The following is a 286,166-nucleotide window of genomic DNA, read 5'->3' as shown; positions in this document are numbered from 1 at the left end:
GCCTGAGCCAGAGCATGTGTAAAGAAAGCTCTTGTGGGGGCTTTGTGTGGTTTTCGGTGCTTCCCTCACAGTACTCTTAGATAGCTCTCACCTGCTTTTTTTATCTAGGATTCTCATGCTGCTGTGGTTCCTTTTGTTCCCTGAGTTCTTGTTCTCCTCCTGCTCTGGACTTACATGCTAAATGGATTTTGATTGCCTTCAGCCAGAGATCAAGTGCTGTTCTCTCTCATTAGAAGTAATATTTGTTGTACCAGGACTTGAATGACCCCAGTGCAGAGAACTACAGAACAATCCTTTTTACTGTTATGCAGAAGACAAATATTTACTGGTACAAAACACTCTGGATGGTGTTATAGGGAAGATTTCTACACTCTTCAAACATGCAACAAAGCTGACACGCCTTTCCACAAAGTCACATGTACCCTGACACCTGCTCTATCAGTAAAGTTGTAAAACAATGGTTTATTTTGCAAGGAAAAAAATTATTAAAAGTCTGCCTTTTATTTTCTTTGCATATTTTTTAATCTTTTTTTTTCCATCTCTTGAACTGGAATGAAACCAAGTTTCTTAATTTTATTTTAAATGTATTTATAAGTTGTGGGAAAAGAAATGAAAAGAGCAGTGCTCAAAACTGGCCAACTGCCAACGACCACTTCTCCGTGCATAAGGGATGAAATGGGTCTCAGCTAGGCTGATTCCCCCTTGCCTACTCTGAGTGCTCCAATTTCTGTGCTGTTGGCTACTTTGCATCACTGATTTTCATTAAAACTCTAATCAAGGACCTGTTGAATTTTTCCATCAAGAATTTAATCAAAATCTATTAATTACCATTACATATTTTGTTTTAAATTTCTTTACCTTTTTTTTTCCCCTGAAGTGAAGGACAATGTCATTTGCAAGTATAAAGAAAATTAATGACCACTTCAAGTTGAGAAACTGAAGTGAAAGAGGTTTTTAAGCGTGTTTTCCCTTCTGAATCTTCATAGGAAACAGCAAGTGGTGAAATCAAGTTAAAATATTTTTCCAACTGCAGAGAGCACGCTGGACTCTTAACTTGGAGTGAAGGATCAAGGTCCTTTCCTGAAGTGTCACATCCTGCAAACCAGCACTTCTGTGTGTCGCCATACAGAAAAGGGAGAACCTGAGTGTGAATACTTTTATAGGCTCCAGTTAGCAACCTAACAGGAAAACAGATATTTCAAAGGGAGGGCAGCAAGTTTTGTGTCTGTCCAGAACTGAGCCTTTTTTTTTTTGCTCCAGGAAACCTTCCTCTGCCTGTGGATTTTGAAGCAGGAGAGGCGAAACTGGGAGTAAGTGGGGTGGGGAAGTCCTTGCTTGTAGTTGGCTTCTTCCAGGAGTGGTTACCTTTCTGTGTTGCTCAGTTTTAAAGTCTAATGAGATGTGCTGATTCCACAGCTGGGAATTTCTTCTGCAATAACAATTATCATCCTTTACCCTTCCCTAGCTGCTTCTAGTCCAGGGCCCCTACGCCTCCACCCAGTAACAGATCTTGTCTTGCCAACCCTTCTGGGTTGATGATCTCCATTTGACAGTCAGAGGGAAACAAAACAAACCTTGTGAAGACAATAGGTGTTTCTTCCCTTCCCATGACAGGTTGGGGTTCCTAAGGGATAGGTGCTGTTCCCTCCCTCTGACTCACGGTGAGGTGACAGGTGACACATGCAGGCTGATTTCCCCCTGCAATGCTGCTTTCAGGGTTTCATAACACAATTTCAACCATCAGGCTGAGCCTTTCCACAGGGAAATAGACCTCTTCCCCTCGGGGCTGGCTACGCTCCATGCAATGACCAGGGGCGCCCTTGCTGCTGCTTGTCAGGGTAGCAAAATGATGCTCTGGCACACAGACCCATTTGCATCCAGTGTTAATGCCAGGCTGGAAGGTAAAAGCAAGCACAGTCTGGCATAAGAAAGGGCAGAAATGCCCCACTCCAGACCTAGGAAAAAACACAGAAACTAATAAACAGTCAAAACATGGTGTCTGAGTGCACTGGGCACCAGAAGAGGTTTAGTGCAGCATATTGGGGCACATCACAGGCAAAGCGAACTGGGACAGCTTGAAATTCATCAGACCTGTGTTTGCAAGTGAGCTGTACCAGGAGAATTAGAGAGAGCCAAGCCCTCCTTGTCCAGGACAGGGCAGAACAGCTGCCCCTTGGTCTCCCTCCTCTCCATCCAGCCAGGCAGGCAGGGAGGGTTTTGCAACATTTTTTTCCCAGCACAGTCCCTCTCCTCCCATGTCTCATGTAGACATGCAGGTGTGGACATCATTCCGAGGCTCACAGGGGACCAGGCTGTGACACTTGGTCACCCAGGCACTCTCTTTGCAGCACCAAGGATGTGGAGACCACAATACTGGGCAGGTGTTTGCCCTTTCAGCCTACAAACCACCTCCCAAAACCAGTATTTGTGGCCTCATTCCTGGTATCTTCCCATTCCCGGTGCTTGCTGGGAAAAGTGTTTAAACAGGGTTCAAAACTTTCTGGTTGGCATTCCTGGGTTGCTGGGTTTGCTCTAGTAATGTACTTCAGACAAAAAAAAAAAAAGAATTCTGTAATATGGTAGAGCTCTAAATAAAAAATAAGATGACCCTCAAATGCACATAGATACTTCAGTTTCCATCTTCAACTCAGCTGTAGTAGAAGGAGTAGAACTGAGTAGAAAGAGGGTCTGGAAGGTCTTTGAAGGACCCTGCAGTTACCAGCATTACCAGATTAGGACTCCCAGGGCTCCAAACATTGCTTCATACATTACATGGTGCCTAACCCAAGAACACTGAGAGCCAGGGAGAAGGAAATTCGGCCTGGTTTCTCATATATCAACTCTCTGACACTTCTCTTAAAACTACAGTCTGCCCTTTCCCACTAAACAGACAAAACTGTGGCCATAATGGGTAATTCCTTTCCCTATCCAGCTGCTTGTGAGCTCATACTGACACTGCAGAGCATCTCTCATTCTGCAAATTCTCCTTTTAAGACACTTTAGGGTCATTCTTTTTTTATGGGAAGAAACAGAGAGGGGAGGAAGGAATGATCCTGAGGGAAAGAGATAAATAATCTTCAAAGAGAACAACTAGCAATCAATTGCAGGACTGCTGTAGAGCAGAGATAGACAGCATATTTCTGGCTTTTAATTCTGATTAATAACAGAAAGGCCTGGCATCCCCTTTCTCCATCCTTGAGAAACTGGTCTCCTGTTTATGTCACAATTGATCTGCAGTTATTCTCTCTGAAGATTGGTTATCTCTTTTCTTCATGGTTGCTTTCTCTGGGACCTTAGTAAATTGGATACAGCCAGTAGCAGTGCTTGCTAATTTCCCCCTGAAGAGGACTTGAGTTTTTGTCAAGCTCATAGGGCACCTGTTTGCTTGGTCTCTGCTGCTTCTTAAAAGATTGTGTTTGAAACATTGCTTTCCAGTACTGCAGCATCAAGATTACTGGTAATTATGTGTTTGCACTGGATGAAATCAGCAGCAGAGCTTAGCATTGATCTCTAAATGCTCCACAGAGATGACCTTGGCCAACAGGATTTTTTTAGGATCACAGTTTTATAAGCTATGGGGAACACCTTGTTCTTCTCCCTGCTTTTCAGAAAGGAGTAAGACGCAACAGGATTGCCAGAATCTTGGAAAAGCCTCAGGCTGAGCCAGTAGGAGGCTAAACAAAGCTCACAGGATTCATGTAAATCAGTGGGTATCTAGGTGGTAAAGAAGGGAAAATCTCAATGGATGCAGAAAAGGTGCTCAGAGCCAAGCCCATGGTACAGCCTGAACGCTCCTTTGAAGCAGGCTGCAGGTCCTGCTTCAGGGCTGGCTGAGCAGGGGCACAGTGGCTCTGGTGTCCCGGGGCTTGTGGTGCCTCTGGCATCTTTGTGGGCTCTGCCAGGCCCACGTCAGACAAACTGAGGACCAGCTCTGCACTAGCTTTCTCTTGCTGCTCCAGAGCATGGTACTTTTCCTGCTTTTAAGCTATGGAAATGCATGTATGGAATTTCAAGTATGGAAATGCAGTGAGGCAGCCCCTCCCTGCCAGAGCCATTCTCTTACAGGTAGAGCAGTGGGAAAATGGATGGTGTCTGCTTTTGTGGGCAGCACAGAGGTGATGATGCACTTGCTTATTTCTCTGAAAGTGAAGATTAAAGATTTCTTTCCTTCCTCCCTTCCCATTCTCAAACCAATCCTCTGTGTGTGTATATGTGTCTGCACGAGTGTCTGTGTTACTGCCTGCATGAACACAAGGGTCTATCTTGCATTAATGCAGTCAGATAAGGAGGTCTCCTTGAAGAATCATTCCCCACTGTTTTTATTTCTATATGACAAACATTGCGTGCTTGACTGGTAAATGAGATGGTGTTATTTCTCTGACTTCCTTTATGTTCTTGTCCTAATATTCCCCCCTATTTCAAGCTGTTGCTACAAACCCTCTCCCTCTGCTCCCTCTTCTCTGTGACTTTCATCCCTCAGATGTTTAGGCTAAATCTCTCCATGGGGTCTGATGGGATCAGCTTCATAAACCTTCCTGCTCTTAGGTTACCTAGGAGAAAGGCCATGGGAAGAAGTGTTACCAAAGGCCTTGCTATCCCCAGGGCTGTATACTGTAACCTGCTTTGTGATATGACCATTTCCTCCTGGTTGGAGTGATGAAAGCTACACCCCTAAAAACCTGCATAAATGTTTCAGCTGAAAAAAAAAAAAAAAAAGGTCATGATGAGAATGGAGAAGCATCTGCATTGCCAGCTCTGCTGGAAAGTGCAAACTGGATGTGGGTTCTGTAAAGGTCACCCTGAGCCAGAGAAAGCCTCAACTGAATTCAAAATACTTCCTCTTCTTACTGGCAGCAGCACATGTGTTTTCAGACAGTCTTTAGGTTTCACTCTTATTAATGTTGCTTCCCCTTTGCATGCTCCAAGGTCAGTCCCCAGTCTGCATGGGGATGGGAGCTCTCCCTGGTTTTGGGCTGCCTCAGCCTGGCGTGGCTGGATGGAAATAAAATTGTGTTTCCTCAGGATCCCAGCTGGCCTCACCTTCTGCAGCATTGACTGTGCCGTCAGCCAGGTTGGAAGCTCTTGTGGTATCTCTTGTTGGGAATTCAGCACTCAGGACATAATGTCTGCCATTGCCCTGCTTAGGTGAGGAGGAATCTTCCCATCATCTCATGATAAAATCTTGTATAGGTGGCAAAGCCACACAGCCCTCTGGACACCTATGTGTTCCCAGGTCTGTGAGGAATAGTGTCTGCTTCCCACCTACCAGCATCAGAAGGATATTCTTGGGCACAGAGTATCCCAGGGAAAAGCCTCCAACTCTGCCTTGAAATGTGTCAGGGTTATTAGCAAGCAGCAGCCTGTGAATGACAAACTCCTTGATTTAGACATTTTATTTCAATCTATATCATGTTGTTTATGAGGAAAAGAGCTGCTCATGCAGCTCTGACCAGTGCCTGGAAAACTTGGAATGGCAGAAGGCAGTTCTCACTGGTCCCGAGCTGTGAAGTGAGTATGAGAAGCCAGACTGTTACCTGCAAGAGCCAACTGAGCTCCTGAATGCACAGACACAACTGCATCCTGCCTCGAAACACATGAGAAGCCAGGCAGTGGTGTCACCATTGATAACCATAGCCTGAAATCACAGGTCTGGTTTGGACATTCTCATCCATTTTTCCCGATGCTCTTGCCCACTTTTGTCCTGCTCTAGCACCTCCCTGACAAACCCAGCTGGCTGATGACCACTTCAGGGTGGGAAGCTTCCCCAGGGACCTATGTCAGTGGTGCAGAGAATAAGTCATTGTATTTGGGGTTGAGACTAAAAAATTGAATCCCAGGGTACGGTGCCAGACCTGCCAATTGCAGCTTTCTCCTCCTGGCTGTAAAAGATCTCATGACAACCTGTCCCAGACATGGGCCTACCAGGCTGGAGACACATCCTGGTTTTGGCAATGATGCCCCCTGCTCTAGCCACTAACACTGCAATTCCACCATGTAAGTGTTGAAACTTGGTCTGTCATCAGTAAGTTCACCTTTTCATCTGTGAAGAGAAATAAAGTGCTTGTGTGCTGTGATCAACCTCACCCTACAGTGGAGAGCTCAAGGAAGGCTTCCATGCCTAGGAAAGGGAAGTGGAGGAGATTGGCTCTGGCTGAAGTGCCCCAGATTTTATGCCCAGCTCTGGGGAGGTGGGACCTGCCCCCAGCATTGTTGACCCTTGGCACCTCTGGGCTGCTCAGCCAGGATGTGAGTGTGCTCTTGTAATGATGCACTGAGACCTCTCATTACCTTCCCACCAAATGACAGTGGAAAGCAAGGGAGCATCAGACCCCTGGGAAGAAGAGTTCTGCCAAATCTGCCCCACAATTTCCATGAACTGCTGGTCTAGCCCAGTGTGGTTGCCTGGGGCAGGAGCTCTAAGGACAAGCCTTGCTTAGGGGGTAGATGATGTCTTGCACTGACTTCCTCCTGCTGCACATCCCTGTTGGACAGGCTGATCTCACCATGGAAAGCAGAGGGATGGAGAACACTTCACTTCTCTGCGAGTGCCACTCATTACACAGAGTAAGTGCCTAAAAGCAGCAGGGCTGTGCAGCCTTTCTCACTAATGGGGAGGTCTAGCCTGAAGACAGCAAAAAGTGTTATTTTTGCAACTTCCATCCCTGCAACTACGTGGAGTGTAACAGGGAAGATTATCTTGACAGCTCTCTCACCTTACTCTCTCATTACAGCTCACCCAGCAAAGATGGGGGGTGGGGGGAAGTAGTGATGCAATGTTAGGAGGCTGTGCATTTTTTATGGTTTTGTCTTATGATGTGTTAATTTGCCAAATCAAATATATGCCTCAGCACTTCCACCTTTACCTTCTGCATGCCTGCAAAATAAATAGTCATATTAATCATACTTTACCGTTCTCCCCAGGGATTGGAAAGCAGTTTGCAAAGATGGGTTGGGCCAGCCTTGCTGCCTTGTGGGGAGGGTACTCTGAAGGAAGCTGAGGCACCAGGAAAATGGAGCAGCTTGCTGAGTGACAGGTGAGGAGTGGATGGGTTAGTTCAATTCCCACAGCTCCCTGTCCCCGACTGGGAAGTAAAGTGGCCAAAGGGAGAGTGGAGAGGACCCACCAAGGTTCCAGAACTGGGTCTTGTGAGCTCTCATTGAATGGCAAAGCCCAGCATTGGGTGGTGAAGGGTGGGCAGATAAGAGGTACCAGAGACATGAAAAGGAGCAATGAGAGAAAACCACCCCCCCAGTACATCCAAATGGGAGCAAAACATGATGTAATTGTTCAGCTGTGGGCTGCTGAAGCTGAAGTCAAGCTGCAGCTGGGTATTGAGGGAAGAGGCTCCAATACTTCAGCATGGAGTTTGTCCTCCTTCCCTCTTCCCTCCCCTCCCACCTGCCTATTATTTTAAAAAATTTCCTTCTCTTGCAGTCTGCTTTTCCTCTTTCTTAATCTTGGATGACTTCATTTACATTGGTTTTCTGTCTGCTGACACCTGCCATCAGCTCTGAGCCTCTCCCTGCAGGAGGAGTCTGTGACCCGTAGGCTCCAGCATGGTAGAATAAGTTAAGAAGCATTGCAAGCCAGGGAAAAAAAAATTGCTGTAGAAGAGATCTCCCTGGGGATCTGCAATGAGAAGTGTCACTATGTCCATGATGATATGAGGTCCTGGCCAGACACTTTCTAGGAAGAAATCAGTGTGGTACATTGAAACTCACATTTTTGGGAGCTTGTGGGCTGTGGGACTCACTGAGATGTGTGCACTGCAACACTGAAGGCAATCTTCAGGTGTTTAAAACTCAGAAAACATGAGATGGAATAAGGAGTTCTCTGAGCTGTCTGCTTCACCTCCAGGATATTGCATATGCAAGATGGAGCTCAGAAAACCTGAATGTACAAAAAATCCCTATGGTCCTGAAAGTAAGGAGGTGTTCTACATGCTAGGGGGTGGATCAGAAAAGTTTAGGTTATGTCACGTGCCTCATCACCTCTCCTGTGAAGGGCTACGTCCATTCACGATCTTGAGCTCTCTGCAAACATCACAATGCATCCCTCCCTGAAGGCATCTCACTGGATGCCTGGTGGAGGAAAGACTGTGCCAGGGTGCAGCTGGGAGAGACATTTTTTCAGGACCTTACTCCTACTCCAGGACCCTTTCAGGTAGAGCTGACTGTAAATCAGAAATCTGTCCTCTTGGTGGCTTGAAGTGAAGTGACAAAGCTCTGCAGCCAGGGGAGGACCCAGGAGATATTTGTCTGAGCAGGAGGTTATGAAGAAAAGAGAAAGGCCTTGTGCTCTGCATGGAAGAGCTAACTCCTTTGGCTTGAGGTAAGAGATACAAACAATGCCAAGCATGGCCCTGCGCCCCCTGGTTACAGTCAAAACCACACTGACTTCTCATTCAGTCATCTGAGGTGCTCTCCAGACTCCCATCTCTGGCCACACCACAGTACCATTGCAGCCTTTGGTGCTGGCAGATTTAGGCTGGGGAATGTTGACCTGTGGCTCCCCTGAGATGGTGCTCTAGCTTTCCATAACAGAGACAGGGTGAAGGAGCCCCACCATCAAAATTTTCCAACCCCTTCGCCCCATTTTATACTGCGGAGGAGACCTAACACTGTGAGTGTGATTCTTCCCCTGGTTGCTGATGACTGAGCCAAGGACTCAGAGCCACACATCATGGAGGGGTTATCAGTCACGTGGGACACAATCCCTTCCAAGGATGTCAGCTCCAGGGGAGATAGATCACATTTGTCCTGGGCTTCCCATCATGTCCTCCATAGTGAATGACTCCTCCTCTTGCCCTCTGGACAGAGCATTGGCTGGGAACCTGTTGTGGTTTGATATGGAAGTGAATTTTTTTTAGGAAGTTGGGTTAAACTAATTAGTAGTCAAGTTTAGATATTGTCTAGGTAGGTATTCCCAGCACCTCTCTGGAGTCCTTCCTATGCACATGCTGGCAGCCCTCTCTCAGTATCCTGAGACTGTTCCCTGTGTAAAGAACAAGATAGAACTGCAGTAACCTGACAAGTCACTTATCCTTATGGCATGGCTCAGTTCCAAGCTTATTTCCTATTACATCCTTAGTCTCAAACAATTTGCAGTAAGGTCATGGGATGAGACCGGATGGGATAGGAGGCTCTCACATCATCCAGAAGTTTGGGAAAAAAATGGGTCACAAAGGCAGGCAAAGACTCTGTTGGGTGCTTCACACTCAGGGAAGGGGTGAACCAGCCTCCTGCACCAAGAGGGGTAGGAAATGCTGGAGATGCCTGCTTCCCTGCCTGCGCTTGAAACTGCAATCATCTGCCAGCCCTGTTATGAAGCAGTTTTAGGAGGGAGAGTGGCACCCTGCAGCGCTTTGTCCCCTGGCTGCCCGGGGAGGAAAAGCAGGTTCTGTGCAAATGTGCTCCCGTGGAGGCTGCGATGGGCTGGGACTAGCTAAAGGCTGATGTGCTCATGCAGAGACATCCAGATGACTTGTGGCGAGAAGCATGGCTGAGGATGGAAGGTGCCACAGGAATTAAAATTACTGTCTCCAGATTTTTTGTGAGCCCGGGATGGAGGCATTCATCAACAAGTCTCTCTGTAGAGTACAGCTCCCCAACTGCTCTGCAATTTCTGTTGTTAGGTGTATACATGTCTTATTGCAGCAGAAGGCACAGCCTCTGGTGCCCTTGGGGACACCCCAAAGGAACCTAAACATCTGCACAGGGCTGGTGGATACAATGGATGACAGGCTCTTGCACCCTTGAAAGGCCAGGTGGGATCTCCTGGATGTCTCCTCAGGGGCTGGAAACCTCCACATTAACTGCTCCCTCAAGGTCACAGAGTAGAAAAGCAGCTGGAGTTGGTTCACATTTTCTTTTTTTAGACAAAATGAGCCTTTTCTTAGATACTGTTTTTAGGAATTTCACCAGGAAGGAAAAGATGTCTTTTATTTCAGGAACATTTTCTTCATGCTCCAAACTGACAGGCACACTGACAGCAAAAACATCCTGAACCCCCCATGACTTTTATTTTTTGCACACAAGAAAATTTGCATATGTTAGCATATATATTTGATATATAATGTGTATATCCTCTGAAAAGTAATTAGTATTTTTTCAACCAGCTGCAATGATCACATGTTCCAGGCTCCATGCTGGCATAATTGGATGAAACTCTGTTGTATGTGTTATACTGCTGGTTTGAAGAATACATCCAAAAGTTCCCATCTGGCCCCAGGATTTCTGAATTTCTGTTAGTGTTTTAAAGCATCTCTACCATGGCCAAAAGGTCAGTACTGGATGAAGGCTGTGGAAGCTGAGCCTGGGTGTTAAAGGTCATGTCCAAGAAACCCATCAGAATTTGTGCAGACTCCTGAAATCAAGAGCCTGGGAGATAAAGTAGTTCAGAAAGCCCCAGTCCCTGACAGCACACTTGAAGAGTGCCGGCTATGGCTTCAATAATCTTGTTTCTGCTTGTTTTCAGTTATCACATCATGCAGCTAAACCTGGAAAGCCACTCCTGACAGTGATGTGTCATGGAAGAAATGTTTTTTTCTGAGGATATCGTGAAAGTTTTCTGAGGATAAAGAATAAAACTTGTGCAACTTGTTAAAGGAGCTGCAATATAGCAGGAAAACTGTTGAAAGGAGAAAACTCTGTGTATCACTGAGAATATAAACTACCTGCCCAAAATTGATTGTCAACATGCTCATGCTGTGGTCGGGTGAAAATGCTCCTGATCCTCCACTCTGGCCAGATTTTGTCATGGGGAAAGTAGGCAAGAGGCAAAATGCAAGGGTGACTTACGTGTTTTCTGATGGAGCAGCAGATGGAATATTTTTTTTTATCAGCAGATTTAAAGGACTCTAAATCTTGTGAAGAGTTCAGGTGAAGAAGAGTTTAAGAAGTAAGAAAGGATAAGGCTTGCTTTCAAGTCTCCTCCACCAGGAGTTTTGTTGATGCCTGTGAGTAAAGCAGTTTTGGGTTCGAGGGGGGCTGAATTCCCCATCATTAAAAGGAGCTCAGCTGCACTTGTCCACCTTTCAAGGGCATTGTGGGCATAAATACTGCCAAATGCTGAGATGCTACAGCAATCACACATACACTTGAATAAGAAGGTTTCTGTGTTGCCCAGAGGTAGCCATTTGCCAGCTGGAAACTCACTGCATTGAGAGGTTTTATTTCAAAGGAAGCTCAGCTACAACAGCAAATGACATCCTGGTGTGTCTGGTGGTGAAGGATGATGTGGTCTGAGGAGCTCTCTAACAGCATGCTCTGAAGCAATTTTGAAGGAGCAAGTCTTGATAGCCTTGCCTGAGGATGGAGAGCAGCATGGAAGGCCATGGTGGGGTTGTTTGCTGCTTGTGATGTGCTGGCTGGAAATCAGGCTCCAGGCTTGAGACAGCTCAGGCACCTCAGATCTTCAGCCTAGATAGCAGCAGGGAATCAGTTTGCTGGTTCCTCTCAGCACATGCTTGAGCTAAGTGCAACATGTGAAGGATGATGAATGGCAGCAGAAAGCATACCTGACACAAGGCTCAGGAAAAGGCAATGCAAGCTCACGAGAGCTTGGACACTCACAAACAAATATTGTTTTTCTTCCAGTCAGGTGTCACTACCAAAGTGCAGTTACTAGTGGTGCAGAACCCAAAATGTGAAACAGTGAAAAACTTCATTTAGGAAAGCTGAGTGAAGGAAATAAATTCAGGAATATTTTTATTTCATTGGCCCTCTTTGTAGACAAAATACCAGCACAGCCCTGGATTTCATGCTGTTGCAAACTTTGAAGCTATTGCTCTGTGCCTTTCAGTCAGAGGAGCTTGGACTTCGTGGGCATTCCCTGGTTAACAATTCCCCTTAGCAAAAGGGTCACCAGTTTGCTGAGAGGGCAGATGGCCCCCTGGCATGGGGACAGAACACACAGCAGCACTGTCATGCAAAATGTCAGTCCAAGAATGCCAGCACTTGGACCTTGCTAGGAGCCACCAGGGCCAGGAGAGGTACCATGGCCAGGAGACAACACCATGCGCACCATTTAAAGCTGCCCAATGATAAATCCTCCAGGTTCCCTGATTGTTTTCTCACTCTGCAACCTTCTTCCTCACCAGCCATAAGACTCCTCTTTCAGGCTCTGAGTGTTACCATGGTGTTCAGGCCACCAGGGTCACCTCACCAGCTCTATCAAAGCCCCTTGAACAATAAAATGCTGAAAACACTGGATATCTCTGTGATTCCAGCAAAAGGACTGTTACAGTTCTCCTTTGTCCCCAGAGCAAATGCTCTGAGATGTCTAAGGGTTTCATGAGTCCAGACTCAGACCACTTTTCCCATGACCTGTGCAAGCTGAGGCAGAATTGTGCTCACCCCGATACCTCTTGTTGAACTCTCATGCCTGTGGTGACACAAGGGACCCAATACCCACATTCTTCCCACACTTGTTTGCCGCACAACTTTGCAAGGGATACAAAATGGCAGGAATATTTTTTTACGACTGCATTTTTTTACACCTCCAGATGTTTCACTTCCTCTTTTCCCTCTCACCTCCAGTGGCACAATGATGACTGACTCATTCCTGGAACTGGGTTAAGATCTTTGCCTACCAGTTTGGGAATTACATTTTGGGGGATTGCTTTTAACTTGTCTTTTGTCAGCTCTAGCAGGTGCTGGTTACTTCCTTTTGCCTGATGCCATGTCAGTAGGCTTGTTCTCCCCTTAAAGGACTGCTAAACTCCAGCCCACCCCTGCAGAGCCCTTGTGAAGCACAGACAGGCTTCCATGACTGCCTAGTTTTGCATTTATCTCACAATCCTCCAGCTTATTCATCTCCCAGTTTGATAAAATCTTTCTAGGGCTTCTCACAATCCCTCATAGTTCTGTCCTTTCATCAATTTCTTTCCTTCTTCTATTAACAAATAAAACCCTACACAGTATGATGCCACCTGGATAGATCTCACCTCTTGCTCTGTCCTCTGGCTTCTCCAAACCATTAATAAATATTTTCAGTGATGCCCCTCCCAAAACTAGTCCTTTGAGACTTTCCCATTTAACCTCCCTCTGCTCCAAGGATCAATTATTCACTCCTACCCTTTGTATCCTGTTGCTTGAGCAGTTTTTGACCCATAACAGGATGCTGCCCCTTACTCTACAGATATTTATTTTCCTTAAGAATCTCCTGTGAGGAACTCAACCAAAAAGCCTTTTGAAAAATCCAAGTAAATTATGTCCAGAAGTTCCCTTTATCCTATTTGCTGTATTAACTCTTTCTCAGGTTTTGGCATGCTCAAAAGTCATAGATTTCTGTGTTTGCTGCATTCACGCTCATCCCCACATGCTGTCTGACCAGATTTTTGTAGGTCTGGGATGCTCTGACTTACTCACCTGGTATTGGATTTCTCAGGATTCTACCAAACTGAAGATCCACAGGACTCCAGAGTATGGTGCCATCTTAAAACAGAAAGGGATTTTAAAATAAGGCCAAAACTGTGGAGCCCAGATGAATATTCCCACTTTAATTAGCTCAATAATCCCCCTGGAAAGTGTATTGGGGAGAAAAAATACTTCTTCTTATATTTTCAGATTTTGATTAGATTTCTGTATCTTTCATTCACTGGTTTTGTTTACTTTTAAAGTTTCTGGGTTTTTAAAAAACATGTTAGTTATTGTTCATTCTTTCATGGGATCTTTTAGGCAATCATAAGCCTTTTTCAGATAGGGAAAAAAACTCTATGTTTTTTCAAATAGAAAAAAACCCCTTTGTTTAACATGAGTTCCTGGTTTTATTCCCTGGCATCTCCACAAGGGTGCTGCTTTTTACCCTGAGTGCTGTGAACCCTTCAGAAGGACCTCGACAGGTGGGAGGGAAGGATAGAGGAGAACTGCTTGAACATCAGCAAAGTTGAACTGTCTGAAGTTCAGTGTAGGTCCTGCACGTGGGGAGCAATGAGCCCATTCACAGTCTGGGGGATGCCCTGCTGAGAAACAGAGCTCAGGAGAAGGAGCTGGGGGTCCTGGTGAACAAGAACCCTTCCCTGAGCCAGCAGTGTTCCCTGCTGGAAGGCCAATGGTTCTTTGGGGTGCCTTACTTAGAAAGAACATTGCCAGCAGCTCAGGGAGGTGATCCTGATCCGCTGCTGAGCCCTGTGTCACGTGGAGCACTGTGTCCAGTTCTTGGCTTCTCAGGATAGGGGAGAGGTGGAACTCCTGGAGCAGGTCCACAATTTCTTGGTATATAAGACAGGGACAAGATCTTTGAACATTATCTATAGGTTTGGTGTTCAGCTTTTGGAAAGATATTGAAAATGGAATGATTGAAAAAAGGAGCTGTAAAAATGATGGGAGGCCTAGGAAAAAAAGAAAACTTGGAAATGGATGTGAAGAAATTTATCCTACTTAGCCTACCAGAGAGAAGGGTAAGAAGTAATTTGACCTATAGGTATCTATACAGGAAGATGGTATTTGATATTACAGTCCTCTTTAATTGAGCAGGCAAAGCAAAATGAGATCCAACATCTGGAAGCTGAAGATGGAAAAATTAAAGGTGGATATAAGGTGCAGCTTTTTTTTTTTTTTAATAAGCTGAGCAATTAACCACTGGAGCAATTTCCAAGAATGGAAAATTATCCATCACTCGAGATTCTGAAGTCAAGACAGGATGGTTTTCTGAAATGCACATCCCATGTCAGTGCCCAGTCATGAGTGCCACACGGGACTACTGTAATTCCATGGATCAGGTCCTTCAGGAGGTCAAAACCAATTATCATAATTGCACTGTCTGCTTTAAATTCCCTGAATATCCACGGCCCTTTCTCCACCATGTTTTCTAAGGCATGACTACTTAAGAGCATCACATCTGAAACCTCTGTTTAGGTTGAAAATATATCTAAAAAAAAAATTGCCAAGATGTCTTTTCCTTTCCCCTTCCTAGATGGCCTTTGGGAACACAGAGGCAACACTGAACACCTTTCCCCACCACTTCTGTCTTGAAGATGCATCTATGGAAAAGCTGCCTGAGGCTGGTCCCTCCCTGCCAATCCCAGAGCTGGGCAGTGGATTCCCACCTGCCAATGCCTCTCAGTCCTGGCATCCCTCAACCAAGCTACTCCCAAATTAGCCACTTTGTGTGGCCCCCACTAGGGCTCGTGTTTGTGAATTCCCTTCACCATGTTTATTTTGCTGTGATGTTTGCCCCACTAGTGGCAAACCACATGTGGCTGTTCCCTAAACTACTGCCTAAAACTGGTCTCATTGTTTTCGCGCATTTACCCTAAATTTCCACTGCTTCCTGTTGTTTCACACCTTCCATTAGGAAAATGAGGTTATCATGTGAACCCAAAACTAGGCACCCTGAAGGTTCTCTTACTCTTGCTGCCCGTTTCTGGCAGCATGAAGAGCTGATACAGAATGACAACAGGAACCATGCATGCTTTTGTGCTCCAGCTTCCAGGAAATTCTCCTTGTTGTGTGTTTATAGAGCACCTCGCAGAGCTGGCCAGCAATGCAAGCTCCCCAGGGGCATGCAAAGAGGAACTGTTACTATCAATTACTGCAATTATTCCAATAATAATAATTATTATTATTCTGTCACTTAAATTTCAACAATTAATTTTTCCAGAGTCTAGTTCAAGCCATTTTCTCTCTGCCAGATGATGATCACAGCAAGAGTGAGGTGCAGCATCTGCTGCTAATCAGAATCTGGTTTAACTCATGAAATACTGCAGAGGCAGGTGCCTGGTAAAGTGCAGGCCTGGGTCTCTTTGATAGGCTCAGGGAGAGCCCATCAAAGCAGTTGAGTGTGCAGTGTGATCTTAATGCTGCAGACCAGGCATGATGTTAGTCTGGGTATTGCAGGCTGGAATAGGACTCTGCTAAACTGGGCAACAAGGGTTCAGAGCCAAGATGTTGTCAGACTAAGGTGAAGGGTGGGGGGTGGATTATTCAAGTTTAGGCAACTGAAGGTTGTGTCTCTGAGCTGGGGCAGCTGTCTAGCAACCCAGCAAGAGAGCCTGGACATGCCAAGGAGCAGCTCATCCCACCCTTGTAGGAGCACATCCTAGCAGTGTATCACCTCACCCTCTGGAGACACCTTGTTTTCCTCACTGGTTTTAGTGAAGCTGAAAGTGTCTGTTTAGACCAGGCACCTGCCTAAAGTGGGAGGAAAATCACACCCTTCACATTCTTAATTGTAGGTTTGATAAGAAACCTTGACACATGAGAGGAATCCATCAATCGAGAGGTTTGGGAACCATCAATTCCAAATAAATGTAGGAAGGACAAAACAAGTGGCAGTCCCCTCTCATCAACCAGCATCAAGTGACACTAATAACACACTGTTTTGGCAAAAACCAATACACAATATAGAGGTCACCTTCCTGAGTGACAGATCTGAGACCTAAAATTGGCATCAGTTGGACAAGTACATTGAGAAGTATTTACCCTTTTTTTTTTTGTATCAGCTCAGAGCTGGCTTACACTATATTCAGGGTGTAATATTAATTTCACACAAGGTGCTCCTTTCTTGGGCGTCACTGCTGCTCCTTGTAATAAGCATTCTTATACCGCAAACCCTGAGAAATTCCATACCCAGGTCAGCAAACTTGAAATGAAGGCAGGAAACTGTACCTCAGGAGGCAGTCATTCTAGAAATGCTCATAATAGATATTCAGTTCACTGCTGTAAGAAAGGGATTGAATGATATCTTTGAATCTTTCAGTAACAAGACAGTAGGCAGGAACTAGGAGATTGCTGCTGTCTTCTTATTGATATTGCATCTAACTCTGTGTTTCCACCTTCTGAAAAGACCTTTAGTTAATTAGAAGAGGGTAAGAAAAGTGCTGCCACGATGACTTGATCTTGGAGAAGGTTGTCTTCTAGTCAGGAATTCATGCACATTATTTATCCAAGGGAAAATTAAGAGGCAATTGGATCACGGCCTATGGGTCTGGGCATTAAAAAACAGTCCAGGGAGATAAATAGGACTGTGATTTGCTGGGAAAAGATGGCTGAAAATCCAGGGGTAGGCAGAGGAAATGCAGTCACACTGGTTAAAAAAGTGCAAAAAGTGAGTGGATAACAAGGCTTGGCAGGGTGTCCCTTAGTCATCTTAAAGTCAAGGCTGGGGATGTGCCATGGTGCTCACAAGTATTATGTGAACAAAGCAGAAACTGGTGGGGTGGAACATGGCTCTCCTCACTGCTGCTTGGTGTTTTGGATTCTCTGATTCCCAGGGCTACAAACAGCTGCATTTTCTCACTGATAACAGATAAAAAGTCTTTCTCACACACAGCAGTATGAGTTAGGAGTGTAGCAAATAGTCTGCCATTTTAGGCATCAGGGACAATGTCTGTTCTTTAAAAGACACTATCTAACTTCACTTGTGTGGTTGCTTGAATGTTTCTTGGTGATCCATGGGAAGATATCCAGAGAAAAAACAAAATAAATGGACCAGAAACCAGACATGAAACACCTTGCTTTCAATTTGTCTTCTTCAAATTAAGAAAATTATAAAATAAAAAGCCAGTTTTTTTCAGGATCCATCAACAAAGGCCACGTTTAATTCTGTGTAAAGTAGGCAAAGGTTTCTACTATTTTAGTAGTCTTTTCAGTGAGCTCTGCTTTAGTGGTGGTGTTTACTGGTTCTCTAGCTGAAAAAAAAAAATAAAAGTAAGGATAATTTTTCCTTTTTTGATGGCAGAGCTGCAGAAGCCTGCAGGCTGAAAACCCAGGACTGTGAGTGGGATTCCTGAGGTAGGTCCAAGACAAAGCTGGATTCTGACTCTGCTTCCACATTTTTGAAAGGCTTTGGGCCTGCGAGACTGGAGATTTGTTACATGAAGGCAATTTGCCCAAGGTAACTGATCAAAAAAGAGATAGAGAGGTGGGAGAAATAAACTATGTAAGCAACTTAATGAGTACCTGTGTTTGATAGGGATAGAATTAATATTTTCCACAGCAGCTACTATGGGGCTGTGATCTGGATTAGTGCTGAAAACCGAGTTGATAATACAGGAATGTTTTATTTATTGCTGAGCAGATCTTGCACAGTGTCAAGGCCTTTTCTGCTTCTCATGCCACCCCACCAGTGAAGGGGCTGGAGGCTGGGAGGGGACACAGATGGGACAGCTGGCCTCAACTAACCATGAGGACATTCTGTACCATATGGCAACGTGTTCAGTATAGAAATCTGGGGGAAGAATCTAGAGGAAGTGGGACCATTTGGAATGGTGTAAGTTGTCTTCCCAAGTAACCATGAGGCGTGATGGAGCCCTGCTTTCCTGGGGAAGACTGACCATCTGCCTTTCCATGGAAATGGCGCTTGAATTCCTTGTTTGGTTTACCTATGAAGCTATTTTCATCTCAGTCTGTGAGTTTTCTCACTTTAACTCTACCCCATCCCTACACAGGGGGAGTGAGCGAGTGGCTGTGTGGGGTCCAGCTGCTGTCTGGGGTTAAACCATGACAGTGAAGAATAAGTACCATTTCTTTAATCCAGCAAAGGATTGTGCGAGTCACAACCAGCAGCTAGAATTCAATTGAAGCAGACAAAATTCAATTCAGAGGGAAAGCACAGGTTTTTCACTGTGAGACCAATTAACCACTGAAACAATGAAGGAAGCAGTGGTTTCCAGTCCTGCTCATATATTGGGCTGACATGCCATATGGAGCCATAGGTGGATCAAAAATGGGATAAAATTGGGCTGCATGAGGTGAGAGAACATCTCCTGATGGTGGTAGTCAGGTGAAGCTCTGCCTTCCAAGTTACCACTGGCCAGAGGGGATGACCATGTGGCCCATTTGCAGCTTAAGACAGAGTGGACTTCTTAACCAGGAACATGCAGAGACATTTCAGCAGGCTCTGCTCAGCTACAATTGCATAACAAAGTCTTTTAAGGAGGAAATGTTTATGTTTAGTTCACTAAAAGGGCTTCATTAAGACCCTTTATAGACCAAAAGACAAAGAGTAACCCAATCAAAGGTTCCTGATGAAAACAGCAAAATAGAAAAACCAGAATTTACTACATACCAGGAATGTGTAAGCCCATTCCCTGCAATGAACAGAGATATAGTTTATTCACTGACTTACAAGGACATTCAGTGCTTATTTGCATATGAAAACATGTGCACAGAGAAGCACAAGCCCACGGAGGTGTCAGAATTCCCAGGGATCAGTCATGGCTGGGGTGGAATACATCCAGCCTGTTTTGCAGAGTACAGGGCTATAGGTGTGAGAGCCTGGATCAGTGATGAATGCATCTGTAGGATGGAGTCCTAGAGGATGGAAGAGACTGCAGAGTGGTGCCACAACAAGACAAAATCCAGCCCTGGCCATGCTCTGAGGACCCAATTTCTTATATTTTGCACTGTCTGAAGGACCTTCTTGAGGTGGATGGCTCCCCAGTTGCAGGTGATCCAGGAGGAAATGCACACACTACTAAACCACCCCTCCCTCTACACACCTAATCCAAGGGGTGGAGGGATCACATGAATGATCCCAAATCCCCCAGTGCTTCTCTTGCTAGAAGGCAAACAGTCATGGCCAGAGTCACAGGTAAATACAGCCCTACAACCTGAATCTCCAACACTCCAGGAGAGGAACCCTTCCACTGTGCTTGTTCTTGTCCTTCTTTCTTTGTCCTGTCTGCTGTAAGGAAGGGTGTCTGGCAGAGCCTGCAAAAGGCACCTTGCAGACACTGATGTCTCTGAGCTTATCCTGGCAAACAGAGTTGTGCAGTCCCGGCTCTCCCCAAGACACACCATAGTCCCTATGTCTTATCAGCCAACATCAGGACCTGGCCGTCCTGAGAAAACAGACCTTTCTCTCACAGACAAAAACAGAGTAAAAATAAAATACTACCCATGTGGAATGTCTTCCTTGCAGTGAGTTGTGGGACAAAATTTGCCAGTGGAAAGGACCTCCTAGGCTGCTGCAGTCACTCATCCACAAGAACCAAAGCCTCTAATCCCATTAAGAAACTTATATTTCCTGATGGACAAAAAAGCTTTCTCCCATCAAACATCTATTCTGATGGAAATCTTTATACCAGAACTCCTTCTGTCTCACAAAGGGCCAGGGTGCAATCTAAGCCTTTGATGTTGTGTTTGGAGTATAATGAAAGGCATTAATTTGAATAGAATTATTGAAATGGCATGCCTGTTTCTGCTATTAATAGAAAAATCTTAAAACAATGAGCAGCAGAGATGGGGTCTATTGCAATGAGCAGGAACAAAGGCAGAGCATTTTGCTCTGGTTATATTATAGGAATGGCTTTAGGTCTGTAATGTGCTGGGCTCTGCACAGAGCAGAAACAACAAACCTTGCACAAGGCCAAAAGAATAAAATCTTCAGACTTGGGCTCTGTCTGCACATCTCCTACAGCTCAAAAGCTGCAGTGCATCAAAGGAAACTGCACAGAATGGATTCAAACCAAATCAGTGGTGATTACCTGGGCAGCTCGTTGACAGAGGGTGCTATGGCTGCTAAAAGTTTATCTGGGCCCAAGGTGAGACTGAATGAATTCACAAAAGGAAATCCAATCAGGATCAAGCCTATAATTCCCTAATATTTTTAGCATGGGAAGGATACAGGAGGGGAGGATCATATCTGTGTGACATGATATTATGCCTTCCTTACACCTGCACTTTTATGAGGATGCTGAGATACATGAGCTTTAATATGACTTAATAAAATTGTTCTGATAGTTTTGAGTTCTTCTGATCCCTGTATGTAAAGAAGCATTTGTATTTTTATATCTGTGCATCATTGCATAATAAGCTGAAAATCATAAATCTAGATGGATTCTGTGGTGAAAAAATAAAAACTCCAAACAACACTTCCCAGGGGCCTGAGTTTCTACTAATTGTCTCTTTGTCTTTCCTGTTTGCTTTCCAGGAACAGGCTGGCAAAGTGACTCAGGGATCACTGCTCCTGTGCTGTATTCTGGGAACAGAGCTGGCAAAGTGGGATGAGGCACCTTGTGGGCACTGGCTCCACAAGGAGCTCACAGTGGGAAATAGCCTAAGGACAGCTCTCTGTGTGGGGTGAAATTAGATAGTTTCCGTGTCTCAGGAGACTGAGAATCTCTGGGGAAAGATGGCAGAAACGTGCTTTTGCCACAGAGTGTGACTCAGAGCCCAAGAGTTCAGGAACCCTCAAGAGGAAACTATTTAGTGGTAGATGCCACAAATCCCACCAGTATCCTCAGCAGCTGTTTCCATGAGGGAAGGCCCACAGCAAGTGATGTGAGTTTATTCTTTGCCTTAACAGGTGCTTTCTGGCTCAGACAACCTCTTCACCTGTATCCACTAACTTTACCTCCAGAGCTCATTTGATGGGCACAGGATGATGCAAGTCCCAGCTTTGGAAGGGGCCAGGAGCACACATGGGCAGCATGGAGATCAGCTGCAGGAGGAGTCTGGAAAAAACCTGTGCGGTCTGGGATGTCATTCCCAGCATTTCCTTCTGCCCTCCACCATGCATGGAGCAAGAAGCCTTGCCTTGCACATCTGCTCTGAGTCCCTGGCACGGCTTTGCTTTCTCCCCAAGACAACACCACCGAGGCTAGCAACATCCTCCCTCTTTCAGGTTCTCTGTGGTTCTCCACTGCACTGTTGGGGTTTGAAAACATGCACCACAGAGGACCTGCAGGGCTTTGAGAAAGTGACCAAGGCTGGAAATTACTCAGGGTACAGACAGAAAGAAGAGAAACCAGCAGTGGGTTTGCAGAGCAGAGGAGCAAGGGACAGGAATGGGAGGCTAGTTAAAATTTAAGCTGTGGGATGGGGGAGACCAGAAGAAGCTGAGAACAGGAGGCAGCATCACAACTTCTGGTCTTTGCTGCTTTGGTTTTCATTACCTGGCAAATCCTCCTGTAACATTCCCATCCCTTTCATTCAGGACACTGCACTTTCTTTCCCGTTAGTCACCACAGACAAAGCCTGCACCACATTTTACCTTCCTCAGATTGGGAGAACAAGGCTGAAGATTTGCATCTTCAAATGGGAGAAGGCAGCTTGGCAGACAGTGCCCTTGTGTGCTGCTCCCACTGCATGTGTGCTGCAGTGAGGAGCCTGCTCTGTGTCAGTGCCACTGAGCTTCCCGCCACCGGGCTCTGTGAGCAGACACAGCCCTCTGGAAGGATGCTGTATCTGCCTGTAGGCCAGAAATCAGCGGGCTGGTGGCCACTGTATAACACTTATGGCTTGTGGAGGTGCTGCATTTCTTCTCTGCAACAATAACACAGCCCAGGCCCCTGGTTTGAAAACTCTGAGCTGCTATCACAGCTGCATCACTATTACTTTTGATGCTGCTGTAGAGTGATGCTGGATAGAATATTCAGCAATGTGAGCAATTAAGGGCAAGTCTGTATGCATTTAAGGGCAGAAAACAAAGTTTCAGCACAGCAGGACGGTCCACTGGGAAGCTGGAAGCGGAGACCCGTGTTGCATCTTCTTTAAAGATGCAATCTCAACCTCTGGAATGATCCTTGGGACCTGCTTTGTGCAGGGCATACTTCATCCCCTGCTGCAAAACTGCCCTGGAATGCATTTTGTTTAGTGTTTTATTAAATTCATGCCCCAGCTACTGCACCAGACATCTGTCTTAAAGGCTGCCTCTGAAGCAAGCGGTGCAGCGCTTTTCTGGGGGCTGTGTGTGGGCTGACATAGAACAGACACAGAAGCTTACCCTAACTGAAGAACTTGCATTTAGAAAGTTAACTCTCATGATAAAAGGGAGTTGCAACAAGGAGATTTCTCCAATCTTCCTTCTTTCCTCTTCTTACTCCTCCCTAAAACTTGTCATTGTTGAGAAAATGGCAAGACCTGCAGCACACGGGAGGAACAGCAAACACCAAATAAACCCTGGGACAGGATCAGCAGCAGACAAAGGTCCATACTGTAATCCACGCACACATTTATTAGAGTCTGGCAATTATGCTGGGTGTTAATTGCTGCTGCACAAGTCGGGATTCAACAGCACTGGCACCTCTGGCTTGGCACCACAGCAGCCCACCTCTGCTCAACCTCTCCTTGGCATTGCTCACCACCTTGCTCCTCTCTGTCCTTTGGCAAACCTGGCCTGCACATTTGGAAATGATGAGATAAAGCTCACAAAATGAAGAGGTTTTGAGCAGGTGCTGGATCTATTGATTAGTCTGCTGGCCAGTCAGTTGCTGGGGGTCACATCTCCAAGTTCAGCCATGAAATAACAAGGACTATAAATAAAACAAACAGGCTGAGATTTTTCACATGGCTCCAGTCACTAGCAACTTCTACCAGCCAAAGTACCAGGAGATACAGAAGTCCTCTGGATGTACAACCAAAGCTGTCACTCTGTAATCCACGAACAGTTCTCTTACCAGTCATATGGGTGAACACCTCTCTCACCACTTCCTCTGCCACCAGCAGCTCTTTCTCCCCTCTCTGCACCACTTCTGTAAGCAGATGATGAACTCTAGGTGATCTGGCTTAAACATAGGTGTGCGTACATATTTCCATGTTTAATACATCTATCTCTACAGACAGCTTACTTTCTGTCAGTTCCCTGACTGAGGTTGTTTTGTGGCTTCAGAAAAGGGGGATGCTTTCCCATAATTTCCACCATTTGCCATGAACAACCACTGTGAGCTGTTTAGCCTGCCCTTAAATAATTTTAGCAGCTATTCTTCTGACATCTTTCTCTAGACAGAGTTCGACAGCCAAAATCAGCTCTTCCTGAGAGCACTCCTCTCTATTTTTCAGCATAAATTTTCTTTCTCTTCTGCTTTGTGCAAGAGAGCCGTGGTACAACAAATGGTTTTTTTTCCTCAGGGTCATCAACTCATAGGATCATTGACTCATAGGATCGATTCATAGGATCATTTAGATTGGAAAAGACCCTTGAGATAATCAAAGTTCAGCTGTTAACCCAGCACTTCTGTGTTCACCACTAAACCATGTATGCAAGCACAGCAGATCTTCTAGACAAGCCCTCCTGGAGTGACATACAGGAGTTGCTGTGCAAAATCTGTTCATTGCAGGAGCAGAGGCTGAAGAGGGGGAGCCCAGGCTGGGCTTCCCAAGGGGTCTACTGAGCTAAGGGAGATGGCTCTGCATGGTGTGGGATGTGGCATCCCAAGGATTTGTGTGAATAGAGTCAAAACAAATGGATGCATGGAGACAAAGCTGTGGCAGGGCTGGGCAGTGATGATAATGGCAAGGAACAGTTTCATGCCTGGAAGTTGTGGACTACCAAGAGGTGTTGAAGGTAATTTAAACTTCCATCTCTTAAGTATTACTCCAAAATGTTACCAAGAGATGAGTGTGAGTGAACATTTTTTCTGAGGATCCTGGGGGTGCCATGCTCTAGTTCCTGTTGATCCTTTGTGTGCATTTATTCCATCAGGCTCCCAGCAGACTGCTGTGGCTCACCAAGGAACTGTGTGCCAGCTGAGACAGGTAACTCCAGGTGCTGCAGGCAGAGTTAATGGCTCTGATTCAGAAGAGGCTCTTCAGCTGCAAGTGACGGGGTTAAAAACCTCAGCCAACAGCAACACAACTGTTTGCTCCTACCTGCTGGCACTGACAGACCACCCAGTCAAAGCCACCCCATGAAAGGGGTGCCACAGCTCTAGGGGGAAGAGAAAAGCTGGGTCAGTACACTGTGAGCTGTGCACATCCCTGCTTGGCATTTTGCTTTTACCCGAGACTCCATCTTCTCCCTTCTGCAAAATGGGAGTTTGCAGTTTGAACTTCCTCCTCCCCAGCCTTTGCAAGCTCAGTGCTCTGTATGGGGTACGTGGATAGCCAGGGGTCCTGCTTTTTGCATGGGTGAGTCTCCTGCTACTCCCACTGGACTGGAGGCAGCCGGGTGGGTTCTTCTTTGCCTAGTAAGGTGTGAGCATCACCGCCACACCACAGGACCTTTCTGCCAGCAAGGATATCAGAAGGATTTCCTCTCCTCCACCCGGTGCCTGCTGCAATATCCCAGAAGCTTCTTGCTCTTCACATGCCCTCTCTCCAGCTGAGTGGGTTGAAACCAGTCTGTGTACTCCAAAATTGAGAGGGGAGGTACAGCAGCCCCCTGTGCACATCTGCACAGAGGCAGTGCTGGAGCAGATGACTGTCCCTGAGGACACTGGGCAAGACGAGCATGTCATGCCTCATCCCCCAGGAGCCAGAGCCCTCTGCAGGGGTGAAACTTGGCAGACAAGATACAAGGACAATTCAGAAAGGCAGGTGGTAAAACATATTTTCAGGTCCCATGCAGACAAGAAAAGAGAAAAAAGAGACACTGAGAAGACTGAATTATTTGCTAGTTTGGAATGCTTAATTTTTCATCTTTTCTAGATCATTTGCGTAATCTTTTCTTCTTTTCTTTTGGTGCATGTAGGATTTTTTGTTTTAATTTTTTTGCTTGCGATTTCTTTTCTTTTTTTTTTTTTTTTTTTTTTATGAAACACTTTTTTCTCTGTGCTACCTTGGCAGCCTCTGTTTGAGCATGAGCAAATTATTCTGTGCTTACTGCCATCAGAAGATGCCAGCTCTTGGGAGCTTCACAATACAATTCCAACCAAAGCTGTGGAAAAGGGGAGAAGCTGGTGTCAGGGAGGTCACCAACCCAAGTGGTGCCACCACTGCCACAGAGCAGGATTCCTGCACCCAGTGCAGCAGACTGTGTGTATCCACAGCCTATCTCATCTCTGCAGGGTCATGGGGTGTCCCTTTAGCTTTTCAGCCCATGGCTGTGGGTCCAGGCAGGGGATGGTGCCCAGTGTGGCGTGGGTGGAGATGTTGCTGAGCAGAGGCAAATCTTGCTGCTCCTTGGCTTATTCAGCATTTCTCTTGATTAGAAAGTACTAAAGCTCAGAAACTCAGCGGAGGCTCTGCCAGGGTTTTTCAGCTGGTTATTGAGATCCCTTGCTAAGCCCCTTCAGCACATCATCAGGCAGACAAACACAAGCATTGCTGAAAAAATGGAGACATTTCATTTAAAAATTGTGCTGAAACCCAGCGTTCAGCCTTCTCTGCAAGAAAATGTTATTAAACATCTCCTCTTTAGCTTGAAAACACTTGCCAAGTTTTATCTGAAAATTCATTACACCCTCTCTTCACATACGTTTTGCAATGAATGCACTATTTATCTCCATCCTATTAAAAAAAATATATAAATATCCGCCTTTTGCTGTAACACCTGACTGCGACGCTCATGTGTGGGTTCAGAGCCAGACTTGCTTTGAGCTCCTTCATTCTCCAATGCATTTATTACTGTGCTGGAAATCTCTGGATTATGGACTTCCAATCATGTCTTGGGGAAGGGAGAGGCCACTTCCAAAGGGAAAACTGAGTTAAATAATTTTTTAAAACCCAGAAAAGCAAAAAAAAAACCCAAACCAACACAAACAAATGAGAAAAACAAACCAACCCAAAACCTCTTGGAAATAAAAATGAGCAATCTTCAGGCTTACTGGTTGCTTTCAAGCAGCAGGGAAGTGATCTTTGATGGTTAGCTAGAGCTGTCCAAGTGCTTCAAGTCCTGATCTCCCCAACCAACCCTCCTCCTAATGGGGAATATTTATTCTGTGTTGACAGGAGTCTGCTGCAGGGTGGGAGCTAATATTAATTATATGACAAACACATCCTTGGGCAGTGATTTGCATGCGGCCTTACATCAAACAACTCAAGGTCCTATAAAAGAGGAGCAGAGTCTGCTCCTTCTCCCTGCTGCATACTGAATGAATCCAGGCATGATATTTGATTGCTGTGACCTTCAGGAAGGTCTGAACCTGTTCCCAGCCTTGCACGCCCACACAGGTGACTGGCACAAACTTGGCAGCCCACCCTGGTGGGGCTTTTCAAATACTTTGGAGAACCTCTTGTGAAATGCTGGGTGTGCAAAGGCACAGGGTGCCTCGAGCTGGGGTCTGCCTCCTTAAACCAGCATCATATTTACAGCTTTATCATCTGCAGAGAACAGCTGGTGCTTCATCCCACTGCACACTCCGCAGTGTGACTCTCTAACTTGCAGTCTGATTTATGGAGCATGCCTTGCTTTACTCAGTAAAATTAATAAATGGCACCAAAAAAAAAAAAAAAAAAAACCAAAAAAAACCACCCCCCCCCCAAAAAAAACACCAAAAAAACCAAACCAAAACAAAAAAACCCAAAAACCAGACAAAAAAAACAAAAAAAAAAAAAAAAAACAAACAAACAAAAAAAACCAACCAAACAAACAAAAAAAACAAAAAAAAAAGGAAAAGAAAAAGAAAAAAAAAAAAAGGAAAAGAAAAAAAAAAATAAAAAAGGAAAAGAAAAGAAAAGAAAAGAAAAGAAAAGAAAAGAAAAGAAAAGAAAAGAAAAGAAAAGAAAAGAAAAGAAAAGAAAAGAAAAGAAAAGAAAAGAAAAAGAAAAGAAAAGAAAAGAAAAGAAAAGAAAAGAAAAGAAAAGAAAAGAAAAGAAAAGAAAAGAAAAGAAAAAAAAAAAGTGGCTGAGCCTCTTTACTTCATGTTCTACCATCAGAACTGACAGGTAAAAGGGCAGATGGGAAAATACCTGCTGAGAATGAAGGAAGAGCTATTAAACAGAGATCTATCTCCACTCCCCATGAAGTTATCAATGCTGTGGTGATCTGAGTATGAAAATAACATATTGTCAGAGCCAGGTGCCAGCAGAGGAATAGCCCAGCTATACAGAGCTGAATAAAGAAACAAATCTGGGGTATTTGGAGCAGCCCAGACAAGGGATATCTGATCCTGGAACTGTCTCTTATTTTGCTTATCCATTTCATTAGCCATGGTTGCCTTTCACTGTCAGAAGACATGGGAACAGCACTGTGAAATCCTCTGACTCAAGGGAATCAGTTTGGAGATGTCTGGGAAATCTTATGATTTTTCCCTCCATAAAAAAAAAAAAATAAAACAAAAAAATCTGATTTCCCAATACCAAAACTTGCCTTATGGAATGGTTGGAATTTGTGGATTTCCCAACTCTAAAAGTAATTGTTCCCAATACCATTTGGAATTGTAAAACTAAGGGTCTTTGACTTCTTTCAGTTCTTACTTAGAAATGCAATCCCAAGGTAACAGAAATGTTTGAGGAAAGAGCAGAGCAGTTGACAATGACAGTAGTGAAATACTTTGACTGTGCCAAACCAGTTTTGAAGGATTATTATTCCAGGTCTAGTCCAATCTAGAATAGACATTTTGTTTGTTTTCCTTTTTTTTTTTTAATTTCCTTTTTTTTTTCTTTTAATCTTAAAAATGTTCACAGCATGGAAAAATAGCTCTGGGAGAGGCTCCTGTTCTGCCAGAATCCTATCATTTCTGTGGGGACTCCATGGATATGGTACCAGTAGGAAACTATTGGGAAAAAAGGACAGAGGTACAGAGAGTGTTCTTGTCATAGTGAAGCTCCCCATGCCCTAACTGCATGAAACTTGGGAAACTCCTTACTGAAGCAGGAAAGATGGAAAATTAATCTATGCATTAAATTGGGTGTTTCCTCTGAGCCCAGCACTAAGGTGCATGGGGCTGCACCTTAATGACTTGAAGGTAGGTATAAACCAGTTGTATGGAGTTTCTGAGGGGAATCTCTTTCAAATACCCATCATCCAGAAAGGAGCTGCATCTCATGGGAGCCTCCCAAGAAAAGAAGCTTTTCCAGGCATAAGGATCACATACCTCACCCAGTAAGAGCAAAGTACCTCAGAAACAGCCCTCAAGGTGTGGGGTCTTTATCTTGTCCTTGAGGATGTAAAAAAAAGCCCCAGATATGTTGGAATCCCATTTCCTGGTGATTCAGAGAGAGGGTGCTCCAAGGATGGAAACAACTTTAGGCTGCAAATTAAAAAATAAGGAAAAGAGGGGAAGATGTTGCCTGATGGTATGAGGACTCTGGAAACCCAAGTATCAGGTGATAGAGAAGAAAAAGGAGGTTGAAATGTGGAGAACAGAAAGAGAAAAGTCTGAGAATGAAAGAGAACAGCAGCTGCTGGCAGTGTGTCTTTGATGGAGAGGGGATACACACAGCTGCCAAGGGTTTTTTCACCTTCATGTGTGAAAATTCATGTGAATTATTTAATGAGAAAATTTCCGTATTTTCAAATAAATCAGAGTTTTTCCTGCCATTGCTTTTCATTCTGTTCCTGTTGACAGAAGCTGTTGCTAATCAAGGAGCTCTTTTTCTGTAAGGTTTTGTAAGAGGTGCTCACTGAGACACTGTTGCTCCTTCCAGGAACACACCAAGAGGGGAAAAAGCCCAGGGACAGGATGAGATTTCTCTTAGGACACACACCAAAATCCCATTTCCCAGTGGGAAAATCCTTTTCAGATTCCACGCTATGCTTCACTTAGGGTGGGAGGAAGCTGAAGGAGGACTTGCCATGATGTGAAGACCAGAGGGGTTAAAAATGTAGAGATGGGTCAGGAACCTTTATGCTCTACAGAACAGCAGGCAAAACAAAGAATTGTGCTGTATTAATAAAGCCTGGGTATGGTTTTCCATAAATATGCCTAGGGAGTAAGACACAGGGGTAGGAGAGCTATTTCAGCCAAAGGAGAGTGCTGGCATGAAAACAAATGTATATAAACTGGCCATGAATAAACCAGGCTGGAAATTAGTCGAGGGCTTACAACCATTAGAGCAACCACCCACTGGGGCAACCACCCAGTAGGAGCCATGGAGGCAGAAATCAAAATAGCTTTTAGGAGAGAGCACACTCCAGCTCTGAAAGGTCCTTGTGATGTGTTGCTGCAACAGCAGGGATTGAATTTAGCAGGTTTGGAATTCCCTGCCAGCCCCATATTCTTGTGTTTCAAGTGTTTGGGAGGTTTGACTTCTAATTTTTTTTTTTTTTGTAGATAAATATAGCTTTGTGAGCAAAAGCAAATAAACTGCTGGTAGAAAAACTTATTTGAACATTTTTTCAAGGTATTTTAAGGCAAAAAGAGTTGAAAACAAAAGCTGAAAAGACAGTTCTCAGCTCCCTATCAGAGTTATAACAGCCTGGGGTGTTCTTTCCAGACAGGAAAGCTGAAAAATGAAGGTGTATGGAAATGTAACTGACCTGTGGGCTCAAAGAGGACATTGAGATGGGGTATGCTGGAGACAGTGACCACCGAATTCCAGAGCAGTTTCCCAGTCTTAGGCAGGAAAAGTGTCCCACCAGGCATTACTCAGTGATGGAAAGGATGGTGCTGAGATTCTGAAACAAGTTCCTCCTCATCAGTCCCTTGACAGCCTCCTGCTTCACGTCCCAAGCCAGCAGTGTATGTCCTGTCCTGCCCATGCCCAGGTTTTTATTTGCTATCTCCCACTAGGATGTATCAACATAGTGCAGTTCGTGGACGAAGAGCCTCGTGCACCAATATAAGTCAGGAACCACCTGCTGGAAAGCAGCTCAGCAGAAAAGGCCCTGGGGAGCCTGGTGAGCACAAACTGACCATGATCCAGCAATGTGCCCTTCCAGCAAAAAGGAACAGTGAGATCCTGAGCTGCACCAGGCTCAGCATTACCAGCAGGTGAGGGCAACTGATCCCTGCCCTCTGCTCAGCTCTGGGGAGGCCACAGCTGCAGCATCGTGTCTGGTGCTTGGCTCTCCACTGTGGGAGAGACATGGATGTGTTGGAGAGTGTCCAGTGAAGGACTGATGAAGGGGCTGGATCCTGTTTCCTGTGAGGAAAGGCTGGGGGAGCTGGGACTGTTCTGCCTGGAGAGCACTGAGAGGGGATCTCATCAATGTAGAGAAATACCTTAAGGGAGGGTGACAGAGAACAGAGCCAGGCTCTTCCCAGTGGTACCCAGTGACAGGAACAGAGGCAAGGAGCACAGACTGGGACACAGAAGGTTCCTTCTGAACATCAGGAGACACTTTGTTACTGTGAGGGTGACCAAGTACTGCAACAGGTTGAGTCCCCACCCTATGAGATCCTCAAAAGATACCTGGACACAGGCAGTCTGCTCTGCATGGTCCTGCTTGGACAGAAGGCTTGGATAAAATGACAGAGTTCCCTGTCAGTCTTAGCTAGCCTGTGATTCTGTGTGATCCACAGGCAAATGATGTTCTGTTTCAAAGGCTCTATTATATTTGCAATCTGCCATCTACAGTTTTCATTTGAAGCCTCCTAACTCCATTGTAAGGAACAGAAAATAACTGGCTTCACTCCATCCCTTCCTTCCTTCACAATCTTGCAGACCTTTCGCAGGCTTTGGTTATCAGTTTGTCAAATCTTAGCTTCAGCTTATTGGGTTCCTCCTCACGCGGCTGCAGTTCTATTGCTTCGCTTGCTATTTCTGCCTTTTTCCAAACCTTTCCCAAAACAGCTCACTCTGGGGAGCATCATGACACTGGAAAGTCCCAGGTCACAAACAGCAGGAGACACAAACAGTGAATTTATAGGCCTTGATCATTTACAGAAGATGAAATTGAGGTCTCAGAGAATAGACAGCTGCAGTATTGACTGCAAAGCTGATAAATCAACACACAGCTTTGGGATGCTGTGCCTGTTTGTTTGCACCAGGAGGATCACTCTGATGAAGGAGCTCCAGATGGACCTCCTAAACTAGTCCTAAAGCTACATCTGCTCACCTTTCCAGTGTGGCCAAACCCCATTAAACTGCCTGTCCCTTTGGGGCCAGAGTGGAACCTGTCCAAATTCATCCCTAAAGGACTCAGAGTATGATATAGCTGGGGTTCAAAAGTCACCCCTATCCTTGAATTGAGAGGGGTGGAATCTGGTATCAAGGTTTTCCATGGCTTGCCTACACATCTCCCACTCTCCTTCAATCAGTGAAGCTCTCTTTGTTTGGACCCATCATTTTCTGGCATATGAATTGAGAAACAGCAATTGCCAGAGGTGCTAAAGTACTGCAATTTAGCTTTGGGTTGCTGGGCAGCAATTTAAACTACCATAATTTCAGGAGATCCATAGAGGAACCCTTCCCTAATTGAGCCTTTTTGCTTCAGTCAGTCAGAGATGCTTATACAGAAGACAATGAGTCACTATAGGAAACATCAATATAAGAAGTCACTGGGAAGGAACAAGACTGAGTTGAAACTGCCCACAAACTTCCTGCAAATTTCAGTTCAGCAACAGCATTTTACAAAATCAACCTCCTCTAAAATATTTTTTGAGAGCTGCTTTTTGGTTTTTATTTTTTTAACGGGAAAAAAAAATGGTAAGGACACACACAAGAAAAAGCAATAGCAATCCTGTTCTCTAACTTGCAAAGTATTTTCTGGTTGAGAATTGAGACATGGGAAAGGAAGTCAAGGATGAGTAGGAGCTCCTTGCCTACAGCGAAGCACAGGGTGAAGTCCTCACCTGGACTTGTGGTCAGAGCAGCCCCTGTGGGATGACTGCAGCCCCTCTGCAGCCCAGAGGGGTAACTCCGAAGCAGGGCTTTATCTCTCCACCCATGTCCTCCACCCTAAGAATGATTTTGCTTTGAGTCTGTGCGAGCGGAGGGAAGTAGGATGTGTGCCTGGGAGTAGGATGTGAGCTCACTGCTCAGCCAGTACCACTTGCCCTTTCTCATTAAGTCAGCCCTGTTTCCTTGCACTCACCTCACAGCTCTAAACCCAGTTATTCCTTCTTGTCCCAGCTTCTGAACACAGTAATTAAAAGCATCTGGGGCCAGTCCATCCTAGTGTGTAGGTGAATGTCTTTTCAGTATTCATCAAGCTTCATTCTCTGGTGCTTGGTGACAATTTTATCTTCCTCTGGGGAAACAAAAGAGAGAGAGATGATGTTGCTGTAAAGAGATGCTAATCGCACTATGGGGGTCTCCTGAAGAATTCGCAGAGCTCTTTGTTGTGGAATGCCGGGTCTCCTTGTCCTCAGCTCTTTCTTTCCCCTGTGATTTCTGTAGCACGTTGTGTGGGCAGGAAGAGAGGGCTGAAATTATAAAGATATTGAAGGGCAAGGGAAGGGCATTACTTAATACTGCATCTGAAAGAATGCCACAAGCTGTTTTGAATTGGGTCTGCTTTTTTATTGTACATGTGCAGTGCCTAGTTGACAGGAACAGGGATCTGCTTTCACCATGCATCAGTGGGGGAGCTACTTTTTCTCCTGCTATGATTTTTGGTTCCTTTCTGGCTTATTAAGAGCTGAAAATGGATCACTGTCCATACATATGCATTTCTTCTTCTAGAGTTTAAGCAGAGCTTGGGGAGTCTCTGGAGGAACACGTGAAGCCAGGTGTGGAAGGAAGATGGTTCTGGATGGGACTGACAGTGACTGGTACCTTCAGGTGACTGTGGTTATTTGCAACACTGCCAACAGCAAAACCCACCTCCTAATGACAAAACCCAGGGGCCATTTTCTCCTCCTCCAGCACAGCCCAAGGGCAGCCATTTGCAGTCTGTAGATACATCCAAGATCTGCCTCTGTGCTGCCAAACACAGCCGAAGAACCAGTCATCTTCTGCTTGGGTCCTAGCTGCAGGGGACAACAACCAGCTGGGCTGTAGGTTGATGGTTGAAATCAGCAGTGTCTTTGAGGGCTGCTTTGCTATGTCCATAAACAATGACTTTCTTTGGACCCTTCATCATCCCTGCAAGTGAAGCTACACATACCCAGACTTGCCTTGCAAGTTGACCTCAGTGTCTGAGAACCAGCCTAGCATATCCTGACAGTGCCAGCTGCCTTCAAAGCCTTTTGGATCTGCATGCCACATCCCAATGCATGCCACATCCCAGTGCATGCCCTGGGCTCTGTGGACTGGCAGCTTCGATGTCTTCAAAGAGTTAACTTCCCTTCAGATACTCTTCCCCAAGTGAAGTGACTTGAAAGAGTCACTTCAAAGAGTTAACTTCCCTTCAGATACTCTTCCCCAAGTGAAGTGACTTGAAACAGGGGCCAGCACACAGCACCACAGAACAGACTGGAGCAAACCATATGCTTTTGCACAAGAATAACAGCATAATTAAAATCCTGAACCAAGAACTCAAAGGAGCATTTGAAGAGAACATAGCAGCGGGTCCTGAATTCTAACTATCAGCTTCTCTTCTCCTCAAATCCTTTGTATGGGCTGAATGTGAAAGCAAAATGTATACTCAATCACAGCAACCCACTTCCTTCTCAAGTGACTTTCCAGGTATGTGCTCAACTCAGGAGTGAGATGTAGCCTAAAACAGTAGGGAAACAAACAGGTGAAACAATAGAGAGAAAAGGAGTATGGGGGAGAGAGAGCAAGACAGACCCCAGTCTCTGCTTAAAATTTGTTTATTTACAGCTGCAGCATACATATAAAGATCTATAGCACTTACACCCAAATAAATCCTCCCCTGGAGACAAGTGGCAGATATTCCCCTCCATTATTTACAGCCACTTCTCAGTGAAAACTGCAAGATGCAAAATGCCTGTACAGTGTTGGAGAGATTTATAGTCCTCCTGTATTTCACACGCTGCCTCGCCCCGCTGTGTTGTCTTTGTGAAGACACGGCAAATGGACTCCAAGGTGTTTGACAAAGATGAAGACTCATTTATTACTTGATGCTTTGGAGAGAAATATTTGTACGCAGCAGCCTACACAGGTGGCAAATGTTAATCCTCTCATCTCCCATCAATTCAGCTTTTCATAGGCAAGGGAAAAGCAATGTGTTGGCAAGGAAAGTAGTGAGGAAGGGGAGCAGCAGCAGTGACCCGTGTCACCCTGCATCCTCTAGTAGGGCCAGAGGAGACAGGGGACTTCACTCTGTCACTGACCCTTCACCCAACCAAGTTTGATCCCAACAATTTCTTTCACAGGTCTTAGTCCTACAGGAAGGAGACTGATACCCTCACTTTTAGGCAGCAGATAAGATTTCCTGAATCCTGCTGTTAGAAGATACTTTTGGCTTGCAGGTCAAAAGCATCCATGACACCCGGCAAGCTGAAATCCAGTTGTGACCTGCCTGACTCTCCCTGGCACAGTGGAGCATAGGATCATATGGGCTTTTGGGAAACTGGGCTTCAAAGGGGGTTTCAGAGTGTCTTCTCTGAGATTAGGACCCCAAAATTGCATCCCTTTGTCCCTCTCTGCTTGCACACCAACAGTATTGCTCTCTCATCTCTGAAGGTGAACCCTGAGAGCGGGGTTGAGGCAAAGAGCCAGCATGGTGCCAGCAGGCTGCTAGCATGCTGCCTGCTCTGGATATAGACAAAGAGCTTCAATCTCCAGGACTGTCGATAGAATACTTTTCAGCAGCACTAAATTCCTGAAAAAAGTCAAACATGAAAACATAAAAATAAAAACATGGTGTAAAAAGCAAACAATAAAAATATAATACCTAATACATCACTTAACTAAAACCGCTTAACCAGTGCCTTTGATGTCAAATCCATTGTCTGTAACAACGTGGCATTCCAGCTGAATACTAACCGGCTGGAAAGCCCAAGCCCACCCTTACTCCAGAGGTTTCTGGTTTTACTAGCCTGATTTCTGCAGTCAGTCTTCCTCTCCTAGGGGTTTATTAGGTCTCGTCCCCTGCCATGATCAACTAAGAGTTGTTTTCACTTTCCCTCCCCTGTTAATTAAAGCTGGGGTGGAGTAACCCGCAGAAGACTCGTCGGTGGAGGGAGGGGAAAACTGAGCCCAGCAAGATGACAGGGTTTGATCAGTGGAGAGCTGTGTTAACAAGAGCCTGTGGATGTGAGTGGGATGAACAGTCAGTGGGGAAGGCAGGAACATATAGTACCCAACTATGTGCAGCATGGTTCCCGGGGTCTGCAGGATATGCAAAAGCTCCTGCTCACTGCACAGGCTGCCTTGTGCCTAATGACAGCACCAGCCACAGCCTCGGCAGAGCCATCCTGACCTGTTCCTGTACACACAGCATGGAGACAGCCCAGACAGAATCGCTCCTGCTCCAGCCCTTGCATGTTGCTAGCATGGGCTCAGCCAGAAATTACTGACCCCTCTTTGATGTCAGATTCTGGGGGAGTTCCTGTGCAGACCAGATGCAAGTGTGGCAGCTCTGTGCAGATATTCAACACCCAGGTGCAGGCAAAAGGCTGAGTGAAAGCCTGGCAGGAAGCAAGACAGAAGGGGAGTCTTGTCCTTGTCCCCAGAATGTCTGGGGACTGTTCTGAGCTGTGGCACCTGGAGGCACAACTTCTGTTCCATACTAGAAGGGGTACCAGTTGCTCCAAAAGACTCTGGTCACTTTGTTGATGGAGCACCTGGATTTCAGTCTCACCTGCTATGGTCTCTTGCTGACTGCTGCCAGCCAAACAGTGAGGAAAGGGGGTGAGGATGTCCCCTGCATGGGTTAGTCAAGTCCCTGCACTGTAGGTGCAGTCATGGGGCAGGAACTGACACAGGAGACAAAACAGGGGCTTAACCCTGGAGGCTTTCACTGAAGACAATTTGTAGATGCTGTTTCAACTACAGTTAATCAAGCCAGTATCACAGGGTGATGGCCCTGCCTCAGGTCACATTGCTTGCTGAGACAGCAATTGCCAAACAGACAGCTGGGGAAACTTCCATCCAGAGCCTGTAAATCCACACTCTGAACTGCTCCAGCCACATTCTGTCCTTGGATTTCAACAGGTGGAGTCATGTGGAGCAAAGTGATCCAAGTTTTTCATTCCTGCAAGGTCATGGTGACCATTCTCTCTTCAAAGGAAAGCATCCCATCTGTTCATGGCTGCTTCATGCTGCAGAAGGCAGGTGGTCTCTCTTCTGCCCCTGGCTTAGCTAACATTTACTTCCACACCCAGTCTTCTTCCAAAACACATTTTTGTTCTCTAAGATAATCCTGAGACAAGCATCAAGCACATCTGTTGCTATGCTCTGTGTCTGGCCCTGAAGCTTCTCCCTGGTCCATTTCCCTGCTGCTGGATGGAGCACATGTCCTTTGCTTCTCCAGCCTCCTACCCTTCTCCTGCCTTGGTACAGACAGTGGTGCTGGGCTAGGGCCCAGGGTGAAAAGTCAGAGGTGTGTGTGCTGCCTTTAATCACACGGCAGAGGTTAAGAGCAAGGCTGTGGCTGTGACATATGTTGACAGCAGTGTGGCCTCTTTCTGGCTCTTTTGAGTTTGGATGTGCAACATGGATGGACAGTGGGAAGAAGGTGGCATCGGTTAGCTGAGGCAAAAAAATTCCATTCTGAGTCAGTGGAGAAAGTGTCCAACTTGACCTAAAGTGAGAAGGGAAGATAAGAAGAAGTTGAGGAAGCTGAATATTACCTACAGACGTGAGAGCCTGCCCATCTTTAATTTTTTTTGGCAAATTATTCATCATTGCAAGGTGTTATTTTGCCTTGCTTTCACCTAGATCTTGGCCTTAAGTGACCCAACCTGCAGCAAGGTTCTCTCCCACATTACTACACCGCATGCTTGAAAAGCTGTGCAAAATCCTTTTGTTCTTCCAGGCATCCTGAGCTGTTTGGTGATGTTGCTGCTTGACAGCAAGGGATATGATGGTGAATCAGAAGGAGGAGAAATGTCTCCCAGTGACGAGTGATGAGCAGGAAGATTCCTCCTGTCAATGAGTCTACTCACATACTAGCTGGCATCAGGGACTAGAAGAGAGACATCAGAAGAGCCTCCCATCCAGGGTGTGATGTTGCCTGTCTGCCCCTCTCACCCAGCCGTGGATCCAGCTCTGCTTCCTGCAGCAGTTCCTGGGCTTGCAGTGGTGCTCCATAGCCCCAGTGCCTCCCACACCTGTGGAAGATGGAGGTGTACATCTCCCCTCTGCTTTCTCATGCTCCCTGCTCCCATCAGAAGTCTCAGAGAAGCATGATGCTCTGTGGGGGGCTCAATCTTGTCACGCAGTCTGCTGTATCGTGCATTGGAAACACTCCCTAGTTTTAATTAAGGTTTGAGGACCCAAGTCAGGCAGAAAAAAGAGAATGCTAACAGCTGATTTCTTAAGCTGCCCTCTGGCACCTTTTGAAACTTACCTCATGTAGCAAATTAAAAATGCTATTGGATGGCAAATATAAAAAAACCCAAACCCTTTCTTCTCTGTAATTTCAGAGAGATGAGTGGTTCTGTGCATCAATTAGTAGTGGGAAATGAGATTTTCTCACTGGAGAAGGGCCGGGCAAACACACAAACTCATAGGCTGGCTTCTGAAAAGATTCAGTCCCCTGAATGTCTTCAGCAAAGGTACATGGGGCCACACTGAGCTGCCCCTCTCACTTTTATAGTTTTTACAGATTTACTACTCCTCGTTACCTTTTGTCTCAAGGCAGACTGTAAGTCTGGAGACTCAAATGGAGCAAGCACCACCCCTTGTTTTTCAGAGGGCTCCATCTGATCTGGGTACTGCTTTTACAGCAGTGATGAATACAAAATTACAACAGGCACTACCCTTGTACTGCCTGAAGTTGTCTTTGCAGAGATGCTATTACAACCTCAACTGCTTGCCAGCATCACTCGTGGCTGCAGCAATCTCAGCTTGTGTTCAGCTGAGATCACATCAGCTCTAAGATTTTTGAAAGCAAATGGTCCCTGAAGGCCTTGTAGGTCCTAGGCACAAGACATGGGAAAACCTGCCGTCTCCTCCTTCCACCCTCTGTCACTACAGGGTTGCAAATTGAAAATATATATACTCTTCTTTTCTTCTGGTCAGAGGTTTGAGTACCAGGCTCCTGATAGCCAAACAAGCACTGTACTAGCCAAGACCAGAGAGTTTTGGAGGAAGGATTGATATTGATGAATACGGAATAGTTTATCCAAAGCAGGACAGCCACCAGAATTGAAATGGTAGTGGACACCAGCTGAAAACCTTGTCTCATGTGTATCTGCACAGGACACAAGTGAATCAGAGGAGAGATAGAACTAGAGTTTGACACTCTCAGTAGAGTGCCCAAACGTCAGGATGACTGGAAAACATAGGAAAAAGCCTGCAGTGCTTTGGATCTTCCGTGCTAAGCATAGATACTCTGTTATTGCTCCTGGGGCAAAACCAGGGACTTTCGTCCTGGAGCAGACAAGGCTCCAAGGAGCACCTTCCAGTAGCTAAACAGGCTACAGGAGAGCTGGAGAGGGACTTTTTACAAGGGCATGTAATGATAGGACAAGGGGCAATGGCTTTAAACTGACCAAGGACAGGTTTAAATTGTACATTAGGAAGAAATTGCTTACAGTGAGATGTTGGCACTAGTTGCCCTGAGAAGTCATGGATACACCATCCCTGGAAATATTAAAAGCCAGGCTGGATGGGGCTTTGAGCAACCCGACTTAGTGGAAAATGTCCCTGCCAATGGCAGGGGGTTGGAACAAGACGATCTTTAAGGTCCTTGCCAATCCAAACCATTCCATGCTATTTCTACTGAACAGCATGAGCTGATTCCCTTCTTGCACTGATCTTTACACCCTTTCATTGTCATGTCCCATTCGTCTTTTTCCAGAAATACCTACCTGTGATCTACATTTTTGAGGCCTTGGCCCAAGACAAGCACTCAGTTAAATATACAGTCCCAGCATATTGATTTTACAGATCAGCTGAAACACCTGGGAGGTAAAAAGTCCAGGGAACCTGAAGGAGGTCATGGACAGCACCACAGTCACACAATTTGGCCTATATCCAGTGGCTCTGCACTTAAAAGCTTTCAGCCAACTAAAAGCAGTCTTGGAGCACCAGAAAGGTCTGCATAATAACTCTTGAGGATGGTCAATGAAACTTCTGAGTTTGACATGTTTCAGCCACATCATGTCTCCCTTCTGCTTCTACCCTCCCATCACTGCAGTGGAGCAGATGGGAAGAAATGAGAAAATTGCAAGCAGAAGCTTCCACTTTACTTTTGGAATTGTCTTGACTTTTGATTCCCTCAAGGGCCACATGAGTTTGTTGCACAACAGGCCCAGCCAAATGAACATTGACACATTTGTAATTGCACTGGGCAAGGGAAGGTTGCTGAGAGGGGAGAACAGGATGGTCAGTTCCCAGGGCTCCATGACCTCATCCTTCCACTGTCACAGCAGAAGCAGGGAGCAGGAAAATAAGGCCGCACTGGAGAAGGAGAGGAGCAGTTTCCAAGCAGGGTTTTGAGCTCACTTTTCACACACCAGGTGCTTCACGGCATTCCGAGGCTGTTGTGATCAGGGAGTTTCTCTTGTTCCTTCTGTGGGGCAAAGTTAACAGAAGGATCCCAGTTGGGTGCAGGCAGATTCTCGGTCACCAGATCCCAGGATACAGTGAAGGAAAGGATGAAGATGTACAGATTTGGGGTGTTGAGTATTTCCTCTCCTTATGGCCAAAACATGGGACCAACTTCTCTATACTTGGAAAACCCACTTGTTCAGTGCAGCACAGCAAACACAACCCAAGGGAAGGTTTCACTTCTGGGGTGATGCTACAGAGCATTTTCTCACTATTTTTTCCAGCTATTTGGCAAACATGCTTCAGGATCACCTCTAGCTCCTTTACACTCACAGGATCACAGCAAAGAAAGAAAGGGAGGTCTATAGCTCCAGCTTGTCTCAGTAGAACAGACAGATAAAAAAACAGCATGAGTTTGCAGGACCTTGGTAATGTATATATGTCAGCAAATCAGGATTGGATGGTGATGGCACTTGCCAGCACTGAGGAGAAGTTTCATTTGCTGTTTTTCAGTGGTTGGTTGGAAATTTTCTGAAAGCAGTCATCATGGTTTTTTTCAAAGATTTGCCTTCATTTCTGGTGGGACAGTGGGCAGGCTTTTTGTCCAGGCTTTGGGTGTTTAGATACTATATATTTCAGGCCACTTACAGATAGAGACTGTCTCAGGAGAGGTTGATTTTGATTTCTAGAAGTTCAGCTTTTCTTCTGTCAGTTCTCTAAAATTCTACACAACGACCCAGGTGTTGCAGCCACAAGGACCATTTTGCCTAAGTAAGACGCATTCCTGTGGTGCTAATCATGCTTTCCCCTTCCCCTGCTGCAGGTCACTGTCTGAAACCTCTTGAGAAGTCTAAGTCTCTCCATGATTCCCCAGTGGGAATTGGTTGCACTGTAAGCTAGCTGGGCTATCAGTAGATGCAGCTGAGATTCCTTGGACCAGGGGCCATGAAGGAGAAGACCCTGCTGTCCTAAGCAGTGTCCATAGGGAGTTAGAACAAAGATATCCAGGGCTATAAGCTCTTTATCTTACACAAACATTAAATTCAATTTAATACAAAGGGGGGAAAAAGAGATTTATATCTTCCAGATTCTGCTGGTCTGGGACACAAACTTAATTAGAAAGACTGAAAAGTCATCATCTCCTGGAGGAGGGTGAGCATATTTGTTGGATGCACTCACTGGCCAAATAAATGTGATTTGCTATTTCTTAAATGCCAGTGTCTCATTGCAAAGAGTGGGGAAATGACCCTCTGGAAAAAGAACAAACCTCTGCTCGTCCTCTAGTCCATTTAAGGAAAATTATTAACCTGGCCTATCCTTACCTAGATTGTGCATGCTGTAAAGGGGATCCTGGACCTGGCTGTGGTTTTGAAGCCATGAGGAGAGTTTTAGGCACAGCTTCTCCTGTCTGGGCAGCCCCCAGCTGTGCAGCAGCTGCAGGAAGGGCAGAGAGCATATGGAGGAATACAGGTCTGTGCCTCTTGATGCCTGTCTCAGCTGTGCAAAGCATGAGCTGAGCAGAGCTGCAGTGACAAGCAATGAGCATGTAGTACTAGAGGCTGACATATCCAAAGGGCCTGTGAATTTTGCAGGTGACCATTTAATCTGGCAGGCGATGAGAACTCTGACCTTAACAACTTCCTAGTGCAGCAAGTGTTACCCACACCTGCAGGACTTTAGGGCTGTGGTTCCCAAACTGGGACCTGGCATCTATGGCACGAGAAGAAAGCCATGGAAGATGACCTGTGGTTGTCCTTGGGAACTGTACTAGTCAGCTTTTCTTCCTCAGTGGTACAAAGAGCCTCAAAACATCTTCCCTCTGCCACGGGATTAAAGCCAAGGTCAGACTGTTCCCATGGAATAGCCAGGTCATGGAGAAATGTTTGTGCAGTGTTTTGTGTTTTCCATTCCAGCTCTGCTCTGCTCACTGCAGCATCTTTCACAGCTCAGGGAGGATGTGTGCAGGACAGAAAATCAGGAGGATGGGAAGTGTGAGATGAAAAGCAGAGATAGGGTGGGAAACAGTGTCCAGGATAGGTGGAGCATGCATTGAGGAGACTGGGGGATGGAAACAGCCCTGAGACTGAAAGCTTGATTTAAGAATGAGAGTTTTGAAGGAGAGATGGAGATGGAGATGATGGAATGGGAGAAGGAGAGGGAGAGAGGGGCTGGACAGGTCTATAGAATAGCCTCCAGATCTTTGTGGCAGTTTACTTTGCCTAAGGCCTACTTCTGTGAGTCAAAATATTTGGAGACACGTGTATGGGAAACAACCAGGCAATAGTGGTAGGAAATAAACAGGATGGCAGTTCAGGACTTTTCTGGTGATGTTTGATCCTGCCTCAGAGGGAGGGAGAGACTGGATTGCTTGACCCTCGTGTGGAAAGGCAGAGCCTGTAAGGTGCTGGCTTCCACCCATCGTCCAGCTGTGCCAGAGCTTTGCAGGGCTGACCCTTGTGTGCTCTTGGGAGAGACAGTTGAACCTGCAAGGGCAACCCTTGAGTGTGTTTGGAGCCCCAAGTTATTCCCACTCTGCCCCCAGGACTGCTAAACAGCTACCCAGTGAATCCCAGGGCAGTGGCAGGCAGCTGGACAAGAGATGGTAGTACTGTACCTTCCACATGATATTTTCTGAAGGAATTGTGGGATAAAAGGAGGCAAACTCAGACTGAACAGCCTTGGGCTGACTCCTCTCCAGGCCGGTCTTGGACACATCCTTAGAAATGATGGATCCCAATCTGCCTTGATGACACTCCAAAGCCCAAGTCCTGGTCTCCAGTCAGTTTGTAAAGAAGGTGTTCACAGGTCTGTCCCAAAGCAAGAACACAGTCTAGGCATGCAAATGAGACAAGAAGTTCTCTCCAGGTAGATATCAAGCTGAACAACACAGACAAGTTTCTTCCAAGGAAGGCTGAGGAGTACCTTGAGTGTTGTGACCTAACTAGGATGGATCCTCGGCTTAACAGCAATGGTCTGTCTGCCCCAGTATGGCCCACAAAGCACACATTCTGTTCGGCTGAACCCCATTAAACCATCAATTTCTCAGTTTCCCCTCAATTATGGAGATCAATGACCCCTTAACTCTGCTTTCCTCCATACATTTCCTGCTTCTTCCAAATGTGGAGCAGTTAATTACAGTTCACTGCTCATCCTAATGTTTCCTCTCTTGCTCACTTTCTCTCTCTGCTGTAATTTACTGACATTTTCCAAGTACGTTTAGACTATGTTGGCAGCTGGATTCTGCGATAAGATTTTTTGACATTTAGCGATTGTTGGTCAATAACATTTCTATCCCATAATGAACAGAGGAGGGGAACATGGAAGGGTAGTGCAGACAAGGTGTGATCTTCAACAGTTACGAGATGAGTTCATTAATCTCTTGGAAATATGGGTAAGGCAGAAGTGAGAGCAGAGAGGTGATGCAGTCATCACAACTGAGAACAACGTCATAATCACCTTTCACAAGACAGGCATTGCTTGGTACAAACACAGGTGTCCCAGGGTGCTCTCTCCTTCCCCAGCTCCAACCTTGGGATGTCTCAGAGAGGGAGTCCGATCACAGATCTCCTTGCAGGGGATGTGGCCAGAGAGGGGGAAGTACAGGTCTTGCTTTCCCTCCAGCTGGAATTATTGCTGCTGGCTCTGGCCACTTCCTGGGTGCTAGTGGGCAGCCAGCATGCTGCTGGGGTCTCCAGAGCTGTGGGATCACATCTCCCTCTGTTTCTCTTTTCTTTCAGCTGGTCTAAGACCTTGTCTGCACTTTCTACCTGTGCCTGCAAAGTCCAGCCTGACTGGTGAGCCCAGTGGAGGCTGAGGAAACAGGGTGCCAAGCTCCTGGTTTCTAGGAAACATCCAAATAAATCAAGGCTGCTAAAAGTCAGGATTTGTGCCTTGGGTTATGAAGACCCAGCTGTGTTTGATCTGAGAAGATAAGGCTTCAGAGTCCTCCACTATCAACAAACCAGAGAATCAGAGAATTGTAGAATAGTTTTGGTCAGAAAGAACCTTCTGAAGACCATCTAGTCCAACTACTCAGTAGTGAGCAGGTTGCTCAGGGACCTGTCCAGCCTGACCTTGAATGTTTCCAGGGATGGGGCATCCACCACCTCCCTGGGAAATCTGGGACCCTGTTCTACCACCATGACTGTAAAAATCCTTCTTTTCTATACCTAATCTAAATCAACCCTTCTTCAGTTTGAAAACAGTGAAATCATTATCCCTTGTCGTTTCACACTGTGTGAGGTGAACTTGTTTCTTGGGGTCTGGCTTGGCTTGGGCCTCTGTTTAAACTCAGGTTGAATGCACCTAGATACAAAATGCTGTCTCTGGTGAAGAGTCCCAGGAATTTCACACAAATACTGTTGTGTGGGCTGGAACCATGGATGAGGGGTTGTGTTCTGGCTGTGACACATGCACTGTGTGTGGATTTGGCATAAGGACTGTCTTAGTCTTTGTTTTGTCTCCAAGAGTGCAAAGGGATGATGCTTCCTAGTCAGGAAGTTCCTTTGGGCAAGAGCTGCCAATTCTCTGGCTGCCTGGCATGATGGAGTTTTCTCCTGAGCTCCTAGGCTTCCACTTTTCAGCAGACATCAAAGATAGAAGTGATTTCATGACCTTGAGCTTATGGCATTGGTCTTGTGCTGCTCCATGAGCCTCACTGGGCACTGATCCTTGCCCTCAGCACCATGGGATGGAACTCCAGCAGTAACCTGGACTGGTTCACCTGGACCTCAACACGCTCACATGCAGCAATGGGAAATGAGATAACACATTGCTTCTAACTCCATGCCCAGTCAGATCTTCAGCTGAGACCCACAGCATACAGGGATTCACCAGGCAGCCAGGCATCTGCCTGTCTCTGACTAAAGGCATTGCAGCCTTTTCCAGTCATAAAATTGGTGATGGAGTTAGTCAACAGAGAGCTGCTCACTGCTTGGGAAGTCCCAGAGCAGCAGATTGCTGCCAGGTGAGATGATTTGCTGGGGAAGCACAACTACAGGCTTGTCCTGCTGTGTTTGTTTGAGGTGGACGCTCCTGGATGCTGTCAGGTGAGCCTCACTGCAGTCATCTTTATCACCCACCCTGTGACAGTGTCTCTGTCTCTCCTAACTGCAGAGATGGCTTAAAGCAATGACACATCTTGTTAAGGAGCCACACTGAAATGCAGATGGGTAAGGCTGGACCTGAGTTTGTTTTACTGTCATTCTTCTCATCCCTGGAGTCTAAAGGGTGCTTAGCTCTGCTTTCTGCCTGGCCCCAGCCCACCCCAAATTTATACCAGAGGTCACAAGGACAGGCAGCGAGGGGCAGAACCACCCTTCTCCTCCCAAATCCGCCCTCTGCCACTTCCCACTAGCGAAAATTTTAGAGAGGAACACAAGAGACAAGGCGCATATGGCCATAGCCTCCCCACTCCCACACCTCTCAAGATGGTATCTTTGCCCTTAATAGCTCTTGATGGGATTTTTTTTCTTTTACTCATGTTGTTCACTCCCTTTGGGAAACAGGTGAAACTCATCATCTACAAAATATGCTGGCAACAAGCGCCACGATTTGAACACAAATTGGGGGGGTGGGGGAGAGTGATGTGAAGATGGGTGGCAGGAAAGCATCCTTTTGTGTTCCTTTTAAGCCCATTGCCTGGTGATTCCCTGTATTCTTGTTCACCCTTGTACTGCAAGCTACAGCAAAAAATGAATACTTCATCTGCCACCTTCTTTTAACCTGTCAGGTTACTCCCAGCATCTCCATTCAGCTTTTTCTCTAAGCTGCAGAATCCTAAGTGATTTAGTCACTTTGTGTCTAGAGCTGTTGTGTGCCTCTGATAACACCTGTCACCTTTCCTTTCCTCTGCTGTTTCCAGCTCTGTTTCTTGTCTGAGACAGAGGTCAAGGCCACATCCAAGATGCAGCTTCACCATGATCTGGGTGGTTGCACAGGTGCCTTCTCCATTCTTCCCCCCAAAAGGCACAACTTTCTGTTTTGCTTCTTTGGCTGCTATGAACAGGAGACTGAGACTTCTGTAAAGCTGTCCACGCCAAACCCCCTTTCAGGATAATAGCTTGTTGTCAGTTGGATACAGCTGTGTGAGATTCTTTGGGTTTTTTTCCCCCCAGGTGCATCATTTTGCATTTTCAAGAGCCATACAGAGCCAGCAAAGCTACAGGCTACTCACTGTAACCACCATAACTGATTCCAGTCACAGTGTAAGCAATAAACTAATTCAGCACAGGGTTCCTGCACCCCAGATCAGGCAGGGCAAGGTGGGGCAGGGCTTGCTTTAGGCTGTTAAAATATTAATGTGTCTGCTGGTTCCTGACCTGGTTTTTAAGGATGTCTGAAGACATTCTCCTCAGCCATGCTGCTGTCTCTCCTGGAAGACACAAAGCCTCTGCTTCCTCAGCACACCCTTTCTTCTTCTTCTTCCACTGACTGCTCTTAATTCGATCCCTCATTTATTGGACCAAGAAAAGAGGAACATCCCCTATGTTCTTGCCAATCCATCCAGATAAAACTAATGGGATTTCAGGCTGACAGGACTCAGAAAAGACTATTTTATCTGAGAAACATAACCACATGCCTCAGACTAATGGAGAAATACCTGTTGAGAGCCAGAAATAAAGGAGAGTAGCTGCCGGATGCTCTGTTCGGTTGTTAATATCATCCAACTTTTAAAACTCCTTAGTTATCAGATTTTGCAGATCAGCTTAAAAAAGAATTGCAAGATCTAAAAAATGGGAAGCATTTGCTCTTTGCTATATTAGGAGCACATCACCCAGCTTTTCTCCGCAACTATGACAGCAAGGACTATGCTCCAAAAACTGAAAAAACCCAAGCTGAAATCCCCTGGAAATAGCTTGTTTCCACCAGAGGGAAGGGCATTAAAAAAAAATAACACCACCAAATAAAATCATTAAATGTGAACTGTGGATTGTCTTTTCATCTCTACCGCTACCAGGTTAACAAGGAGAGAGGGAAGCAACACCCGAGGAAGGATTTTCTTGGAGATGCTTGGTGGTGAGGGTGTCCCAAGTATGGGGCATCTGATTTTTGTGTCCTCCTCCGATGGGAAAAGGAGCTCAAAGACACTTCTTCACAGTCCTCCCAGCAGAGGGAACTATCGTTCCTTGCAGGAGGCAGGTCACTTGGAAGCTGGGAGTTTTTGTGGAGCTTCAGAACAGGCATGCAGGGGTAGCTGCAGTTTAGGCTGGGGGCCACAGGCTGCTGCTGCTACATCTGCTGAGGTGGCAGGGGATGTTTGCAAGCCCACAAGGGGATGTTTGCAAGCTGTTCCGTCCTCTGAATCATAGTCCATGCAGCAAAGGCTAAGCCTAGGCTGGTCTTGGGTAGGATTATGGTAGCTCCTGCTGCCTCTCTTAGTCACCTCCTGCACCAAGATGTTTCTGTTCTTCTCTCTCCACACACACATTCCCATTGAAAAGTAAGGAAAAATGGATGCTCTGTCTCTCCCCTACCACAGCCCCTGTCTGTACAAACCCTGCCTGGATTTGCCATCCAGTGCCAAATCCCAAATCCCTAAACGCTGTTTAGCTCACAATACCAAAGGGGCTTCATAAGCTGCTGGCCTGGTGCACCTGTTACATAACCTAATTTTTATTTAAGAGGCATCATAAAAGTGCTGAAAGCAAAAATCAACCAATTAAACCCCAAAATCTATAATGGAAAAGCTGTGTCTAAGGCAGTAAAGTAAAAAAGCATGATTTTTACTGTTGCTGGAGTACCTTATTTTGCTTCTTCCCACCTGTGCTGTATGTACTGACACTCAAACTTACCATTTTTCATAGGTCCTCATGCCTCATTTAATTTTTGGTGCACAAAGAGGATAAATTAAAGTTAACCTAGATAACCACAAATTTCCTTTTACCCAGCTTTTGCCAGCTTGACCTGAGGAATGTAACTTCCTGAGCAGCGTTTATGTGATGCTGCTGTGGCCATATATGCAGCTGGGCACACACACACACACACACAGAGGCTGTGGCCACACTTCTGATGCAGGGAAGTGAGGGACTCCCAGGGAGCAGATTACACCTCCCTTCACAGGCATGTGAGAATGCTCAGTGCACTTCAAGCACAAGCAAATGGCTAATGAGTGGAGGAAACTGGTGTTTTATTGTGCAGTATAATAGGATAGCACAGCAAAACACAATAAAAGGCAGACAGCTATATCCCCACAACATAAACCTGGCTGGGCTTTGGAGCACTTGGAGTCTATTACACGAAACTCTGTGGCCTGGGGAAGGCAGAGGATTTCTGCTCCATTTACTGACATTAGGCAAGGCTGCTGCTAGTGTAGGTTCACCCCATTACAGCCACCTGGCAGGCTCTCCTGCAAGTTGTCTCTCCCTGAGATATCCCTGGAGTTATCTCAGGATATTCACACTGGAGAGCTGGATGCTCCTGTAGACACCACAACAGTTAAACCCAGTCCTTCCCAGTCTGGCTGCCTGTTCAGGTTTCTTTGAGCATGGCTTTCCTCTTGCCCATTTTTCTTGTTCTGTAAATCGCCAATTTACAGAGTCCAGCCCCGGCAGCTCCAGGCTCCCTGGATGGCTGATACAGTCCCAGCCCTTGTGGTTCTGTGGGGCCATGGCTGATGGCTGTGCTTGCTTTGACTTCTCACCAGCCTCTTTAGAAGATGAATGAGCCTTGTTAATCAGCAACTGGCTCTAGGAGAGGACTAGGGGATAACATACCTGCACAGAACCAAGAAACTGGGTTGTCTCCTGTCCTCTGCTTTGATGTCTTGTAATGCATGTCACACCTTAGAGAGGAAGATTCAGAACTCTGCAATTAGGGCTGATTTGTTAGTATTCATTAGACATATATTGTTCCTGAGCTGCAGAAGCCCTGAGCTCTTTCAGACTGTGCTATTCAGCATCCCCATGAGCAAAACTTTTTCCTTGGTTCTATTCCCAGCCTCATGTGAGCCTTTCCTTGCTTCTGACCATTCCCTCTCTGATGCTGCTTTCCGGGCTGTGCTCGATTGCTGATGGTCCTTGACATCTCCATCAGAGATGTGGAAGAAGATGAGTCCCCAGGTGCATGTGAGCTGCCAGAGCAGAGATGAGCTGTGCTGGGGAATTTGGGTTTGTTTCATGACAGAGACCTGCCCATGGCTCCACAAGCAGTGCAGATGGGGTGCTCTGCTGAGCTAAACTTCACATCCATCCCATGGTGCTTCATCCCTCCAGTCACCCTTTCTGCTGCACAAGAGCCCCAGCCTGGGTAACTGCTCCCTACCTGGAAACCATCCTCCTGTTCATCTTTGATCCTCTAGACCTTTTCCAGCTTCATCTGGAAGAAAGATAAGGAACAGAGGCACACCCTGTGCCCCAGTCGAAGGTGTAGTGGCTCTGTTCCACACCATAACATGCGTGTCTTCCTAATAATTCCTGCCTTTTGCTTTATAATTTCCATCACCTCATTTCACCAAGCTGACATGTCACACACAGGTGTCTGCCCCTCTATGATTCTTTACTGTATAGCAATGCTTTGTTCAGAGCAAAGGAGAACCTAAGGAAACCTTTTAACACAGACTTTCTTCCACAGGCTGGTGGAGCTGCTTGAATGACTCCTGAAAACACCTGCTGTATCATGTACATAAGTACATGCTGCAGAGCCTGCCTTCACAGAATTCACAGAATCACAAGGTTGGAAGAGACCTTAAAGATCATTGAGTCCAACCTGTTCCCTGACACCTCAACTAAACCATGGCACTGAGTGCCACATCTAGTCCTTTTTTAAACACATCCAGAGATGGTGACTCCACCACTACCTCTTCTGGCAGACCATTCCAGAACTTTATCATCCTTTCTGTAAAAAACCTTTTCCTAATATCCAACCTATATTTCCTGTGACACAGCTTGAGACTGTGTCCTCTGGTTCTGTCAGTTGCTGCCTGGAGAAAGAGACCAAACCCCACCTGACTACAGCCACCTTTCAGGAAGTTGTGGAGAGTGATAAGGTCACCTCTAAGTCTCCTTTTCTCCAAGCTAAACACCCCCAGCTCCCTCAGCCATTCCTCACAGGGCTTGTGTTCCAAGCCCCTCACCAGCCTCGTTGCCCTCCTCTGGATGTGCTCAAGTGTCTCAACGTCCTTCCCAAACTGAGGGGCCCAGAACTGGACACAGCACTCTCTTCCTGCCATGCCTGCATTCCCCAGAGCTGCACTTCACCCATCACTGCTTCAGCCTGCCTGCACATCTCACCCACTGTTACCCAGAGCCCATCTCTGCACCCTTGCTGTGCATTGAAATGTTGTCTTAGAGAAGCACAACTGCACATGTGACACCTGAAGGTAAATGGACTGGTTTAAAATTATGAATCCTAAAAAAAAAAAAAAAAAAAAAAAAAAAAAAAGCCCTGATAGCATGGATGGGTGGGTGGAGGTAGAGCTGTGGGAAGATCCATATGGTGGGGTGAGCTCAGGCATTTGATTGCTGAAGTGTTGGGGGAGATGTCTGTCCCAAAAACCTGCAGTGAGAGGAAACAGGATGCCTCCAGGATGAGAGTGAGGGCAGCCCAGTTCTGCCCAGAGAGGCAATGGCAAGTAATAGGTTAATAAGGCAGAGAAAAATCCTGCCTAAATATAACCACCGTGCTACAGGGTGGTTAGGCCATGTCCCCAGCAGGTCATTCTGGTCCTGACCTGATCCAGTTGCAGCGACATGAATAGCCATCTGTGAGTTTTGGTGTGGAAAATATTACTAATTAAAATTTAAAAAAGGAAAGCAAAACATCTGTACTCGGCAGCATTCTTGCTTCTTCAGGGCATCGTGCTTGGAAACTTTAAAACAAGAGGGTATTTTTAATTTGAAAAAAAAAATTAAAAGCACAATTTTAAAATTACATTAAAAAAAAAAAAACAGCCCAACTTCCTCTTTTTTTTTTTTTTCCCATTGCTGCCTGTGCTGCCTGGAGAAGCTCTGTGAGCTCCTGCCAAGGAGCTGAGTATGGGGAGGGAGTGGGTGTGCAGAAGGATAGGGGCGGCAGTTCTACCCCTCCATATCAAGACTTGGCTTCTTTCTTCAGAAAGGAGAAAGCAGAGCAGGAATAAGGTCTGACTCCAGTACTGCCTCTGCCCCTCAAGCTGCTGACGGTGTGGTAGGCATTAAAAACTATTAATTAGAGCGGGGCTGGCTGGAGACCAGACCAGGGTAAGAAAATTGGGAAATTTTAGGAAGTCTTCCCTGCTGGCATATTGGAACAAAATAAATAAAAAGTTGCCCATGGCAAGCCAGTGGGAGACAATGTTAATTAAACTTGGTGAAAAAGAACCAGGGAAGGCAGAGAAGAAAGCAGCTAGCACCAAAGAAGGGGCATACGTGCAGTGAGTGCATTCCCTACCTGGGTGGCCAGAGCCCCCATGACCCAGTTCAGCCCCATGGTGCTCCCCTCTGGTCTCTCCCTCCATCTCCCCACCCCGTGGATGTCCCAAAGCCTGGTCCTTGGCCACCATCCAGCAACACCCCTTCTCAGAGGTACCATATAGGGTCTCCAGAGCTCTGGAAAACAGGAATCAGAAGCCAAACACTTGCCTAAGCACCATTCATCTCCCCCACATATGGATGTGCCCTTGCCTCCTCTGCCCTGCCCTATAGCCCTTGCTGCCTGCTGGCAGAAGCCCCACACTTTGGAGGAGGAGGGTGACGTGCTCCAGAGACAGCACCAGAGCTGTTCTGTGGATCAGTTTGATTCCTGCAGCATCTGGGATGAGCTAGCTGAGAAATGGCAAGGCTTTTCTAAAGGGCAACAGAATGGTTTGCAGTTTTTCTCATTAATATTTTCTAGATTTTTAGGTGGTTTTTTTTTTTTTTTTTTTTTTTTTTGGGGGGTTTTTTTGTGTTTTTTTGGTTTGTTTTTTTTTTTTTTTTTAGCTGGTGGCAAAATTACCCAAGGGCTTGTGTGGTTGCCTGCCTTAATTCTGAGAATTTTGCAGTTATTAACTGGAAACTTGAAAGACTGTGAATGAAGTTGAAATCCTTGTCTGGCGGGCTGTATCTGCAGTAAATATGGTAAGCCCAAGAGGACAGAGCCAACAGGGAGGTTTGGGATGCTGTGTAACAGTGCTGAGTGCTGCAGGGTGCTGGCCAAGCTCTCTGCATTGTCCAGGCTGTCCTTTACCCCATGGATCACTCACTTCCAGTTTTGCCCGTGTTGGTGAAACCAGCCTTTGAGAGCAGGCTCATAACTTCCTGACTGCTGCCAAGATTAACGGCAGTCTCCACCCAAGGCAAACTTAAATATAGGGAGATCCAGGTGGGAAGTGCCAGGATTTATTCAATGGCCAGGCGCAGCACTGGCTTCCTTTCTTTACTACTTAGGCTCAAACCAAGTAATTTTTAGGAGTAAGCTGCGAGGTACAACTGGTTTTTGCATATATTTAGGTGTCTGTATGTGCACTGTAATCTGAGTGGCACTTTGGAAACCTCAGGGAGATGTTCTCTTCCTGGGAGCAGACATCATCATCTGCTAAGCACGGTGGAGAGCACAGGGGCCATTCAGGTATCTCCTGTCCTCTTGTCCTCCCAGGAACAACACCTCTCTGCCCTGTGTCTTGACCACCACCTGTGCCACAGTTATCTTGGCAACTAACAGGTGGGGAGGGCAGCATGGAAGTCTGGAAGAGAAATGTGCTGTCTTGGGAGGGGGTATCCCAACAATTGTCCCCCACAAAAGACAAAAGAGAGACCTGCACCATCCTCATGCAAAATGGAGCTTGCCTCTCTAAAATCAGTGGGGAAATTAGGGTAATAATTCCAGGCACGAGTTGTGGAGGGGCAGGGAGAAACTCAGGGCAATCTGTGAGTCCGAGAGCCTTTGCAATTCCCAGACAGATAGCACTTGGCAGAGGCTGCTGTCATGCTGCTTGTGTTTGAAGTCTGGCTTGCTTTTCTGGGGGAAGACAAGCCACAGAGGGGAAGTGGTAAATAATCCAAGCCCCAAAATGTTCCTGTTATCAACCCACAGCTCTGCCTAGAGCTTGGGGATGCAGGAAACATGCAGGATTTTGGGCAGCAAGTGCTGGTTTATTATTGCAGGGGCGCTCGGGAGCACATGGAGCAAGGCAGTGCACACAGGAACACATGGCAAGTGCTGAATGGGAAAGAGCACAAGTTGTTTAGTGCCAGTTTGTCAACAGCTCACGTGGAGGGCAGGTGCTTGGAGGATTGGGTGTTTTCCATAGGGTTTCCAGGTCTGCCTGTCCAAGGATCTGGGACGTGCCAGGCGTGCAGGGCACGTGCAGGCACAGGGGCAGAGTCACTGCGCACACAGAGCTATCGCAGGGATGGGACAGGAGCATAACCCCACACTGCCTCAGCTGCAGCCCATTAGCTGACCATGCTCTCTGCTCCTAAATAATTTCCTGAAGGGCTTTTTGAAACCAGAAAGAAGAAAATTCCCCTTCAAGATGGTGGTGGAGGGGAGGGGAGGAGGGGGGTAGAAAATGGTGAAAAGTTCAAACACAGCCTGATGTCTTGGAGCTGCTTTCATGCCTGGCTCGATGAACCAGGAGCTTCGTGTGGGTGTGTAAAAGGTAAAGCTGAGTACAGGCAAACCCTCCCCTCCACGGGGGTGGGAGCCCAGGGACCCAGACTGAAGCTTTTTTTTTTTTTTTTTTTTTTTTCCTGCTTGTGACTTTTTAGCAGTCCTTAGGGGACATTCCAAGTATGTGGCCAGGCATGGAGATAGTTTAAAACACATTAAGTTCACGGACAAGGTGTCATTAGGGCTTCTTTGGAGGAGGAGAGAGGGAGGAATTATTTGAAGTTCGTTTGCCCAGAGGGAGTTCTCTCTGAAGAGGAATGGTTTCGGGGCACGGCGGGTCTGGTTCAGGGTTTTTGCTCTTCCTGCGACTTTGAGGAGCTGTTTCGTTTGAAGATGTTGGTTGTTACAGTGCAGGACGGGACAGAGAACAGAAAAGCATCAAAAGTATTTCGCCTGCCCTGCCTTTAAAGTTGCTCTCCCCAGACTGTCTAGCAGAGCAGGTCAGAGCTGCAGAGTCCTGTTTCATGGGAAATATTGACCTCTTTGTTGTTGTTGTTCCAAACAGGAATGAAAAATGTAAATTTCTGGTCAAGCAAACATTCCTCAGGGCTGTTCTGGAAAATTGAAGCGACACTTTGTCAGCATTTTTGTTATATTAAAATTCAGCATGCAAATTGGCTGAGTGATATATATAACATAACATACTGTGAGCAAATTGCAATAGAATATAAGGTATAAATCCAAAACATTAAGTGGAATGGTTTCCCCTAAATATGTTACCAAAATGATACCTTTCTGGCAAAAGGTTTGGATTCTATTGAAACAGCTTCTTCTTTTGTTTTGGAAAATTTGCCTGTTGCAAACAAATCTGAGCCATCCGCAAGCCTGCCCTTCCTCGGGGCCATCTTTCCATCAGGACCATCTTCTCTGTGAGGAATGGGCTCCTTCCACTGCTCCCTGCTCAGATTTTGGAAGAGCTTCCTTGTGACAGGGGCTGGAATTTTACCAGTTGCCGGGCTCCTGGATACCAGTCACCTACTTTCTGGAATAGGCAGGAGAAAATTGGCCAGACCTAGAAAAGAGTATTTTTATTTTTTTCCCTGTATTAAGTCTGCAATTACAATTGGGTTTTGTTTGTTGGGTTGTTTGTTTTGTTTTGTTTTGTTTTTTTCTTTTCTTTTTGTGCTGTTGTTAATTTAAGCAATTATGAAATAAGACTTTTCCAGGCCCTCACAAGCAGAAATTCTGCTTCAATACATGCATTAAATTGTATTCTGGATGCTGAGGAAGATGAGGAAGGCAGGTAAGCCTGGGCTGGAACTCATTGCCCAGTCTTACCTCAGCAAGGGGCTGCCCCATAGTGATGTCCAGGGGTCTGGAAATATCCCTGGTGAAACCTCAATAGGAGACAGGGAAGGGCTCTTTTACCCTGAAAAAATCACAAGCTGAAAAGAAAACAGATATGGAGTGACTTCTGAAGTGTCCAGACCTGAACACTACCCCCAGCACTCAAAGAAGGAAAAAAAGCATCTTTTGAAAACAGGACTGACTTTGGATTCACATTGCGCATTAACTGCTGTAGACCTGCCTCAGGCTTAGGAGGTACATAAAGCTGAGCATCCCAGGATGGCACTATGCTTGTCCCTACAGCCTGGTGAGTCTGGGGGTCACGATTCCTTGGGGAAGGTCCTTGTTGTGCAGGCTGCAGTATGGAGCCAAAGCCTGGCTGCTGTGGGGCAGCTGCAGACTTCAAGAGTTGCCTCAATGCAGCAAGAAGCCCTCAGCTTCCAAAATACTTTCCCTCCTGTTCAACACTCCACTATGTGGGGTGAGGTGTGTGAGATCTACGAGAGTTTCTAATGTCTTTTTAATTCAGTAAAAGCACTGAGGAAAGCAGGATTACCTATGTCTGTAGTTATGGGATAGTTTGGGGAGGTACATTTTTAAAATTATAATCATTCCATTGAAGGCTGCAGGAGACATTCTATACTTAGCCTGTTTTTCTCCCTAAAGAAGTCACCAGATTGGTGGATTAAATCCAGCTCAGGGGAAAATGACCCTACAGAGCTCGACTGGGGTGGGGCAGGACCTGAGTCCCAGCTCTACGAGAAGGAGAGGTGTTAGAACCACTCCAGGATGGCACTGATTGGAAAAACAAAACCTCGCAATCTTTAAAAATGTCTCTGTAACAGTAAAGGAGGAGTGTGGGGCTTGAGAACAAACTGTCTGTGATCAAAGCCTCTCCTAGAAGCTGCTTGCTGTGAAGTGATGCTTTGATGATGTGTTACCTGTTCAGCAGCTGGCAGAGCCCTCTGGAGCAGGAATCACCCCCAGCCCTGCAGCCCCCACACTGCAACAGCCTCGTTCTTGCTGGGGCAAACTGTGCTGGACAAGAGGCTGCTTAGCCCACAGGCTGGTGTCACAGTGTGGAGACAGGAACTGTGCCTCCATCAGCTCTCCCTCCCAATGTGCCAGGGCAGACCTGGGAGCTAAGAAGGTGCCCTGAAAGGCTGGGACATCCCTAGTCTGCGCTGCTGCAGCTGGCCTTGCTGAAGAAGGTGGATGATGTTAATTAACTCCATCTGCTTCTAAAGCAGGAGTGGTTAAAATTGTTCTCCTCTCTCTGCACAGCACAGCCCAGGGAGAGCATCTCCTCTGAAGGGCTTACAGTGAAAATGTGGGGTGAGACAGTGGGTGGAAGCAGAAGAAATAACTGTGGATAGAATCCCAGAGTGGATTGGAATGGAAAGGACCTTAAAGATCATCTAGTTCCAACCACCCTACCAGGGGCGGGGACAGCTTTCAAATTAAGGCAACAAGAAAATTACCTGCACAGTTTTGGATAGGGTGGTGTGACAATTTAGGTGTCTAGGCAGGACCAGAATTCTAGGGAAATTTAACACCTGTCAAACTAACTGACATCATTGGAAAAGAAACCCAGCTTTTTTTGGGACACATCAAACCTTTTCCAGGTCTCAAACAGAAAGAGCAAACTTCAAAGGGAAATGCAAATGGGGAAGCGTGGCTCAAAGTTTAATTGGACTTGTTAATTCAGCTAGACTGGGGGAGTGAAGAAGTAGCTGATACACAAACATAGGGGAGAGCCTGGCCTCTGTCCAACTGAGCCAATGGTGCAGAAGCACAGGCAGATCACCACGTTGCCCCAGTTTGATTTTCAAAAAGAGAATAAAATCAGGTAAATTACCTACTCACCTTCCCTGTTGAGGCAACAGGTGCCCTGGGGACCAGGTCTGCCTGGTTCTGCTGGTGCAGCTCTCATCCCCGCTGGGTATCAGGTATTATGGCACAGGGGGCCCCAAGAAGCTGCAGAGCTGAGCTGGGCTGGGATGACCACCCTCATGGATAGCCTGGCTGGGTTTCACAGACGTGTCAGAGGTGACCAGAGATGGGAGTTTTCCTTTCTACTGAAATCTCTGATTTTTTCTAGCAGAGACATCATGAGGGATCTCACTGAGCCTTTGCTTTGGGGGTAGTGTGTGTCAGGAAATCTGGAGACCACCCTATTCCTGGACGCTGAGAGCCCGTTTGGGGATCACAGCCTCAGGGTTGCTTCCTGGGGCTGAACAGGGATTTGTGCCTGGCATTGCAGACAGAAACAGGCATGTCTGCCCTCATGGTGGGAGAACAGGAACTGGCAGCTGTAAATACCAGCAATGCTTGTTCCTGAGGGGGAATCATATTCAAAAGCCCCAGTCTTGAAAAGCCTGACAGTCTCATTTTCATACTTTTGGTCACTACAGAAGAAAACTGAAAGTTTTCCCAGCCTGAAGCACTCTGCTTTAACTTCCTGAACTTGTTCCAAGTGGTTGGAACTGTGTAAGCATCTCCTTGGAGATGGACATTGCTTTTGAGGGTGTTTTCCTCCAGGAGCCCAGTGCCTGTTTTTCTCACTGAGTTGTTCTCCTGGCTATGGAGCTGCATCTTCCAGTGTCTTCCTTGATAACTGGGATGCCCGTCTGCAGCAGTCTGTGCTGCATGGTGAAGGAGACATTTTAGGAGGAAACTGCCACAGGAGGGAATGATTCACAGCTCTAGGAAAAGCAATTCTCTGTGCAGAACATGCTGGTAGATTTACAATTCCTCATCCCTTTTGCACAGCAAGGAAACTTGCATGACAATAGCTTACCAACCTTGAGATGCAAATATCTGGAAATTCTGGAGATAGAGGGCAAAGCTTTGTGCTGGGACTTGCTAGCAGCAGTGGTGTGTGACTGGCAGAAACCGATTTGAATAATTGGGTGTCACGTCTCTATTTTTCTTTCAGTTTAACTACATGTGCAATTAATTAAAATAATAACCTAAACGGCCTCCTGCTGGGGTTGTGTTTGCTGCTTCACTTTAGTCTGCCATCAACACTGCTGAAAGAGTTTTATCGAGGGCTGCTCCTTGCTGAGAGCAGCTGGAGCAGAGAAAGGCTTTCCCAGAAGAGAAACCTTTAATACTTGTGGCATCTGTGCTCTCCTCACCCATGTTGTCTGGGTGGTGGATAGACAATACATAGGGACTTAAAGTATCACTTCCCACATCCTCTGCCTGACCTGCGCTTTGCCTGGCATGGAGAACTGCCTCATCCACATCATGGGAAATGTGGTCCCTGTCCTGCATCCAAGGTGTCTTGGTGTTGCTGCAGAAGGGCTTGTGGGGGTTGCTGTGAAATCAAGACCTCCCCCAGGTGCAGACACAAAATATCCTTAGTATTTATGACAGAGACAATGTAAAGAATACATGACTTGTGCTGCTGAAAGGTCCCCCAGGACCACTCCATAGAACGTCAACATGTCCAAGACTCCAGGCACCAAAGTTTTCCTGAAAGTGCCAACTCCTTCTCCTCTAATTAACTCTAATTTCTAACAGCTCAACACAGGTGCAGCTACCCCCATCTGATAATTTTGCTGTCTGTTTCCACCTACATTCCCTGCCTCACCTCTGCTCTGCAAGCCCAAGGCTGGCAGGTGCCCTCAGCAGCCTTTGCAAGGAGAGAAAGCTCTGGTCCATGACGAAACCATTACAGACTCTTCATTCATTGATTCATTCATTGATTCATTCATTCATGATTGATTGATTGATTGATTGATTGATTGATTCATTCATTCATTCACAATGCTTCCTAAGTGAGGGCCAAGATTTTGGTGCACACATCCCTTGCAAGATCATGGTGCATCTTGTGCCCGTTGCTTCCATGCTGCGGTTCTCTGTGGGAGAAACGAAATTACCTGGGGAGCTGTGTTCCTGCTTCTCACACTCCTCCTAAACACCCTTTATCTGTGAGTACATGCAGTTACAGTGGCAGCAGGAGCATACTTTGAAAAATCAAGATGCTTACAAGTCTTTCCCTGTTACTGTATTCGTTGCTGCTACAAGAAATATTGTTCCCCTGCAGCTGAGTGCATTCACATCTCATCTTGCTCCTTTTCCCAGTTCTTTTTCTTGCCTGGCTGATTCTTTGTCAGCAGCCAACGCTAATCTATTCCTGGCAGTTCCTTCCCTGCTTTTAGTTTTAAGGATGCTTGAAATACAAGGTATTGACCATAGTTGTAAGCATGGTGCCAAACAGCCCCTCACCCCACAACTCCTTTCTGCTCCTGGCAACAGAAGACAATGGCAGAGATTAAAGCGCCTTACTGGCAGAAGCAATATTATAAACTTGTCCAGAAGAAAGTGAATTGGAATTTAGCTGAATGGGAAAGTGGGAAAGCAATCAAAATTAAAAAGGTTTTGTTGGGTTTGTTGGGTGTTTTTTTGTTTTGTTTTGTTTTGTTTTGTTTTGTTTTTGTTTTGTTTTGGTTTTTTTTGGGTTGGTTTTGTTTGTTTGTTTTAAAACCAACTGACTGAAGTAGAGCTCCCAAGAATTTGAACTGCATTCATAAACTTTAAGGACAACGAGGACCATTTTGATCATCTGATCGGACTTCTTCCTAAGTGTGAACCTGATCACTCCTGCCAACCTGAGCACTCCTGCATCAAGCACTGGATTTTTGTACCTCCTTTAGAAAAACAATCTGTATTGATAGAGAGATGAAGAGAATGGCGAGAATCTCACACTTTTTAGTAGTCCATAAGTGCAGATTAAGCTGATTTATTAATTCTTTGAATTAAAGGATGTCTTGTGCCTACCCCAGAGATAGTGAGGACCTGCTTCTGTGCCCACATCTGGGCACAGGATTTGCAGAGCATGAAGGATATACTAGGAGGAAAAGCCAAAACACTGACCCAGAAGAGAAGGGGAAGGAATCTAAAAGCACTACTTGACAAAATGTCACCACTTTCCTCTGAGCCCATTGTCTGAAAATAAGTGATGGTGTGCTTTTGTTTCCGTCCCCACTTCAGTTAGCACAGAGGGGACAGCCATTAGTACCCAGCATGCCTCATCCAGAACCCTGACCTCCACAGAGAGGTCTCTAAGTACAGTTGTGATCTGCAGTGGGGTCACTGCAGTCATTTATCCCTGGTTACAGCAGAGAGTGATGTGGTAGGAGCTGTTACACCCCATGTACCAGCAGTACAGCACTTTCCTAGCATGGAAAGTGAAAATGAAATGGCTGCTGGAGGGGAACATTTTCCTCTGGTCTTGACAATCCAGATGTTTGGGAGGTGGTGAGAGGCAGAAAAGAGAGAACTCCCATAAAGGGGTTTGCTCCCTGGCCAGCTCAGAGGAGTCTGTGGGAGGAATCCAGCCCATGAGAGGCAAATATAGGGCACTGCTGACCTGGGCACAGCCAGACCAGAGCGAGAACACTGATGGGAACAAGCTGGGATCCAGCACACTGAGGTCTGGGCTGTCCCAGCCCCATGGGGTAATTTGGTCGTTGCTCTGTTCACTGATCTGTTCTCTAGCCTCTGCTGGCTGTATCTGATGGGCTGCACATGCCTGGGAGAGCATTCACCTCACCAGCTGGTTGGGATGTCTACTACCCCCCTCTTCTGTCCTGCCCTGAATACATCCCTGCTTCACTAGCCAGTGGAGACCTCAGATGTGAGCCTCACACTCCTAAACCCAAGTACACCCTCCCAGAGGCAAAACTGTTGCTCAAAACATCTCACAGAGCAAGAGCCACCTGAAGGCATGGAAAGTGGCGCTTCTCAGCACTTCTTGTCCTCCATATCACTGCTCCTTTGCCAGGGGTGCCTGAGGAGCCCAGGACCCACTGCTTGATAATTTGAACACACAGGAGGATGAGCCCTTGCTTCCCCACACTGCTGTAGTAACAGGCAAAAGCCAGAGGAAGGATGTAGAGACAGCACATGGACACTGTGAGAACTTCTTAGGGGTATTTTCATTTATACCATGCTGTAATATCCAGCACCACTCTTCTCCTTCTGTCCAGACATCAGATTTAGCAAGGGTGCCTGTCATCCTATTTGTCAGAGATCACCTATCTCAGTTAAACACCCCCCACGCGAGGTATCACTTACATTAAAGCAGGGCAAAATGTGAGACCACTGTGTTACCTCTTTTCCCTGCAAGCTCAGCCCCTCGGCGCTCAGCCCAGCCCCGGGCAGGCTGGGGGAAGCATCCCAGGCTGAGCACTGCCCTGCCGAAACATATGCCCACCCTCGAGAGTCCCCGCGGCCGCTCCGAGAGCGCCGAGCATCCTCTCGCGATCCCCGAGCAGGCCCTGCCGGGAGATGGCACTGCAGGCACGGAGAATCAGCCGCCGAAGCCAAGACAGACCCTTTATTTGGTCTTTCCCCCCTCCTTCCCCCGAGACCCCGCTGGAAAAATATTCTTCTTGTCCCCTGTGATCGCTGCATCCTCGCCGCTTTGCAGTATTTCTTCCGCGCAAAGCTCGCTGCTAAGGAAGGAGGCGGTGGGTGCGCAAGGGATGGTTGGGAGTAGCTGCCACATCTCTGACAGTGTCCAGGCAAAGAGGGATGGAGGCAGAAAAAGTCTGTGCTCTGTCCTTAAGCGATGAAGACACCCCTTTCCAAACATGGGGTTTGCAGTCTCAGATTCTGCCTGGAACCCTCCAGAGCATGAATATTTCAATTGCAACCTCCTCTGGATCCATAATCACCCAAAAGTTCCCTCAGAGCCTTTTTTTTCAGTTCAAACAAAGAGGCTGTGCAAGCATAATTAATTTCCCTGTCTCTAAGTGGGAAGCTTTGCTAAAGTGGCTGTCAGGAAATCAAAATTTACAGCACCTGAAGTTTTGCTTACTTGCTGTTTCACATCGTGGTATCAGGGGAGATGCAGATTTTCTTGCTTCTCGTGAGAGCTTGAATCTCCACCTGGACGAGACTGAGAAATTTCGGCAGCCTTTTGCAATGCTGGCGCAATTTCCTAAGGAAATTTCATGGGCTTTTCCTCACCCTGCCAGATTTTTCAACACCTTTCAGGAAGTCACAGCTGAACAGTTTTGGTCAGGATAGTTTTGCATTTCAGGGAGAATATTTTGACTGTTAGGTCTTCTTTGCAAACAGTTGTTGGATACTCCCAGGGTGGGTGCTTGTGCTCTGCAGTGGTGCATTGTCCCAGGCAGCAAGGTGTTCCCAGAATGGGATATAATGCAAAAACTCAGTGAGAAGACACCCATCAATTCTCTTGTGAAAACACATCTGTTTGGGCTCAGATAAAAGGTTCCATACTGATACTGTCTAAGGCTTGTTGGGGTTTTTTTGTGGTTTTTTGTTTGTTTGTTTGTTTTGTTTGTTTTTTGTTTTGTTTGTTTGTTTTGTTTTGTTTTGTTTTGTTTTTTTTCCCTGACAGTTGGGTACAGTGTTTTTTGGGGCTTTTTGGTTTTTTTTGTTTGTTTGTTTGTTTGGTTGGTTGGTTTTTTTCGTGGTTTTTTTTTTCCCTTTGGTTGGTTGGTTTTGTTTGTCCCTTTTTGGGTGGGGGTGGGGGGAGGAAGGGCTGGACGGGGTGAGGGGAGATATTTTTTAGTTGGAAATTCTCAAATCTGAAGTTTTGAGAACTGGAACATGTAGGTGCCCTACCTGCTCTGAGGAGATGATAAAAAGGAATTATGCATTTTGACTTAATGCCCTATTCTGGTATTTTTACAGAGTAGTCATTTGCTCAGTTTAAAGAAGGAGCCAAATAAATCTGAAAGAAGATCAGTGTTGAAGGGTCACAAGTGGAATGTTTCAACATGGGGTAAACAGGCAGGTAGGCTGGACACCCTGTGATTGTGACAGGTGTGTGAGAGAAAAGTAAACATTTTCTCCCTTTTGGGCTTGGCAGTGGTGAAGGTGCAGGAAGCAATGGCTGGAATGCAGCTAATGGAAAAGAGAGAAAAAGGAAAATGGCAGAGGGTGCAGGAGCAGAAAGAAGAGGGGGTATTTCTCCATTTTTATGAAAAGACTGTATGGTGCACAGCAGCGTCCATTCTGACTTTGTCGGTGGCCACAGGAGCCACCCCTCTCATGGTATAGGTCTACCCCACACAGAGGCACCAAGGAGCTGTGGGGTGAGGATGGGGCTTAGCCCAAGAAAGTTTCACTTGCTTGATTGAGCTTCTGGACTTGTAAGAATTTATCCTCAAGGTTAAGGAAGATAAACCAGCAAATCATTATTTAAAAAATGCATCTTTGAAAGGTTTGTACTCACTGTGAGCTAAAAAGTGGAGGGCACAGGAATGGTGGTGGTGTGGTGGCATCTCTTCACAGGCATTATATTTGGGATGGTGACTTCCCACTGCAGCTCTCTCCTCCAAAGGCAGCTCATGGGATCTGCTGTTAGAGATGAGAGCTCTCTCTTTTCTTCATCCCCTGCTCCGCACACCCGGCACTGACGTTTCCCAGGTGTTTCTAACTTGCAGGGTTCGAAACTGAGTCACCTTTGATTTCTCCTGACATTTCCCAGAATTTTTTAAACTGCAATATTGTATTTATCCCAAATGTAGGTTTCTGGGGAAATTGTGCTTTTCAGCTAAAGGCAATGAAGAGAGAAAGTGAAATAAAATTAATCTTTCCCCATCAACCCCCCCCCAAAAAAATCAAAAAAAGCCCCACCAAAAACCCCCAACCCTTTTTAAAGTCATGGGGGCAGGCGTTTTCAAATTCCTCACCAAAAGACATTCAAAAAGCAGCTCTTTCACTTTTTTTCTTTCAAACCCGACCTTTTCATGCTAAAAACATCAAACCACTCTAATCCCTGGCTTCTGCTTTCTTATGTGAAGAAGATGATTTGTGATAGAAGCCAGTCCCGCAACCAGAGCAAGGAGCCACACTGCAGCAGATGCTGGCTTGCCTCAAGGTGTTAATCCACAGGCGGATCGTGGGGATGAACCAGCCCTGCAGGCATTGGCCGTGGCTTGGGAATGGCTCGCATGTGGCTGGGGAATGGTGGAGTTTTGTGGCAGGGGCTCTCAATCCAGGCAAAAGCCACAACCATCAGGACATCCTTGCTTTCTCCAGAGTGGCGAGAGCACTTCTGCCATGCAGAGCCTGGGGCAGTTTGGATGCAGTTCTGCTACAGAAGGGGCTGGAGGCAGAAGGCTCCAGAGAGCAGCACTAGCCTGGGTATACCTGATGCCATCCACATTTCCTCTGGACACCTCCAGGGCCCCAAACCCTAGCAGTGGTGAGCCCCTGTAAGATGTCCTGATGGATGGGGAAAAAACATCCGACTAGCAAACACACAGGATTATGGTGCTGATTTCCCCATTCCAGGAGCATTGCAACACTAATCCTGTAATTCAGTGCAAAGTGGTGCAAAACATGATCGCTTTAAGGTCTTGGTTCTTGCCTGAGATTTCATGGGGTTGCTCTTCTGGCACCACAGGAGAGTGCTGGAGGAAACCTTTTTGCAGACCCCAATCCTCTTGTTCCTCACTCAGAAAGACATGTGCAAAATGTATTTTAAATATGGCTTTCATTCCACACTGAGCCCCTTCCGAGTGAGGAGCTGGCAGCCAGGGGTCATGTGGTGAGTAGGTGATGGGACAGATGTTATTTATAACAGGTGTCAGGTGATACTTTGTCATCAATATCTTACCCGGCAGTGGCAGCAGCAGCAGTAGTGAGGGGTCTCTCCATACTCCAAACTCTGTTTTCCAGGAGTGAGTTTGGTAACAGCATGCACCAAACCTGACATCCTTGTTGCACATGGAAATTTCACTCACTTATTTCAGCTGACTGGGAAGACTTGGTTCTCTCTGTACCACTCTGCATCCCAGATCATGCTAATCACTCATCTCCGTGCCACTTGATGCCCATGATCAGGGCTACATCCAAGGACAGGATTTTCTCCTGCACAAATCTTTGCTCACACACATGGCTGCATCACACTCTGTCCAGTCTCTGGAGGTCCCCATGGTCTCTCCTTGCCTACACATTGTTGTATGCAGGCAGATGCTCACCACCATCACCAGGACTCCTCCCAGGCAAATGGATAATGGACTGGAAAGCCACAGCCAGGTCCTGTGCTTATTATCTCCATCTTTGTCTTTTGCATGTGCCTCCCACTCTCTACACAGGAAGAAGTTTTGGCAAATGTAATAAAGACAAGATGAAGTTTAACATAAAATATTCTCTCCTGCCATGAGTCCTGAAGAATTTTAATCAGTCCAGGAGTACCAGCAGAATTCCTTTGCCTGCAATCTTTTCATGATCTTGCTTTCCCCTCTTGTTCCTCGTGGGGAGCATTTGCTGAGAAGATGATTAAATTGGGCTGGTAAAAAGCTCGTCAGCTCCATAGCTTCCATCTTTTCCTGCTTCTTTGCAAGAACATTTGTACTTTTTTCTGGCCTTCAGCATGCAAGGTCAGCTGCTTTCTTTGCAGTTTTCTTGTATGTTTCCTCACCATTGTTGTGGGGTTTTTCCCCCTTCAGAGAATCTCTTTTGTGCAAAGGCGAGAGACAAGGCTCCTAGCTCAGCCTGCTGTGTTGTTGTTTGCCTGAAGTCCAGCAGGAATTCAAGGAATGGTTCCCCACGTCTCCTATTCACCTTGCTCCTTCCAGTGGCAAGGGGTCGGGCAGGGGGTGGATATTATGCGGAAGCTGTGAGCAAGGAGTGCAGACGCAGGGGCTGATGTGAGCTCAGGGATTTTGGAGGACTGAAACTCATCTGCTGTTGCCTGCCAGTAGTTCAGTGTAGGAATTTGGTCATTTTCCTTTGAACAAATGATTCACCAGTAATCATTTATTCAGCTCTCCCGATGTTTGAATAATCTGTGAGTAATTTAGTCAGATGTTTGCCACAAAGTATCAGATAAATGGTTTGGAAAGACACTGGCTCAGTCTCTCACCTCATATATGTGCAGCTTTGGGGTAAACCAGGCCAATGCTGTCCCCTGAGCTTTGGCCTCAGGTGTCCAAGAGATTTACAACTGGCCAGGACCAGCCTCAAACTGGCTGGTTCAGGATCTGACCATGGATCAACTGTACTGTATTTTTGCCATGCAGCTGTGAAGCATCTGCCCTCCTGCTTGGGTTCTGCTGCTGCTGGAGGCTGGGGGTGGCATGCAATGTGGTAGAGTGGCATTTTTGGTGATAAGTGTCCTGGCTGGATATCAGTGTACAGGCTTGTGATGAGCCCCTTGCTTTCTCTGAGTGGCTCCCTCTGGGGTGCTATGGATGAGGAAAGCAGCCCAGGGTGATGGACCAATGCTGGCTCATAAGCTAATGGAGAGTAATTTCCCCAGGTTCAGCTCTCTTCCTGGACCAATTAAAGCTCTTCCAAAGTATCTTTCCATTCCTGTCCCCACAAAACCACTTGCTCTCCTGATACACTTCCCAATGGCATCGGAGAGCTGCTGCTTCTCGCACAGCTTTGACTCCTGCTTTTTCAGTTCTGATCCTGGCTAACAGCAGGGAGGGATGGAGAGAGAGAATGAGGGGTTGGTATTTTTTTTCCTTTTCTTCCATTTTGTGACTACTTCAATCTAGTCCTAACTTTCTGGACAGCAGGGTCACTCCCCAGCTCTGCTGCATCCTGTCATCCTGTTGAAAAGCCTTGGAGACATCTCCTTTTGACTTTTAATTTTCCCTACTTTTTTTTTTTTTTTTTGGGGGGGTGGGTTTTTTGGTTTTTTGTTTGTTTGTTTGTTTGGTTTGTTTGTTTGGTTTTGGGTTTTTTTTTGTGGGTTTTTTGGGTTTTTTTGGTTTTTTCCTAGGACCTGCTATCACGGATTCTCCCAGAGTCCCAACGTGCTGGCTGTTCTTCATGGATAAAACTACTAACAGTAATAATTTATTGTGATCTTTCATCTGAGACAAAACATCATTATTTCCATCCAATTAGTAGTGTCTTTTAGCAGCATCAGTGAAAAACTAGACAAAACCTGGCTCCCACCCAGCCCCCTTCCTCTGCCTGTGTGACATTGTCTCCAGAACTGCAAAGAGAGGTGGTAGCTTTGATTTGATCAACACTTATCTAGTTAAAACAAAAGAGAACTACTTTTGTAGGCTTGCCCAAATATTCGGTTTTTAGGTTTTTCTTTAACAGGAAGATCAGGAAGAAAGTTCTGTTGTTTTGTTACTACTGTTGTTTTCTTCAGACCAGGAGAAGTCCTGGGATGTCAGGAAAAGTGGGAACCTGCCAATGGGAATATTTCTCCCAAGTCTCTCTGCAGAGTTTTCTCGAGTGTGTTGTTTCCTGAGTCACAGGGATTTGAGCTGGGAACGCTCAGATATCTGGAAACTGGAACAGCCCTTACTGCCGACCGGAATGCTGATGTCCAGGGAGCAGCACCCCTGCCACAGTCACTAGGCTGGAGATAAGGGCAGAGGATGCACATAATGAGATACAAGGCTCTGCAGCGCTCTGCAGGACTCCCCAAAATCCCCTGCAGGCGCTGCTCCCTGTCCCTTGCTGGCAGCTAGCCCCTGGCAAGGAGCAGGCTGTTTTTTCATGGGCATTTGTCTTTTCCAGGCTGGGAAAACAAAGGTATTTTTCTGCACACGGGCAGCCAAGTGGGGGATGTGGCTGGGAAAGGCTATTTCCCCCAGGCCTCATGCTCCATGGCATCCCCCAGCCACTGCCACCAGGGTGCCAGTCAGCCTTTCCGCAAATCCTACCCACAAGGTGTTTGCCGTTGCCTGGGCAGTTGGCAGGAGGCGGGAGTGGGTGCCCTGAAAGGGTGCCTTCCCCTCGGCCTCCTGCCCACCCTGCTCTTCCTTGCCCTGAGGCCGCTTGGCTGTCCTTGCTCACCCTCCCCATTGGCTTCTGCTTGCTTGGCCTCACTGCTGCTTTAATTTTAGCAATTCCTTGGAAAGAGTCATTTTCCATAACTCAGCTCTCAGCGGAACCCTCTGCCTGCCAGCTCTGCCTTCTCACATGTGTTGCTGGCGTGCCCCAGCAGCACACGCCTGCACCTGCCCGGCCAGGCCTGCCTGTCCCAGCCTTTTGCACACCAAATCCTCACACCCGGCTCCCGTCCCCACTTGGCACATTTCAGCCCGGCACTCCCAAATCTGTTGTGCCGTGGCTGGAGTGGGCAACCCGGCCCAGCTGTATGGCCACCCCTGGGGCTTCCCCCTCATCAGGAGTAACTGACCACAGCACAGGGAAACATCTGTCCTTTTTGCCCTACAGACCCCACCCACACGTGTGACAGCTCTCTGTCTGTACCTGTGATGGGAAATAGAAATTCCCACATGCTATAGGGGACCCCACAGCCTGGGATTTTGATGGATGGGCAGGGTGGGCTTGTTCAGCACCCACCAGCACGCTTTATTGAAGCGGGCAAGGTGTGTGCAGGTGTGGCTGCAATGGCTGTGCGAGAGGGAGCACAGCCCACACGTGTGGTGGGTCCTTGGCTGTGCAGTGTGTATGTGAGGGGTGAGATCCTTTCATGAGAGTGTGCATCTTCCTGCGGGCACTGTTGGGCACTCCAGGAGGGTGTTGTGAGGGAGTGCGGCACTCACGAGTGGGGCGTGTACAAGGATGCACACGGAGATGGAAGCGCAGCTCCTTCTCTTGGGTCTGCATCTCGTGATGGAGGGAAGGGACAGTGCACGTGTAGGGTGCATTGTGCACGACCACATGTGTGTGTGTGCATGTGCACAGGGCACGCGTGAGGCGACCACGACCCTGCTGCTTCCACTCTGGGGAAATGGGGGGACTTGCAGGGACTGCTGCTGGTGATGTATGTGTGTGTGTATGTGTGTGTGTGGGACGCCGTCCCCACGGTGCTTCCACGAGTGTGCATTTGCACGGGGCTCGGTGGGGCGCGCGTGTGTGCTGTGCCTCCCTCCGGCTCAGCATCCGTGGGGAGGGAGGAGGCGGCGGCGGCGGCGTGTCCGCAGGGGCGTGGACCAGTGTGTGGCTGTGGGGGGTGCGTCTGTGGGTGTGCGTGCGTGTGTTTGTGTTTGTGAGCCTGAGTGTGTGTGTGTGTGTGTGTGTGTGTGTGTGTGTGTGTGTGTGTGCGTGCGTGTTTGCGGGCGGGTGCGCGCGGCGCGGCGGGCCCGGGAGCGCGTCCCCGGCGTTGTGCCGGGGGGTGCGGGCTGAGCTCATCGCTGGCTCCCCGGCGCTCCTTACCAGTGGCTTCTGCGGTCACATGGGTTATGTGCTGGAGTTTAAAAGAGCTTATAGCCCCCGAGCCGGTGCAGAAGCAGCCGGTGGTTGCATGGGGGTAGCGCCGGGAGCGGCGGCAAGCAAGGCGCCGTGAGTACCGGGCGGCCGGGGCCGGAGGGCGGCACGGGATGTACCCCCACCCACGGGACGGGGGAGGCGGCGTGCGGGCACGAGGGTCAGCGGAGGCGAGCCGCGAGGCCCGCCGCCGAGGGAGGCGGAAAGGAAGGCAGAGGGAAACGCTTTCCTTCCCCCGCATTCGCTCCCGGTCTTGTGTTCCCTCCCGCCCCGCAGCCGCGCACCTTCCCAGCGCCCGCATGTGTCCGTGCCCCGACGCGGGTCGCGCGTCCACCCCCGCCGTGAGGAACCAATTTGGGCAGCTTACTTTCCTGCCCCGCCGTGCGCGTGTTCCCGGCGGGGAGAGATGGGGAACAAGGGGCCGGAGCGTCCCTGCAGCCTCCGAGACAGCGGGTCCGCATCGGGGCGCGGCGGTCTGATCCCCGTCCCCTGCCCAGCGGGACCTCCCGTCTCCTGCCCGGCCGGGAGGGCATCGCGGCCGGCACCAGTTTAAGGACTGGGAGGGATGAGTTCTCCCTGCGGCAGTGCACGGGGCTGTAGCGGCTGGGACTGCGGGGCGGCTCTTTGTAAACCGGAGCCCGTGGATTTCCTGGGCGGGAGAGCAGGCTTCTTCTCCGTCTCTCCAAAGGCGCAACCTGCCTTCTTCTCTGCTGTGGCAGTGCAGATTTTATTTTTTATGTTTTTTTACTTTTTAATTTTTTTTTTCTGAAGTGTGATTTTATAAGAAAAGCGTCTGCATGGAGCTTCTTGGGGAACTGCTCTCCCTGGGCTAGGCAGACAGTTCATCCCGAGCGTGAGTACAAGGGCTGCTTTCCAGAATTGCATAATACACACCGATCCCTATGCTGCACAAAACTCCTTGACATTTCCACATCTTGGTGACTTCCCCCACTTCAGTCTTGAAAACGAGTTGTGATTCCAGTCAGCTCGTGAGCCAATTTGTGGCATCTTCATTGGGGACAGAACCAGGTCTGCATGTTCCAGCTTCCCTGGCTCCTCTGGCAGTTTCTTTAACCACTAAACTTTTTTTGGTAAAACGATCGGCACCTCTTTACTCTCTTACGTTCCCCACCCCAAGCTTACGGACACATGTGCAGGGTCTGTTCAGAGCACAGGTTACAGAAAGGGGATTGCCTGCAAAGGCTGTTCAATTTCTTTTCCCCACCTCTTTGTGTTTTAATTTGTGGGATGGTTGAGGAGGTCCTTTCCTCTGATTGCTTTATGTCTGGCCAGACAGCATGCTGAGACCAGGTCCTGGGACCAGAACTCTGTAGGGCTCACTGAAGCAGGAGGACTTTCCCAAGACAGGCTGAGCTTTAGAAATGAGAGCCTCGTGCCTGGCAGTCTTCCTTGCGACAGGTCCTCAAGATAAGTTTATCAGAGCCTCTTGTCAGAGCAAGCCAAGCCATGATCTAATGATCATACAATATCTTTGGTCTGATTTACCCCAAGAGGACCCCACTGTGCCAGGACTCTGCATCCCCTTCCCCCTGGAAAGTGCTCAGCAACTTCTGGACTTGGGAAAAGCCCTGGTACCTCTCAGAGCCTCAAAGCTTGTGATGCACACACCCATTCAAATAACTGTGCAGCCAAGGCTTAGCTTTTGGAGATGTGACTGACTCTCTGAAGCCAGCAGCAGGAGTTTTGTGGGTGCAAGCCCCAGCTCCTGGCCACTCTCATTTAATTCCCTGCAAGCTGGAGACATGCATCCTACTCCAGCTCAGTCTGGGGCTGGGTGTGTGCCTGGGGAGACTGTCTCTCAGCTCTGTCGTTTATTATTGCTGCCGCTGCCATTATGCCTAACAAATGAGAGTTGCTGAGTAATGTGCTGTTTGTGTGTAAATATCTGAGTGCTCACAGCTGAGCTCACTCCTGCCACTTTGCAGGAAGCCATCTCAGCACCTTTCCCCTGCGAAGACCCAGGAGTGCAAAAGCATCCTTCCGGGGGGACCTTCCCACCGCTACCGCCAGCTCTAGCCTTCACTCTCCACTGCTTCCCTGCAAGCGTGAAGCTTCCATACTCTCCGGCTATCGTGGCGGCCTTTCTGCTTTCCTGTGTGTGAGTCAGGGGTGGGAAAGGGTTCTCTGTGTGTGTGTTTCTTTGTGTATGCATCTGTGTGTGTGTATGTGCACAGTTGCTCCCAAGGGTCCTTGTCTGAGGCAGAGTGAGTTTTGGGGACTTTGAGTGTTTTGATGGAGACAGTCATGCAAACTAGGAAAGGAGTTTTTGGGTTGGTTTGGGTTTTTTTCCCTGCCTACTCAGCCCTGAGTTCCCCCTCATTTCATCCCAGTACTGATGAAGATGCTAAATTGCTCCTTCCCATATTGTTTTCGTCCCATTTGCAGATTAGCATCCAACTGATTCTTGCAGTCAGTACTTGCTCAGCCCAGCTAGGCTGATCGTGGCATTTTTAATCTCCCCTTGTAAATCAATCCCTTCTACCTCCTGATAATTTTTGTTGCTCATTTTTCTGAAGGCCCTCCAATTTGTCCATTCTGTGTTGGTGACGTATGCCTGGCCCTAAACATGATGTATACCAGGCATGGCAGTGTGAGGGAAGGACACCTCCTCCCCTCCCACCCTGCTGGGGCTTGTGATGCTTTATCAGCACTGAACAGAGTTACTTCCCCATTATTCTAAGCTATAGTCCCTGCTCGGTGTTGCAGAAGAAAGCAGCGTACTCAGGTCAGTGCCCTGGGGAGAATTCCTCCAAGTTTTGGTGATGGGTTACTGAGGTTTGTTTGCATGCTGGTAGCAGATGCTGGAAGGGGCCGGTGGTCTAGCTGTATTCCTGGGGTGCCTCTTCCCTCAAAAACTAATAGCTGAACAGGAGGGATGAGGAAAATAGGAGAGGGTAAGCTGGGCAGATGGAGAAACTGAGGCACATGCATGCACATTTCCTGTGCACCTTTCCAGCACACGGCTCTTGTTTAGGTGCTCTGTGTGTGGGGTGTGGTTGCACTAGTTAGTGTTGCAAGCTGACATGGGCATTTTCCGAGGAGATGCTGGATCTTTGGTCAGAGCAGGCTGGGATGCTGGGTTCTGGGCTGATTTTGTTCGTTGCTTCTCGTGCTTTTAGCCGGAGCCTGATGCCACAGGTGCTCTCATGGGGAAGAAACAGGGTAACAAAGTGCCTTGCATTCGTGCACTTTGAAGTTTTATCATGCCAAACCCTGAGCTCCTAGGACTGAGCATTCCCATTCCCTGAAAGGGCCGTGCCCTTCCAGGATCAGTCTATTTTTAGGAGGAGTTGTATTCTGGACAGTGTCCACTGCAGATGCTCTCTGCCTCCTCCTCTTGGCCCTCCTCCAGGGACACCATTTGGGCTATCTGCTGGAGGGGCAGATCTTGCCAGGGCTCCTCCAGAGCAGGGCGGAGGTAGCACCTTGCTGGGCATGGGGACGCCTGGTGGGCTGTGGCTACCCCGGGGTGCTGAGGAGGGACAGAGAGCTCACGCTGTCCCTTGTATGAACTGTTGGGAATGGCGTTTCGCTATGCTCTAGGTGCCAGCAGGACACGGTGGCTTCTCCACTGCGGGATAAGCAAGGGTGATGCCTGTGCCAGGTGGTATCCGGTGCTTGGCGGTGCCCGGTGTCGGTCCGTTCGCCAGGATGACACTAGGGGGCACGAGATCTGCTAGAATTCCTTTGTTGGGGATGGGAAAGGAGGATGCAAAGCTGCTCTTGACCCTTCAAGCCCCGCACATCATTCCCCCGCACGTTTTGTAGGAATTAGGAGTGTTAAACCCCACTAGCTGTCCCGATAACTCGTCCTGCTGCCAGGGCAGGACGCAGCTCTTCAGAGGCTGCTCCACTGGATCTGTCCGTCACTGGCCGTGGAAGCAGCAGGAGTAAGGATGGAAGTGGTCAGCCGGAAACATCTCCAAAGCAAGGAGGTGGATGCAGCCGGAGTGCCAGGGAATCTCCGGGGAATCTGGGAAATCCAGGAAAACACCGTAGCATGGTTTTAATGCCTCTCTAGAGGCGTAGTCCAGAGCAGGGATTAAGTTAGATTCAGGGCTGGCTTTCAAGATGCAGCGTGTTATGGTTTCATTTTCTGCTGGTTGTTAAATTCATGCATGATGTCTCCTCAGGGTCATGTTTTCCCTAAGCAGCAGAAACTTTAGAGAGTCTGATTTAATGAATGGTTCTGATCGTTCTGAAACGTGGAGAGTGTGTGTGTGTATTATATATGTGTCCATCTACGTATCTGGGTAGGGTGCAAAGGATATGTTTTTGAAGGTATGTTTGTGCATTTCTGCATACATCCAGCTGTAATATTGTCCTGAGTCCTTAAAATCTATTATTCCAGCTGTGAATACCTGTGTATATATATTAAAGCACTGTATACTGGTGTCTTTCTCTCTTGTTGTAACAAACCTCACAGAAAGCAAATAAAGATACATTGTTCTCATAGCAGGCTTTTCAGGGCTCAATATTTACCTTCTATGAATTTTGATCGTTTTTGTTCAGCATATTTGCAGTTATGATGGTGGGGGGGGGTTGCCTATCTATTTTAAATTTTGTGCTGTTGGGAAACTGAAAACATTTGGATCATTTCAGCTTATTCATTAGGTAATGAAAACAGAAGTCAAGCTTCTGGATTTAAATGTTGGCACTTGATATCATTCTGGCATATTAATTTCTCAATGGTTAGGGTTTTTTCTAAAGCCTTCTGTTGCCAGATACCAGGCTCCTTTGCTGGAGCCGTGCCTCTCTCGCGAGCCCCCGGGCAATATTTTTAGTAGGACACTGATGCACCGCGAACACTCCTTTACTCCGAGAAAAAGCTTTGCTGACTGTGGTTGGAAGTAGCACTAGGATGGGCAGAAAGGAGAGATCAGAGGAGGATGATGCTGCCGCTGCGTCAGAACGTTTGCTTTGTGCCTGTGAGGGAGGTTTTGTGTCGGGTCGTGCAGGTGTGTGCCTATGCGGATGTGAGGGCAATTCCCCAGCTGGGTTCTGAGACAGGACTGAGGAGCAGGGGTTTATTTATTTTGAAATGCCTTGTGAATTGGAAGGAGGTCCGAGAAGAACTACCGAGTCAACTTGCAAGTCAGTTAGGGGTGTATCTGGAGGTGTGAAGTGGTTTCAAGAGGACAGGGTGATTAGTGTGAAAGTGTTACCTAATTAGAGGGTACAGTCAGTGCTCTAATTAGCCATGACACCCTAAAGATGTTATCAAAGCCCTCTTGAGGCATGGCTGATCCAGCGGCGGGGCTGTGAGCTGTCTGGCCAGTGTGGCCGTGCACGGCCAGAGCTGCCGCCCTCTGGCTCACAGGCAGACCAGATGCTTGAAGAGGCTTTTTTCCTTTCAGGTGACTCGTGATACCCTCCGGGGCTGCTGCCAACATTGAGTGATGTTCCTGAAGTCACAGAATGAAAGGAAAGCCTCCAGCAGTTGGAAAAATTAATACTGGTGCCCACTATGTGGGAAATGTCCTCTCTTTTCCCTGAGGGGGATCACTTTCTGCTGCTCTCTGCCTGGGGGAGGCTGGAGGAGGAGGGCTGTGAGGATTTGTATTAAGTGATGCTGTACTAACAGCTGGTGGAGGAATTGTGACCCCTTTTTAGCATTGCCTGACAGAGGGGACATGGGATCAACTGAAATCTGGCTTGCCCAGACCTGGTTGCATTTAAATACTATGCAACACACCCTGTGAGGGGGAACTGGTGCAGGAAGCAGTACAAGAAGTGCTGGGTGAGAGGGAAAGGCTCCTGGGAAGGCCTTTCTCTGATACTAGAAGGAGCTTGCAGCCTGGACCTTCGCTGGACCACACCTGGGTGGTGGAGGGGTTGTTTCCCTTCTGAGAGTGGGGGCTGGGCATTGCTCCCTCTGGGGCTGCTCTCCCTGCCTGTTGTTCATCTATCAAAACCACTGTTCAGTCAACCCTGTGAGGAGAGGAGAGTGGGAGTTGCCCAATCCCAGCAGTGGTGCCAAGAGCCAGTAGGAGCTACCTGAAGCCAGGGAGTTGGCTGGTGGATGAGTGTGGAGAGCAGGGCCCATTGCCATTCTCAGCAGCAGTGAGCAAAAGAATGATGTCCTCTCTCAGGGCTGAGGTCCCCATGGCTGTCGGAGCTCTCTGAATTGTCAGGAGAGAGCAGTGGGCGGCTCAGGCTTCCTTGGCAGGAAGGAGCTACTGTTACTCCTGTTTCAATGGGAAACAAAATGGATCCTGGGGCAAGAATGTTCCCTGCGTGTTTCATCAGTGCTATGAGGAGCCTGGCTCTGCAAAGGGACTCTCTTTGTTTTTGTATATGGCATCGCAGCCCCTCAAATGCAAACACACAATCAGGCACACTCCTGTGCTAACAGTTACCAAGGGATGAGCCTGATGTTAATTATGAGGGTGTTAAGCCAGTGAATTCATTTTGTTCACAAAGTTGCAGCCTGGTATTTTCCTGCTGCTACTGGTCTCTTGTGGCATTCCCAGACTCTGGAGCACATGTACAAATAACTTGGAGGCTGGGTCTAGTAACTTGGAGGACCATGCCACACAGGGCTGACCCAGGCAGCTGTCCCTGTGCTGTTGCCATGGTGTTCCAGTGCTGTAGGGGCCACGCTGGATTTTAGGGTGCTGTGTTATAGGTAATGGATGGAGAGCTGCTCCCTGTGCAGTGGCATTACAAGCTGATCAGCACAGAAGGAGGGATCTGCACTGCTGCCCTCCTGCCTGGGGAAGCAGCCTGGGTTGGGTACCTCGGCACCACGCACAAGATTTGGTTGTGAATTCAAACAATAATGTTTGAATAATAAAACAACCTTATCTCTGCTTTTGCTTTAGGTACTCTCTGTGCCACAGTCCTTTTGTCTAGGGCCTAAAAAATGCTGGTGATAATGAGGACATGTACTTTCTTGTGGTTGAGTGTGGTTCTCAGATGCAAAGGGGAGGCAGCCTGTGCTAGATTTCACGACCAGTGTGTGATTTACCCTCCTCTGTGCCACTGAACTGAGGGTTTGAAAAATAAATATGTTAAAAGGAATGAAAGAAAACAAAAGGCTGGTGTTGCTCTGAAATTCAATCAAAAAAAAAGCTCTGTCCAGTCCTCTGGGCTTCTCACTTAACCAAGAGCTCTAGAAATAACAGTGTTACAGTGAAGTGCACCCACAGGTAACTGTGGGTATGGAGATGAGACTCCTTTGTTCTTGAGGAACCAAGCTGAAGTTCATTTTGGGTATTTTTACTCCCCTCAGAATGGGGGGTTACTGTCACTCCATGAATCCAAGGCCACTCAAAGCTGCCTGGAACCTCTCCACTTTGAAATCCTTGTCTAGCCTGTTTTCTCTCCCCAGCATGCCAGACAAACATATGAGTGGGAGGCTGCTGGATTTGGGACCCCAGCTGGTGGGGGTGGGAGAAGTCACACTGAGCTGCCGCAGCTCTTTCTCCCAGCTCGGTTCAGAGCAGTTTCCTCTTGCCCCATATCCCGGCCATGTGCGGGGTGGCCGATTGCCCACATATGTTGCACAGACACGTTTCTCCACTGCCTCTTAGTGCCTGCCCACCTATTTGCAGTTGGGGGAGCTGAAGCTACTGTTTCTTGTGATTTGTAAAAAAAGTCTGTCTCTGGATGGAGTTGTCTATGCTTTTATTGACCTGGTTACGGGAATGACAGAGGCTTTTCCGTCTCCTGGACGTGTGATTTCTGCAAGGGCTCTGGAGCAGGGGCCGGCTTTTGTTGCTGGTGTGTTTCAAGTTCTCCTAATGTGATTCGTTTGACAGGCCCATTGGGTATGCTGGCAAGTCTAGTTTTTATTTTGTGCATGGAAGTAAGTGCTATGACAGGGCACAGAGCACCAGTTAATGCTGGCATCTGTGCAGGAGGCAGCGCTTTGGCTGGACAGTATTTTTGGCCGGACAGTATTTTTGGCCGTGCCTGAGATGTGCTGTGCCACCTGGCAGAAACCCCTTGCCCTTTTGATGGGGCATTTCTGTAATGTCCCAACTTCCTGACCATTTTGGAGGCTCCTCCCTTGTATCTGCAGCTGGAGTTGTTTTGCCAGAAGGTGCAGTTTGAACTCAGTGAAACCTGGGAGCTGAGGACATCCCAGGCATGCACCTGAAAATTCAGTGAAGGTGTCCATCCTTCAGAAGTCCAACAGGCTACCATCAGTCATTCCCACTGGCACACCCTGCCTGCTGGGCTCTAGTTTTATGGGTGTTGCTATCTTCCAGCAATGCTGAGGCACACCATGTTTTTGGGGCTTGTTTAGATGGGAGGAGGACTGGAATGGGGATCATCAATCATCCCTACTCTGCAGACTGCTTTTTGCTGTACAGACAAGTCTGCTCTCCCCCAGCCCTCTTTGATCTGGATCAGCAGTTTCAGCTTCACCCTAGCTTGTTCAACTGCAAAGCGACGATGAAGAGGCCATGGTGGGTCCTTGACTTCAGGGGCATGCAGCATTTGTGTTTCCTAGTTTTGGTAAATCTCTGCCTCTGGTCAGGCCAGAAGTGGTGGTGTTTTTTCCAAGCAGGGCTGCCTTATGCACAGGGGAGAGCCATTGCTGCACAAATGGACCTGGTATCTCCCCAGTTCCTTCCAGAGGAAGGAAGGAGATGATGGTGTGATTTACCCAGGTCAAAAGAGCCAACGGCAAAGTATTTGTGTTGATGATTTTGACTTTGCCTCTCCCAAGGAATTGATCTGGCCTTTCTTTGGGTGTAGGAGCTAAACTAGAGGTTTAATTCACTTCACATCTGCATTTAGGCTTGGAGGGTTCCCCAAGGCTGTTTGCTGTGGTACATTACCAGGGTCAGCCTTTAACCTTGCCACCACTAGGGGTTGGAGGGAAGCATCATTGCCTTCAAAGAGGGGGAGCTGAAACCTGGAGTGGCTTTGGGATTTCCTTGAGGTCTCAGAGCAGAGCTGGTGGCAGGAAACCAGATTTCTTGAGTTGCTAACAGCTTCTGCCAGCTGTGGGACACATTAGTAAACACTTTGAGTAGATCAAAGTAGGGCATCCAGCTCTTTGTGCAGCACTGTGCTTATCTGTCTATCTGTCTGTCTGTAGTGCTTCTGGCAGTCAAACCTAAGATGACATTTAAAGGCTTTACTTTTTTTCTCTCTTGCCAGTTTCAGATCAAATTTGCTGAGTTGTCAAGCTGAAGATTCTTTTCTCCTAAGTGCTGGCCCAGCAACAGCTCACTCTGCTCCATCCCTGCCTTGGAGGAGTCCAACTGGGTTCCTCCTGCCTCCCATCACTGGCATTAATGTTGGGGGCTGGAGCAACAGCTTTGCTGGTGGACAGGTGAAAAGAAACAGATTTTATCTTCCTTCTGATCAGACCATTCTAGGCTCAGTTACCAGCAGCTGTTCAAAAACAGCAGACAGAGCCAGGTTTGCACTGAAAAAGATGTGTTGAGTTGGAGAGGACAGTGGTAGAGGCTTGCAGGCAAACCCCTCCTCTTCCCTAAGCCTGCATCTAACCTAGGTCTCAGAGGCAGGCACGTGTACTGTGAGCTGGTGGGCTTTCAGCAGAGTCCCAGCAGGCTGGGTGTCTGCCATGAGACAGCCAGGACAAGTGGCACTACTCAGCCTCTCACCCACTGGGTTTCAGCAAGGAAGGAGAGTGCTGTCCTTGTGTGTGCGGTGAGGAAATTGCTCCCATGTCCCTGGAGGCTGTCACTCCACCACTTTGCCATGCTCTGCTGGTGGGGAGTGGCACCAGAGGATGCCTCTGTTGCTGCTGTCTGCCTTGGGGACAAGCACAGACGTGTCTCCAGCTGGAAGTCAGCTTTGGGAGTGGAGAAACCTCCCCAGAACATGCATTTGCAAGCTCTGGTGTGTCGCAGTCCCTCCCAGGCAGTCACAACCTCCTGCCACTGTGTGAATGGGAAGGCTCAGTGCCTGTTTCCTGGCATGAGAAGAGGATGGTGCTTACCCTGCTCTGGGAGCCGGGGGTGGCTGCAGGTGCTGCAGCTGGAGCCAGCACCATCCCTCAGTCCCAGCACCAGCAGCCAGCTCCAGCTTTAGTCCTTGGAGCATTTTTGAGGGCTTTGTGCAATGTGGTTTCAACTCTATCCTGTCCTCCTGTGCAAGGCTGCTCCTTGAGTAGGCACAGTGAGACAGCTACAGTCCTCTGAATTTTGCCAGCCTCTCACCTTCCACTTTACATTCACCAGACCCTGCACAGTGCCTGTTGGGAGCTGTCCAGCTGTCCCTGAGCAGCATCTTTCAGCAAGGATGGCAGTTCAAGAGGGTCCCTCATAACTCAGTGGGGTGCTATCAGTTTAACCCAGCCAGTGGCCCTCTAGCAACCCCAGCTGTGCCTGTGGGGGATACCAAGCAGCTGCCAGACAGCAGAGACACAAACTGACCTGCACCTTGGCTTTTCAGGGCAGAATCAGAGTATGTGGATGGAGCAAGGTTGTGTGACACAAGCACTTACAAGCATGAGGTTCAGTGACCAGAAAAGCCAGAGGTTGCTCTTGTCACCCAGACTAGGAGATGGAGGAATTCATTGTTCTAACTCATTTCCAGAAGTAGCTCAGATTCCTCAGCAACAGGCAGCTCTCTAAAACTGAGACGAAAAGCACAGGATCTTTCCTTTTGCTGTGTCCTGGACAGTTAACCCTTTTAGCCATCCATGTCCAGATGGTGTGACCAGGCTCCATGGGACTGAGGATCATCTCTCTGGAAACACGTTTGGGCATGGCTGTGTCCACAGAGCAGTAGTGCTGAACCCTTCCATCTGCAGATTTGGGATCTGCCCTGGGTAGAGCCTCTGTCTCTGCAAGTTTGAAAGCCTTGCCTGATCACTGTCCCCCCAACAACTGCTGCTGTGAACATTATTTTTTCCCAGATTTTTGCTTCCCTTTGAATATCTCTGCTATGGATCATTTTCCTTGCATGTGTTAGCTGGTATTTTCCCAAAGCTGAAGCTTGTGCTGTTTCCTGCCTGTCTTTCTATGCTTCCTCTTGCTCCCTCTTCTGTCATGCCTAAAACCACCCTGGACTTTTTTTTCTGCTCACTTTAGAAGAAGCTGTCCCTCTTCTTCTGAAAGGTCATAATATGGGAAGAAATGGCCATTTAAAATATGAGGAATCCTGTCCACCCACATCGTGTTTAGCACCTCCCCAGCTGGAGAAGTGTCTCAAGACTCCTGGGGTGGGAGGATCAGCCAGGTGTTTTGTGGATAGGGAGAGCCTTGCAGGGGAGGAGCAGGCTGCTGAGGCTGTCAGCAGTTTGTGAGGGCTGCGAGGTGAAGCTCCTGGCTGCAGCAGTGATGGGAGGGGATCTGGGAATTCCTGTACTAGGAGGTCTGAAGAACCACACAGAATGGGTGCTGAGGATGAGGCAGCAAGGTCAGGCTGGATGGGTAAGAGGGGTGTCTTCTCTCTGGTGTTGTAGCTGGGGTTTCATGTTGGGAAAAATGCGTGTAAAAATTAGTCAGTTGTCCTTTAGCAGTGTTTTTCCACCATTCTCTGCAGATTCTCAAGTGGAAGCTTACTTTAGGCTTGAAGTCACCCCAATGCATTTTGTTTGTCTAGCTGTGGGTGCTTTCCAGCTGAGACTGTGTTGGGAGTATGTGATAACTTCTTTTCTAGTGTCTCCTTCTTTAGTTCTATGCTTCTTAATTGATATTTGTAGTCTTTTATCTCTTCCAGCTGCTGCACTTGTGTCTTCTGAAGGAGAGTGGTGCTGCAAAGAGTGGAACAGTTTTGCTGCAGATCCTCAGGCCCTGAGCTGACGCTGGCAGCTGGGGACAGAGCATTGCCATTGCTGAGTCCTCTTGCTTTGCCCTAGTCCTCATGCCGTGCTGTGGCATATTTAGCAGCCATTGGCAGTCCTGTTTGCAGGGGAAGACTGACACAAGGTTCCAGCAGGATGGATTGGAAAGGCTGCTTTACCTATCTGGAACAATGAGCACCTTTGTGCACCTTTTTTTTTTTTTTTTTTTTTTTTTACTTATCTTCCTTCAAAGAAGCAGGAAAATACTGCTTTTCCCAAAGCCAGGTACCAGGGGACCACCACCTCATGCTATAAGCCTGAGCAGGAGTCAGACAGCAGCTTAAAGACTAAATATATATGCCTCTGCAGCTCTTGGCTTTTACAAAAATAAATCTTAAGGAGGTAATGTTTTGCTGTGCAGTTCTCAGGGCTGGCTCTGCTATGGTTTCCACTGAGATAGCATTTGGCTAACACAGCCATCCAGGAGTGGAACAGGCCTAGAGCTGGATAGAAAGTGATTAAGATAAGGCAGGGTTATGATTTGCCTGTCTGATCCTGAAGCTTTGTGTATTATTTAGTGTGTGTAGCAGGAGGTCAGTAGCCTCCTGATAATTTTCATTAGATTAGTCAGGCAGGATAATCACCTGCTCAGGAAAAAAACAACTCGACACTGTCTGTTCAATAGTTGGGGTTTAACTGAAAATAAATAGTCTTGTAATTATAAGGACATTGTCAAGGTCAAGAGGCTCAAAGATTCTCTTTCTTTTTTCCTCTGGTATGTTTACAGAGATCCTGCAATTCTTTGTGAGATTTTTTTCCTCCCTCAAATTCAAACTGAGATCTTCAGGGCTCTTAAAGGAAATTCAACACTTCCACAGCAGTGGACGTGAGTGGTGTTGCAATAGCCAAGTGGTACTTGTGCCCTGCTGCAGCTGAGTGACCCCATGATAATGAGCAGGGCACTCGCAAGCGAGCTGGAAGCGTTTGCAGCCAGCCCAAGCAGACCTAAACTGGAGCAGAGATGCTCTTTCCTCCTCCTCCGGGCTGACAGACTGGGTCCTGTCAAGCAGGCAGAGGATATCCCCTCCCTGGGAGCAGTCAGCCCAGCACGAGTGCCACCCTGTTGAAATGAGGGTGTGTATTATCTCCCGTGGGTGACTTTGCTGCTGTAATTAGCTGAGGCTTTCAGAAAGCTCAGGAAGGAAGAGGTGGGAGTGAAGCTGATGCCATAATCAGTACCAATGGGCTCTGCAAAGGGTGCTTTGCTAAAGGAACTGATAGGTTACTGAAGCTGGGGTTGGTGCTTGTGCAGTGCCAAAATGCCTGCCCTTTTTCACCCTAGAAGGGGTTATGCTTGCTATTTATCTTCCTCATACAACAACAAAGCCCAGAGGGGCCTTTGTCATCCTCTTAATCTGTCCAGCTGCAGGACTGGTGCTTGCTGGATGAGATCTAGGAATGGCTTGGAAGTGCTCAAGGTAGATTCAAAGGCGATGGTACTAGCCCAAGGTGATGGAAAGCTTGCTGTGTCCATGCTGGTGCTGTGGCTCCTTGGCAGTATGCTGCCAAAGCAGGTAGCCTTGTGTGGGAAGTGGGAAGCTCTCAGCTCTCTGTCCTGAGCTCAGCTGTGAGCCAAGAGAGCTGCTGGAAGCCTTCAAACATATGGTAACATATATGGCAGAAGAGACAGGGTTTGCATGGTTGTGCTGGCTGTGCATGCCTCTGCCATGGAAAAACAGAGCTGATGTTGTGGCCACATGAGCTAGTTAGTGCCCTAAGTCCTTGCTGCTTTTGTTTTGTTTTGTTCCCAGTCTAATTGCTCATAAGTGGGAATTCTTGTCATCAGAGCTGATGGGGCCTGTGCTCAGCCCATCTTCACTAAAAATCTCCTGCTCTGGCTCCCTGTCACGGGCTTTGACAGATGCCCAGGGGAAAGCGAGGGCATGGCTCGGCCTGATATGCCAAGTGACTGATGGAGTGGTCTGATGACTGATGCCACACATCCATAGCAGGCACACGGGTGCTCCCTTGCTCTTCCTCCATGGGAGATGGCAGGAGAAGGGGCTGCCTTGACAGGTTGCTTTGAAAGCAAAATTACTCCAGGGCTGGATTTCTTCTCCCCCCTTTCCATCATCTTTCCCCCCAACCTCGTTTCTTTTTTGCTTGACAGAAAAGGCATAACTCGTGTTTAATTGGTGCTTTGTGCCTGTCTCCTGACAGAACTCAGCAGAGAGGGGGCCAGCTGGATGAAAACAGCTTGAAGTTGTGAGACTGTTACACGTCTGGCCTCCCTGTTTAAAACAAAAAAAAAAACCAAAAAAAAAAAAAAACAAAAAAAAAAACAAAAAAAACCCTAAACTTTTATTTCCAGCCCCCCTCACTGTTTTAAGCCAATTCCTTGTGAGCCATGAAACCAAGCAGCAGATGCTGTTCCCAGCGCTGCTCAGACATCCCATGGAGGAGCCTGGCTGATGTGGGGAGCATGCGACTGAGCGCAGCACACCATGCACTTGAACTTCTGCTGAGCCTGGGGTTTGGAGCATCTAATTGGCATGTGTGTGGAAGGTTTCAGACCGCTTCATCATCTTACAAATAAGATCTGCCAGTGCCTGGAACGCAAAACAAATGCTGCATGGCGGATCAGGCAGGGAAGTGGTCTGCACTCCTCAGGCAGCACTGAAGCGTGGTGGCAGCAGGGGGAACAGACCTGGCCATTAACTTGTTCAGCAGTGCTATGTGAGCAAGGCAAAAGCAGGGTTAGAGGAGTGCCCCTGGTCCCTTCAGCTGCCCTGTTATGGTTTCTCTCTCTGTTGAACATCTGCAATTATAAGAGGCCAGGTAACATCTCCTGGGGGTGATGGGAGGAAGCCCATGCCATTGTGATGTGTTCAAGCTCCAACTCTGCTAGAAAACAGCATTATGAGACCCCCTGAAGCCTTTGCAGGCTGGGCCCACCCTGGTTTTTGCAGAGCAAAATCACAAAATCACAGAATCATAGAATGGTTTGTGTTAGAAGGGATGTTAAAGATCATGTCGTTCCACCCCCATGCCATGGGCAGGGTCTCCTTCCACTATCCCAGGTTGCTCAGAGCCCCATCCAGCCTGGCCTTGAACACTTCCAGAGATGGGGCAGCTACAGCTTCTCTGAGCAACCTGTGCCAGTAGCTCAACATCAAATTGTTTGCTGCAAGATGTGGCTCCTGCCTGGTTGAGCACTCCTCTGTCCAAGGAGCTGCAGTTCCTCTCCTGGATTTCTGGAAGGTGCTTGGATGTCTCCTAATGCTGCCTGTTCCAGCCCTGCCTGTTGGGGTGGCTTCCACAGATATAAGGCATAGACTAGGTGTGTCATTGAGGTCCTTTCCAGTTGGGTCTGTCCCCGTGCAAGATGGGGACAGAAACAAAATTAATTGTTTGGAATTGTTTGTTTGTTTGTATTCTGGGGTTTGCAGGTGTTTCTGCCCTTCCCCAGCCAGAGGCACAGATAAGACAAGAGCTTGCAAACTGTTCCTGGCTGGAATCTCTGCTGGGCTGTTCCCCTAACTCTGCTGTTAGTGCAGACCAGACCTGGTGCAGGTGGGGCAGAGGTCATTGCAAATGGCTTCACAGCAGTTGTTTGGTCCTTTCTGAGGCATCAAAGCAAATCTGAAGCTGGGGTGACACTTCTGTAGGTGTTCCTGGGGCTCCTACTAGGATGATGGGAGCAAAGTACAAAGTGATTTGTAGCTAAATATCGGGCGATTCCAAGGGCATCTTCAGGAGCCATGCCACTGCTGTTGGTAAGCAGCACTTTGGGAGAAAGGGGATGCTGGGAAGAGACTTAGAGGAGTATGCAAACAGGGGAATATTTGCAGCTGGAGGCTGGTGAGGTCTGAGGAGGGTCTGTTTGCCTGAGGAAGGTGGCTGCAATGAAGGGCATGTGCAAAAGTGAGAGCCTGGAGGAGTTAGGTGCAGTAAGAGGAGTGGAGTGGTGTTACAGGTGATGTCCTTGAGCCAGGGAAGCACCACGGTGAGCAGATGATGGTCAGGGTGAGAATATAGTTGTTGTGGAGACCGAACTGGTAAATTGGCTTGTCCTGGGCTGAACTGGAAGTGACAGCTATGTCTCCATGAGGAGGAGTCAGACTTATACTGCTGCAACTACTTCACACAGCTAGCAAAGGGCTCTGTGCGGGGTCTTTTCAACATTTGGTAGGTGTTTGAATACAGAGGAGAAGGGAAAGATCTGGAGCTGAGAGCTGGCTGGATTGATGCAAGTCCAGAGTCACGTCACTGCCCGTGATGAATTGTGGTACTGCAAAGATCTCACCCCACTCTTGGGACAGGCAAGGAAAGGAAAGACCACCTGTGAGAGATCAAAGCCCTGATGGGCTACATGTGCTGGAGATGTTTAGATTGTGGACAGGGCTGGAAACCCAAAGGAATAAGTATTTGAGGAAAGCAGACCCTTTGAGCTTGTTTCTTATTATAGTCTCCATGGGAGCTTTGGACCCCTTATGGGAGGGAAAAAAAAAAAGTATCAGTTCCATCACAGTAAAAACCTTATTTGCCAAATAATCGTGTCCAAGGCTGTCTTCCCTCCACATTGTAGGATTTTTCTTCACTTTTTTGGGGACTGTTCCAGGCATTCTCCCTCATGGGTGGTCTCTCTCTCCCATCCACAATGCTTCTTGCAGTCACCCAGAGCCTTTCTCAACTTGTTCTCTGCTCTGGGTTGAGCAAGGTGTTGATGCTCTGGATTGTTCTTGTTTCTGAATTTGTAAAGTCTATTCAGCAGATCAGTATTTCAAACCCTCCCCAGAGCTGACTGTGTGGGAGAAGCTGGCAGCCACATTTGGGGGCCACTTTTGTCCCACTTTAAGTTCTAGGTCTGCAGCCTCGGGGTTCCCACCCCACCATACCAACAGAACTGCTTGCCCTCCCCAGGTATGTCTGGAGAAGAGTAGAGCAAGGTTCTGTAACCTGGTAGTTTAGATAGTAATGCAGTCTTTTCTGCTTTTCCATCAGCTTTAGTTACTGTTTTCTTGACAGTGGAAAATAACCAGTGTATACCTATTAAGTTCCGGGGAGCTCTTAACTTTATTTCTAGGCTGGAAACACCGTACTCCATATGGCAGAAACTGAAGGCTGCAGTAACCACTGCCCTATCACCTTTGGGGAGCAACCCACTGCTTCTAGAGCACATATGCTTTGTTGGCATCTCCTTGCTCTTGCTGCTAGATGTGTGATGGACAGTGGCTTCTCAGCCCTGAGTCTGGAGGCAGGAAAGAGGGGCAGAGCAATGTCCTCCAGCAGAGGAGATAGCGTTGGGAGCTTTTGGCACTCTGCTTTGCTGTGGGGCCCAATTTTCTGCCCCTTTAGCCTGCTAAGAGCTCAGCCTCCTACAAGCTTCCAATATGTGCGCCCCTCCCAGGTAGACAAAGAGCAGGGGGTAGAGGAGGGGATGGCCTCTTCCTGGATCCCCCTTCACAAACGGTGGTATTCAAAGCTGGGGAGTCCCTCTTGCAGAGTTAGTGGGGAACCCTAATTGCCCCTCTTCCCAAGGCTCCTGTGAGTGTTAACGACCTGTAATGGGACGGGTTGTGCTAGCCCATTAAGCCCCAATGGGCTCCTTGTCGACTTAAAAGTGTGAGGAATTTCACTCAACCGTGTTAAAACACTTCCACCCCCTTTAACAGCTTCACGCATTGATTTAACCCGTGGCACCTGGGGTTATTGGCTGGGGAGAGCCATCTGGTTCTCCCCAGCCTCCTGCCCTGCTTTCACGCAGCTACTTTGGCCATCATTCGCATTTCTGGGGGATCTTATTAGAGGGAGGGCTGTTCTAGCTCTTGCCTTTGCAGTGCTCCCGGTGGCTGGCTCGGCAGAGTCGGTGTGGGAAGCAATTTCCCTCCCATCACACTGAGCGTGGTCCTGCTTTGCTACTTTTAATGAGAGTACTTTTGCCTTGGCTTGTGTCAGCTGCAGCCCATCTGTGCTGCCAATTACTCCAGCGAATCTGGTGTGACCTGCCGGGCTGGATGTCCGAGGTTTAAGTGTTTCTGAGCTCAAGGTGTGAAAAATCTCACCAGTGTTGAAACAGCAGAGCTGGGGAGTGGCTTTCTGGGTTATGAAAGACCTGAGGACATGCTGGTATCAGGTGCTGTTGATCTCTGGGGAATTTTGAGAATCAAAGGCTCGGTAATCGCAGGCATGTTGCCAGCATGTTGAGAAAAAAATTCTTAATCACAGGCTGTGTGCCCTACTTCTTTATTATTTTTTTTCCTAGTAATTGAATTAGTTTAATGTGTATTGTAACACCTCGCTGCCTGGGTAGGCTGGGAAGGATACACACACAGGCCTGAGGTGTGCCTGTGTGCAGACAGACTGACAGGGCTCTGTGGGAGTGGCAGCGGCCGTTCTGCTACATAAACACGATGCATCTGTCACAAATTTCCCTTTTCCGGAGAAGCTGGCGTGCCAGCTAGTGTGTGCCTTGTTCACGCTGACCCAGGCATGGTCCAAGATCAGCTCTCTGTGGTGCCCATGTAGCCATGACTTCCTTCTGGCTGGTGCCTGATGCTCAGATTCGTCCTGTCCCCTTGTAAAAACTGTTGTTATTGCCATGGTTTGAGTCATTGCTGGGCAGGTTTGAAGGAGAATATTGGCTGGGCTGGTGTTAGCCCAGATTTGTTTTTTATCTTGCACTGGGCAAAAGACAGTAGTGGGGTGTGGAAATTGGGGTAGCTGGGTTAGTGCTAGGGAGTGAACCCTGTCTGGGGGCTCAGTGTCCCTTCTGTTGTTCATGCACCAACAAGCAACTCCTGTGTGTAAATACACCAATGCCTGAAACACACATTTAGAGTTTCAGCTGGCTTGTGATCCTCTGATAGGGCCCAGCAGCTGAAAGCTGGGAGAAAACATAGCGTTTTGGATGCTGGCTGGGCTCTGCAGTGACTTGGAGGTGCTGTGGTCCCACCTTGGTGCAGAGCAGGAAGCTCAGTCCATGGGGAGAGCAGACCCTGGCAGCACAGCTGGAGGTCAGATGTGTCACAGCAATAGCAACTCATGTTAACTCTAACTCTGTCGAGGTTTCTGGTGTGGGGGAAAGCTTGCTTATAGCAAGCAGTTCTCAAAAGGCTGCACCAGGGTACTTGGTGAATTTTAGGGCAGAAGTCCTGCTGGCTCTTGCCCTTTGAGGGCAATTCATGTATTATTGTGAATAATACATGAAGCTGTCTTCATGTATTATTCAGAAGTCCTGTGCTCCCTAATAAATACTTCTGCAGCTAGATGCAGAGAAGAGAGCTACAAATACTCAAGGTGGGGCAATTACAGGGAGAGAAGTGAATGAATGAATGAAGAAGGGTGTACAATCTTCCTCCTCAGAGCAGGGAGGGCAGGGGGTATCTGATGCATTTAAAAGAAATGGGAAGATACTGTTTGTGAAATGAAGTCTGTTTCAAAGGCTTAAACCTCTTCTGGACACCTGTGGCACAGCCTGGCCTGGGACTTTTCTTTCTTGGCAAGGATATGTCTTGTACATGGAAAGCTGGTCTGAGTGACCTTCTGCGTCTGGCTGTCAGAGGAAATGTGCTGAGTCGAAACAAGTGTTTCCAGAGCTGAGTGCTCAGGCTCAGGGTCTGTTTATCTCCATGCTGAGATGCTGGGGTTGGCAGCTGGGCTGTGGTCCTTCGCGAGTGCCTGGGCTCACTCTCAACCTAGGCCCATCAAACCACTTGTGATATGAGCTTTTTTCTGACTTTGAAGGTCAAATGGCTTGCAGCAGGGTGACAAAGGAGCCCTTGATTTCAAAGACGTTGTTCTTGGGCCTTGCCCTAGGAAAAGTCTCATGGGCCAGGACGCATGCTGGCTGAAAGGAATGCTTAAAATGTTCTTTCTTTGCTCCTGTCAGAAGCCCTAGCAAATGTGAATCAAAATATCTGCCCCAGTGCTTTCCTGCTGCATGCTTTAGGCTGGCTTATCCCTTGAGAATGGCTTGGTCAGTGCAGCCAAATGTCCTGGGGTTCTGTCCCTGGCAGTGTACAGTACTGGACAGGCAAGCAATGATGTAACAACAGGGTGAGCATGCATTATAACTCCAGCCTTTGACAGTCTCAAAAGTAAAGAGATTTTTTTCCCCCATCTGTTGTGAGTTTGTCTAAGTGCATGGATTCTAAGAAGGCAAAATCACTCACAGCATCACCACACCACCCACCCACTCTAGGGAAGAGCTGAGGATCTGGCTGAGCTGGCTTTTTCTCCTTCTTTCTGTGGGAGCTCAGATTCTGTCAGGGTTGAGTGGGAAACTTGTCCCTCACTCTGCACCACTGCAAAGCCTGTTTCTGTACCTGCAGCTGCAAGGTGCCCTCCAGCAAGGCTCTGTGCTCTGTGTAAGGAGCCTTGGTGATGCTGTGCACCCCAGCTTCATGCTGCATCCCTCCTCTGCCCAGACATGCCTTGTCAAGCGTCTCCAGGTACAGGTTTTATGCTGTATGACAGTAATCTGGTTGTACATCTTCAGCACTGATGTGTGACGGCTGTAAGACCAAGCACATCCCAGTTGCATCTCACAGAGGTTTTCCCTGTCCCTTTCTGTTCTTGGTGCTTTGTTCAACCTCTGCAATAAAGCAACTGAGGGTGCTCATACTGGGCAAATAAAATGTCAGCCTGAATAAAATGGGCAAATAAAATCTCAGCCTGAAAAATACCTCACAGATTTGTCTACACAACTTCAAATTCAGAAGGAGAACCAATGAACTGGCAGCACCAGTTCTGGTAAGCCTTTGCCAGTCCCCTTGTGATCAGGAAGAAAAGGTTTGTGAGTGATTTGTCATGGCAGAAAGTTGTGCTGGGGATAGAGTAAGGTTGTGATCACTAAATTGATCATTCAGCCTTAGTTCATTGGAGATGAGGTGTTAATTACTGTTATCATGTGTAAATTGAAGCCAGTGTTCAGGTGCCGGGAGGCAATGACTCCATTTATGCACGGCAAAGGACTTGCCAGTTGGAGCAGCCTGACTGTATTGCATTTGTAGCCTGATTCGAAGGCTTCCTGCTCTGTTCCCGCTGCAAGTGTGGCTTGCTACCATCTGCTTGCCCTTGAGCTGCAGTACACTGCTCTTGGCCAGTGCAGTGATGCGCAGGGATGTTTGCAAAGCAGAGATAACTGCATTTTATCTAGAGGGGAAACACTAGCAGGAAAGATGCTGAGTGCTCTCAGCTCTGCCATTGTGCTTCACTGGGAATGGTGCTGGGGCAGATGGGAGTGTTTTGGTGCTGCTCCCCAGCTGAGCATAGTCTCTTACTCCTTATATAGATCACAGCGGGCTGGTTCGGTGCTTTCAGGTTAGGATAACCCTAAGCAAGACCTAGCCTGCAGGTGCAGTGCATTGTCCCCTTGGTAGCAGTGTGCCTACATTCTTTTGGGTCACCAAAAGAGCTGAGCTCTTTCCTTATAGAAAAAGCAAAGGACCTGCTGGCTCGTGCTCCCCACGGTGGGGCAGGGTCTGAGCAGCCAGTGGAGAGCATGTTCCCTGCATGGCATTAAGCCTTGCACATTGCTGTTACATCTGGCTGTGAAGCCTTTGGGGGATCTCTCTGCTGCCTGTGCTGTGTAATACAAAATCCAATCTACTTAAGATGCAGGTCTGTATCCACTCTCTCCACGCTGCAGCTCTGGGTCACAGCTGGTCACTTAAAATCATAGGATTCCATCTGCCTTGAACTGAAGGAGGCTGTTTGACCCTGAGCCTTGGACCGAGATGCTGCACAGGCAGGTGAGAGAGGAAGAAGATTTTTTTTTTTTTAACCTCTTGTTTCTTGTACCGTCCCTTTGAAATGATCTGAGCTATTTAGGGAGTAGATGGTCAGAAGGCTGGCAAGGATGGAAGAATGAGGATGAACTGTCACTTGGTGATGGTCCAGAGTACCCGAGGAGCTTGTGCAGGGCTGCCCAGACATTCCTGCTGGCGTAAGATGAAGTGTCTGTGCTGTCAACAGCTGATGGAGATCGCCACTCTGACACCTCCCTTCATCTGCTGGCCCAAATGACCTTCCCTGGGAGAAAGGGACCTGCCAAGGGTACTTTTGCTTTCCTTTCTGCTGTTTCCCACATTTGGATTGGGGATTTAGATTTGCATTTGATTGCAAACTTGCCGCATTTCTCCAGCATCTTCCAGCTCCTGGGGGACAGGCACGAGTAAGCCCACACAGTGCTACCTGTACCTCCCCGACCCCGCTGCTTCCCTGGGAACTGAGAGGCATAGGACAGAAATGACACAAGCTGCAAAGGAGCTGGTTGATGTGCTTTGATCTTCCCCTCTTAAGCAGATCATGCAGCTGATCGGCAATCCTGGCAAGCTCCTTGTGACCGGGAGTGAGAGTATCATGGCAATGGAGGGAACAGAGTGCAGAAGGTTTGAAAGGGCACTAGGAGGTCAGGGCTCAGATCCAGCTGAGGGTAGTGTCACCCCAGGCTCTCCCAGGTGATGTGCAGGAGGATATTGCTGTTGTGTGGGCAGATTGCTGTGATCCCTTTAACAGGACGTGGTCAGAAGTCCTTAAGAATCAGATATCTGGTCCTAGATAGAGTGCTCAGCACCCTGTCATGTTTAGCTGGGCTGAGGACAGCTTGGTAAAAGGTTACCTTGTGGCACAGCACAAAGTGGGCTGGTTTGAAATACTGCGGAAGGAAGTAAGCAAATCTCTCCTCCTGTTTGTTTTTTTTTTTCCAAATCCTCTTCTAATCAGAGGGATTAGACTGATTGTTGGCATGGCAGTACTCTGACTGTCCAGATGACAACTTCCATTCTTTTGTCTTAAGCCATGGAAAGTACCAGCAAGAAGTCTGCTTGCAGGAAATTGTCTGATACCCCTGCCAAAGCTGGTGGTTTCTTATCTGCCCTTTGGTTGTTCAAGAACTTAGGCCAGCAGAACCTCAGGTGGAGCAAGCTCCAGTTTTAGTGCTTGAGTGCACAAGGGCACTTTTCCTACTGTTAAGGCTAGGGATTGTGCACATCATCTGCATTCTCTGCATCAAGGAAACAGTGGGAGTTTTAAGGCTTGGTTTTAAGGCTTCTCTCTTTCATGGTCTTGTTGTGGCCATGAAGATCTGAGCCTTCAGGACCGTATTCCCTGACTTTAAGGGCCACCTTGTCTCTTATGACAAAAATCCATGGGCTGTTTTATGATATATTCCAACATTTTTCTGCTCACAAATCTGCTCTCCCTCTCCTATAGCTGCTTGTGTGTGCAAGTACTGCTTGGCTGTGTGCAGCGTGGCCGTTCAGAGTGGCTGTGAGGTTTTGCCTTTGCAGCAGTTTTTGAGCTGCTCAGTGATGCCTTCAGTGCCTTAGGTTGAAGAGTGCTGGTCCTAGGGAGCAACATGCTGCTGCATGGAGCTGGGATGGGGCACCTGGAATTCATCTCCTCCAAGCATGGGTTGCATTTCTCTCTTTTTGTTTCAGTCAGTAATGCCTGAGTGAGCTTATCTTGCTCGGGAGAAGTTTGTGCGTGCCTTGCCAGCTCTGAGCCCTTCTAATATGATTCCCCAGGCATTTATTCCTGTGCTTTCTCCAGAGCTGTCACCAGCTCAGAGCACAAACGTCTTCAAGATTGAATGCTCTCGTGTTATCATTTGGAAATACATGAGCAAAAAGATTTTGTAGGGAATGATAATAACCTTGATGTTTTTGCAGTCAATGAAACATCAAACTGCCTCTTCTAGGGCTTCTTGTGTGTGAGTGAAGCTGAAACCTTTATTTCGGGGAAGGATCTCTTGGTTGGTCACACATTCTAACAGTACCTGCAGCCACAAGCCTCCTGTGATAGTTATTTGTCCTGGGAGGTGAATCTTTTCTTGATTCAGGCATATTCTTACTGGGGATATTTCCCTAGGAAGGGAAGCTGTAGGGTGAAGGGAAAGGGTTTTTTTCTCCCTGCACCCCAAACTCGGTGTCAGTGTTGAAGCATCCTGATGTCTCTCTAAGACGTTGGATGTGCTTGTGCTGTGGGTTGCAAGAAATGGTGTGGCAGGTCTGTGTTTATTCTCCCATTGATCCTGGAAGCCTGGCTGTGCCAGAATCCAGCTTCAGACTGGCATCTGCCTGGCCCTCTGAGTCGTGCCACTCGCCAACAGACTTCAAAGCTTGTGGCCCACCAGGGCATAGTGCAGGAGCTTCTCTTGGCACCTTCTCTGATGCACTTGGCTGCAGTCTCCATGGTGTCTGGCATTCCTGCTTGGAGGGGACAGGCATGCTGAGGGTTTGATCTTGCCAGCTGCTGGCAGTAGTACATTTTAATTTCTGTAATGGACCTGGTTCCTGCAGAGATGGTCTGGAGAGAGATAAATCACACGACTTGGAAAAGAGAGGTTGGGGCACCAGGTGAAGGAAGAGCCCATCTAGTTCCCATCCAGTTTCTGCCTGTTTCTTGTCTTTGCCAAGGTAGATATGCTTCCTGCAGTCTTGGATCCTCTCCAACACCTTATAGTTTACCAGGCTGGAGATGGTATAAATCACATAATTCACAAAGGGAAGGTGCTGAACGAGAGAGTTTCCTGGCTCTGATGGGAGCAGGGAAGGAAGAAAAGGAGCAAGAAGGGCTGAAGAGACGAGGGAGGTGAGGTTTGAGTGAGTGGGAGATGGTTTTTGGGTAGGGGTGAATATGAAGTGAGCAGGACCCTGATTCTCCATGCAGAGAGGCTGTTTAAAGGAAGCTGGTGTGTTGCTGCAGCCTGTCACTGATGCTTCCCATCACTCTTTCCCTATCTGTCCCCACATTTATCACAGCAGCTACAGGAGATGACTTGGAGGTGGGTGCTGTTTCCAGATCTGTGTCTCCCACTATCCCTTAGAGGAAAACAGCACTGCTGGGGGTAGTTCCATCTGCAGTTACCCTCTGTCCAGATTGGCCAGGCCTCTTCTGCTTCCTTGATTGAGACTAAGGGTATTTAAAAAAAAAAAATACAGTCTGATTTTAGCATGTGGGCTGTATGCAGCATCCCTTTCTGCATCTTCATGGCTCTTCTGGAGAAAGGGACCTTGAATGTGCTGCCAAAGCAAATTTTTTCCTCACAAAGTCTTCTTGCTTATCTACTTTTTTATGCTTTTCTACTAATGCCTTGCTGCTGAGCATAGGGCCTTTCTGCAGTGAGCTGGTGAAATGTAAATGTGGTCCCTGAACACCTTTTTGAAAATTCTCCAAGTGGGGAGGGTCTGTGTGGTGCTGGGGTGAGACAGTGAAGTGGCTTGCATCCCATGAGTCTGTCCAGTCACCTCCTGGGAGGCTCCAACCAGCCATGGCAGCAGAGTAGAAACAGAAAAAGCTTAGCAGCAGCTAATTCCATGTGTAATGGGAAAAAAAAAAAAAAAAAAAAAAAAAAGACACACCCCCCAAATTTAAGAAAATTACTGAAAAGGAACAAAACCTTCTTCCTTTTTCCAAGTACTGACTTGTCAGACTGACCAATGAGGTACTGTTGCCAAGGTTAGGAGGTAACCTAGAGGAGGGCAGGACAAAACCCCAAAAAGTCAATAGATGAGACTTCACCTCTGGCTCTGATGCCCCAGAACTGCCCAGTTAAATTTACTCTCTTGGATAAGCTCAAGGAAGCAACTTGGGCTGTGCAAATGCCCTAGGGCTTTGATATCCTGGCCTGAGCACAAACCCCTGTGTTTTTGCAGGCCCTTCAAGAGCTACTAAGTGGTTTTGGTTTGGTTTTTATGCATTCCCAGCAGCAGTTCTGCCCCTTATCCCTGTGCTGCACTTTCCTGTTTGCTTGGAGCTGATGGAGGCCAGAATGCGCCTCACAGCTTGTAATGAGCATGGATAATACAGATCAGAAGTGCTCTGAGAAATTATGTTTTCCTTCAATTATATGTGCTTGTTACTTGTGGCAAGGGCAGGAAGTGTCCCTGAAGGTGAAGGGTGGGTAGAGTTCATGCAAAACCAAAGCAGCCTGTTTTGGCTGGTTCTTCTACTCTCTCCTCCCTTCTCACAGAGGTTTCTTTGCCCTGGTGCCCAGAAGCCACACTTGTGCTCTGACCTCCAGCAGTCAGGCAGGAATGGTTGCAGATAAGCACCTCAGGAAGTGGAGAGGGAGCACACAGCATGCTCTGCTTGCTGCCCTGCAACGAGTTGCCTTCCTCTCTCCAGACCTTGTTTTGGTTTTGTTGTTTTTTTTTTTCCTTCCCCACTCCTGCTGTATCTTCACAGGCTCTATCTAAGTCTCTCCAGGCAGAGCCTCTTCCTGTGTGAGTGGTGTTGGAGCTGCTGTCCAGCTGAAGGCTCTGGGAATGCTGCAAATGGATGGTGGGGACAAGATGGCTCAGCACTGACGCCGCTGATGCTGAGGGGCAGCACTGCAAGCACACAGAAGTCTGGTGACCAAAGAATTTGCATTGGTTCTAGCTGCCTTCAGGAGAAGGTGATGGGAAAGCTGTGATGAAACAGTGAAGGACTCTTGTGAGAGAAAAAATGCCTGGGAAAGGATTCTCGCTGTGAGGTTGTAGGAAGATTTATATGCCCACAATACTTGCCTGGTTGCATTTTTAGGTTAATAATTCTGTACCTGGGGAAACTGAAGTAGAAAGTGGACTTTGAAATGGGAGGCTCTCAGTGGTGTGAAGTGGCCCTGGGGAATTGCATCAGGAAGAGAACCAGGAAAGGAAAAAATTGTGAGAAGACATGAAGCAGTGAGGGATGTAAAATGAAGAAGTGTGCTCATATGTGGATTTCTGCAGGCCTGGGAAGAACAGTCAAACTAATAAAAACTCATCTGCAAGGATGCTGCTAGAAGCCAGAGAGGAGTGTGGACACTCTTGAGTTCACAACGGGATGAATCTTCAAGTTACAGTGTTGAAGCGTCTGCGGTGCATGATCTCAGCTTTCCCAACTGGTGATGGAAGGAGGGAGAAAGGCTTTTTCACAGTACTGCCAAGGAGAAGAAAATAGAAGAGAGATAATAGGTCCATTAAATAGAATTGTTTTCTCACCAATTTCTTTTCCTCTCTCAGATTGAGATAGAAGGAAAGACTGAGATCCTTGCCATCTCTTTATACCTGTCTTTAGCAAGACTAAAAAAGCCCAAAGAGATGTGTGGGAGATTGGGAACAAAACATGACTACACAGAAATAGCTATCAAGGAAAGCTTGAGGGTATTTTGAAAGCATCTCAAATGCTTGGCTAACCTCAGCAAATACTCTTCAGGGTATTAAGGGAATTAATGATAGAATGTAAATAACTGTGTCTCTTCACTTTAAAAAAAGAGGGTAGTCTGGTGCCAGGGGTGTTGACAGTGCAAAAGATGCCCCAGTCTGAGAGGCGAGAAAGGCTCCCAGTGAGTTGTTCCTGTCCCCACATGAAGTGGTGTAATGTCTCTGCACTCTCATGTGCAAGCTCAGCTCCAGGATGTACCTCTGAAATGGGATTACAGCCCCAGCATGAAAGATCTGTACCATTTATTACTCAGCTCAAAGAGGAATCCCAGGCAGCCTTGCCTTAAAGGTGAAGTGAGCTGCAGCTGGAGGGAGGAGTGACAACCAGGCTTTGGTGTTGCAGATGAGTTTGAGAGTTGCAGAGTTTCCCTGACAAAATTTGTTTCACTATGGAAGCAGGAATGGAAAAACAGTGAGACTTCAAAGTGATGGTGAAATATAGGGAATGGTTGTTCTGACCTCTTGAGGTTGCTGATCTGTCCAAAGGGATCTTCCCCTTGATCCAGTGAGGATGGCTGACTTGCATTTTAAAGCAATATAATCTGACTTCTCTTTTTCCATTGGCCTGACTCTGAGAACATGGGCTTCTCCTCTGGCAAGTCTCTTACATGTGAAATCAAGAGATAAAGGAAGGTGCAGAGGAACATCTCAGGGTGGGCTGTCAGTAGATGCCCTTGGTGTTGAGATGCAGGTTGGCTTCTGGTTCATCTTTTTGGCTGGTCTAGGAAAGGGGACCAGGGCACCTCCAGTACTCATCTGCCCTCCTCTGTTACAGCTCAGGCCCTAATGGGTGTGGTGGCTTTCATTTGCAGCTGAGACCTGGGCATAATACTTACCTCCCCAGCCTAGTTTGCCCCCTTAAAATGACCCACAAACAGAGTTGTCTCCTTTGCCTTTGCTGTGTGGAATCTGGGCAGCCCTGGACAAGAATCCCACTGCCAGCAGAAATCTTCTCCCTTGCTCTTTTGCAGGGGGTGATTAAGTCCTCTCCTGATAATCTTTTGGCTTAGTTGAACCAATCGAGCACCCAAGACTGTGTCTGCACAGCAGGCTTTCCAGTTCCCAATTCATTCTCCTAATTATTTTTGGAAGCTGTTCCACTTCCACAACCTCTTTTTTTCCACAAGTGTGGACACCAGCACTGGAGGCAGTAGCCAGGAAGAGTCTCACTGTGCTCTAGCAAGAGCCAATACTAAGCTCATGCTGTTAAGGATACTCCCTGGTGTATGCAGGGCATTTTTTCCCCTTAATTATATTACTGTGCTTGAACAGCCTGACTTGTATGTAGGAGCCACAGAGGAGATTTGGAACAGCATTTTGGGATATAGGAGGCTTGTTTAGGTTAACAAGTGGACTGCAGTATTTGATTGTGCTGGCATAGGTGGTGCTCAGCTTGGAAGGGGAGCTTCAGCAAAGGGGACATGGCAAGGAGAGCCAGTTGCCCTTGTGACACTGGGTGTGCAGCTGATGCAGCATGGAAGGTTTTGCCTGTGCCATGGCCTCGGGTCCGAGGGTAAGGACGAAATAGTGATGATTACTTGGGAGGATCAGTTTTCTGCTGAGCAAGTAGGTGGAAAGTCAGGCAACAAAATTAGCTGAGTACACAAACAGTCTGGGCTGGATGAGCTTCTCTCCCCTGGGAGAGATTAAGGCATGTGGTGCCTTACGTAGCAGCGATGGCCCATGTGCGCTCACTGTGCCTTGGTGCTCTGAGCTGATAGTTGTTGAGCTGTTGGCTTTGTGCTCTGTCCTTATCACTCCCAGCCCCTTTCCTGTGACCAGCTGGGGTAGAGCATCTCCTGACACACGCTCAGTCCTTCTTGCTGCTCTTTTCTCACCTATGGTTGAGCCCCTTGCCCTCCATTCCTGGGACACTTAAGCTCAGTTTTGCATCTTGCTTGGATCTATATGTCAGGGTTCAAATGGTGCTGTGGTTTGTCCCAATTGAGCTTTTAACAGCAGAGGCTGTACCTGTGAACATCATATGAGACTTCAGAAATAACTGTGATTGTGTCCCTGAACTGCTGGGTGCAAATGTCATCACACCCATGAGCATGGAGCAAGTGGCATCTCTCTCAGCCTCTTCCCTGACACACAGAATCACAGAGGGGAGGTCATAGGTGCAGCTGAGCATAGCAATAAAAGTCTTCAGATCCTCAGCTGTTTGTCACCTGGAAGTGTAGAAATCAACAGCATTTTCTTGGTGCTGGCAGCAGGCTGGTGTGCAGTGAATTTCCTTGGATCACTGCAGCCGTGGTCTCTATGGGAGGCTGTGGCTGACCTGGACCCTGCAGGTGGTAGCTGTTTCTGGTACACATCTGGTAACATCCTATCCAAACTCCATGAAACAAACAAAAAAATCATTTGTTGCATGTTTGTTTGTTTGTTTTTCCTGCAAGCTGGCCATATCTGCTACTTAGTGTCAAAACACCTTAGCAGGTGGTAACTTTTTTGCAACAAAACTTGATGCAGGAATGGAAAACTTCCAGCGAAGTCTTAATCTGACTTTATTTCTGAGAAGGATGGGAGCTCTTCCCCCCAACCTAACAGGATGTAGATACACATTTGGCAAGGTCTGAATGTAAACTCCCTTGTTGGGTCAGAATTCAAGTCCATGGTAAAGCAATAAGAGGCTTGAAGGTGTCTCAAGTGGCATTGTAAGTAATCTCTTTAATTTATGTCTGCTAATGAGCAGGGAGGAGTGGCAGAAGTCTTAAATTCATTTTGTGTAACTTGGAAAAGAGAATGAAACTTGAGGAGCCATCAAAAAAAAAAAAAAAAAAAAGGCAAGGATGTGAAAAGACTGTAAGGAAACCAAAACAAGAGAGGATGAGAAATGAAAACTCCAGGCTACTGCAGGAGGGAAATTAAATCCTAAAGTGTAAGGAGTGTGGATGTTTCCTGTGATGAAAGCATCAGACTTCAAGCATTTTGCAAATGGAGACCAGGGGCCAGGTTTCCTTCTGCATAGTTTGGTGTGCACCATGCTGGGCTCCTGTCAGCTGCCTGGCTCCAGATGTACAATTGCCCTGCTTAGGCAGGAGTGGGTATGGGAGGAGAGCTCTCTGGTGGGTTTATTAGTGTACATCCCTGGGGACTCTCCCCTGCTCTGAGGCTGCTGGTGTCTGGACAGAAGTTAACACTGTGGGTATTCCAGGTGCTTGCAGATAGCAGCTTGACCTGGTTCTCTGGCTGGTATTAGGTCAAAGGGTCACTCTGACTCACATGCTGCCTCTTTGTCAGCATTTATCACAGGGCCAGTAACTTTGATGAGCCAGTAGCTCCTTTGTCATGGTGTGTATGCCACCAGAAAAGCAATAAGGAAGGAGCAGGGAGTATGGGAGGAACAGGTCTAGGTTTTCTGTTCTCTCTTTCTTGCCTCAAATTCAGTCTGAGGAGCCCTAAGGACGTGCCTCGAGATGGAAAACATATTGGAGAGGACTGGAATTATGTTTTGCTAGATCCAAAGGTGGCTTGTGGCTCTGGCACCAAAAGTCAAAAAATCCCCAGTCTATGCAAGCTGGAGGATATTTTGCTCTGTCTCCCACACATCCACTGGAGTGGGGCTTTGACCAGGCACCTTAAACCACAATTTGATTTCTGTCTCCTCATGGCTGCCTCTGGACAAGGCAGATGTTGAATTGCATTGCTTCCCCCTCATGTTCACCTGCAGACCCCCACAGCCTTGGCTGGTAAATTCTAAGCCTAAACTTCTCCACAGAAAACTGCAAGGTAGTAAATATTCTCTTTTAGAAACTTCTTTCCTGGTTGAATTGACTCTCTTGGTACTTTCATGCATTTTAAGAAGTCAGAACAGTTCACAATTGAAAACAAGCAATGTTTAGCTCCTGTGAAGGGAAATAGTCAGGTACCAGAAAGACTGTCATTTTCACCATGCTCTTACAAAAGAGGGTGTTACAGTAAGCTTGCTTATTTCACTAGAGGAGAATTCAGCAGGCTTGATGGAAACCAGATGAGACAGGCAGGGTAAATGGATTTTGCTGGGCGAATTGAAAGCAAAGAAACACGCACGTGTTGTGGCTGGTCAATTCCTGTGTCAGAAATCAGGAATGAATTAAGGACAGAGAACTAGGAAGCCCTGAAACAACATCTGTCTAACTATATTTAAGATCTCTTCACCTGTTGTATGACTCCAGTGACAGTTGGATGCAGTGAGCCAGGTGGCTCTGTTGAACTGTCTCGCTGCATTTTGTCTCTCTGTGGGCTGGAAGGGTTAGGAGTGTTGAGCTCCAGCACGCTGCCATGCTGGTGTAAGGTAAGTTGAGGGGGCTTTCTCCAGATGCAGCATCCCATGGGGTCACCATCACCTGCTGGAGGTGGCCAGGAGCTTGTGAGAACCACTGGGGCAGAGCAAAGAAAAAGGTCGGATATCTCCTGGTCCCTGACCCCAGGGGAGGAGTGATACCCAGCCTTGCTGGTGGGGGCAGGACGTTCTGCGGTGTTTTCCCACTTTTAGAGGGTGATGCCCAGTGAGCACAGTGTGGGGATCACTTTATCCCTTACTGGAACAGAGCTCTTATTCCCTCTTCCTCATGCAGCATCAGCAAGGACCCTTCTGTTGGAGTGGGACCATGGCTGGGCCCACCAGCAACTATGGTAGAGACTCTGGGATAACAGATTTAAGAAATGGGGGGGAAAATTGCAGCTGCAGCCAGAGAAGAGAGGAATGAGGGTATGTGGGAGTGGCAGCTCTGCAGAGAGCGAAGGCCTGGAGAGAAGAAGTGCTCCAGATGTCAGAGCAGAGATTCCCCTGCAGCCCATGATGAAGACCAGGGCTGTGCCTCTGCAGCCCTTGGAGGTCCATCCTGGGGCAGACATCCATGTGCATTCTGTAGAAGACCTCACGCCATAGCAGGTGGATGCCCAAAGAAGGTTGTGACCCTGTGCTGGAGCAGGCTCCTGGCAGGACTTGAGACCCTGTGGGGAGCCCGCTCTGGAACAGGCTCTTCCTGACCCTGTGGAGGGGACCTATGCTGGAGAAGTAAATGAACTGCAGCTGGTGAGACAGATCCACGTTGGAGAAGTTTGTGTAGTACTGACTCCTGTGGTAAGGAACCCACGCAGGAGCATGGGAAGAGTGTGAGGATTCCAGCCTCTAAGGAGGAAGGAGCAGCAGAGACAACGTGTGATGAACTGACTGCATCCTCTAATCCCCATTCCACTGAGCTTCTGTGAGAGAGGAGGTAGAGAAAATTGAGGGTGAAGTTGAGCCCAGGAAGAAGGAAGGGGTGGGGGGAGGATGTTTTAAGATTTGGTTTAATTTCTCATTACCCTACTCTGATTCAATTAGTAATAACATACATTAATTTCCCCAAGCTGAGTCTGATTTTCCAGTGACTGTAATTGGCGAGTGATTTTTCCCTTCCCTAATCTTGACTGAGGAGTTTTTGCTGTGTTTTCTACCTTCTCTGTTCAGCTGAGGAAGGGAGTGATAGATTAGCTTTGGTGAGCATCCAGCCTGGGTCAGCCCACCACAGGGAACTCTGAGCTTTATCCCCTGAGGATAACCAGGCAGGAGTCCAGCAGAGGGGAGGGCAGCATGGGTGTGCTGCACTTCTCCCAGCCTGATGAAGGCACCTCAAAACTGCTGGGGGCTCTGTTTAGTGTGTGAGGACAGCTACAGCCAAACAGCCTTTCTGGTGTCATCCTAAGGTAAACCACCTTGGCAGGGAAAAGTCTGAGTGCCAGCATAAAATATCCTCCTTAATCATACCCCAAGATACTCCTCTAGCAGAGACTTCTTTCCTAAACAGGAGTGACATTGGCCAGGTGTAATGCACAGCAGCAGGCTTCTTGTGTAGCAAATGTGACCCAGAGTGTTAGGAAGAGGGTTTTAGTTCTTCCATGTTGACTGTCTTGCCTCCCCCGTGAGCACTGAGGCAGAAATATGATCATTAATAAAAAAATATTGTGCTCTGCCTCTTGGTAGTGACTCTATTTACTTTAGTAAAGGGAAGTTATATTCTCCATCAGTATAAATCAGGAATAGTTGCCAGTGCTGTGTCCCTTGGCAGGCTCATGAGCTCCAGCCAGAGATGAGGAGCAGAGGCACTCAAATGGGGGTCAAATAATAAGCAAATTATAAAGCTTACCATTTATAAGCATATAAAAAATAAGCAAAACCAGGTAAAAATGGAGGAAAGGTAGGGCATCTCGAGATGAGGGAGGTTGCTTGAGAAGAGGTGGCCTGGGAAATGCTTAAGAAGTGCCTGTTTAACCTTAGAGCACTACACCTTATGTGTAACCCATGAGTGCATTCGGATCTTGGGGCTGATGCTCCATGCATGGCTCTTGGACTGTTTGTTTATATTTTCTGTGCATTTGAAGCCAAAACACCTGGAGTCCCTCTTCATCACTGACCTCTGTATAGGTGCAAGGTGGAGATGTGCTTGGGCTTGACGTGAATCTTGACTGCAGATTCACAGATTCACCTGGATCTTGCACTCTGTGTTGGAAATGGCTGGATCTGGAAGCCTCTGCTGTTCAGCAGACAGATGCTGGCCGTCTCTGTGTGTTGGTTAGTGGCACAGACCAGTTCAGCATCATGGTTGGTGTCATGGCATAATGGAAGCCTGATACTGCAGGATGAGAGGGATAGAGAATTGTGGGCCCTGATGGCAAGGGTAAGCTAAGTTTGTTTCCTCTTTGCCAAAAATTAAGTCCTTCAGCTTGTGAGGTGTAGCAGCAGCCCTCAGTTTTGCAAAGACATCAGTGTCCCTGCTGCTTCCAGCACAGGGTTCCCTGTGGCCCCACTACTGCTTTACTCTGGACTTGTTCCATGTCAGCCTCTCCCTTGCTCCACAGCTGGCACGGCCACTGCCTGGATTTCCCCTTCCTTGCCAAGGTGCCTGTATCTCCCTACATATCAGGAGGCACCTGGATGCCCTTTGAAGGGAAAGGGAACTTGCTTGCCTGGAGCTCCCACTGGACTTAGAGGCAGACAGTGCCTTGGGGAGGTGTAGAGCGATCACTTTCCAGTTGCTGTCATGTCAACAGAGGCTTGCTATGGAGCCACAGCTGCTGTGGGACAGGCTGTCTTGCTGGAGGGTTTGTTTTCTCTCACCAGTCTCCTTTGCTGGGTTAAAGCCTTTGACCTGATGAAGTCTGGCAAGCTGGGCTCCTTGTGAAGTGTGCTCTGGGAAGGGCATTGCAAAGCTGCAATGCTGCTCATTGCAAAGGCACAGCAGGATTTTTACCTGGTTACAGCATTCCTGGGTTCAGCAGCCTGGCAGGAGGCTGCCTAGACCCAGAACTGTTGTTATGCAGCTGCTCCAGCAGCTTTTGCAGCACCCACGGAGCCCTCTGCCACTGCCATTGCTGGAGGGCTGGAAGTGCTTACAAGTGTGATGGTGTCCAGCTGTCAGGCTGTGTCCTCACTGAGTGTCTGCATCCTGGTCTCTCCCACTACACCAGAAGTACAGGCAGGGTCCGACCTCCCCCAGATACTGCAAGAGCAGAGCATTTTCAGTTTGAACTGCCTCTGTGCCTTTCACTGGTTTAGAAATGTCCTAATCTTTATGCTAATGCACTTCCCCATTCTCTAGCAGGGCTAGGCCCCACTGCCCCACACCTCCGGATTTGTCTTCCTTACCTCTCCATCCTTTTAGGCCCCCATCCCAGCCTGGCAGTGCTCTGGGGAGAAGCATCCTTTGGGGAATGGAAGCTGGGGAACCAGACAGCAGCAGGATGAATAGGGAGAGCATGTTGGTGCACCCTAGTCAGCAGTGCCACCTGCAACTGTCACATCTCCTGCCAGCCAGATGCTGCCCGTGGATCCCATGTCCCACAGGCAGGCATGGGAAGCCTACCGAGCACCTTTTAGCAGGAGGCCAAGGCTGCTTCTCGAAGCTGGGAAGACAATGAAGGCGCTGAAGCAGCCAGAGCATGGCCGGGGGCAGAGGGGGACAGGCAGGCAAGGGGAAGCCATGCAAATGGGGACTTTGATGTGGCTGCAGGGACCGGGGCTGGAGCATTGTTCCTATCACATCACATCAGTTTCACATTCCTCATGCAGGAGTGATCAACGCTTTCAGGGCCAGACAAAAGAGCGGGGAGATGAACAAAAGTGAGAGGGGGGGCTTTACCTACTGCATAATAGAGACAGAGGATGAATTGCTCTCTTGGCAAGCCATGGAGATGGGCTGGCTGTTGCTGTGCTTTAGAGAGCCAGCTTAAATTTTTTCTCTTTTATTTAGAGGAGGGTGGAAAAAAAAAAAAGGTAGGAGAAAGGGTTTCCTGTGTGTAAAAGGGAACATAAATAAGGGAGTGTGACAAGTATCTGTGGTCCTCTTGCATTCCCTTGCCTTGTCTCCCCAAGTGATGACTTTCATCCTATTGCAGAAGTGTTGTCTTGAGAAGAGCAGCTGGCAAACATGAGTTTGACCCAGACTGCAAGGTGAGAATATTTTCAAGGGAACCTTCTCCCAAAATTAGCAAGGTGAATGGGCTTGGAAGGGTCTGACCACATACCGTGGAAGACTGGGCTCTGCAGACCCATGAAGGTTGCTGGCATCAACCCTGGAACAGGGGGAAGAGCTGTGTTGGAGGGAGGTGACCGTTGTGCCCACCTCTCCTAAGCTGGAGTGTGAGGAGTAGAAGGGTGGAGGAGGTGGGGAAGCACTTCATCTTTGCTACTGGGGTCCTGCCTGTGCTGCAGGGATAACTTGGTCAAGGCCCTTCACTGGGCTGGGTTTTGCTAGAGCTGGAGAGCCGGGATAGAGCCCAAGGCAGAATATGGCACTTGTCCATGTGTGTGCTTTTGTGCTGCCATCTCAGCCTTTGCTGCAGCCCCAGTGGTTGAGCCCAGGGTCACTGAATTCTGGCTTTGCTCACTTGTTTTTCCATCCCTGATGTCTCCTGGCTCTTGCCTGTCACTGACTCCTCTCTTCTCTGTGAGCCTGGGGTCCCCTTTCTGCCTTGCCCTCAGCTTCCTGCTTTCTCTGGTGTATGCTGCCATGCACTTACCTCAGGAAAAAGTGCATTGTACCAAATCTCTATTTTCCCCTTTTGTGTGCTATCTGTAGTTCGGATTTTGCCTGTATTAAGTGTAACTTAATAGCTCCTTAAGGATACTCCTGCCTCTCAGCCTTTCCCAAAAACCTTTCTCCTGTGGAAGCACAAACCTTGAACATTGTCCCCATTGCACAACCGTCCCCGGCTCTCCCTGCCCCATGCACTGCTCTGGCTGCACCCCGCCCCCCCGCCCCCGAGCCCTGACCCACAGCCCCCTCCCCTCCCTCAGCTCCGGGCCCCTCTGCCTGAAAGGCTGTCAATCAGGCTGAATTGTCTGGTGGTTTTGTGATGTGGAAAGACTCCCACCAAGGAGTCAAGGGCCAGGCTGAGACCTTTAAACTCGATCCCATTTGTGTCTTAAATCAAACAGGAATTCAGGTCCTGGGATGAAGGGGGAGGTTTAAGGGGATGCAGAGGCTCAAAAGCCTCCACTGCCCCGCCCTGAGTTTTCCTGAAGGCCTTTCCCCACCTGCACTGTGTGGAGCAGGGAATGTGCCCATTTGCCCCTGGCAAAGGGGTGAAAACTTGTTTCTCTCTCTAGTCCTCTGCTCTGAGGGTTGGCAGCACTGCTTCCTCTAGTGCTGGTCTTTTGAACCTCCCTTGCCTTGGGGTACATGGCAGAGCTGGTCCTCTGAGTGAGGGTTGAGGAATGTGCTGGGAAGTGGGGACTTCCCTAGGGAAGGGAAGGTTTCTGGGATCTGCTGTTGGGAGCATATGGGGCTGGGGAGGTGGGCAGAGCTCAGCAGCATCTCTGGTCTCACCAGTTTGTGGTGGCTGCTGCTGCATGGGAGGATGTGGGTGCAGAGGACAGGTCAGTGACTGATGTCCTCGAGATGGTTGCAAGGTTAAAAGTGATGGTTTAGCCTACTCCGAAGACTCTACAGGTAAGCTTGACCTTACTGGACTGTTGTCATTGCAAAGAGGAGAGTGCCCTGGTCGCTGTCCCTGGTGTGCCCGTGGCTCAGTGGCTTGAATCACACAGTGCCTGGTGTTGAAATTCATCTGCTGGTGCCCATAGAGAGGGGATAAAACCAAAATGAGATGTCCCAAATTCCCAATCTACTGGCAGAATAGGGCATCACGGCAGGCAAGGAGTGTTAAACACTCTCTGCTTGTTCTTACTGTGTATAAAGGTGGGCTCAGTCTGCAGAAGGAAGATCATCTTAACTGGCAGGTCGAAATTTCTGCATTTTTCTCTAGAAGGGGAGTTGACAGCAGCAGAGATAGAGCTACCCTAGGGTTGAGGCCTATTTCATCTCATGGGGTTTGCTGGGAGCCCTTGACCTAGGGCTGCTGCAAAGAGGAGGGAGAGCAGGGCTGGGTAGGGAACCAGCTGCTTTTTCAGCTCAGTTCATGTCTTTCTCTGCCTGCTTGTGAGCAAAGGCTCTTTGCTATTCTTTTTTTCTTCCAACTTCTTTTCAAAGTCCGCATAGGTCAGAGATTTCATTTTGTCTTCCTGAGGGTAAGTTGCAAATCTCTCTTCCCCTGACAGAGCTGTGTTTTCAGGAGAAGCCTGGAGCTGCCTTAAGACATGTACAAGCTCAGAAATGTAGTGGCTATGTTTATTTTTTGTGTTCTGGGCAAAGTCAGAGCTGCTGCTGGTGCTAAGTAAATACAGAACTACCCTCATGAGGGACTGCATTAGCCAGGGCCATACTTGCTGCCTGCATGAACCAGATGGATCTATCTGGGGACTGGAACAGCAGCTTTCTTGTGACTAGCAAAGGCAGAGCCACTGGCATTTGGATTACCAGGTCTCCTGTGCTTTTAACAGAGTGCCAGTGTTTGACAAAACCATTAAGTTAAATTAAGCCCTACGTGTTTCAAGTGGATTCTGAGGCTTCTGGCTGACTCATTACCAGAGCTGTCTCTTCTCCCTTATGTCTTTTTTTTTTTTTCCTTCCTCCCCCTCCTCCATTTAATTCCCTCTCTGTAGCTGGTTTTACTGCTGACATTTAAAAGCAACATGTGGAGACTCAAGGAGAGACCTGGCATTGGGATGGCGCTGCTGTGAGCCCAGACATGCCCGGTCCCACTGTGGTGGGCAGGGAGGCTGTTTGGAAGGTGTTTGCTTGAGGAAAGCACTGGGTACCTCAGAGCCTGCGTATGGATTAGCTGGGGATGCTCCGGTCCCTGCAGAGCCAACGGCTGCTCTGCTTTTACCCACTGCCCGTGTTATTTTTGGCCGGGGTTGCTGCCTTGCTGGGCCATTTCCAGAGGGCAGAGAAGGATGCCCTGGTTTCCCCGTGGCTCTCCAGGGATAGCAGGGAGCATCGGTGGGAACAGGGGCAGCGGCAGCATGGTCTGTCCGAGTCACCTTGAATTGCCTCTGGCGAAAGTGAAGTACTTTAAAGAGGCACAGGGCGATGACCTTGTAAATGGATGCGTGACCCAAGTGCTTCCCTGTGGCGTCGGCTTCTTTGTGTCCCTGATACTGCTCTTCACGCCTGTGGGGAATCACTGGGGCTGGGGGTGGTTGCTGAGGTCTCATTTGCACAGCTGCGTCCCAACTGTGCAAGCTCTGCTAGTCACTGCTGTGGGAAATGTTGTCAGCCTTTCCCTATCCCTCTAACACGGCTTTTCTTGGGGCAACAGAGCCCCTGTGGGACCTCACTCTGGCTACTGGTGGAGCTGTTGCTGTCCTGCAGTGTATTTTGGGAGTAGAGTGTGAAGAGGCTGAGCACGAAAGGGGCACCACCCCGTACGGCGCCTGGACTTGGAGGGATGGATGCTCTGCATGAGGACCAAAGGCAGCTGCTTCACCGGAGCTGTGCTGGTGTCTGAAATGGTGTCAGGAAAGAGGGAGAGTGGTGGCATGCAGTGGTCTTAAAGGCCAGGGATTAAAAAAAAACCATTCAATAGTATTGGAGTGAAGGCTTTGCAAGCAGTAATTGTGCTGAGGTGGATCTGATGGAGCTGGTGGACTAAGGAGAAGATCCAGCAGCTGGATGGTGGAACAAAGCTGGAAAGTACTTTCTGCTGGTGTCTGAGGCTTTGTGGTACTCTGATGTGCTGCTCTGTAGTCCTGGTCCATGGAAGCACACTGTGCCAAGTGCTGTACTGATAGACAGCACCCCATATAGAGGCTCCTGCTCCCCTGCCTGAAAACTCCAAAACATCAGTTGCAGATGATGTGGGGACTACAAGCTTTGGAGAGTCTGGTCTGTGCTGCTGGAACAGCCTTCCCACTGAGTAGGTTACTGCTCTTTGCACTGAAATGCCCTCAAACCCCTCTGCTCCTGTGCACCTCTTGCCCCTGGGTCTTTGCTGCCTTGGCCCCGTGTTTATCAGGTCATTCTGAGATGTGGCCTCTTGATGCACACAATCTCCCCTCTTACTCTTCCTGTCACAGACTGTCTGGACCGGAGCTAGGAGCTGCATGAGGGGAGCTTTCAGCAGATCAACATGATTTGGTCTCAGGTGTGCAAAACTGGAGTGTTAACCCACAGAAAGCACATCTGGGTGAAACCTTGGGAGAATGACAGCACTGTGGGAAGCTGTTCCCACTGACAGCCAGAACATGGTGCCCGTCACCATATCTCCCTGTTGTGGGCACAGCCCCCGCCCCCATCAGTGTCTTGTTTCTCTGGGCGCTCTCTCGTTATTTCCATGTTCATTAATGCTGATACACTCATCAGCTCGTTTTGAGGGACCAAGTGCAATCCTGTGCCTTCATTTGCATCCCTGCTGCCTAGCTGTTGCCCAGGCAATGCCAGGTGCTTTGACATCATTACCCAGCCAACTGGCATCCTCTCTGCCCCATTAACCTTCCTTTAATTGACTTCAAATTGAACAGGGAAGGGAAGGGGAAGGGAGGAGTGAAACTGTCTTGAAACGGCAACTGTTCATGCCACCATGGAGCAGGGTTCTTTTGTTTTTTCAAGGGAGAGCTGTGGCAGTTGTTTACAACTGGATACAACTAGGTTTGGGGGGCAGTTATTATCTGTTAAGAAGCTGTGCAGTTTGTCTTGGTTTGTAGATTCCTGGGGGAATGAGATGTCAAAACTCCTTGGGGTGGTTTGGGCAGGGGAACTTGGAGGGTTTGTGGAGAAGAAAGATGTTGGAGATGCTGGGAGCAGTGGATCTTTGCAGCCTGGGAAGGGAAGGTGAAACAGGATGTTGAGGGGCATCATGATAATCTCAAATTCCTTGATGGGTAGGGAGAGGCAGGAGATGGATTGGTTTTTGTAAGCACTAAGGGACAGGGCAGCAGGCCACAGCCCAATTTGGGGTCAGCCAGTCAGGCATAGAGAATTATCATGTCCCCATGTCAAACACTGCTACAGGAATAGGAGATGGGAAAAAGTCCCATCCTTGAGATGCTCAGCCCTGACCTGCATACCTGAGATGGTTGGTCCTGTGCCCCCTGCACAGCATTAAGTTGAGATCTGAGTCAGACTACAATATGCTATGACTCTGATCCTAAATCCATTCTGGTAACTACATATAGTCTTTTTTTCTTTTTCTTTTTCTTTTTCTTTTTCTTTTTCTTTTTCTTTTTCTTTTTCTTTTTCAGTCTAAAACTTAAATGTTAAAATAGTATAAAACTTCTCTGGAGTTTTTCCCATTTAAAGATAGAACTTGTTTTTTGTTGTCATTTTTGTTTTGTCCCCTTTTGGGCCAAAGTCACCCAAACAAATGCTTCACAGATTCTCTACCACTGAATTGGCATCTTCTATAAACTTGAGTCAATTTTATTTATTCACCTCCTGCTTGCACAGCACTGTGGCCACCAAGTCTTCCTGTGTTTGCTCGTGACTTGTGCTGGATGTAATTTGTTAGGCTTAATTGAGCTGCCAGAGGAGAAGGGCAGTGCGGGAGTGGATGGATGGAACCCTTGGCATCAGCTGCTTGACTGCCAAACCCAGCAGAATTGGTCCTGCTCCAGCAGAGCCCCTGGACAAGGCATGTCTGTCCAAAGCGGGCAAATGCTGAGCTTCTCTTGCAAGAGAAGAACTTCCCTTGTGCTTCAAAGCTGGGGCAAAGGGGTGAAATACTTTAGAACTTTACTTCCTCTTATTCATTATTTACTAATATTATTGTTTAATTACTTATTACCTGTTACCTATTAAGAGACGAGGTAATTCTGCACCATGCTGTTAGCTTTTCAGAAGGCAGAGCTGAGGAACTTTTGGCAGGAGGATTTCTTAAGATCTAGGATTTCAGATGGCATGATCCTTCCTGGCTGACATGGGCCATTTCTTGCATGGCTTCATCTCCTTATTCCCTGCAAGATGCAGGAGTCCACACAGGACCAGAAAAACCTGGGGCCTTTTGCACAGACCTTGAATTGCTGCTGGGCTGTGGTGATAGGAAAACTGCTCATCCCCTCCAAGAGAGGAAATCTTTATTTGGGGTGAGCCCTGGGACTCTCACTCCTAAGTGCAGTGTTATAGAAGTCTGGGGGAGGCAATCACTAGTGCTTGTGGGTGGTGGTCTGGGGTCTGACTGTCAGCTGGGAGAGGATGCTCAAAACTTTGGTGGTCAGAGTGCTTGGAGGCAGGTCAGGGATGGAGGAAGTGCAGTATTAAGAGATCTCTGGGCTGAGGCATACAGCTCAAGCTGGAAGTGGTGTGACTGTGCCCTCAGCAGCCCTCTTGGGGAGCTCAGGCCCCTCATATTTCACTTGCAGTCAGTGAAACGTAGTGTGAGGGGCACAGCTCTGCCTCTGTTTCCCCTAGAGCTAACAGAGCTTAGTATCAATTAGCAGCTTAATTTGTAATTAATAACTTGCTGTCTTTTTTCTAAATGGCTTGTGGAGGGGGCTGACACAGGAGGCTCACCCAGCCTGCAACATGCTGTCGTCAACTGCTGAGGAAAATCCTGAGGAGAATTGGGGGGGTAGGTTTGGACATGGGTGTTGTTAGAAAGTGGGGAAACAGCCCTGGCAGGGGATTGGGATGCAGACTGTCCTGGAGATGAGTCTGGGACCTCAGAACGCTCATGCTTTTCTGTATTTGCATCTATGAGTGCTGGCTGATAATGCTAGGGTAAATGTTGATCACTGAGCAGGGATCAGTCCGGGCACATGCACCCTTGGAATCCTCCTGTGACAGCCACCTCAGCAGTGCTGGGGGCTGCCCGTGTGTCTGGTGGGTGCTGCGAGGAGCTGGCAGGGCCATCGCTTCCCCCTGTGGGTGGAAGCTCCTCCAGCAGCACAGGTTGCATGTGCCCCACTCCAGCTCGGGATCTTCCTTTCTGGGGCTGACATATGTCATCTTCCTTGCAGGTGTTTGTGGGTTTCCCTTCCTGTCCATATGGATGGTTGCTTTGCTGGCTGTACCACCCTGTGACGGTGTGGGGAGACTCCAGCCTGCTGAGTGCCCTTTGCAAAAGTCCCTGCAATGTAGAAATTAGAGCTGCTGGCCTAAAGTGGCAGTGAGTGAAGAGACAGCAGAGATACAATCAACCCAGGGCGACCCAGCAGGATTAACTTCCTTGCACCCTGGGGAGATCTGCTAGCTTTAACTGTGTAGCGTGTTGCCCTCCAAGTAGTCTTCCTGGCACTGTCCTCCAAGGAAGAGCTGGATGTAGTGATGATGATCCCATTTCTATCCAATCCCCATTCTGCTCCATCCTTCTCTGGCATGCAGGCTCCATGTAAGTGGTACAGAGGACTCTTGCCTTTGCGTCTTGCTCTCAGGCCTCGCACCATCTTCCCTCCCACTTTTCTTGGAGCCTGTACTCATTTCAGGACAGAGGTGCTGTCTTCCTTTTTCTTTAGTGATTATTCCTGAATGACCGGTTGTTGTCTCATTCTCTGAGAAATCAAAAAAAAGTGTCTGTTTACAGGGAGAAAAAAAAATCTTCTATGCTTCACCTGGCAGAGGAGAGATGGTACAGAAAATGCAATGTGGATGTGTGCAGCTGTGGGAACCACTGGAAAACGATGTCAGGATTTCAGCACCGGGGGATGCTCTGCATGTCCCAGGTGGAGTGGGAAACACAGTGTCTGAAGGGTAGATGTTCTTATGTCACTCCAGCCTAGCCTTCCCTGTGTGAGTGACATAATTGGGTTTAAGTTGTTTGTGTTTTTCCATTTCAAGGCTTTTCAGTGCCCAGCTGTTTGAGTCAAGTGTTCTCTTAGCATTTGAGGCTCTCTGTGCAGGCAGAGATTTGCATCTGACTTGTTTGGCATTCATTTGCTGTCCAGTGTGTCTCCTGTCTGGAAAGGTCTGCAATCGGGTCAGAAGCTGAGTTAATTTGCACTGGAAGGCAGGCATACTTTGTTTTACATGCTGTTTCTTGCAGAAATCCCATTTGAGGTATTTGTTCTCTTATTGAAGCCATGTTAGGAGCCATGGCAGCCTCCCTGCAAGGCTAGAAAAGAGACAGCTAGTCTGAAAGGTGCAAATTAAACCTGTGCTCAGATAAAAATTGTTATTGCACTGTTAATGTGGGCCTTTCTTCAGAGTTTTGAGGCTTTTTGGTTGCAACTGAGGAAGAAATACTTAGCGAGAGTCCTGTGGAAAAAAACAGGCTCCAGAGTTCAGTTTGCAGCTACATTGGATGACATACTTTGCAAATTCAGAGGGTCCTTAACTCTCATTTGGATCAGCTCATGAAATGATCAGACAGGGCAGGCATTTTGGCACAGCCTGCCTATGAGGAAGGAGACTTGGGAAGAGCAGCTGCGTGGGGCTGTGGTGCTGCTGAGAATGGGGGATGTGGCCACTGTTCAAACACAGGAGGTGTTTGGTTTGAAACTTGATTATCCAAAACCTTTGTTCCTCCCTTCCTGGGTGCCAGTCTTGGGACCTGTGTGGGTCATCTCCTCTGTGTCCCCAGGAATATGTCCTTCAGGGGTTGCTCCAGAGCCCACTTCCAGGTCCCAGCAGTGTGTACTTGCATCCCAGGTGGTTGTCATCACTGACAGCCCAAGGACCATGGGTGCAGCAGTAAGGATCCCAAAGGGCTGGGGTAGGCAGATCCAGCTGCAAGTCTGGAAGGGATCAAAACCAGGAGAGGTCATAAATCCTCTTTGCTAAGAGGCTCTTGGTGACTTGTTACAACTCTGTGCATTGGAGACACTGTTTGCAAAATCCCAAACTCATCCCAGCCTGGGGTGCTCCTGAGGCTTCAAATACACCTTTTTCATGCCCTGCAGCAAGATTGTCAGGGCTTTGACAGGTAAAAAGTGATCCCTACAGAGTGGTATCAGCACTTGAGCTCTCCTTCACCTCTCCTTGCACCCCAACCTGCCCAGGAGGGAGCTGGGAGAGACACCCATCAGTGATGCCAGGGCTGTGCCATCTGTGGAGGGTCTGGTGCCAGTGGAGAGCCAGCTGTGGACGGCAAAGGGTTAAAGAGACATTGACAGTAAACAGAAAGAGAGGACAAAGCAAGTCTGCTGTAATTATGTAGCATTTATTATTAATACGCTGGAATTGCTGGAAGCGGGCTCTGTAACGTGAATACTGATACAGAGGTTCAGAAGACAGTTTAGCTCATCTGTCTGTTTATTTGTTCCCTCAGCTCTGGCAGGCAGTGAACTAAAGCCTTGTTTGCCACTGCCTTGTTGCTGTCCCTCCCTCTGCCCCTGAACTCCTCGCTGTTACCATAAAGAAACCTGGTTTTGCTCATCCTCCGGCCGGGCACTGCAGCAATGCATGGCATGATCCTGGATAGCCAAGCAAGGCTTTAATCCTTGACCTGAGCCTGGCTGTTTGCCAGGTATGGCCCAAAGCATGGCACTGGGCTGGGCAGAGCCATTGCCTTTCTGAGAGCAGCACAGCCACAGCTGATGCTGGAGTGGGATGTCCCAGCTCCCAGGGCACAGGGCTGCACATCCCTGGGGCAGCAGCAAGTCCACATGGCATGGGCTGCTGCAGGTTGGGGCCTGCAGCATGGGGTTGTATGAAAGGAGAGGACAGAAGAGCTTTAGGAAGCCACCTGGGAAGTAATTGGGAAGGTGGCTAGGAAATAATGAAAGGCTGGTGGGGTGGAGAGAGAAAGAAGTAGTTAAACCATCTGTCAGGGGTTTCAACAAGTTCGCTTTTCCTTCTGTGGCTTGGTAGGATTTGCCATTCTCACTCCTGTCCAAGTTTCTGAGCTTCAGCCTGGGTTTTTCCTGCATATCCTGAGCATATAGGACATCCATTCCCTTATGTATTATACTGTAGTTTAAAGATGATTAAGACAATAGCTAATCTAAATGATGAATGATGTATATTGCTCAGCCTCTGAGCCACCGTGGTTTTTCTTGCACACAGATTAGTCAGCTCAGTAGCTAAATATTGGGGCAAACACTATAAATCCACACACATAAGCCTCTCTGGCTTTCTGGCTTGAATAGGATAGAAGGATTTTGAAATGGGCTCCAACACCACTCTGTGTCTTGTCACGATGTCTGTGGCCACCTTGTTGACACGATGGATGGGGAAGGCGGCTGGTGCACAGTCCAGGTGGCCAAGGAAATACAGCATCCAGTGCTGCCCGGTCAATGCTGCTATCAGATATGGATGGTGGCAGGTGATGGAAGGGATCGATGCTGCTCACCTCCCTGCTGCTGGAGTCAGCTCTGTGCTGCTTGAGCCAGGGGAGGCTGATCCTGTCTCCAAGAGAGCAGCCTGCAGAGGGATAACATGGGCTGGTGGGGTTTTACTTGCATGAAAGGCTGGTGTGGCTGTTACCTGCCCTGTATCCCAGCATCAGTGCCAGGATGGTGCTGGCAACCCCCAGGGAGTGTGACCTGTAGGAGAAAGCTTGTACTAGCACTGGACTGAGAGCAGATTTTTCTTAAGCTCTGAAGCAGAAGGATTTAAATCTTTTATTTATATGTCTGGTTGAGTCTGTTAGAGTTGGGTCAAATATTTTTGACAAGCAAAAATGCCATTTGCTTCAGCTTACTGAAAAATAATTTTTATTTTCTCCCCCCTCCAGGAACTAAAGGAATTGTAGTTTCATTTGCAGACCCAAAAGCTCCTCAGGAAAAAGCAAAAACAACACATCACAAAACAAAACCTAAAACCCGATTGTTGTGAGAGTTGGCTGTTAAAAAAGGCTCTGGGCTGATGTTTTGGGTCTGTGCAAAATGAGGGTCTGGAGAGCATTCAATCATATGGTATCTCCTTTTTTGAAGCTTTCTGGGCGTATTATTCTAATGACATTTAATGGCACTGATTTCTTCATCTTAACCAAGTGGGTCTTTTCCCAGTCCCATATCATTTTATTTTGTTCTCCTTCTAAGAAGCATGAGAGCTGGGACTGGCTTGACTTGGCACAGAAGAAGAGCTGTGTTGGTGGTTGTCTCATCCGTCCTGATGGGGATGCATCTGGCTGTCTAAGACTGAGGGTTGCGTGGAGGCAAAGCTTGCATCAGGACCAGCCCTTGTCAGAAGACCTGTTCTCAAATATTCTCTGCTCCTCTGGAAATTGTTTTCTGTTGTTTAATAGGGTGCAGTGTGAACATTATGGTTTGGCCAACACAGAGTGTCTAGCCCAAGGTCCTGTAGCTAAGTAAGCCCTGCCTCCTCCTTCTTCCCTGGCTGAAAAGCCTTGGTGTGCTTGGAATGCCACGATGCAGAAGATGCTTTGTTCCCCTTTCCCTGTGCCTCTTCTTGCCTCATTACTCCCTCTCTGTGAGGACCAGAACTGTGTGTGGTGACCAAGTGACAGTCACATAGTGGACTTGTACAGTGACAACACAGCCTGGTTTGGGCAGAGGAGTGCTGGACCCTGTGGCATAGGTCATCTACACTTCAGGACATGAGTACAAGTCCTGCTCAGGAATGCAGGATGCATCTGTGTCTGGATTTTATCTGGTCTCCTCACTGAGTGAGATCTGAGTTAAGATTCACTCTGGGTCACGGCTGATTGTGGAGAAAGTCTGGTTGCCACAGCTGGAACTGCACATGGATCCCTTCAGCTGGCTGGGTAGTGTGGGCAGAGACACAGATACTGCAGGCTTGGGAAAAAGATCCTATGTCCCCCACACCCTCATTCCCCTTCATTCCAGAGTTTCAGGCAAGGCTTGCTTTGCCTATGCCCTCATCTTTGGGCGCAGATCTTTCTCCATAACCTAGCCCAGTGCTTGGTAAGAGAGGTCCTTTCCTGGGTGCCAGCTGGGAGGAGGGTAGGGCAGCGGGGCAAGCTGACACTCACTGCTCATCCTGAGCTGTTTGTCTGTGCATCCTGACTCAGGATCAAGCTGTCACAGCCCAGTTCCCTGCCTTGTGTTGCTTCCCCTGGGAGCTGTCAGGAGGCTGCTGGAGCCATGTGGTAACATGGGTCTTGGGGAGGCAAACAAGGTCAGATGTCTGCTCAGAAATGAGATTGGCAATGATGCCACTGGTGCTGACAAATGGCCTGTCATTAATCTCTGACTCATGGCAGTGGAGAGGGCAGCAGTGGAAGAAACCCATGAGGTCACTGGCAGCCTCTCTCCCACGGGACCTGTACACAACTTCCACACTAAACCTTTCTGCTTAGGGTGGGCTCATCCCTGGGATGGGAGGGAGTTCTTTTCCTACACATGTGCCCTGAGTTTCTGTGTTTGTGTGCAAGCGCACAGCATAACTCCAGACGAGCTGCAGTCAAGCCCCTAAGCACCTGGGAACTGGCACAGTCATACAGTCCCTGTGGGAGCTGGATTTTGGCTTGTGGCATAACTCTGGCTCAGCACTGGTGCAAGCAGGATGAAGGCTGAAACAAAGCTTGTGTTATCAGTGTGTTGAAATACCATTGAGAGACACGAGGTGCTGTGCTGCTGGGAGATGCTGCAGGGAGCTGGGGGAGACCAGACTGGGATGCTCAAACCCTGGCTGTGCTCCCTCATGCTGGGGTATTGCCGGCGGCTGGGTCTGCAGGGTGCTCAGCCCTCTTGCAGAGCAGCCTTCCCTCCTCTCCTGCTCTTTGAGTCTCTTCTCATGCTTTTTGTAGAAAGGGGGTCTTTCCTCAGTTGCAAAATACTCCTTGGAGGTTATAGCCAAACAGACAGGACTTTCTGTGGTAGTGGATGCTGGTGGAGATGCTGCACTCCCTGCTCAGCCATGCTGGTGAGCTGCACAAGGCCGAGCTGCCTTTTAGGGCAGCTGTTGGTGCTACAAGTACAACCTTTGCATATGTGCAGGGAAGAGGTGACTTTCTTCTCTGGATTATTTCGGGGTTGCTTCAGTCTCTTTTAGGATGTAAGGAGACATGGTTATTCCACCTCAACTCACTCCAGATGCTTGAACCTCTCAGCTTGCACTAGGGAGTGGATGGGCAGCAGAAGGCAGAGGCTGCAGTATGGGATTGGGATTTCTGTGCCTGGAAGGGCAGGGGAGAGGGATGCACTGATAGGGATGAGGAGGTGCTGATTTTGGAGTGAGAGCTGCCACCACCCCAGGCTGCTGCAGCAGTGGCACAGCCTGAGCTGTGCCTCCAGGACCTTCCCCCTCTGCCTCTGCTGAGCTATGATTTAATTTTTCACTTTTCTTCCATCCCCTCTTAACTGGAAGAAGTCCTAAATAAAGTCACTGTCACTTTTATTTATGGGCACATAGGAAGACATGGACAAAAAGCCTGTGTGCTCCAGACAGCTACAAAGCATGGGGCTGTTTTTCCTTGCTCGCCTTGGCAAGGCAGTCAATCTGGGCACAGGCAAGTACCCTCCCTGGATACATGGGGCTCACATGTGCCCCTGCCCAGGGCATTCCATGAGGATGGATGGGAGAGGGCTCTGCATCCTGGATGCTGGCTCTCAGCTGTTGCAAAACTAAGCTTGTCTGGGAACACCTGTCCTAAAATCCTGGACCCCTGGAAATACAGATGCATGAACATGCCTGCCTTAAGGATCCATCACAGGCTTCTTGTCTCCATCTTGATTGGTTCCAGTGAGGTCAACTTTTTTTAATAACTCCTGGACTTCAGCAGGGAAAACTATTTCCTTCAGGAAATAATATAATTAAGGCTGCCTGACACTTCTGATTATAAACCCCTGTCTTCAGTTGCTTGAAACTACGCCAGCCTTTAACCATTTGGACTGAAACTTCACATGTCTCTGCCTCCGGCTGAAATTTTTTGGAAAATTTTAGCAAAGAGAGTTTTAAGCTGCTCTCAGAACGGGGGGGGGGGGGGGGGAAGGCATTAGTTTATCCACAGTTAAAAATAAAAATAATAAAAAAAAAAAGGCAGAAAAATTCTTGCAGTTGTGCTGAAGAAATTCCAGTATCTTTGGGCTGTGAGACTGGGCCTGACAGTTTTGGGGAAGGTTTTGATCCAGGCATCAGGGTTCTGCTTGTTGCTGACACCACAAAAATTTGCCTTCCCCGTGCTAAGTTGCAGCATTCTGAATCGTGCAGGCATGTGATGTGTCACCCACAGCATGTGCAGGGAGCTTCCCACAGCAGGAGCTGCTCTGCCTCGAGCACACAGCACTGCAAAACCTGTGCCCCCCAGCTCACGCACGGGATGTTTTGCTGCTGGGAAATGTTGGGCCCCTTCTTTTGGTGCAAGTAAAATTCATGGATCCCTGATCAGCGTAGCCCCAGCTTGTGCTGGAGAGAAAGATTTTTGGCAAATGCTGTGTTTTCGGATTTTTTTTTTCCTATTAAGCAAGTGTTTCAATTATCCATTAGCCCTTGCTGTGCCATGCAGATGGATCATGTGGGACATGCAGCATGCCATAAGTGCTGGGCTTCCTCCAGCATTTTGCAAGGACTTCTTTAAAAAGTTAGTGCTTTTGCAGGCAGGTTTCTCTTAAGTCAGCTTGTTGCTACAGAAATGGCCAAAGCAGGAATATTTCTGTGGGGCAGCCCAGACAGGTCCTATAAAACAGGTGTGACATTCATTAAATGCCCTGGCCATGGCATTGCTGAGACCTGAAGTCCTGGTGATGCAGGGTGAGCTCAGCAGTGATGCAAGCCCTCCTGCAGGGACTTGACCCAGGATTTGTCCCTGCTCTGTGGCTGATGACATTTGCTTCTTGTGTGAGCCCACCTGAGCTCTGCTCAAGATGTAATCCCTTGATTATGGGGAAGCACAGGTCACAGATCTTCCCTCTGGCTCAGCAGTAACTCATGGCCCAAGTCAGGTCCTTCAGCTGGTGACCTGTTTTGGACATGCTGAGTTCCTCCAAAATCCAGTTTAACCTCAATTTGAAGCCCCTACAAAAGCAAGTTATGCTTTGATTTCCATGTGGAAAGCTGGGCTACTGGACCTGTGGCAGGGCTGGCTCATCCAGCTCAGTACAGGGCACAGAGGTAGCAGGGAATGTTAATGTTTTCCACAGGTTTCAGAGGTGTCTCAGAAAAGGCACTGGGATTCTGCACTTTGTACCCATAATAATGCACTACCTCCCTGAGGGTACTTATTGCTAAGCTCAGTCTCTCTTCTCAGGTCCCTGCCAAGCTGGAATTAGAGCCCAGGAGGGTCTCTGGCAGGTAATGACAAATGAGCCTCATCTCTTCCTGTACCTGGTCTCCTTTCCTGTTCCACATCACCTGTGGGTAGGGAAAAAACCCAACACTCACAACCAAAAATGCTTCCAAAAAATAACCAAAGAGTCACATTTGCATTGCAGAGTGAGAGGAGGCTTGGTGGGAAGGAGCCCTCTCCCCTCCTTGCCAGTCACTCCTCAGCTCTGGGGTGCATGGCAGAGCAGGTTTTGAATGATGGGGCATTGTGGGTGCTGAGCCTGGAGCAGCTGGAGTTAAATTTCTTGGTGGCTGACACCTGACAAATGTGATAAATTGCAGCACACCGTGGCTGCTGGCATGACGAACAGTCCCCTTTCCTCCTTGTAAACTCTGGGAAAATTTTGTAATTATTTCCAAGCACTTTGCAAATGAGGGTTTTGCCATCAGGCAGCTAGTGGGGTGGTCATGTATTTATTTAGGTTTCGTAGGCAGGCAGGAGGTAGATGGGCGGTTGTAGGTTGGGTTTCTGCAGCATCCTCCCATTGGCTTGTCTGGGCTTTGCATGAGGTTCAGGGAGGAACTCTGGCAAAGCTCATCAACTGAGGGTTGGGTGCTAATTAAAGCCTGTGGTGTTCCAGGCTTGGAGTCACTGTCACCCTTGGGAAATAATCTCTGCAGGAGTGAGTCCCAGACTTTCCTCTTGCCAGTGGATTTTGGCTCCTATTTTTCATTTTTAATAATGCAGAGCCATAAGACTCTTTTTTTTTTTTTTTTTCCCTCTTCAAAGCATTTTAAAAGAAGTAGGGGGAGCAACACAACCTCAGCCACAAGAGCTGGATAATGAGCACAGATCTCGACTGATAATTTGTTTGTCTAACACAAAAAGCGTATTTCCTGCTGTAAGGGAGGGCACCACTGGTTACACTAATGCCTCTGACTCCATCTCACCAGGCAGCGTGTCAGATGTACAGAAGGTCCTCCTCCTGTATCCAGTCTTTGGTGTCTGTACTGCAAAACGATACAGGCATGTTTTCCTCTTCACACTCCTGGGTTCAGTTGGACTGGCCTCTCCCTGCACCGTAAAACACGTGTGTGAGGCTTTTCAGGATTAGGGCTCAGGCAGCACAAGACCTCGTGGGCGAATGCCTTGGTGCTGGGCTGACAGTGTGGTGCTGCTGTGCTGTTCTGTCTGGGGAGCATTGCTGTCTGTCTTTAAAGATCAGAGATGCCCCAAGCTGCAGGGGTCTTTTTTTCCCTCTCCCATTTCATGTCTCTGAATAGAAATAATTAAGAAAATACATGCTTTGGGGCTGGACTGTGACGTTCTTGTGGGAGGCTCTTATTCTAACTAGGTTCGTGTTTGCACCGGTTACCCCCAGCTGTCAGGGCTGGAAAACAGATGCCCCCCTGCCTTGGTTGTCTGCTGAACCTGAAGCAAAGACAGAGTTTCACCTGGTAACCTGACAGGTTGTCTCTTCTGTTTTGTTGAAGAAAATCCCAGATCTGAGCAGCAAGGGCTGGACAAGCAGCCAGAAGAATCGCCCAGAGGTTTATGAGAAGTTGGGGACGCCCAAGGACTCTGGACTGGTGGAGAGGTAAGAGGTGGGTTAAAACCTTGCTCACCCAGCTTGTCCTGAGTTGGTGTGCTTTGTGGGAGTGCAGGACACATGTCTTCTGGCGAGAATGGTGGTGTTTATTAGAGTGTGGCAAAGCCTGCTCCTGGCTCTGGCGTGTGAGCAGCCTTTTAGCTGCTGTGCAAAGGGGGCAGATGCTGAGTGTGATTATTTAGGATGTGGAGGGGGCAAGTATGGATGAACAGCCTGGAAAATCCCATGTTATGGTCTGCCCATGGACAACTTTCCCAAAAAGAGCTCTCACACTTCAAAGCCCTTTGGGCAGCTCAGAGGTACATAGTCCAGCCACAGTCACAAAGGTCCTGTGTTGTGGCTGAACCACTCTGTCACCCAGCTCAGCTATATGGTGGAAGGTGAGGTGCCACCTCTTGCAGACAAGCACAACTTGAAGCTGTCAGGTCTGCTGCGTGTTTTTTTTTTTGCTTTCCTGCCCTGGCAGGCTGCAGCATCAGGGATGAGATGCATGGGCTTTGATTGAAAAGGAATGCATCCGCTTAGGAGATCACCACCACCAGCAGCCATGGGCATGAGGTTGCCCCACCTCTGAGGCCTGTTACGTGTGTGCTGAGTGTGGGGCTGTGGTAACACAGTGCTGTTTGAGGATGGGTTTGGGATCATGTTCTTTGAGCCATGGTGGATCAGGAAAGGAGCCTGGAGATGGAGCTGCCCCACCTGGGGATGCAGACCCTGCAGAGCCATGCTGGGGAAGCCTAGTGCTTGCTGGTTCTGTGTCTGAGAAAAGAAAACTATGAATTAAAATTTAACAACTCCCTAAATGCCAGAGAAGAATGTCTTAAGTGGGAATTGTCACCGTTTGACTAGTGCAGCCTCTCACTTAGCTAAAACTGCATGGCTTTAATGACGTTGATCCTAGAAAGCAATAGCTTACACCGAAGAGGAGAAACTGTTGACCAAAATAGCATGAATGATGAATTTTCGCTGTGCCCCTTCCCTGCCCTCTATCCCTGCATCATGCTTCCCAGAGTTGTTTTGCAGCCCCTTTAACCCTGGATAAACAGCGTCCTTTATCTTTTGAGCCACAAGCAAGGACAGAAATGCTTCCTGTGTGCACACTTGATTGTTTGCCCTGGAGTTAAAAGGTCAAGGTTAAGGACCCCAGGGGTGGGCAACATCCGATGGAGCCACAGTGGGGAGTGGGCTGGGGTCTGGGCAGGCAGAGATGCTCTATAGGAGCAAAACCCTGCCCTTGGCATTGCTCCTTGTTGGCATGCGTGGAGTGGCATGGAACAAGGATTCCTTCCCTCCCCATCCCCGAGGTAGATCAGCCCACCCACAGGACTCCTTGCAGCACTGCAAATAGAGCAGCTCAAGCAGGATACGTCGCTAATAATACCAATTACTGTTACATGCTGGCTACAAGTACATTGGCAGTAATGGGATCCTGGGGGGATGAAATGAAAGCAATATAATATGGTGAGATAAATTAGCGTTGTAAAATTAGCCATGGGTCTAGTCAGGGATCTGACGAATGTGTAGCAGCTTTGGTACAAGCTCTGAGCACTGCTGAATTGGATTTAGTGGCCCAGAGCAGAGCAGATGGGAGCAAGGGAAAAAAGAGTTTGAAGGGTCTCCATACACACCTGCTACCAGTTAGTGCTGCTTGTTTCTTCCTCGGATTTGTGTAGTGATATGTCCCCTGACGCCTGCTTGTGCGTGGCAGCAGATGAGTAAGAGCCCAGCTCAGATGATGTGCTGCTAGAGGAGCTTGAGCCTGGCAGGGAGATGGGAAGGGGGTTGGAGAAGCATCAGCAGGCTGGCATTCCTGCCAGCTTCGGTGCCTCAGCTGCCAATTCCTGCCCTGTATCACTGGCTTACTCACCCAGGTTTGCTCCCAAAGGATTTGGTGGGATGTGTGGCAGGCATTTGCACAAGTTTTAGCTGTGTAGGAAGGGTAGAAAGCTGGTTTCTGCTTCCTTTGTTGCAGGCTGACTTCTTTTCCTGTGCCTGGATGGGCTCTGGGGCAGAAGGATGCCTGGAGCTGGACATTCCACAGTCCAGGGACTTCTTCCTGTTGACCAAGGGTCAACTTCTTCCCATCCAGATGCACACTTTGTTCTTCACCCTCTGAGGCAGAGGGTGGAAGCCAGGAAATGGGGTTTTGTGCTTCATGGAGACTGGGAAATGGGTGTGGTCAGTTCCAGTGGGATGCACTTCCTGGTGGCCCATTAGGACAGGGTCCACCACAGCGATGTGAGCGCTCCTGCCCATGAGAGGACGAGAGCCTCTCATGGATTTGTAAATGCAGGATAATTGCATGTTTAATGGCTGACATATTACGCGGGATCTGGGGAGAGGCAGACATGATTTAGGTCTGTTCTGATAAGGCATGTTAGGTGACTCACTATAATAAAAAAGGGAGAGAAAAATTCTGAATATGCTTTATAGTGCCCTGCAGTGGAGCTGAGGGGGTCAGAGGTGTGGCAAAGCGATCTGTGCAAGGCCTCTCCCAAGTCACACCAGGATGGTTCAAGAGGAATGGTGGGCACGTGGCAGACGTGTCTGTGGGTGGGAACCAACTTGTCACATCCCTGGGATGAGTTTGTAGAAATCAGGCCACTGCAATTCTGTAGCAGCACCAGTTTGAGAAACGAATGCCAGGGCATTGTCTCAGCATTGCCCGGAGAATCCCCAGAGAGCTGAGCCAATTTGTGTGCTGAGCCTGTGCGGACAGAGGCCTAAGGAGACAAGCTGCATTTTGTGGGAGGTCAGCCTGACCACTGCCACGAGTCCCTGTGTCCTCCTGTTGCCCTCCTGCTGCAAGCAGGGCACAAGGTGCTGACATTTTTCAGGTATATCAGACCCCACTCAGCCCCAGGGCTGGATTGTCCTGGCAAAACCAATGGGGGGATGAACTGCAGCAGTGGAAGGAGCCCCTTCCCTCAACTTCCCTGCTGGGGAAGTAGTGGTGTGGGACTGCAGCAGGACATTGAGCCAGCAGTTGGAGTGCCAGTAGCAGCATAAATAGAAATACAATTTCTCAGCTTCTTGTGCAGCTATGATATATCTTGTTTATATTGACTTTCTTAAACCTCTAAAATACATTGTAGATTGATCTACAAATCTGCAAAAAGCACCTTTTTTATTTTTTTTTTTTAAGCCTAAAGCAATTTTCTGCCTGCTCCTTGTGGTTGGTTCTGAACAGACACATGTTCTCTTGTCCTATTTGAGGCTGGCATGCTGCCACAGTGGTAGGAAGTTTAGCAATACTTGAGCTGGATCGATTCAAGCCCATTATCTCTGCTGCCTGGGACTTGGTGGTGAAGGGGAAGAAAATATTCTCCCCAAACACATCAAAGCCCTGTGATAAGGACAGACAGTTAAGCTCTATTTATAGATGGTCAGATGTCTTGCCAAAGCTCTGCTGCTGTCACTTGATTATGCAGTTTTTGAGTGCTTAGGAGTGTTTGGATGTGAAGGTGGTTGAGGTGTGTCCCCTCCAGGCACAGCCCCAAGCAGTTCAGCTTCTAGGTGGTCTTCTTCCTTCTTTCAAGAAGGGACCTGATATTTAGTTAGTAAAAATGAAGTAGCTGAGAGATCTTTTCTTGGAGTTGGTGACCAAGATAAGGTCAATAATCCCTCATCTTGTTCTTGCATCTGCATAGGCCTACAGAGCCCTTGGAGCTCCAGAGCAGAGCTGCTGTGGATGTCACATCAGAACGGTGTGGCAGTTGAGCTGAGGGTTCATGGCTTAAGCATGGGCATCCTCCATCTCCTGGGATACCTGGCTCTCAGCTGTACCACCCTCCCAGCAAAGAGATTTTTCCTACTGTTCACCCTAAACCTCCCAAGCACCAAGGTGTAGCCACTGACATGTTGTATCTCATGAATTTTCCTTCTTTATCAAAAGCTATCAAGAATATTTTAATCAGGACCAGTGATACAAGCTGCATATTTGGGGTGGTTCCCTAGGCCAAGTTGTCTCAGGTCTTGCCGTGTATGTGCACATACATGTTACATGAGTGTTTGGTTTTTGAGAGGATGGCGGAAAGGGTGATGTGAAATGGGTTAGCTAATCCAGATTCTGCTCCTGGTGTGAAGGAGTACTGATGTTCATTTGACAGAGCTGTCCTTAATTTCCTTCCATACGTTGCTCTGTCACAATGGTTGTGAATTTGGCAATGGGAGAAGGACAAAGGCTTCATTCTGCTTAGCCTTGAGTGTTGTTGTTAAAGGTGCTGTGCTAATTTTCTTTTGGTTCTGACCCTAGATAACGGAGGGAAAATCTTCTCCTAGCATCCAGTGGGAACCTTCTGTTTCCAATATGCCCACTGTCACTTCTTGCTGTGGGTTCCTATGAAGAGCCTGGTTCGGTGTCCTCAACAGCTTCCCTGGATATTTCAGTGGCCCTGGCTGAATTTCCTTCAGTTAATTAGCACTGGGACTTCTCTTGGGGCTCCCAAAACTATGGGCAATATCTTGATGTGGTTCAAGTGCTGTGTGACATGCTGGCTGTGCCTCTGCTCCCACAACCCAGCCTGCTGTTAATCCCTTTGCTACCTGGGCAGGCAGCTGGCAGGACCACGCTGGCACAGGTTCCTATACCCAAGCCCTGCACCAAACCACAACAATGAGCTGGAGAATTTCACAGTAAGTGCTGGTGTTTTTAGGCCTCAGTGAATTGTGGCTCCAGGAGGGAAGTTGTCATATATAGGCAGGTTTGGGGACCAAGACCTGACTTCTTTAATTTATTTAACACATTGTCTTGATCAGGTGCAGGATAGGTGCATGATGGATCCTGGCTGCATGCCATTCCGAAAGCTGGGAGAAGGGAGATTTCTCTTCCCCAGGGTGTCCATAATATGTTCGCCTGCATGGCTCCTGTGGAGCCCTCTGAGCGCTGTTTGGTTTTAGTCTGTCTCCAGGGTGCTGCTCAGCTCTGCTCATATATCCCTCTGATGAGTGGGCAAGACAGGAAGCAAATACCTTTGTTACAAAACCACATATGGGCTTTCAGTGGGTGATGATACTTCCCCAAGCTATCTGTCTAGTGAATGCACTTTCCCTCCTGCTTGTTTATATCCACAGGAATGTTGGCTTAGCTGTTCAGGTGAGCTACAGATGGCAGGAAAGATGTCAGTTTCAGGAGAAGGCTTTAATGCAAGTCTTTCTGCTGCTCTGTGATGGATGGTGGATGACACCCCAATGTGCAAAGAACCAGGGGAGAAGGAGTGGGACATTCTGCTGGGTCTGGTGCAGGGACCATGGTTGGGAGAGTGGCTGCAGCAGTGCTGGAGGTGACATTTTACAGGATGCTGATCTACAGTATGACCAAGCTGATAATTCAGTAGATGAGGGGTCTGATGGAGGCAAGCTGTGTATTCCAATTAAAAGAAATAATCAGCAAGAAAGGCTGGACTCCTCGAAAGCCATTTCAAAAGGTGTCGTGGATGCTGTGCGTCTCATGGCTCCTGGAGGGCCTTGTTGGTGGATGCCTGGTACTCTGCCCAGTAAAGCTGGAAACCATGTGGCCACAAACATGAGATGCATTTGCCTGGGGTGGTAGCTACCCCACTGAATCCTGACTCTGAGACATGGGGAACTCTTGTCAGCCTAGTGGAGGGTATATGTGTGTAAAGTGGGCATCTGTGGCTCTAGATGGAAGGCAAAAGTGCAGACCTACCTCCTGGTAGTGCCCCTTAATGCCCAGGGAAAGTGTCTGGAGGTGGGGATCTACTAGAAGAGCTGTTCAGCTGTGGTGATGAGCAGGATCCCACATGTAGGTGGGAAGAGGAGCAAGGGGCTCAGCTGCACACACCCGGATCCCTCCATGGCCATGGCATTCCCACTGGGGTTGTTCAAAGAGGAAGTAGACAGCAGCACTGATTGCACTCTTTAGCAATGTTTAATGTATTATTTCCCCCTTTAAGATTACTCTTTTTAAGCTCTGGATAGCTCCAGCAAGCCTGGACTGAGGCCCATGTCTCCAGGGCAATTTACAGCACACACTAGTCCCTCAGCACTCATTATAGCCCCCAATGAGGACCCCTCAGTGCTGCCCCTCAGTAAGTTCACATATTACTGGCTCTTTTTTCTTTCTCTTGCCCCAAATCATTGCACTTTATATCTAAAAGGAGGGGCATGCAGGTGGGGAGCAGCACAATTTATGGATCAGAGATTTATATGCTGCTGCAACTGTATTTTTTCCCCTCAGTGACACTTTATTGCCACAAATTACCAAACAGGCAAGGTTATGTGAGTGACAGCGGGCAGAGCTGTAAAGGACAGGAACAAATGACAGCAGGAAAGGTACCCAGAGGAGAGGGGGAGGTCTGGCAGAAATAAAAGAAGGTGGGACAAGCATCAGAAATCAGTTTGTCTTGCAGTGGGATATATGGGGGAAACCTGGGAATCAGTATGCCATCTCTGGTACATGGGCAGGAATGGGGATGGGAGACCAGCTGGTGGTCTGGGTTGGGATTCAGTAAGTCTTTTGTTTTTAACTTTTTTTCTCCCCCCTCTCCCTAAATTGCCAGTTCCTTGCCTTTTGCAGGCTGCTTCTATTCTTTTTTTTTTTTTTTTTTTTTTTTTTCTCCTGTAGAAATGGCAGGTTTGTAGTTGTTGAAGGCTTTTTTCCCTGTCTTCAGGGTGGTGTCTGCCAGGAGATGATGGTGTTCAGGGGGTTATTAAGAGGTGTTTTGTTGTGAAAATGGTTGTCCAAAACATTCTTTGGCTTTGGTTAAGCGACTCTGTCTTCATCCACTCACCCAAGTTAGATCAGCTTAATTTCAAACAAGTGTAAAAACTGACAGGCTGGAGTTTGGCAGAGGTATTAAGGGTGTCTTTGAGCTGGGGATGCTACTCAAAGCTGCCGGGGAGCTGTCACTCTATTATTCTTGCAACAAAACACTACCAGCGGAGCTGAGAGCCTCAAAGGCTCTGGAGCCACAGACAAAATTGCTTTTCACTTGCAGAAATGTGCTACAGCCGTGGGGCTCACCATGCCAGCCCCAGGGACAGTTAGCACTGACATGTTCCTCCCTTGCTGGCAGCACAGAGGGGATTCGGGGGCACCCTTGCACCACAGTGGACCATTGCACAGGGCAATTTGACTTGTCTGTTCCCATGCTTGTAAAAGATAATTTCCATTGAATCCCAATGCCATAAGCCAGGTATTTAATCTTGCTTGAAGGGAGCATGTCTGAAGCATGCAATGCATCACAAACAATAGTAAGCAATCAATAGGCTAAATCCTGAGGTCTCTTACCCAGACTTTGCTGGAGTAAAGGTTGACAAAGTGCTGAGTAGTTACTCTAGACTTCAGCCTTGAGCTGAGGGCAGAAGTGATTGACTGATTTATTGATGATGTATTTTACTATGAATCTAGCCTGTCTGATAGTCACAAATGCTCATTTAAGCATAAATCGTGGTCTGCCATGAGCAGATAGCTTCTCCTGCAGCAGAGCTGGGCAGAAAGATTTTAGATGAATGGCTTATTTGGTGAAAAATAGTTTTGGATCAACGCAAATAGCTTGTGTTTTTCTGTGTTGTACTTGGCAAATAGCCTCACAGAAGAAAGTGAAAGCCCACTTGTGAAAAAGATGAAGAGCTGGATTCTGACATGATGTTTAGATCCCTTTTCCAACTGGTTTTAGGTTTTTTTCCCAAATAAAAAAGCCAGACAAGTTTCAGAAGATTCCTCTAAAACACTTTTTCCTTGCCCTCTGAAACCCTTTTTCCTTATCCTCTGTTCCTGGCTTCTGCAGCAAAACCAGCTACACAGAGCACTTCTAAAACCTGACGCTGACTCTCTGTGAACCCACACCTCATTTATTTTTAGTTGGCCCAGCAGCATGAGGGCTCAGGCTCTGGCAGGCATTCATTCACTGCTGCTGAGCTGTGGCCTGGGATGTGTGAGGCTGCTGGATTTGCTGCCCTGATGGGGGACAGGGCTTATCCTGTCTTGATGGAGCCATGGAAGGTTTGGAAGGAGGGTACAGCAGCCAAGAACACGTCAGCCCCAATTCAAGGCTAGGTAAAGCATTAGCTGTTCCTGCTGCAAAAAAATGTGCAAACCCTTTGGAGGTGTCTGTGGTGTCACCTTCACCCCAAACTCTCAGCAGCTGGGGTGTGGCTTGCTTGCTCCCCTGTTCTCAAATAGCCACCCATATTTCGATTCCTTAAGAGTATGAGTAGTTTTTTACTATTCAGTAATAAAACCATGCTACTCAATCACCCCCATAGGTGATTTTCTTCCTCATAATACTGCTTTTTTTTTGTTTTGAGCCTGGCTGCTGCCGGCTACATCTGGTGTGGCTCCCAGAGCCTGTGCTTACTGTGGCAGCACATGGGTGCATCCTCAGTGGATGCTGTAGGAAACCTCTCAGACAGATTTGTGCATGTGTATATGCTTCTCTCAGTATTTCCTGTTAATTAATGGACACTGAAGTCTGTCGCCTGTAACAGCACTCACTGGCAGGTGATAAATTGTTTGTATGACAAGATGGCAGTGAAAGCTGGGCAAGCTGTGGCTGTCGGTGCTGGGTTTGGGAGCCAGGGGTGAATGTCAGTCAATAACTGGATAGGAAGACGGATGGTGAAAAGTCCAGCAGCTGATTTCAAGATCCCTGAGGAATCCTGCCTGCTTGTGCTGGAGGAATCCTTGCTGTGGGCTCCAGCAAAAGGGCAAAAGTGCTGCACCAGACCCCATGCTTAACTAGCACACCCCAGCCCTGTTGATGATTTTTGGTGTGAACGGAGGAGGAGGAAGGGTCTTATGCCATCCATACTCCACAGGGATGGATGCTGGCTAGAGCTTGTAAGGATACACTTGGAGCAACCTCTCCTGACCCACACTGGATTTTGCTGATACTCATACCATAGAAAAGGCACTGTGCCAGGGGCTGGGTTCTGTTCTTCTGCAATGCTACAGCTTCCATCAAACCCTGCTTGGTAGCTAGAGTGCCCTGCAATGCTGCCAGCACCAGAAATCCCTGACATGCTTTACCTGCTGATGCCAGAATGCTAATAGTGGCACGAGGCTTGGCTAGGCATCTCTGTGTGGGACTGGTGCTTTTGGTGACCTAGATGGGCAGCCTTCATGGCAGCAACTGTGTCTAAACCCAGTTACCACAAGTAACTGGGTTTAAACCACCAGCAGGTGGTGATTGAGGTGCTGTGTTGCAGAGCTTACAAGGCTCCATGGATGTGCTGGAGTGTGGGGCTGGAAGTGATGGATCTGGGCTGCTGGTATTCATAGTGTTTTCAGCCTGGTCAGTTGTGATTCTGGGCCCAAGGTGAGCCCACACTGTGAGCCCTGCACAGGAGACTCATCCCAGTGAAACAGAGCTGGCACCAGAGTCCAGCCTCCTGGGGAGCAAATGTGGACTGACATTGCTTCTTGCTGCATTCCCAGCGGGACTGGTCCCTGCTGCAGCCCTCTGCGTGCTGTGCGCTGTAAATCCATCTCCATTCCGGCTGGCACACTGAAGCTGGGCTTTAATCACCTGTTGTGCTCATTGGGAATCTAGCAATCAGAGCAGGGATCCCACTCAGGAGGACAGTGTGGGATCTGTGCTGCCTTGGGACCTGTTGTGCTTCCCACAGTGCAGGGGGAGCAGTCTGCCTTTATTGGGAAACGGAATTGTCTGCTTCCCGAAGTGGGGAAAATAATAATAATAAAAAAAGTGCCTTCTACTAGGTCATGAGCCATTACCTCGAGGGGCCCTTCATCAGCTGATGAATTCTACTTAATAAAATAAATACTGAGAGAAAATGTAATTGGATTTCATTTATTACCCAGTTCCGCCTAGCAGCCCCAGATTATACAAAAGCAATTAGAGAAAGCTCTCCATTAATAGCTATCTTCAAGCCGCCCAATGGGTTCATTCCATCAAACCTTCTGGCTTGTGTAATTTCCTTTCTTGGAGCTCGCTCCTGGCTGGGGGAGGATGTGGGGTGTGCAGCGCCATTGCCAGCAGCCTGTAAACAAAAGCAGCCCTGTCTCTAACATTTGCACAGGCATCATCTTCCCAAGCATGTGGCTCAGCCAAAGGGTATCCTGGTTTAGGGCAAGAAGCCAGGGCACCTGGGCAGTTTGGCTACAGATTAGGGCTTGGTTGTGCCTTCCCTGGGATGAGAGCATCCTTCCTCCGGTTGGCATTGCCACGTAGTGAATCAGTGCTGCTTGGGAGTGGGTGGGTGTGCAGAGTCCACGGGGGCATCAGGTATAACGCTGCCCACCTGAGGGCCTGGCTGGTTCTCTGATGCTAATTTTTCCTGTTACGCCAGCAGGTTGCATCCCAGCTTCTGTCTCTGGCACCTTGCAGGGACACACAGTACAGTACTTCCTCTTCCTTGTTTTTCTTTTGCAAGGAGCACAAGGAAAGCTTGGTAAAGCTTGCTAAGGTTGGGTGGAGGAGGATGTCTCATACTATCTCCTTGAAAGTCTTATGGCAACACAGGGAAGCATGTTTGAGGACTCTCAAAGGGCACAGAAAGATGTTGGGCACCTGTTGTCACTGAGGACAATGGCAGGTTAATCTGCAGCAGAGGCTTAATCTCTTATCTTTTTTCATAATCCCCATTTACAATGGTGGATGAGGAAAGGCAATTACAGTGGAGAAGGCAACTGGGGGGAGAGATGCTGAATGACCCTGGAGGATGGTTAGTGAGGAGTGGTCCATGGTGGAAGCAGAAGGGGATGTGCACATTCCTTATGTATGTAACATGCGTGTGTACAGCCGTGAGAGGATGCACCCCTCTCCCTCACTCTTCAGCGCTTGAAGCCCTGGAGGAAAATTGTCTGGCCATGCTGCCTGCTTTTGGGCCAGTCTCATTTATGAAGTGACCACATTTTTGTTCTACCACAGCAGATGCAGGGCTGGAGGGACAGAAGGGATTTTTAAAGTTGGTCCCCTTGCAGTGTGGAGGAGGAGGGAGGGCTTGAGGAGCCAGAGTTCTTAGCTTCTGCCTGGGGATAACATTGTCTTCTCATCCCAATTGTCACTCTGGGCAGAAGCCAGCACCCTTTCTCAGCTCAGACAACCAGATCTGCTCCAGCTGATGCCTTGATGGAGCCAGAGTGGTTCACCAGGGATGTACCAGTGCCCATCATGCTTGGGAACCTGCATTTGGCTCTGGCATCTTTGGTCACCCCTGCCGTAAATACACTCTCTCCCCCACTGCCCCTTGCTGTCCCCTTTCCTGTCTCACTTTTCATCCCCTCCCTTTCATGCTGTAACCTCCCTGGCACAAGGTTGGGGTGAGCATAACAGCACAGCCAGGAAGGAGCTGATGTTTAGTTTCAGACAAGAAACAACATAAGGTGTCATGCAACCAGAAAGGTGAGTGCAGATGGAGAGGGCTAGCAAGGCTGTGTGGCTCTTCATCTTCATTGCAAGGCTGATGTCTGTGGTCTTGCTACCGTGCTGCTTGCCAGCAAGGGAGGGATGGCTAGCAAGCAGAGATGTGCAGGGAGAGCTTTTATTGCAGGAAGTGAGACTGGTCCTACGGGATGGCAAAAAAATCAGAAGAGGATTTACTGGGGGAAGCAAGCATGGGAGTAGGGGGTGTGCATGAAGGTGATGTGATGGAAGACCCAAAAAGGGACAAAGAGGAATGCTCTTCTTGATGGGAGATGGCAAATGCCTGGTAAATGCAAGCTGCCTGCTCACCCTGGATACTCACTCTGGAGAAAGGAAAAGTGGAGTGTTTGAGAGCATGGGAGGGGAGTGGTTGATGCTGGTATCATCAGCAGGGGAGGCAGGGGATTAATCTTGGCTGGTAAGATGGAAGGTGGTAAGGGGGCACCTTGCTCAGAAGAGGAAGAATTAGACCATGAGATGTTGCAAGTGTGGGTCTGAGAAGAGGGCTGAGGTGTGGAAGAAGGCGGAGACCTTTCTAGCATGGAATGAAGGATGTGCAAAGCTCAGACACTGACTGTTGGCCTGCCACTGACGTTCCCTCCTTCCCAGAGCAACATCTTATCTTTGGCCTAAGGATTAACTCTGGGCTCAGTTCTGAGATGACAGAGAAAACTCCAAAAGAAGTAAATCCAGCCTCCAAAGAAGAGTGGGGACTAGAAAACTACTTTTCCCAAGCCATCCAACAGCAGTGATCACATGAAACCTTCCTTTTTTACCTCACTGTTTATTTTTTACAGGGGTCTTTTATTTATACCCCCTTAACATGCCTGCTATTAAAGCAGCCTTATTAGGATGCTGCCTTTCACCAAGGAACTCTGCTATTGAAAAAGAGCATTAAAGATTCAACAAACAGCTGAGAATTGGGATTGATCCTAACCTCCCATAAATGGGAGTACCTTCTCCCATTAATCAGCCTTGGTTTTCACTTACAGGATGATGGTCTCAGTGCTACACTTCTTCAGGACTAAAAGCATGTTAAATATTTATCACAGCTGAGTATTCACTTCCCCCACTATTGCCAACTAAGATCCACTGCTTAAGCCTGTGTTGGCTTGACAGGTTGTGTAGTGAGGTGGCATGCCATTAGGAAACCTCGTGTGCCAATGTGCTCTACTCATTTGCTGTGCTAAGCACAAAGAGATGGTGGCATCTCTCATCTCAAAGCATGGTCAGCATGGGACTGTATTATATCTCTGCTGGCATTTTACACTATTAAATTAAACATACTAGGGATAAGATGCTTGGATCTGCTCTTTAGCAGCGGGCTGGATCATCCACACTCCTCCATGTCTCTTTTAACCTCAAAAATAGGATTATTGCATCCAAACTTCTCTGTAGGAGTAGCCCTCTGTCTGTGATGAGGCTTTGCCCCATGCCAGGGTCTTCATTAGCAGTTCAATGTGGGGCTGTTTATGTGCCGGGAAACATTTCCCAGTTTACCACCATGCACTCTCCTCTGTTGAAAGGATGAGGCAGTATTCTCTGCCTTTCCTTAGGGTGCTGGGAGGCTTGAAATGATAACAGGGCATTCAGTGATTCAATTATTGGTCTATACATATGTAGATACATTCTTGCTAATTGTGCCAGGTGTGCCCATAGTGTTTCAGAGAGTAGCTATTTTAGGAGCTTCTCTGGAAGCTGCCTTTCCATTTTGCTCTCTGATCGTGTGCTGGCATTTCTTAAAAGATGGCGCTTGACTTTGAGAGTTGCTGATATGAACCTCCGAGGCTGGAGAAAGCATGGGCTGCTCCCTAGCTGAGGTGCCCTGAGGTGCTGCTGGGAGCAAACCCTGAGCCAGTATAGGAGCAGTTTATCTGCTCAGGGAAAGCTCCATGCGATGCTGCAGGGAAGTTTAACTTCTGCACCGGGGCTCAGCACAGACTTCACTTGGCCAATTCCAAGAAGTGAGATTGAGCTGTTGTTGCTGGGTTAGTGCTTTTTTTTTTTTTTTTTTTTTCTTCTCATTTTCAGCTTCTTGATTTGGCATCATCATGATGCATGTCCACGTCTTGGCACTCACCTCCTACCACCCCCACCTCCAGTTTGAGCTGCTGATGTGCGCAGCCTGGCTGTAGCCGTTTACATGTACGGGTGCACAATGTGTTTCATTATCCTTGTCTCAAACTTGTTTTGCTGCTGTCACGCACCAGAAAAGTTAAACACGTCTGATCAAAGGCATGTAAACACAGCTTCAAAACAAATGCCCTCGAGTCCTGCCAAAAGCACAGAGCTGTCTCCGAGCAAATCAAGTCTCATATTCCCCTGCCTGTGCCTCCTGCTTCTCTGAGCGGGTGTGTGATGCCGCCTGATCTCCGGGAGCCTTGTGGGCTGCTGTTTGCAGCAGGGAAGTGTTGCCCACTGGTTGAACAGACTGCAGAAAGAATTTGCACCAGCGAGGCAAATCCTCGCTGGGAGGAGAGCAGAGCCTCAGCGTCAGAGCAGGATGGAAAAGCTTGCTGCATCCATGCATGTGAGAAGCAGCAAACCCCCATAGTCTGCAGCTCTGGTGGGTCAAGGGAGAGCAAAGCATCATATGAATTGGCTGGAAATAAAGGTACCAAGTGTGCTTTTCCCTTGCTTCCATAAGGTGTACCCTTGTGCTCCAGGTGGTGAATTATCCTGATGCAGTAGCTGTAGGACCAGGAGCACCCAAGGCTACTGCTGCCTGTGCTGCCAGGGCATCACTGGGTTTTGGGCTTGGCTTGTGGGAGACTCAGCCAATTGCATCATTTGTGGGATGAGAGGGGCTGGGCTAAGGATCTGGGGATGGTCCCAGACCAGAAGACGCTTCTGCTGTGCTGGGTTTCCAGCCCCTGAGAGGCATGGAAGTGTGAGGTGAGGTGAGACTTGCATCCCTGGCTCAGGGACACTGATGCCACTTGATTTCCCATGAGATTGATAAAAATAGGGAATTCTCTATGGTGTCAGACAAATCAGGTTTTCATCTTACTACAGCTTTAGAGAGGACTGGATATGCATCTCAAACAGGAATGGAAATCTTTGGGCTTTTGCAGCCTCTGAGGGCAGGTGTTTTCAGAAAACACTGGCTCCATTAAAATCTGCCAAAAATCTATTCACAGCTTGGCTACCAGCATGGCCAGCAAATAGTTTGGGAATTCATGAGCTTGTGAACTGACCCGGACTCTGCAAATGAGTTGCCCAAGGTCTTTGCCAAATGCCTTTTAATAATGGACATGTCAGAACCAGATGAGTTTGCAAATGGCAGGTTATTAGTGCCCGATGCCCGTGCCAAGCAGTGCTGCACGTGTGTGCAAGCACGCAGTGAGTGCAGGGCTCGTCCCTGGAGCGAATGGAGTGGCTTGGTTGCTGCAGGTAAGATGATCCAATGGGTCTCCTTCAAACCACCTAACTGCATTAACAGGGGAGATAAAATCTCAATCATCCCCCACATTGCTGCTGGACAGTCCCAGGCAGGCTGTGAAATGCCCTGCAGGCAGTGGGGACATAGTCAGAGGTTAACGATGGTGTCATCCCTAATGAGACCTGGGAAAACGTCGGGTTGCAGCTCTGATGCATGGCTTGGCTGTGTTGTCTTCCCTTTACTTTGGGCTTTTTCTGCCATTTCGTTTCCAGGATTATCTGTGTGAAACCTTTGTGAGGCTGAAGGCACTGGAGGCTTTCCTGCGTGGCGAGGAGTCCTGAGCTCTGTCCCTGGCACAGGCTGGCTGATGTACTGCAGAATAAATACATTTCCCCCCTTTTGTTTTCCCTAAGGACAAATTCACGTGTCCCTAGGGTGCCAGAAATGTCGGGCTGGAGGGTACTGCCTGTGTCCTCGTGTGGAGGAGCAGCGTGCTCCGCGCTTGCTGATGCTGGGTTTGGGATGCTTCCAGGTAGAACCTGAATCATAAAGTCTGGCTGGTCCGGTGCTGCCTCTGGGCATCATTCTGGCCAGACAAAGGGCTACAGGGACCTCTCTCAATCTTTCCTGCCAGCCCTTCTGACCTGCATTGGAACCACATGATAGGGATGTCACAAAATCCAAATATTTCGTTTGGGAGAATCCTGTCCAGGAAGCAGGACTCCAGATAAGTTGTGCAAGGTAGGAAGATGAAAAGAGGTTATTAATGTCCCCACCAAAGGCTGCCTCCTGGGCTGGCAGTGGTGGACTCCTCCAGGCTGTGTGTGGTCCCTGCAAAAGCTGCCAGACACCAGCTGGGACACTGGGAGGAGTGAAGCAGGGTACAGTGAATACTCCCTCCGATTTATTATTTATAAAGTACTGTCACAGCCCTGGAAGTGTTGGGACTCTCAGAAAAGCTGTAGGAATGTACTAATTAAAGAACACAATGGGAATGTAAATTGGGAAAGCTCCCCAGGGGAAGCAGCCCTGGGGCGAGCTAATTTGCCAGTCCCCACTCCTCCCCTGCAAACTGGCTGAGACACTGGAGCAATTAAAGAGGCATTTGAGTGTTAAATATAATCTGGATTTGTGGGTTTGGCTCTTTTTTTTTTTTTTTTTTTAATTGGTTTATTTTTCTCTTGGGTGACTGTGTTACCAATTCTGTAATCGGAACTTTAACCCTCTGTTCTGCTACCATAGGGGCTTTTTGTGGGATTTTTTTGCAGGGATAGGGGGGGCTGGTGGTGTTGGTCTTTGTTGTTGGAAATAAATTCAGGTAGTCTGCCAGCACGAAGGTGGCATGTCACCTCCTTGTGCGATGAAGGATATATGACCCCAGGGCAGGGCTGGCATTAGCCAATCTGATAAGAGGCAGTCCCTGACTTTGGAATCATGGAATCACAGAATAGTTTTGGTTAGAAAGGATCTTAAAGATCGTCTAATTTCAACCCTACCATGGGCAGGCACACCTTCCACTAGACCTCGCTCCTCGGTGTTACCTCCAGCCTGGCCTTGAAACACTTACAGAGATGGAACATCCGAAACTTCTATGGACAGCCTATTCCAGGAATAAAGTACTGATTGTCAGAGTTGTCTCCTGAAATCCATCCTAAAAATGTGGCTTTTTTGGTTGGTCTTTATCCTGCCCATTTCTCTTCTGTGTGGCTTGGCTTACTCATTGTGCTGCTTTCACTTATCTTGCCCTGCTCAGGAAACACATGTATTTAGTGTCACTTCAGCTGTGGCCAGCAGTGTGGGCTCAGGGTAGTAGCTGTGACTTATTTCTCTTTTCCTGTCAACTTCTTTTGTACAGTCCAGGGTGAGAAGACAAATGGAGAGACTGTCACAGATGTGAAGTAAAGACCTGCTGACGCTATGGTGGTCAGCAAGGGGTGGCCATCAGATCATGTGCTGTTTGGTGCTGGGTTCACAGGTCAGCTGTCTCCCAGTGTCCAGGCATGCAGTTGAGCAAAGGGCTTGTGTTCTTGGGCTTTGGGTTTTTTTCTTTCCTTTATCTTTAGCACACACTTCAGTGTGCTGTTTACTGGAGGTCTTCAAAGCTTGTAAAAGAGCTTTCAGAAGAAAAATTGTAGCTGGCATTGTTTGTGATGGCTCGGTGTTGGATCATTTTAAGATGGTGTTCTCAGGCAGGCAGCAACTAGTGTGTTGCAGGGTCCTCCTCCCTATCTCATTTTTATCCTTCTGATTAGCTTGAATATTTATTATGTTTTATCAATAGGCATTAGTTGCCTGAGATTCTCATCCATTGCTAGCTACCTTTTGCAAGGGTTTGAGAGCTCTCAAAGCCAAGACATCAGAAAACATCATAGATGTAGATCCATGTGATAATGAGAATCCTCAGAGCAGTAGGATTTTGTCTGCCTGTGGGGGCTGACGTGCTCTGGATAAGTGAACACTTTGTGATAGAACAGCATCCCTGGTCCTAACCCTTAAAAGCCTGAATTCAGCCTTGCATGAGGATTGCAGAGCATCCCTCTTTCTCCCAGGGATATTGGGAAGGGAAGCCCCCACCCACACAGCCCACTGCAGCTGGTGGTTTCTGCTGCCACCAGACCAGGCTCCATCCCCAGGGTCAAGCCACAGTACCCCATGACCTCCTTGCTCCTTGACAGCCTCGTGGCTCTTCATCTCCTCTGCCCACCTGGATCCAATATCTGTGCATGGGGAAAGTCACAGTGAGCCCCAGAGTGTGGGGAGAGCCCCTCCCTGGCTGGGGCTGGACAAGCTTCTCCCTGGCCAGGGCAGGAGGAGACCACTGTTGTCCACATCTTCCACCATGGGCCACACCTGCCACCGGGCAGAAATGGGCCCTGGGGTTTCAGCATTGTTCAGAAGATCTCTGCCAGGATCCAGAGCAATCCCAGCCATTTTCCTCTAAGCCTGACTGTATTTATTGCCATTTGTTCTGGTTTATTTTTCCAAAAATAAAAATTGGTTGAAGTAGTACAAAAGCTGGGGGGGAAACAGGCTGAAGGAACCTGAGGAAATAAAGATTTAGAGATTGTGCTGCCCCCCACCCCCCCTTCCCATCCCCATCTCTGAAAAATCCACAGAAATGTGGAATTTAAAACCCTTTCACTTTTTTTTTTTTTTTTTACTGTAGGGCCTACAGATTCAATCCATTACCCACAGTAGGTAGTCTGGTGCAGCAAAACAGCAGAAAAGTAGTATTTTCCCTATTTGAAGGTGGGAAGGGTAGGGTTGGGAACCTGTGGTGGAACCAGGAGTATGGCCTGTACCTCTTCGATCACTGGCTGTCCCTTTCTCTTTTCTCTTTCTCTTTCTCTATTTCTCTTGCTCTCTTTCTCTACTACCTGCAGCACCACTGATGGTCTTTTAGAGACCATGCTGGGACCTGCTGACATTCAGGATTGCATTCAGGTTCCAAAATGGCATTTTCCAATGTGACCTCTGACCTGCCTGTGCTGCTGGGGTATCCAATTCTCCCCAGAGCTGATGCTGATCACTCTCCCTTCCTCCCTCTCTCACCATATGAAGTTAGTTTCCTCTGGAAAACAGGGGTCAGGAATACTCAGGTGGTGACGGATCAGTATGTGCTTTCCTGGATCGGGGCCTTGCATTCTTCCTGCCCATCTAACTGGATGTGGGATCCCTTCAGGGCTTGCAGCACTGGGGAGATGCTGCAGCGGGGCATGAGACCCAAGTAGTGCAGCAAAACCTCTCGCCTGAAGCCCCTGCAGCTGCTTTTCTGCTGGCAAAGGATCTCACCTCTATTGTGGGGATAAATTAAAATCAAGGAGCAACTGCTGTGCACTAGGCTGGGTCAGGCTTGTGGTGGGTATTAGTGCTTAGTCCTAACCCCAGCCAGATCATTTAACTTTCTGACCTGTGAGACAGCAGGTTCCTACTGGGAAGCAGCCCTCGGCTTTGCTTGTTCTGTCTTTGGGCAAGGGAAGAGTCTCCTACAAGCATGCAGTCTCAGTTGGGGGACAAGGTAAGTCACCTTCTCGGTGGGGTTGTTTGCACAACTGTGAGTGGCCATGCCCGCTCCAAGAACCCCACATTCTTCCCCGCGCCAAATATCCGGGACAGACATCCCTCTGCGCTCCGTGCACTTTCATATCTGTCGACGAGCCTGGGGAGCCTCACCTCAGCATCTGAGCGCTGGGGCTCTGGCCCTCCGTCATCCCGCTGGTGTTCCTTGCCTGGCCGATGGCACCGCAGCACAGCCAGCTTCATCCAGGCTGCTCAGGAGCGCCGGGGGAAAGCTGCCTGTGGGAATGCCACCTTGGAGTGCACACGCAGCTGCTGCCGCCCTGCTTGGCGTGGCTGTGGCTCACTGGCAGCCAAGGTGTCGGAACAGGAAGTTCTCTGTGACCCCAGGGTGCTGAAAGCCTCCCTGCGCAGAGCCTTCGCTGTCACCCCGCACATTGTTTTGTTTCTCACCAGCCCTCCTGCTGCCCAGCCAAGCCTTTCCCTGCATGTGGATTTTATGGTGGTGCCTCTAAGACGCTGATAGCCTGATGACATCTGTGGGCTGTGGGTTTTTTCCTTTGCTTGGCTGCCTCCATCACCCCGAAACCCCAGCACGATGCCCATCTTCATGGTGGAAGGAGCTGTGAGGTTTTCATGGCTTCTCTCTGTTCTTTTCCTGCTTTGCCCTATTTGTCCCAAGACTCCAAAAAGTGGCAAGCCCCGTGCAGACAGCACATTGGGGCAGCTGCCCGTGCTGGCCCTGGGATTTACTACAGGCAGTTTGTTTTCCCAAGGAAGTTACTTTCCAAGATAGCATCTCGTTTTTTATGAGGTCTGATCAAGTAAGGTGGAATGTGTGCAAGCAGAGGGTGGTGTTTTTATGCTTGTACATGTATTTTAAAAGTTTTGTAAATAGCGGAGTGATGAGATGCTTTCTTAGTCCAAAACTGCATCTCTTGTTCCTGTGGTTTTGCTGAAATTATTACTGGATGAAGAAAGCAAGTTACTTCTCCGAAACAACATAAGGGCAGTACAAATACTCATGTCTTGGAAGATATACATATTAGCAGTAGTATTCTGCTACATTGATGCAGAATTATTCTCTAGGAGTATTATTCACAGCGCAAGAGGCAGTCAGCCACAAAGGTTGTGGGGGAAACCCAAATACTTCTGCATACAGCTTGCTGACCCATTGAATCTCTTCAGAAAATGGCAAGAGGCATAACCTGTTCTTAGGGGTTAGGGCTCAGTTTGCAAATAATTTTCCTGTAATTAAAAAAAAAAAAAAGGGGGGGTTTCATTGTGTGTTTGTGGGCAAAGCCAGAGAGAGAAGCTATATGCAAGATTCCAAAGGAGTTCTGGCGTTTCACTGGTGCACAGCAAGTCCTGCATGGAAAAAAGACTAGATGGAAACTTGATGTAGAGTTACTTCTGCTTGTATTTGTTGCTTTTAAACCTTTGGCTGAAAGAAAAGAAATGAGAAATGGAGGTGCAGCACTCAGGTGTTAGCTTTTGGGGGAATTTCTTGCAATGAAATTGGAAGGTGGATTGGCTGAAAAGCATTGTAGTGATAGAAGAGGGAACTGTGCTATCTGCAGCCCTTTCATTAATGGGTGGTTAATAAGTGATGTGCTAATGGTGTGTGGAGACCTGGTTACTCCTGACTTTCCATCTGGGAAGTTTTAAAAGTATCTACAGAGCTGTATCATCTCATTTATATTTTAATGCTACCACCTCACCTCTTCCCCTTCCCTTTCTTCCTCTATGTGCACCCCTTTCACTCTTTCTAGGCTGGCTGCAGTGGGGCAGGTAGGCATCATCCCTCAGCACGGGGTTGTGTCCCCTGTGGGAAGCCTGGCTGCCAGGGAGGCCACTGACATGTAAACTTCCACCAACACATCAACTTCTAGCAACACGTGAAGTTCCACCAACACGTAAACTTCTCCAGGTGCTTTGGGCAGCCATGGAACCCACAGGGATACAACCACCCTAAGTGAGACCTGCCCTGTCCTCCTGTTGGCAGTTTTCAGAGTATCTGCCCCTTTCCTCTGTCTTTACAGAGGCATGTCTGGATGTGAGTGCTTAATCCGCTCTCCCGCGGTGACTCCCGCAGAGCCCACCCTGCCAACAAAGATAACACCATTGCCGAAGCAACCCCTCGGCACATCCCCGGCTCCAGGATTTGTTTTTCATTTCCTCTTGGTCTCCCCTCTCCCCCACTGCGAGATGTAAGGGTTTGGCAGCAGATCCCATTCACCCTGTTTGCTTTCCTGCAGAGAATAATTTCTTCAGGGTGTTGTGTTAGCAGTGATGGGGGGCTGAGCTGAAGCCACTGATGTCTTCTTGAAGAAGATGTGAAAAGCAAATCTGTGCTGTGTGACCTAACCTCCTGCCTCCTGACCACTCACTCCCCAGGAGACCACCACCAGCTTCCTCAGCTCCTTCCTTTTTGTGCTGTTTTGTACACTTTATTTTTTCTGGAAAGTTTTTAAGCTATTTCTATAAACTTGTACAGAAAGGGAAGGCAAAAGTCATCCCTGTCAGACAGAATGACAATAGAGCTGGTATTTCCACTAATTTAAAGCAAGCCATCATCAGATGGAACCAGAGTTTTCTTTGCCATGGCAGAAAAGTATTACCTAGAAGCAAAAAAAAAAAAAAAAAAAAAAAAAAAAAAAAAAAAAAAAAAAAAAAAAAAAAAATCCCAAACCAAACAAATCCCGCCTTTTCAGTGGGATATAGAATTAACAGCTGATTTAGCATCTAGACCCAGGCTTTGCTGCTTGGCTAAACATACACCAGGGTGTCACTGCAGTCACTTCCAGTTTGATACCAGCTGTCCTACAGGCATCTGTGAAACAGTGCCCACATGATGACAATGTGGTGTCTGATGCAGGCACTAGTTTTTATGAAGATCAGAGTTGCTGGTCAGACGTAGATGATATTTCACATGACAAGTTTCTCCTTTTTCTACTGTAGGAATGACCATGAAGACATTCATTTAGAGGGGAAGGATTTTGGGGACAAGAAACTGGTGTGTGTTTGTGCATGTTTATAAGGGAGATGGGAGAGGTAAATCCTTTTGATAGATCCTTTTACTTCTGCTCAGTAAAGGGCCAAAGAAAAAATAGCCCTGAGCTTTGATTGAAAGCCTGGGTGCTGCTTTACTAGGAAAATACTACTTGCTGTTGTTTGCACTACTGTGAGATATTTACTCAATGCCTCCTGCCAGCAAGTGTTTACATCTCTCAGGAGCAGCGCACCCAGCAGGAACTTGCCTCACATCCCTGTTTCTCGCTGCTGGTGGGGCACCCAGCCCTGTGGGTATGCAGACACTGGGAACAAGGTACTGGGCCCCCTGCAGCTTCATGGAGGACAGCTGATGTGCCAGTAGCTCCTGCTTTAGCTTCTTCTGGAGACCGAGTGCTCTCCCCAGAACCTTTGGGAGATCTTTCCAGGGCTTAGTGGAAGCAGGAGGAAGATGTCTCCTGCTTCTGCCAGATGTCCTCTGTTTCTGCCTCCACCTTTGCTTGCTCAGCTGCCATACTGCTCTGTGCAGAGGGCAAGTCTGGTGCCACAAACAAACAGCACCGGGGACTTTCTGCAGACAATGCATGCTCATGTCTGAGTTCAAAGTCATCTGTCCATGAGAGCTTCATAAACCATGCTGCTCCCAGGCACATTTCTTGCCTTTAGCTGAAGATTTTCTGGGAAGCAGACACAAACTGTTCATGGGAAATTACTGTGAGGTATTTGCTCAGTTCTGGGTGTGTATTGAGGAGGAGCAGGCAGTGCCTTACCACGACCCAGGAGCCCCTGCTCAGTCCTCTGCCCTTGCAGAGCAACAGATCAGATAAGAGATAGATGCCTTCTGTTGTACACTTTTATTTTTCCCCCGGCTTCTCATTTGGGATGAGGTGAGCATAAGCAGGAATTAGTTTGTTAAGCTGTGACAATTCATTAAACTTCTTAGACTTTTTCTCTGCATTTCCTCTCCAGACACTGATGATGGCTGAGCTGGTGTGGGGGTGTGTGTGCAGATACCATGGGACAGGCCAGGCAGTGGAAATTCCTGAGATTTTAGTTTCCAGATACCCTTATCTGTTTGCAAAGCCTGGCAAGTACCTGCAAGAACTTTTGCATTTTAGCTATTTCTATTTCGAAAAGCCTCTGGAAGTAAAGTTCATTTTCCTTGGCTATTTTTTACCTTGAAGCAAGCCTTTTTTTTTTTTTTTTTTTTGTTAGGAACTGATGGCTAAGGCTTAGATGTGTAAAACTTGGTGAAATTAATGGGAGCCATGGCCTGAATCTCCTGCATGGCTCTTAAATCCTCTAACTTGTAACCAAAGAGCCTAGTTTGCAGCTGGCTTTCAAAGTCTGCTAGAGGAAAACCCAAAAGGCTGAAGGTAAAACTAGAGGGATGCTCACAGGGAAGGGAGCAATGTCGTGTTCCGGGATTAATACCTTGTTAATTGCTGCACAAGTTGGAGCTTGTGATGGTGAAGTGTCAGGGCTGTGCTGGTGGTTATCACCATCACACCAGTCCATTTTGGCTCTGAAGCCTGTGTAACCACATTTTTCAGGCTTTGCAAGGAGACCCCAGCACTCAGGACTCTCTGGGCTCTTGCAGTGGGTTTGGCTGCCCCGTTGGGTTACTATGCTGCTGGCTGTATTTTTCCCAGTGTGAAAAAGTCATCTTGGAAGGGAAATTAATTGCATGCAAAGCTGTGCCACCCCACAGTGAGTTTCACCCTGCACATAGTACAGAAGGGGCAGCTGAAGGTAGACATATGAGAGCATCTCTTGTGTAGCCACAGAAATCTCATTTGATCCTCAGTGGTGGGAAAGGAAACGAAGCAATAACCCAGGACAGTTTAATAGAGTTTGGGTGAAATACAGTTGTTTTTGTAAGCTGGTCTCTGTGCAGTGAGGGCTCTTTAGCCTATTCGTTGTGCTTGGCTCCGCTCTGGATGTTGGCATCAGCTGCTCTGCAGGTGCACGTGTCTTTGGCAGGAAGGAGCTGGGATTTGGGGATTCGCCTTTGTTGCAGGAGGGGGGGAGAGGGGGGTGGAGGGGGAAAAAGCAGTGAAATGATGGTTGTGTCTTTCAAGTGAGTAGGATACACTGGGGAGGTGGAAGGACACAGCCCAGGGTTCAGTTTTGTCTCAAAGAGTCAGCTGGAGAACGGGGTCCTATCCTGATGGCTCTTTCTGCTGTTTCTGGGACAGAGCAGGAGTGAATCCTGTGGGCTGTGGGGCTGCAGAATTAGGATGAGGCCAGCTCTGGTGAGCAGAAGTTTGCCCCAGAGACGAATACAGCTGAGACAGGGAGAATTTCCTGTCATATTCCCAAAATCTCTAAAGTTTGGTGCAGTAGGAGGATTGTACATTTCCAAAGCAGAGCCTGTAGGGATGCAGAGAGATGACATTTTGGAAGGTTTCTTGCAATGTGCCTTCCTATTGTTTTCACTTACACCTTTGCTCCTCCTTTCCTGCCTTGTGCCATACAGGGGACTGGCAGAGGTCAAAGGCACAAGAAAGAAAAAGCTCAAACCTCAGGTGCCCCTGAGGAAGTGGTTTCACTCTCCCAGTCAGTGGTGGGACAGAATTCCCAGGGCAACTGTCCCTGAGGCCCTCGGATGTAGTTCTTGGGGGTCACCATTGCTGTGACCCCTGCTGTGTTTGCCAGCTGCTGCCCAGTTTTGGAGCACAGGGACTAGTGGGAGCAGGCTGAGAGCCCCTGTAGCCCCCTGGACAGGGACTATTGGGCCCAGCAGACAGAGGAAGGGAAGAGGCTGATGTTTGCCCCAGCAAAACCCTGCGGATGAGCAGAGCTCCGCACACTGGCATGAGCCCAAGGCATCTTTGCTTCCTGCCACCCTTTCAAATTAAGCAAACGATTCATTTTATTTCTTTAATTTTCCAAATGGAAGTGAATTGGCTGTGCTGGCAGGTGCCTGATTGATGTTCCAGACATGATGGGACCTGGGAGCTGGGGGGGCTTTCTGATCCATGCCTGCCCCAGCAGGGACTCAACCCTGCTGCTGGGGGCCACTTTTTCCTCTTAGGAACAAGAAAGGAATAGTCGAGTTTCAAGCCATGGATAAAACAGTAGCAATGCTGAGCTCCTTCGAGGTCTTTCCAGGGCAGAGGAGAGAGCCATGTCACCCCTAGTGCCCCTTATTAACTCCTGGCATTTGGTGTTTTATGAGTATGGCTTTTTCTCTTGCTTTTATGATGCTTTGCAGACCCTTTCTCATGCATTTGTTCAGTCCCTGCCTGCTTCACAGGGATGCTATCAATAAATAACACTGGCTTCACCAGTAAAGGGGACAGAGTCCCCATTTGCAGGGAGGTTTTGGGGTGGCATGCTCCTACTGGAGACCCACAGTGAGGGCCATGCAGCCCTGCCCATCTGGGTGCTGTGCTTCTAAACTTCCCTGGCTCTGCACACAGGTGCAGGGCTCTCTGCAGAGCTGGCTGCAACTCTGCCTGCAGTGAAATGAGTGTCTAGAGAAGGAGAGGGGAAGATTAGCCCCACTACATGACAGTGATTATCAAATCTATCTGCTGCATCGGTGAAATGAGCGGCAGCTGGTGGCTCACTGCCCAAGTGCGTGGTGTGTAATAAAGGTCTAGCTCACCAGTCTCTGTAAAGATCCCTTCCTAATCTCTGGCATTGCAGTCTCATGGTTTTTTACCCCTGCTGCTGTTTTTCTGCTCTGTTTTTTCCTCTCAGCTGCCCTCCCCTGTCTCTTGGCGAGCAGCAGTGGGGTAGGAATCCTCCTCTTGACCCAGATTGGGGCACTGGAAATGCAAACCCTCAGGATCTGAAGGCATTGTTGGCTGTCCTGGAACTGAATCAATCCTACTATGAGATGTTACTGAAAGGCCAGGGCTTTTTCACCTTGTCTCCATCTCTCTGAAGCATCTTGCCTGCTCCATGGGGTCCCTGGGAGGGTCCAGGGGGAGCAGCCTTGGCTGACCATGCAAACCCCTGAGCTGTTCTACTGTGGATCAAGAGAAACACAGTTGTGCTGTGGTGGTGATCCTAGTCTAAGTATTAAAACAGCAGTTTAATTGGCCATTTGAGGGAGGAAAAAGCAATTTTCACACTCCCCTTACCTGCTGTCAGGGAGGAAATCCCCCCTGAGTTTCAAACCAGGACTGGTGTTCTTGGGACCCATGCTGCTGCCTGCTGCTCTGCTTGGTAAAGGTGCCACCAGCTCTCAGTCTGTTTGTGGCAGTGGGGAAACTGAGGCACAGCATGCTAATGCAATGCATTTGGGGCTGCTCAGCCTGTGTCCCAGGCCAGCAGGACTCCCAGCAGGGCAAGGACTGGCCGTAGGACAGCAGAACCCACAGCATCATCCCTGTGCTAGCCCTGTGGAATGATGGGGTCCTACCAACTGCCGCCATCTCTGCAGCATGCCCTGCTGTTCCAGCAGCCAAAGATCAGCTGCACAGAGGTTGCAAGCCCACAGAAACAGTTTCTGCTTTCCCTAATGCCCTGTCTATGGAGGACAAAACCCTTGGCAGTTTGAAAGAGGAAAGTTAGAACATGAGCTGTCTGTGAGCTGCATGGCAGCCAGAGGGATGCAGATAAAAGCTCTGCTGTCTACCACCGAGATAAATTTCATCTCTGGCTAATTCAGGAGTAGAAAGGAAATTCGGCAGCTGGGTTTTGTAATCCTGCACAGACAAGGTTTTCTGGGAGACACGAGCTGACTCATTTTTATGTGGGCATTAGAGATGTGACAACTTAATTGCAGTGAGTTCTTTGGAAGGGGAGCAGGAATCAATAGGTATTGGTTAAGGCACTCGTTTTAAGATAACGTCTATTTGTTAAATTATAGTAATTTGTCTCCGTGCAGCCTCAGAAGCTGTTAATTGTGAGCAGCTCAGAGGGTCGGCATGCTCTGTCCCAGCTTGAAACCCAAAGAGTGTCCATGCCCTTTGGATGCCTGGGATAGACACGCTGGCAGTGCTGCCAGCTAGTGGTGCCGCTGCCGCGGTTCAGGCAGGAGGGTCTCCAACTCAGGGGGACGCTGAAGGTTATGAATTCAAGCCCTTAAGCGTGTCCTGTAATCCCTTTTCTGGCGCGGAGAAGAGGCAGCCTCTTCAATTTCCAGGGCATGAAGGGCCGGCAGGTATGCATTTCCCAAAGGCCAGCCCAAGGCTGCAGGGAGAGCAGCCAAAAATACTCAGCTTATTTGGGCACGGTGGGGATTCGCCTTACAAGGCTGGAGACTAGTTTGTTAAACTAAAAAAAAACAAAAAAAAAAAAAAACAAAAAAACAAAAAACAAAAACACCAAAACAAACAAACAAACAAAACCACAAAACAACAACAACAACAACAACAAAAAAACCAACGCCCCCCCCCCCCCCCCAAAAAAAAAAATGCACCCTGGGACCAGATGCTGAGTTTTGCATGCTGGAGCAGCATGGAGGTCTCCACAGGCTCCCAGGGACTGGCTCTGCTCCAGATGTGCATGCACAAACCCCTCTGCTCCTGTCCTGGTCCCACTAGGACATGTCTCTCCTGGAAGTTAAGAGTTTTCTCTCTGGGGCTTTAGGCTGATGTGGTCTGGGCTTAGAAGCATGTTGCAAGCAGAAGAAGCTTCAAAGGGATACTGCTGCTCCTCGATGGGTTTGAGGAGGGGCTCTCATACAATCAAAGAATGCTGTGGGTTTGAAGGGACCTTAAAGATCATCAAGTTCCATCCCCCCTGCCCGTGAGCAGGAGTGCCACCCCCACTGGATCATAGGGCTTTGGTGTGGCATGGTTGGACAGATGAATTCCCCTGGCTGGTGCCTGCTGCAGACCTTCTCTGTGCTCCTGGCAGCTCCTGTCTTTTTGAGCCACTTCGTAGGATGTGGATCCGGTGGGGCACTGCACACCTGTGTGTAAAGGTGCCACAGGAGTATGGGATATCTGGAGGTGATGGGTAACACCTGCAGGAACTGCATCTTCCAGCCTCGTGCAAGCCACCCCTCAATAAACCCTGCATTTGTGTGTATTTTCACATGGGAGGCAGGAAAGTCTCAACAAGCATCGTGTGTTTTCTACTCAGCGTTTTGCTTAGAGCATGTTTTATTTTTCTGATTTTCCCTTTGCTTTTTCCAGCTCTTTTATCACTCCCCAGCTGTGTGAGCACAACCTACTGCCACCTGGTGAGAGCTGTCTGATGCTACACATCCCCCTGGGCAGGGAGACTTCCCCGGGCTGCCTCCCTACCTGGCCGGCTTTGCCGTGCCCGGCTCCTCAGAGTTCACACAGCTGGTACATAAAAGCTTCAAGGAACTGGGAAGAACAGCATCCAGATCAGAACATTAAGCAGAGGAGGCTCTTAATGGAGCAAGGGGTTGTATATTCTCCCTGTCTGACTGTTGTGCAGTGATCTGGTCTATGGTGCTTGAAGTATCCTCCAGAGCTCTTGGGAAGAAGGAGCACCCAGAACTGGTTTAATGCTGTGCTATGGCAGTCTCTGAGAGGAGCAGGACCAGGTGGGCCTTGCTTTTCCCTCGACATGCAAAATGTGGCTCAAAACCATGCAGAAAAGAAGCCAGGGGACAGTTCTTTCTGCATCTCAGCCCTTCAGCGCAGAACAGGGTGAGGGCCTTGTGTCAGCAGGCGCAATTTCCTTTGCAGGCCATGTAGCCAGCAAGCTAGCACTCGTCACTCAGGGCTTTCAGCCTTTGGTACAGGCCCCACCATGCTCCCCTGTCTGTCTTCATCTTCCACTTACCCATCAGAGTGTTAACCCCTGGATTTGGTACTGGAGGGTTAATAACTGAATTCTGCCTTTGGCAGTGGCTGAGCTTTGGGTGCTGGTGCTGGGGGGAACAGCACTCCCATGGTCTCTCTTGTCTCCATAACGAGCAGAGATCCTAGCAAGAAGGGTTCTGCCCTTGTTCCCTGGCCTGAAAGGGCAGGATGCTGCAGCACATCCAAGCACAGAGCAATGTGGGTGTGCTGGGATCCAGGGCATTTGCAGGCAGGTCCCACCAGGGCAGCCAGGAAAGTCCAGGAAAACATGTGGGCTGGATGTGTTGGTCTGCACCAGGCTTTGTGTTTGCCTGTTCGAAAGGACACGTGTGTTCATCTATGCATGGGCTCAGAGGGATAGGGAGGGTGCCCACACGCCGCACGCCTGGGGTGAAGAGGGGTTTCTGTGCTCACAGGCTCTGGGCTGGGGGGACGGAGGCATGCACGTGACAGTCTTCGTGCCTGCACACCGTCCATGTTGATCTCATGTGCTGAGATTCTCGCAGGCACCCAAAGGAGTCATCGAGCTGCGTGCTGATTGCTGCAGGCTGCCAAAATCCTCTGGAATCCTCTCCCCTGCGTCGCCCCTTCCCAGGTCAGCGTCAGGCTTTGCCGCAGCAGGTGCTGAAACCCGTCCCTCCTCGCGACCTGCCTCCCTTGCTTTTCCAGCACATTTTCCAGAGGTCAGTCATCCCCTCCCCACCACTGGATTGCTTTCCTGCCCCTTCCCACCTGCTCCATCCACCCAGCAGATTTTTGGAGCTGGAGAGCAGCTATGGAGGGGTCTTGTTGAGGGAACACGAGTCCGAGGGAAAATCAATCCTATCATGACCTGGAGCTGAAATCTTGGAAACACCATGTTCTGATCCAGCAGCTCTCGAAGAACCAGGGCCGAATATGGCACTAGCTATTTCTGTCCGCTGGCAGCTATTCCTGGCCTTGACCCCAAGGTCAGTCCTTTTTTCTCACCTCCTTCCCTGTGCGCTTGGGTGAGCTCAGTGCAGGGTGTGCACACTCAGCCAGCTATAAATAACAGCAGCTATGGATGACCCCTTGGAAGGGCTCTGAGCAGAAACATCCCCAGCTTGGCAGGCAACCAAGATCACCTGCCCCAGCCCAGCTGAGGGTGATGGGCTTTGCTTTCCCACCAGGGGTAATTGGGTGTTTTCCATGGGATTTTGAGTCCCAGAGCCCCACTCTTCCCTATAAGCAGCCATTCAGACTTTCAGACTGAATGAGTGCTCATGGATGAGTTTATTTTTTTAATATTTCTTGAAAGCCACTCAAGCTTGACTTGCTGTCCTGCAAAACACCTGGGCTGAGATATTTTTTTTCCTCCAGATCTCTTTTCCTCTGGGGAGTATATTGAGCAACCCAGTGGATGTGGCAAGGGGAGTGTCCAGGCGGGAGCCTGCATGCCGCTACAGCCTGCCATTTCCTCAGTGATTTCCTCTTCACTCTCCCTCTTTCCTTCTCCACTTTCTCTGCACTCTTTCCCCCTTTCTCCCCACTGTCTGCCCCCCTTTTCCGTGCTCTCAGCTTCCCTCTCCCTCGGTTTTCCTGTGTGCTTTTCATCCCTCCTCATTTCATTCCATAGCTACCCTGCGCTCAGATACATTCCCCTCCGTACTCCCGCTGTTTTTAGACCTCCTTCTACTCTATTCCCTTTCTATCCTTGATGCTCCCTCAGCCCCTCTCTGCAGCTGGGTACCATTTGGCTCTGCCAACACCAGCTGCCTTGTTTTTCTTGTGGTGCAGCAAATGTTTCTGCAGTGTTGTGGAGATCGCTGAACAAAAGGATCTTTTCATTTCAGCTGCAGGATGGAGAGGGACTGCACTGCTGGCCTGAGAGGTCGACGCTCAGGTGGCTCCCACGCCTACTTCCAGCCAGCTCGCCAGCCTGAGCACTGATCCCCCATCCATGGAGATGAAGAGAAAGCCTGGTGGTCTTGGGGTTGCTCAGGGTTTAGTTGAAAACACACAGCTTCTGTTCACTTGTTCCCCCTCTCCTGCCTCTCCTGCTGCAAAACCAGTTTAATTGGAGCAGGAAATTAAACGTTTGAAGCGTTAACGTGATAATCTGCTGGTTTAGGCTTTGTGAGGGGCAGGGAGCTATGAGCTGAGCACTCTGCTTCTGCCATGGTGTGCAGAGAGGGAGAAGGGACATGACACCAATGGGGTGTCCCCAGCATTTCCCACACTTTTGCCCCACCTGGGGAAACCACGGGGAGGGCTCTTCTTCAGTTCGCTCTCCCTCAGGTGGTCTTTAGGCTCTTAGTTAGGATGGGTTTTTGTTTTTCCCTTGGTCCTGGTAGCTGTACTTCATTGTCCTTGCCAGTGAGATCAGGACCGCTGCTGGTGTGAGGCTGCACCCATCACCTGTGATGAGTTTCTCAGTGTTCTGCTGGTACTGGTGGTGTACAAAGCAGTCAGAGACCTATGCATTTCCTACATCCCCCAAGGCCATGGTTTGGAAGCATTCCGTCTGGAGAAGAGAAAGGCCAAAAAAGCCATAAGCTTTCAGAGATGCAAAAATCTCATGGAGAAACCACCCCTTGAGTCCCTGGGGCAATAAACTATAGGGGTAAAACACAGTTTGGGAGGTTCAGGCTGAGTGCCAGGAGAAATGATCCTGATGGAAAAGATGGATTGATATCCAAACTGACTGCCAGGCAATTAAGTTGGGTTTTCCATCTCTAGAGGCATTGAAGAGCTGAGCAGATCCTAATCAGGATGACTGCATCAGGATGGTCCTGGGTGCAGTGGAGGGTGCATTCCTGTGAAAGAATTTGGGCACCAGGCAGGCAATGGAGAGATGGTGTTCCCTTAGCTCCTTAGTGGTCTGTAAAGATGACTGGCATGACCATACTATGTTTTTTAATTCCTTTTTTTCTTTTCTGGCCAGGCTTGGATTGTCAAATAGACGCTTGCATTGTAATTTTTTACTTTAATAGGAATCATTTGTAGAGAGATCTGCTGAGCTCAGCATCCCGGCTAAAGCTTTTGCATTATGGAGAGTTGCTGTCCTTGCAGATGGATGAGTTTCAAGGATTTCTAAATACACAAGCCTATCTGTCTAAACAAAAGTTGAAATGTTGTGCAGTTCACTGGTTTGGAGCAAATGTCAAAGAGGCAGGACTGGGCTGTCACCACTAAACAAACCTCTGTCCCATTTTCTTTTGCACTTTCCACAAAATCCTGCACGAATTTTGTGTGATCAGCTCATTTCTATTTATGGGGTGAAAAACCAGTGTGAAGCAGAGCTGTGGAGTTTTTTGCTCTGCTTGAGCTTGTGAGAGTGTTGAAGGGAGGAACAGTGCCACAATTACTATAATCCCCTTCCCTGTCCAAAAAGCTTTTCAGGGAAGAGATTGTGACATTTCCTGAGAAGCATTAGTCTCTCTTGGCCTGAGATGCTGAGTTGATGCCTTTTCCCAAGGATCTTAGATGAAGATGAAGGTTGTCCAACATGCTCCCTTATACTGTAACATGACCAGCAGACCCTCACCCTTGTGGATGATTGTCTCACTTTTCCTAAACTATACCCCAAAATACAGGCTCTAGAGCCACTGGCTGCAGAAATGGGACAAGTTCCTTTTTGTGTCTCCTGGGTTTTAACATGCTGCAGGCCACATGGAAAAAAAAAAAAAAATACAGCTGTCTGCTGACAGGGATGTCACCAGGAGATGCCTTTGGGGTTAGTGTTTAACTTCTGCCCTGATCTTTGGCCCTTTCCTTGCTGCAGCTCCGAGGGTAGGGAGAGGAGAATGTGCTTTCTCCAATCACACTTGTAGCAGAATGGTGAGATGGTATTTGGGCAGGGGCTCATATGTGCAGCTCCCTGCACCAGCATGGATTTGTTTGAAGACTTTCAGAGTAGGTGTCATTGCCAGATTCTTACTGGTGCCAATGGGCATGGTAAATCCTTCCCTTTCTCCACCTAGTCCAGTTCACTGATAAGCTCAGAGGGAAAGGATCATCCTTGGCTATTAACCCCTCATGGGAAGGCTTTATGGGATGGAGATAGCAGCCTGGCGTGGGAGAGAGGAGACCTTTTTCCCTGACACCTGCATATGGTGCGACTTCGGCACAGCCTCTCACATCCGGTGTTTTTTGTGTGTTTTCCGAGGCGTTTTGTGTTTGCTCCTTGGCCAGTGCTGGGAGGACTGGATTGGAAAGGAAAGGGATTTTCATACTTCATCTTTTTCTCGCCGGGGCCTGAAACGTAAGCACCTCTGAGGCGTTGCCGAATGAGGTGGTAATGTGTTCATCAGCTGGGAAATCACCAGACCTCAGAAAACAGGGAGGGAAGAGATGGAGTGACACAAAAAGATTTGCGTCTGCCCACCTGCCCCTGGGCAACTGTGGTTTTAGGATGCAGCTGGTGAATGTGAGGAGCGTCCCAATGGTGTTGAGAAAGCCAGGGATTCTACCTCAGTTTCCCCTTTGTGGGCAGCAGCTGCCCTGGAGAGCTGTGTGCACATGGCATTTGTAGTGATGTGCAGAGAGTGGTGCTCCTCATCAAGGGCTGAGGGAGACATGAGAAGAGAGAGGACCCAACTCATTAAATACCCAAATATGCCAAAGAGGTGCCCAGGAGAGCCTGCCTGCTGCAGGTCATGGGTTGACCCTTGGCTCTGTCCAGCCAGGAGCAACTTGCTGTGGGAAACAGGTCCCATTTTCCTGTCTGGATACAGGTCTCAGCCGTAAGACCTCATGCTGTGGTGGTATCTCTCTAGACCTTGGTGTTCTTTTTCACAGCATTACTCTTCCTTCACCCACTCCCAGTGCCACCACACACCTTTAAGTCTTTTTAGAAATCAAACCACTTAATTTTAGTTCTAAACTCACACTGGTTGTGGATCTACGGGATCCTCAGTGGTGGCACAGACCTGGCTGTGCACGAGGTGCTACTTGTGTAAATACAGCAGCTTGAAATCTCTTTTTTAGTCTGTGGATCCTCCTGCCCTTCCTATATTCAAGGAACATTTGTCAGCTCACTTATTTTGCTCTCTGCACCTCCTTTCTCTTCCTGTTTAGCCACCTCCTCTGTAAATTAAAGTCTCAGGCTCTGCTCTTTCTCTGCATCTCATTGCTTTTATTGCCTGTCTCTGAATAGATACTCTTTAGACTGAATTTTTTAAATGCAGGATATCCAGGATTAATCAGAGTGTTCCAGGTCAGGCTGTATCATTGATTTACGGCATCACATATGATCCTGGGTCTTTATATATCACCTAACATTTTGTTTGCCATTTTAGCTGTGGTCACAGAGCAAAGGCTGACATCACTTTTCTGCCTGTTTTCAGCTAATTTAGGCCTCAGCAATGTATGTGATCAAAATCTCCCTTTCAGCATGCCCTGCATTGCATTTATCATCACACCATGCTTCCTGGATGCTTGGCACTGCCGCTCACTTTGATGGTCTCCCCTATCCATCGTATTCTTGATTAGCCTAAATAGTATTATCATCTGCCAGTTTTTCCTCCTCACTGCTCAGCCTCTGTTCAAAGCATTAATAAACAGATTATAGCATGCTAAGCCTCGTCCAAAATCACGAGGCACAGAGACCTGGCAGTGCCAAGCTCAGTCCAAGCTGCTTTGGCTGCTTAATAAATTCAGGGTGTGAGACATGAAGAAGGTGACAGCAAAAGGAGACAGAGAAAACTCCAATGGGTTTGTTACAAGTAAAAGTGTTTCTGTTTTCTGACATGCCCACATTGCTGCCCCATTCATTTTATGAATGGCTAATGCCAGTCTGCATAACCAAATATGCTCTTAGTGTTAATACTTTGAAATGTAACCATTGTGCATTAAATAGCAAGGACCTTTTTAGGACTTAGGACTTAGGACTTTGGTTTCATGGGAGTAGCATAGTTTAATATGAAAAAACTGTTGAGTATTATTGATGTGCAATATGGTAAAATTATGGATGCACACATACGCTTGCAGTTAGATCAATAAATGTTATTAATGTGTAAAGATATTATTTTTATGTTTCTTTTTTTTTTTTCCAAAGGGTTTGTGGTTAGTTTGTATTTTGAGCTTATTGATGAAAGAATAGTATTTATTTTGAAAAGTCAATTATTCAAATCAGGGCAATTTTTTTAATGGGCTGTAACTTGTAAGCAGCATAATAAATTTTCTTTGTCATTTACAGAAGTATTTCCCTTTGTGCTCATGATGAATGTGGCAGTCTTCAGGTCAATGGCTGCAGTTTTCCCTAAGGTAAATTCAGGAGGTGCTGAGCTGGCCTCTTCAGGGTGAAAGCAGCTTGCAAGCGAAATCCTTTAAAATTTGCATTATTTAGGAAAGGAAACAAGGGAAGACTGATCACAGCCGTGTTCACAATTTTCCTATGTGTTGCCCAAATGAAAAAAAATGTAATTCCTAAAGTACATAGGAAATGTGGCAGAAATAGCACGTCTGTGCTCTGGTTTGTAGCCTCACGGCTTCTTGGAAGCAGCTGCTGCTCTGGCGGCTGCATCAGCATTAGCAGACCTGCGCTTTGTGAAGGTCCCTTCCCATCTGCAATCAGGATGGGTGTTTTTTTCGTACAGTATGCCCTGGCAGCGACTTCTGATGTTTCCTGCAGAATGAAAATACCATGAGAGTTGTGTCTTGTGCTTGCTGTAACCGTTTGATGGCTGTATTGGGCAGCCTGCAATTGCTGTGCTGGGTGGAGGAGCAGCCTGTGGCTCCCTTTTCACTTTCCTGTTTATTTTGCTTAGAACTTCACTATGGAGAGGTTGGGAACTATATTGCAGCTTGCTTACCTCTGAAAACCTCTACATAACCTGCGTTGAAATGCTGGTTGGGAAGTGGAAGAAGAACTCCCACTTTTGGGAGGGTGCCCTATGGGTGCTGTGCCCCCTCCGTTAGTTGTGGCTTTCCTCTTGTCTCAGGAAAGCTGTGCTCTTCATAACCCTGAGCAAGAGCTGATCAGACATGGGAGAAGCACTACGTTGGCATTATTTGTGTCTTTGTATTGGTGGGACCAAATTTCTTCTCTGACTCTGAATTCAGCTGAGGTCCCTGCTCTCTAGACTCCCACTGCGCTCCAGAGCTGTTGGGAATATTGTTCCTCCAAAACCTCCATTTCCCCTTTTAGAGGATGGTGGTAACTTTCTTCTGCTCCTATTTTACTCAGTAAGTAGGATGAAAATAGATGAGGTCATTGGTGTCTATACAGACAGATTTGGCCTCCATTTTCTGTTTACTAGGACTGCATTAGTTATGAATAATGGCGCGTCAAACTACTCGCTCCAAGCAATTTATTCATGGGATTTGGCCCCGCTTTCTGTCTGAGAGTTGCCTGCCAACAGAATCTGATTTTTAAAATACATTTACAAACATGCAGGCATTTGCCCAATCTGTTTGCGAATATATCTGGGCCTCTGGGTGCTCAGCCCTTCTCTCAGGATGGCACAGCTGAGCTCCAAAAATCACATCCTGATGTTTGAATCCATGCATGGGCAGTGGCCATGTCCTTTGAACCAGTTAAAAGAGATGGAAGACAATAAGTCATGGATGATTTTAAATAGTCTTCTTTCTCTTTTTTGCCCCAGGGAATGTCATTATGTGAAGCTGGCGGCACACACGCAATCCCAAGCCTTTGAGACAGGATTCCCTCCCTAATCCAGGAGAGACGGCTACAATTTCTAGCTCATTTCTTGCCGTCTGGCAAATTTTATGTCTGATTTTTTGCTCTGTCCCGTCCCCACAGAATAACCATTGATTTTTATAGCGTGCAAGTCCAAAACAAGTGATGGATACCTGTATTCTCTCCAGGAAAGGGTCCTGCTCCCCAGACTTTGATTAGAAAGCCACAACCAAAGGGAAACCCCACTTGCTGTGGTGTTGATGAAGAAGGGATGCAATAACCCACGTGTGATGGGAGGCAGCCACAGGCCTGCGCTGCTCTGCTGCTGGTGGGATGTGACTTGTGCACTGCTCTTTTCCCAGGCATTGCTTGCTTGATTGATTGCTTAATTCACATGCCTCTGTGATAGCACTGTCATGCAATGGCTCTTTTGTCAGGCTGGACTGAAGGATTTTATTCTTGGGAGATAGTTTAGGCTCCAAGATGCTTCCCGAGAATGCCTGGGCTGTTGTTCCCATGGGCCATATTTGGAAATCCCAACTGTTTCTGCTTGGCCAAAAGCACCAGTCACCAGCTGATTTTAAGGGATGTTTTGTTTGTGTTATTGTGTAAGTTTCTGGCCCCTGATGGTCTTGAAAGAAAAAAAAAAAAACACAAAAAAACCCCAAAAAACCAAAAAACAAAGAAACCACCCCACATTTCCCAGCTCACAAGACGTTTGTACTAATTAAACAGCAGGGAATTTGCTTCACTTCACTACAAGTTTGGTTTTCAGGCTTCTGTCAGGCTTTTGCACACAGATTTCTACAAATCTCATTAATATGGATGGTAGATGTCTTACAAAGTTGGGAAGGTTTTTCCTCTCTAAGTTGGTGGGTTACAGACTGAATATTAGGGATGTATTCCCATCACCCAGTCCCATTTCCTGCTGTTCCTGATCCCTTCCTCGCCTCTACAGGAAGGAGGCTCCTCAGTTTATTAGGGGGTGATTTATGCCAGGAGCCTGTCCAAGGTCCTTTGTGCTGCTGCCTCTGTTCCTGGATATAGAGGGATTTTGGGAGAACTGCATCCCAGCCAAGACAGTGAGAAAGATGCACAACTTCCCCTGGGTACCATGCCACAACTGAAAGTCTTAATACTTTTATTGTTAAATTCTGGAGCCACTGGTGACTTGGTAATCCCCCTTTGTCCCAGGGAAGCAAAGCAGTCCCTTGGAAAGCCACCAACAGATTGGTCTTTGTTTATTTACTTCTGCTGCCAGCAAAGCAGGCTGGGTGCCATGACAAGAGAACCCTCTGGACTATAATAGATGCCCTAGTGTTACTTGCAGTATTGGGACCACAGGGGCAAAGCTCCTGGTCCCCCCAGTTTGGAGCAAGGGACTGAATCCCTAAGCCCACATCAGGGCAAGCCCCTGCTTCTTGCTCCAGCAAGGTCTCTGATTTCAACTACAAATTTCCCTTCCTTCATCTAAGAGATTCTCCCTGAAGCACCCACCCCTTCCCAGGAATATGAGGATCATTTTCTCTCCCCCTCCTATGCAAAATCACACAGTCAACAAAATCTTTTCCAGCGCTAATGCTCAGCTATGCAGGAGGACTCCTTCAGCCCCGTGATAGTAGGAGAGAGACAGATGTTCGGCAGATAATTAGTGCAGTTGTGCAGCGCCTTCCTGCTCGAAGCCTGGATGCCAGAGGCTCCAAGTAAGTTGCTGTGTGTCTGCCTGCATTGCTTTGTGCTGCAAGACCTCTTTGGAACACCAGCACTGACAGGACTTGCTGCTTTAGCAGACACCATGCTCCCCAGAGAAGTCCTCTTTCACCCCAGTTCTCAGAGCCATTTCTCCTCCGTTATCCATTAAAGCATCACTGAGGCTCTCCAAAGTCTTTTTCCTATGGGTTGTCCCCAAAAGAGGTGCTTATTTTTCCCTTTTGGAAGTTTTCTGACATCAAGGGTTAAATTTTGGGACAGAACCATCTCCTTCCAGAACCAGCTCCTTCCCTGAAGATAGCAGCACTGAATGCAAAGGGAAGTGATGATAGCAGCACAGAGCAGGGAAAACACTAACAGTTTCAATTCTTAATTTCCATTTTTGAGTTGTTTTCAGAAGCAGCCAGAAAAGGCATAGGCTGATTTTGGTTAAAAACCAGGGAAGAGGAGTCCTGACTCTGTTTGACAAATGACGTGAAGTTGGGTTGCAAATGCCTTGCAGAAACTGGGCTTTGTAGGAACAGGTGGCTCCTTTTTACATTTTCCCATGGTGGTCCTGAGGTCCATCATCAGCTTAGTTGTTTCCTAGTAATTGGTTTGTGTGGGTGTGATGGCATCTTTTAAAAAGCCAGGTACTGGCTGGCTTTTCACAGGACACTGGAGTGAAGCTGGGGGGGGGCTGTGACACAACTCTGTCCTCACAGTGGGACTCCTACACCAACATCTGAGGACACCTGTAAGAAGCTGGCAGCCACGAGGGTCAGAGGTGCCCACAGTGTTAGAAGTGCTGTATCCTCCTATGTGAGAGGTCCTAATGGTTGAACTCAATGAGATAAAAACTGTTCTTTTCCGAGCTTAACAGTTCTATGACTCTTGGTTTATGTGGCTCATTTCCCCCTGACTGAGAGGGAGTGGAAATGGGGAATGCTATTACAGTTTCCCAGGGCAGCAGCACCACCCCTGGAGGATGAGCACCTGCATCCTTTCTGGTGTCAAGAAGACCTGCTCAAATTCCCTTTGTGGCATTCCCCAGCTGCCTCTCCCTCCCGGACTCCATTTGCTCTCAGACTGTTTTGCAGAGCTCCTGCCCCTCTGATACACACTCTCCAGGTAAAGTGCCTATGGCAGCTCATCAAGGATCTGATGAGAGCTGGCAGCTCATTGCACCCACATGAAGGAAGTCTGGCATAGGGAAGACCTGCACCAGAGCACACTCTTTTAATATGCTTTTCAGCAAATTTAGTGTTGTCTTTTAAATCTTAGTTATTTGTACAGAAGCACTGCTTGCTTGCTGTGTGCTCATGAGGTGGGGATGACCTGAGAGGAGACCTTCCATGTTTGGCCCCAGTAGCTGGAGCAATTTGCAGGTTGGTGAGTGGAATAGCAACTGGAGAGCCCAAAAATGGATCCAAATAATTTATTATTTCTCTGTCCTCCTCTAGGCAGCTATGTAGCTTGCTCAGTATTCACCATGCAGCATGAACTGACTGTTCACAACACTTAGTGCTGTAAGATTAGTCTTTTGGGGTTTTTCTTTGTTTAAAAAAAATCCTCTTTCAACAAAAAAAGGACAACTTTTGATGCATGTCATTCCTCCCTTCTTGCATATGTTCATTTTTGATTCAAGCACACTGTTGAAACCTTTCCTTCCTCGCAGAGCAAAATGCCCTGGAAAAGAGCACAGCCTGTTTGTGTGCATTTATTTTTACTGGATCTTGAAAAAATTTGTTACTTAAAAGGAGAGAGGGGGGAAAAAAAGACTCTATTCCTGATTGAGACCACTGAGCATTACTGTGATAGGAACAAAAATAATAAGGTAACAAGCAGCTCTAACCTCAGCTTAATTAACATGTCATTAAGATCAAGTGTGTGGAGAGGTAATGGCTCAGTGTCACTGTGCCTGGCACTATGTTCTTATGGGTGAACTGGGAGCTGTGGTGACCCAAGAAATGCATCACAATTTATTTCTTATTTGAGTGTTTATTCTTTAGCCCCAGTGTAACCTAAGTAGTTTTTCCAGGGGAGACCTGCAGCACTCATAGCAATTTTCAGGTACAAGTTGGAAGAAATTAGTATTGTGAGAAAGGGCAGCAAGTGATGAGGGAAGGTTTGCTCAGAAGTGCAGGCAGGCCCAGGTCTGGATACTCAGCTGCTGAGAGCAGTCAGGAAAATGGGAGATGACGGAAAGCTTTTAGTGCCAGAGCTATTTGTTGACGTCTGAAGCAGATCGCTTTCTGATCTCATCTCCCCTTGCGCTGGGCTTGGAAGCAGAAGGAGAGGTAAATGGGTCAAGATTCCCAGGGGGGTGGTGAGAAGGGCCAAAAAGCAGGCGTCCACAGGGGGAAAACAGTCGATTTGGCAGGTCTGGAGTTCATTGAGAAGTTATTGCTTTGGAAGGCACAGGAATATCTGTTGGGAGTCATAGAAGAGTTATTGGTGTTGGAAGCTATGATGTAGAATTATGGTGGAGGATATAGAGACCCTTATAGAAGCTCAGCAAACCTGTGAATCCATCTATCTTAGCACCCTCAATTCCCACTGAAATCCTCTTGGAACAATAATAATAATTTAACAAAGGAAATGTTTGTTGACCCAGACAACTAAATGCATTTCCGCTTAGTGCTTCCCAGCCCTCGCCTGATGCTCAGCCGTGTGTTGAGGTTGCCTGTTATTTTCCCAGACATCAAAGGCTTTGAAGAAAAAAAAAATCCAACTGGGGAAAAATTGGCTGTTTGCCATGAAATCTACCCCAAAAAGAGCCATCTGAAGAACAATTAGCCAGAGGTATGCAAACAGATTGCAAAGGAAAACACGACTGGGGAGGGAGGATTCCCCTGGGAGAGGTGGTGCAGTGCTCTGCTGGTACAGGAATGGTTAAGGAGGATGAGGGCATTGCAGTGACATTAATGTCTCTTCTAATCAGGTTTTGTTAGAGTGGGTGGTGGAGGGGGATCAGCTCCAAAGGACTGCTGTCAGGAAGGAATGGATGCAACCTGGGGCTTTGCTCTGCCTTTGGAATGCCAGGTCCTATCTGTGGGAATCCAGGGCATCCCCCTCTGGCTGCCCTGGAAAGTCTGGAACTCTGGCAGGGAGTCAGGAGCCCCCCTGTACAGACTGCCAAGAGACACTATCTCTGATCTCTGTCCATGGAAAAGAGTTTTCAGTCTTACAGGATGAATTACAAGCTCTGAGTGTTTGATATAAGTAGCAATTAGTGTGGCACAGGTGGAAAAGTAGAATTTTAGAATTCTAGATAAGGGGTTCAAAGGGAGCAAGATGGAGGAAAGTGGGCATGCCTTGTCCTTTTTCTTCTTCTTCATGCCCTCCATGTTTCACTGTGGTGTTGGCATTTTTCTATTGGTTTAGGCTGGGGACACACTGTTCAACATGGGCGATAGATATTGGCACGTTATTGTAAATATAGCACACGTAGTTTCTAGTACATAATGTTTGTAACATCCCACTGAGGGGCAGAGCCCTGCACACTGTTCCTGCAAGACAGACCTGCTGCAGGTCAGAGAGAAAGAAACAACCTTGAAAACCAGCACAGACAAATTACGACTCCTTCTTTGGCAGCAGGGCTGAAAGACAGAGACTTTCTACAATCTTGGGAGCATTTAAATATCACAGATCCCGACACTATCTAATACATCAAAAGCCCAAAGAGCACCATGCACCATGTGGATGGAAGGACTGATCTGCTGCTACCATCTTGCCTTCAGCTGGGGAGCTGGGGTTCTGAAGTGCTTCATTTTACTGCCTTTCCTCTAACAGGAGGTGATGGTGCCCACACATGGCTGCTGCTGAACATCTCTAGCACCAACACCTACCTGCACCAGCTTCTCCTTCTATGAAGCCCCTTTTGCGTGTTGAATACTTAAGGTAATGATAAATTTTGGTCCATGAACACTCACTTTCTATCTGCAAACGGCAACATCTCTTCCTTGACAATGGAGAGAAATTAATGCAGCTTTGTATGGTTCTGTCTGCAGAAGATATCATGAGCATCTGGGAAGGACCTAAGTCCCCCTGCAATGCCAATGCCACATGCAAGCATCGAGTTCATTTTGTCATTGCAATCTCATTTCTTTATTTTTTTGTGTATTTTGAACTAAAGAATGATCATTCTGAGAAGGGATCAATAGCCCAGCTGAGTGTTCAAGTTATTAACTCACAAACAAACAGTGTCAGGGTTGATGGGAGGAGGAAGAATGTCAATTTTCTGTGTAAATGTTATTGTGAAGAGCCATCAAGGAGTGTTTTATTTAGCAAATCAGGGCTATAGGAAACTGCTATTCCCTTGCTGGGAGAATGGAGAGAGTTGAGGAATCAAATTATGTATCTGGTAAAGTGTCTCAGGAGGGTTAACCTTCAGGCTGAGGGTCAGCCTGAAGGAACCAGATGGGGTAGGATGTCATGTGAGAAGGATTCCTCTCTTTTCTTATCCATCTGTCCATCTATCTTTGCCCCTCCAGTGAAAAAGCTCTCTGCTGAGTCTTTTCTCTCCTCTCCCCTCATTTTTGGGATGTTTGCGTTCACAGGCAAAGGATGTGAACCTGTCCTGATTCTTTCCATAGGAGGAAAAAGAGGAGCTGTCTTCTTCAAGCTATCCTCCATTGGAAGTGGCTGATAAAAAAATAGGGAATCACCCACTTAGCACCTTTAGGGCTACCCACAGAGCAGAGTGTGTGTCTTATCCTCCTTTGAATTCCCATCCTCCTCTTATCTAGAATGGTGTACCAATGTTTTACATCCCCTCAGATCATTTTTGCCTTGTGCCCATAATAAAGAGTGGCAGAGGGCTGGAGGGCCAGGCTGGCAGCTGGGTCTGTCCCAGTTCTTAGCACATCCTACCATGCATTAAAGTCTTTGGAGTCCCAGCCCTTTTCCCCTTTTAATGTCCCATGTCAGCAGTGACTCAATATGTGAAATGTATTACCAAGGTCGGAGTGTACGCTTTGAAATCTCAGCTGCCACAGAGGACGTGGCTTTGCAACATATAAAATGTAGTTGGTGTCTTGCCACATCCCAGATTTGCAAATGTTCCATGCAATATGCTCTCTTGCCTGATGCTTAGAAAGTACATGGAAAAAAAAAAAAAAAAACAAACCAAAAAAACCCTCTATTTCATTGCTGTGCACTTAGATTTGTCCTGCTGCTAAAACCAGATAGAGTGAGGTAGGATTTCTCTAATGTTTTGGTGTGGATATCTCTTATGGACGTTTTTACAGTGAGTGTGCTGAGCCCTTATCCTTCAAGGGCATTGCTGTGACACTAAAGGGCACTGGGAGGGCTACAGCAGGGAAACCCTGGGGCTGCCTTTTCAGTTTTAAAGTGCTCCTTGATGAGCTTCCAAAACCTAGTGTTACTGTGGGGCTGAGCACATGACAGTGCCATCCCTCTGCCCTTTTCTTCAAGGCAAGTTAGATGCTGATTGTGGGAAGGCAGTGTTCTGTTCTGTCCCAGTGTGGGTGCAGGGGGTGGGAGGGCTCCTGCCCATCTAAATCCCCTCACTTTGCACCACCAAGATCACTGCTCTCCTCTGGTAAAACCTTACAGGCAGCAGGTCCTCAGGAAAAGAGAGCCTGACATTTTCAGAGAGTGTGCAGCCACTTTGCCTTTACAAGCCCATAGCAATAGTCTTTCTATTGCCATGCAGCCATCTGAAATCTAAGAAAAAAACGTGCAATCGAGGCAAACATCTTCTGGGGTGCATTAGCTCAGCCCTGCATGATCTTGTTCTTGTGATGACTCTATTTCCATGATCCTGTGGGGGTCTGTGGCTATACTGGGTAAACCCCTGCCCACTGCAAGGGGTATGGCTGCAGTGGTGCATCACAGCCTGGGAGCTTTATTTCCCCCAGAGAGCAGCCAGCCAGATTTTGGGATTCACGAGTGTACAGTCCTCTGATGCTTTCTAAGTGTGCAAGAAAGAGGGGCTTCATGCTCCTGGACCCAACCATTGTTCCTTTACTTGCTGAATCACATCTCTCAAGCTAGATTTTTAGGTCCTGATATTCCGGTTGCTGGAAGCAACAGATGTCATGCCAAACTCCCGTGGCTGCATGATTGTTCCTTTACATAGCCTTGGCTCATACATGTGTACATTCCAGGTATACCCCTGTGAGCGTTGCAGTATCTTACAGGCTGTTGAAAAGCCTTTTCCTCAATTAGAGGTGGAAAAAATAGTGAGGGGTGGCATTGGGTTCACATCCAGTGAACTTCTCCCACTGCTGGTTTGCTGTGCAACATCCTGCTGTGCTCCTGTGAGCAAGTGCATGAGGTGCCTTGCTGAGCAGCAGGCATACACCAGAAAGCAGTTGTCTGCAGTTTTGTGTTACATTTCTCACCCCAAAACACCCTTCTCTTCAAACACAATTTGATAGTGACTTTCTACTGCGCACATTTGGTCCTCTGACTCATGCACCAGCAGGGTTCGGGGTAGAGAGAGGTGGTGATTTGCAGGGCAGAACAAGTTGTGTGAGCAGGCAAAAAACAGCACAAGCTTTGCCCTTGGATGAAACAAGAAAATCAGGCCATAAATTCCAATGTTTTATTCCACATACAGCAATTCCTTAAAAAAAAAATAAAATGAATGAGCCCTTCATATTTTTGTAGAGCTCTGGTCCCAATCAAACTGCTGGACTGGGAAAGCATTAGAAAATGGGGGAACAATCTCATGTTAGTCCATTGGGAAAGTTAATAGACATTTTCCATCCCAAGTTCGTAGGATTCTAGGCTTTTTGAATAGCTGTTTCACTTAAACCACAGCTCTGTGCATTGCCTTGCTCAAACTGACGGCTCCTTCCCCTCCAGTGGCCCCACTTGTCTCATTAAAGCTCCCACCTTTCCGCTGCTCAACTGAAAATCAACAAAGGGAAATTTAGGCTGGATATCAGGAACAATTTCCTCAAGTTGACCGTGAAAACGCCTCCAGGGAGGAGCAGCGGAGGCTTCATTGCTTGCACTGTTTAATGGGTTTCCCATCTAGGTGTAGGAGGGAGAGCAGCCTGTGCTCGGAGCCACCCACAGAATGCTGGGCATCCCTGGCTGTGGGCGATGGTCTTTCCCTTCTTTTGATCATTTCCCTAGGGAGAAGCAGAGCAGGTGTTGCTGATTCTCCTTCCTTACTGCTCTCACCCCAATGCTTCAAGCATGTCAGTGCAGTGGACTACCCCATTAATAAACCCTGAGATAACTCCCTGCCTGGGACAGCAACCAAGGTATATTCAACTTGAAACAGCGTGTGCTCACTAGCTGTCCAAAAACTGATTTCAGGTGAGAGTGACCCCACACATGTGCTGGAAAAATCAGGTGCCTTCCTTCGATGACTCACATTCTTTCAGCATCTCCTCCTTGGCCCTGTGTTCACTGGAAAGGGGTTTCACTCACAGTTTTTCTGTCCCAGGTTGGCTTGGCTTGGCTCTTCCCCATGTTGGGGTGAGTGTGTGGCTGCACTGTTGGAGCTGAATCCTGGCATCACCATGTTGCACCTTTTCTACAGTCTCTAAGGAACAATCACTGGAGAGGGTCCCAAAGCATTCCCTTCCTGGGGAGGCTGGTTGTGGCATGTCACCATGTTGAAATTTAATTTTGCGCTGGACTTTTAAACTAATTATTTTAATTGGAAATGCTATGTCTTGTGCTAATCCTCCTTGACCAAACAAAGCAGCAGTGAGGATTGAGGAGCGGGTATTTTACTGAGGTCAGTCAGCTTGAATGGAACAAACAATGTTTTTCTGGAGGGAATGCTTGAATTATCATGGAGGATGCTTTGGGAGACAGGAGGCCTGGAAAGGAGTGGGCATAGGCAGGGCTGACATTTCTGGCTGGTGGTGCAGCCAGAAAGTGCTCACAGATGAGAGGTTCTGAATCAAAGTGAAGCAAACATCCTGAAGAGCTAAGCTGAGGGGTCAGCTTGCAACTCAGACAACATGAGAGATGGGAAGAAGAGGCGACAAGGAAGAAACAAAGCCCTGAGGGGAATTAAATACTCTCTCATACTCCTGCAGCATGTTGGAGGACTTCTTGGTGATCAGTGATACAGAGGAACAGAAAACCTAAGCTTCCTACAAGGATATTTGATCTTACCTTGAATCACTTTTAGCCTGGAAGCCTGGTACATGGAAAAAGGCAAAGACAGATCTCACAGTTTAGCATCCCATCATATGGTTGTGGTTGCGGGAGCTCTGAAACAAGAAACCACATTTGTGGTGTGAGAGGGAGATCAGAGTTCTCTCAGTCCACATTCCTCATGGTGCCACGTGAGTATCTTATGGCTACTCATGGGCATTCCGCTTGCAGGGACCTTGCGAGGCCAGAGGCCATACATATGATGGAGAGAGAAACCCCAGCATTTCTGGGGACCACCATTTCAGGGTGTTGGCAGGTAGTATCCCACAGTGATTTTGCTGGGTCACATGTCCTTCCTTTCCCACCATCCTTCCACAGCTGGTGTTGAACAAATGCAGAGGAGGACATTTAATCCTTTCTTTGAATAATTTCATAACCCAAGGCCAAAGGCTACAGATGAGCATGGCCTGTGGGGGACAGGGAACAGTTGAATGTTCTGGTCAGTGTGACAGGAGGTGGTGTTAGTGCAGCAGCAGCCAGGCTGTTTTAAAGCATAACCCTCTCTAGATAGCTTTTAAAAATGTACGTGATATCTCACAAAAACATGGTCGAAGTGTGGATTCCAGCTGTGCACTTCAGAGATTTCCAATCTTTTGTTTCCCGTGCATGAACCCAACTCACTAATCTGCAATTTGGGTCTGTCTCTGCTCTTTGCTCCAGCCGGTGGAGATGTGCTGGGAAGTGGGACGCCACATGTGACCCACAAGGGCTCAGCAGAGAGCAAGCCAAGAGCAGCAAGGGGGAAGGGGAGCAGGTTGGGCTTGATTTCTATGGCTCCGTTTGCAGAACACTGCCTTACTGTGCAGGACTCTTCTGGGAGATGGAGCATCTCCTTGGATGCTCTTCTAAAGGCTGTGGATCCTTGCAGTAACCTGCTGCCCTCACAGAAGAAGCACTGTGTCAGGGCTCTCCTGATCTGCACCCACATCCCAGTTCTCTGAGGAGGCATTGCTTGGAGTCTTGCTTTTGGTGCAAAGATGTGCCCTGAAACTGCATGCTTTGGCAACATCCCGTGAGGGTATAGATGTCACTGGTATGAGTGCAAGGACGGCCAGAGCTAGTGGAGAGCCCATTTTCCTTATGCATCACAGAGGACCAGCAGGATGGGGGTATGTCTCCAGGCCCTTTCTCTATTGGGATTGTCCTTAGACCCTTCAAGATGGGCCCTGGGTGTCTTTGCCCTCCTGTGCACAGGAGTTTCATGGGCACTTCCATGGCATCACTGGGGAGACTCGTGAAACAGGATGAAGACCTGCAGCCCACCACAGGGGCCAACACTAGTAGGATCCATGTCAAGAAGTCTGGAGCCAGAGTGTACCCAGGCAGCTGGGAATACAGGCTTCAAGAGTTTCTTTGGAAGAGGAAGCCACAGCCATGTAACACAGGCAGGGCTGTTCCTGTAGCATTCTGTGGGCTAGGAGTAATTCCCTTTGGGAAGCCCAGATGCAGCCCTGCAGCTTTTCCCCAAACTTTCTTAATTTTGCCACTGACTCCAGCAACGTGAGGGTTTCCCTTGTGCCACGAATGCTTGTTTTGCAATGGAAGTGGCATTTGTTTCCTGCAATGACGACATTTTGCCCTTCTAGAGACAGCTGAATTCTTGCTAATCTTCCCTTCCCTCAATTCACACATTTTTTCTTCATTCTGCTCCTAAACCATGGGGCTTCGCTAAGCGTCGCAGTCAGCAGCAGGTAATTTAAGCACACATCTGCTTGCAATCTGGGAGGAAGGAGAGAGGCAGTTTGTCTTTGTTAGAAGCCTGGTGGTCATGGCTCTTTGCTTACCTGGTGGCACGAAGAATTTTCTGTGGCTCTATGGGGGCCAGCTAGGAACTAGGGGTCAGCTAGGATGGGGACACGGTGCCTGGCTCTGATCCCTTGCCTAGGGGCATCTCTGGGTATGTCCAAACAGGGTTGATGGGCTGCATAACCCAGCTTGAGTGCTGATATCTGCCAAGTTTGGCTTCCTCATCTCTCTTCCCTTAGGACCCCTTCTTGTGACTGCTGGACTTTCAGCCTTCTCCAGTGAAGGCTCACTGTCCTGCTGGCTGATGGCACCCAGGTTTGAGAGACAGAGAAAGCCACAGGAGTCAGTGCCCAGACCCATGCCCTTATTTCAGGAAAATTCTGAGGTTTTGGTCCCATCCCTATGGATGACACAGAGAACACTGAATACACAGGAGGAGGTTGGAGCTGTTGCTGGGGGCGTGGGGGAATTAAATAGCACAAGCCTGTAGGAAACCAAGGCTTGTCTCCTACCAGTGCTTCAGGGCAAACTTATTTCAGCAAATCCTCCATCCCCTATTGCTATTCCCTCTCTCGGGTCTCCTCTCAGTACACCAAGCAGCTTGTTTTATTTTTGGAACTGCCCACTCCCCACTGGCAGAACAGACATGCCACAGTATTTATGTGTCAGAAAGGCTGAAGGTCTGAAATCACAGGGTAACTGCTGATTTTCCTGGGGAAATGAAAACATGTCCCTAAGTTTTTCCAAGGAGCTGTAAGAGTGGAGTGCTGCTGAGATGCTATCATGAGAGATTTGGGATGTGGAAGGGTGCTGCAACCCTGAAACACTCCTCATGCACCCATGCAGCCCCCTCCTTCCCTGTTCCAGTCCCTGTGACTAGTTTATAAATGCACTGAAGTCTTTCTTCATGATTTGCTAAGTTTAGACTACTTGCCTTTTCTCTCGGTGTCCCAAAACAGCTGCTGAATGAAAGGCAATCTTTTTCTGATATTCAATACTATAAGAAGGAGTGATTTGAAAATGTGTTGATTCCTTGGACTGTGGGAAAAAGACCTGTACTGTTGGCAAAACTGGGCTGAAAAGTACTGTGGGTTTTTTCAGGGTGGGTTTTTTTCTCTTTTTTTCAATAGGTTCATGGAAAAACAACTCATATTTCTTCATTGCTTTGAATTTTCCCTGGACGATTCTAAGGGACTGAAGTCTTGTATTTCTATACATTTGTTTGCAAAGACAGCAAAATACAGTGGATTCACACAAAAGCCTCAGATTAGGCAGTATTGGAAAAAGGGGATCTGCATAATGCCCTGAAACATCGTTCTCACAGCCCACAAAAGCCAGACATCCCAAGGGGAGCCCAGTGCCAAAATTAGCTGAATTCCCAGCCACATCCGTGGGGTGAAGTGGCTGTCCAGCAGCCAGTGCCGGAGGAGCTCTGCTTCCTGGCCCTTGCTTTGACATAGATGTTTTGTGTCACACTTGGGTCTACTGACAGCAGTGCAGGGGCTTTCCACTCCCTGTGCCTTCAGGGCATCCGTGAGGGAATTGCTCCCACCATCAGGCTTTACCCAGCTGGCTAAGCATGGGGTGAGAAGCTGATACCCAGGCTTGATCCAGATGCTGCGCTGCTGGTTATGCGTGGCCTTTCCTCCACCCAGACAGCAGCCTCACATCCTCTAAAGATTGCATGTTTGAGATATGTGTAATATTAGTCCACGTAAATCACATCAAGCCTGTAGTTTCCAGCACTGCTGGCTTGGACTCTTGCAGACTGGCTCGCTGTCACTCAGCCATGGGCCGTCTAGGTTAGCTTAATGAGGAAGCCAGACTAAGATGAAATAATTAATGCAGCTGTAGGAGTCTTTGGGGTATTAGGGAGCTGGCCCAAATCTTCCTCCCTAACCAAAGCACTCCAGGCCTTTGAGAAGGTTCAGAAATTCTCCATTTCCACTGGGCGCTGAAGGTGGGTCTGTGGTCCTTCCAATCCAGGATGCTCCCAGGAGCTCGCTGAATCAGCTGCATAGGCATGGAGATCTGGACTAGCTTCAGGGCAGCAGCTGGGCTGGGACTGTGAGCAGGGAGCATTGTGGGGAGTCACAGGTGTTTTGGGAGGGTCAAACTCCCATGAGAGGAGAGGAGAATGGTGCCAGGCTCTGGAGGATGCTCTGTGGTTGGGATGCTCTTGTTGCCTCCAAGAGTGGGGAGATGAATCAGAGACTTCTCACTCAGGGTTTTCCCTGCTCCATCAGTACAAATGGGCAGTGACAAGGGGAGGCACACTCTCCTACTGTGGTCCTGCTGCTCAGCATGAGCCCAGATTAAAGAAGGTTTATTTAGTAAACCCATTCCAGGATAAAGCATTTGATTTATAGGTGCCCAATAGTGCTCCAAGGAGAACTTGTACAACTTTAACTGCATTTTCTCAGCATCACACCAGCCCAATAAAAGAGAGTTCATATGCACTGCACAAATTCTCACTTGCAATATAAAAAAGGTTTTATGAGACTGGAAGTCTCACTGGCTCTGCAGGGCTGGGTGTATTGGTGGATACTTCGCATGACAGACCCTTGATTCCTCTTTGAGTTGTCAGACTTCAGTAGCATTTACAGCTATTTAGCTATCAAATTTTATGTGCAGCTCTGAGAGAAATGTGTCTTTTAAATACTCTGTCTCATAAACAGCAGTCTGTTAAACCATGTCAATGGTACAAGCAGTTTGTACAATGCAATCGCCTACACGTCCGCTCGTTACCTGAGCAGCAAAGTGCTGAACGACTCACAAAGTTAATTTCTCAAGCTAGTTATCTTGGCTGGGGATCAGCTTGCCAAGCAAAACTTGGTAATAACCGTACTTCAGCAGCCCGTATTTGGGTCATGTTTTAGGTAGAGTCTCACTTGCTCAGTGCTCACTCAGACAAGGATCTGGTGTTAAAGTCATCTGCATAATGGTTATATCAAGAAGCCATCAGGAAGTTCACATCCCTGTTTTCCAACCTAAAACTCTGTAGCTCAGGATCCTCTCCTTTCTGCAGAAAGACCCTTTGGTCTTCTCTTTGGACCTTCTCCTCAGAGAAGGAGCTGGAGGCAGAATATTTCCAAAGTGCTGTCCTTGACCTTGGCCATAACAGAATCCCTTCACTGCCCCTTCAAACTTCCCCCTAGGACATTCATTTCCTATTGCTTTCTGCCTCTGTGCATTTTCCAGCCATGGTTCAGGGGAACAGTATGTACCACATTACATCTCCACTCTATTTATTTGGTGACCCAAGCTGAGCCTGCTTGTATCAGATGAAGAACAGAAGCTTTCTCGCCCTTTTCAACAGGTCAGAGCCAAGCCAGACATGAGCGTTCAGACTCTTTTATTTCATTCTGTACTTATGGGTTTTTTTTTTTTAATAATTATTTTAGTGTAAACTGGCAACTTTATGTGTGTGTTTTTGAGCTTGTGCCACTTGGAAGGTGCAGACAGCATGGAGAGCTTGGGCTTTGGGCGCCTCCACCCCAAGGCGTGGGGTAACGAGCACTTGGATGCTTAACTGGTGCTGTGTGCTGCAGCCTGGGAGGTTTGCTCTCCCATCACTGCTGTTTCCGTGTGCAATGAGCCAGGGGGACGGTGAGGAAAAAAAATTTAAAAAAAAAAATATATATCTATGTGTGTGTGCAGCATGGTTATCTTCAAATATGAAATTGCACCTGCAAAATAGAAGCCAGGAAAAGGACTGGCAAGCAGCTTGGATCTGGGAGGTGCCATGCATACGGAGCAGAGATGGAGACAGTGTCTCTGAGTTCCTTTCCCATGCTCGCGACGCCTGATAGTTTTAGCGGACATGGCTTTTCCTCCCGCTTGCATTTCAATTAATCATCTGCTTGTCAGCGCTCTTCTCCCCAGCTCCCCTCCCTGCCAAGTCCCGGGGAGTGGTGCGCACACATGCAAAGCGCCCATGCACGCAGGCTGCGTGCTGACGGGTTTGGCCACTCATTAATCACTCACTGGTGTCATGCGAGGCAGTCCCCCCCAGAAGGAGATTTGGAAAAGGGACAGACAGCCATCTCCTTGGTCTCCACTTTGTCAATGGGGTTGAGCTGAGCACAGGATCTGGCCCTGACACACTGCAGTCCCGCGTTCTCTGTTTGTCTCCATGCTTTACATCCCACTCCAGGCAGAGAGCTCATCAGATGCGTTCACCCAGATTTTGCTTTCCAGTATTTGAAACAAGCACTGAGCAAGTCCATCCCCCTAATAATTTGTGGGACTTCATCACTTTTAATTTTTCTTGGTAATGGCATGCTCATCTGCCCAACCAAGTAAGAAATGGCCTGAGAAAGCTCTAGTCCAGAATCCTGCCCCAGGCAGAGTGAATACTGAATGTGGACCAATTTACTTTGCCTATTTGAGTTTTGAAAACCTTCAGGCTTAGGTCCTACAACCAGTCTGGGTTCATCTTCCAGCAGGTGACTGTCATGAGACTATGCCTTCCTTATGGCAAGCCTGAACCTCTCCTGTTGCAGCTCTTGCAGTTCATGCCTGCTGTCTTTCATCTTCCCATGGAGGAAACAGCCTGTCTCCATCATCTCAGTAATCCCTAGGTAGGTGATGTCAGGCTGCTGTTCAATCCTTCTAAAGCCATCACTTTTACAGGCTGTGCAAGCCCTGTTTTCTCAACCTGTCTTCATCCCCAGCCTCATCATCACCCTTCATGGACTTGCTGGAGGTCAGCATTGCCAGTCTTATACCAGAGCTCCAAAACTGGGCACAATGCTCCAGACGTGTTTAAGGACTTTTTTTTTCCCATTCTTTTTTTTCATAGTGAATCTCACAGACCCTGCCTAGGCATACAGTTGGCATCAAATTTCCCCTTTCCCATTGAGAAAGCTTGCCAAAATATATGAAAATTAATTTTGTTGGTGTGTGTGTGCACACTAGTGTGCACACTTATTTAGGCATGATTCCTCTTTTGAACAGTCAGTAGATTTTTTTTTTTATTAATACTTTCCACAAGTGACTCTAAGAACTACAGTTTGAGCCCTGCACAAAGGTGCTGCTCTGCTCAGAGGCTCCTCTGCAACCCCAGCAGGAGCTGTGTCCTTTTCCTGAGCTGCCTTTGACTTTGCTTCCACAGACATTGTGGGACCAGATGGTTTCTTTTCCTGTCCCTTCTTCTTGTGCAGGGTTTCTCCTAATTAGTACTCTGAAACTTTTCTGCCAAGAAGAAGCTTTTTTGGGGGCCAGTCAGAATTGCTCCAGCAAGGCTGGTACACTCTGCTGGGAGGTGCTGTAGCTGTAGGATTTTTAGGAATGAGGGGTGCAGCCAGAGCTGGATAAAGGGAGCACAAATGCTTTAGGAAAGGTAAAAGAAGGTTGGGGTCCAGGCAGGTTGCAGAGCAGGAGGCAGAGGTTAGGGCTTACAGAAAGAAGGGACTCAACTGGAGCAAGGGAGCATTTGCTGGAGGTGAGCACCCCAGTGAGAGGATGAGAAGGTGCTCAGTGTGAGCTTGGCTCCTTCCAGAAGAGTTCATTGGCATGTTGCAGAAAAGCCAATGCTGCTAAGACGGAAGATGAGCAACACTGGGGAGAGATGAAGGACCAAACAAGCCACAGCAATCATCCCCTTGCTGGGTCAGGCTCTTCTCTGTGGCCACAGTGAGTATTTTCAGTCTTCCTTAGTTTTGCAGAATGGCATTAGCTAATGGATATGCCCAGTGGCAAGTCCAGGATGAGCCAGCTCCACATCCCTGGAGTGGAGAGCTGGGATGTGAATTGAAACATTTTGCTGTGCCAGGGAAATAGAAGCCAGGCTCCCACTCTCCATCCAAGCAGCATCAGAATGGGCTCAAGCAACGGTAAAGCAGCAAAACCAGGGGCAGAAATATGTTTCCCCACATTTGCTGCTCATCTGTGGCTCTACCCTGTGATGAGCTCAGCGAGCTGATGAGTACGAGCAGACCTGACCCTGGCTCAGTTTTTCCTTTGTTCTGCCATTGACAAATATTCAGGGATTGAAGTGAAATACTGAGTTTTCTCTCTACCACTGGAAAAACACAAACAAACAAACAAAAAACCAAAAACCTATTAACCAACAAAAAAAAAACACCCAAAAAACCCCACAAAAAGCCAGAAGGGAAGGGAAGGAGCCCCTTTTTGCTGCATCAGTGAACCCTTGTCATGCTGTAGCAGGAGGCCAGCACACATGAATATTCCTGTGCAATATGTGCAAGTGATGAGCCCCATATGCAGGCCTTGGGAGAAATTAAATGTTTTCTACAGCATTTTCCAAAAAGCCCTTCTATCAAAGTACTTGGTCAGGAGCCAAAAACGCCCCAGCTTTCGTGGCCCCAGCTGGTTGACACTTTTTTTATTATTTTATTTTTAAATGCTGATTAATATTTTCTAATTAAAAAAACAAGCCCTCCCCTAAACTGAGTCTTGCCCCTGTGGATGGAGTGGAGCCAGAGATTAGGAGGGGGCTGGAGGCCACTGGGGACTCCATGGCTGCCCTTGGCTGATGGATTTCCCTTCCTTCAGTGCTGGAGCTTGCAGGAAGGGTCCTGAGACAAAAGGCACACGTGGTTCACATCTGCCCTGCCACGCCTGGTGGAAGGCAGCCTGCCAGGCAGGGGTGGCACCCTGATTTCTGCCTGCTGCCTGGCCCCCAAGAGAGGGGAGAAATGAGGCTCCAGGCTCCAGACAGGAGATTTGAAGTATACCAGCCTCCTGGGGGGGAGATCACTGGGGTGCGGCTAGGCAAGGGGACTTCCAGGTCAAATTTGACATTGCAAGGGCTGTCCTTCATATACTGGCTGCTTTGCCTGCAAAGGTGAGAAGAAGCAAAGCCATCGTGTAATTTTAGGGGTGGAAGAGATTTTAGGGGTGGTTGCTGAGGAGAGGCAGATGCACAGGGTGAGACTTGATGCTGGCACTTGTCTTGAACACAGGATCAAAAAGTCCTGATAGGTTTAAGGAATGTGAATGTGGTGCAGATTTGGAGAGGGGCTGACCTATCAGGGGCATAAACGGGAGAGTGGCACTGGTTTTGTAGACTGGAAGGACAGAAGAGCCCAGAGAGTCCAGTGAGAGCCTGACTGGTGGAGCAGGGTGATTGTGCAGGGAGTGTGGGACCAAGCAGGAGAAGTATCAAGCACTCTTGGTTACTCCTGGAGTCTGGTAGCATGGCCACCTCCAGACTCACAGCCCCTAGAACTGGCCCTAGGATGAATAAAGATCCTCCTGGATCTGTGCTCCTTGGCTGTGAGTCTTCATGGCAGATCACAGAGGCCACAGCATTCATGTTTGGTGTTTGGCTTTGAAGGCTTACTAGTGGAAAACGTGTCTTGCTGCAGGAATACTAGCAGCAGCTGCCCTCACCTCCAGCCTCCTTTGTGACAGCCACTTGGCTTGAGAGTGGGAGCTTACAGAGGAAAGCTCAGGGGATGGAGAAAAAGGCTTCTGGGATCTTGCAAGGTGGGACTTCTCCTAGCTGAGTTGTTTTTTTCCTATATGGCTAGTGTAGGTAGGTAGGAAAGAAGGCGATGGTATGCCCACCTTGGATTCTGTATCCCATAAAGAATAGGAAAAAAGAAAATAAAGAAGGGAACTGCTGTTTGACATCGCTAAATCAGATCTGGGGCTTGGTACCAATGTATGCATCTTCCCCCCCTCGCAGGGCTGAAAATGAATTAGATTTTAATCCAACCTCTTCTTTATGGAGTATTCATTTAATTCTGCTGGCTTTGCATGGCAAGATCTTCCTCCGAGAGTACATCTTCTTGATTTTGTTTTTTTTAGAAAGAGGCTGAAACCCAAATATAGTCTCACACCATGCCTCACTTGCCAGTAGCAACACACAGCAATGCTGGGCTTGCCAGAGCCACGCTTGGTGGGAACCCTCATTTCCAAAAGGGTGTTTTGTTTCCCCCATCACCACTGAGCACACCACACCACCCCAGCATGGGTCTCAGTGGACAATCACTCCATCCTTCTCTCTGCCCTGCAGGAGCTGCTTCCCTGATATCAGGCAGGGAATACCTCTAACAAACATGTTACTGTAAGAGCTATTAAAGCCCAGGGGCAGCGGGAGGTCACAGTCGGCACAAACAGATGGTGTTTTGTCCTTGATAATTAAACTTTCCTGTAGCTTTGGGTGAGATACTTTCTTGACTTTTATTTCAGTACAGCTGCCTCCAGCTAACTCCATTTCTCCCTCCTCATCCTCTGCTTGCCCTCATCAAACACTCTGTGAGGTCTGGGGCAGGATCCCAGAGAGACCGAGGGTCCTCAGGAGCTCCTTGGTCTCACCCCACATGCTCTGCTGGCTCCAGGCTCTGGCAGTCAGAGATCCTCGAAGGGGCAGCAATTGGAGGCCAGGAGAGGACTGCCAGCCTGGGGCTTTGGGGTGCCCTCAGCCTGTTTCAGCAATGCTGCTTCTGCCTCTCATGGCTTTTTTTCCCCTTGCACCAGCTGCATCCAGCCAATGCTAAGTTGAGAGGGGGCAAGGGAGCAGGAGCCAGTGAGGTCCTGCTGCAAATTAAGGCAGCAGTGGTGCCAAGACAGCTGCTGTCATGTGGTGAGGCTTGGCTATGAGTAGGGCCATTGAGGGGTCAGAGCAAAAAGTGGTCAGTTTCTACCCCCTGCTATCCCAGGAGGGGTTTTGCAAGCAGAAAAGGGCAGGTATATCACCCCAGTCCCACTGCCAGCCTTAGGTTCAGTTCTGGGGCAGACCCCTGTGTCTATTGAAGAGGCTGCTGGCAGCCGAAAGCCCCCTTCCAGCATCACTGCAGCCAACATGGGCTGCTTTCACCCAAGGGTGGGATTAGCTCCTCCCTTCAGTGCCGCCCTTGTCACTTGTCATCAGGGCATTACAGAGAATCCATGTGCCTCAGTTTTCGCCTTCAGTTGCCCACTTCAAGAACTGGGTGCTGCTGGAACATATGGACACAGACCCCAGAAGGCTGCACAGGAGATGCTGGGCACCTGTGGAACCATGTGGAGTGAGTGTGGTGATGGAACTGGATGGAACTGGGTGAAGCAACGACCAACAAACCCCATCTGTCTGCAGAATGGGCAGAGTTCCCTTCAGTCTTCTTCTTCCTGACGAGGTTTTGAGCAGTATTCTTGCAGTGAGGAGGGAGGCAGGGAGCAGCCCATATGCAGGTAGAGGACAAATGTCCTCACTGTCACATCTGTCCCATCTGCCTGCAGTGGCCCATGTCCCCACAGCAGCTTGTGGGCCAGTGACCCCAGGATAGTTGGTGGTCTGAAGGCATTAGAGGCAGTGGGGACACAGCACCTCCCATGGAACCTGGACAGGGAAGGACAGCAAGCAAGGACCAGTGGGGGGCACAGAGTCCCCAGCATCCTGAGCCCCTGTCTGCCTCCAACAGTGTTTGCTGCTCTCCCTGGGCCTTAAAAGCTGCATGTCTCCTGCCTACCCTGTCCTGCCAACTTGTACTGCAGGCATGGAGGAGAGATGAAGCAAAGCATAAACTCAAGCCATAGTCACCATCCCTGGAGGTATTTAAAAGACATGTAAATATGGCACTTCAGAACAGGGTTTAGTGGTGGACTTGGCAATGTTAGGTTTACAGTTGGACTTGATGAGATTTTTGTCCAACCTAAATGATTGATTTTATGATTCCATTATCCTGAGGCGTCTCTGGGGAGGCAGCATCAGAGTCATTGGAGTGGCTTCCTCTGTGCCAACAGCTTAAAAAAAAAAAAAAAAAAAGCCCAAGCAAAAAGCCAAGCTAAAATTAAAATGCCTGAGAAGCTCTGTACAATAGGGTGTTTCATCAGTTACTCTCCCAGTACTGCTAAGCCAATATCTTCTTCCCTCCTTGGACAAGATATCTGCCAAGATCTCTTCCAGTGCTCTTCAGTCCAATCCTGCTCATGTCCCTGAGCCCCTGCAACACAACTTCAGGCTCTCATCTTCCTCTAGCTCTCTCTCAGCATGTTGGCAAAAAGCAAACCTGCCCCACCGTTTGAGCAGCAATATTGTGGCCTCAGTCCTTGGATGCCTTTGTTGATTCAGGAATGGGCTGTAGCTCTCCCTGGCTTTGGGACATCACCACTAGGAGGTTTACTGGGGCCAAGCCAGCATGGTCCTGCTGTGCTTTCCTCCCCTGGAGGAAAGGGGTTCTGTAGGGTGCCAGCAGCCTGGTTGGGATTGCAGCTGGCAGTTTTGCCCTGCTTGCCCCTGTATTTCCACAGCAGCACTGTGCTCTTCACCTCACATAACCCCATGCCATTGAACTCAGACACAGTGCCCACACTGTGTCCAGCCCCTTACCTGGGTGCTGCAGAGAAGAGCCCTCCAGAGGAGCAAGATTGAGCTAGTAAGATACTCAGTCTTCGTGTTTCACACAAAATAAGGTTTCTGTGGAACCTGTGTCTTCAGGTGCTATTGAGAAGGATGCTAAAGCTGCTGTGGCCAAACATGCCCCAAAGTCTCTCCTAGCACTGACCATCGGAAACAGCATGGTCCTCTATGCCATGTCTGCTGTGTCATGGGCATCCAGCTGATAGAAGAAGTCTGTCTGGACAAGCCTTCTCTGTCCTCTCTTTCCTCTTTGTTTTTCTCAGGATGGCACATGACTATGCCACAATCCAGATTTTAATACTAGGCTGCTTTCCTCTGCCATGGAGCTTTGGATCTGAAGGGATGTTGGGTATTTCATAAAGCAGCCTCACTACAGAGTCTCCCCAAGGCAGAAAACAGGGCTGTGAGCAAAATCCTTGGGGGACTGAAGGGCAATGCAGCCCTGCAGACAAAATTAAGAAATGTTGCCAGTATTTGCCTGGAAAGCAGAAACCAAACCTGGCATGAGACAGCAGGACCTTCCTAAAGTATTTGGGGTAGTTTGCTCAGTGTATGGGAGTTTGGTTTTGGTTTTGTGGGGTTGTTTTGGTTTTGTTCCGCATCATTAATTTTATCCTTTAGTGGGTGGAGGCTGGGAATTGAAGTGCCAAAAATCAGCATGACACCAAGAGCTCCATCCCACAGTAACCACAGCCTGGAGACTCAGAATGAGCAGGAACTGCTCCCAGATGTGCCCATCTTAGGTGATTTCTCCAGCTTCCAGAGAGGAGCACTGGGAAGCACCTGAACTGCAAGTATCTCCTATCTCCAGTCTCTCTCCCTTTTCTGTCTGATCCCTTCTGTCTGTCCCTGACATGGCACCATCTGTGGAAAAACACTGCTCAAGACCTCATTTGAACGGAAGCTCCAAATAAAAAGCACTGGTTCTGGCAGTTCTTCAATAGAAGCAAAGATCCTATTGATTCCTGCAATCTCTCTCTGCAGGGAGCCAGGAAATGCTCAGTGCAGAGGAAAGCTGAGTAAAAAGAGAGGGAAAATTTCATTTTCCATTGTTGGTCTGAGCTTTCCTGCACCTCAAAGGCTGCCTGAGTGGGACTGTGGAGGGGTGGGGCTTGGGTATGGCAGCTCAGCTGAGCTTCCTGCCCAGGTGGCACTGGTGTCTCTGAGGAATGGTCCTGGGACAATGTTGCTCCTCTGCCATGGGGATTCAAGGCCCTCCTGCCCTGCTGTGCTTCCTCACAGTGCTGGTGTTGAAGACATGTGATGCTTATTAGTATGCTGTTCCTTGTGCTGGCTTTTATCACTGCTGGAGCAGATGGCTGGCCTTGGAATGCTGCCCTCCACTTGAAGAAAAACTGGCTGGCATGGTGGGAGTTGTGAGGACAGGTATGGGCTGTGAGGAACAAGGCTCCAAGCAGGAACAGGGAATGGGCACCAGCAGGCAGCTGCCTGTGAAGCAGCACTGCCCCACAATGGACATGGCACCAGGGGCAGGGTCACTGGAGAGGTTCCCACCAATTGTACCTGTCCCGTGCTCTCCTGACATCGTGCTCCTGCACGATCCCTCAGGCCACGGAGGGATCATAGCACCCCAGTGTGTCCCAGGGGTGGAACACACTGTCCTGATGCTTTTGGGCACCACTTTGAAGAGCTGCAAGGTGTGAGGTGAGAACCCCACCCTGCTCCTGGAGCAGGACTCCACAGCCCCTGGAGCTGCAGGCTGACAGCCTCACTCCTGGGACTCTCAGGACTCTGCTGGTCTTTCTACAGCTCCCTGTCCCAGTGGCAGCATGTCACCATGATCCACAGAAGCAAGAAATTACCTGTCCTGGGGGCTAGCTTGCCAGTCTGGGTGATTCTCAAACAGCCTGAGCCTTTTCATAGGTTGCTCCTCCCAAGACCATCCCAGCTACCCCTGGAGCTCCTAAGATCTGCATTACCCCCTGAAAAGTAGCTTTGATTTAATCTGGGCTGATGTTCCCTCGCAAGGAGCTGCTTTCTTCAGCCCCATGGATATGGGAAGCAGCTTTGGTCATTGCTTTTCACACTGAGACACCTTGCCAGTGGCATCCAAGGAAGATGGAGCAATCTTCAGCAGGGATGTTGGAACCAAGAGCTCTGCAAGTCCATAGCTACCTTCAGGGGCACACCTTCAACCAAAGCAGCTGGCAAATGCTGTGGGGACCATCATTTCCACCATTTGCCCATCTCTTAGACCACAAGGGCAGGAGGGTCTGCACTGCCATCTAGGGGTCCAGCAGTGCTCACTGGGATGGCAGAGGCAGAGTGATGAAGGAGCTCTGCTGTGGGGTGCTCCTTACTCCAGGGTATCCTCTTCCCTGGGGTCTTTGCTTCATTACCAGAAAGGGAGGAGGTGGAGGGAGGGAAGTCACAGTCAATAAGAGCCAAGAGTGTATTTATTTCAGCTGGCCCTAGTCATCCCTGTGGGACTCATGGTCCAAGGGGGCAGTGCTAATTGCTCTGTTGACAGTGGGGGTTTAAATTAGATTGAAGAAAGCTTTTCAAGCAGTGGGGATTCTGTCTCTGCAGATAAGGCTTTCTGATAGCACACATGAAGGAGATGATAAAGTCCCTCTTTTCTCTCTTCCTCTTAGGCAGCAAAGAGGAGTTTAGTGCTGACAGGGCACTCTAAGACCAGAAGGCTTTAGGGCTGTTAGCAAGCATCTGATATTAAGTGACAACTACTTTTTCCTCTCCTTCCCTCATCTTGCTGGCAGGGATGACCTGAAAGTAGGAGACAGCACTCGGTGCTGTCGAGTGCCCAAGCACTGCTGGACACATGTGGTACAATCCCTGTGAACCTGGAACTGGAGGGTGTCCTGCCCACTTCGATGCTTCACTGCTCATACCAGCACCACACCCTGCCCTTGGGGAGGGATGGCATGCCACAGGAGGCACACTGGATCCTCGAGGCTGGGAGAAGTTGTTTGAGCATCTCTGGCTTAGGCTGAGGAGTTGAAAGTGGCTTTTGTAAGGGTGTTGTTCTCCTTCAGTAATGCTGGGTCCCAGGAGGTGCCTGCTGTGAGTGCAGGGGCACTATGACGTCTACAGCTGCATCTGCACTACAGGTGCAGTACCACACCTCAGGAAGAGGCAGACTGTGACCTGGCCTGCAGGACAGGTGGGCTGCAGTGCCTGCAGTCAGCATCTGTGCTCCAGGTGTTGGGTACCACCTTACAGCCAGCACCTGTGGTGCAGGCGTGTGGTACCACCTACCCTCGGCTTCTGCGGTACAGGTGGTACCCTGCACGTGCTGTTGGTGTCTGCAGCACAGGCGAACTATAGCAGCTACAGCCCGTGTCTTCAACAGAGGTGTCCATCTACAGCCCCTGTCTGCAGCAGAGGTTGTAGCAGCACAGCATCAACATTCTTGTGGGCAGTGCAGTCACACCGTGGTGCCTGCCTGCAGGGCAGGTGCTGCAGAGCTTCTTTGGAAGGCTCAGGGCAAAGCTGGAGGGGAAGGAAGTGACTAAACAGAGTTTGTTTTCCCCTAGTTCACCACTTCAGAGCCAGACCCCATAACAGCATCTGGTGGGGAATTGTCTGATGGACAACTTTGTCATGGAAACACTAGGTTTTAAAACTACCACTTCTCTTCTGAGGCAGCCACACACTTCTAGAATGAGGGTTTTATTTATTTATCATTGCTGAAAGCAGCCTGTGGCAGGTGAGAGTTGTGGTGGGAGACTGGTGTGCAGTCCACCTCCCTCACTAGCCCGGCCCTGTGGCTGCTGTTTTCAGGTGCCAGTTGGTACTCCATTGCTAAAGCTTTGGAGATTATATTAAGGGAGAGCTGCAAGGATCTGTCCCTTTGCCTACTCAAAAGAGGACACTGGGACTGTTAAGCAGAAAGTGTCATCCTACTTTTCCCCTGGATACACAGTCCCTTTCACTCCTGCTGTGCCCTGCCAGGACTCTCCTCACCCCATCACACCAGAACAGCTAATGTCACATCGCTGTGCCCCTTCAGTCCTGATCCAGCTCAGGGAGCACATGCCTGGAAACGTTTGGTTTAGATTGAGAGCTGCTGGAGGGGACCTTATTCATGTCTGTGTTGAGTTGCCTTCTGCTAAGGGTGACAGTGACTGATGCCCTCATTATTCTTGGTGTAGAGGACAAGGCAGGGAAAGATCAACCCTTTGATCTCTCCCCAAACAGGAAGCTGGGGACAGAGAGGATGGCTCCAGAGCTGCTGGTCCACCACTTCATGTGTTCTCTATCCCCCTTTCTTCCTTCCTAGGCTCCTCTTTCCTGTTTACCTCCAAGAAATTATTCATTACAGGGGAAAATTTACCTTTTGCACAGAAGATTGAGTTTCACACTGTGGGCTTTGCTGTGTAATAAATATGGTTCTCCTCCATCACCTGTAAACTACTCCCTGCTGGCACGGGGACATAGCTCAGTACTCTGCACACCTGGTGAGCTGCTGCTTACTGGCCTGTGCGCCCAAATGCCAGGGTGCTGGCTTTTACTAGAGAAACAGATAAGCAAGCAAATACAGCAATGAAAACTTGCATTGGAAACATCTGCAGAAATTATGAAGGCTTTGTTATGTGCTTGGGGAAAAAATCAACATGGCTTTGGGCAAAACAGTCAAACAAAGCAAATACTGCGTGGAAAAATTTCAATTCAAGTGCGAAAAAGTTGGTTTTCTGGCTAGATTTTTTTGTCCTAAAATAGCTCTGCTCCTGCATGGTCACAGGGCTAATCTCTAAGAAGAAATGAGGTTTTCCAGGGTGAGAGCAGCCGAGTGGTGAATTCTCTCTCCTGTCAGTGGAAGCCTTACTCTCTCTTACTCCACCTGTATCCCTTGAGACTACCAGTGCTTTGTGACAGGAACCGTTCCCTGTTACATAACTGTGTCTGTTTCAATGCCAGCCTAGGCACATGGGCAGGGGCAGCAGCAATTTTACGAGCTGATGAGACGAGGGAGAAGCAGCAGGGTGTGGGCAGCAGGTGGCTTTGTTTCCTGGCAGGGCTGGGAGACAGAGCATGGTGCTGGTGATGATATTTGCTCTGAGCCAAGCTGAAGGCTACATCAAGGAGATCTCACACTTTCCAAAGAGCAGGCTGGTTGCTGGGGGGTCCTGTCTCACCTCCTGTCATTGCCATTGTCCCCAGAAATGGGGTGGCTGCAGTAGCTGGAGATACCTGGACTGTGGTGAAGGGAGGTTATGGTCCCTGGCTCCTTGCTGGCTTCAAGTCCTGGTGCCACCCTTCAACTCCCAGGGCTGTAGAAAGGGAATATTCAGTGGAGTGTAAATAGGGAGAGTTGGTTCTTGGGTTGCAGGTGGTTTCCAAGCTGCTCACGGTCACATGCCAGCAGTGCCCCAAGATGTGGCATTGCCACCTGCCTCAGGTTCCAGCTGTCACCCACTCCCTGAGGTGCCATTTGTGATGGCAGTGGATCACAGGTAGGGTGGCAGTCAGGGAGCCATGCTGCAGGTGCAGAGGGGACACATAGAAAAAAGGCAGTGGAGAGCAGGCAGGAGAGAAGCAGGGGGGAAGAAGAAGAGTGAGTGATAAGGAGGTTGTAATTAACACTTAGTGCTCCTGCCCACAGCTTTCAGAGGAAGGTCACCTTCATTATCTCTGTTTTACAGATGGGGAAACTGAGGGAGGGGGGCAGCTAGAGTGATTTGCTCAAGGTCACACATGAGGGCTGCCAGCAAGGTCTGGGGCTTGCATGTCTGTGCTCTGCAGTACCAGCACACTGGATATGGCTCTTGCCGCCAGCCCTTGGAGCCCAAACCCAGCACTGAAAGATCAGTAGTAAAGGACATGGATCCCTTCTCTGCCCATCTCCAGGCTCATCCTCTTCAGACACACTATGTCCCCCAGCATCCCTGCCCCTAAGAGACATTTGAGAATCAGGCTGGTCCAGCTGCACCCCAAAATCTGCTCATGAAATCCCACCCAGCTGCTCTTGCTTTCCCCTCTAGCCCTGCAAAAGCTTGCTGTGAACCCGAGGCCATCTGGGCTCCTGTAACAGTCATGTTGGGTAATGGAATATGTTTTGCTGGATTTTTTTCTCTCACCAATGGAGCTCCCCCTTTATTTAGGTTTAAATGGATGCCATCTGGCTAATGAGCCCATACTCATGTTCTAGATTAAAAGGCAATCCTGTGCACGTTACAGATATGGCACTGGAGATTAGAGAGGCTTAAATGGTTTTGAAGGTGCAATTTGCTTTTCATGCATGGTGCAATTTACTTCCTGGTGGGTGGGCCAGCATCCCCATTGCTGTTCCCAGCAGCTCCCTTCTGGCTTTAGTGACCCCTACCAGCCCCTGCAAGAAAATGAGAGCTTGGTCATCTCCAGCCTGGCATCCATGCAGGGCATCCTTGTAGTAATTGCTGCCATTTGTCCACTCCTAGAGGGACTTTTTGGTGCAGGCAGGATGTCTTCATCACCTGCTTTCTTATCTGTCACCCTCTCCACACCTCCCTGCACCACACCATCGCCCAGGACAAGGCACAGCTCACCAGGACAGAATAGCTTCTGCCCTTCTTCCAGCCCAGAGAAGTGAGGGACAACTGTGGCCCATCAAGATATTGATGGCAGGTGGCGGAGGCTGAGATCTCTGCTGAGATCAACATCTTGCACATCCTGCAGCACCAACTGCTGCTGTGAACTTCCTGGGTGTGCTCCCATCTCCTCAAAACCCCTCTACAACCCATTTGCAGTTAGTGTTGGCTCCTGGGATGATGCTGCATCTGCCAAGGAGAGCCCCACCAGGGGCTGGCTTTCCTAAGGAAAATGCTGAAAACAAGATGGGGAAGATAGAGCATTTGTGCAAGGCATATCATTACCTACAGGCACCTCCCATGGGAAGTGCCACAGGCTATCAAGTGATGAAGCGTGCGCCAGCAAAATGCCTCCTTTTGCAGTGAATTTCCCCTTGGCTGTGATGGAGCTCGTTTTACAGTCATCTCCTTGCTGTCCCATCACTGGGGGCTCTCAGCCTTGGGGGCAAACCCTGACTGCTCCTGCCTGTGTTTGCTTCCACAGATGGCTAACCCTGTCCCATCAGCCTGCTGCGTGGTGCTCGCCGCGGTCGTGGTGGTGTACGCCCAGAGGCACCAGGGTGAGTCCTTCACAGCTCCCAGGCCCTGGGGGTCCTGAAAAATGGGAATGCTGCTTCTTCAGCCTCTCTCTCCTGCAGGAATCTGGGTGCACCCTCCAGGTGTGCCTGATATTATTTCTGTGCATGTTATCACTTCTCTCCATAATAAGTGTCCCTTCCAGCCCATCAGTGTGGGGTTTGGGCATCCTGCATCTCCCTCTGCTGATGCCTCTTGCCCTGCCCACAGCTCTCTGTGTCCCTTCGGAACTCTTTGCCCACTCTTTTATGGATGCTGCCCCATGCAGCCTGCCCATGAAGGGATGAAGAGTGGGGAGAAAGCATCAGCCTGATAGCTCCGAACTCTGATCACCCCTGACAGCTCCATGACGCCCGGCCCCATGACAATGATGGATGATGCTTCATCCTGCTCTCACCTCCTTGGAGTGTCTTAATCCCCACTGACACCACGCATCTGTGCCCACCACTAGCTCACATGTCTCCAGGTTGGCAGAGGATTCAGGGCTTATTTTAGTGGTGGCTTTAGAGGAATTATACTTTAGAGTCACTGGTGGCACTGGGAGCCAGAGGAGCCCCACATTATTCTGCGTCTAGGCAGGAGCAGGAAGATTATGAGGGATGGTTGGGTCCTGGTGTGGAGTCCAGCTCTGAAAAACTAGGAAAAAATGGGGAACCTCCAGAATTCCCTGCTTTTCCTGGCAGCCTGTCTGTAGTAGCTTTTAGAAGATCTTCAAGGGGAAGAATCTTCTGGAATCTTCTCCAGTAAAGACATCTATGCATCCCTGGGCTCTGTGAAATTGAGGAATCCACCCAGAGTATCCTCTGAGCTGCCCTAAATCCAGTTGTGTGGGTTTACATTGCCACAAGCTTCCAGGCTGGACACAAAGCAGCCAGGGTTTGGCAGCACATTTGCTTTGCATGGGGACAGCCACTCTCTGGACACGGAAGGATCTTGCTGGCTGGTGTTGCAGGAAGGTCCCCAGCTCCTTCCCAGGGTGCCTGCTCAAAGCATTTGGGTGCTGAGCTATATGCTGCTTGTGGTAGTGTGATGCTTCCTGCAGAGAAGCAAAGCTGCTAACTCCTGCTGTGCTTGCAGGATCACTACCTGGGAAACTTTAAAGGACCTGGCCACAGGACTGCCAGAGCATCCTTTGGACACTTTGAATAGTAACCCAGGCCTGTTCCACTGGGAGATGCACAAAACACAGAAGTGCCAGGTACTTCAGGGCTACACACACTTGAATTGTGTTGTCTAGAGAACAAATGCTGCTTCTCACTAGGTGAGCAGGTCCACACATTATTGCCACTGACAGCTGGTGCAGAGCTGCAGTGACCATCACCTTCTGGTCTGCAATAGAGCAGGATTCAGGGGTTTGGCAGCATAGCCTTCCATGTCCTTGTGTCCCTCCTGTTTCCCTTGCCTGCTTGTGTCTGGGAGGGAGGTTTCTGGGGCACAAGCTGAAAACTGAAGCTGCTGAGGCCTGTGTGGCCTGAATGGGGTATGAGAATGAGGCAGGGCTCTTCCCATGTGTAGCAGCTTCACTGGGGGACAAAAAAGGATACAGGGTCAGAAAATTACTTATGAGATAGTAGGACGCCTTCAGCACTGCCTCAATCTGTTCCCCAGGGGCACTGCATGTCCTTTCTGGGCACCTCTCTGAAACACTGAGGTATGCTCTGGGCAGGAGCTTTGGAGCAGCAGATCTCCCACTCACCCCATCATACCCAGGTTGGAGAGGCTGCACACAGGCTGGTCAACACCAGAGATCCAAAGTTTGTGCCCTGTGCCCACCACCCAGAGCTCACCCCCTGCTCTGCTGCAGACTTTCCTCACCAGCCAACCCCAGAGCTCATCCCCCACCAGCTGGGCACTCCGGCTGGAACTGCACAGGAGGAATGGGGTGGGAGGATGAATTAATCCCACTGGTGGCAGGGACCCGGTGGAGTGGTGGGAAGATGCTGGCATAGAGTCCATTTATCATGCACTTGAGGCACGTTAGACTTTAATAGCTCATGAAGCACTCTAAGAGATGCATTAGCACTGAATACTTGAGTGAGGAGGATGTGACAAGCTGTTAAGTGAACATGAGCACGGCGGAGGGAGCCTGGCCACCCTCTCCTGGATCTCAGTGCACCGCGGTAATTACTGGAGCATCCTGCAAAGTGCCACATGAATTAATAAAAGCAGCATCAGGCTTGGTGCAGGTGAGGCTGTTCATGTTTTAATCCCTCTGCTGCTCACCTTTAATCCTTCTCCTTGGAGCTGGCAGAGCATCTGTCTGGGATGCAGAAGCCTGGGATGATCTCCAGTGCTGGGAGAAGGAAGTGGAGGGGCTCAGAGGTCAGCGGATTTGGGGTTTCTGTGACCTTTGGGGTGACAGAGCTCCCTTGCTTTGCATCCCTGGCAGGCTGTTCAGGTTTCGCATGCATCACACACCTGGGGACTGAACTTCCCGGGGACTGGGCACTGGGTGGTGGGGTTGAGACCAGAGACATCCAGCAGGGTAGCCCTAGGGGGATGCTCGGAGGCTGGCACTAATGTTCTGTCTCTAGCAGTGGGTTTGGGGTGTCCTGCTGTAGGGAAAGGCAGAGGGGCAATGGAAGAGGGTGTCCCGGATTGTCATCCCCAGTGCATGACTAAACAGCTTTAGATGGGGCTGCCAGATTGGGCCAACCTGCCTGCAGAGATGGGCATTGCCCTGGACAGCCACAGGGCTGTCCCCATCTGGACAGATCCAGCTGGCATGAAGGGATGGACAGGAGATGCAGGAAGAATGGGAGAGCACACAGTAGGCAGAACAAGCTGAAGACCTGGGAGAGAAGGGGAGAGTCTTGTGCCCTCCATAAAGAATCACAGAATGGTTTAGGTTGGAAGGGACCTTAAAAATCATCAAGCTCCAATCCCACAGCCATGGACAGCAACTAGACCTTCACTAGACCAGTTTGCATAAAGCCCCATCCAATCTGGATGTGAACACTTCCAGGGATGAGACATCCACAGCTTCTATGGGCAACCTTCACCAGTGCCTCACCATCTTCACAATGAAGGATTTATTCCTGATATCTAATCTAAACCTACTCTCTTTCAGATTAAAGCCATTATCCCTTGTCCTGTCACTGCATGTCCTTGTGACAAGTCCCTCCTCAGATGTCTTGTAGCCCTTTTATGTACTGGACAGTGCTATGAGGTCATCCCAGAGCCTTCTCTTCTGCAGGCTGAAGTATACCAAATATTTCAGCCTTTCCTCATAGAAGAGGTATTCTAAATCTCTAATCAACTTCCCATTATTTTGGATAGCCCAATTTTCCTTCCTGTGTTTTGTTCTCCAGGCAGTGGTTGCTGCCAATTTATTTCAGAATGGAGGAAGGTGATGGGGGAAGGCGGAGCAGAGCATTGATGTGATTGCTGTCTGCTGTGACACTCACACCTTTAGCTGTCCAAGGCCTCTACTGTGTGAGAGCAGAGCTGGTGGGAGTCCCTGCAGTGCAGTGACTGCCTCCCTCGCAGGGTCTGGGTTCCTTCAAAGGTCTGGGAGAGGTCACAGCATGAGCTTTGGGGTTTAACCCAAGCTCTTATGTGGGAAGTGTGTACATGGTGGAGATGCCTAACCACATGTCAGGCTACATGCATGGATGGTACATGCATGGATGATTTCAGCTTTTTGTATTGAATGCTGTGACTGCTTGTTGCTGGACTTACCTGTACTTATTAAACGCAGTGCTTAAGGCAGTCCTGAAAAGAGGGAGCTCTGCTGTGACCACAGTATCTTCCCCATCCATCAACTCTGCCAGAATTATGTCCACATCTGTCCCAGATTGAGATTTCTTTGCTTTTAAAAGAGGAGTAATTCTGCTTTATTGATCCTCATCTTGCTGAATTAACTCATGTTTAAACAATAATTATATTTTCACCCAGGAGAGGAGACAAAGATATAAAAGGCTCTGGAAATGAATGCACTTCAGATGCCACATGCTGGGGTTAATTTATTGATGGGTGAAGAAATTCCCATCTCCTCTCTTCCTCACTAGCAACAAGCAATTAGCCCCCATCATTCCTCAGCCAAGGAAAAGAGAGATTTTGTTTCATTACTCTCCCATTTTTTCTTGCTCTCTTAAGCCCTGACTAATCTTTTGCAGTCGGTTCTGCTGCAAAACCTCCCAGGGGCTCCAGTTTGCACATACCTTGTTAGAAATGCTGCTGCAATGACAAAGCCTGGACCAGTAAATAGCCTTCAAAATGCACAGCAAAGCCAGGTAAATTGTCTTTTCAACCAGAGAGCAGCTGTAGATAGGAAAACCTCCTTCCCATTCTAGAATTGCCCAGCCTCATCTGTGTTGCATTTTTTGGCTGAGAGGAGTGTGACCAGCTCTTTCTGGACTCTGCTTCCTCCACATAAGACAGCCCATGGCAGGGAATGCCATCTGCCTGGCATGCTTAAACTAGACACTTTGATTTTGGACGTGTCCTCTGGATTTGCTGTATAGGGGATGGTTTGTACATTCACAATGGACTGTGTGTTTTGTTTGTAGACATCTGTGTAGGTTTTGGGTGTTGTGCAAATGCAGTTGAATTGAGGTGACTGGATTCAAGAGGTGTGATGGGGTGGCCTTGTGCATCCAACCTAAGATGGCTCTGCAGGAGTGCTATCTACAAATATACATTTATTTGTATATTAACTGCTCGTATTATTAACTCGTATATTAACTGCTCTGGACTCTGTGTCTGATGGACTCCTCTCCTCTCCTCTCCTCTCCTCTCCTCTCCTCTCCTCTCCTCTCCTCTCCTCTCCTCTCCTCTCCTCTCCTCTCCTCTCCTCTCCTCTCCTCTCCTCTCCTCTCCTCTCCTCTCCTCTCCTCTCCTCTCCTCTCCTCTCCTCTCCTCTCCTCTCCTCTCCTCTCCTCTCCTCTCCTCTCCTCTCCTCTCCTCTCCTCTCCTCTCCTCTCCTCTCCTCTCCTCTCCTCTCCTCTCCTCTCCTCTCCTCTCCTCTCCTCTCCTCTCCTCTCCTCTCCTCTCCTCTCCTCTCCTCTCCTCTCCTCTCCTCTCCTCTCCTCTCCTCTCCTCTCCTCTCCTCTCCTCTCCTCTCCTCTCCTCTCCTCTCCTCTCCTCTCCTCTCCTCTCCTCTCCTCTCCTCTCCTCCCCTCCCCTCCCCCCCTCCCCTCCCCTCCCCTCCCCTCCCCTCCCCTCCCCTCCCCTCTCCCCTCTCCTCTCCTCTCCTCTTCCCTCCCCTCCCCTCCCCTCCCCTCCCCTCTCCTCTCCTCTCCTCTCCCCTCCCCTCCCCTCCCCTCCCCTCCCCTCCCCTCCCCTCCCCTCCCCTCCCCTCCCCTCCCTTCCCCTCCCCTCCCCTCTCCTCTCCTCTCCTCTCCTCCCCTCCCCTCCCCTCCCCTCCCCTCCCCTCCCCTCTCCTCTCCTCTCCTCTCCTCTCCTCTCCCCTCCCCTCCCCTCCCCTCCCCTCCCCACAGCACTATCACAGTGTCCTTCAGTCATGCATTAAGCGACATGACAAACATCTGTCATGTGTTGTTTGTTTTTGCACCCATTCCCCAGGGTATGTGCAACAGAGTGATCTGGAATTTTTGTAATTGCTAGGGCACAGGCAGTTGCTGGGGAAGGCAAAGTCAAAGGGACTGACTGTGTGTGCAGAATGGCTGACTGGGAGGCTGGAAGTGGTGCCTTCTTCCAGGCTCAGGTTGGGGACAGTTCAGGAAGAAGCTCTATCTTGTTACATAGTGCCTTCCCACCTCCCATGACACCTCCTTCTGCCTCTGGCCAAATTTTGCTCTCAGCACTGGCACTTTATCTCCAAGTGGCTCCTGACAAGGCCTTATCAGTGTTGTCCTCCCCAGGATACCCGTCCTGGGCATTCTGCGAATCTGACCTACATTCCTCCACTAGAGATGAATGGAGTTGTGTTTGGCTGCATAAAACACATGCTCATGCCGAGGGAAGGCTCGTATATTAACTGCTCTGGACTCTGTGTCTGATGGACTCATCCTTTCCATTATATACATCAGCCCTTGTGTCACTGGCAAACTTTGCCAGCAACAGTTTTATGTTGTCTTCAAGATAATTGATAAGATGAGTGATTAGCAATTGGCCAAGAACATATCCCTGCAGGACCACACTGGGAACACCCTTCTGCAATGGTGATTCCCCATTAACAATTAATTCCCCATTAGCAATTACATTTTTTAATCCTTCCTGTTATAACTCTGGATGCTTTCATTATCCAGCTGACTGAAAATACCAGCCTCGCTCCAAACTGCAGCCCCATTCAGCAGAGCCTGCTTAAATCATTCTTGAAGGCTGCCGTTCAAGGGCAGGCATCAGCTTTTTGCCTCCTCTTGCTCATTGCTGCTCACAGCTAAGCTAGCTCAGGCTCATGGCCATCCACTGGGAACCTGCATTGTCCTAGTGGGACTACTGCATCTGCTGGGGGACAATCAGCTGGCCCATCCCATGCTGGCCAAAGTATAACCTGGCTGTAATTCTAGTTGCCCTCTGATGCCTTTCCAAGGAAGGTCCATCATCTCCACCCTTGAGCATTAATTACTGTGATGGTTTTCCCACTGCCTCCCTATCTTCCCTGCCAACCCACAGCTGCAGGGAAGCAGAAAAGACAGCAACTCCATCTGCAGGGACACCCCTGCTGCAACCTATTAGACTCTGCTGCACACTGTTAGGGTGTTTTAGAGCCCATCAAGTTCTGGAGTCCTCTTTGTTGCTCTGATCTTCCCTGGTGAAGATGAGCCTATCTAAGAAGAACCCCAGACCCAAACAGGCACAAGCATCTGTATCCTCCCCTTTCCATTTCTACCCCTCTCTCTGTTCATGAGCACCTGACTTTATTTTTCTTTTTTTCCAACACAAGATGTATCTCCTGAAAGGTTCTCTGCCTGCAAAATAAAAGAAAACAGCAAAAATAGCCCAAGGTCCTGGAACAACTTTTTCTATTACTGGACATCCCCCTGAGCTCAAGTAGATTTCCTGCCCAGACACAGAGTGAATTATGGCCAAGCTCTAGGCAGCTGACCTTGTGGTCAGCCAGAGCACAGCCTTACTAATAAATGTGGTCAGCCCCTACTGCAAACAGCCTATTTTTAGTTCCTGTGCTTTCTTGCCCACTGCCTCATCACTCCACAGGTTCCAGAGTTGAGCATCCCACAGGGGTCCAGCCATCAATGCAGGATAGCCCTGTCGGGAGCACATCCCAGGCTTGCTCCTCACTCCTTGGAGCTGGGAAATCAAGAGGGTTAATTTCCACGCATTGTCTGTTAATTTTGTGCTGCAGAAAGTCGCTGTTACACGGCACAGTGTGGCCTGTCCTGCTGGGACACACTGTGGGAGAACGGCTTGTGCCTGTCAGACAGGGATTGGAGAGCTCACAGCTCTTACCTGTGTGTGAAAAATAGCCACAGGTCAGCAATAAGATTGATGTCCCGTTGTGCTAAGTGCTGTCAGATGCACGAGGTGAGATGTTCTTGAAGTACAAGTGGGGGAGAGAAGGGAAGGACAGGAAGAAAAATAGACGGACTGGCAGTTAGGTGAGAGGAAACACAGCTTGATGGTTCAGGGCTTTGAAATCTTGCTTTTTGCAAGTTACCAAAGTCTGTGGACATTGCAAAGAAGCTGCCTCCTTTCCATGTACAATTCTGTCTGGAGTCACTGGAACTGAAATTGCCACTTTCTGGAAATGGAAGTAGTTATTTGAAATGGAGCTGATGAAGTTCTGGAGTAAAGTGGAGATCTATCCCATGTGAGCCATCCAAGAGCTTGGAAGGAAACCTAGCTGGCAATATCTGTGATGCTAGCAAAAAGGGGAACCCTTCCCAAAAATAGGTCCTGTGTATTGAAGCAGATCACAAATCTGTAAAAGAATCAGAGACAGAAAAGAAAAAAGAAAACACAGCGTTAGAGTGTGGATCTATTAGGCTTTGTACAAGCCTGTGATCCCACAAAACCTATGAAAATAGTTCATGTCTGTGATGAGAGGAAGAAACTACCAGGAGGATCACAGTCTGCCAGGACTCATTAGTTCTGCCAGTGTTAAGGAAAAATATGTCTCAGTAGTCTCTTAGGCTTCATTACACATCAACAGGCAATGGAGGAGGAGGAATGGGATTTGTAGTCCACCCAGACATCTAGAGAAGCTTCAAGTAGAGGATTACTGCTAACACAGGGCAATGCTGCCACAACCCCTGGGGCAGGGGCAGGACCTGCCAGGCTGTGGCTGTGCAGAGGGGGCAGAACTAAATTTGTGGATCATCTACATAAGCCAGAGAGTCCTTGCCAATAAATCCTCGTTGAAACCCAGAACTGAGCAAGGCCTGCTTGCTGGGGAGAGGCTGTGAGGAAAGGTTTGGATTTCCTTCTTGGCATGGCGTTGTCCTGCTGTATGGAGCAGGAGCATGGCTTCTTCTGCTGACACGTAGTGGTAAATAGACACATTGCCACAGCAACTGGGAGTCCCCAAAGGCTGACAGAAGCCAAAATCTCATTTACACAGATTTTCAGACCTTAGGAAGCTGAGGTTTAGCCCAGTACAGAGGGCATGTTCTTTACATGAGCAATGACTGCTGAAGAGGAGCTGTATCCTGTCCTAGCACTGATCTCCTTTTGGTGGGGGAGGAAGCAATCCTCATCCTTTCCTTACATTCTCTAAGGTTTCCAGAAATGGAAGATTGCATAAAACTGTGACAGGTGGAGAGGAAACCTTTAGTGCTTCAGGGATTTGGCTTCAATTTGCTTCCAAAAGCTTGGAAAGGTCTCACCTTGGAAGTCACATGTGGCCATCCCAGTGAAGCAGATATCTCATATTTCCAAAGCAGCCTGCTCTCACCAGTCCACGTGTCCAACAGAACTTGGACTGAATGTAACGCTCATTATTTATCCCATTTGAAGAGTTTCCAGTGTCTGAAGTCCTGGATGCTCTGAGACTGCAAAGCCAATTTCCCATCAGGCTCAAAGAGCAAAATGTGGCAGCCCTGGGGGCAGCTCTGGGCACCACTTGTAGGAGCCCACAACCTCAACAGTGGGTGCTACCAGTCATCCCCACAACATGTCACAGTAGCTGTGTGTGGCAGAACCGAGGACCAAAAAGTCAGGAAAGGCTGAGACATTCAGGTCCTGCACATCCATCTGTAGTGTTGGACATGGAATCACTTGCTGCTATCTTCAGCCCACCTGTGACACATCTGGGAACAAGCAAAGCCCTGGATAATGGGAACACAGGCACAGCAAGACATTTAGTACAAACATCTTCATCTCTGCTTCCTCAGGATTTTCTGGAATGGGAACAGAGCAAAGATACCATGAAACATATTCAGGAGTGCAGATGCTGGGACACAACATCCACAATCCTCTGTTATCAATGTCCTTGGTGAGGTTAATTTCTCTGAACAGGCACTGTGCTTCTGTGGAAAGGGAAATACCAGATTCCTAATCAGGCCAGGAGATGTTGGAGTATAAAAAGTATACAGAACAACTTGCAAGATATATAGTCTGTGCTGTGGATGAAAAGAGTGCCTTTCAGGATAAGTCGTCTTGGGCAGCACTAAATGGGATGGATCCATGCAGAGAAACCAATGTAATTGTGGGATATTAAAAGGAGAAAGAGAAGAAGGATTGAGGAGGGGCTGTGGCAGGCTCATTATAGAGGAGAAAAGCAATGTGTGTCACCTTGTAATGACTGCTCCAGGAAGGCCCATCATGTGGAGAAGTGAAGTGAAACCATAAGGCAGTTGACAGTGATGGAGGCAGGAGGGGTTACAGCAGTATTAATCCTGTATGAACCATTGATCTCTTGGTGTACAATCTGCTGAAAAAAACTGCTATACAGGCTCAGCTGTTAATAGGTGCTAACTGAAGCCAAGCAGTCTGGAGCTTCATTGCACTGCCTTCCCTTGATTAGAGCAATACAGGGGCTAGTGTTGGGGAAAGGGATTTGTTGGTGTGATTCACAGCACGGGGATAAAAGAGCCTTTGTCTCTACTTAAGAGAGAAGAGGAATGGGATAGAATATTCTCCATACACAGCTGCATGTACCTGTGTGCAGGGAGAGTCCCTGGCAGGACACATCCACTTCTCAGTGCAAAATTCCCTATGGATGGGGCAAAACCTCACCTCAGGATGCACATAGTTGACAGAAAGGTAGTGCCTTTCATCCCAGGTTCCACACACTTGACCTTCCTATCTTTTTTGGTTTGCAAAGCCTGCAGCATTTCCCCCAGAGCAGACCTATGTTAGCAGATTTAAGTTATTTGCCTGTAGCCAGGCTCTTCTTAGTTATCCATTCTGGAGCCTTGCAAAACAGTCTACAGAGCTGATGCTACAAAACATTGACCTGCAAGGCTGGGAGCCTGTAGGATTTCTTCCAGCCAAGACCTCTGTGATTTGTAGGCAGAGGAGAGCCGGCACCATCACACTGAGAGATTAACTGGGATGCACAAGCAAGGCTGCAGCATGTGACCCGTCTTGCTTGATTCCTGCTGGATTTGCTGAGGTATTATGAGGTGTGCCCACAAGAGCATGCATTCCTGATGTCCAGGCCTTGGGTGTGCTGCTGAATAAGAGCTCTGCTCACAGAGAGATGGTGGGGAGTGGATGCTCTGCTCCTTCAAAGGGCACTTATGTTCTCTGGAGAAAAGTCTACTCCATGCTCCGCTGGTCTGTGCCACCCACAGGAGCCCTACACCTGCTGCCTCCAGGATCCAAGCTGAAGTAAAACCAAGGAAGTTGATAAACATCCCTCACAGATGTAACAGAGCTCCAGAGGGGGATCAGGAGCTCATCCTGTTGTGAATGGTATGAAGGCAAGCTCACAACATCTGAAAACCAGGGTGGTGCAGAGCATACACTCAGGACTCCACTGCTGGGAGCTTGTCCTCATTAGCCTCACAGCCATTCATCCATCCAAGTGACGATCTTCTCGAAACAGGGGGTTGAGCTCTGCTCATCATATGCATTTTTTATCCACAAATCCACTCCCAGAGGGAGTGTAAATTGAGCCTGGAGTGCTCTCCATGGGATTCTCCATCCATAGCCATGAACTTGAGACTTTGCAGGATGAGTCACAGAGAGCCTCTGACTCTAGCCAAACCATGAGCCATGGCAGGTTGGACTCCACTGAGTTCATAGCTTGTCTGCGCTGTGGTGTGGTAGCTCCAGCTGACTGAATGCTGTGCAAGGGAGAAACTGAGGCACGTGGGAGTGAGAGTTAAATCCAAAAGCTAATGTCTGTCTGTGTAGTCCTCTCCTGCGATTTCCCATGGGAAACCTCCATGACTGGCTATAGCTGTGAGCCTGGAGATTTGCCACAACCTGTGCCAACTGCTGGGACAACTGGAGAGGCTGGGTGCAAAGTGATGAAAATCCAGTGATGTTGCTGAGGAGCGGGAGGAGGCTGTTGAGCCTTGCAGGAGCTCCTGTTGCTGGGAGGGAGTGTAGCATTACATAGGATGCAGCAAGCCATGAGCCTGGTGGTCATATTCATGGCACAAGTTCCTGTGCTGAGCAGACTTGAAAAGTAGTTTCACCTTTGTGGTGGAAAGCACAGGGTCTTGTGTTTTTCCTTTGTGTGAGGGTCCCTTAGTGTGGCATAGTGGAGGGCAGATCAGGAGCTGGGATTCCCCACTGGTCCCTCCTCACCCTTAGAGCATCATAGAAGCCCTCTGGCAGGGTTAGGAACCACGGCCACAGGCTCATCTTCTAGTGAGCTCCAATAGTGAGTTCCCACTGGTGCTCCAGTGAAGTCCATTCACTCTCCTGGGACTCTTCCCTGTCTTCTTTGCTCTCAAGGAGCCTCCGAATCTTAGTCCATCAACACCTAGCCCTTGCCTTCCTCTCTTCGCATCACTTTGGGCACAAAGACAAAGGACTTTGCTCCTCCTTGGTTTTGGAGGTGCTTGTGCTCTGTCTCCAGCCCCACACAAGCACCCTCCTCTTAGCCTTGGCTGGGTGTAAAAACTGTGCCAGCTCCGTGGTTGCTGTTGGCAGAGAGCCTTTAGGGATGCCTGCAGGATGCCTCACTGCTGATTTACACTGCTGATTTACAGCTCACCACGGTCTGCCCCAGCTCAGACGACTCCTCCAGCTCTCAGCTCTGACACAGACATGCCTGTCCACTCCTCCTGGTTTGCAAAGAGAGTTTATTTTGTTTTCAACCCAAGTTGCTGGAAGCTGATCCTCGCTTTTATGGAGTGTGAGCCCTGAATATTCAGGAAGCAACAATGAAGTTGGTGTGACCATGGTTGGCAGGCTCTGGCCCTTAATTAATTAGCATTGATTGTACTACCAACAGTGGAGGAGGGAGCTGCAGCTCAGGAAAGCAGTGAAGTGTTGCAATATAATCACTGCAGCTATTTTCACGCTGGTTGGTGCTCTTCAAAAGTTACCTAGCTGCTGCATTGGCAGCTTGGTAGAGAGAAAGGAAAATCCCAGGGGGATAGTAGAAACACAAGACTTTGAAAGCTGTCATTTTAGAGGAAACATCTGTCTGTATGTCTCTGCAGCGTTGGGGTTTTTAAAATTTCTTGGTTTTTTCCTTTTTAAAATATTTATTTATCTATCTATTTATTTATTTATTTATTTATTTATTTATTTTCTGGTGATTGGCATTGCCTTAGCTTGACTCAGCCTTGTCAAAGGTGCTGTTTATGTTTTTGCATGGCAGCAGGGTCAGTTCACCCCATGGCTACTAAAAAGTGCTGTTTAAGTGGGATGTGCCTTATGTCACAGGAAATTTGGGGCAGGTTGCAGGGTTAGGTCAGTGACTTTAAAGTGGAAGTGCCTGTCCCAACTGAACAAGATACCCAGTGGACAACCCTACCTCTGTGTCAGTGAACCCACTCACTCTGTAATCTGGGCAAGTCTATTCCACTGAGCTCTCTGAGTCTGTGGGTTTTTGTATCCAGGATGCATTTCTTTCCCCATATTTTTGCAATTTTATTCTTGTCAGCTCCACAGAGGTGGGCCTGAGCATCCCTCTGCTGATCTATGAGAAGGACTTCAGGATGCAAACTCAGAAGGAAAACTTCAGGATTTAGGTAGACAGATTTAATCCCTCCACATTCTTCATCCTGCCCTAAATCACAGCTCCAGAATGAAGAACCTCACAGTGAGAGCCACCATGAGCACTCACAGCTCCTTTAATGCTGTTACCTGATGATGCTGATGTGTCTCCCAGCCTGGTGAATACTGAACTCTCCTGAAAACGTTCAGTGCCTTTAATTTGTGCTGTGGCATGGGGCAGCAGCTCCCAGGCTTGTCCCTACACAGCCCACAGCACCACAGTGTGCTGGGCCGCAACTGTGTGCTGTGAGCTGGGATCTAGGGGCTTTCTTTTCCCACATAACATGTGCACAGACGCCTTGCAAGGATTCTGGAAAAGCAGTGCCAGGGCTGGATGAGGGGTCAGAAGTGCATGTCAGCAGGCAGAGATCTTCGAGTCAAACCTGGTAGCAGAAGGGATTAGTGGATACGGGCTGTTAGGTAATTTAATTGTGTTTTCCTTCCTCCAGTGAGTTTGCACCATTTTTCTTAACTTGCTTAGCCCTGAGGAGTTTTTTAGTGTAACCAGTATTTATGGAAGCCTTTTTGCTTTGGTGCCTCCCAGGGAGTCACTGGTGTGCACAGCAGCAGCCATTTCACAGCCCCACAAGCCATCTGTGCAGTGCCCAAGTACTGGCATCCCGAGGGTCATACAGGGATCCCAGGTGGATAAAAAGGCACCAGCTGAAGTTAATTCAGTGCTTTGTGGTTTTGTATTTCACCAGGGTCAGGAGAGCCCGATCAAACCCTGGTGTCAACATACCAGGTGTCATAGGATCACAGGGAAGGAGGAAAACCAGGGCCTAGCTCTGATGAGAACAGCTCTCCTGGGCCAGTCATTTTATCTGCTTTGGGGACTTATTCTCCATGAGTAAGACAGGGAGAACAATGCTCTCCTCATTTGTCTCATCACTCGGTTGTCAGATCCTTGTGGTGGGAGCTGCATCTTGCTGGGTGCCAGCACAAAACAGTGGATGGCAGGGTGGCCATCCACAGCGGGCTGCAGGCACTGTGATATTGTGAGTGCTGAGGAAGAACTGCCTCCATCCCCTGTGCTGGAATCCTGTGCTTCCTATAAGGGGCATCTCCATCAGCAAGTAAAGCACTGACTGCCAATCTGTCCTGGGAGAATCCTCAGGAGAACAGTTTTCTGTTGGACATTATGTCCCATCAACATCCAAATGTTTTACAAAATCATATTTCTCTGTCAGGGGAGATAAAAAAGAGATGAGGCATAGGGGAAGGAAAGATTGCAGTTTGTCTTTTTGGTATTTTTCAGAAATTGTTAAGTTCTTCACTTTGAATTGACACCCCCTTCCCCTTAAAAAAACCAAATGTTTTGCAAAGCCTTTTGTAAATTCAGTTCAGAATTTTTGAAAAAAAAACCCTAAAACACATTAAAACCTTTGATTTCCTTCTGAAGGAAGGAACCTGGCTCTTTTGGTGTTTTCTTTCCTCTTTAACAGAGAATATTTGTAAATTTGGGCTTTTGCCCTGGCGGAGGCAGAGCAGCACTTTCAACTTCATGGCACCCTGAGCCTGCCCTGGCCATGCCAGAGCTGCGGAGGGGGGATGCAAGCAGTGGATCCTGGAGCAGCAGGGGGAATCTCCTCTCGCCCATTCCCACTCCTGTGGCCACTCTCCTGCTATCATCTCTCCCTGGGTGGGCTGCAGAGGATGCTCTTATTGCTGTGCTCCAGTTTTTTTCTTCATAGTCTCAAGCTGGAGGTAGGAGAAGCGTGGCTTGCTGCTTGTAGCTGCTTTCCATGCATGTGTGCATAGATTTGCACTGATTTTCTCTCCTTAAGGACTGTCTGGTATCCCCCCTCACAGGCAGTGCATGTGGTTGTTTGCAGGATTCTGCCTCTGGGCAATTTTCTCCTCCTCATTACTACCCTTCACTCCTTCGTCCCTTATCCTCTTCCTGATGGAGACAGTCTCTCACAGCCAACTCATTTCAGAGATGTTTTTTTTCACTGCCGAAGCCAAGATTTCTCCCTCTCCCATTGCACTTCATCTGGAAATGGGAGGAGGAAGCAGGTTTTTGGGTTTGGTTTGGGGTTTTTTTTCAGCAATAAATAATTTCTGAATGCTAAAGAGGCAGGAGAGTGAAGCTGGTGTTAGGCTACATTGAAATACTCCATTTGTTCTGGGAGTCTTTCTCCGCCCTTCTCCAGAAAGCTTCCTCTAGTGTTTAATTTTAAAGCAAGTCACTATTATTTTTTGTTTTCTTACTTTCCAGAGGAGATTCCTCTATTATTTTGGCTTGTCTGGAAATTTCTATATACACCAGAATTTTTTTCCCTTGGCTTTTCTTTCCTCTTTGATTTCTTTTCGCCAGGATTAAAAGCCCCAAGTCAGCAAGGTACTTAAACACATACTCAAAGTTAAGGCCTTGCCTAAGTGTTTTGCTGACTTGGAGCCAAAGATATTTTCTCCTTTGAATGCTTCAGAACCCGAATTCAAAATGTTTTACAGAAATTCCAGATTTCAAGTATCTCTTGTGCTAATAATAGTTGTAATTCAGTACAGCCTTCACATGACTGGAGCTCTGGACATGGTGAGCTTCTGAATAGTCTTACTTTCAGAAAATACGCCTCCCTAAAATCTTCTGCTTCAAACCCAAGAGCTCTCCAGAGAACAGGGCACACTTACTTGTACTTCAGTTAATGAAACATAACTGGCCTTTTAGCTGTTGTTTTGCAATAAGACACTTACAGCTTTTAAACACTGAAATTTAGGAAGAATGCGCAATTGGTTCAAGAAAGAATGCCTGCTCCTGAACTAACATTTGCTCATTATCCGCAACAGAGGCAATGAAAAAACTAGTTCAACCTGAAGATTCTCTGACATGGCAGGATCAGAAACTGGAGGTTAGGAGATGCTCTGAAAGGTAAACTGGGCTCCCAAAAGCAGTGCTGCTCTCTGCTTTAGTCAGATGGATGGCAACAAAAGTTGTATGGAAAGGGAATGGCAGCGAGTAGACAGGCAGAAAAAGGCTATGTCAAAGAGGAGGAGAGGGAGGAGGAGAAGGGGAATGTAATTCTAGAGAGACCTCAAATATCAAATAGAAATTCGTAGGATGAAGCCATGAGGGTTCTGCATGATGAGGCCACCAGCCAGCCAGTGGGAGTGGCTTTGGAAATGCTCAGCTGCTTAATGAAGAGCATCTTCTTCACAGGTTTTGGAAAGGGTCCTGGACATTGGTGCTTAGGGCACCAACAAGGGGACAGGGCCAGGCAGGAACTGGCTCAGTTAACAAGTCCTCAAGGAGTTGCATGCTCCCTCCTCTGAAAGCACTCTGTGATGCTGCTGAGAATGGGGCCAGCCCTGCTGAAAGCTCCTGGCTCACTGGCCTCATCTTAAGCTTCTGTCTTCTGAGGTGATGTGGTCTCCTTTGAGCTTCTGCACTGTGCTTTGCAGATAGATGAACAGGATGCATCCAATCTATGATTCTGTGATATGTGCCCATCTGTTGGACTAATGATCTTCAGAGGTCCCTTCCAACCCATTCTGTGATTCTATCATCTGCACAAGAAGGCATGTAAAGGCTCTGTCTGCCCCAAAGCACTGAGAACTTTCAGAGACAAATCCAAAAGACACTGCCATCTTCAATAGCTCTCTGACTGCAGAGTAATTTGTAAATAGTCACATAGTCTGTGGATTTATGGGGCTCCTGAATAATGCTGACCCCCAAGAGGAGCTCAGAAACCATTTAGGGACCACAGTCCTGCAGTCATGACATCCATTGTTCAGATACACTTTCCAGCCCTTAATCAGAGTCCCAGCCTCATTCAGCCCTGAGCTGGAGCCTATCTCCAAGCTCTTCTCAAGATCCAGGAGCTCTGTCCTGGGGTCCTATTGTGTGGTCTGTAGTGCTCCATTAGCTATAGTCAGCAATTTATTTTGTGTCTCTGGTGTAAGTAACACTCTTGCCAGCCTGCCATGGGCCTAATATGTGCCTATCTCTCCCCCCAGCAGATGCTCTATGTGATGGGTAGGCTGCAGCTCTGCTGGCTGTGACACAGCGCAGCATGTGCAGGTGATCCTTTCCAGGCTTGGCTTTGCTTGAGGATCCTTCAGAGTGAAAGGCATCAAATGCAAATGTAGTATCTCGTTATTACTAATGCAAATCCCAATGCCTTGTCTTAGTCCTTAATACAGCCCCCACAGGGGAGAGAAGATGAGTGCCTTATTTTTAATACTATTTTGAAATCAGCACCAGACTCCAGATATGCAGGTGTTACTTGGAGGAGTGATAGTGACTGGGTCAAAAAAACCCTCAAACTTGGGTAAATGGTTCCCATTTTATCAGGGTCTATTCTTCCCACCCTCTTCACTGTGCTGCCCTGGCAGCAGCTCAGTTCCTCTGCTATTCTGTAGCCATGTGCACAAAGAAAATCTTGGTGTTGGTGCAGGGGGAAGAAATTCCTCTTTTGGGAAAAAAAAAACCCTGTGATGTAACCTTCAGCGGATGTACAGGTGGAGAGAAAAGGTGCTTCTGTTGGGAGCCCCAGGGAATGCCCTGTCCCCCATGTCTTGGTGCTACAGGCTGCACCCCTGTTTTGATTTCTCAGTCCAGCTTCAGTGATGCTTTTGTGTCCTGTCCCTGTGTGCAATGTACCCTGTGCTTCCTCCTTGTGGGGCTGAGCTATAAAGAGGTGGATGAACCCCCTGTACCTATGTTTAAAAAAGCAGAGGCACAGAAGTTCATGCGTTAAGTTGTAGTTACCCCAACTTCAAGCCCAGCTGCTGCTGATCCACCCAAGGGCGTGAGCGTTACATCTGTAAGTGAAAGGCAATGGCCTACAGCAGGCAGAACCCAAGCCAACAGACAGACAGAAAGAGCCTGAGGGGGCTGAATTTTAGAGCTATTAAATTGTTAAATGCAAGGGGAAAAAAAAGTTAATTTAGCATCGCAGTTGTGATTTTACACACCCAAGAGCCTGGAAACTGAGAGCTCTGATTCTCACACAGGGATCGTAACTTGGCACTGCACAGATTGTACAGTATGTAAAATTAGACTGGAGAAATAGTAAATATGCTGCAGGGACCAATACTGTCTTGGCAGAAGGAGGATGGACTGAGTGGGACCCAACAGGACTTTTACACCTCTGGCTTCCATAATTCTGTGCTAATAAAAAAACATTGCACAATGCTTGATGCTAATCTGCAGCCCTGAGTGGGGTGAAGCGGGAGCTGGGTTGTTATGTGAGCAAATAGCGGTTGCCCCCAGTGTATTTGAGTGGAACTAAGCTGCTGTTTGAGGGTGGGCATGTGGGCATTGGCAAACAGGGATGGGGAGGTGTGCCCAGGCTGTGCACTGGGGTGCAAAGGCAGGTTGAAGTCAGCAGAGAGCGAGGCGCCCTGATGTCTCTATCCAGCTCTGCCCCCACCTCCCCCTCCCCAAACCTTGGTAAATACAGGCATCTTCACGCTGTTGCTGAACCACAATGAGCTTTTCTTGTGTTTACGGCTCTGATTTGGGCACCTAATTCTGAATTATATTGATTTCCCCCTAAATGGCATTGAAAAGCCTGATCTAAGCACTCTTCTGTGGCTTAGAGTTATTTGTCCTGTCTGCATGAAAAAGCAGGACCAAAAAACAAGCCTCTAATTCACCCACGGTGCTAGCACAGGTCATTTGGCAGCAAAGGTTGAAGGTTCAAGTGAGCCCGTCTTAGAGGATATTGGTGGGATTTTCCTGCTGTGTGCTGGTTCCCCTTATCTGCCATTCCCTCTGGTGTTCCAACACCTTTCCCTCCGTACCACCCCACATGCTGGGCAGCCTGATTCAGTTGCAGGAAACTGGAGGAGCTGCTGCTTTGCCAAGCAACTGCACTTCCTCAAGATGAATCACCTCAACCTGACTCTGCAAGGAAGCCAAGTGGGCAAGGTCCCATCCAGCCTTGTTTTAGGATGAAAACAGTGCCACAGCTCAGCCAGTTGCAGCAAGGAGAGCACTCGGAGCTGAGACAGACATCCAAGTGATGGTCTTACCAAGACCTTCTAGGAAATAGATCAATGCATGAACTCAGGACCCCTCCTGGGATGCAAAAACAAAGCCTCCTGTGGAAAAAACTAAAAAGCCAAGATCACCAGTCCAAAAGAATCTAGACCTCTCTGCTGTAGAGCTGCTAAGACAGAAAAGCAGAAGTAGCAGCATCTTCTCCTGGTTCCAGCTGTGTCAACACAACGTAATCCAGGATAGAGGTATGCAACCATTGCAGATGGGTGCGCACCAGCATTAGCACCCTGGGGCAGAGCTCATTCCCACCCTGAAGCCATGGGAAAAGACAGCTTCTTTGAGGTCTCCTGCCCATGTATGGCTGAGAAGACTCTCTTAGAGATGCAGGATAGATTTGGTTGCTGTCCTCAGTTTTGCTTGACCCCTGTGACCAGGGTTAAGTTGTGCTTGGGGCACCACATCGCTGTACAGCTCCTACCACTCCCAGTGAGAGCTGGGATTGATGGCATACAGGAAAACAAGGCTGCCTCTGACAGAGAGCCCTTCTGGCTTGCAGCCAGGAGCACTGCCACTGTGGAGCTCTGGGCTGATCTGTTTTGGCAGGTCTAGAGAGCTGATAGAGAAGCTCTGTCCCAGCGTGGGTCTGATGAAAAAGCAGCAGTACCAGGACAAGACACAGACATAATAAGGCACAGGGAGGACTCCCTTTGCCCTGGTGAGATCCCACTCAGACCGGACCAGAGCTGTTGATTCAGCCAGTCTGATGATATGATACAAGGAGAAAAATTACACTTAAGTTTCTTGTCTGCTAAGGCAGCATTCCCTATCCTCCTACAGTCTTTGCCAGCCAGGGCTCCTCACTGGCTGGCAGCCCAAAAGACATGGGGAGCTGCTGTATCCCATGGGCTGAGCCAGTGCTGCAGCAAGGACTTGGCCTCGCTTCTGCTACGAGACTGTGTTTCTTCTTCTTCCGGAAGTAGGTCTCTGTTCTGTGGTTTCCTGCTGGGTTTAGCACTGTGTTTTCTCCCCAGGAGGCTACTGATTCTCTGCCACTGCATGGCCTTGCTGGCCCCTGTGCACCAGTAATGCAAGTGACACCATCCTGATGGTGCTGCCATCCTGTCTGCTCCTGTCACCTGGAGCTCAGCCTGGTCAGTGGCATGTCAAGCTCATAGCAGGGCAGGCATCATGCCTCCCCACTGCTGGACCATCAAGTCAAGGAAGGAGTCCATGGGCATTTGTGACAATGGAACATTTGATGGCAAAAGTGTCCCTTCATCCTCTGAAGATGTTGCATTAAGGCTCACAGGAGAGGCACCGGCCTTGTGCAGCTGAGCAGCTAGAAGGGGCATGAAGGCCCTTGTCACCCCATGATGGACATCCCCAGCTGGGTTTGGGGTGCACCTTCAGAGGGAGGTGAAAGGTAAGTCTGCTCAGAGCTGGAGCAGAACTTCTGCAGGAGCATCAGGGCTTTGCCAACGCCCACAGGAGGATTATTTTGTGGTCACATCCAGGCTGAGGGAAGAGATTTTCCTCCCCTGGATCCTGCCCTGAGCCAAGCATGTCGGAGGGGTCAAGTCCCTCCTTCACAACATTCCTGAAGTAAACCAAGGTCTGCTTCCAGGCTATCATGGTGTGATTGAGTACAAGTCCTTTAGCACCCATCTGTTATCTCTTAATTAAAGTTTCATTCTAATTATTTTTTCTTGTCAAGAGTAAAGCTGCTGACATGAGAAATTTACCAAAGTAGAGCAAACAAATGCGGTCTCTGCTTTATGCAACTCTTCATTAATGGACAAAATTAACTTGGAGCAGTCCATATCTTTGGCTACATCAATGACACTTAATTATGCTTGTTTCCTTACAAAGATGTATCCAGTTTTAAATCCCTTGTGGAAGAAGTGCCTCTTTAAGCATGAAATTTCTTCTCCTTGAAAGAAGATTTCTGCTGGCAAGGAAAGCTGTGCAAAGACCAAGTGGCATCACAGGGAATAGATGTGAGATCAAGAGTGGGGTGTGCTTCGGGAAGCTGGTGTCAGAAAGCCCTCTCCATGGCCAGGGGCTGCTTCATCTCAAGAAGGGCAGACCTCAGGGGCTGTCAGGCTACACAGGGGAGAGGAGCCACTGGCATTCCTTGGACACAGTTGGTGCTGCTCAGGCCAGTGGGCATGGGTCCTGAAGCAAGGGAGAGGCCACAGGATTGTGCCACTACCCTGTCCCACAACTGGAGAAGGCCAGGAACATCCTCCCGCAGAGGCTGCTCAGGCCACCTCTCTGTCCTCTTGCTCTCTCCATCCTCTCAGGCTCCATGCTCATCTGTGGGCTGATTCATCTCGTTTATCATGGGAAGTTGAGGAATGAAAGACCCTTCTGGACTATATGCTTGGAAAGCTCTTGGCATAGCCCTGGCACTGTGTAAATATTGAATGTATAATTTATTCTGTACACAGATAGCTAATTAGCTGCTGAGACAATTATTTGTGGCTGGTTTCTCAGCTGTGGGAGGGACATATGAAGGCCAGTGGGGTGCTGGCCAAAGACATGTATGTAATGCTCTGACCCACTGCAGAAGTGCTCCATGTGCTATCAGAGAAAGTGGGCACCTGGCCTTTCTCACTGTGTTGGTTTCACCATCTGCAAAAGAAGGGCAGAGCCAGAGGCTGTGGAACCTGCAGAGTGCCCTTCCCTTTCCCCAGACATGCTGCAGTGCCTTTCTTTTGCTCATTCTCTGTTTACACAAGCCCTGCAGTGCATATTGTCAGAGTGCTCCGAGGGAATATTTGTCCCAGTCTGCCTGCAAACCGCTGTGACAGTGAGGGTGGTTTTGGCTCTGTGTGTGTCTGCTGGATGTTGTCTTGCCACAGGCCCTGCCTGAAAGACCCCCATTAAAGGGCTGTGGTGAGCATTGCTGCCAGGAATGCAAACCATCCTCTCCACTTCCTCTGCTCGCTGTTCCAGTGACCCCTCAGGCATATGGGCATAGACCCCCAGTGCCACATCTGTAGCTCCACACATGCCAGGGCCCAGCAACATTCCTGCCATGCCTGGCAGCTGCCCATGCTGGCTGGGTGGGAACCTCAGCTGGAGCAAAGGCACAGGAGCGGAGATGGAAGGTCCTAAGAGGAGTTCTGCTCCTTCCTAGCACAGTGCATGCCAGTGAAGTCCTCACCTTTTTGCAGGATTTCCTTGTGCTATTGACCTTCCAGTTTCGATGTAGGTCAAGATTTCATGAAGGAGGAAAATGAGGATGAGGTTTCTATTTGATTTCCAGCTGGATGTGTTTGGGAAGCATAGAATATATTACCATGGGCCCCATGTCTCAGCTGTTTTGTCTCATTTTCCCTCCACATCTCTCTGTTGGACTGCTGTCTGCTGTCCTGTTGGTCCCTCTTGAAGTTGCAGGACCTATCAAGCTGCCACTCATCACTGATAGTGCAGCAAAGCAGCTCACAGCTCATTTCACCAAGCTGCCTCAGGTTCGTTACTAGAAGCTCTATATGTTTATTCCCATCTTCCCGCCACTGCAATTTTGGAGAGCTGTGGGTAAAGCTGTAATTTCTCCCATTATGCATCACCATGGCTCCTTGCTAGATCTGGGACTTCATGTGATAAGGTGTGCTGTGCCTGTCAGGTGTGCTGTGCCAGGCAGAGGATGTAGCCCTTAGTGGGCTTCAATGCTGAGAGGCATGTTGCTGGTTGGGGTGCAGCCCCTCTGTGATGATATCACAGCCTTGTGATGTCACTTGACCCAAAAGGCAGCATGCTTTGGAGAAGAAGGGTGGTGTAGGGGCAGGGCAGGGCAGCATCTTGAAGTGTCAGTTCTAGCCAAAGATCACATCCATGTTGCTGGGAAGGAATCTTTGGAAGTGTCTAGTGCAGTGCCCCACTTGGAAGAGCTCTGTCCTCAGCAGAAGACCAGATCTGACATGGCTTTGTCAACAGAACCCTGACAAACTCCATAGATGAGGATCCCCTCTCTCTGTGGGTACCTGTGCCAGTGCTGTGTTACCCTCCAGGAGAATAAATTATCCTCCATGTCCAGCTCAAATCTTCCACCAGGACACTCATGTCACTAGCAGATACCCATCCAAAAGGGCTGGCCCTGCAGGACAGGCACCATTGTGATCATTGATCCCATGATCCCAGTGACACAGTGACCAGGAGTGTGGACAAACTTCCCTTCCCTCCCTGTTCAAGGGAGCTGCGGAGCTCTGGGTTCATTCCTAGCCTGCAGGAAGTGGAGGGTCCCAGTAGAGCTCTGGTCACCCTGCTCATCCCATCCTACAGCAGAGCTGCTGTTCTCAGTGGAAGACAGGCTTCTCCAGCATTCCAAGAGAGCTGTCCCCATGGTGCCCTTTCCCAAAAGGGCTGCCATACATCTGCGCATCACTGTGGTTGGGTGGGACTCCCACACCTGGCATGGGACAAGGGAGGACATGAGGACTTGTCTCTCCTCCAGTAAGATCCTCAACAAACCCTGCTGGAAGAAATGCCTCCTCTGAAGCTGTGCTTCGGGTTTCTCCTTCATCAGGAACATTAAATCTTTGCCTTTGAAAGGAGCATTGCTTTCAAAGACCTGTGTTCCAGGAATGGCTCCCTCAGCCCTTCTGGATGAATGCCAGTGTGTTTGTACTGTGTTTAAGGAAATAACTCAAGGTGGCTTTTTTCCTTCCCAACTTAGTCCTGCAGCCACTAGCTACAGACAAGCTTTCAGCCACAGTCCTGAGAGGCAGAGCTGAGCATCCCAGAGTTTTCCCCCCATCTCAATCCTTCTCTGGAAATAGGCACCAGGCAGGCAGGAGCCAAGCAAGGGTGACAGGTCTGTGGATCCATCACTGCACTCACCCTTTCTCCATGCAAGGCTGGTGGGTGGTGCAGTGGTGGGTACCAGAACTCCAGTGTCTCTGATAAGGAGAATTCCAAGTATAAGGACAAGATAGTCAACGGTCACATGAGTCAACAGGAAATGGAAAGACAAAACCTCTTTAACTTATGCAATAGAAGAAATTAGAGAACTTGAGTAAGATGCTTGAATTCTTACTGAAACTCTGATATCTGTATTTTTCTATCCACACATGTGCCTAGTCATCTGTCTGTCCATCCATTCACCATCCAACCATCCAAACACATCCAGAGCCATTCAAGTAGCCAACCATCCACCCAACACCACTCACATTCACTGTCCTTCCATGCCTCCTTTCCTTCATTCCATCTGTGCCCATCCAGCCTGTTGTCCATCTGTCTGTGGATACACACATTCATCCATACACTGTCTTCTTCTACTTCTGCCTATCTGTCTGTGAATCTGGTCCTGTTCCAGCTACCCCTCCTCACACAGATGCTTCATCTTAGATGTTCTTCCCTCTTTCTACCTGTCAGTACATTCTCCCAGCTTTTTTTAGACCCTTGAAATACATTTTTCTGGTCAGCACAGTTTCCCAAAGGTCTCCATCCTTGGCTAGTGTCAGAAATACTCCTGAGGCATCCCACCAGCAACTTACTCACAACAAACCAGTTTTTCCTTGCCCTTAGCACCCCTTTCCCAGCAGGGATAACATCCTCAAAGTTGCTCTATTCCTGTCAGAAGCAGGTGTTCTGACAGACCATCTGCAGGATAGCTGAGACCTGCTAGGCACACCTCCAGAGCCAGCTTTGCAGATGGGATCAGGATGTGGGCTTAGGCACAAGGAAGGGCTTGATCATATACATGTTGTCTCACCTATCAGTGGGACCCAGGAGCTGATGTATGGAGAGGGAGAAAATAGAGGAGAAGCCTTGGAGGTGCTTCTTCCATCTGTCTCCACCATCAGCTGCTTGCAATCTCCCAAGGCTCACTGGGCAGCTCAGTATTTGAGGTCATCTTCTCCAACTGAATTCAGTTATTAATTCATTTACTCACTGTTCCCCTCTCCAATGTTGATATCAACAGCATCTGATAGATACAGATTTCTGTAATTTAATCACAATTTGTTAAAAAAAAAAAAAGGACCACTTTCTACTGCTTGTTTTGCTCCCCCTTATTTTATTAGGAGAAAGAGCAAGCAGTCCTTCTCTATTTGTCCTCTTCATGTCACTCAGCATTGCTAAGATCTCTGTCACATCTTTGTTTGACTGTCTCCTTTTATGGATAAAGGGTTTGAGTCTACTAAACTATCTTCACATGGGATCTGTTTCCAGCCTTAGCTATTCTTGTTTCTTTCCTTTGCCCTGCTTCCACTGATGCTGTGCTCATAACAGCATGGGGATAGGTTTGTTCATGGCTTCTGAGTTACAGTGCTTTCCATTTTGGGTTTGAGTTCTTGGTCACCACTGAGCTGATCTTTTAAGGGAAGGGAGTGTGATGACTCCAAGGTGGGTTTCCGTGGAGGCTGTGGCACCTTTGAAACCATGGGTGTGTAGGGGAAGGAAGGCTGCATGCATTCCCCTGTGCATTAATCAACACAGGGTTACTGCCTGGTGGTCTGTATCATGATGTCCTTCTGCAGCACTTTGGAACCCAGCTGTGCTTTAGCTGCCCTGACAGCTCTGCAGCACTCTGTCTTCTCTCTGCCCTGACCCCTTTTACCTGTGAATTACGAGGGTGTTGGCAGCATCTGATCCAGCTCGGATGTCCATCAGACTTCAACAGTGACATCTTCTACTGCTACATTTGACAGCTTGTTTTCACCTTTGGTCTCGTGACTTTAGCTGCTATAAATCCTTGCAAGGACTTTCCCCATGTGTCAGGGCTGCTTAGTTTCCTTGGAAGGCACCTTGTCAAATGTGATTTTGAAGCTCAGGAGAATTTTGAGAACTGAACCACCCTTGTCTGTGCACAAAGGCTTGATGAAGCCTTGAAGGAACCTCATCCTCCTGTCCTGCTTTACCCTGTATCGTGCACACACACTCACATGGTTTTATCCTTGCCACATGCAGCTCAACACAGCCAAGTGTAGTAACACGGGAAATATTCAGTTGCTAAGGATCATTAATGAATGTCAGCTCCAGCTCCTGTCCAGAAACCTGAGAAAATTCAATTAGGCAGCTGGTGCCCAATGAGCTGTGTTGCCCCACTAGTGAGCTGCTACATCAAACAGCTCTGCAAGCATCATGTTATTGTGGAAAGAAGAGAAAACCCAGACAGGGAGACAAACAGCACTGCATGCACCAAGCAGCTGTGCCTTTCCACAGCACAGCACAGTTGGATTGCAATCCTCCTGCCTGGTGTACTGGATAGGGAATTGCAAGGAGAGTTACCTGCTTCCCATTTGCACTAGTAAGTACGAGGAGTTTGCTGGTGACAAGTCCTGGGGCTGTGTCATCTCTCTGCTGAGAGTTTCTGATACATGCTTTTGGTTTGTGTACTGCAACAAGTCACCTAGACACACGACTGGCAATGTCTTTGTGTCGGGCCGTGCTGTGGAGTGTTCAGCTGATGAGCCATATGTGCAGCCCTGACATGTGTTCACCATAGCAAAGGTGAGAGGAAGCCATCCTGTGGGTGGAGGTGGTCCATGATCCTCTGGTATTTGTCAACTGGTCCACTCTAGTCTAAAATAAATCACGGCTGGAGACAGGAGCAGAACTTGGGCTTCCCTGGCCACCAGCAGTCCACACCCCAGTCCTTCTCTTTACTTCCCAGATGGGAAGGTAAGATCCCTTTTCCAAGCAACTGTGCTGAGGGGCTCTGAGCTCACCTGTTTTTCCCCTTTTCCTTCCCACAGACAGTCACACCCAGTACGAGCGGGTAGGTGCAGACGTGACCATGAAGTGTGGCTCCATGGACTGGGATGCAGCCGTGACCTGGACAGCCAATGGCACTGACATTGATGAGTCCCACCTGAACGGGTCCTACCTGATCCTGAAGAATGTTGACCTGTCACAGAGCGGCCAATACTCCTGCTACGAGGGCTCCTCCTGGCACCTCAAATACCAGACCAACCTGAGGGTGGGAAGTGAGTACCCCAGCATGTCACATTGAGGGGGACAGTCTCTGCTCCCATACTGACTCCCCACAGCCCCCCTCCTGCCATGCCAGCCCCTCTACTTTCCATACATAGGGTTGTTCACTGCACACTGCCATATGAGGTCCTCGTGACATACTAATCCAAGCTGGAATCAGTCACACTGCCCCAGGAATCAAAGCCAGTAGATTAAATGATGCCTCAGGAATAATTTGAGAAGGGATGTAACTAGCCCTGTGCCACAGCAACCATCTCTGTAGGTGGAAAAAGCTATCAGAGAGGATTGCAGCCAGCAAGGAGAAACCCTGACTGGGATTACTGCAGTGTGGCTGTTTCAGAGGAGCAGCCAAAAGGTGTTGCAGGATCCTGGGTGCATAGCTGTGCTGGAGGACAGCTGCTCATTCCCCAGCATTTTGTATTATCTCCGGCACGAGATGCGCTGATTCCCAGGCCTCAGCAGGGGAGATAAGAGTTGTGCTGTATTTCACATGATGCTGAGAGCTGATAGCAGCTGTGTGTTTTGAGGGCTGCTGTGTTGGTACAGCTGATAGCAACTGTGTGTTTTGCAGTACGGCGTGTGCAACTGGCAGCCGTGGGTGTCTGGGAGCACCAGCTGGCATATTTGGCTGTGGGATAGTAACTGTGATGCACCAGCAGGGAACCTTGCCATCCAGGGATGTGTCATGTAGGTGGCTGTATGTTCCCAGGTTTGGAAGACACAACGGAGTCTTTCTGTACTCCTTATCTCACCTTCTGCACCTGGTATCAGAGCCAGGGTGGTGTTTCGATCCTAGGCCATGCTTCAGGGACAGAGGGTCACAGGAGTGTCTGTGTAAGCCCTGATAATAAAGCATGAGGGGTTCGCTGCACCTAGAGATTCGAGTTTTAGAGATGCTCTACATTGTCCAACTTATTTAAGGTCATGCGGAATGGATCCTGGTGTCTGGGCCAAGGAGGAGGGATGCTGGAAGGAGCTGGAAGGTGATGTGAGAAGCAGATAAGGGGAAGCAGTCAGCAGTCAGGGCAGGGTTTACACTAGTGAGCAGGTGTGGGGTTTGAGATCATGGCAGATGAAAAGGCCACTGCCCTGCCTAACAAATGAGTCAGGGGCTTTTTAACTGCTTTGTGGTCAGGAAGTGTTCACAGCTAGTTCAGAGCCAGAAGAGGCAGGAGCTGAGTCCAGTGCAGGCAGCAACACAAGGAGGTTGTGCAGTTCCTCTGCTTGGGCATGTGCTCACCAGATCCCCTCTAGGGAGAAGTCCCAGGCTGTGCCAGTGCACAGAGAGCTGCAGGCCTGGCCTGCAGGAAACAAGGGGAGTGGGGAGACTTCCACAACCTCCAACCACCTCCTCTGCAGCTGTGGCATCGCTGTGATTTTGCAATGGCTCTTCCATCTGCTAAGCACCTCACTAATAGTAATCACTCTCAATCCACTCAGGGACCCATGGGAATTGCTCAGCGTTAGAGCCCAAATCCTGCTGTTCCCTATTACTGTGTGTTCCCATTTGCTGGAGAGTCACAGCCCCTTGAGCACTGGGCAGCTGAAAAGCTGGACACTGCTGGGGCCACCATCCCCCGGAGAGAGGGTGACAAATAAATAAACAAGTGTCTGGCATTGTTAGCACAATTAACTGTGCAAGGAACTAATCAGGTGAGACGCTTTTAGTGGTAATTAATTTAACTGTCTGGATTTTAATTTAACTTTCTCTGCGAGGTTTCTCTTCCCAGCTCTGCACCCCCAGCCCCTGCCTCCCCCACCCCACCCTAAGTGTCCTGGCTCTGCTGGAAATGATTGATTCCCTGGAGGTGTGAGGATTCATGCAAAGGACTGGATTTGGGAGCATCCCAGCAGGGAACGGAGATGGGCTTGGGCATGTAGGTGGAGATAGGTGACTTGTGGGAGGTTTGCAGCATGGCCCTGTAGTAGCATTGCTGCTGCAGCTGAGTGCGTTGGGAGCCCAGACCTGGGATTTGAGGGATCTTGGACTCGTTTTGTTTCAATTGCATGGGAAATTAAATGAAAACAGGCCTGTGCCTGCATTTTTCTCTTTTGCTGGGACAACAAGAAAGATGACTGCAGCGAGAGTGAGGGGCTGGGGCTGCACGTGGAGAAGTGCTAGGGATCTCATTAAATAAATGATAGTACCTGCAATATGCTCCCCAGGCAAGGCAGGGGTGCTCCTGAGCATACAACACCACAGGAGGGATGTGTAGAGGGAGCAGAGAAGGGTTGAGGACCATGAAAGGGCATCAATTAGCAAAGCAAGCTCTGTCATGGGGGTCAGCGAGCATAGGGATAAAGGGAGACCTGCCAGGAGTCAAGCTGAGCGAAACCTTGCAGAGGAAATGAAAAGGGGGGTTAGCCATATAAATACAGAGCAAACGAGGAGAGAAGAGTAGAGTTGGTTCTGCAGACAGGTTTCAGGGGAGATTAAAAGTAAGCTCGGTAGAGCCCGATACCAAATGAACCCCACTGGGTCTGAGCAGCGATGCTGAGAGCAGGGGCAGCACCGGCTAAGGGAGAGGAGGGAGTGTAAAACCTGGAGGTTATCCTCTGTTCTGGAGTCACCTTCAAAGACCACAATGCACTGAAGGCCTGGGGAGCACCTCATCCCCATGTGAGGACATCTGTTCATTAGCAAGGCTCATTAGCAGCTGAGAGGCCAGTGGTGGTACCCAGTGCAACGTGTCTCCTGTGCCTGAGCAAAGGAAAAGTCCTCATCAGACAGTCTGACCCCACAGCACAGTGGGGGCCGCATGGTGCACTTGGAAGAAGGAGCAATTAAAGACATGGAGACAAATGGAAAATGGGAAAAAAGTACAAGGGGGGCTTGCCAGGGATATATCATAGCATATTAACCTGATAGCTCTCTTTGATAAGGGAACTGGTTTTCTAAGCCCAGAAATGTGGTCAGTGTAATTTGTCTTGACTTCAGTGAAGTATTTGCTATGGTGCCACATGGGAAATTATGAGTTAAACCAGAGAAAATGTGGATTAGTATGAGAATTGGAACACAGCTTAGGAAATAGCTACAGGGGATTAGATTGTTCTGAAAGGGGGAGCTCCTGGAAGGGATGGGGAAACTTTGGCACCATGCTGCATTTGGACCACTCTCTGTGGTGTTATCTGTAATAGCTCTGGCCCACATGGACCAGGGGGCTTTGGTTGGCTATGCCAGTGGCTAAGGAGGGACAAGAGAATATCTGGGGTGGGGATTTCATGCTGAAGGGACCAGCATGCTACATAATAGTGCAGGCACAAATGTGTGGAGGTGATTTATTGATGTGCTTCAGCAGTGGGGAGGGAAGGCACAGGTAGCTCATCTGGTCCCTGAGATGGGTTTGACACCCAAGTTCACATCATGGGGGATGTGTCTGGGAGCGCAGCAGCACCCTGCAGGGGCTGGGGGTAGCTGGGCTGTCTCACTCACTGCAGAAATGGGAGCATCGGTGCACATATAGTGGAACCATGTGCATTCAGGGATGGCGAGGAGGGATCCCCAGGCTTGTCTGTTGCTAAAGGTTCCAGGTCAGCCACCTACAAGGCATGCATCCTCCTCAGCACAAACTGGCGTGGGGGAAGCTGGCACTTCTCCAGGGGGAAACCTCTTCCAGGGCACTTTGAGCAGTGACTTGCTGGTCTGTCCCTTTCTTCAGACAGCTGAGCTTGAAGTGAAGCACAGGAGAACAACCAGGTGTTTATCTTCAGTGATCACCTGCCCTACAGCCTGACCACAGCAGATGCCCATGTGTGGCCAGAAGCAGGACATGGGTCCAGGTCTTTTTACACACCAGGCATCCCTGGCCTGAGCCCAGGGCTGAGCACCAGGAGCAGGGCAGGAGGGAGCATAAGGCTCTGGGTAACAGGAGTGTGGTGCCAGGCTCCTGGCTGCCCCAATAAGCCACAGCTCTGCATTTGGAAATGCGCAGCCGGAGGGCCTGGGGGTGGATATAACAAAGACATTGGGAAATAATGCACTCTTGGGGTTTGGCACACGGTGCTGTGCGTTACAGAATGTTATAAAAATACTGCTAATGGGCCAGAGAGGAGTGGAAACGCGTGTCGGAAAGGCTGCCAGAAGCCGGAGAATGCACATGAGAGCGGAGAGGACTTGTGTGCAAAGAAGGGAGGGCAGGAGGGAGGCAGCCAGGGCAGGCACCCTCCTTCTGCTCCCATCCCTCCATCCCTTTCTAAGCTCCTTATCTCCATCCCGACCCAGCACCTCTTCCCCTTTGCCCTTCTGTCCTGCTTTGGGGATGCCCAAGCCCTGGTGGACATGCATCTGACCCTCAAAATTCGGCCTGCTGCCCAAAAATGCTGCTGCCTGACGGGATGGAGTGCAAGTGTGGGAGAGGAAATGCAGCAGAATCCTCTCCAGCAGCAGGGGCATGGATCTGGATGCAGGCAGTGGAGTTGTCTTCCATGTTGCAGTGGTGGCCTGGGGTCTTGTAGCCTAGTGCCAGCCCCAGCGCTGTCCCATGGGCATTGCTGCCTCCCAGGCTATGGATGTGGGAAAGGGACTGGAGAGTACAAGCAGTCCCAGGCTGGTCTGCTTCCTCCATGTCTGTCACTGCAGTGGCTGGCGAGAGAAAGAGGAAAAAACATGCGGTTTGACGGAAAATGACATGGAAACAAACAGCCAAATTAACAGAAAAACAAATAAAGCAAAACCAGAGAGAGGGAGGGGGAAAGGGGCAAAGCAACAGGAACCACATGTGAGCAGGGAAGCCAGGAGAGCCTGAGTGTTCTCTGGACTGATTAGCAAGCAATCAAACATCGGCCACTAATAAATAATCAGAACCTCCCTTTTCTCTGCCTTAGAAGTCTTTTTCCTCCCAGCTGGGCTCCAGCTGCAACCACAGGGTTGTACTGCAAGTTTGCATCTATTTTTTGTTTTTATTTTTAAAACACTTTTTCTATTTCACCTATCCAAAACAAAGCAAAACAAGATGTTAATGACCTCTCAATGTAAGGCATGCATCTCTGCCTCCACCAGGGCAGGCATGAGTACCCCATGATGGGCACTGGCTAAACAGTGCAGGAAGGCAGTCCCAGGGGCTGGTGTGTCCCTGCCTGTTTCCATGGCTTAGTTGGGTGGAAAAAAACTGCAGGAGGGCTCGGACAACATGCCAGGTTGGGAGAACAGAAGTTTGGTTGACTCTGGCAGCCAGTGGTGAAAATGTGGCACTCGGACCAGGGTGCCTCTGGTCAGGCTGGTGCTCCTGGCTGGATGCTGGAGAAGCACAGGTCAGTGTGTGCAGATAGTTCCTTGCTCTTGTCCAATGATCTCTGATGCAGAGCTTTTTTTTTCTAAATTATTTTTTAAAAGCCCTTTTGATGGATTTTTTTCCCCTCTGAACTCTTCCAATCCTTTTCTGTGGTGATGTAAACTTAGGCTATTTCAGGAGCAACAAGTTAAACATGACTGCAGCCATTCCCTGGCACCAGGGCCAGCTGGCAGGGAACAGCACCCACCCCTTTGATTCATCCCTCTCTCCCTCCCAATGTGCTCCTGCCCCTTGAGGATAGCCCCAGACAAGGGCAACCCCAAGGCCGTGCCCAGGCAGTGCTTGAGGTCAAGACTACATTAGCATGGACCAAACCTACGGCAAGGGTGGAGCTAATAAATTTAAATGACCATTGATATTCCAGAATCAGGAGATGCACCCCAGAGCTGTTGGGTTCATTTTTTCCCCCATGTGCCTACAGCAGTGGGGGGCTGGGTGGGTGCAGTGGTCCTGGGGTGATTCACAGCCAGACATCATCCTCCCGATTCCTGAGAGCCACAGAAAAGGAGCATCAACAAGCTTGCAGGTATGCTTTGTTCTTTGAAATTCAGCTTTATTTCACAAGGCATGCAGGCTCTCCAACCACTGCCTTCCCACATTGTGCTGTTTGTGCATGGCTGGGAAAATTCAATGGATGAACTGCGCTGCTGCCTGCGACCAGATTTCGGGTCTTGGCCTGAGAGCTGAGAGCTGAAAAGGCATACTGGGTATCAGTATTCAAATTACTATCCCAGCTCTTTAAGCAGAAAGCCAAGAAAAACCCACCCAAAAACCCCACCATGCTCCCAGATACAATTAGTCCTAATTGAATTAGAAGCCGGACTAGAAAAACAAACACGTTTGTAGGCAGCAGGCGACCTTTCCACCCCGTTCAGTGGGCTGCAGGCTGCATGACACAGTCGGAAGGGCTGAATGAAGCTGTGCCCCGTGGCCCATGTGTGCACACACTCATACACTCACACCCGCACCCCACTGCTCCTCTCCTCCTTCTCCTCGCTGGGCTGGGCAGCCAGCCCAGCTGCAGCATAGCAGAGTGATGCTTCCTTGGCTCACTATGTAAAACATGATAATCTGGGGCAGCTGGTGTCAGAAACAATAAAAATATCCCCTCTCCCATCCTTACGGCTCCCCTCTTCCTGCAGGGGTGTTGGGAACAGCAAGGAGCACGTGGTGGTGCAGCCAGCGGAGCCTCATGGGGCATTTATGTGTAGCCACGGCTCAGGACAACAGCATCAGCAGCTCTGCCCTGGCCTTGCCAATGCTACTTGTGGGAGGAGCATGCCCAGGAGGTGGCCAGTGCATGCAGTATCCCATTCCTACGTCCTGTCACCGCTGGTACCTGAAGGGATGTCGCCCCACACTTGACCCCAGGGACTGATGAGCTCATGGAGAGCTCATGGTGGAATCATGGTAGGAGCATCATGTGGCACAAGGGCACTGAGAAGGGCAGAGTTCCAGAGTTGCCAGCGACAAGCCAGAGCCAGGGATCGCATGTCTATGAGAGAGGCTGCTTAAGATGCAAGAACCCTCTCAGGGAATGTGGATTCCTGAGCTTTGGACCTCCACGTGAAATGAGCCCAGAGGCTCCCTGTGCATCCTGTCCTGCAGCTGGACTGGGAATAAGATCATGGGACAGGATCAAGAGGGAACCTGGCTCCAGCTGCTGGGCTGGAGGAGAAATGGAAAAAGAATTTTGGGGCTTGGCAGCCTGGAAAACCCTCCCCATCCTTGCCTAGCACAGATACCAAATGCTGCATGCAGTACCAACATCCCATGTCCTGGGTGGATGGCAGCACAGCCTCTTCCTGCTCTCCTGAGATTTGTTTATCCTGCCCAACATGACAAAACCAGCTCTGTAATTAAAGAATCCCAAGTCCAGTCTAAACAGCTTCCCACAGCCCTTGCTCTGCAGTGCCAGGAGTTAGGGATGCCTAGGGCTGAGAAGACAAACCCTCCTCCTTGGCTAGGGGATCTCCTCCTGAGATTTGTTTATCCTGCCCAACATGACAAAACCAGCTCTGTAATTAAAGAATCCCAAGTCCAGTCTAAACAGCTTCCCACAGCCCTTGCTCTGCAGTGCCAGGAGTTAGGGATGCCTAGGGCTGAGAAGACAAACCCTCCTCCTTGGCTAGGGGATGGTGGCCATGGGTGGTGACCGTGACTGCTCTGGGGACTTGGAGGGAACAGATATTGGTTCTCTATTCGCACTGGCCTCTGCTCCAGAGGAAGGATTTTATCTGAGCTACTCCTAAGTGCCCGTTGTCAAAATATTTGGTGCAAGCTTCCTGCTGCCCACCAGCAATGTGTCCCCAGCTTCCAGGGTCCTGGGAGGGGAGGAACAGGCTGGGATACAGCCATCTCCTGTCACTGCAGCTATGGGACAAGGAGCAAAGGAGTTGGTGCTCCACATGCGAATGCTGCTTTCCTTTCTCCACCACAGTTCCAAAGGGCTGTGGTTTGCTTCGCAGAAGGTGCTGAAAGAAGAAACCCCACCAATGTCACCAGCAGAGGGTATAACTCTTGCCTGTCACTGCCCACATGTGCCTATGTTTGCAGGTACCCAGGCCAGGTAGTGTCACCAGGAATGGGAAGACCCCACAGTGGAGATCCTCAGTGTCCACATCCCTCCTGTCTGAAGGAGAGGAGATGGCAGGCAGCAGCAAATTCTCATCTTTTACCAGTATGCAAAGCTCTTCCATCTCTCTCTGAAACTTCTGGTAGTGACTGGGAACAACAGTGGGGCCCAGTCATGCAGTGAGGTGCCAGCCAAGAGCTCAGCAGGGTTAGGGCAAGGTCCAGGGTACTTCAGCATGAAAGACATTGTCATTAGCTGTGGTTTCCCGAGGCACTGCGTCTGCTGTAAATAATTTAGCAGACTAAATGTGTGCTAACAGCAGGTCAGGACAGGGAGCAGAGGAGAAGGAGCAGAGCTTTGGGCCTGGACAGCAGGGAAGGGCACCAGGATAAAGTGAGATTATTTTCCTCCTGTTAGCAGGACACAATGGTGTCTCCCCCCTGGAAAAGGAGTCAGAGGGTTCCCATGCCCGATGGATCCCTTTCCTCTCCAGTCCCTTCCTGAGCTGTCAACATCAGTATCAGAGGCAACTGCAGGACAATTTCCAGTTGCTCTTGCTGCAAGCACTTTAATGCTGTTTAAACAATTACGCAGTTGATAAATTTTGACAAGAAGAGATAGAAATAGCCTGGGAGAGCCATGCAGTAGAAATGCTCTAAACAGATGTCCCTTTTCTCCCCCTCCTGTGTTCCCTGGGGGTCTTTATCGTTTGCTGCCAACTGAACAAGGCAGCGTTCGCATGAGTTAGGATGGTGGGGAGGGGGAGCAACATGCCTTATTAAAATGGTTTATGATACTATCCCTAGGGTGACGGCTGCTTATTTTCTCTTCAGGATGGTCTTCTTAGCACTGACAGGAGCCATGCAGAGCCTGCTGAGCACGGGTAATATCAGGCTGTGTGCCCCTCTCTCCACCAGCTCACAGGTGCCAGCCTGGCCAACCTGGCTGCTGATGATGCTGGGGAGGGAGAGGGTTGTTTGCCAAAAGCAAGTGAGCAATGACTAGCTGATGTGCCAAGAAGCATGGGGAAATCTGGTCTCGCTCTGGGGTCCTGAAGGGCAGAGCCCAGCAGTGTGTGCACAGAACCTTGTGTCAGCACGGACCAGCAGTGGCTCTCCAGTGCTGCAGTTTGCCCCAAGTGGCAGATGTGGAGGACAGAGGGATCACAAAACCATGACTGGACCAGAGTAGGGTTCACAGGGAAACTTAGTGTCCTGTGTGGCTGAGTTTGGATGTGTAGATTGAGGAGGTGAATCCTCTGGAGGTTCAGCTCTGGAGTACAGCAGATCACTCAATGCGTACATGCCAGGAAACCATGAGGAAGTTTGGAGCTGTAGCTCAGACCTTGGTGCTGCATTTTTGCTCATGTTGGTCTGTCTTGTCTTGAGCATTCCCAACCCTTGGTGTTTTTCCTCTCCACAGCTGGACAGCATGAGTAGCTTTGTACTGAGCACAACCCAACTCTGCATGTTCCATGACGAGCAGCCTTGCATGGCATGGCTTGTCACGTGTCATGGATGTATCCTGTCCTCTTGGTCAGGGAAGAAAGCAGAGGGTTAAAAGCAGCCCTCTGCCTTTTGGCTGCTTTCTGGATGCCGTGTGGCCTGTGTTGGTCTGAGCCAGTGCCTGCTTCCAGCAGGCTGGAGCCAGGGATCTGTGAAATATTTTGTTTGTATGGTGGATGAGCTAGAACTTGCCATCTTTTGATGTCTTTGCAGTTGATGGGGTGCCATTCACTTTTTTTGGGAAATAGTTTCTCAGCCCTCCAGTACAGAGTTCATCCCTGCTCTCTCCATATGGACTCAAGCTGCTTCCCCTTCCCTCTGTGCCTGACTTCCCTGAGCTGCCAGCCAGGGGTGCAGCTGCCCTCTGAAAAGGCTCTTTGGCCTCAGCAGCCTCTTCCTCCTCTTCCTCTCTTGCCCTCACAGAAACCCAGGGACATGGACTCCAGTGCTGCACTGGGGACACAGGGCAGCCTGTGCCACCTCTCATTCCTCCCCCAGCTTGGTGGTAAACAGGGATGTCAGAGTCTAAATGAAAAGACAGAAATTAAGGGGAAATTAAGACACAGACTGGGGAGGAATTTTCTGAAGCCACAGAATTGGACTTAAAAACTTGTGTGATGATTCTGTGCCACCCTCACCCTCAAAGGCTTCCTAAATGGGGTGTGTTGGTTTGGACATCCCTAATGCCCAAGACTCCCACCCACTGCAGCCCACCCCAGGGATCTCTGATCACACAGATCTGCATGTTTCTGCATCACAGCATGGAGTGGGACAGCTGGTCTGGACGTGTCATGGGCAACCTCCCCTTTCTGCCACAGTCTTCATCATCCAGCCCTTCTTCCCATTCCTCCTCCCTTTCCTGGCCAGCATGTGGGTTTGCTTTTCTTTCTTCTGCTCACAGAGTCATGAATTCTAGGGAGAGGGGAATTCCCCTATCTCCAGTTGACCTGAAGCATTGGACTAAGGTGGCCAGATAAGGTCCAAAATCAGAAATCCCCGTGCTCCTGCAGCAAAGAGCATGGAGGGAGGAGCTGGTACTGTGGGCACCCCTGCTGTTCACATCGATGCAAAGCAGGTGTGATTATGCTGCTTTGGAGGTTGCTCTGTGCAAAAGCAGCAGGCTGTGCCTTGGTGCGACTGTCAGTGGTGATACACGGCCCCTTTGCAAACCCCACTTGCTTTGCTGGAGCAGCATAACCACACCCACTATGCTCCCGTCACCTCCAAAGGCTCAGAAGGGGAAGCCCCACTCACTTTTTTTAGCTGCCAAAACAATGTTCATGGATGTGATTTTTGCCATGGTCGTGTGAGGACTGCTGTGTCAGCCCATGGAGGGTTTTGTCCAGAAGTGGAAAAGAGCAGTGGACTTTTACATGGGCATTAAAAAGCTCACAGAGCTGCTGTGAGACATAGTCATTTGCGGCATTTGCTTCTCCCACATCCCTGTCTCTCAGCAAAACTCAGGAGTGATTCCCACTTGGAGTGAGTAGAGCAGTTGCCCAGGAACAGGGGCAGTATGGGGTGTGTGCTGCCACACTCCTACAGGGCTTAATTATGACCAAAAAAAAAAAGCAAAATGGCAGAGAGTGCAGAAGACAGCTCCTGCAGGAGGATGTCAGGATGGAGGTGCCCCACACAGTGAGTTTGTGTTAGGACAGGCTGCCCAAAAAGGGGACTCTTAGATCCAAGACTGAGCCAACTCTGCCAACTGCTTCATATGTACAAACAAAGACAATATTAGATCCCTGCTTAGTTCCCATGATGTTATCTAAGAAGTGATTTGGGAAGGACCCTGGGAAAACAGGAGTAAAGAAGGATGTGAAGGGAGTAGGGGGAACTGCCAAAAGGAGAAAGACTTAAAATAGTGTGTTCAGTGACTTCAAGGGAAGCTGGAAAGATGCCTTGACTCCTTTTGGTAATTACCTTAAAGCAGGGAAGATACTGGGTACTAACCCAGCAAGCAAAGGCATAACTACAGCCAATAACTGGAAGCTGAGCCACAACCACATTTGAATTAGAAATGAGGCTCATATTTTTAATAGAAAAAATGATTAAGCATTGGAACAAACTGCCAAAAGCCATGTCGGCTCCTCTGTTGCTTGTTATCTGCAGAGCAAGGCTGGCTGCCTTGCTGAAAGATGGTTCTGTCAAACACAACTTATTGGGCTCAATAGAGGGGTAATGGAGGGATGTAATGGCCTGTGCAAACCAGGAGGTCAGGTGAGATGAACTAATTTTCTCCCATGGCCTTCAAGTTAGTGACTTAAGGAAGGTGCATATCCCTGTCTTGCAGATTTAGCTTCACAGTTGCTGTTTCTTTCATTGAATAATGTAGCTCAGGTGTTTGGTGGTGTAGATCAAGGCTGCGAGGAAAAATCTGCAGAACAGGAGGATGTGGGGTGTTCAGAGGATGCTGCATGTCTTCCCTTAGGATGCTCCTCACCCTGCTCCATCCCAGCTCCATGATATTTTGGCTCTTTGTGCACCCTGCTCCTGCCTGGGAGGAGACAAATGTTGCCTCAGTGCTGAAGTATCTGCGAGGCACACGGTAGGGCAGGAAAAGAAAATGGGACAAAATGGGACAAGGTGGCTTGGGTCTGAGAAAGGGAAGGAAGAAGAGAAATAGAATGGAGATATTCATGTAAGCATTAGCATGAAGGACAGGAAGCTCTCACAGCCCTCCTTTGAGGGAGGGATTGACAGAGAGCTTTTGATGAGGAGCCGAATGGAAATAATGTGCCATCAAACAGCACGAACTCTGCCTCCAGCATGCAGACAGGAGCTTGGCATAGCATACCCAGAAGCACTTAACTCCCTTAATGGCCAGGCAGAGCCTCCCAGGCCACCCCATTATGAGCTGCCTCCCCAGGCAAGTTGGCACAAAGTGCTTGGCCAGCCCAGGAGCAGTAGTGCCACAAAGCCAGTAATGCTCCAGTCCCAAGAATCCCAACCCCTCCAACTGGGTGTAAGGCAGACCCTGAGAGTACGTTGGGGAAGCACACAAGTTCGGGGTCAGACCTGGTGAGTTTGTCTTTTTCAAGTTGTCTGACCCCTCTGGGAGCAGGAAAAGCCTTGCATCGTCACAGGGGGCCGTGCACCCTGCACATCACAGTGCTGGCGTTGCTCATGGGGCCACTACCCATGGCAGGAGGAGCTGGTGGCCCAGGGTAGCAAAAGGGTTGTGGTGCACTTGCAATTGGATTTCAGGGTGGTGTTGCTTGTGGACAAAGCAGCACCCACTACTCCAGGCTCCCCACAAGCACCCTGCAAGCAGCAGGCACAGCTGAGCTTATCCTGGGAGGGCAGTCCAGCAGAGACACAAGAGGAGGGGGATGCAGCCCCAGCACAGGGCTCCTGCTGAGCAGCTTTTCCCCACAAAGGAACTAACATGCCAGCAGCTGCTGGCAAACACAATCTGGGGCAAGCACCAGCAGGAGGAGCTGGCTCATGCTAGGAGAGGGTCAAGTCGTGTTCACCTAGCACCCCGACAGTGCTCCCTGCTTTGCATGAGAGACACTTTGATTGCTGACATCTGTAGACAATCAGATAAGAATTAGAGTTATTCCTCTAGGCATAAATGGTATTTCTAATCTCATAATCCCTCAATATTGTTCTCACCAGGATGTGGCTGGTGCTAATCCCAGAGAGTTTGTTCTAGGGCAAATTTCAGGGAAGCCAGAGAGGTGCAGGAGGAGGGGGTCACCCACCTTTCCTCTCTTCAGTCCCAGAATCTCTTCTGGGTGCAAAGCAGGCAGGGACAGCAGGTCAAGCTGCAGCCCCTCTTCCCAGCTGGAGGATTCTCACACTAGGATAGAGGCATTTCAGAGCCCTTTCACCACTGCTGCAAAGAGCCCCTGCAGATCTTCATGCCCCTATCACTGCTCTGGGTTTGTCTCTTGGCTTATGAGGTCTGTAGAACCAGCAGTAGGCTCCAGCCTGGTTTAGCATTTGGCTGCTTTCTAGAAGCAAATACTGATCCCTGAGGATCACCTGGGATTTCTGTTCTGAAGAGGTGCAGTGAGGGAAACACCTTACTCCTGCAGGGATGCAAGGTCCAAGGTTCCCAGCCAGGTGAGGGTGATAAGTATTTTGTAAGGATCCTGGCCTGCCTTTGGCCCTAATTTTGCATCTTCTTTGGGATAGTGTAGGGAGAACCACTTGGGTTGTTCCTTACCCCCTTTCCTGATACTGGTGTACTGCATACAGATGTGCCTCTCTTCAGCTACCCACAGTGACCTTCCATCCCGGCCACCTTGCAGGCGCTGTCAAGGTGGAAACTGAGCTGAAAACCTCTCACCATCTACTATCAGAACAGGTAGGGATTCCTGTTGGGATCTGTGATATTTAAATGCTCCCAAGATTGTAGAAAGTCTCTGTCTTTTAGCCCCACACCAAAGAAGGAGTCGTAATTCGTCTGGGCTGGTTTTCAAGGTTGTTTCTTTCTTCTTATCTAAAATATTTTCTCTCTGACCTGCAGCAGGTCTGTCTTGCAGGAACAGTGTGCAGGGCTCTGCCCCTCAGTGGGATGTTACAAACATTATGTACTAGAAACTACGTGTGCTATATTTACAATAACGTGCCAATATCTATCGCCCATGTTGAACAGTGTGTCCCCAGCCTAAACCAATAGAAAAATGCCAACACCACAGTGAAACATGGAGGGCATGAAGAAGAAGAAAAAGGACAAGGCATGCCCACTTTCCTCCATCTTGCTCCCTTTGAACCCCTTATCTAGAATCCTAAAATTCTACTTTTGCACCCGTGCCACTTAATTACTACTTATATCAAACACTCAGAGCTTGTAATTCATCCTGTAAGACTGAAAACTCTTTTCCATGGACAGAGATCAGAGACGGTGTCTCTTGGACCTCTGTACAGGGGGGCTTCTGACCCCCTGCCAGGGTTCCAGACTTTCCAGGGCAGCCAGAGGTGTGCCCTGGATTCCCACAGATTCCCATTTCTCTTGTCCCTGCTGCATCTTCCTTTCTGCAGCCCAGCCCAGCTGTGTGTGACAGCTCCAGTGGTACTGAACCATTCCAGGGGCTTGCACACCACTCCCAGCAGGAGCTGGGATGAAGTTCAGCCTGGCTGGGTGATATCAGGCTCCCATGCTGCCTGCAGCCATGAGCATCCCACATGATGCAGAGATGGAAATCATGCTCTGGGCACCAATCCATTCCAATAGATGGTAAGGGGCCAAGGTAGCATTGTCTCAAGGAAGCAGCTTGCAATTCAGAAGGCCTGGTGTGTGCAGTCACAGGTCTGTGCATTTCCTGCCTCCTGAGTTCCTTCACTTTTTCAGCAGCCTTTGCTTCTCCTGTCATTTCGAGCTTTTCCCCACTTTTATTCTGCAGACAGGATGTATAGGCAACACAAATGCTTCGGCCATATTCTGGGCATCTCCTTCATCCTGGCAAGGTGAAGGTGTTGGAGATGGCTTGGCAGCAGTAAATACCCAGCAAATCTGTGTCTATTTGTGAAGTTTGCAGAGCCTCATGCTGGTACAACATGCCCATGGGCATGGGCATGCAGCAGAACAGGGGATGTGTGAGGAGGCTCTTTCCCTAGGGAAGCATGCCCATCACGCTGCCCTCCACACTCCTCTCACACAATCCTATCCACCAGCAACCTTCCTATCTGCCTTGCTGAAACCTGTCCATCACTGCCTTGCAGCTCTGAGCAACTTGTTACTATAGCTACAGTCTTCCATGCAGGGAGAGCTCAGATCTCTGCTTAGGTGAGGTCTCCCTCTCATTCCTCAAGGCTGGAAGGGAAGGACAGGGCTTAGCCTGGAGGCTAGGCACTGAAGACTCTATGTGCCATGTGAATATTGTGACGGCAGGACTCAGGACAGAGTGGTGTGATGGTGCAACTTGCCTGGGAGTCCCTTAGTGTCTTGCAAACACTGAAACTATGAAAAGTCTCTGGGAAGAGAGGGTTGGATGGTGTAGGTTTGTAGTGAGCCAGCCTTACACCGCAGCATACATCCCTCCTGCTCTCTGAAGGGTGGCAACTGGAGAAGAAGCTAGCAGGAGCCCTCATGGCACTGGAAGATGCTAATCTTCAGATTCCTAAGCAATTTGCCCAGAAAGAAGAAATGAATGGGAGTTGCAAATCACTGGCAACTTTGGAAAAATGCTCTGGAAGTCAGAGCCAGATGAAAATTTTAGTTGCATATTGTTAAAGTGTTAAGCACTTGTGTCCAAGATTTTGCTCATTTTATTTTAGTTTCATGAGGTTTTTAATTAAATCAGAGGGAGCTCCAAAAGGAAAAGCCCTGAAAACCAAACCTTTCATTTCAAATCACCAGAAGCAAAAAAAATCCCTGCAGTTGTTGTCCTGTTTCTGTTGTGAACAAACAGGCTGCAAAGCAGAAACAGATGTCTGAAAGCCTTTGACATAGCCAGATCCAGGCAAGGTGCTGGTAGGACAGCTTGCTTTGTACACATTTGAGTGGTCCCTTGGTGCAAACTGGCCCTGCTGGGGAGGGGATGAGTTCATGGCCATGGGTGGGTGAGCAAATGCTGTTCTGAGCCACCTGGGGCTGGTGTGGGTGCAGAGCAAGGACTTAACCAACCCTGAGACACAAGGCTGGGAAGGGCACAGGTAAATGCATCCATTGACACTGGAACTGGGAACCTCTGCCCCCTTCCATGCTTCCTATCCCTGGGTGCCTCTCTCTGTGCAGGACTACTGTCACTCAGCCCAGAATTTGGGTTTGCCCTGTGTCAGATCTCGGACATAGAGTCCTTGAGATCAAGTAGACATCCTAACTTTGCCTGATTAGGGCATCCACATATGCACATCAGCATTCCCTGAATACTGATGACCTCCAGAAGTGGATTGTGCCTGTGTTATCTCCCTTCTATGAACAGCCCAGTCCCTGTCTCTTAAAACTTGTTTAAACCAGCGCTTTTTCTCCTTGGGGCTGGGATATCATTGCTTTTCACAGCTGAAGGCCCTCCTGCCTCTGTGGAAATAATCCAGGGCTGTACCAGGAAAAGCAGATAATTAAATTCAGGCCCTTGCTTTTCCCCCATCAAGCAGATGCAGCATGATGGCAGTCCTACAGAGACTTTGTTTGGGGTGGGGGGCAGAAATTTCCATCTTGAACTTCCCCACAGCAGCTGCTGCTATGTGTCCTCTGAGCCAGGGATCTTCTCCCCCTATCCGGCCATGCCTCACTGGCTTATCATTTCCAATCCTATCAGAAACAAAACTGCTGCTGCTTAATGCTTCATTACAGGCTGTTATGTGTCTCCTGCACTGCCCAGGAGAGCAGCAAGGAGGGCTCTGACTCTATTTAATAACTGTTTCATGGTTCCTAATTGACAGATAAAAACGCTACTAACTCGGTTTTATCAAACATAAACCATGGGCAGGAGCAGCGGTGCCCTTCTGGAGCCAGGGTGGCAGCACGAATTTTGATCCATTATTTTGACATGGGAAATCCATATTATGCTAATCTGCCATCACAATGACGGGTTTATGCCTCACTTTTTCCCCCTGTTGGTTTTGGGTTTTGCAGCCTGGGGGGAGCTGCTGGGGAGGGGTTTTGGAAAGGATGGCCAGGGAAGACAGAGGAAGTAAGATGGTGGCTGGTGCTTTATTCTGAGGGGCCTTTCCCATGAGGGGCTGGTGCTTGGCAGCAAGGATTGGCTTTGCAGCATGTGCCCATGGGGGATCCATGTCTGCTCACCTCAGGACTGTGCCTTACCCTGGCAGATCCCCAGTCCAAGGACTGTCACACTATGGTTATTAGGCTGAGCCACACTTGTACCCAGGGAAGTTTCACCAAGATTTTCAGCTCTGGTAGAAAAGGACCTATATGTGCTCAGATGAAACAGGTAAAGATTTATTATTGTAATTGGAAATGCTGGTAAATCAGGGTGTTTCTTTGTGCCCTGTATGGTTAGCAGGATTGTGGGGCATTCTCCTCCCTCTTTTTGCTGGTATAGGTGACCAAGTGACCCAGACTTCTTCCATGCTCTGTGCTCAGAAACTTCAGAGAAATCCCTGCTCTCTCCAGGAATAGTAATGATAAATATTGGGATTCAAAAGCCACATGCTGGACCTGAAACCTTCTATTCAAACAATTTGGGATTTGCTTTATCAGATCCCACATGGGGCTGGCAGTCAAGAAAAAGTCTTTGGAAATGAGATTTTTCAGGGCTTTCTCCTCCCATCACAATGACTGGAAACTTAAATACCAGCTGAGAGTCCCATAGGTATTGTGACTGCTGCTGGGGTTGAATTGCACCCGAGGTGGGAGCAGCCTCACTCCCAGGAGGTTTGAGCAGAGGTGGAGTTGCAGAGAAGTGTTGAGGGCTCATAGCTCTGTGTAGAGCAAAGCTGATGGCCACTGAAGGCATGCTGAGAGGATGAGAGGTTATTAGTAGTGAGCGCTTCAGGGATGACATGGAAGATATTGGTTTAAATAAAAATCACCATAACAGCAGCTTTAACAGTACCCTGTGTGTCACTTAGAGGAGAATCAGAGGCAGCAAGAGCTCCAGTGCTGGCACACTCAGAGCATTTCTTAGCTGGAAATATCATGCTGGAGAGAGCCAGGACTGCTGCCCATGCTCCTGAGCAGGAACAGAGACAGGGATGGGGAAGCGGACACTGTGCCAGGTATGCAGCACACACTGGGATGCCTAAAGAACATCACTGTAGTGAGGTGAGAGGCTGGACCCACCATGACCCACAAGGGCACACCGTACTTTTTGCAGTTCTTCTGGGAGCTGCAGTGCCAGGACATGGATATTCATGATCTCAGCCAGTTGTACAGCCCCCATGGAGGTCAGATTCCCATGGTGTGAGTCAGCTGCATTCCTCCCCAGGGTCAGCGAACTGTGCTGGGCTTCAGCAGCCTCAGCTGTCTCCTGCCCCGACACTTGCAGTGATTAACTGTGCTGGGGATGCTCGGTTTAGGTGGACAACACAAAGGCTAAGGGTCTCAGGTCAGCTGAGGACAGCTTCAGCAGCTCATCCATGGGAGAGGAGAGGAGCAGAGCAGTTTCTTGGCCACCCTTCATACCAGGAGTGCTTTTATCAATGGGGCGTGAAGGAATAATAAAATGCTACCAACTGTCTCCATAGACAGCTAATCCATCGGTATGGATTTGCTGTTAGGGAATCCGGCAGGCCCGTGCAGTTCCTTGTAGCTGGCTGTAACTCTCCTGCCATGGGTGCAGCCATCTGCAACACCAGCTGTCCCCATCACAATATGGAGCCGTGTCATGATGTGCTGTCAGCAAACAGAGATGTGATGCAAGATAATAGCCAAGCTGTCACGATAGAGAAGGTCTCAGCATGTAACAGAAGGGTTTCTCCACTCCAGGGATTTTTGTATGTGGAGTTTTTAGTGTGGTTCCATCTGATCAGCATGCTTCCATGGGAATTGGGAGTTTTGCAGAGGAAACCTCCCATGCCCTTCAGCTTTCCCATTGAATATGGGCAGACCATCTGCTGGACCTGCTGCACAGACAGCACAAGGTGGATTTGTATTACCAGATCTCTTGTCACTTCTTGCTGAAGGGAGTTAAAACCACCTGGAGCAGCCCCCTTCCTCTGGGAGAGCACAGCTTCTCTCAGGCCAGCTCACAGCCTGGTTCTGGCATTGAGCAGCATGTGTAAGAGTCAATCCAGCACATTCATGCATTACAGTCAGTGAATGGAGACACCCACCCAGTCTGGATCCTGCCCTGATCCTGCCCACTGGGCTGTCCTGGGAGCATCACACAGCTGATCAGTCTCAGCTTCTCTCTGAGGACAAGGCAAAATGAGCAAACTCACCTGCACTGGAATGGCTGCTGGGAGTGGTCAGCTACCAGAAGCTGTGGCTGGGAGCTCCCCATTGCTTTCTGTGGTACCACAGTCTCTGCTTTGCACTCAGACTCTGCACCAAGACAACCACTCAGGTTTAATGTCCCTGTAAATTACAAGTGTGGGGCTTTTTTCCAAATCAACACAACCTTCTTGTAGATGTGAAGATCCCAGTGCTGTGCTGCAGCCCTCCCAGCAGCACCCCTACTCTCTGCACAACCCCTCAAGGAGCTTATTTATACATGGAAAACCCCACATGGGGTAAAACTAAAGGAGCACAATCAAAATCCAGCTGTCTAGGGCTGCATAAGCCTTACTGTCAGTGAGTCCAAACCAGTGGTGGTATGAACACGATGTCAGCATCTGCAACAGGGGTAAGGATATATTCAGCACTCTTAGAGGCCAGTTTATAATGCTGGGATTCTCTCCAGCTAAACCACTTGGGTTCAGCTTTTCCCTAACCCACCTCATTTCCTCATTTTTCTTAATCTCCTAGCAAAAGTTAATCCACTGACTGCTTTGACCAGCTTCTTGCCTGGAATGAAATGACAAACTCCTGGCCACTGGTGGTCCTGGGCTGGCTTGTCCTAGGAAGATGGCAGTAGAGAGTAAAAGAGGGGTAATAGAGAGTAAAATTGCAACCAGAGAGCTTTGGCCAAGCAAGCAGCTTTGTCCTCAAGCGTTACAAGATAATGGACTCCAATATCCTTGTTCCATGAGAAAAGGCGGATGTGTGCACCCCCTGCATCATCCCTGTGATGTGGGATGTGGGGAAGACCTGGGGGCCCAAGGCTGCTGCCTGCCCTGCTCTGTAGCTCCTGCAGGGCGGGATACTGCCCTGAATAGATCCCTCTATGAAGGGCAGCAAAACTGTGAGGAAAGCATTCAGCCCTGATATGAAGACTTCCAAAGGCTGGGAATCCTCTTGAGCCTTTGGCAAGCTCTTCTAGGTATCAGAAACATTTATCATTTTTATGCATTTTTATCAGGCACTGATCTCTTCTCTGTGGTGCCCAGTGACAGGACCTGAGGAAATGGCCTGAAGTTGTGTCAGGAGAGATTTAGGTTGGATAATAGGAAAAGGTCCTTCACCCTGCCAGGGTGCCTGGGCACTGGAACAGCCTCCCCAGGGAAGTGGGGAGCAAAGCACCAAGCCTGACAGAGCTCAAGAAGTGTTTGGGCAATGCTCTCAGGCACATGGTGGGATTCTTGTGGCTATCCTGTGCAGAGCTAAGAGCAGGATTTGATGATCCTTGTGGGTCCCTTCCAACTCAGCATATTCCATGATTCTGTGAAAATGCTGCAGACACGTGTGTGCTCCATATAAAGGAAGGATTTGATTTGCTGTCCCCAAGTGTCTGTCTGTCCCCATCAGCCACAGAAAGAGTGGAAGACAGACTGCTTGGCCCAACCAGTTACTTTCCAGGTGGTTAAAGACAGATAAAAGCAACTGAGAACATCAGCCCAGCCCTTCAGAGAGGTTACTATCCAGCTGTCCATGGCATTCCTGTGAAGTTTCTCACCAGGCTTGGCTCCCATCAGGCTGGCATCTCTCCTGACTCAGGGCTTGGGGAGGACAAGATCTGCCCTGCATGTCTTCACTCTATGATTCAAGTCTTCTAAATCCTGCCTTGAGAGACGTCCCATATCTTGAAAGGCTTTTGGCCATGTCAGGGCCAACATCCCCATCTTGTAAACCCTCAGCTCAGACAGAGCTCAGGTGGTTTTCCTTACCGAGAGCTATTGGCAGCTTTACTTTTAACAGCATGTATGTGATGTGGAGTGGGATAGACCACTCCAGTTCTGGCTGGCACGTTATAAATCTCAGAAAGAATAAAAAAATGCAAAGGGCCAGGAGATTTGAGGAGGGGGCATGAAAAAAAAAAAAAAAAGCAGAAGAAAGAGACTGTTTTCCCAGAACCCAAAAGCAGACAGGGGTGGGGAGAGGGAAAGGCAGGGTTGTATGCCTCACTGGGGCAGAGTGTGCAGTTGTTTATACTGGAAATGAGTTTCTGTTTATTGCAAGCTATGGTGGGGAGACCACAAAGTGAACGTAAAACAAAATGGGAAGGGTGTGGGAAAAGTCAGGGGAGGGGGAGCGAGTGCCTTTGACAAACTCCAGAAGTCACGTCCAGTAATAAATCAAGCTGGGATCTGTCCTGGGACACAGGACCCAGAACATCTGCTTGGGCTGCAGGGAAGCCAGGCAGGCAAGGAGAGATCTCCCAGCCTTGCCTGGGGCCAGGCAAGAGACTGGGGCTTGGGCAGCTCAGCCACCCATGGGTGCTGAGCTCAGCAGTGCTCAAATGCCTGCAGAGGTGACAGAGCACCTGGGGTTCAGCAGGGAACTGCACTCGGGGCTGAGGGATTTAGCAGGCATCCTCTGTCAGCCTCTCCATCCTCAGCAGCCTTCTATTGACTGCTCTATGCCTCCATTTCCCTGTAAGGTGACTGTAAGGTGGCACAGGACACTTTTCTCCCATCTACCACTTTCCCGAAGCCTTGCAGCATTTCCCACATGGGCAGGCAACTCCTGCATCATTTCAGAGCTTAGGCATGGTATAGGTGTCACCGGGAAGGGAGGTCCACTGCCCAGTTCCAGGGCAGCAGGAAATAGTATGTTAATGGGGCTGGTGGTGAAATGAGAGACAAATCCCACAATACCTCCACTGGGACCAGCAACACATCCATTCTGTGTACAGACTTTGAAGGTATTAAGTGCTAAGGATTTTGGTTTGACATCTGAATCCAGCTGCATTGTTGTGAGAAGCCCTTGCAGGTTATTGCTCCAGACCAAACTTCCATAAATAATCTATTGCCTTGGGTGTAGTGCTTTGGAAGGGGCGGTAAATGTTTGTTTTGCTTATTTAAGCATTCCCGTCCTCTTCTTCCTTTTCCCCTTCCCTGGAAAATGTATCCTATTCACAACTGCAGATGACACAACACATGCCAATACATTTGCAACCCATTTGGCTCATAGCGACAGCTGCTTTCGAGCTACAAACTTCCTCAAGTGTCCAAGTAAAGCATCAGCATGGGGGTGAAACAAAGACAGTGCATCTGCCCAGTGGGTCCTGGCACAGTTCTTGCATTTCCATCCCATATTAGTGCAGAAAGCAGGATAGAAAGCAATTGAGATGCATGTGTGAGTTAGGACCTCAAAAGTCATTTGAGTTTCACTGTGTTGGGCCATGGTTTGAGCTGCTCTGCCATAAAGCCATGGGTGCTGCTGTGGGATCTGCTCTCCAGAAATGCCTCTGAACAACCTTCTGGGAATGGGACAAGTACCAATGCTATGCCTCCAGCATCTCCCTCTGGCAGGAAAACCCCAAGTCTTCCCAAACTGGATCCTGTCCAGGTTCACCCTCATGTCACCACTGGAAAGGGTCAAAACTTTGGCAGTATCACAGCATTTCCCCACTTATTCTAGGCATGTTGCCTTCTTTCCCATGCTGCTGATGACTTATACACCATGGGACAGACCTAACTGCATTGGCATTAACCCAGTCAGAGCTGTTTTTTCTGCTCCAGTAGAGGATGGCAAGCTGTTGGGTATACCCAGACTGCTCTGCCCTATCTGTTTTTTGCCAGCACATCCTTGCAGCTCTCATCTGCAGCCAAGTCCTGGCTCTCAGACCTGTCCCAGCTGCTCACCTCATCTCAGAAGGATCTGTGTGCATCAAGAGGAGAGATCCTGTTGCAGGAGGCGTTTGCATTGTGCTCCTGGTTCATGATAGGGAAGTGGGGCTCATGTGAGCCCAGACACCACAGCATCCTTATGCTGCTGGCAAGGTCCAGACCACAGGGCTTGCTCTTTACCTATAATTTTCTGTGCAACACTTCAGAGAGCACAGCAAAATCCTTCAGTGACTCTAATAACATTTCTCTCCAAAGCTCTAGGGTATTTCCCCCTCCATCCCTGTGAAGTCATGCTTCAGATCTGCTGAAATCCTAGCAAATGCCTCTAAAATCCCCTGGAGCCCTTGTGACACTTTATTGAGAGTCCAGGACTGTTTGACCTTGGAGGGAGTGAGAAAGGGAAGGAAAGAAAGAGCAGCCTTAGGCTTCCCCTTGCAGAGACCACAACACAGCCAGAAATCTCTCCCAGACCATTAGTGGGGTATCTGGGCACAGTGCCTTCCTCTCTCCTCTGCCACAGGTCTCCCAAGCATCTCCCACTGTGCTGGGCAGTGATGCTGCATGAACAGTGTGGTGTGTTCCCTAAAAAAACAGCAGTGCCCCAACCACCTGTGCATCGTTCCCATCCCAGCATCCTGGCCCCCTTATCCTGCCCAAAAAAGATTTGTGATCCTCTGGGTCACAGCTCCTTCCCTGCTGTGGTGCTTGGAGTGTGCAGGAAGGTTGCCCACCCTGGGGGAGCTCTGTGCTGGGGGTTCACACCATTCCTCAGGAAATAAATAAAACACTGATAGCAATATTTTTATATGACAATAAGTGCTTTAAGTGCTTTTTATTTCTTCTTTGTTATAAGCAAATCAGAGGATGTGTGGCAGGCTGCTGTCCTCCAAGAGGCAGGAGAGGCTGTGCTGAGCATCCAGATTATCACTGTCAGGGCAGACTTGGCAAGGATGCTGCTATTGTCACTGATCTGGTGCTGATACTCCCAGGGAAGGTGTGTTTGCTTCTGAGGTTTCATTGTTAAAAGACCATTGATAAATTACAGGGAGTCCGGAGGAAAATTGATTAAAGAATTAAAAGATACCGTATGACCTAAAGGGGAGATTAGGGGAATTCAGTGAGGTGCTTGCTGCGGAGTGGAGCTGGGGAGAGTAGGGAGGGAACAAAATGAAAACAACCTTGCAAAGGTGGTGATTAGAGCAGGTGGAAACAGTCTCTGTGAGTAACTGAATTGGTTTGTGCCTCACGTTTTGTTTTGCAAATGCTAGGCTCTCACACATGGGTGGGAAGGGCCTCCCCTAGCTGGAGCTGCCCCAGCCGCGCATGCCACAAATATCCCCTGGGGTTTGCCCTGCTGCGAGTGGGGATTTAAGCATCGAGCCAGGATGTGAGGAAGATGAACGTCATGTTCATAAAGCAAAGGGCTTTTTTTTTAGCTCAATTTCTTTACAGATGGGCTGGATAATGCGACCTCCCTTGAAGCCATCTGAGTTAAGGACACAGCTATTACTTCCAAATGAAGTACGGAGCTCTGTGACTTACATCATCCCAAGGACCTCATTGCCTTAAGAAAAGCATGAGGCCATGGTCTGATTCGGGCCTGAGGATAAAAAAACAGACATTAGTAAAGAGAGCAGTGGTATTGAGCAGTGCTGTTAGCTGAGCTGGTATTGCAGCCCAACACCTCCAGAAATGTCACACCCCTTTGTTTTCATCTGCTTGAAGGACATATTTTGGATGAGCTACAGAAACTGATGCTCTTCCTGCCTCCACCCTAAGGTACCACCAGCACAGGGGAAGATTTCAGCTTGAACTGGGAACACTTCTACTGTTAGTGATACGTCTGACTGGTATTTTCTCAAAGCCAGAGAGTGAGCAGCTAAGGACTGGTGTGAAGTCCTCATTTCCTATGATAAATTAGGCATCTTCCCAAATGCATGTCATTATTGGGCTATCATCATCCCTGAGCAGCCAGAATAGCACCACAAACCAGAGCCACCCCTGTGATGTCCATATCAGCTCCGTCCCCACCATGGCCCTGGGCTGTGATTTTGCCAGGGTGTATCATGCAGAAGCAGAGGGGGGATGAGTCAGGTGGCTTCTCTGGATGCACCAAAGGAGGCTGAATGCTGCTGGGAGCACTCTCACATATCCAGGGTGGGAACAGCATGGGGAGAAGCTCCTTCTGGTCCTGGGTCACTTGTCTACACCCACCTCCAGCATCTCCTTTGGCTCCAGCCCAGCTGTTTTGGCAAGGAGCCTGCAGTTGGTTTCCCAGCAGGACTGCAACAATGACATGAAGCTGGGCAGAGCCACCAGCATTGCAGGGGACAGGGCTCTCACACACTCACAGCTGGTCCCAGCAGCTGAGGCACAGGCACAGGCTGCAGATCAGCCCTAGAAGCAGAGCAGCATCTCACCAGGAAATCACATGGAGCAGAAGGGCAGGCCCAAGGATGTGAGTCGCTGACCAGGGGATGCTGAGTCTGCATGAGCAAACCCAAATGCAATCAGGATGGCCAAACACAGGATGAGCAAATGGCTTCTCTGCCTGTGCCCACAGCTGGTGCTCCATGTGATACAGATACCCACTTTTAAGCCCCCTGTCCTGACTGAATCCAAAGTAGAGCAGTCAGTACAGGCTCAAGGGCATCATGGGGTCTGTCTTGTGAGGGGATGGAAGAACAGACTGCAGCATATTCCTAGCAGAACATGTGGGTGAAAGGAGAGGGTGGTTTTTGATAAATGCTGGAAGAAAGGAACTTCACATGCAAAAGCCAGTACAGCTGTGAGAAGAAAGTGGGTAGGGGGTATGTCTGTTTACTAACCATTCCCATCAGCTCCTTCTGCCCAGACAGGAGAAGCCCAAAAATACTCTTCTGTGCTGCAGAGAGAGTCAGAAACCTCCTACTTCTTCCTCTCCATTTCCTATGGGGTGAGAGGCCTCTCTGCCAGCAGGTACCTCCCTCACTGGGGAAGAGAGCAGAGAAGAGGACATATCCAGATTGCATGCCAAGAGAGATGAAGAGAGAGGAGGCATTTTTGGAGAGCTGCTGCCTGTTAAAGCGAGTCCATACTCCCCCGTTGGGAGATAGCTGGTAATATTCGTGGCTAGCTTGTTGCTCAGTACATGACAAAGTGCTTATAGCTTCCCTCCAGAGGCTCCTCCTGGATAAATATATAACTTCCAGGAGTGCTGGTAGGACAGCTTTGCCAAGGATACATGGCTGTTGATGGTCCCAGTTGTGTCTGATCACACCTGGTATTTTCCCTGTTTTCTCCATCTGGAGAAAGGATGGATTGTTTTCTTGCAGCCGTTAAATAAGGTGATGGAAGGGGCAGGGGCATTGCATGGTGTAGGCTGTGTAGTGAATTTCTGCCTGGAGCTGGGAAAAGGGGAGAAGGGAGTGCTGAGTTTTCTGCTGCATGCAGTGCAGGTATGGAGGCAGGGGACCCTTGGGGTCCTTGATACCCAAAGAACCCTTGGGATCACCCTGCATTCCCCCTACACTGCCAAAAAAGGCACAGTCGTTCCTCTCAGCACACAAGGATGTTTCCTCTCTATGGCTTTTCCAGCTGAGCTCCCAAAGGAGTTTGTCAGGGGTCTGCAGGCTGCCCTGGTCAAACCTTTTACCAAGGAGAACCAAGGAAGGCAGCTACTTCTCCCTGGAGACCAGGTCTGTGATGTGCTCCCATGTGCACTGACCACAACCTCCTTGGGGTGTGGAGCAGTTTCTGGGAAACTCGTGTGTTACGTGGAAACATCTTGTGCCTGCATTGCCTTGGCATAGTGCATCCAGCCCCATGTGGAGGAGAATAGTCCCCTGGAAAGAGAAATTATTTTGGCAGGGACTGGAAAATCCCATGTATTCCATGCCCTTCATCTTTCCCAGCCATTTTAGAAGAGCATCTGGATGGGTGGGAGCTGCAGGGGCACGAAGCTCTCCTTTCCAAATCCCAGCTGTGGAAAGCCTTGAGAATGTGCAGAAACATCACATCAGCCCCCTGCTCTCCCTTCCCTGCTGTCTGGGCATGGCAGACTGGCATCCTGGAATGCTCCAGCCCTGAGCTGTAGGCAGGGATATGCTCTCCATCCCCGGAGCCTCCCAAGGCCCTGTTTGCCGGCACTTTTCCCTCGTTTGCTGCACACTCCCTTACCCCAGACTGCTCTCCAGGTCTCCAGGAGCTGGACAGGGGCGCGGCACAGTCAATCCCAGAGCAGCAGGTAACGAGGTTTGGTCATTACTGCCCGGGGATTTGTGCAAACCAGTGACCTGGCTCTGAAATGGTTTATGTTACATGCAAATCCCCTCGCAGAGGTGTTGGGGGAGGAAAGCCGGTCTCGCCGTGAACTCCCTGGGCTGATGAGCAAACCCCAGCACAGCAGAGAACTTCCTGTGCCCGGCATGCTGCTGTGCTGCCGCATCCCACCTTGCCACTGTACCCATCCCAGGGGTACCACGCTGAGCACCGTGGCCCCGGCCCCACTCCAGGGCTGGCGGTGCTACTGTTACACACAAAACAATAATCAGCTGCCGTTACGAGGATGCAGAGTAGCTGAGCTGGCTTCCCTGCTGTTGTGCCGGCTCCAAGTGGAAACAGCTGCATTTGGTTTGGTTAAATGTTTTATTTACTCACAATTATCCCAGATAACAGGTTTGCATTCATTTGTTCAATATTTAATATTGTTTCAGAGCAAAGCTGCTCTTTGGTTTCTGGTGGAGGACTGGGGCATCAGAAAGGACTTCCTGTTGTGGTGTGGTCCCAGGTGAAGGGTGCAGGTGTCCAGCATCCCTGCTGTGCATGACTCCCTAAGGCACCCAGCCTAGAATGCTGCCCCACGGGAATAAAGCCACCTCCAGGAGCACAGCTGCATTTGGAGTGCTGGTGTGCTCAGCAGGATGGGCATTTCCCTGGGACAGCAATGCTGCCAAGCACCAGCGCTGCCAGAGGGAATGGGAGCAAGAGGGTCTGTCATGGGCTTGGGATGCCAGATGGCTTCTCCTGCCTAAATCACCTTCCCATAGTATCCTGCACCTTGGGGAGCACCTCCAGCAAAGGCTGCCATTCCAGACAGTCAGCCCACCCCATGTCAGAGTTGCCAGAGCCCCTCTGCTCTTTCCTCCTTTCTCTCACAGATCAACACTGTGAGGTTTGCTTGATAATTTTCTGGAGGCTGGAGAATGGTCAGGTTTAAGGAGCAGCTCTGCTGTGCTGGAAACAGTGTGGCCTCATGCACTGCAGGATGGAGCAAACTCCAGTGAGCCTGTGATCACACTGGGAGCTTGCCCTGCCACTGGCTCCAAGTGGGATGCTCTCTTCTCTTCTCTTCTCTTCTCTTCTCTTCTCTTCTCTTCTCTTCTCTTCTTCTCTTCTCTTCTCTTCTCTTCTCTTCTCTTCTCTTCTCTTCTCTTCTCTTCTCTTCTCTTCTCTTCTCTTCTCTTCTCTTCTCTTCTCTCTCTTCTCTTCTCTTCTCTTCTCTTCTCTTCTCTTCTCTTCTCTTCTCTTCTCTCCTCTCCTCTCCTCTCCTCTCCTCTCCTCTCCTCTCCTCTCCTCTCCTCTCCTCTCCTCTCCTCTCCTCTCCTCTCCTCTCCTCTCCTCTCCTCTCCTCTCCTCTCCTCTCCTCTCCTCTCCTCTCCTCTCCTCTCCTCTCCTCTCCTCTCCTCTCCTCTCCTCTCCTCTCCTCTCCTCTCCTCTCCTCTCCTCTCCTCTCCTCTCCTCTCCTCTCCTCTCCTCTCCTCTCCTCTCCTCTCCTCTCCTCTCTCCTCTCCTCTCCTCTCCTCTCCTCTCCTCTCCTCCTCTCCCCTCCCCTCCCCTCCCCTCCCCTCCCCTCCCCTCCCCTCCCCTCCCCTCCCCTCCCCTCCCCTCCCCTCCCCTCCCCTCCCCTCCCCTCCCCTCCCCTCCCCTCCCCTCCCCTTCCCTTCCCTTCCCTTCCCTTCCCTTCCCTTCCCTTCCCTTCCCTTCCCTTCCCTTCCCTCTCTTCACCTTGCCCAAAAATTTACAGCATTGCCTCTTGCCATGCTCACTGAATTTTCTGCAAGGGAAATGAGAAAATCCATAGCTTGGTTTATGAGCCCCATTCAATGTAAAATAAGACCTTTTAGAAATTTATCTGTTGCTGAGTCCACCTTTTTCTCCAGCACCTTCTTGGGGAATAAATTCTTGCTCTTTGAGGCTGGGGAGATGGCTCTTAGATGGCAGCAGGGTGAGGGGTCTTTCGCTACAGCTGCAGGTGTCCCTGGCCCATTTTGGGAGCTACCAGGAAGGTGCTGCAGTGTTGAGTCTAGGCTAGGCTAGATGCTGGCTGAATGTGAGCAGCTCTGGTGATCAGCTGGGTTGCCTCACACTCCAGAGGGATATATCTTCAGTGTCTAATTTCAAGGGAAAGGAATGTCCCCCTGAAAATGTCCACTTGCTAAGCTTGGGGTGGCTTAGACTGAATGGGAGAGACATAAACCCTGTCTCCATCACTTGCCCAGGTCATCTAGGAGGTCAGTGAGAAACAAACCCATCTCATCCTGTGCCCCCGCACCTCTGGGTTCTCTAACTCTCTCTCAAATGAATTTTGCTGCATCAACTACAAAAAGCAAAACAAAACAAAACAAAACAAAAAGAAAAAACACAAAAGCAACACATCAAAAATGAACACCTGCTTTATCCTTCTTGAAGAAGTGGTAGTTATGAACATGATGTTCCTAGAACATAGGGAGCATCACCTGCTGTCCTCCGCACCCCTTCTCATCCTCACACTTACCCAAGAACAGACAGTCAAGGGGAAACAGAGCAAATTCAAAGCTTCACCTCCCTCCCTTTCTCAAGCAACAAAATACAGTTGCACCCAAACATTTGGGTCCATGGAAGGGACCATCCCCAGCCATAGCCATGCTGCACTCCAGTGCAGGTGGCACATGGCAGACAGATGCTCCCCTGATATACACCTGGCAGTAGAAATATGCTTTATTCATCATTGTTTTCTTTGTTGTTTCCTACCAGCCTCCTATACACAAACAGGCTTTTAGAAAAAGTGGTGTTAGATAAATAATACATCGTGTTGGCAGCCAGCCTGTGCTTAACAAAAGCATCTGTGTAGATGCGTGCGTGGACTAGCAAGGTCTGCTGCTCTTGTGCCCACATGCTCAGTGCTGGCATCTTATGCTTAGGTGGATTCTTATTGTGCTGTTCAAGCCTCTGCAACTTTGCTTTTGGTCAGCTAGGTAGCTTTCTTTTTGTATTTGTACATATCCACCACCAGTGGTGTGAAAAAAGTCATTGGATGATGATCTGGTCCTGCCGTGGGTACTTGGGGTGCAAAGAGCAGGATTTTGGCAGCAGAACAGCATTGATTGTGGGGTTGTCCCCCTGTGTAAGCCAGCACGGGGGTCCTGCCCATATGCAGGCAGGCTGTGTCACAGCTGTACCTCTAGCTCAAGCACATGCTGCTGTCATGGACCCTGGAGTTTTTGCTGGCCCAAGGCTGAGATGATGAGTTATGCAGGTGACTCCAAAAGCACACTATGGGCTCATTATCCCCCATCAGCCCAGCGCTTGAATGTGCCCCGAGTGCACCAGAAAAAATACCTCCTACAGAAGTGTTTGAGAGGCCTCTTAAAACTTTTATTGGTGCTATTTTTTGTATTCCTCCACCTGTGGAGCAAGGCATCTTTAGTACATTCAGCCCTCAGCAGGAGAGGAAAATTATAACTGATCCATTTCAGAAACCTTTAAAAGTGACCTAAAATAACTTTTCTATATATTAAAGTGTCATGATTTTAATGTCCATTATCTCATGACCTAGCAGAGCTATGAAAAGCTCTTGTAGATAATTTTTAGTGGTTTCTAAAATGGATTGGTCACGCTTTTCCCCTGTGCAGTGGGACCGAGGGTACATGGACAACTGGGCCTTAGAGATGAGGAGGGAAACAAAAATCTGGTTTTGTGCTGGTGTATCCAGAGCTGTTTCATCCCTCAGGACCACTTGTGGTGCTGTCCTCAGCTGAGCAGAAGTGCTGAAGCTGGTCAAGTGACAGCTATGTTCAAAAAGCTGGAAAGACAAAGTTAAATGGATGCAAAGCATGGGACACTCTGTGGTGGGAAAGCCAACTCCATCCCTGCCACTGGTCTTTTCAGGGATCTGCATAGATGATGACCCTGGCACCAGCTTTCACTGCTGTGGCAGACTCCAGATTTTGCTGGAGCATCTCATAGTTTGTGAGCCGTGTGCCCAGGTGGCATGTGCTCAGCCCTGAGCTCAGCTCTGAGCCTTTCTTCACCTCACCCAGAGCTTTTGTACTGATGCTGGTTTCAACCCAAGCCTCTGGGAAGCTGCCACAGCCAGGCATTAAACATGCTGGGTTTTTAGAGAGGACATCAGCAGAACACATGGGAGAAGTGGCTCACTGCCATGCAGGAGGTTAATAGACAGATTAGAGAGGGCAGGCACTGTTTGTGGCAAAAGGAAAAGAACTCTGCTTTTACAGAGTTCAGCAGCTCCATTAAGCAATACGAATGTAAATATTTGCCAGAATTAGGGAGGCTGTGTGCAGGAGCCCAGGGAGGAGTGCCCAAGTAGCTCAACCTGTTGTTCGGGCTGTTTGTGGTGTGGGGCAGGTGCTGAGAGCTGGACATCATCTGGGGGAGGATGGAGAAGGTTGGAGCAGGACACCCCACACGCAGCAGCACTGCCTAAAACCTCAGGGCAGAAAAAGCCTTTAATCCTGCACCTTTGATGGCTTTGTTTTCCTCCACTGCCTTTCTTGCTCTCTCTGTTGGCCTGATGGGCTGGCCCACCTCCAAAGACAGCATTACAGCGCGCTGGATCGATTGGAGCTTGCAATTTTATTTGCTGTCTTTAAGAGCCTTTGATGGGCAGCATGAGCTGTGCCAGCAAGTGCCTTTCCTGGGAGAGGAGGGGAGAGGAGCAAGGTTGCAGGCTCCCATAGGGAGATGAAGAACCTACCACCAGTTTGGAGAAGACACCATGGCTGGGTGGGCACTCCTGATGCAGCAAGGCAGCTGAGAAGGGGCTTGCAGCCTTAAACTCTGTGGTGCCTGGCAGTGCTGGCCATGGTCACCCATGTGGTGTCATGGTCACAGGCCCCTGTAGCATACTGCACTGGTCTCACACTCTGCCATGAACTTTCTGCCCGTCAAGGTGGAAAGTGGGGTACCTGCCTGACAAATCCCTCCTGGGATGCCTGTTGCTCTGGGACTGATGGCTCTGCAGAGATGGAGGCTGTAGGAGTGTCTGTGTGACACAGCTTGTGTCTGCCCAGAAAAAGAGGGCAAATGTTGGGCTGAGACAGGCTTCATACAGAAGCTTCCCTTTGGCTGCATCTGTGCTTGAACTCTGCATAAGGAGGGCAGATATGAGAGGATAATTTTGTCTCTCTTCCCAGTCTCTCCTTCCACCTCTGGCTTGCTAAAAGACACCAGAGGGTAAGAGGTGGAGCATGCTGACACAAAAGGTTGGGGCTGCTGTTGGGGACCAGCCTCGAAGCAGAAGGCAGCACGGCATGCTGTGGAAATGGGGCATCTTCAAAGGCTGCTGCAGAGTGGGGATCGAAGCAGGATACAGAATGTGCAGACCTCCCTCCGCCTCCCAGCAAAATTAACCTGGAGGTGTGAGCCCGCCCCAGCCTTCTCAGTGGAGGAATTAGCGCAGATCACGAAGAGCCAGATCCAGCGTCATACTGGAGACGCCGGATTATAAATTATCCTCAGATGGACTAATTGTGGCGCATAGCAGTGCAGCGTCTTGGGTCGTGCTGGTAGGGCTCGACCCTGCAGGACTCCAGGAATGCTCGAAAAAGCCTCTCCTGCTTCAGCCCGGCTTCCCGGCGACTCCCGGTTACGGGCGAAACACCTGAGCACAAGCAGCAAGTGTGCGAGTCGCCTACGGTGGCGTCCCCAGCGTCCCCAGCATTCCCAAGCAGCATTCCCAGCCCCATCCCGGTTTGCCGGATGCCGGGCGAGTGCTGTTAGCCCACAGTGCCGCCACGCGGTCACCGGTCACCCAGAGACTGTCCCCAAACCCCCTGCACCCCTTCAGCCCCTCCGGGACATCTTCCGAACCCCCCCCCCCCCCATTGCACCCAGGAAACAGCGATGCTGCCCTTGCTTCCGCCACGCCCAGGGGAGGCACGGAAGGGGTTAAGGAGCCTGCGGGGAGGAGGAAGAGGATGGGGCTGTAGCAGGGATCAGGCCCTTGTCTCTGGCTTTGCGATTAGCCATTCTGTTTTGATGTGGAGGGTCTGCTTGAATAATTTAACCGGGAGGCTCATTAACCAGGCTCTGGCCTTCGTCTGTCGGCTGAAGGCTGAAATGGCCATTAGGAGGAACACTCAGAGTGGAGCGGCGCAACGTTCCCTGCCGCCGGCCCCCTCCGTTCCCTCTCCCTCTCCTCCTTGCTCCCTGCTTCCTCACTCTTCTGCACTTGGCTCCCTTATCAACTGCTTGCGCCCTCTAAGCCCTGCCCCAGGGCCGCCGGGGGTGCACAAAGCCTGTGCCTCAGTTTCCCCTCTGCAGACCGTAGTAGCCTGTAGACTCCAGTGGCAGCTGGAGCTCATTCCCGAGAACGCTGTGCCCCCGCGTGTGTCATTCCAGTGAGAAGCCGGGCTGTGGGGCTGAAGAGGCTCTGAGGCTGCCAGGTCTGCTCAGTTTGTTTCAAACCTCCTGCTTGGAGAGAAGAGCATGTCCTGGGATATTTGCAGTGGATGGATGGGGATGAGGGCTAACAAAGGAGGGGAGAGAGGGAACACCACAGGATCAGACAGCCTTTCCAAGGGGAATCCTGATGCACATCCAGCCCAGAGGGTGTATTTTATGGCAAGGCACTGTGCCAAACTGCTGCTCTTAACAGTAAGTACAAGTGCCTGGGTACCAAGAAGAGTTGACTTCGGTGTCAGATCAGGTAAGATTTTTAACAACAAGGGTAAAATTCATCAGCCCAACGGTATCAGATCTCATTCTTCACATGCACCGTCCCTCAGCATTTTGCAGAGCTTTCCTGAAGCCCTTGCTGTGCTCCTGCAAAAAGCAGAGTGCACTGCACATGCATCCAGGAAAGCCAAGTACAGTGTGAACACATCACTGGGTTTAAAATCTTCTTGTGCCTCTAACCTCTAGGATCAGCTGATGAGGCCAGAAGAAGGCTGCTCCCACTGGGTGTTCTCATTCTGTCTCCTGTTGCCTCTGTGTCTCTTTGGAGGCAGTGTAGCAGAGACAGGAATGCTCTTCCCCATGCCAAAAGCATTAACACTGTTAGTCCTCTTGCAGAGCCGGATTTTCTCCACTGGTTTCACATTGTTCCTCCTCATCTTGCCAATGGTCCTTCTTCCTCCCTTTGGTGACCTCTGATCATTTGGAGGATCATCCCTCAATAAGTTTATCACTCCCCAGGGATGTGGCAGAGAAAGCTCTGAGCAGTGTAGATTAATGGGGTCAAGAGAGCAGCACCTCCTCCTCATCAGCAACATCTCTGTCACAGCCTTGAAGACAATTTCCCCTGGTACCTGCAAACCATCTCTATCATTCCATTCCTCATTAGAAGCAGTGAGCTGCCCAAGGAGAAGGTGAGCTTTGCACAGCCCAGCCGAACGCTAGGTGTCATGGAGGACCTCAGCAGAAGACATGGGACAAAAACCCCCAGATCTTTCCAGCATCTGATAAACACAGGCCAGGCTCCCCTTGCTAACTCTCCCCTCCCAGTCTGACAGCAGCTGGAAGTGGAGGGTCATCCCTTTGCTCAGAACTTGGTGGTGACCCCACCTCAGTGGGTAATTACCCTTTCTCTTTCCCTGGCAGCCCCCCCAAAGGAGCCAGTGCTGATGTGCCGGTCCAACAACTACCCGAAGGGTTTCTACTGCAGCTGGCACCTGCCCACTCCTACCTACATCCCCAACTCCTTCAACATCTCTGTCATGTAAGTGTCTGGGAAGAAAGGGTGCAACAGGGTGAGTTTCAGTCCCCGCAGCCTGGAGCAGGTCTCAGGTAGTGCCATGAAGTCTTGCGGCAGTCACAGTCAGGTTCTGACCTGTGCTGAGCATATGGTATCAGTATCCCAAAAATGGGCATGGGGAAGGATTTTCTGGGGACATACAAACTGGATGTTTGAGACCAGGACTTTGTGCCAAGAAAGTTTAAATTTCCTTAGAAGCGACCAGGAAAGTCCTCATTCCTCAGATCCCCTTTCCATGCTTCCCAAGACTATCCTCTCTGCACCAGTTGTCTGTAGTGATGTTGTGCCCACCAGCTTTTGGCACATTTGGCACATCCATGCTCTTTTCTGGTGTAAGCAGGTTATTGTTGGGCAGCAGCAGTGTCTCTCACTTAGAACTGGCCATGGCATGGCATCATTCCCTACCCTGAGCCAGAGTTGTGGCACAGCCCTTATACAGGCTGATGCCATGTATTATCTTCTGAGGTTTGTGTCACCATCAGGAGACCTTGTTCCTCCCATGGGAGGGTCAGACCCACACCAACCCCAGCTGGGTCCCATTCTTTCCTTGGGGCCAGCATGAGGACGTTCACTGAAGCCTCTGTGTAGGCTTGGGAGAAAACCTCATACACAGGAGCCCACACAATTTCCTGGCAGGAGGAAAGGAGTTTTTTGTCTGCAGCAAGAGTGAGTGCATGGGGACTATTGTCTTAGTGGGGATGCAGAGCTGCACAATCTGCCTCCTTCCTCCAGCAGCTTGGCTGCATCCACAGGTAACAGCTCTTCTCACCTCTGCTTTCCAGACACGGCACGAAAGACATGGTCTGTGAGAAGGATGCTGTTCCCAAAAACAGGTGTCACATCAGATACCTCCAGCTCTTCTCGACAGTGAAGTACAAGGTGACTCTGACAGTCACGAATGCTCTGGGCAAAAACTTCACCACTCTCACCTTTGACGAGTTCGCCATAGGTAATTTCCACAGCAGCAACTGGCCTCTCCAGGGTGGTGTTGGGGCTGGCTTGCTCTGCATTGCATCCATTGGGAAGATGGGGCAGGGAAGGGACTGGCTCTACAACTGGAGATTCTGCCTATGCATGGAGATGGGGTTTGAGCCACTCTGGCATCTTCCTTGTGCCTCTCCCATTCTCAGGGCCCTGCTGGCACCTGAACATCCTGGAGGAGCCAGGCAGGATGCCCACAGGCAGCTTCCATGCTGGTCACATTAGTGGCCTGGTGTCTTGTGTGGTCCCACCCCCAGTGGTCCAGATTGCCCATGGCTGCTGAGTTCTTCCCTGTTTGGGATGCTGGGGAAAAAACTGCCATGTATTAGGGCAGAGAACTATGAAAATTGTGAGGTCCAAATGGTATTGCCATTCTTACCCCTCAGAGTGTCCCTAAAGGAGAGGTTTGGTGTTTTTGCTGGAAGCAGATTTATGAGAATTAGGATTGGAAGAGAAATTAAAATATTCCATTCTCTTGTCTCCATCCTTAGTCAGGATAAAGCTCTCCTATAGTCAAGTCCCCCCAGCCCTTACTTAATATTCTCCTAAAAACCCTATTCCTCCATCTGCACCTTTTCAGAGTTCCCATCAGGACAGCAGATGCTGTGCAGTGTGGGACAGGGAGCAGTAGGCCCTGTGGACTGGGGTGTCTCAGGCTGTGCCACAGGGATGCTTCCCAACCATGTCCAGAGCCATGGCAGAGATACTCCCCTGACTGCAAAGGGCAGGCATGAACTGAGCAATCCAGTGCCAAACACAGCAAAGCAGGGAGCTTTTGCCACCATCCAAAGCCAGATAACAGCTGGTGCTGTGACATCCTCAAAGAACAGGAAAAATAGGAGAGAATGGAGTTCAGGAATACGCTGGAAAACAATTTTCTGGTTATGTGTGGCAATTATTGAACCTGAAAAACAAATTAGTGAATAATTAAAGTGCAGCCAGTGGTTGGTCTTTGCCTTTGATGTGCTACACCTCGCAGTGTGGAGAAGCTGGAAGTGCTGGAGTGCAAGAGGAGCTCCACTGCTATACCAGATTTTCCCTGTGTACCCCAAATCCTGGAAAATATCAAACAAGGCACCAGCTCTAAACAGAGCAGGGAAATAACTTCGGAGCGGGGACTGTCCTGCTATGTGTCTGCAGCCATGGTTCATACCTGAAGCTTGTGTTCATCAGTGCATTGGGAATGCCAACAACAAGGCAGGGAGCTTAGCAGGGAAGCGGTGGAATTTCAGTCACTTGGGTGCCTTTAAATGGAAATTGTTGTGTTTGTGGAAAATACACTCCTTAAAATGAAGGTAACCTCCAGCCTGCATGGCCCAGGACAGCAATTAAGCAACATTTTCCAACTTCCTTGCATTCCCTCCTGCAGGAGTTCAGGGCACCCTCTTGTAACATCTGTATCCCACCCATGCCCTGCCTAGCTTCCCAAACCTCTACTCCTCCATCCAGCACACAAGGGCACCTCCCCTGGGGAAGCACACCCAGCTGCAAGCCTCGGGCATCCCAACACCAGCACAAAGCTGGATCCAGCCCAGCAGTTTGAACTCGGCCCAGGTCTGAGGAGTGGTGAGCAGAGGCCAGCACTGCCTGGGCCAGCCCTTGGCACTGGTGTACTATTGCTGCCTCTTGCACGAGTGCCTGGAAGGGTGCAAGGTGCCCAGACATGTCTCAGCAGTGCACTGAGAGGTCACACCACCTGGCATCACCTGGTTCCAGGATGGCACTTGGGGAAGGGGTGATGGGCTGATGCCAATAGGAGAGGCCATGTCCTGCACGAGCCCACTCCCATAACCACTTCAGTATCCAGTGGCCCTGAAATCTCCATATTCTGTATGACTGTGAAATCCTCCTCCTCAGGATTTGGTACGGGTGCCATCCATCAGCACCACAGACAGGGTGGTGACAGAGTGCTGAAGCAGGCAGTCACAGGCCTAGCAGATCATTACAGCATCTGCTGCTGATGAACAACAGCCACCTAACCCAAGTGGAACTTCTCCTCGTGCCATCCTGGTGTTAAAACAAGTGCACTGCATTGCTTTGTTTTGCTAGGCAGTTTTGCCCCAGGTTGCCTGCGGTCCTCACTGAAGCTTCAGTGTCTCTTTCAGCTTTCCTCTCTGCAGCTGCAATCCAGGATTGTGTCCCAGCATGGGGAGTGCTGGAGGTGTGGCTCTAGCATCCAGTAGGTTCTCTGGGGATCTCAGCTGGCCTGATGAGCTCTCATCTGGAAGATTTTTCTGGGTTTCCTTTTGCTAAATGGAGGATGGGAAACCTATGGCTCAGGGCAATGCCGCTGCTTTGACTCACAGAAAATGCTGAGTGGGAACATTGCAGCATCTGCACATATCCTGCTAAAATGAAGAGACAGTGTCAGCCACAACTTGTGTGATGTTTCTCCAGAAATCTCTGGGCTCTGGTTGTCAGAGCCTCCCCTTAGCCTAGAGGAAAATATCATACTTTCTGCATGAAGGTTAAAGGGCAGCCACATGGCTCCAGTCTCATGCCCTGGTGGGGACAGAGCAACCCAAAGCCAAGGAGAGAGCAGTGCAGGGCAGGCAGTTCTCCCTCCCAGCACCATCTGAGCTGAGGGAAGACTCTCTTCTGGGTCAGACTCCAGCCTGGGCAAGCACAAAAACTCTCTGGGAAAGAGTGACCTCCTTTGGTTTTGCTTCTTCACTCCTTTCTCCATCTCTGAAGCTGCCAGAAGAAAATCCCTTCCCAAGCTGCTCAGAAGATGGTCTCTAATTGAGTGGAAAAAGATTGCTACTTTCTTTTGCTGTCCTGAGCCCATGCCTTGCTGGCAGTCGTGCCAGTCATTAGCAGCCAGCTGCAAAGGGTCACTCTGCATTGTCATTTTCAGTGATGACTGGAAAAGCTTTTCCAGCCCTCTGGCCCCCATCTCCTATTGGTAGGAGATGCGCACTGCCTTCCTCCTCATCTTGCTCCTGCAAATTGTTTTCATAATTACATCTTCTGCAAAAGTATTGATATTAATAAATGTGAGTATGAGGAGTCATGGAAAGCCCTACAGATACCAGGGCTCCAGCCTCAGAGAGGAGGAAAAGGGACTATAGGGAAGAGGGACTGGAGGCAGAGGAAGATGCCAGGGAGGAGTGAGGTGGTGTGTAAGAGCTGCTACCTCTTTCATGACGGCTGGAACAGCATGGCCACAAATGTCCAACTAGGATACAACCACACCTTCCTCACTTGTGTTTCAGCCCAAGAGCTGGTTTTTGCATTCCCCAGGAAAGGCAGGACAGCACCACCACACAGCAACATTGGTATCCTGCCTCAGCACCTTTCTCCTCATATAATCCTGAGGAAAAATGTGAGAAGATGCACAGCATTAAAAGGAGGAAGGCAGCCTTGGATGGGGCCTTGCAGGTGTGGATACCTTCCTCAAATGTTCTGCCCATGCTTGTGTGACCTTGAAAAGGTCATCTGATCCTTCCAACTCCAGCTCTGTGGTGATGAAGATGCAGAGCATTTCAGAGAAGCTGCATGATGCCCATGTCTGTATGAAATTCAGAGTCTTTGAGCACAGGTGTAGAGTTGTCTAAGCAGAAGGTCAGTTCAATTCATACTACTTAGGAAGGCAGAATTAAATTACCTAGACTGACATTTGGCTAAGACATTGAGTTTAATATCCCTCTGCTCATGGAAAATGCCAGGGGATATTTAATGGCCGCAAGGGATCCATTTTAGTGCTTATTGGAGAGACAGGATGGGTGACGGGCTGATCCATGCCACAGGGTCTCAGCTGCCTTTCTGAACCACCAGACATGTCTGACAAGAGCCAGGGGCGATGGATAGCTAAAGACTCACAGGTAAGCGCGAGCATGCAGCACCTTAAGGAGAAGCTGCTCCCTGATGCTCTTCTTGCACTTCAAGCCCTCGCTTAGACACAGCAGCCAAAAAACAAGTGGGAAGAGCTGTGAGTAGCCTCCTGGTCAAGTCCTCTTCCCAGGAATGTCTGATGATGCTCCCTTAGCTCTGAAGGATAATATTACATCTGGTTTTATAGCTGCTTAACCAGTACTCAGCCTAATGCCCATCATCCATTATTATTATTACTATTACTGCTTTTATTATGTTACTGCCTGCAGGCCCTTAGTGAGGACAGGGCTCTATTATGCTGGCTGATGTACAGCCAGACAGCCCCTGCCTCATGTACAAGCTGAATGGAGGCAGACAAAGGCTGGGGAAGGAGGCGCACTCGTCCCTGTCTGCAGGGTATAAAGGACTCCTTCAAGGTCACATAGAAATCAGAAAGCTGGACACAACCTGCTTCTCCTCACTCCTCAGCTGGCCCCTGTGTTTCCTGTGATGAGCACAGTAAGGTGAGGTCTGTCCTAAGAGACATAGGTTTGTCCTCTCTGGACTGGCTGCCAGAGGTATGGTCCCCTCTCCTGGCTGTTGTGTCCCCACTGCCTTGGAAGGACATGGCAGGAACAGTTTTGGCTTTGTTTTGGAGAGATTGGCCCTGCTGTGCTCTCTAGCCTGGGCAGGACTCCTGTGGATGGGGGACATATGAGGAGATACCTGGGACTTTTGGTTTTCCTGTTAACCTGCAGTGCTGTTTGAAGCTGGGAGCATCAACAGCCTTCCTCTGTGCACCAGCAACAGTGTCTAGCTCACAGGAGAGGGTCTAGGGGTCACATCCCTGCAAAATGGGCAGGTGACTCCCGCCTCAGCATCAGGGCATTTTTTTTTTTTTTTCCTGACTTCCTTTAACAGTTACAGTAGCATTTCTCATTGCTGCCCAAGCACATTTGCTATGCCCAACTGAATATAATCATGCCTTCAGGCTGGCATACTAAAAACCACGGCCAGGCCCCCTGCATTACCCCAGGGAGTATCCTAGCCCAGCACTTTCCTTCCCACTTCCTCACTGCAGAGCTGCAGTTCAGAGTCATCTGCATTCATTCAGCCAAACAGACTTTTGTTTTGCAAACCCATCCTGCTGAGCCAACGCTGGATTTATACTTTTCTGTATGCGTTTGGACTCCAAGTCCCTGTTGATGGAAGCTGATGTCCAGTCCCAACCTTGGGATTCAAAGTGAGCAAAGGAATTGTAGAGCTATCTGGAGTAGCTCAGCACAGCACAGCCCCAGCAAGTGTTCCTGCTGCTGAGGATATAGCTGTAAATGGAAAATTGTGCCCCATCCTGCTACAGAGAGGAGTCTGTGAGAGTTGGGAGGTGGCACTAGGCACCTATGGTCAGGCTTACCAGCTGACCAGCCATTGCCAGAGCCTCTGGGAGCACCCTTTGAGCCTGAAATGGCATTGGGAAGGAGGAAGCTATCCAGCCCTGCTCGCACCCACTGTGACAGAGGGAAGGTGGTGAAAGCCAGAGTGGTGGTGAAGATGATGGTGATAAAGGACTGCAGCAGGGTGTGTGCCAGGGTGCTGAGCAAGAGGAGGCTGGGGAGACAGAGAAAATGGTGGGCTATGTCTTGGGGGAAACAGGTCCCACCAAGGTAACTGGGCTGTGGCTTCATTTCAGCACCCTCTCTGCCTCACCTGCAGACAAGAAAGTGTGCTCTCAAAGCATCACAGGCTGGTTTCTTCTGAGAGGAGCAAACGGTGGCAGTGCAGGGACAGTTGCTGCAATGTCACCATCATTCTGCAGCAGGGGTGGCAGCAAGCAGTTCACATGTGACTGCACTTGCCCCAGACTGGCCACGCATCAGCACCTGATCTCATTTGAGTGAGGGAAAAATGCCCTTCACACATAAGGCAGGGCTGCAGGCAGGCTAGGTGGTGAGGGAGCAGCTCACTCACCACCACCTCCTTCCTCTCTCAAGGTAAGCAAAGCCCCTGTGAGGGCATTATTTCCCACCCACAGCAGGTGAACCCTGGAGTCAGCATGGAGAAGGCCTCTGACTGCAGGGTAGGAGCTCTGCCAGGCAGAAGGGGGCTCCCCACAGCCCCCACCATCCCTCCTCCATCATTGGGAGGGGAGTTTGATGCTGACATCTTGACAGGCTTCTGCTAAAGACAGTCAGAGCCTGGGGACCATTGTTCAATCCAGAAATTTTCAGGTCAGGAGGGATCCACTTGCCTGCATGTGGACTTGGAAGAGCGTTAAGCGCCTTCCCAGGACAGGAAGTCTCATGTACATTGCTATTCTTGGAGCACACAGAGAGCCCTCATCCACCTCTGGCACAGCTGTGTGCCTAGCTCTTGTGTGTCCAGCTCCTTCCTGACCATGATTAAAGGATAAGCATGGACGTACACAAATTTTTTTAGCTTTACTGTTGCAATTGGGAGTTTGAGCTGTCAGGATTTGATCAAGCCCTTGGCAAGGAGCAAGGACTGCTCTGCAACAGGCAGCGACATTCATCACAGCCTGTCTGTCATGAGCTTCCGGCACTCTTGAAGTAGCTGCAACATCAAAGCACATTGCACAGCCCACAGCCAATTAATATTCACCTGAAATATATGTCAGGTAGCAAGAAAATATTCCCATATCCCAAAAGCAGAGCAGGGCAGTGAGAGAGAGAGAGCTGGAGTGGAAGGTGACCAGGGCAATCCTTCCCCTTTAGTAAATACAATTTGCCAATCTTTTGAATCCTCAAAACCCTAAGCCAAGGGCCAAACTCTGCCAGATTACTGTGAGGCAAGTGGGCTTGAATGTGTATCAGACTCACAGAAATCAGCAGTTGCAAGGGGCGTGCAAGATTTTGACTTGGTGGGCTCCTCATCCTGGTCGAATTAGCCCTGTGTAGGAGGGACACTCTCTGCCCTTGCCCAGTTGTTTCCACATGTCTCCAGTGCTGTCACCTCCTTAATGGTGGTATTTTGAGCCAGGACAGCCATACCACTGACCTGGACAACAAAAGGTGATTTGCATGTAATTAATTTGGGGAAAGGATGCATGTTAGTTGGTCCTCTTGGAAAGCACATGGTGCAAAGCCCAGACAGCTTTGCCAAGGGGTATAAAGGAAGTATGCCACATGCAAAGCTTTGCCAATTCCCCCTCTTTTCTTCTCTTACAGTAAAGCCAGACCCTCCAGAGAGTGTGGTGGCAAAACCTGTGCCCAATAACCCTCGAAGACTGGAAGTGTCATGGCAAAACCCCTCATCATGGCCTGACCCTGAGTCTTTCCCACTGAAGTTCTTCCTGCGATATCGGCCTCTCATCCTGGACCAGTGGCAACATGTGAGTGATGCTGCACTGCCTGGGATGTGAGGGGGAGGGGTGAGCTGGTGACTGGGAACAAGCTGCATTATAAATAAGTGTTCAGGGACAAAAAAAAGTTTTTATTTACTGCTCAGGCAACCTGGACCCTGTTCCTCTCCTTCTCTTTCTCATTGTTTTTCTCTTCCTCTCCACCTTTTTTGTAGCTCACACTCTGCCTACAAATGGCTCTACAGCCTCTCCCTGCTCTGCATTTTTATCCATGGCCCCTATCTACTTTCCATACATATGTTCTATATAAAACTTGCCAATGAGATATAAAAGGCATTTAAAGTATAAATGTCACCACATTTAAATGCGCCTCTGCCACATTTAGATTTTGAACTGGAGATAAAATACCGCTCACCATAACTCAGAGCACAGTCACCGAGCAATTGCTGAGATGTTATTGTATTTCTTACTTTTATTTCTTGTTTCCTAAAAAAAAAATAGTCAGTGAAATCCTTGGCAGCCTGGAGGACAGATTTCATTTGTTACTGCAGAAAGATAACAAACCGGCTTTTTTTTTTTTTTTTTTTAAACCTCTGTGTGCTGCTTTTATGCTCAAGTTGTGTAGGAAAGCATTCTGTGGCTGGAGAGGAGGTGCTGCTGCTCTGGCATAGCTCATCCAGCATCCCTTCTGTGCCCAATCTGGGCCAGTTGAAAGCCAGTTGAAAGTTAGGTACTTTGCTTGATAAAGAATTTTGCTAAAAACAACCAAAAGTGAAATAAGAGGCAGCACTGGGTCCCTGGGCACCTGCATCAAAGAGCCAAGTGGGATTTTCTTCCAGCCATCACTTCCTGGTGGTGGAGAGAAATGTGGAAGAGTGGATGGGAGCCTTTGCTCATGGCTCTGCAAGGTCTCTTGGTGACTTTTTGCATTTTCTTGGGCTTTTTGATGAGGCTGCACCACAGGTTCTGTCTCAGATTGGAGCATTTGCGGATGGCTCTGAAAATAAGAGGGTTTTCCTGCTTGCCTTTTTGCCTTTTGCTCCTTTCCTAGTAGTGGGAGAGCATCTGTGGAGCATCCAGAGGGGTTAGAAAGCATAGGCGGAGTTTGTCTATTAGTTTTCTGTAAGTATTTTTTTTTTTTTCATCTGGGGGAGGAATGCTCAAACTGTAGAAGCTGTGTAAAAAAGGGAAGATTTAGTGGGGGCTGCCAAACACAACATTGTTATTTTCCCAAGGTGTGCAATTGTGAAAAAAGCTGATGGTTTTACCCTGCCACAGCCTGATCCAGCCAGATATCCTGGTTTGCATCCAAAAATGGTGGCGTAGCCACTGAGCTACCTCCTACCTCAACACCGTTGGACTGGCTGGTCCCTCCATCACTGGGTGTGGGCTACCATAATTGCAGAGTCAAGACATGCCAGTCCTCTCTGGCAGAGCCCTGGGGGGATGCTGTGGCTTCTCCATCAGTGCCCTCAGGCAGGCAGTGACAGTGGGAAACACATGGAGTTGTTGGTGACACTGGTGGCAGGGCTATCCTAGTTGGTAAAGGCAGTTCTTGGGCAGTAAGAACGTAACTTCTTCTGTGTAAAAATACCCTGAGGTGCAGAGAGACCTCAAGTATCAGCTCTCCTGGTGGGTACAAGGATGGCTGGGAAGGGTTTCATTTCCCAGCATTTCAGGAAGGTGCAGCAGTCTTGGGTACAGCTTTTAATCAATATCCCCTTGCAAGAGACATGTTCCTCGTCACTGACTGATGGAGAAGAGCGTTTGGGGAATAATTTGCTCAGTGAGCAAGTGCAAGCATTCAGTGAGTGAGGTGCCAGCCTTGTTTTCTGACTCTCTACCCTGCTGACTGGGTAATGAAAAATCTGATTTGTGGATGATTTGAGGAAAACTGCCACTATTCATCAGATGAATTATTTGCAAAGCCTAATTCAATCATTTCCCAAACACCAGAGAAAGGCAGTGCTGCAGCAGCTGGACCTGCTCTGACCCCAGACCTCACTGGTACATTCAAGCTGCTTAGCCCAGCTGAGCACCCTGCAAATGCAGGTACTGTACCTAAAATAACCCCCACCAATGTCAGCATGCTGGGAGCATGCCCAAGTCTCCCTGCACTCTTTGTTTGACTTACTACTTGTTGTTATATTAGAGGGTGTCCCTGTTCACCCAAATCAAGACAGAAAAGGGAAGGACATGGTTTGATGGGTACAAGTCTAGCTCATCTGTCCCTCTTGTCCTGCAGTGGTGGTGTTGGGTCTCAGCTCAAAGGGGTGACTGCCCTGACAAAGGATGAGGTGGTCACACATGCCATGCTTGCATGGGGGTGTCTTGATTCTCGTGGAGGTGCAGGTCTCCTGCCACAAGCTGCCCCCCATCTTGGCTCTTGCTGTCCCCACTGGCAGCTGGGACAGAGAAGTCCTTGCTTTTTATGCCCACACAACCTGTGCGCTGACAATGGGGCAGCTTGGAGCTCAGTAGGGAGAGGAGAAGTCCCTGCCAGCAGGCAGGACAAGTTGGGTAACCTCACGTTCTGGCACGTCCCTGTCTGCCCAAGGTCCACAGGCTGAGCCCTGACCCTGCCTCCTTACGGCAACCCACTTCTGCACCAGCCATGGGTTTTAAGCATGTACTTGGCAGACCTGTGGGAAGGCCAGCATCCCTGCAGGAGAAAACCCACAAAGGAGCATCAGAGACTGCACAGAGACAGAATATCCATGCAGGCCCTGCTCACATGTGGTGTTTCTTGGCAGAAGAAGCAGCTCTTACTTCACCTCTCCACCTCCCATTATCTTTGCAGGGTCTGATTTATGCACAGTACCTCGGCAGGCAGGACCAAATGAGCACTAATAGGATCAGATGGATGTCGAGCTGTCGAATACCATAGGGCCTGATTCAATCAGCATCTGCTTTCTTCCAGGCTCTTTCTTTCAGGATTTTAATAATGTCAGGGCTTGGCACCAGAAGATGAAGCCATCTGTGGTGGGAGCAGTGGATCTTATCGAGACTGCCACTGTGTGAGCTGGCCATAAATGCAGTTTCCCCTCTGCCAGAGAAAGTCCAGTGATGCATGACCCAAGCAACCCACACCATGAAGCAATCTCTGGGGATGACCCAGCAGTGGGGAGAACACCCTTGTCACCTTCCCAGTGCTTTGCAAATTGGGTTTGAGCTCTAGCGTGCCATTTGCAATCCTTTTCCCCTGCTCAGCAGCACCTTTCCACCCAGACCACTTAGCTCTCATGTTGCAGTTTGCTCTGGGAATTACGGTGATGTGCTCTGGGAATTATTATCATGGAAGGATGATGAGTTTCCACATGGGCATGCAGTGAAGCATATGCCGGATCATACCACCTCACAGCAGCTCCCTTGAACCTGGGCACAAGCATTTCGTAGCTGTTTGGGATGTAGCCATGTCATGTCATGTCACATCATGTGGCCAAAGACTCCCCTCCACCCCACCAGCACTGAGCTCACTCTGAAACTCAAGCAACTTTAAAATCACACTCCTCCCTTTCTGGAACAGGGGCTAGTGTTTTCTCTGCTGCCAGAAGAGAGATGGATATTTGTAGCCTAAACAGGTTTTTTATTCTCTCCTTTTGGCAAAATCTCCCCTTCTGTCTCCTAAATATAAAACATTAAATGTTTAGGGTATCCTTTATTTTTCTCCCGCTTTTAAGTTTGTAATTCAAGCCAGATTAGCGTGGTTTCCTCTTCTGTTTTATTACCCCATCCTGGCCCCAAGCGAGCCCTCCTAATGCTCTCAGATGTTCCTCTAATGGCTTACCTAGGCTGGAACTGGATACCCTTTCCTAATGGATTGCTAATAGCCTGTTTCTGGTTTTACAGGCTCCTTCGGTTAACTCGCAACAGCAGCGACTGCCGCACTCACACATGCAATCTCCCTGTGAGCACATCTGCACACTCACCCCTACACGCAGGCGGGTGGCCAGACACCATCCTGAGAATCTCTGGGGAGCCATGAGCAGGTCTTGCACCCAATTTGCTCCCTTCCCATGGCATTTGCTGGAGCAGGATACCCCCTTTTAGCAGTTTTCGGAGGAGATCACGTGTGCTGAGCGCTTGCCAGCTCGATGCACCTTCCAGGAATGTGGCAAGGCTCAAGAAGGTATTTCTTATGCAGTGTCAGAGCTGGTGGCCAGACTGAGGGAGGATTTCCTACTGTGCGTTGCCAGCAATTTGCAGATGCCGTAGTGAAGTCTAATTGAACCCATTGGCCATGCTGACAACATGAAATGTTAACGAACCATGAGGCAGGCTGCACCTCAGATCTTGAGATTTGCAGTAAAAGGTCATGAGATATTTAAAGCTAATAATGTGGTTGAGTTCTCTCCTTCCTCTTTTGTGTTGGAAGCATTAGGGCCACATTCATGAGCATTTGCAAAGACTGGAAGCGACCTTCTCTGGAAGTGCAAACAGAAGTGCTCCCACCATCACAGGATTTTAGGAGCTGGGGAAAAAAAAAAAAAAAAAAAACAAAAAACCACATAGACATCTGTGCCTGGTCTAATGTAGTTACATGATGGGGTTTTGGGTTCAGGAATGAAAAGTTTATGGGTATTGCCAAATACTTAGTGTTGGGTTTGTTGGTGCAAGGATGGCATTGTCCCCTGGACTGACCTCCCTTGTCCATATTGGAAGTGGATGCCAGGGTGGGCTCAGGCTTGTCTCCCAGGGCAAAGCAACATTTTTTTCATCAGAGAGGTAAGTCTTACATGCTGTCTCTGGAAGTTCCTGCCTTGGAGCAGCTTGAAATAGCCTGAAAGTGTAAGCTAATGCATATATCCTGTCTGTGATGGGCAAGGAGAGGGATGGAGCAAGCTGGGTAGGAAGGCAATTAGTGCCACTGCCTGCCACAACAGCATCCCCGCCAGCACGATGGCAATGTCACTTTGCAGCAGGAGTGCCTCTTTGTACCCATTTGCACTCTGCTCTTTGCCTGCACTCCCCCTCTAAGCAGAGCAATCTTGGCAGGGAGGTCACCCTGAGCAAGCTGGGTTACAACTTCACACCTGGTAGCTTTTATTACGACATTTCTCTCCCTTCCCCTCCTGACTGCAAAGTCAGTGATTAAAAAAGATGGGGGAGAAAATCCAAAGAATTAATAGGTGGGAGCAAAATATTTAGGCTGTCATAATGTCACTCGCAACTCAGCGTGGGGCAGGCAGGGCTGGAGCAGAGATTTTCTCAGAGGAGGGTGGAGGTGGGAAATGCCCAGAAATCACCTTTTCTGGGACAGAGCAGGTTCAGGACCCTTGGCTGGCATTGCCTGGGTGCTCTCAGTCCCCTTGGAAACTGCTGGTGACCTAAAAGTACTGAGCACCTGGCAGCTGTAAAGGTCCCATAGTGCAGCAGAGTACTCATGCATGCACGTCCTCACCTGCAGGCTCACACAGCTACAAGGAGGTAGGAAAGTGCTGACAAGCCTAACTTTCCCTGCCCACATGCAGACCGCACTGGGCAGGTGTCTGTGCTCTGCCATGCCCATGCACAAGCTGCTTTCACCCTCAGCCCACTGCATCAGCATGCTGAAGGCATCTGCAAGCAGCATATGCCAGTGCCGGCTGGGTTAGAGTTGTTGCTGAGTGCCCTCAGCATCCCTGATCCCATCTTCCCCAGAGCCACAAGAAAAAGTGACTTCTTACAGTTGTCACTTGGCAGGAGGGGGCCAGCACATCTGGAGAAAGTTTCCTGTTAACTTGTTTTCCTGTAACAGCCCCCGCTTTCAAAGATGGTCTTTATTTTGAGCCAGAAGGGATCTGTTCAGCTGCATCTGGTGTGGCACAGCCCAGGCTGCAGAGGAGCCCTGTGATAGCTCATCCTCCCAAATCCACAGCAGGGCTGGGCTCTGTGCAGCACCACAGCAGCCTTTCCAGGAGGGGGTGACAGCAGAGAGCTGAGCTCAGACCCTGCTGGTGTGGCTCTTCCACTATGTGGCTGGCAGAGAATAAGAGAGAGTCATTAATTTTTCCCAAGCTTCAGCTATCCCAGAGTTCAGGTAGAAAGTTTTGTCTGGGGTTATACCAACTGATTCTTGTGGTGCCACCATGCCTACTATTGTGGCTCTCAGAAGGAGGAGGTATCTGGGGGTACCTTTGTTAGTACTAATCACTGTCAGACATATTTGCTCTCCAAGCATGGCTTTCAAAGGGAAAAAGCAAAACATTTCTTTTCCACATGGTGACATCTTTTCTCAAGCTGCACTGGCCATTTGCAGTGACTATCATGAACTTCCCAGTGCCAGGGCAGTTTGCTTGGGGATTACTCCGGCTTTTGGTTTATCTTGTTCCCCAGGACAGGTGGAAGCCCTGCTGAGATCCCCCTGCACTTGCAGGGACTGAAGGCACCTGAAACCGCAGCTGCTTTGTGTAGGTGAGTCCCTGCAAAACTCATTGCAGCCCAGTGGCAGGATCTGGCCCTTGCTGTGGAAATGGCTGTGAAACAGAGCTCACTGGGTGTCTCATCCCTATCCCAGTTCCAATTTCCCCCATCATCCAGTACAACTCGAGTAGCATCCAGAGGAGGAGGCTGCAAGGATGTCAGATGTTTGGCAGATCCAGGTTGTGTTCTTAGAAGAGGTTTCTTCCCATGAGTGCTGTGGGTAGCAAAGGCTGTGTGAGCACATCAGCTTCACCTTACAATAGCCAGGGAGGGTGCTTCTTTTATTTTGGGGATTAAAAAATCTAGTGTCTAGGCTTGATGCAGTGCCAGGGACGGGTGCATGGTCACTGTCCTGTCACGCACAGAGACAGTGCATCCTGCCTTGGGACAGAGGGGTGCCAGTCCTCATTCCCATACTGCCAGTGGAGCGCTCTCTTCCTACTCTAGAAGCTGCACTGGAAAGCAGGAGGTGTCAAGGAATGGAAAACAGAGCCGCTGCCACCACAGGGGAGCCAGCAAACACATTTTTGTGTGGGATGCAGAAAAGGAGGCATCTGATCTCCCCTTCTCCCCCTGCACCTCCTTTCAACACACAGCAGCCCCCAGCCCACCTGTCAGGGCAGAGGAGGGTGGAGTTTTCTTCCCAGCCCCCCTTCCTCATCCCCTTTCAAAGGCCATCCAGGCTTCAGACCTGTCCATGCATCATCACCCTGTTTACAAGTAGTTGCTACATGGTCACCCTGGAACAGGAGCAGAGCCTGGGTGAGAACAAGGCACAGTGACATTTTTTACTGCCAGGGCACCGTGGAAGGGTGGGCTGGGGGCCATGGGAGCAGGATGAGGGGACCTCAGAGGGGATAATGGCTTCCCTAATTCTTGCTATGCTGAGCACTGTGAGTCAAGGACACCAGTCTGCAGGCAGGGACTGGAACGATGGCAGGCATGGGTGTTGGAGGGTGTATGGCTGCTGTGGATGTCCCCAGGCCTCCAGCCTGTGCAGGGGGGACCAGCATGGACAGGGGGAAAGCCAAGTGGCAGGCAGTCCTCCCCTCAGCCTGCCCTAAGAGTCTGTCTCCATCCCATCAATGTGGTGCTGACCCATATGCTCATCCTGGCACTTGGGACTGTGGGTGGGCACTCAGCAGCTCTATAATCTTTCCAAGCAGGAATGTGGGGGTATGTGACCATGGCAGGGAGTGAGATCCCAGCCCATGCTGTCCTCAGCAAGCTGTCATCTGAATTACTGCGTTCAAGGGCTTTTTTTCATTTCTCTCTCCTGTGCTTCTCTCTCTCTCTTTTTTTTTTTTTTTCCAATGCTAATAGCTCTGCATTGCACTGGCTACTGATCCCTCATTAATCTGGGCAGCACTTCACAGCCAGTGAGAGTGACTTTTGGCAGGTGCACAAAGGCAGGCAGTGACACACAAACCCCCACCCTGGCCAAAAAAAATTACCATGCACAGCCTTCTTCCAACTTTTGTCTCTGTGTGGCGAGGACATGGATTAAGGAATTTCTCACTCTGCCTTTGATGCAGTGTGTCCACCCGACCTCCACAGCCTTCTCAGTGTGTCTTCCCCCAGTTCTATCTCTCCCTGTCTGTGTCCAATTGGACCCAATCCTGGTGTGCTTTCCTATTTGTTGTGGCACTTCACCCACCCAGTGGCTTTATCCCCACCATGACAAATGCTGCATGTATCCGTGGCTGCCCAGCTCAGAAGTTCTGCATCCAGAGGTTGAATGTGTGGGGATTCCTGTCAGGATCTGTGATATTTAAATGCTCCCAAGATTGTAGAAGGTCTCTGTCTTTTAGCCCCACACCAAAGAAGGAGTCGTAATTCATCTGGGCTGGTTTTCAAGGTTGTTTCTTTCTTCTTATCTAAAATATTTTCTCTCTGACCTGCAGCAGGTCTGTCTTGCAGGAACAGTGTGTGGGGCTCTGCCCCTCAGTGGGATGTTACAAACATTATGTACTAGAAACTACGTGTGCTATATTTACAATAACGTGCCAATATCTATCGCCCATGTTGAACAGTGTGTCCCCAGCCTAAACCAATAGAAAAATGCCAACACCACAGTGAAACATGGAGGGCATGAAGAAGAAGAAAAAGGACAAGGCATGCCCACTTTCCTCCATCTTGCTCCCTTTGAACCCCTTATCTAGAATCCTAAAATTCTACTTTTGCACCCGTGCCACAATTACTACTTATATCAAACACTCAGAGCTTGTAATTCATCCTGTAAGATTGAAAACTCTTTTCCATGGATAGAGGTCAGAGACGTTGTCTCTTGGGGCTCTGTACAGGGGAGTTTCTGACCCCCTGCCAGGGTCCCAGACCTTCCAGGGCAGCCAGAGAGGGACGCCCTGGATTCCCACAGGGAGAGATGGATGATACCTTCCATGTTTTCTCTTTTTAACTGCTGTGTAAAGCAGAGCTTAGAGCAACATCCTCCCAGGTCCTACAAGGAAGGTCTGGGTCCTGGTGGGACATTTCCCCTGCCCAGGCAAGGCACAGATTGAACACCATTGTGTCTGTGACACCCCACCTACAAACACTCAGCTGCTGGTTGGTTGTGGGTGGGAAGAGACAGGAATTCCTCCCAAGGGAAAGCTGGGAGGGGTCTTGGGATGGGGAAAATGGGATCCTGATGGGAAAGCAGCCTGGCCAGGTCATCAGGACCTTAGTAGGGCTGGCCTGCCTGCAGCCAGCTTGGTGCAGGTCTCAGGGAAGAGCCAGGGGGTTCAGAGCATGCTGGAAGTCTTGGACGGAGTCATACACCAGCTGGATAAGCCCAGCATCTTTCAGAGCCCTGTCCCCATTCTCCAATTCCAAGCCATACCCCAGCACAGAGGAAGTCAAGCCAGCAGGGTGTTGGCAGCTCATCCTGTGAGGTTTCATTTCATTTAATTATCATTAGGAATTAACTTGATTCCCTTGGCATTGCCATCCACACTGGTGGGTGCCACCAAAGAGCTCCCAGGGTCTGGGTGGCACAGAGAGCCTCACTGTGCCACTACACTGCAGGAAGGTGCCCTGCCTAGCAGACCAGATGATTCACAACCTAGTGGGTCTCCTGCTTACCCACCCCAAGGTGCCTGGGCTCCCAGTGGCCATGAGGGAGACCAGTCAGGCCTGCATCCAGATGTGCTCCAGATATGGGGCTTAGGTCAAGTGGCAGGAGTAGCTGGTAGTGCAGAGCCCAAAGGCTCTGATGTTCTGGGCTGAAGGCTGGAAGAGAGAATAGGGAAGGAAAGGCTTTCACTTGGAGCAAGAAAACAAAAGTGCCCCTCCTCCTGTTAGGAATCTCCCAGAGTGACAGTAGAAGCCTGGAGGGGGTTGCACCTTTCACAACAAAGGGATTGCATCTGTGCTGGGCTATTGCACGTGCTGCACAGAAGAGACAGGAAAAGGGCTGGTTCTTTCTCAGGGTGGGTTCCTGCTTTTAAGGTACTCCTGCAAGCTGTGATGGTGTGATGGCACTGACCACCTGGTGTGCACACCATTCCTGTGTGTGTACAGCCACACTGCCAGGGCAGCCTCACCCCACAGGTGCATTGGCCCAGGTACCTCCAGGGCACTCTGGTAAGTGCAGCCCTCCCGTGATTCTGTGACTGACCTTCTCCTGGGTGGCTGGGTACACGTGGAGGACCCCACACATGTAGCACCATGAAGCTGTCCCCACCCATGATGTGATGCTTTCCCTGCTCAGGCCCCTGGCTGGGCACTGGTGCTCGCAGGTGGGCTGTGTCAGTCCCACAACACCCCTCATCCTGCGGCGTCTTTATTAGAAATGTGTCTGGGCAGGAGTGCCCTGTGTGCCCCCCAAACCACGCACAGCAGCGCAGAGGGGTACTCAGGTGGGCAGCATGTTGGTCCTCAGTCTCAGAGATGGGGTGGAGGGCAGTATCCCACTTAGCCTCTGCCAGATACTCCTGCCCTGGTCACTTGGATGCTGAGCCCTCTCCCTCTGTCAGCCACATGTGTTTGCTCACCAGGATCGGTGCCATAGGGGTGCATTTCTGCTGAGCACCTGCATCCCTCTGTCCTGGAGCCAAGCTCCAAGTCAATCAAAGATCCCTTAGAAGGTTAAATGGGGTTAAACCATTGCACTTTGCAGCACAAAGGATGGCAGGGTCTTCTACGGCTCAGACAGCAGTGACAATGGGACAGAGGGAATGGTTTCTAGGAAAGATTGATACAACTTGATACTTGTCCAAGGGCCCAGCTGGGGAGATGCAAGCCAAAACAACGGGATGCCAGCAGGCATGGGAGCAGGTTGGCCAGAGGTGCTGCTGGTGGGGAAGCTTCCTTCCAGCACTGGCAGTGGTGCCCTGAAAGCACATTGCACATCTCAGCCACTGCCTGCAATATCCAACTCCCAGCTGCCCTAACGTGTCCGAGGGAGCCCGCACACACATCTGCTAGTTTCTGGTGACCTCTAGAGGAAGCTGCTCCACTCTGACGGCGTGAGTTTGGGAGTGGAACCAGGTCTTTACACGTTTAGTGGAGCTGCAGCTGGAGCATCTCCCTCCACTTCCTTCTTGTGCCTCTGCCCACAGCGCCTCAGTATTTCCAAAAGTGCTGCAAAAGCCTTGTTACCATCTTTTAGCCAATCTAAATAGCCTGATTGCCTTACACCTCCCGGGGACTCCTCTGACTACCCTCCTCTCCCTGCTGCTGCCCTCAGGTCGAGCTGTCGGATGGGACATCGCACACCATCACGGACGCTTATGCTGGCAAGGAATACATCATCCAGGTGGCAGCCAAAGACAATGACATCGGCACGTGGAGTGACTGGAGTGTGGCTGTTCATGCCACCCCCTGGACAGAGGAGCCGAAGCATCTCACTACGGAGGCCCAGATCACAGGTAAGAGCCTCGTCCCAGTACAAACAGGCTTCCTCCAGGAGGAACCGAGGACTCCGGGCTGAGGGATCTCCTCTTTGGCTCCATGCAAGTTTTGCCCACAGCCAAGGATAGCCCCTAAACACCCATGGAGCTGCAGTCCTTCACCCTGCACTCTGCCCTACCCCGTGGCCCTGTCAGCAGGTGTAATCATGGCCTGAAGAATGCTGACTCAGCTTACCTGGGTCCAGCATCCTTCTCACCAGGATACTTGGGCCAGGACAATGAGGCTGGCCATTGTATTGTTGTTGTTGTGGTGGTTGTGGTGGTTTTTGTTGTTCCCTGGTGTCCTCTCTTGCTCCAGCTCTCCCTCCCCTCTCCAGTCCTACCCACTCCACACCTTGGACCCCTCACAATGGCTCAAAGGGACACCAATTCAAAATAAAAGCCACCAAGTTAACAAGTCTCTGTTTCTAGGAAAAAGCTGGGACTACGTCCAAATGGATTCTCCATTTCCCAGAAAGGATGGAGCAGACCCTGGACTGGTTTCCTTGACTCCTATGTAGAGAAACCCCCCTTTTTAAAACAGCACCTGGTAGAGCACCTGGATATTCAGGCAGCAGCAGGGATTCACAGCCCCCGCCACCATTCCCAGGTGGATAAACCCCTACAAGGAGTGCAGGAACACCTTGCAGCAGTGCTACTGTCTGCATTTTGGTTTTGCTTCTATTGCCACTTGCGTTGTGCTAAATGCAAATGCCCCTCCCAGTATCCCCTGCCCGCTCCCTGTACAGGCACATGTGTGTCCCTCACATGTGTTCCTCACACACACATCCCTGTACACACAGCCTGGTGCAGCCAGGCAGGGCTGATGTGGGACACCCCAGCTCCAACGCTGTGACACCTCAGTGGAGTCTGAGAGATGGTGAGACAGACTCTGGCCAGGGACATGCTGGAGCCATTTGTATGTGGCCAAAGCTGTCCCCACCTGACTGCTCATCCAAGCACTCCCTGCAACCCTGCAGCCCTCTGCAGGCATAGACAATCCGTCTGGTTCAGAACAAAGCAGGACAAACCTTGTGAGCCAGCCCAGCAGATGCAGCACGCTGTGTGTGGCATGTTCTGTGGGCGAGGGATGCTCTCGGCTAAGCACTAGTGGCTCATTGTGACTTCTTAGCTAAAATTCCCACAGAGCTGGTGCATAGAGTGGCTCAGCTGGTCAGGATGGGGATGAGAAGAATGCCCAGCTCTGCCTGATGGCAGAAACATCTCCAAGCAGTAGATCCACTGTCACAGCCAGGAAGGTCTCATGGATCACACCATCTCTTGAATCATCCCTGCCCTCTACCTCAGCTCTAGTGTGGCATGGCACTGAAAAGGGAAACTTGGGGCCGGGTCCTATCCACACCAGCAGGAGAGCAGGGCTGTTCCTATGGGATGAATCCCAGAACATCCCAGCTCCGCTCACCATCCACTCTCCTTTCTTGCAGAGACAACAAGTGCTAGCACCTCCTCTTTCATGGCACCACCCACAACCAAGATCTGTGACAAGGGGGCCGTGGTGGGCAGCGGAGCCATGGCAGTGTGTTGGACAGCTGGACTGGTTGTGGCTGCCTATAGTGTCCTCTTTATTTAGTGAGTATCTCCCAAATCTGAGGTATAAGAGGCAGGAGGTGGGTGCTGGGATGGGGCAGGGATATGGGGACCCTCAGGGCTCTGATGTGGTCGGGAAGGGGATGCTCTGGCTGGAGTGTGGGTGAAGGGCATTGAGAACAAGTAATTTGGGTTTTTCTTGTAGTTTTGTAAATGCACCAAGCTTGACTGCTTTTCCAGATGGATATTGGGCTAGAGGTCTCAAAAATGGCTTTTCAAGCAAAGGTGGCAAAGTGGTCAGTCTTTGATGTCTTGTTCTTAGCAGCCCTCTCCCATCCTCTCTGCTGACATTTTTAAGAGGCAAAGAAACCACATGGAAATCTAAGGCCTTTGCTTAAATTCAGATCACATCTCAACAATGTCCTTTATTTGGCTTAGGATGAACCTGGCATCCTGGAGAGCCACAAAACACCCCTCTCCTCTACAGGCCAGGGCTGCTGTCCCATGGATGTTATACCCAAATGCCCTTTTACTGTCCCCATATTGCCCAAGGACAGGGATGGATCCTGGAAGCAGCCACACGTGTCCCTTTTGGGAAATAAAGGATAAGCCACCCATCCTTTGGTGCCCAAAGATAAGCTCCTTGTGGGTACGGGGTTCTTTGCTCCCCTCTGACAGTGTCATATCATGTGTGACACCAGGTGAGGCGGTGGCATGCAACCAGGGGAGGGTGGGCAGGGCCCAGCCCTGGGATGGGGAGCCCTGGGAGGTGGAAATTATGTGTTTGGGTACCTGAGTGAATTTCCCCTGTGGGAAAAAAAGGCCATATTCTGCCGGATGTGTCCCACCAGTGACTGAGCAGAGCTGAGTTTGGAGCGACACCATGACCCTTCTGCTCCCCGCTTGCAGATCTCCATCTGTCCATCCACCACAACTCAGCGCAGACGCCTCCCCACCGCCGCCACCGCCCCCGCCCCGCCGCCCTGCTCCCGGGTTGAGTCTCTTAGCTCTTCTATTTTGCACACATTGAGGACGTATCACGCTTCTTGCCCCCACTTCGGAGGAGGACAGAGCTGCTGCCGTCCCCTGGGGAACCGCAAAATCCTCTCCGAGCCCGGAGCGAGGAGACCCATCTCCGTGCCCCTTTCCTCAGCCAAGTGAAGCGAGCCCGGGCCCGCGCCACAGCTGAGGGCCCCACTCATACAGCTAAACCCCCCCACGCCAAAGACGTGCCCGCCGCCGCGCGGCCGCGCACCGAGAAAAGGGGATATGAAAATGGGGGGATGGTGAGGGGAATGATGCTCCAAGCTGTGTATCCCCTTATGGCAAAAGGGGGTCCCCCAAGGACTGGACTCGCTCCCCTGAGCTCTCGATCATGTGGCAAAGCTGGAGGGGTGCACGGATTGGGGCGGGGGAGGTCTTGGTTCCCTCCGAGAAAGTGGTGGAGTGGGGAACTCGTGGCTTTCACAAGTGCGATGGGGAGCAGGGAGCTGGCGGGATTTTAATGGAACAGAAAAAAGGAATTGAAATACCGATAAAACCCCCCTGCCCTTTGCTGAGCACCTGGGAGAGCTGTCCCTCCACCTCCCCCTCCACAGCACCCTGCAGGAGCCTTTGCCACCCCCAACCCCGACCCGACATCACCCCCAAACTTTTAACCATGTTGGATACAGGGAATCACCCCCATTGATGTCTTTGTCTCATTCTCCAAAAAAAGCAGAATAGCTCTGCTGCTGCCTTTAGAGCTAGAGCCCTGAAGACCTGTGCCCTGCTGTCCCTCACTGTCCCTGGCTGTCCCCAGCTGTCCCCATGCCTGCTCTGCTCTCATCCCCATTCTGCCCAAAATCCTGTTTTGTAAAGACACCTCCACTTCACCCTGCCTGGACCCAAGCGCAGTATTTAATACCATACGTCCTAGTATTCCCACTGTTGACATGCTGTATTTGAATTTTTTATAGATGCATATATATAAAAAAAAGAAAAATAAGAAAAAAAAAAGTAATAGAGGGGATAAACCTAAGCTCACAGAGACAATGCACACATGCACACACACACACACACACACACACACACACACACACACACACACACCAGGAGAGACTGTCTTCATTAAATGTTCATTTCATGATGACTGGTGGTTCTGGGTGTCATTTCCCTTCCATCTGGAAAGGGGGTTTTGGCTGCCTTCTTCCGTGGATGGTGCTGGCTGAGTTGGGGAAGACATAGGAACAGCATTGAGTGGACAGGCACACACCCTGGAGCCTGCTCTGGTGTTTGAGACCATAGCACCATCCTTCCAGAGGGGTGGGAGACCCAAAAGCTGGCCTTCAGGACATCCTGAGAAGGTACAAGGGGGGTGCCCAGCCTGGAGACTCCTGGTAAGGGAAAGGAGATGGTTGTCACCATGTCATATGACACTTGTGCTGTGATGGGGCAGTGCCACATCTCCCCATTCATGGGCCCTGGAGGGTCCCATGTGTCCCTAAGCTCTGGCTGCACCCTGATATCTCTCAGGCAGGCAGGAGGATGGAGACCTGCCTATGCCCCATTGCAGCCTGGAGGCTGGAGGTGGCACATAGTCACAACTAATGCACTTCCCATGTCTGATTAATAATTTCATGTTAGGAAAATGTCACTGGCCAGATGCTCTGAATTAAACTCCTGTCAGGGCAGGGCTCACAGGGACCCAGGGGGCAGTGGATGCAGCAAAGCACATTGCTGGAGTCTGTCCTTTCCCCATGTGCCTTGCTTGTGAGCACCACCTGGAGCAGGGGTGCCATCAAGCAATGCCCAGTGGGAAAAGGTCCACTTTTTAGAAAATTGCCTCTCTGGTGCCCCAGCTAAGTCTTTACAGCAGGGAGATGTGTGTGGCTGGCTGGCTGGCTGGCTGGCTGGCTGGCTGGATGGATGGATGGATGAATGGATGGATGATTGGATGGATGAATGGATGGATGGACACATGAGTGGGGTGGATGGATGGGTGAGTGGGTGGAATGAAGGAAGGACTGAGGTGAAGGAGCCACAGCTTTGGCTCTGCAAAGCCTGAAGGCAGCACCAAAGTGGTCACGTGCTACCACCAAGCACTTGCTGTGATTTGAACAATGTTGGAGCTTTATTTAGGGAAGAGCTCAGTCAGATGCAGACCTGTCTCTGGCTTGGCCATGCTGGTGGCAGTGCTGACTTGGTTCACTGGTTAATGTTCCATTACCAGACAACATGCCTCCATCATTTATTAATGTTTCATTAGTGTTAAAAACATATGGTAATTAATTATGCATTAATTACGGATTCACAGTGCTAAAAGCTGGGGTAATCTACCATAGCAGATGGCTCTTTGGGGCAGGGGGAAGGGACAGATCTTAGCAGAGATAAAAATGTCAGGCCCAGCCTTTGCTAGGGGGAATCATCCCAGACAGACCACCTTCATTTCCTCCCAGGATTTCCATAGCTGGTCCAGAGGCATGCTGTCTCAGGTTGTTAAGCAGAAGAAACCTGTCCCTCTCAAGCTGTTTCAGGGACCAAGGGATTGGTGCTTCCACTGCTCAGGGCAGCTGTGTGAGAAGCCAGCTGAGAGCAGTGGCTTTCACACAGAGCCCCAGGCATCATCCAGCACCTGGAGTTGGTACTCGGCTTTCTGCCAGCTCTGGGATGCCATTTGTCAGCCCCTCCGTGGTTCCTGGTCACGTTAAGCAGCAGTCTATAAAGCGAGGGGTGTCATAAAAGCCCACTCATTAAGTGCCCCAGGAATATTATGTACAGATGTGCAGAGATGTTTCAAACTGGGGAAGATCCCAGGGGAGCATCCCTGCCAAGCAGAAAATCCATCCACTTAGCAGTATAAATCCATACAGGAAGAAAGAGGGAATTACAATACTCAGAGAAACCTGTGCATCACATAACCTGAAATCCAATACATCACCCGGGTGCAATGGGTCCCTGCATCTTCCCAGCACATATGTGGCAGTAAATCCCACCTTAGATGCTGTTTTGGGCTGTTGCTGATGTGAGAGCAGCCTTGCACGGAGCTCCCCAAGCTCTGCAAGAGGGATCAGAAGTGTGACTGGAAAGTAGGGGCTATTTCCTGGACTTGAAGACTTGGAGGAAGCAAAAACCCCCCATGCTTGAGCGAGGGGCTGGACAGTGGAATGGGACGGAATGCACATCCTGCAACCTTCCCTTAAGTGGGTGCTAGCAGAGACCTCATTCTCTCTGACCCAATAGTCAGAAAATCTAGCTGCTCCCACAACCAGCCTCTCAACGAGCCTGGATCTCCTGGGGGATAACTACCAGTTTTATTATCCCAAATTAGGCTGTCAGAAATGTGATGTGCAGCCTTTGATGGGGTAACATGCTTTGGTGGATGAAGGAGGAACAGTGGGTATTGTGTTGCGCATTTCAGCTCTGGCAGAGCTTCAGTCTGGCACAGTCACAGGTGAGAATGGGGAATGAAGGCAGGCTTAGCTGTTGAGAAAGCACACCCATAACTGCACTGCCAGACCCGAGCTGAGAGCTTGCTGGGTTGGGTGGAAATACCAGGTGGGATATTTTGAGCCAGTTGGCAGAGGAGAGCTGCTGCTTATTTGCACAGTGGTAGATCTGGTCCTCCAGGGGAAGATACTCTCCTCCATCACAACAAATGGGAGAAGTGTCAGGTGGAGGTGAAAGCAGCAGGAGCTGGTGGAAAGGCAGTCCCTGGGATGAAAGAGTAAAGAGCAGCATCTGTGAGGGATGAGATCGTAAACAGTTAATTTGACTTGCAGAAGCCCAGACTCTCCCAGTCCTCAACTTGCAGTAGTGTCAAGTCCAGTAAATACAAGAGCCCAGCCCAAAGCACAGGGTATTTATTCAGGAAAAGCTGATGTCTCCTGTACAGAGTTTATGTCTCTTTTACACTGGATGCCTCTGGCAGATTATAGCCTTCCTCCCAGGACCTTCTTCCTCAGTGGCAGGAGGGGTAGCTCAGGCAACAAGGTCCCACCATGAAGAAAGACATCTTTGGTGAAGGAATGAGCCCAGGAGCTTTGAGTTAATCAGCCACCACCACACAGAGAAGCAGATGGAGCTGCAGGTGCAGACCTTGGAGGTAAAAACAGCCTTGGGCACCCTCACAATGCTGTAGGGCAGAGACTTGTAGCAACAAGAGGTGATTGATTGTCACAGCAAACCACAAATGACAGTCGTGGACCATCTTATTCGTTGGTGACTCCAGACAAGGACTTGATTCACCTCCAGAAGAGACTGCCTGTTGTTTGAAAAGCCTCCAAGCAGTGACACTTTTCTTCCTTGTGTCCATCCTGACTGGACCAATGTCTGTCCTGGCATTGCATCCCTGGTCCCCAAACTCTTCTGCCTGCAGCCTCATGCTGTCCTTTCCCACTAGACCCGCCCTGAAAACTCCTCAGTGCCCAGATGGCAGCTCCCACCACTGTTTTCCCATTTCCTGTCACTGCCCTCAACCTCCCTGCTCACCTCCAGTCTACCCCAGCCCCCTCCCTGATCTGGCCAGGGTCACCCACATGGATTATGTGCTCACAGCATCCCAAATCTCCCTACACGCAGACACGGCAGCCAAGCACAGCCCACCCGGCTCAGCTGCAGCATGGAGACCAGACCACACCAGAGTCCTCTAATAAGCAATTGACTCTTTTTTCCCTCCCTTTCAAGAAAAAGCCAAGCATTAATTTGGCTTCTGCCACTCTGTTTATCTAATAGCATCGCTGATTGATTGTCTTATTTATAACCCAGATCCGGTGTCTGGGCTGCTCGTAGAGATAGAGTGATTGATGGAAAGAAGACAGCCAGAAAGGGACTTAATGGAACCATGTGGCTGAGCAGTGGAGTAGTGGCTTAGGCATGAAATGAAAAGTGTCTCCCACAAGTCTGGGCTCCTCTCCTCCTTTCCTGCATGGTTCCCAGGGAAGCTGATAAGTGCTGGGAGAGAGCAGCATGCTCCCTATGCCCTGCCAAAAGCAATCAGGGACCATGCTCAGGTCTCCTCCAGCAGCCTGGCCAAGGGGACACAGCCAACTGGGACTTGGACTGCTTCCTGAGAAGGCGTCATGCAGTCTCTGGGAAGGTTTCCCCCTTCCATGATGGAAGGGATGGTTGAAAAGTGTGAGACAGCCTGAACCCTGCCCAGCCACCAGCCTGCTGTCAGGATGCCTGTCCTGCCAGCTGGAAATCAGGTCCCTGCACAAACACGTGGTGCAGAGATAAGCCTTTCCCAAAGTGCCCACCTACAGGCTGACAGCATCTTCCAGAGGTCTCAGTTTTATCCAAAGTTGGACTGAGATAATTCTACATCCCTAGGGAGTTTCTCTGTTTCTCACATCCAGTGGTCACAAACCCCAGCAGTCACCAGCTCACATGTGAATTACCCCATGGAGCCACAAAGCACCAACAAATGGGGAAGGAGATGCAGTCCCAGGAGGTGACACGCCATCATTCAGAGCCATGCTGTGGATGTGTGACAGCCTGGATATGTCCCATACCTCCAGCCTGCAAATTCACCCCAGAGCAGCCTGTCCCCAACTGCAGGATCAGGTTGTGGTCAGGACATGGCTGACAACTCCAAGTACTTAGGAAGGCATTTGGCTTTGATCTGAGCCAGAACTAAACCCTCATCTTGTCCATAAAGATCAGTTTGGGAAGAAAAAAACAACATACTGGTTCAGTCAAAATATTTCATAGCTGTTTAATGGTCTTCATTTCATGTCTGATTGTAAATAACAGATAATCTAATACAAGCCTCAAGCAAAGCCAAACACAGTTGTTTCATTATGAAGGACCCCATCAGCCAGCTTTGACGTGGCCAGACCCCACTCCTTTCCCTTTTTTTTGGTTTTTTTTTTTTCCTTTTTTTTCCATATATGAAATTTGAGGAAAACCAAAGCAACTTCGTGAACACTGCTGTTTCAGTGGACTGAAAGAAACCATCCAGGAGACAGGTCTCCAGTACTAGACATATTGTTGCTCCTAGCACCAGTGCTTGGCAAACAGTATCCAATGCCTTATGATAGTTTTATTGCTTCCAGGAGAAACCCCTCCTTGGCAAGTCTCCCTGGAACAGCAGATACAGGCAGGTGGTGAACACTTGCTTTAACAGGGGTGTCCCCAGTCATGGTGGTCCCTCTGTGGATGATGCTACTATCACCTCACCATGTGTCCAGGGCTGGGAGGAGAAGGGACCAGGACAGGGCGATCCTTGCAGAATGCTGGAAGACGGAGGGGCCCCTGAGCAGTGAGAGCGGAAATGGCCTTTGATGTGGAAGCTCTCCTTTCGCAAACACAATGACTTGCAGAGAAGTTTTATAAACATGGCTATTGTTGCTCCATCCCTTTGGTGGGAACAGATGGTCTGAGTGCTCTGTTCGGCCCCCCTTCCCTCCCCTCTCTCCCCATCCCCATTAATAAAGCCCCAGCAAGTCCAGCACCGCTAAGGTTTTCCCAAGGGGGATCAATAAATAAATGTAATAACAACAAAAGGGCCCATGCAGACGAGATTGGGTTACAAAGAGGCCTCGGCCCCCTCCTCCTTTCCGGGTGAGAGTCACTGCATGCAGGCACTCTGGCCAGTTCGAGGAGAGGTTCCTCCATCCCCACTCTCTGTGGGAAGTGGGGACAGGATCTTTCCACTGAAAGAGCCAGGCACCACCCTGCAGTCATGGATGGCAGTGTGTGACCTTGGTGGTCACCTTGGCCATGGGATATTGATGGCTTATGGCTGCCAGATCCCCACCTTTGGAAGTCACATGAGGTAGCTGTGGGAATGGGTTCGGACACTGACCCTGGGTGTGCAGCAGGCGAGTGCTTTCTTCTAAGATTTCCTGGCCAAGAAGTTGCTCCGGGTCCTTTCCCAGCAGGATCCCATCCAAGACAGTGCACTTGAGAGCAGGCATCATGGCTTCACCTGGGCTCACCTTTTGCCTTGCTCTTGCCTGACAAAAGACCAGGCAATTTTCTGTCCAGCTGGAAAGCATTGATGATTCTGACCTACTCCTCTATGGTGTGGTGAGGTTTAATGCAGGGATTATGCAGGTGAGGTTTAGCTGGGATTAAAGCAGGGCAGAGCAATTTGCAGACAGGATTTTCCTGTGGAAACCACTAGCATGTACCAAATGCTGCCCATAAGACTGCAGGGCAGGAGAGCAGCTTCTCCAGGAGCAACAGTAGGGTTTGAAAGTGGCCACAGCATTTCACCAGACTCTGGATGTGGAGCAATCACATGGAGGCACTCCATCAACTGGTCTCACCAGTGGGGAAGGAGGAGACCAGCTCCAAAAAGCTTCCCAGGAGCTCATCTACTGAGAAAAGGCCCAAGGATGGAGCAACCCCATGGGCAAGGCCCAGAGAGGACTTTGGTGACGTGCAGGAGGGACTGAGCAGGGTTTGATCCAAGAGCTGACATTGAGCCCTGTTGACACATCCCTGTTAGCTGCCATTGTCCAATCTCCTCCCCAGCTGGTCCCTGCTGCTCAGAGGTGATGGGATGCTGGTTTTATCTGAGCAGGACTCCTGCAGCTGGGGGTCTGTGGGATGAAATATGTTTCACACATGCACATGCATGCACTGCCGCCTCCCCTCTGAGCCGCCCTGGGAGTCCCTGCCTCCCCTGGACCCTCACTCATGAAAAAATTAAAACTTTTGATATCATCTCTCACAAATGTGGACTTGAGGCCTCGTCAGTCACCAGACACATCCCACAGTCTGCACTGGCTCCAGACAGCTGGAGGGGTTTGCTGGAGGACCGGAATGACTTCATGCCGGCTCCCACGTACCGGGGGTTACCCAAAGTGCTTGGTGCAGGGAGGGGAGCTGTGGGCCAGGAGCACACAGCCCCATCCTCGCCATGTGCCACCCTGGACCCAGCAGGGTGGGTACCGGCCTGGGGAACTAAAGGATAGAAAAACTCTCCCAAGTTGCAGAGGCTCTCCCTATGGGTGCAAGCAAGGCAGCTGGCCTGGGCTCCGGTGCTGGAGAGGTTTATGAGGGCTGACCCCTTGCACCGAGCACCTGGGGCAGAATAAATCCCACTCTGCCTAGGAGTGCAGGTGCATGAGGCTGCCGGGGAGCGGAAAGGACTATAGATGCATGGGGGATCCAGCAAGGAGGAGCTGAGGCTGGCCTCAAGCTGTGTGCTGCTTTGGGTCCATCCCAGCGCTGGGAATGGTCCCCTTGCCTGCTCTGGAGCCACCTGCATTGCTCTGGGGGTGTTCTTGGTAGGGCTGCCTGCAGACAGCCTGCCATGGCAAAGTTCAGGGGTGCAGGAAGAATTGCACCATGCCAGCAGATGTGCTGCAGGATGTCCAGAGGACACCCGTGGTGTTGTGGGGGTATCCACAGCATCCCCTGGGTACCCCAGGTGTTTGGAATATCAATCCATAGCTTAGTGCCTCACATTCACCCCTGGTTTAAATCCTATCCAGGACTTCCTAGTTACTGTGATGAAGGCAAGAGGAGATCACCTATTAGGTCCCTATTAGGCCTGATGTCCCAGCCATGGTGGCATAAAAGATGCTCTGCCAAAGGCCTCAAGAGAGGATACTGGTGATGTCCCCAGCCATGGGGACTCCTGACCTCCCTGCAACACTGGGACATGCTTGAGGCCTACACTGGAAAAGGTACCTGGCATCAACATAACCCTCAGTTCTACAAGGACCACCCTGGGCAGTAGGTCCTGCTGGGCCTGGGACGTGGGGAACATCATGTGCAGGGCTGACAGCAACCTCTGCAAGAGCAAAAGGGATTTCAGCTCATAGCCCATCTCCCCCATTTCATGTAGCACTGATCTGAATCCTTGCCTTAGGAGCCAGGCAGGGGGCTGGGAATCTTTCTCTGAGTAAATTATAATCATATTTCAAAAAAAAAAAAATAACACAAAGCAGGTGGCTGAGCTCGAAGGTGAATAAATGCCCATCACAGAGCACCTGGCTGAAGCCAAGCACAAGCTTCACTTTGGACTCTTTGAAGTCCGCACATCCTTATGCTCTCTGTTGGTTTGCCTTCTACCGTGCATTCTACCAATGCTTGGGTAATTTGTAGACATGTGAGGCTATTCAGAAATTGTTTCTGTGAACCCCTTGCATGAACCCAGTCCAGCTGGTCAGGTCATGTTTGCCTCTCATCAACAACTCGGTAGAAGCACTGTACAGTATGAATCAACCCCAAGAGTAAATGCAAAGACTTGGTATTCCAATCACAGACCACATCTCTCAGGCACGCGATCCCCTGCTGTATGGCTACCTTACCCTACCTGACAGGCAGCCCATTGACTAACAGATGTGCACACCCTTTAATTACAGCACAGTGAATCCACTTAGTGCTGTTTTGTTAGATATCTTGTCTATTGGAGAAGCTCAAGTGGTACTCACTCAGCTCAACAACCCAATCTCTGGATTTCCAGGCCCTTAATATTCACTCTGATCTGTTCATAAGTTATTCATGGAGAGTGGGAAATGCCTTACAAGGCAACTCACTCCAAACTACGAGTGCTTCTGAGGCACCTTGCAATCTGCTTGCACAGGGAAAGGAGGGGAAAGTAATGAATAAATGATTGTTCACAAATTATTTACTCGTCTCCACTAAGTTCCACATTGTTCACCTGGCAGCATGCTGAAGTCAGGAACAGTTAGAGAAGACTTCATCCTGGTGTACAAGAGGATGGAAGTTGAGCAGCACGTGAGGAAGGAAGCCAATGCAGCAGAAGAACAAGGAGCCAGCTTTGGCTGCCAAAATTGGCTATTGAGTGCGATCTTGCTTGGTCTTCACATTCCAGAAGAAATTGCTGTGTAGGGGTGTATTTTTGTCATAACTTCCTAGGATGCATGGATTCGAGTCCAGTGCCATCCCGGCTGCTGAGGGTTGTAAAGTCCTTAAGAGGACTACACTCTGCAGAAGATGACCAGGCCTTTCTAGGAGTTCACTATCTATTCCCAGGGAGCTAACACTTTGTGGGGAAAACCAGGAAAAGGTCCTTGATGTGAGCTATGCAGCAGAGTAAGACCTGTCAGAAAGGCTGAGCTGTTTTGGTATCAACAGTGTAAGGTCTGTGAGTGTGGGAATGATGATGCTTATAGCCCATGGCAGATTGCCCCAAAATGCAAATGGAGCAATCTGCCTTGGGGCAAAATCACCCCAGCAGATCATGATTACCTAAGACAGGCAGCAGAATGAGCCTGTCCTCCTTCTTAAAGCTGTTTTAGGCTTCTCAGTCCTATCTCAAGCTAATTTCCCACAGTAAACCAGAGATAGAAAGTCACAGTGAAGAGGGATGGGCAGCAGCAAAACTAATGTGTGTGTGGGTGTCATTTGGAGTAGAAAAGGGCATTCTGGGTATGTCAGGAGGGCAGGACAAGCTGGAAACTGGTTAGTCTCAGCTAGGTTGATGTGTCTTCCAGACCTCCCATGCTTCATTCCCCTTCTGTTGCTCAAGAGTTTGTGAATTCCCTTCTGCTGAGCATTCAGATCCTGAATCTTTTCACGCTAGGTGTTGGAGCATCCTGGGAAACTTAGCTATGGAAGGAGGCACAAGATGATTGCAGAATGGAGGGGGAAAAGCCTCCTGAAGCTTGAACCAGGACTGCAACCAACTGCTGGCAAAGCTTAGGTGAGGGCTCAGGGCTTGGATAATGAAGTTACACAGTGTGTGATTAACTCACCCTGCAGGACAGAGACCCACAGAGTGATGCTGTGTATGAGAGACTGATGAGGTTCACAGAAAGGACAGGTGGAAGTCAAATTACCCAGCTACAGGCTGCTTTCATTAGCCAGCATGAAAACATGTACAAGATGGGATAGACTCATGCCACCAAGACCCATGAGCAGGCTGTCCCCAGCACTCACAGCAGCCTGTGCCTTGACCATACCCTGGGGACAGACAACAGTGTTCAGGTCCTCAGGCTGCAGGAGACTGAGCAGAGCTGCAGGTACACCCAGGTGGGAGGGGGGATTTGGGATCTTCTCACCTACAGCATGGAGAAAGAAAGCTGTCTGCAGACTGAGGAACATCTTTGGGACCTTGTCTCCTCCGCTCCCTCCCGGGTTTCAGCTACCCCTCACTCCCTCCCACCACCCCTCAAACTCCTCTATGCCCCACCCTGCTTGGCACTGACCCTGCTCCCTGCAGCCTTCCAGCTCATCACTCCTTGCGAGCAGCCTGTAAATCATCCTTGTACACATATCTCCCTTGGCCTCGGGGAGAGGAAATTTATCCCCCTAGCTCAGCTGTCAGAGACCTCCAGCTGCCAGAAGTGATCAGGATGCTCTTAATTCATAGCAAAGGGTTCAGGGCTCCAGTGAAGGCTTCCATGCCTACTTCCCTGCCAGACCTTTGGTGCATGCTTGAGCCCCAGCCATGGAAACTTTCTAGGAAAATTGCCCAGCATGACTTAATTTTGGTGCTCTTGAATGAGGGCACATGAACCTGGTTAGGAAGCAGAGAGGCAGGAGGCAGGCAGGACATGCAGCTTGGGAGACTCAGGCATGCTCAGAGTGGTGAGTATCCAAATGGTGGAGACTCTCCCAGCTCCCTGGAGAGTCCTGAAGCATCCAGACCAACAGACAGCAAGCAGATGATTCAGGATTGCCCTAACCCTTGCCAGTCCCTTGTCCAGTCCATCACAGAAGCATGCACAACACGTTCAGATGCAAACATCTGGTTGTGCAGCCCTCTCATCATTGACCCAAGGAAATTGTGCAGCCGAGGAGGCAAGAGGGAGAAACATGTGGAAATGCTTCTAGGTCCCTTGCCCAGTGCATGGATCCAGCAAGGATGGGCTCACATCTGGGTGAGCTGACTGGGAGCTGGCAGCAGTTCACTCGCTCACACCAGTCTGTTGATCTCCCTCCAAAGCCGCCCCCCCCCCCACCAGAGCCTGCATCTCTGGTGTGAGATGAACACTGAGCAAATACCCCTGTTTTCCTGCCACAATTACCCTCTTTAACTTTTCAACTTATCACCTGCACCGAGGTTTATAAAATTTTAAAGCTAATAGTGTCTCTAGTAATGATACTGCAGATGTACAAGCTGCATCCTGGGATGAATAAATTATAGGAGGCCGAGTAAATTGCAGTGGGAAGGACAGCAGCTGCAGGATGGAAACAGACGGCTTCACTGTGCACCACAGCTTGGTCTCAGTGCAGGGTATGTTCCCAGGGCTGGCCCTTTCCTGGTGGCCCTGAAGAACACCTGGGCACATCTGAGGCTGCAGATCCCCAGAGCATCAGCAAATGCTGTAGCCAACAGGAGGGTCTGTGCAGCTGGTTGAGTGCTGCTGTGGGACTGGGGCTACAGTGGCAGTCTGTGGGTCAGTAGTAGGAGAGTAGGAGACCTGTTTTCCTTCTGCTGCTCGCTGGGTTTTCACACAGGAGGAGCTCACAGCCTCCAGGAGCTGACAGGACACTTGGCAGCTTTCTTGAGGGGAGGTGGCTTGTGGTGTCATTTACTGCTACATTTCTCCCAGAACAGCCTTTTCTGCCTCTTTCCACCCCTGCACATGCATACAGACAGTTGGAAAAGCAGGCAGCTCATCCTATTCCTCTGCCTTTCAGCACGAGGCACACAAATGTATGACGAGGATGCACATGTGGTCGTGCATCAGGTGCATGTTTGTGTCCTGTTGATGTGATCAAAGGGACAACCACAGATCAGTGCTTGGGCTCCTTCACAGCACCACCCTAGTGAAGTCCAACAGTGCCGCATTTCCTGAGCTATGGTTCCAGCAAAGCTGCGAGCACTCTTGTCACATTCAGCAGGGTGACAGGACAGGGCTGTCTCTGTCCCAGACAAGGGACAGGTTAACCAAGCAGCTGTGATTCCCAGCTCAATTAAAGTCTCATACCCCCTGGCTGCCTCAGTGTTTGCTTTCCCCCGTGCCCATGTTCACATCCCAAACTCATTCTGAGAGAGGTAACTCCTGTCAGGGCATATTCAGGGCTCCTCAAAAGCTGCTGCAGTCATGGCTTCAGATATTAAAAAGCCTGGCCTGACCCTCACTACAGGACTGGGGTCTCAGCCACATGTCTGCTGTCCCTTCTGATTTGTTGCTGGAAAACCTCAGCCCTAGTGACATTAAAGGGATGCAAAGTAAGACACAGGTGGCAGAGGAGGCAGGGGCATACAGAGAGGCAGTCCCTAAGTCACTCTGTTCCCTGCTTCTCCTTATGAGAATAGGGTCCTCTGGCCAAAGGCATACACTGTGGAGCCTGCCTCTGTCATGAGGACCCCAGTAAGACTGATTAAAGTGGGGACTTTGCTCCCAGAACTGTCAATGCCACCAGAGGTTCTCTGACAAGAATACAGATCTTCAGTATGCAACAAGCCAGCATGGCTCCTTCTCTGAGGGATCAGTGTTCATGCACACCCACACCCTACACACATGGGATCCAACCAGCCTCACCCCTCCTGCATGGTGGCTGTTCCACAATACTCCATCCCACTCCTTGCAGGTGTCCCTGGTCCAGATTGGGAATGTGCAAGAGGAATTAATCCTTCTCTGGTTCAGATGCAGGAGTGACAGGAATGCCAGAGGACCACACTGCCATCCTAAAGGGCCTTGACAGTCTGGAGATAGGGGCCAACAGGAACTTTATGGCATTCAGCAAGGAGAAGTGCGAAGTCCTATGCCTGGGGAGCAGCAATGGACACTGCACTGATGTGCTGATGGATGCTGGGGGCCACTCAGATGGAAAGAGCTGGAGATCCTGGTGGGCACTAAGATGAATATTAGCCAGTGGTGTGCTCTTGCTGAAAAGGACTTATTCTGGGTTGGATTACAGAAAGTGCTGGCAGCAGGTCAAGGGAGAATGTCCCTGTGCTCTACACAGCAGTGGTGAAGAAACAGCTGGAGCCCTGTATTCAGTTCTGGAATCTCAGTAGAAGGGAAATATAGGCATAATGGAGAGTCTAACAAAGGGCCACAAGACGATGAAGGGATTGGATCATCTCTCCCAATGATGAAAAGATGGGAGAGACTTGTCCAGTGACAGGACAAGAAGCAATGAGCACAAACCAGAACATGGGACACATTCTTTTTTTGTCCAAGTGACCAGCCACAGGAGCAGACTGACCAAGGAGACTGTGGATTACCATCTTTGGACATATTCTAAGATCTCCTGGATGTGGTTCTTGCAAACCAGCTCTAGCAGGCCCTGCTTAAACAAAGTTTAGCTCTGGGGGTCCCTGAAAATATCTGCCATTCTGGGATTCTGTGAACAACTTTGCAGACATTACAATTTTTGCATTACATTACAAATTTTACCTGCATTACAACTTTTGCACTGTTTTTTTTGTGTGCCTGCAGGTTGGAGGCTGACAGGGCTACTCTCAGTTACCCAGCCAGGAGAACTTGGGCAATTCTGGAGATACAGCCAAGCCTTAGCAGAAGGGAGAATACTTTCTCAAAGCCTGCTTACATCCATGGGCTAAACAAGCCCAGCAAGAGCAAAACCTGGCACCAACACTGGTGGGGTTCACTCCTTTGTCAGCAGCCTCTAATACCACCTAAGCTCAGGGTCCTCAGAGCATCCCCAGAGCAGAGCTGGGAGGGGACAGGGCAGCCTTTCTCTTTGTCTGGAGAAAGGAGAAAGTTTTACTGCACTGGGTAACACTGTCTAACTCCAGTTTCTTTCAGGGATTCATTGCCTCGTTCCAGAACTATTGAGCAGGCGAATGTGTCCAAAAGCAGATGGATCTGCTAAGCGGCTCTTTCTTGCACATTATCTCATACAGTTTGGGTGCAATAAAACTTCCAGGCAGAACAAATCTTCAAGCTTGTGCTGTGCCTTATTTTTAGCTGCGAAGTACGTCTGTTTTAGTACTCCTAATCCCTAGCTTGGTAGTAATTTATGGAGCAAGCTCTTGGCTTGCTTGGACCAGAAGATTTGTAGTAAAACTTTTATAAGTTGCAGAGATAAATACCATGGACTCTTGAAGTCTCGGGGGACTCTCTTCCAGAAGTATGTTTTGCTGAACGCTCCCTCAGCATCGGAGTATGTTCAAGGGAGAAAGCATCCGATGACTGAGAATAAACTATCCTGGGTGTCATCATGATCTGCAGATGACCTGGAAGGGGAAATCAGGGGAAGCCATGGATTCCCCAGTCTCAGACACTCAGCCAGAATTTTGAGAGTACCTGCCCAGCAGGAGCTGTTTGCCCCACATTTAAGTTCTCTGAATAGTGTCTGGCAAACCCCAGGGATGAGCAACGTTATCACGCTATACCAGGCAGCAAGATGCCTGAGACAAGAGTGGTGGCTCTAGCTTTAATGGGGTAATTGGTGTGATCAATCACTTGCATGTACATCACCTTGGAGCTTTTAGCATGGACAACGCTGTGGCTTAAGAACAGGGGCAGTAACAAATGTCTATTTCTCTACTGCCTTGCACTCCCTCAGGGGAGGAGTTTGCAGGATGGAGCAGTAATTTGTGCTTCAGTGAAGTAGGGGGATGAAAAAAGTCAAGGACTAGAGAAGGGAAAAAGGATCAAGACATGGGACCCCAGAGCAGCCCTTTGCAGATCCCAGTGGAAACATGGACCCATAGTTCTGCTCCCAGCTTACCCATCCACAGACTATGTGTAGCACCAGACCTGGTTTTCTAGAAGCCCAGATGTTTTCTGAAGCTGGTAGCTGTGAGAGATGCCTGTCCATGATCCCAACAGCTGGGCAGGAGCTGCTGTGTAACGGCCATGGCATATCGCAGCAAGGGAGGACGCTGATTTGCCATCCGCACGCCATGCTGCAAAGGGCTGGTATTTGCTTTGCAGATGTTCTTAGGTTCACACAGACCCATATCCTCAAATACTTCACATTCCCAAGAGCATTTTTGCTGAAGAGAGGGAATATTTCCATAAAACCATAAAGGACAGAAGGTCAAATCCAGAGAGGAGCTGCTGCAATTCTACACAACTTTATAATCCAAACAGGTAGCAAAGCTAGCTGCAGCTGATGGGTAGATGATCTCCTGGTGTGCTGGCTCCTCCAAAAATGGAGCAGCCTTCTCTGTATTTGGCATAAGGATCATGGAATCATAGAGTGGTTTGGGTTGGAAGGGACCTTAAAGATCACCTTGTTCCAATCGCACTACCATGGCCAGGGACATCTTCCACTAGAGCAGGTTACTCAAAGCCCTGTCCCACCTGACCTTGAACACTTACAAGGATGGAACATCTACAATTTATCCAGGCTCTTGACAACCCTCTGGTGCTCTTGCCTGCTGTTATAGTGGGAAGAATGGATATTTCTCAAAAGTTTCTCAGTAATTGAATCAGGGATAAAGATATCCAATGCCCAAATTTAGTGCCTCTGTTTGGTGTTCTTTGGCAAATGTGGATAGCAGAGTCAATTCCATCACAACCTGTTGGGATCTGATCAGTCTGGGCTGATCAGTGGATGGCCCTGAGAGGTATCCTCACACAGTCCTCCTTCCAGAAATACAGTTAGTCC

General features: G+C 49.0%; 1 protein-coding gene across 1 annotated transcript; it reads left to right on the top strand.

Annotated features, from left to right (window-relative positions):
• Positions 1-68,812: 68,812 nt before the first annotated feature.
• Positions 68,813-269,640, top strand: CNTFR (ciliary neurotrophic factor receptor). The gene is given in 12 exon segments (XM_053932577.1): positions 68,813-69,044; positions 69,046-69,078; positions 120,798-120,876; positions 120,879-120,901; positions 185,952-186,027; positions 212,741-212,971; positions 247,619-247,736; positions 248,555-248,721; positions 255,752-255,915; positions 266,975-267,155; positions 268,622-268,766; positions 269,576-269,640. Coding segments are annotated over 12 exon segments (1,290 nt in total). The 5' UTR covers positions 68,813-68,978; the 3' UTR covers positions 269,583-269,640.
• The last annotated feature ends 16,526 nt before the right edge of the window (positions 269,641-286,166 follow it).

Source organism: Vidua chalybeata, chromosome Z (assembly GCF_026979565.1).
Source record: "Vidua chalybeata isolate OUT-0048 chromosome Z, bVidCha1 merged haplotype, whole genome shotgun sequence".
In the NCBI taxonomy this organism is placed as follows: domain Eukaryota; kingdom Metazoa; phylum Chordata; class Aves; order Passeriformes; family Viduidae; genus Vidua; species Vidua chalybeata.
The sequence above is the reverse complement of the archived record's forward strand: the minus strand, read 5'-3'. Positions and strand labels throughout refer to the sequence as shown.